At 51.3% G+C, this 287,568-nt stretch overlaps 1 protein-coding gene, 1 non-coding gene and 1 pseudogene across 2 annotated transcripts; 1 reads left to right on the plus strand and 2 right to left on the minus strand.

Moving 5' to 3' along the window:
• Positions 1 to 16,827: 16,827 nt before the first annotated feature.
• On the minus strand, positions 16,828 to 188,296 carry CORO2B (coronin 2B). The gene is made up of 12 exons (XM_075535272.1): positions 188,046 to 188,296; positions 96,417 to 96,617; positions 45,200 to 45,316; positions 30,352 to 30,501; positions 29,711 to 29,875; positions 28,885 to 29,001; positions 28,141 to 28,245; positions 27,456 to 27,552; positions 25,453 to 25,565; positions 25,076 to 25,166; positions 23,354 to 23,493; positions 16,828 to 18,619 (listed from the first exon to the last, which is right to left on the minus strand). Exons 1-12 carry the CDS (start codon positions 188,058 to 188,060, stop codon positions 18,488 to 18,490), a joined length of 1,443 nt encoding a protein of 480 aa, XP_075391387.1. The 5' UTR covers positions 188,061 to 188,296; the 3' UTR covers positions 16,828 to 18,487.
• Positions 119,573 to 119,693, plus strand: LOC142431223 (small nucleolar RNA SNORA61). Its single transcript, XR_012780763.1, has one exon. It is a non-coding gene; the product is annotated as a small nucleolar RNA SNORA61 (small nucleolar RNA).
• A 94,064-nt stretch (positions 188,297 to 282,360) lies between the features above and the next one.
• On the minus strand, positions 282,361 to 283,059 carry LOC142430844 (obg-like ATPase 1 pseudogene; annotated as a pseudogene).
• Between the last annotated feature and the right edge of the window lie 4,509 nt (positions 283,060 to 287,568).

Here is a 287,568-nt window from a genome sequence, read left to right on the forward strand (position 1 = left end):
CCAGATCCCCACTGCACCGCTATACATCCTCTGGTACAACCAGGTCCGCAAGGCAAGGTAGGATTGGGGTCATGATGATTGGGAGGGGAGGAAGCGTTCAGGAACTAGAGGGAGGTTTTGAGTTTCATTGTTGTTACACTGAACCCTGAGTGGCCCATCTCCTCCTCACTACCCCTCTGGAAGGGGTGTTCAGCTCTCTACAGGTGGGCATTGGGTCCCCATCATGCACTCCCCCTCTTTCACGGTGATGTGATTCTCACCACCACCCCACCTTTGATGTTGGAGACCTGGTCTCCTCTGTCCTTCATGGTCACCTATGTTGGTGTGCTGCTTCCGTGTGGGCTCGGTTGCTTCTGGGCTAGATGGCCGCTTGTTTGCTTTCAAGCCTTTAAGTCCCCAGATGCTATATCTCTCAATAGCCGGGCACCATCCGCCTTCTTCACCACACTTGCTTATGCACACTTTCGTCTTCAGCCATTATGTGAGGAAGGTTATCACACAATGATTGTTTTTGTTCCTTTGTATCTGCTACATGGTCCATTCAACACCTTGCATTCGCTTAGGCCGTGTGCTTCTTCTCTGTGGGCTTTGTTGCTTCTGAGCTAGATGGCCGCTTATTTGCCTTCAAGCCTTTAAGACCCCAGACGCTATATCTTTTTTTGATAGCCGGGCACCATCAGCTTTCTTCACCACATTTACTTACACACACGGCTGTCTTCAGTGATCATGTCGGGAAGATGGGTATCCTGCAATGGCTGCTTAGCAGGGCGAGCGCACACGGTCTTTAAAAGGTTTATTCAAAGATACATCCAGAGGCTGCAGTACAGATGTAAGCCCACCTGGAATAGAGGCTAAAGTAACTTTACTAGATTTGGCCAATTTTTTTTCCAAACAGTTTTATTGACATAAAATTCACACACCACAGTGCAGCTCAATCATCCGTCACCACAATCAGTTATAGATCATTTTCTTCTTTCTTGTACTCGTTTTATTAGCTTCTCATTTCCCACCTGCCTTCTCCCCCCCCCCCCCCTCCCCGAGAAGCCATGTATCCAGTTCCTGGCTCTTTAAATTCACCTGTGCTGGACTTCATTTTCAGAGAAGCATGCAAAAAAATCCAACATTAATAAACTAAAACAGAGAAAAATCTTAATTAAAAAAGAAAGTAGAAACATTAAAAGCTAGAGCAAATTTAAAAGGAGTGAAAAGGGAGCTCAAATGATGGTGTGTTAAGTTTTAACCCAACTACATCTGGAGCAATCCACTTTCCAGGGCACTTTGCATGACCACATCCCTGGTTATGTATGGTCAGAGTGGATTCATGGGAAACTTAAAACATCTATTTCCTGTCACTTTTTAAAAAGCAGAAACAATTTTAAAATGGGTCAAAAGGGAGATCAAATGTGTTTTATTTTAGCCTAAGTGCACCTGCCATAGTCAACTTTTCAATGTTCTCGGTCTGATAAAGCGTTCTCATTCTTTGATTGTAGTGGAGGGATTCACAGGAGGGTAACTCAATGCGTGGGTCCTGCACATGGATTTTGGGCTTCCACTGTCATCCATGTTGGCCAATATTTTTATGTCATCCGATAGGTGGGCTCTGAACCTATCCCAAACAAGTAACGATGGCTTTTTCTTTAAGGCTCCTCCTGGTCGTCGGTTCCAAATTTCTTCCAGCCATTTTTTTTGGTTCCGTCTTCATCCATCCAGCCTTTAACATGTGCACGCACAGTAATTCTTGATGGGAAATTGATCTTTTTAGATGAGGTCTTTCTTTTAAAAATGACAGGACGCACCTTAGTTCCATTAGCCAAACATGATAGAACAACTGTGAAGTGTTTTGTTTTTTTTTAAATTTCCTGTGGTTTTGAGAAAAATGGCTTTTTCTCCTAAACTTGCCAAAGTTCTGTTGCTTGGAAGATCAAAAGTCATGGTAGTTTCATATTCCCAATATATGGCAGGTTATAATTATAAATCCTTTTTTGTTTTATAATAAATTACTGGAATAGCATAATCTTTTCTTCAAGGTCTTGTGACAATTTCTGGGAAATCTTTGTTCTTTGTCTCAAACATACTAGGCCAAACCTATTCATGAAGCACGTACACCATCCTGCTGACCTAGCAAATTTTTCAATGCCTGGTGCATTATATTTGTCTTCCTTAACCATTTGTAGAGCACGTATGTGGATTCCCATTCATGTTACACAGTAACCATTTTGATGACACTCCATAACCCATTTATGCAATTCACTCTCTAGATCCCCATCAAAAGACATTAAACCACTACAAGCTTTTTTAGCTTTTGGAATCTGTTCCAAGTCCGCCTTCATTTTCTGCCACTTCCTCACTTGCTTTTCATCAACACAGAATTCCTGACTTGCAATACTGTTATTGCTCTCTTCTGCTCTTGACACAACCTTCATTTTGAAACCAGCCTCATATGACCGGCGTTTTTGTTTGGGTTCAAGAGTACCCATTTCTAACAGGACAAAAAAACAAGACTTTGAAAAAGAACTTTCACGTAATGCCCTCCCCCCATGTGTAGCCAGGAGGAGGGGGAGGGAGTCCATGCTGGTGGGGGATGCAGCATGTGAATTAACACAGAGACCAGAGGGGAGAGAAGGAGCGCAGCCACAGACACATCCTTATCGGTTCAGCTGCCAGCGTAAGTTAATCTCTATGGGTGCTTCTGCGAATTGGAGCCGTCCATGTCATAGGACGACTCTGATTGGTTAGATGTGAGTAAACAAACATTCAAAGCCCTGCAGTGTCAGCGGGGCTCTGAATGAACAGCGGAGAAATGGCAATCACCCGCGAGATAACGGCGCTCGTCCTGTTACCTGGGGGTGGGTGGGGGTGGGTAGTGAGATGTTACACCTTGCTGGGGTACCACTGACCCGTGTATAAGCCAAACCCCAGTTTTTCAGCACAAAAACTCGGCTTATACACGAGTATATACAGTAAGTTCCATAATAGACCCCATACTGATAAGTATGTTCTGTGACTTCTGTGTGGCCATTGCAATGAATTATCAAACTCGCCAGGAAGCCGAGAGTGCTGTGGGAGGTGTTAGAATCAACAAAGAAGTCTGGAGGCACATCTGACCTCATCCTGGTAGGAATGAGCCTTGGGTTGATGTTGAGTTTGATGCTCCTTCCCCCTTGGGAAGACAAAGGAGGTCAGACCGACCTGCACACCACCCTGACAGCACGTCCTCTCCTTTTCTTTCTGTCTTTCTCCCAGCCTCCCCCCGCCCCCCCCCCCGCCCCCGCCACTGATATCCTGTCTGGATCTTGTTCTGCTTCATAGGAAATATTAAGGACATTTTTTTTTCTGCTACTCTTTCCTCATGAAGACAAAGGGTAATATGGAGCTGGGCACAGCCACCTCCTGGCCCTGTGTCATCTCAAGAACAGACTGGTCCATGGGGTGCCACAGCATCCCCTCCCAGGGCTGGCACATTCTGTGCTGGCATCATCCTGCTGCCTACATGGCCTCGGGTCTCCTGCAGAGCCTGAGCCTTTGTCCAGAAGGGCCCTGGGCAGCGAGCGAGCAAACAAGGGCAGCTGCCTGTCTGGCTTCAATAGGAACGAAAGCCCCACTTTCCGGATTCTGTCTGTCCATGGAATATCCTATTCTGTGTCACTTCCGGAAGGGTAACACCTCCCTGGGTCCAGGAAACTAGGACAAACATTTTCTACTTCACCTACAGATTATTTGGAGGTTGCCCTGATGTAGTCTCCTCACTGTCAGTCTCTTGATGGGGCCATGGGGCATATCATGAAGAGCACAAGAAAACTGTCTTTTTTTTTTAATTAAAAAAAATTTAAAAACAATTTTATTGGCACTTAATCCACATATCTCTCAATTCAATATTTCATCATATCAAGAAGAGTTGTACCATCATGACCACCGTCAATTTTAGAACATTTTCTCCTCACCATGGTAAATCACTTTTTAAATGAGTTGTGCAGTCAGCGTCAGGTCTAGCGCTCCCTCCCCCGCTCCCCCATACGAGCCCCTCGTCTTCCCTGGCTCCCCTATAAACCCGTGCATCAGTTCTCATCTCGATGCATCTACTCCTTCTGTGCATCACCAACTGGGAAACCCAACAGAGACAATAAAAAATAAAACCAAAACAAAGTGGTAAGGATAAAATAATAATACAGAGCTCAAAATACAAATAATGAATAAGAAAGAAAAGACCACCATGAATATTTAAAAGGCTAGGGAGGAAATTTTTGTCATGGAGCAAGCAAGAAATACTTGCACCCCAAACCATTTCAGATCGAGTCAAGAGGGAGATCAATTGACCAAGTATCCAGTTTGAGCCAGTATAATCATGATTACAATGATCTCTTTCTGATAGTGATGCTGTTTGAGACCCTAGCCTGTGGTTAGAGGGAATCTGCAGTGGCTTAATCTAACTTACTAGATACTCTGAAGACGGGTTTTGGGCTCCCACTGTCCTCCATAGCCTTCTATAGATGGAGTGTCTGCAGTTTGGGCTCTGATATGTCTCCCTTTGTCATATTTGAATTTTGTGATTGTCGTCTTTGGATCACACAGCCTGGCATGTTTCTTCCTTGTGGACTTAGCTGATTCCTCACTTAGATGGCTGCTGATGCTGACTGCACAACCCTTTAAGACCACAGAGACTACCCCACTTGATAGGCGGGCACCATCTGCTCTCTTCACCACACTTTGCTGTAGCACCTTCTCTTCAGTCATCATTACATGAGGGTAAGTATCCAGCAGGGCCATGTGATCAGAATAGACTGTTCTTGAATTGGGGTTAGAGTTCAGTGGGGGCCCAGAACCCATCTGCTTGTTCCTGGGAGATGAAGGACTCGGGTTTACTCTGACGGTCGTATGATGGCCAATCCAAATCCCCATAAGACCAACTACCCCACCACCAACAGCAAAGCAATTAGCAGACAACAAAAGGCAAACACACAAATAATATCAAGCAACCTAAAGGAAGGAAAACAAAAACCCATATAAACAGAAAAGTAGAACATTGTCAATCATCCCTCTGGGGTATAAGGCGCTTTAGCATCATCAGTTTTTCCAGCGACGCCTCACTCTGGACACTAGGTATGAGGAGTCTGTACCAGCACAGTCCACCGGGAGCTGCAACTCCCTCTTTCTTTTCCGAAAGACTATTGTGCAAGAGGAGGATGGGGCAGAGTCAGACATGCCTTCAGCCTCCACCTTTCACTATCCTGCTCTGACTCCAACCCTGCATTCCGCCAGGGGCACTCTTGCTTCTACGCTGTGTTCAACAATTCGTTGCAATGGCCACACCGAACTCACAGAGAGCACAAGGAAGGGGGGTTATTACAGGAGTTACAGTGAGCCCAGGTAGCAAGGTGGGTTATGTGTTGGGCTGCTAACGGCAAGGTCAGCAGTTTGAAGTCACTAGTCACTCCCAGGAGAAAGATGAAGCTTTCTACTGGGAAGAGTTTGTCTTGGAAACGCACAGGGCTGCTCTGTCCTCCAGGGTTGGACAGAGTTAGAATTGGCTCGATCTTACATTTGAAGTTGAGATTCAGAGAATGAACAGGTTACCACAAGGCAGGGCTAGCAAGTAGTAAGGATACAATCATGGGTCCACGCTTCAGCCAGCAGTCCGGTCTTTCATTAGGCCTCAGTCTCCCAGGTGCATGGTCTATGCCCTTGGCCTCCACGGGCCAGGAAGCCAGCCTGCTGCTCTACCTCCCAGTCTCACAGTCTCGGCACTGTTCCTCTGTTCTGTCTCAGGGTCTCCTTGCCTCGGCCTCTGGTGCCTCTGGTCTCAGTGCTGGCCACTTCAGACAGAGATCTCCAGCTTGCGGCCCCAGGGGACTCTTCTTCCAACAATGCTGGGGTTTCTCTCTTTTTCTGCTTCGACAGCTCATCCTTATAACCAGGGGCATGGCAAGGAACTCTAACCAACCCCCCTATTAGTGCATCGCACACTCGAGTTTCATATTTCCACTCAGTCATTTGGAGACACGGAGGAAAAGCCATATTAAGAAGTTTGACGCCACTATCTCTCCAACACACATACCAATCATCATAATTCTTGTGGGCGTGGCAGAGGAACTTCGGGGGGAATGGGGAGCGACTGGGGAGTCCAAGAAAGAAGAAAACTTGCTAGTAGCAGTGTGGTATGATTGTACACCTCTTCATAAGGTGACTGAATGACTAAATTGTATGATGTGTGAATTATATGCCAATAACACTGTCAGGACAAAGTCACCCCAGGACCCACCTGCTTTAGGAAATAAAGCCTGGCCAATACAACCCAAGTCTTTGTAGTCCCCCAGTCACCATTCTCTACTCACATTTCTCCCCAAAGAGAACACGTATTGTTTCCCATTGAGTCTTGCCTCCAAGCCAACCCACATGATGGAGTAGAACTTCCCAGCAAGGTTTTCTGTCTGCTCATCATTCTGGGAGCCGAGCACCTGGTCTTCCTGCACTGGAGCAGCTGGGTGGCTTGAACAGCCCACCTCTGTGTTAGAAGCTGAACACGAACCGTGATGGCACCAGGGCGCAGCAAGGTAACACACCCTAAATAATACTCCACGTCTGCCACTACCCATGGGGTTTTCAGTGGCGACTTTTATTTCTTCTTTCAGAAGGAGATTCCTGGATCCTCCCTCCTAGTGTCTGAGCCTGGAAACCCCCCGAAGCCTGCCCACCACAGAAGGCCAGTATTTGGGAAGCTGAAGGCATCCCTGTCAGCCACTGCACTAGGACAAACTGATGAGCGGCATGCTCCTGAGGAGCAAGGTTGGCGAGAGACTCTATCTTGCTTACTTGGGACAAGTTATCACGAGGGACCGATCCCCAGAGAACCTTTGTTTGGGGAAGTAGCAGGTCAACGAAAAAGATGGAAGCCCTCAACAAGATGACTCCCACAATGGGCTCAAGCCTCCCCACCGTGAGGGGGTAGCCTAGGACCGGGCAGCGTTTTATTTGTTTGGAACATTACTAATAACTGGTCGAGTTCCTCTTCCAGGACCCACCTCAGGGAGCAAAGCTGTGCTGTAGGATTCCCATCCACATAACTTCAAATTAGATCTGGAATTGCCTCATTCTTAAAAGGCTTTAGCATTCGCCCTACTTATGTCCGCTTCAGCCTCTGTGCGCAGAGTCCCCTTTCCTCTCCTTTCTCCTTTCTCCTCTCCTTTCGTTTCTCAAGGAGCCCTGGTGACGTAGTGGTTACAAGTCGGGCTGCGATCCGAATGGTTGGCTGTTTGAAACCCCCAGTGACTCCTTGGGAGAAAGACGGGGCTTTCTACTCCAGTAAAGAGTTGCAGCCTTATAAACTCGCAGGAGAGTTCTACCCTGCCCTTATGGGATCGCTGTGAGTCAGCATCGACTCGAAGGCAGTGAGTCTTCATTCCAAATTCTGCTTCATATCTTCAGCCGCCTCCCCTCCCCTCCCCTCCCCCACCACAATCCAATTCCCCAGAGCCTTCCCTTCTACCCCTAGAAGGGTCTATCAGGGTGTTTTCCTTAACAAAGACACTTCCTTCCCTAGAAGACTTCCTGGTGCCGGCTGATAAAATAATGAATTAATAGCAATATCGCTTAGCTGCTCACAGACAAGGCTGCCAAATCGTGCTTGTTCCTTTTGGGACATACGACCTGAGCTGGGTTTCTGGACCCACCTCAGCAAGGAGTGCTGTTTTCACATTGGGCTAAAGCAGTGGTGTTCAACCTTCCTCATGCCGCGACCCTTTAATACAGCTCCTCGTGTTGTGGTGAGCCCTAGCCATCGGAAAGATGTGTTTTCCAATGGTCTTAGGTGACCCCTGTAAAAGGATCGTTCGACCCCCAAAGAGGTCCCGACCCACAGGTTGAGAACCGCTCGATTGAAGCTTGGCCTGACACTTGAACCCCCAGCCACCCTGTTGGAGAACGATGAGGCTGTGTGCCCCCATCACGATGCACAGCCTGGGAAGCCCAGTGGAGCCGCTCACTCGGTCCTGCGGGGCTAGGAGCCTAATTGGACAGCAATGCATTTGGCCTTTAGCTGGGGCTGATGGGGAGAGGCAGCAGCCTGGAGCCTCAGGCTTGCGCCCATTACTTGAGAGGAAGACTGAGAGGGTGCTGTGTGTGGATGAGCTGGAGTGTTTCTGAGCTAGAACTTGAACGTATGTTCCAGCATATTCAGTTCCCTTTCCTTTGGGCTTTTTTTTTTAAGGAACATGAGAAATGTTCCTTGAATGTTAGTCCAATGAGCTATTGTTTTGAAGTCATTTTACTGGGGCTGTTACAACTCTTATAACATTCCGTACATCTATTGTATCAAGCGTGATTGTACATATGTTGTCATCAAAATGAGCTATTTTTGAGAATGAACTTGGTGAAGAGACTTCTAGGTCGGCTAGGCTTTTCCTAAGTGCTGGAAGCAAAAGACAAGCCGCAGCTGCTGTTTTTGCTGCCCTCCCGTGTGGAACATTATCTGCCCACGATAACCATCCTGAGGCAGTCAGGGAGGGCTGAGGAGGAACCCAGGGCCGCTCCGGGACCCACCTCCCAAGGTCTTCTCTTTGCCCGCGATAGCTTCTTCCCTCTCCTCCCTTCTCTGCCACCTGCACATGCCCCTCCCTGAAGGCCCGGTTCCCGCTCCTGAACACACCTGAGGGAGCCACCCACAGCGAATCCCTCCTGGGAATGATTGGCTCCCTGTCACTGGGGTGAGCTGCGGAGAGGAGTGCATCTTCCACTTGCCCATCTCCAACCGCACCGCACCACACTGCCACGGGAGCCTGAGTTCATGCGTGTGTTCTGCTGATAAGAATTCACGCACGGCACGGACACAGACCCTTTTTTTTTTTTTTTCATGAAATGCACAGGAATACTTCTTTGCTACTTTGTTCCATTCTCTTAAAAAAAAAAATACTGGTTTCGCCCATGCATTTGATTTCGTGGCCCATTAAGAATGACGGTTTCTTGAATCTCCCCTATATAGCATTATAAACTATATAGTCTGCCTTCCACCCCACCCTCCTAGGTTCAGCCCCCATCCCCAACCCCCATCATCTCACCTGGGAATACCCAGCCACGAGTGCAGGCCACCATGCAATCTCTAAGTCACTGTGGCTCTGCTGGTCCTTAGTCTCTTGGTTTAGTCTAAAGGGTGTCTTACAATGACAAAGCCTGGGGCAGAAGTCCTTCCTGGCCGGCCATCTCTCAGTCTCCACCTCCTGGGCGTCAGCTGTCCCCCTCTTCTCCCTCCCCCATCCCTGCCATTCCCTCCTCGGCACACCAAGCTGCCCATCTTCCCTGCCCCAGACGCCTTTCTGGTGTTTCTCTGGTGGAAGTCTGTCTTCATTCCAACATCCCAGGACGCCTTTCTTGTTTTCTGTGTTTTGATGGCTCCCACGCAAGGAGTCCTGGCGGCCCTGTTACCTCACTGAAAAATGGTGTTTGAACCCACTAGCCTCTAGGAGCCCATCTCTGTGTGTCAGAAACAGGTGTGTGTGGGTGGGTGGGGGGCATTCTTTTTTTTAACAATTTATTGGGGCTCATACAACTCTTATCACAGTTCATACATATACATACATCAATTGTATAAAGCACATCTGTACAGTCTTTGCCCTAATCATTTTTTTCTCCTCTTTTCTTTTTTTACATTTTATTAGGGACTCATACAACTCTTATCACAATCCATACATATACATACATCAATTGTATAAAGCACATCCATACATTCCCTCCCCAATCATTCTCAAAGCATTTGCTCTCCACTTAAGCCCCTTGCATCAGGTCCTCTTTTTTTCCCCCCTCCCTCCCCTTTCCCCCCTCCCTCATGTGCCCTTGGTAATTTATACATCATTATTTTGTCATATCTTGCCCTATCCGGAATCTCCCTTCCCCCCCTTCTCTGCTGTCCCTCTCCCAGGGAAGAGGTCACATGTGGATCCTTGTAATCAGTTCGGGTGGGGGGTATTCTGATCTCAACACCCCTCCCCCACAAGGGGCAGTTCTACTATGTCTTATAGGGTCTCTGGGACTCAGAATCGAGCTGGTGGTTGGGGTTTGGCCTGGCTTGACATGACTAGTATCATAGAGGAGTCCTGGTGTGTGGATTATGTATGGAGCTGTCAAGGTCAGTGCTCTGAACCCATCGCTGCTCCTTAGGGCAGGGGTTCTCAACCTTCCTCATGCCACGACCTTTAATATGGTTCCTCATGTTGTGGAGACCCCCAACCATAACATTGTTTTCGTTGCTACTTCATCACTGTCATTTCACTACTGTTACGTATCAGCGACCCCTGTGAAATGTCGTTCGACCCCCAAAGGGGTCTCCATCCACAGGTTGAGAACCACTAACTTAGGAGAAAGAGGAAACTTTCAAAAAAAATAAACCCAACTCACTGCCATAGCCTCGATTCAGCCTCACAGCCCCCAGTAGAACAGGGAAGAACTGCCCCAGGGAGTTTCTGAGATAGCAACCCTTCACAGGAGTAGACAGTCTCATCTTTCTCCCAAGGAGTGGCTGGTGACATTGAACTGCTGACTCTGTGAATCATATCCAAACACCTATGTCACCAGTGCTCCTGTTGCGAGAAAGAGGTCATGGGAAACTGAGGTGGGGCTGTCTACTTCCACAAATATTTAAAGTCTTGGAAATTCGATGGCATTATCTACTCCATCCTACGGGGTTATTATGAGTCAGCTGGGCTTGCATGGCTCATCCACTCACTGCCATTGAGTCAATTTCCACTCAAAGTGACCCTGTAATAGGACAGGGTAGAACTGCCTTGTGGGTTTCTGAGACTGTAGCTCTTTTCAGGAGTAGAAAGCCTAGTCTTTCTCCCTCGGAGCAGCTGGGGTTTTTGAACTACTGACCTGGCAGCTAGCAGCCCAACGCATAACCACTAGGCCACCAGGGCTCCTACTTGATGGCTGTGAGGTTTTATTCCCTAATATCGTACTTCAGAAGATTCCCAGTAGGGATTGGCACAGCGACAGTAGCAATGGCCTCAAATGTAGCAGCCACGGATGGCTCAGGGCAAGGTAGCATTTCCTTCTGCAGGTGCAAGGGATCTCTGTGGGCAGAACCAACTCCAGGGCACCGAAGAACACCAAAGTACTGAACCCACAGAATGGTCATCACTGATTCCTGTGTCTGCCCTCCTCACTGGATCACAGCTCCCAAGGATTAACTGTATGTTGATCCTTCCCATGTCACCAGTCCGTAATACAGTAGTGATTGCATGTTGGGTTATTAACTGCAGGGCCAGCAGTTTAAAACCAGCAGCCACTGTGTGGGAGAAAGAAGAGGACACCCATTTCCATAAAGAGTTACCGGCTCAGAAACCCACAGGGACAGTCCTGCCCTGTCCTATAGGGTCGCTGTGGATCAGAATGACTAGGTCGCAGGGCGTTTGGTTGGGTTTGGTCCCTAACAGATTGTCAGTAATCAGCAGACATTAATTGAAAAATTAGCAAAGGAACACCATTCTTCAGTTTCAGTTTCTCATTAATCACAATCCCCGCAGCCCATCTGGTTCCAATCCCTCTGGCCACTTCAGTGATCCAGTTACAGGTGGGCACGGCAGGTGGGCGAGGAGGGTAGATTTTAGAAATGCTCATTGTTGATTTTATTATTGTCCTGAAGTTACCTTCTCCCCACTCCAGTCAGAGGTGTATGTTGCCTAAATGTGGGGGTGGGTGGGGGTGGAGTCAGTGCCTACGTATGTATTTAAAAATGCAGACATACAGAAAAGTAGAATTCCCCTTTCATCCCCTAGCCCTGAGATCATCCATGCCCACCGCCTCTTTTTCTCGGCCCTGCAAGCACACTTTCAGTAGAAAGTTGATGGGAGTCACTTGGAGAGGAACCTTGTCTTGTTCTGTTCATTTTAATCTCAGCACTGAACACTAGAAGCAGTGAAATCAGGGGACAAATATTAGAGAACGGGACACTTGAAGGAAAACAGTCTGAAATCTCTCTGAAGACAGAGAGAAGAAGAAATAACCCGTTTACACCATCTTTACAAAGGCCCCCGAGGAGCCTCGGTGGTGTAGTGCTTACATGCTGGGCTGTGGTCCGCAAGGTCAGCAGTTTGAAACCCCCAGCTGCTCCCCGGTAGAAAGGCGGCTCTTTCTACTGCTTTCAAGAGCACTGCCCCGTTCTATAGGGTAGCTACGAGTCGCTCAATGGCAGTGAGTTTCGTTTTGGCTTTACAAAGAACTTAGCCCAGAGGAGGAGCAGATAGGTCCGTTTCAAGTATCTTAAAAGGCGGTTGGGAGACCCCTGCTGGGTGGGGGGCTTTCACACAACTCTGTCAAGGCTCCCAAGGGGCAGCATCCAGGTCTTGCGGTGATAAAATAACGAGAACCCCACAAACCTGTTGTCCATCTGACTCACGGCAGCCCCATGCACTGCAGAGTAGAACCATAGGGACGTCAAGACCCTAATGTTGGGGAAGCAGAGAGCCAGGCCTTTCTTCCGTGGCATCGCTGCGTGATTTCCAACGGCCAGCGTTTCAGTTCGTAGTCACGCATTTTAACCTTTTGCCCCACCCAGGGGCTCCATTCAGTGGTAAGAGGGCCCAGCAAGGTGCTGAAGAACTGTCTCCTCTCTGTCAGTTAGTCAAAGGACATTTGCTAAGCAGAGGGTAGTCAGCTATCCCAGCTCCCTAGTTGAGGGTCCAGGCACCCTGGTGATGAAATGGTTATACGATGGGCTGCCATCCTCAAGGTCAGTAGTTAGAAACCATCAGCCTACCCAGTGGAGAGAGGGGGGTGGGGGCAGAAAGACAGGGCTTTCAACGCCCATAAAGAGCCACAGTCTCAGAAACTCACAGGGCAGTTCTACCCTGTCCTGTAGGGTATCTATGAGCCAGCGTCCACTGGATGGCAGTGAGTGGTTGGCGGTCCTTTGTAGGCCAGGGACACTGTGTCATAAAACCTCTGTGGAGTGCCCCGGATCTGATGGCAGGGATGGACCAACTCCCATGCCAGTTCTGGTCCCTTTTCCAGATGTCAGCTGACATGCGGCCCCCACCTCCAATCCCACACCCATGACCAAGGATGTCAAGCTCAGCAAGCTCTTTCACAACAGTGTTTCCTTGGCACCCAGTGACTGCAGTCCCCAGCCCTGTCACCACCCTGCTCAGCCTGGGCCACTCGCCCCCAAGCCCTCAGCTGGGCTCCCTGCTCCAAAACTGCTTCTAAAAACTTTTCCCTTCAACTGCTGGGTGCCCTGAGTGAAGCTAGCTTCCCCACGCAGAGATTCAGGGATTCCTGGTTGGGGCCAGGAGTGAGACCTTGTACACAGCTCCTGTTTCTTTCATCAGTAACTTCCTGATACTTTGGCTTTGACCTCATGAGCCCCCACTGGCCTGGGCTGGGATCATCTGGACTGCGGACGCCTGCCAGCCCCTGCTCCCCCGCCCCCTTCATTGTCCCTCTCCTTTCTGCTGCCTCCTCAACCTCAAGCCACACCAGATTGCAGATTCTTCTGGCAGAAAGGGCTCCTCCCTGTCATTGTCCTCAGAGGGAAACTGCACAAGGTCACCGAGCAGGTTAGGGCCTGGGCTGGGACAGGAAAGCAGAGCCAGACTGCAGTTCTCCAGGGAGCAGGGCCTGGCAGGCTCTCTGTGGCCTTGCCTGGAGTCAGAGAAGGCAAGACGTGCCCTCGCCGGGATGCTCCTTGCCCACAGGCCAGCGGACGACCTGGCTGCTTTCTGCTGAGCCTCCTTTCTCCTAGGTTGAGGAGCCCTGGTAGCTTAGTGGGCTGCTAACCATAGGATCAGCAGTTCAAAACCACTAGCCTCTCTGTGGGAGAAAGATGAGGCTTTCTGCTTCCAGAAAGGGGTACAGTCTCGGAAACCCAGAGATGCAGTTCTACTGTCCCAGAGGGCCTCTTGTGAGTCAGAATAGACTCAATGCCTGTGGGTTTATGAGTGTTCTCTCACCCACTTGGCTACTCTGTGTACTTGCTTCTTTGACATGAGGCCCCGGTCTCTTGTGGTGGGGCCACTGATTCACTTGGGGTGGGAGGTGGCAGAAGAAGCCCATCTCAGGAAAAAAAAAGGTAGGGGTGGGGTGGGGCTTGATGAGAAGACCAGATCTCGCCACCTGCCAGCTGGATTGAAACTTCTAGCAAGCTCTTCCTGGTGTTTTGAACCTTGCCACAACCACGGTGACCTTGAAACTCGGGGTCCCCATCTCCCCCCTCTTACCTGAGGCCCCTGCTCTCAGTTTGTCCAAGCTAGTCACACTAGCATCCCACTGCCAACGGGGTTTGCTTTTGAAGAGGATGCCGGCCAGGGCAGCCCTTAACCCAGGGACTGGGTGGTGACGGTGGGGCAGGCTGCCTGGACCTCCCCAGCCCTGACCCTGTCGATGCTCACCTTCTTTCTGAGTGAGACTGGCCCATTTATTCTTGTGCCAGAATTAAAATTCCAAGGGCGGAGAGGCTGTAGATTGTTCCCAAATAGGAAACACACATACCCAGAGAACAAGGAGCTCCCACCAATGTCCCAGAGGGGGAGTCCCCACTTCCCCGTGCCACGGACCTTCAGCCTCCCACCCTGGGGTTGGCAGACTCAGAGAAGGAGAATTTGGTAATGTGCCCTGTGGTTAAGTGTCTGCTTCTACTCCAGGCAGGCGCCCTCCGTGAGTAGGAAGGCTGGGAGCCAAGAGCCTGGCGGCGGTGGTGTTTTCGATATGACATCATGGGCAGCTTGCGCAGCACCAGGAGAGAATCTAAACATTCCAAGTCTGCCCTGGGCCTTCAGCAGGCTGGCCGCATGCGAACCCAGCAGTCAGCTGATCCCAAACCACGTCCATCTCCCCACTCTCCATGCTGAATCCAGCCAAGGGCCGACACACACATCAGTCTCCTGGGGTTCGGTGTCCTGACCACTGGCCGGAAGTTCCTGAAGGGTAGGCCTGGCTCCTTCCCATTTCTGGGACCCCAATGCCTAGTGCTGAGCAGGTCCGGTTAGTGCATATAAATCTAATTAGCTGTCAAGGGGTAGGACGAGGAGTTGTAGGCGTGTCCGGGGCAGGAGGGGGGTGACTGTGCAGGGGTGTTACACATTTCACCAGAGAGGAGCAGAGTCTGGAGTGGAGCGTCATGTCTCCTCATCTAGAGCAGAGAAGGGAGCGTGGCGAGGGCTATCACTCCCCCTGCTAGAGGGATTCCCACTCCTAACAGCCCGCCGAGACGCTAAGTCTTCCAGAAGCCGACAGCCTCGGCTTTCTCCTTCAGAGCAGCTGGTGGGTTTGAACCATCAACCTGGCCATTAGGAAACCCTGTGATGGACTAGGCCAAATTGGCAGAGAAGTCAGTATGCTACGTCAGGCGTGGGAGATAGTCATGGATGTGAAAAACTAATGGGTACATAAACAAAGGAAAAGGGATTACTCGGGAGGAAATGAAGTTTGATCTTGACCTTGGACAATTTCTTCAAAATTTTGGATTGGCATGGCGAGAACTTCTGACTTTCTCTAGCATCACGAGTGGGAAGGGAAATCACCAAGGCTGATTTCTATGAGGTGGAGGTCAGACATGGCTTCTCTTTTTAACCTTGTCTCCTACTCTGACGCCAGTCTTCTCTCCCCACGGCCCTCTCTTCTCCTCTGCTGGAATAGACTATTGGATTAGGGAAGAAACAGTACAATTCAGGATCAGGAATAATTCTGGATACAGTTCTTGACCAAAGCAGCTTTTCCTTGCTTTTGCTGTCCAGCCCTGCTTGGGGCCTTTGCAGGCAAAGAGGGACACACTGACCTCTGTGTGGTCAGCAAGTCACCTGGGTGGTCTCCTGGCGAGCTGCGGTGCCTGTCTTTAGCGTTACTGCTCCTCCTCTCTGTCTCCCTTTAAGCCTAGTGGATGGCATACTGACCAACCCTCTCGTTAGGGCTCCATTACCTTATTTGCATGGTCGCACCCCATCATTTTGTAGGGGTCCCACGACTGTCGGAAGCAGAGCTGGGAATGGAGGACTTCTTCCTGGTCTGTAGGGTCCAGCCGCTGCGCCTCCTTCATCGCGTCTCCGCTCTCAGATGCCATTGCCAGGAGCATGCGACTACTCTGTCTCTGGCCTCCAAAGAGCCCAACCCTCCTGTCCCCCTGTGACACCAACCGAGTGAAGTAGAGTATGACACTCCCAAATGGGAAGAATAAGAGGTCCAATTACTTAAAGTGGCTGTGAAAACGGAGAGACGGTGTAGGTAACAAACCAAAGCCCAGCTCGCTGCCACTGCGTCAATGCTGACGCATAACGACCCCCTGGGCGTTCCTGAGACTAACTGTTGGCGGGAGTAGAAAGCCGTCTTTTCCCCTCAGAGCTGTTGGTGGTTTAGAACTGCTGACCATGAGGATCGCAGCCCAGCTAGTAACCACCGCACCACCAGGGCTCCCGAGTGTATGTAATCGTGCTTTGTAACCCATCCCAAGGAAAAGCCCTGGTCTACCCCCAGCTCCAGCACAAGGCTGGGATGCCCATGGAATCATGGTAAGGCAGGGGTTTTCAACTAGGAGTGGCTTTGAACTCCCAGGGTCTAGGGTTCATTTGGCAGTGTCTGGGAACAAACCTGGGGTGGGGGGCAGTTACAGGCACCTGGTAGGTGGAGACCTAGGGTCCTGCTAAACATCCAGCCCCCTCGACAAAGAGATCTCTTTCTGTAGACAATGAAAGGGTGGCATTACCTCTGCCCAGAAGGACGGACGTCGGCCATCCTTCCAGACAGGTGAAGGAGCCTTGAGCAACAGAGGAGCTGCCCATTAAGAGTCCCGTGCTGGCACGCGCAGGGACCGGTGGGTGAAATGAGACGGCCACGCCCAGGTTGGAGAAGTTGAAAACCTTTTATTTCAATTCTATCCTTGGAGGCAGCATAGATGACCACAGAAGACCACGCAGGTCGATGGGGAAGAAGAAGAAGACAAACAGAAGCTCCGGGAGTAAACGGGAGAGAAGATGACGCAGGCTCGCTGCTGGGCTGGGGTGAGAGACCCTGCTATAGCAGGCCGGGGCCCTGGAAGGCTCAGAGCGTGGAAGCCCAAGCCTGTGCGGCCAATCCACAGGAGAAGCAAGCATGGGCGGTGCAGTGGCCTGGTAGCTCCCAGCCAACCAGTGTGACAATGAGCGCCCCCCCCCCCCCAGGCCGGAGCCCAGGCCTGTCTGCCACTCTTCTGAGAGCATTGTTTATGGGGTCTGAGGGGGCTAGCGGAGAAGAAAGAAACGGGTTAGATGGAATGTGACCTCGCACAGGGTTGTGGGGCTTGGGGCTACTCTTCTCAGTTGCCTCGTCTGTAAAATGGGGGGTGATGCTCCCTAGTGGGGAGGGGAGGCTCAAATGAGATTCTGGGTGTGGAAGAACTGAGTCAACTTTAAAGTGCTCTACTGGGGTGGAGGGCTGCGGTCACTCTGTGTGTAAGGCTGTGCGCGGCTGGGAGGCCGGTGCAGAGGCTCCCTGCTCTGCCTTCCCCAGGGCCAGCCTTCAGCCCCAGGCAGGCAGAGATGGGGTGGGGGTGGGGCGGGGAGGAGCGGAGAGCGGGAGCCAGGGGGGTCTGGGGCACCCAGTGTGAGGGGCCTTAAGGGTGATGGGAACGTGGCACATTGGCACTACTGGTGTTGGGCAGATGGCAGAGCTGGCTTGGCATCCAGTTCTCATTTTCACTGGCAAAGCCCACAAAGGGAATGGCATCCCAATACAGCGAGGCAGTCCCTGGCCCCTGGCCCCTGGGGCTGGGCACTCGGGCCGGGTCCCAGGCCCACTACTGACTTGCTGGGTGACCCAGAAAGTCATCTCTCCATCACTCAGTCTGTCATCTGTAACATGGGGATGTTAGTCCCCACCCTGCCCACCCCACACCCCACAAACGACACAGGATAAGACTGCACAAGAGCATTCAAGAAAATCCTGGGAAGGCAAGGAGTCACTATGGCCTTGGTAAGCAATCCTCTTAATTCCCTGAAAACAAGAGAGGTGGGGCTGGAGACAGACTCCGGCTACCAGGGTTGCCGAGAGAAGGGAGTGTGGGTGTTGGGGTGGGGGTGTGCAGGGGGGAGGAGAACTTCAGCTGACACCTGAAAATGCAGCTTTGTGGCCCCATCAGTGACGCTGTGAGCGCTGATGGGGAGCGCTGGAGTGCCATGGCAGCCCCCATCCGCAGGGGCAGAGTTCAAGTCCTAAGTCTAGCTGGGATCCCTGGTTCAGTGAGGACAGCCCCACAGGGAGTCTGTGGTCTTTGTCCTGCTGAGCGCCAGTCCAGGCTCCTGGGTGTCAGGCTAACGGGCTGCCAGCATTGGGTCTTCAGGAGAGGCTGGGGACTTTTATTAGCATGAGGTCAAGAAGTCAAAGGTCAGCTTCCAGTTTTTGAGGTGGTAGGTGGGTCCGCAGGTTGGGTCCCCACCAGCTCCAGGCCTGGGTCTGTCTCTGGGGTCACTGGAGAAGGGGGCGTTCAGGGGCGAGTAGAAACAATGGAGAGACGGGCTGAGAAAGCAGCCCCGCCTGCCAGCTACAGGTTCTTGGGACTGTTGCGTAGGTTTTTCAGTTCCAGCTGCAGCTGCCGAATGCGGATGTCCTTCTGCGCCAGCTCCTCTTTCAACCGCCGGATCTCGTCCTGCTGCCGGAAGAACATGCGGAGGAGCTGGGGTAGATGGGGAGAGTGGCCCATGGAGAGCCAAGGGGAGAGAAGATGAGAAGGTGATTCCCCTAATTGGTTTCCAGACCCCTGCCCCCAGCCCTATCCCCATTCCCCCCCCCGGCCCCCGCTGTCTCACTCTCCCTCCATATTCTTCCCATCTCATCCCTGGGCCTCCCACCCAAACCAAACTCTCTGTCATGGAGTCGATACCGACTCCTAGTGACCCTACCAGACAGGGGAGAACTGCCCCTGTGGAAATCTCAGACTCTGCTTCTTGACGGGAGTAGAAAGCCTCGTCTTTGTCCCGTGGAGCAGCTGGGGAGTTTGAACTGCTGACCTAGTGGTTAGCAGTCCAATGCATAACCACGACACCACCACAGCTACAGCATTTTAGCACCGTGGGCAATTCATGGTCTGTGTGCTCACCCAGCCTGACCTCTGTGAGGGAGGAAGCAGAAAGTTCCAGCCCAGGCCCCCCTGCCTCATTCCATCAGGGTCCCTGAACAAGGGGAGAAGCCACGGAGGCCAATTTTCCAAATACCGCCAGACTTACCATAGATGTAGATGGGCCCAAAGCTAACATTTTGTTTCCAATTCTGGATGGAAACCGTCCTGAAACATTTTTCACCCCTCCCTTCTTCCGAAGACTGAGAATATGCAGGGCTCTCGCTTTTCTATGCGGGTGACACAGGGCCGCCATCCACAACCCCACCCCAATCCCGTTGATTCTGAGGCATGGCATTGCCGTGCACATCAGAATCAGACTGTGCTTCATAGGGTCTTCAGTGGCTGATGACTTGGCAGTAGATCACCAGGCCTTTCTGCTGAGGCACATCCGGGGGGACTGGAACTAGCTATCTGTTTGGCTCCCAGGGAATCCAGATCTACTATAGGATGCCTATAGATTCATGTACTAGAATAGCCAGGGGACAAAATATAGGTATCTTGATAGTCTTTGACTTAACTGACTCCCTGGATTCACCAGCCTCTCCATTCCTTCTGTGGAGACACCAGATGGTACAACTGAAAGATTAGAGGTTCGTATCTACCTAGAGGTGCTTTGGAAGAAAGGGCTGGTGATCTATGTCTGAACAATCAGCCACTTAAAACCCTATGCCACGGGGGTGTCCCAGAGTTGGAGCCGAGTCAGCCTGCTGGCAACTAGTCCTGAGCATCCCTTTGATCAAACACACTGACAGATGCTCCGGAAGCGCAGAGGCCTGGAAGCCAGCAGGCCACACAAGGTTTCCCATACACTTGAGTTGGATGTGACCCAGAGTTAGGCATAAGGGCTCTCAAACTTCCTGGTATGAATCGCACTTGCTATCTTAATTACATGATTGAATGAAATATGATACAAGCTGATAATATATAAGCACAGAGGAGGATGGTATATATATAAACATATATATATATACACACATACATAGACATATATGTAGATAATACACTAAGTTGAATGCTTTAGAAAGTCTTGATAACGTGGCTCTCTTAAAAACAAATTGCTGCTGAAGGAGACGTGGCTGATCAGAGCGGTAACAATCACGAGATGGTGTGGTAGCGCTTACTCAATTTTGCCCCGTTTATCAAGACCTTTGAAATGATAGGCTGCCAAGGATGAATTCTATCGGGTGGAAATTAGACCCCAGTAAATCTCTCCTAAAGTAAGCACAGGGACAATGTTATAACCATGAGGACTTGTGCTTCCAGATTGGCACTAAATTCTTGTTCCAAAGAAAGAAAGAGCTTGTTGTTGTTAGGCACCATTGGGTCGGTCTGGCCCGCAGCGACCCTCTGCACAAGAGAAGGAGACACTGCCTGGTGCGGCACCGTCCTCACAATGGCTCCTGTGCCTGAGCCCAGGGCTTCAGCCAGGTGTCACTGCCCCTTCTTGAGGGCCTTCCCTCCTCCGCTGCCCCTCTCCTTCTCCAGGGACCGGTCTACGCTGACAGCAAGTCCAAAACAGGTGAGACGAAGTCTTGCTGAGGTCTGCTTTATAGGGGAAAGACATGGCCCACATTACAGCCAGGCAGGGCAACCTGGCACAGAGCGTCTGGTGCCCCATCAAAAGATAAGGAATGAACTTCTAGCTGTCACATTTTAGATGAAAACAAAACTTTCAAACAATGTATGTGCCATTTTTATGACCCCCTTTTAAACACTGAGTCAAAGAAATCACCACCGAACCACCAGCCCTGGTTACACCTGATCAGAGGGATGATAGGCGACTTATCCCTATACCCCAAATGCCCCTCCACTCCTGTGTCTGCCATAGTCTCAAAAATAAGTAAATGCATGTTCTTTGGTCAGCTGAAAAACACAACAAAAACATGCCAGCTTTATTGAAGTATACTTCACATATCCTAAAATTCACTCATTTTAAGGGTGTCATTCAAGGATTTTCAGTGAATGTGCAGAGTTGGTCAACTGGAATCTCCTCCCTCCGAGGGCCAAGCTATATCGGATGCCTCTTCATAGTCAAACCTGGTGGGGCTCTCCCTCCTAACGGGGCCTTATCTACAGTGATGGCTGGCCCTGCGGTGAAACCAGCGGTGGCTGGTTCGGAGTGAGGGTTTTCTTCCAGCGGAAGCTGCATGAGCTTCAGGTAAGGTTGGGGGCATTGACTTTTCCTAGCCAAGGCCCTTTTTAAATTTCCCTCCTGGTTCATAGTTTTGATTCACATAGACTGCAGGTTATTGCTACTCTTTCCGACTACGATTCCACCCTGCTCTCTCTACATCCAGTAGAGGCTGGACCCTGATGAGGCTCACGTGGGCGAGGGAAGCAGCCATGCACTTGCTCAGGGAACTTTCATTTCTAATGGTCGAAGTACATATAACGCAACATTTGCCAATGTAAGATGTTTCACATGTAAAATTTAAGATATTCACACACGTATATAGCAACATGAATATATGTAGATATACACATGTATGTGAATGTATCTACGTGTGTATATATGTGTATGCATATATGAAATGTCAAATCTTTTAAAATGTAGAAAGATTGCTGTAAACGGGTTCATTTCAGTTTGACTCCCCGCTGAAAAGGTGTGTGCGCGTATGCGTACACATACACACACACACACACACCCGCAGTACATCTGGAGTCAGAATCTGCAGTTTAACATGATCCCTATGTAGTTCTTATGTATCCTCAGGAATCAACTGAGGATCTTGTTAAAATGTAGCCTTTACACTCAGTGGGGGGTGGGAGGGGTGAACTGGAGGAAAAAGCCCAGTCAAGAGCTCAGCTTCCACACCTGACAAGGGACTCTGGTTTGTTCTCCAGCCCCACCTTCCCGGGATTATGATGTAACCAGGCCCCTGTGTGACGCTTTATCCACACCTACATGCCTCGACATCCCTCTCTAACTGCATGTCCATATATTTTAGGGCCATTACCAATGGCTAATCTCCCCTGCAGTGCCCAGAAACCCTGAAGATGGGCAGTTGTCTACTTGTTGTTCATAATGAGGACAACCGAAAGTTGTCTCGCAAAGACCTCAGCCTGCTGGTATTCACCCCTTCTTCTCAAGTGTGGGCCGGACCTAGTAATGCGCTTCCAACACCTACAGCTTGGCACAGGCGATGGGTTGTCACTTAGATGACAAGACTCTGGGCATCCCCTGGACCCCTTCCCTAGCGCATGCTCGCTCTGTGTCCCCGCCGCTCGCTTATTCTGGGAAAACCCGGTGTCGTGCTGCGAGCTTCCCCGTGGAGAAGCGCACGTGTCGACCCACTGGGGAAGACCTCTGGCCAACAGCCTGGGAGGACACACCTCTTGTGGGCCGCCACATGCATGGAGTCGGACGAAGACCCCTTCCTCCTCAGTTGAGCCTTCAGAGGTAATGGCAGCCCCTGGGGACGGTTCCGCGGGCACCCTGAGGGAGACCCTGAGCCCGAGGCTCTCGCAGAAACCGTGCGATCAGAGATGTCTACGTGGGTGGAAGCCATCTGTCCATCCACTTTTGAGGTCATTTGCAATGCAGTAAGAGAGAGTTGGCCTCTGCGGGCATGTTAAGCTAAGCCACGTCGGGACGCTCTCTACTACTTTTCGTATTTCATCTCCCCGTTTGACTAGCGAGGGAAACTGCTTCGGAAAGGGCAGGACACTTGCTTGAGCTGAACCGGGAATCCAACAGAGGTGGCCCGTGCGGCCCGCTCTCCTTCAGCATTCTGAGCAGCTGCGAGAACTAAGCTGTAGTTCGCTGGCGCTGGAGTGGGTGTTGGAAGGAGAAGCCTGGGGGGACGAGGCTCCACTATAGCCACTGCTCCTGAGAGAGCCACTCCCATTCTGGATGATGCTGAGGACAGCTCGTAAACACCCGGCCTGCTCCACAAAGACAGGAAATTGCCAGACCCTATCACTGCCAAAACGCCTGGGAGGTCGGCAGGGCCGGGAGACACAAGACTGGGTGTGTCGTGTCTCTCCTGTGCTTCTCCCTCCCTCCCCCATTACTGAGAATTTATAGCTCCCATAATACCACATGAAAGGGATTGGCGAGGAAACATGTGCCACTGTGGGGTGGCGAGTTTGAAATTTGAGGGGGTGGGGTCCCCATATGCTCCTCCTCTCCTGAGGATTTATTAGGGTCCGAGGCGATGGAAGCCACGAGCAGGCTGCTAGTCACTGAGAGAGAAGAGCGCCAGCCTGCAGAAGGCCTGATGCCCGTAACTGAAATGCAAAGGTCTTGCTCTTCCAGGGCCTGTGGAGATAGTCATGTACAGTCCTTACCTCGTTCTCTGTCCTGGGTGGGACATTTTCTAATAGATCGATCCCATTGACTACCACGCTCTTCTTTTCTTTGATGGGGGCCTTGAACACCATATTGGAGGGCTTCTTATAACCTTCTTTCAAAGACATCAGCACCGGATCTGGGGAAGACAAGGAAGGGTTCTCACGGCCAGTTCAGCGAGCTCACCAGGACCTGGTGTCCTTTGTCCGTGTCACGCTAGACAGGCTGTCAAGGAGGTGGGGAGTTTAAAGAGGAGGAGACACACTGGGAAGTGGGGAGAGCTGGGTGGGAGGCAAGGCGAGCAGTCTCCTGGCCTGCTTGGGGGTTGGATTCAGTCAGGTGGACTTGGGATCCTTGGCCTTCATACACTCTTGACGCTTGGATTTTGGGGGGGTTGGCTCTTTGATACCAAGCTGGCAAGAGGGTGCTGTAGACATCAGGAGGCCACCAAAAGAAGTGCGATGCTGGCCAAGACCAAAATCTTTGAACAAAGGCTTGCTCCTCCAATCCTACTGGCCATAAAAGTGCTTGTGGAAGGTGGACTGGCATGGGGACAGGATTGGCATGGCTGGAGCTGGGCTGGGCTGGGCTCGGGAAAGATCTGGCCAAGTGCAAATGTATGGGAACATCTTCTTTGGCGGTGGCACCTGTGACATCTCTTTGTTCCCATGATGCCCAGTGGCATTAGGAAGGCCATCCAACGCCCTACACTGTGCAGACTGCTGTCTGATTCTGGTGTGTTACCAGAGGACCCTGGAAAGTGGGTGGGTGGCGGGGGAGTGGGGGAAGCAGATGCCAGGAACCCTAGGGTGATGCATCAACATTTGGGGGACACCAACTTGGGCTCAGACACCACTAGGCCCTCACTATCTGCAATTCCCACCACATCCTCCTGGTTTTCTCAGCCTCTGGTGGGGGAGCCCATCTTCTCTATTAACAGATAGGCTCACTGTCAAAGAGAAGCAAGTTCTAGAACAATGGTTCTCGACCTTCCTAATGCCGCGACCCTTTCATACAGTTCCTCATATTGTAGTGATGCCCCCCCCCAACTGTAACATTATTTTCATTGCTACTTCAGCACTGTCATTTTGCTACTGTTATGAACCAGGCCACCCCTGTGAAAGGGTCATTCGGCCTCCAAAGGGGTCACGACCCACAGGTTGAGAACCACTGTTCTACAAGGAGGGACAAGTAGGTGCTCCTAACCCACGGCCACCCATGTGTGAGGTTGAGGGCCACCGGTCCAGTGGATCTTTGTGATGGCGTCTGGCTCGGGCTCAATGATGCTGAGGAGGGCAACAGTAGCCGCAGTGGTCATGACATGCTCGGCAGGGTGCTGAGTCTGTGCATGGGATGTATCCTTGGCTCTTCAAGAGCCCATGAAGGAGGTCCCAAGCATTCCTACTTCGCAGAGCCTCCAGGTGGTTGCAGGAAGGCTGCCTTTGCCATAAATCCTGGGGCTAGTCCCCCCTCTGCTCCAGAGCTGACTCTCCCCATCCCCAAAGGTAAGGGTCGGACTAGAGGACCCTTGTCTCTGCCAGAGACTTGCAGCTCTAGGAGTTGAGAACCCCTCTTTGCCGAGCTGGCGTTCCTATGCCGAATGGAGGCCAACCCAGGCCACCATCCTTTGTCCTGCCCTAGGAGAGGGCCCAGGCAATGCCCTCAGCAGGGCTCTGCCCCCCCAAAGCCAAGGTTCTGAGAAAGCCCATGCCTTTGGGTACCTCTGTTGATGCCTCCCAGCCACTCATCGGGGGTCAGAGCTGGCTCCGTTCCTGGTGTCATGGGGTAAATGTCTTCCTGATAGGAGTCCGACTGCAGCACAGGGAACAGAAGAGTAGACAGATGGGGGGCTGCTGAGAAAACCCTGCTCTGTAGCCAGACCTCCAACCTTGCCTCCTGCTTTCCTGCCCTCGTTCGCGTCCCCAGCTGGTGACCCCCACCCTGTATTCATCCGCAGGCCAAACTGCCCACCTCTCCACTGCAGACTGGACCCGAACGAAGACCTCAGTCCACAGGTCCTCCCTTTCCCTGGGTTCCCCCAGCCTGCAAGCTAGGGTTCAATGCAGGGGCCCCTGGGAGGCCAGGCTGCTGCACTCACCCTCCGGGGTACGATCATGGAAATGGGCTCGATCAGGCCCTTGAGCGTCACCAGCTTGTAGAAGCGGAACACCTCGCAGGCTGACACATCCAGCCCATGCTTGGGCATGACCCCTGTGGACGGACACATGGCTCCCATGGGGTCTCAGAACACCCCCCCCCCCAACTTCCCATGTTCTCCCTCCTCATTTTCTTCCCCCTTCCATGTTCTTCCTCCTCTTCCATGTCCTCAGCCAAGGGAAAGGCAGAGGTGGCAGGTGCTGGCCCAGGCAGACAGCAGTGAGTGGGCTGGAGCCTCTAGAATCAGGGTTTGTCTCTGGATGGTAACTGCTCAAATCAGCCCCTCCCGGCAAGACCTGTCTCTAAAGTTGGGGCCTTTTAGGAGTGGGAGAGTCTGCGCAGATATGTGCGTTTTGTTCACCCCTTTTGTAGAGGAGACTCTTGAGGGTTATAGAGGCAGGGGCTTGCTCAAAGTGACAGAGAAAGGCAGCATCAGGGCCACAGAGTGCTGCCTTCTGAAATGAATTGGCTTTCCTAAGGCTAAGTGTCTCTGGTCCTCCAAAGTTCACTGCCATGAAGTCAAGTAACCTTACAGGACAGATTAGAATGGTTCTATTGCATTTCTGAAACTGTAAATCTTTACTGGAGCAGATAACCTCATCTTTTTTCCTTGGAGTGGCTGGTGGGGTTTGAACCACTGACCTTGCAACTACCAAGGAAACAAGAGGGGGAGACTATTTTCTGGGATCCTAGAGCTTTAGCCATCACAAAGTTTATGCTCTATGGTATGTCTTTCAGTTCGCTCTCTCTCTCTTTCTACCCCCTGTGTTTTGTACTAGCCATAATGCTCCTAGTGAGCACACATGACCAGGAGGCAGAACTGTGTGTTTCAAGAGTACACATTTGGGAGCCAGACAGACCTGGGTGTAGATTCTGCATCCACCACTCTTTCTGGCTGGGAGTCACCTCCCTCCACTGCCAGACCTTCCTTGACCACTTGATCTACAAGTGGCCCCCAGCTCCTCTCTGTCCAACCCACCCATTTGATTCTCGGTCTAGAACCATCTGGTATTTTTTTTCTTAGTTGTTTATAGTCTGCCTGCGGAATGTAAGCCTCATAAGAGCAAGGTCACATTCTGTTTTGTGTACAGTGGCATCCCAGGGTCTAGTATGAAGTCAAGCACAGGGTTCCATATAGGGCCTTCTATAGAGTCTAGCACAGGGGCTAGGTCAGGGTCTAACTCACAGTTGGTGTCCACTAAGTGTTTGTTGATCAACTCAATGAAGCAGCAGGGGAACCAAGTGCTCTGCCAGGGCTTTGTCCACATAGTGTCTACTCTTTGCAACAACCTTGCAAGGTTGGTTCGAGATCCCCCGTTCTCTAGATGAGGAAACTGAGACTCCGACAGAGGCTCAGTGCCTGATGAGGTCAAACAGGAACCAGGCTTGACTCCAAAGCTCAGGTGGCTTCTTACGTGATTTGATGAAGGCATGAAGGTGAGTGACAGAACATTTGGGGCAGGTGAAGCCCATGAAAAGATCATTGGCACCTCGGGTTCATCTCTGGGGCTTTGCCGTTGGTCACCGAGGTGGACTCTCATCGCCTTCCAGCGCTGGCATCCCTGGAGCTGGGGAGCAACTTGGGCCCAGGGAAGAGACAGACCTTGTCCACGGTTCTCATCCTGGTTCTGATGCTAGGTTGCTGGGTGACCCTGGCAAGTTACTTCTCCCTGGGCTTCAGTGTCTCCCCTGTGAAACGATAGGCTTGGGCCAAGCACCCCAGTGCCTGTCTGAGTTTCACCCTAGCTGGTGAGGGGCTTGGCCAGGGCTGATCCGCCGTTCCCGTTTTACAGCTAAGGAGACGGAGGTTCAGCAGCGTTGACACCCCTGGCTTAAGCGAACTCCTCAGAGGAGTGAGGGGCCACACTCCTCCTATGCCCTACTGCTCCCCGTGATGAGCACGGGGCTGAACGGAGGGGTCAGAAAGCTCCGGGCTTCTCTTACCGAGGCCTTTCTGTGGAGCTGGAGATCGGAATTCCATGAGATAAGTCAGGTAGGGCTTCTCAGAGCTGATCTCGTAATACCGGATGTTTCCGTCCCCCTGGGGGCAAGGAGAGAGGGAGGTGAGCAAGGTGGGGAGGGGCCTTTAGAGAGCTGAAGAGAGCCCCCCACCCACTGCGCCTGAGAGCCAGTCAGAAAGCCAAGGAGAACCTGGCGGGCTGCGTGTGCGTCCCGTGTGTGCGCGCGTGTTTAAGAGTGCTCGGACATCCTCCCAGACATGTCTGGCGGGGGCCTCATTTCCGTTTGGATCCTTGTGTCAAGGTGGAAGCCGCTGCAAGCACCACCGTGAAGGAATCCTCAGCCGCTGGCTGAGTGAGAAGGAGTCCCTTGTTCCGTGGGACGAGGGGGAGGCTGGTGCCCAGGGACAGAGGCTGGGTCCGGAGGAGGACAGAGAGGTCAGCCCAGCTCTACAGGGTGGGCTTGTCTTCACCATGACATGGACTGGAACCACCACCCCGTGCTCGGTGCGCAGAAGGCCCCACAGAGCCTACTGCCTCTCCCCGTCCTCAGTGTTGAGCTAGGTGGTGGGGTGGGGGTACACTGGGGAGGGTCTCAGAGGCAGAAGCCTGGGCACAATCAAAGCAGGGGGTCTCCCATAGGTCTCCCCAGCCCCCCTTCTCCTCGCTACCTTTCCAGCCAAGTAGAGCATGTGCGTATCGGCGTCATAAAAGGGAAACAGGAGGCCGGAGAGCCCGTCGATTTCCTCCTCGATCAGGGGCATGGACAGGTCCTCCTGTGGGCAGGAGAGGGGCATGACTGGCCTGGCTGGCACCTCCTCTCCCCAACCCTGGCCCAGCCCCCAGAGCTCAATCACCAGTGCATCCCAGGCACCCCTCAAAGGGGTGGGGACAAGGCAGAATTCCTGGTTGTCAAAATCAGCCCAGCACCAAAGAAAGGACTTGCCCTCAGCACTCAGGCCCGTGGCCTTGAGTTGCCCTTGATCTCTCTGGAGCTCAGCTTGGACTTGGCCACATCTGGCAGGTGCGGCTGGCCCTCATCCCTAAAGGCCTTGTGTGTCTCATCTCTGCAGAGGAAGCTCAGCTGGTGGCATGCCAGGAGCTTGTGTGCCACGGGCTCCTGACCTTCAGAAGAAATGACCTCTGTCTGGGGGAGGCCCAGGGAGGCTTCGTCATCCAAAGCCCAGCAGGCAGCTCCCGGCTCCCAGACCCTCCCTCTGCGCCTCCACTCCCACCCCCCCCCCACCCCCAGTTCTGGCCTGCTGTGTCCGCGGCAGCTCTTGCCAGAACACAAGACCTTCACACAATGCCTCTTGTCCACATCCCTTGTTTAACAGTTGGGGACACAGCCTGGCGCCTCTGCTCTGGGTGAGGTGGGGGGCACGGAGACCCAAGTGGTACTTTCGGCCGCTGACCTGGTCCCAGAGGGCGATCTGTCTCGTGTTCCATCTGGACACACCAGTGGTGAGAAGCCGCTTCAGGTTCCCCAGGAACACCACCCGGTTGACCCTGTGATTTTTGCAGTTGGCCTCCTGGAGGGGACAGAGAGGGCAGGATGAGCAGTGCCCTGGAGGGCTCTTCCACGCTTCTCAGAGACATTCCTACAAGACTCGGCTTCCTCCTTTGGAAGAGGTCTTTGCAGATGCACCTAGGGGTCTTGAGCTGCGGAGCTGACCCTGGATTATCTTGTTCGCAGTCTCCTTCGCCAAACTCCAGGGATCCTCACAGGAGAGGGAGATCACAGTGGCTAGGTCGGGATACTCGTGGCGACTCTATAGGACAGGGTAGAACTGCCCCTGTGGATGTTCCAGACCCTGACTCTTTATGGGAGTAGAATGCCTCGTCTTTCTCCTGTGGAGCAGCTGGTAGTTTCAAACCACCAACCTCATGGCTAGCAGTCCAACCGTAACCCACTCTGCCACTGTGCCTCCAGGGCTCATATCAACGTGAAGGCAGTAGGTGAGTAAGACTGGGAAGCAAGGAGAGACCAGAGCAATGAGGTTACAAGCCAAAGGAACTTGCATTCACCAGACGGCAGAAGAGGCCAGGGATGGGTTCTCCTCAAAACCTCTGTAGTAGGGGCACTTCGTAGCCTCCAGAACCCCCAGAAAAGAAATGTCCTGTTGTTCCCAGCTGCCAGGCTGTGGTGACTTGTTACAGAAGGAGGGGAAAGGCCCAGCTTTCCCTCAGGGCCCCCGGGGCCTTGCCCTGCCCCCGCTCCTCACAAAGTCGGGGCTCCACCTGCAGAATGAGGCCCGAGCGGGGTTCGATGACTCGCAGCTTCTTGTCCTTGCACGTGGTGGTGAGCAGGCTGCCGTCTGTGTTGAAGGACATGCAGAGCACCACATCCGTGTGGCAGTCGATCATTTTCACAGGTTCGCCCACGTCCAGGTTCCAGATGAGGACCTGTGGGGGCGGGGGGGGCAGGAGGGCAGGAGCCCTGGTTGGCCCCCTATGGCAGCCAGCATCCAGGGAGGGTCCCTCCCTCCCCTCCCTCCCCTCCCTCCCCTCCCACAGAGCCTGGGATGGGCTGGTGGATAAGGGGCCCACTGAGTTTCACCACTGTGCGGGCCCAGCCTGAGCTGTTTCTGAATTAAGCAAGGGCATACCCGAAGTGGGGGCTGGGGTGGGAGCAGCACGGCAGCCCTGCTGGCTCCGTTTCCCATTGGGGGCAGTGGCCTTGGACATGGGGGCGTGGAGTTGCCAGAGAAGGCAGCCAGGGTGCCGCCAGTCTCCGCAGAGGACACTGGGGCACTGGGGCGCACAGCAGCGAATGAATGAACAATGTGACAGTCCTGGGTAGCGTGCTGCAGAAACACAACCGCATTCCCTACAGGACCTCCCAAGAGACCGGTGCGGGCCTCGCCGCCTGGGCCACGCACCTTGTAGTCATAGCCAGCACTGAAGAGGATGTTGTTGGTGGTGGGGTGCCACTCGACCAGCCCCACGCGCCGGCTGTGCCCGTGCAGCTGCAGGAGCGCCTCCGTCATGTTCCGCTTCAGCCCGCCCTCAGGAATCTCCCAGATCCGCACCTGCAGATGGACGGAGGCCCCAGCTGGCTGGGCAAGACCAAGGCCAAGCTTGGCCAAGGCCAAGGCCAAGGCCAGAAGCTCCCTAGGGGAGGGGAGAGCGGGGGGGGGGGACTTGCTCTCTGTACCAGGCCCTCCCAGGTGAGGCCTCAACTGACTCAGGGCGGCAGGAAGAGTGCCCTGACTGAGGCCTCTGGGAACAGTGAGGCAGGGGGTGGGGAGTGCCCCATGTGTGGCTGTCTTGGGAGCCAGGTCCCACCAAGCTCAGCCATCGTGTCATATGACAAAGCCTGTCTCTGCTTCCCCTTTGCACTCCTTTTAGAGAATCTGCCTTCCCCCCATCTCTCCTCTGCCTTAGCATCTTCTCTCCCTGACTACAGAGGGACCCCTGAGCCGAGGAAATGGATCCAGGAGATTGAAAGCCCCTCCTGAGGGACGGCAAGGCACTGGGGCTGGAACTGAATGCACGGGCAGAGCCTGGCTGGCTTCCATTGTTGACGCTGATGAAGCAGCAGAGAAAGAGGAGCTGCAGAAGGGAGCACGCTGCAGAGAGGAGCGGCAGAGGGACCCCACCTCTGGCCCCGAGAGAGAGGCTGAGCTGAGCGGTGCTCTGCAATCCCAGAATTCCACTGCGGGGCCCGTTGACCCAACTCCTGGCAGCCCTGTGGGTGTGGCTGATCTTTCGGAAGCAGATCGCCAGGCCAGTCTTCCAAGGCACTTCTAAGTCAACTCAAATAGCCAATCTTTTAGTGAGGAGCCCAGTTCTAAATGGTTTGTGTTGTCCTAATTCCTGATGCAAGCCCCTATTAGCTAGTCAATGATAATTCTGAATGCTCTGAATTAACATAAGAGACAAAGACAGTTCTGCGGACAGGGGGCTGGAAAGTGAGGGTGCATACAGAGCATTCATTCCTGCGCTGGGTTCTCTTTCTTGGCTTTCCCCATAGACTGGTGGGGTGAGGGACCATAGGGTTAGTTGTCCCTGACTCTTGGCAAACCCATGGGCCACAAACCCAAACTCCACAATTGCGTGGGATCAGACTGGCATTTTGACCCACTGGTTTTTCAGTGGCTGATATTTACAAGTAAACCATCAAGACTGTCTCCTTCGTGCATTTGAGTGTGGAAGTTCTGGAGACATCTGCTCCCAGCAGCACTCAAGCTTCCAGCAGGTGGTGGCTGCACCTGGCTAGGAATGAAAGCAGGTCTCCTACAGGCAAGGTGAGAATTCTCCCTCCGAAGGACCAGGGCTCTCCTTTAGACTGTGGAACGGACTGCTTCCCATACCCATGTTCCCCTGAAGGCGCCCTGGTGCTGTAGTAGGCTGCTCACCCACAAGATCAGCAGTTCAAAACCACTAGCTGTGACACGAGAGAAAGATGAGGCTGTCTATTCCTGTAAAAAAAGTTACTGCCTCAGAAACCCAGAGGGGCAGTCCTAAGGTCACTGTGAGTCAGCATTGACTTGATGGCAGTGCGTTTGGTGTTTTGGTTGGGTGTTCCCCTGAAAACCCAGCTCATATATGCGTAGATGTGGTAAGTTTCCGAGTAAGAAAGGCAGGCTTGGTCTATGATTAGAGTCACCTGACAGGCCCTGGGAGTCCTGGCAATTAAGTGCTCAGTTGCTCATCAGAAGGCTGTCAGTTCAAACCTACTTATTCCAAGGGAGCAAAACATGGCAGTCTGCTTCTGTAAAGATCTCAGCTTTGGGGACCCTTTGTGTGTGGGGGGTGGGTGGGGTGGGGGGTATGATTGGGAGGTTCTACTTCATCTTCAAGCATCTCTATGAGTTCAGAATGGATTTAATGACAATGGGGTCTTGCAGTAGCATCCTCAGTCCAGCAGATCAGTTTAAAAAACCCACTTTATCATGCAAAATAAAAAATATATATATGTGTATATATATATATATATATTGACTGAAGGGGGAAGTGCAGAGTCGAGACCCAAGGCCCAAGTGTTGGCCAATGGAGATCCCCTCATAGAGGGGCTTAGGAGAGGAGATGGGTCAGTCAGGGTGCGAGGTAGTACCGATGAAGAACACAGCTTTCCCCCAGATCCTGGATGCTTCCTCCCACCAACTACCATGATCCGAATTCTACCTTGAAAGTCTGGATAGGGCAGAGGTTGTACACTGGTACATATCGGAGCTGGAGGCACAGGGAATCCAGGGTGGATGATACCTTCAGGACCAAGGGTGTGAGGGGTGATGCTGGGAGAGTGGAGGGTGAGTGGGTTGGAAAGGGGGAACTGATTATAAGGATCCACATGTGACCTCCTCCCTGGGAGATGGACGGCAGAGAAGGGGGGGAAGGGAGACTCCGGATAGGGCAAGATATGACAAAATAACAATGTATAAATTACCAAGTGCACATGAGGGAGGGGGTAGCGGGGAGGGAGGGGAAAAAAAAAGAGGACCTGATGCAAAGGGCTTAAGTGGAGAGCAAATGTTTTGAGAATGATTGGGGCTGGGAATGTGCAGATATGCTTTATACAATTGATGTATGTATATGTATGGATTGTGATAAGAGTTGTATGAGCCCCCTAATAAAATGTAAAAAAACCCACTTAAAAAAACAAAACAACTATAGGTAACTCTATAGAGACAGTAGCTGAATTAATAGTTTCTTGGGGTTATGGCAGGGGAAGTTGGAGGGAAATGGGGTGCTAACACACATCCCAGCAACAACGAACATTCTTTTCTTGGCACCTTGTTTTTCAGGCCTGGTATTGGGATTATTTGAGGCTCTGGTTCAGAAAACTGCATCAGATAGACTGCACTGGATAGCCTACACCTGCTCATTTTTCTTAGATATGGTGTTCCACTATAGTTTTAGCTATTAAATTATGCTAATTTATTAGCTTATCATCCTAGTTTTAAATATGATGAGAATTCAGACCAACATATTACAGGAGAACACAAAATAGGTAAGAAATATTTGAAAAAGAATTCGATATTAAGGGACTCCCAGGGGAAGCTGAATATGGAGCTGTGGTGGCTGATTGCTTACACGGTCCATCAGCCACTCTGCAGCCTTTTGAAGATGTCAAGAGTAAACTGTTCAAAGGGGTAGTTCTCTGTCCTACAGGGTCACAGTTCGAACTGATGAGATCTTTTCGATCTGGGAGCCTGTGCTCCATACACAAAGCCTAGAAGTTGCACACTGAAAGGCCAGGACACAGCTTGAGGGAGCGGGAAATTTAAAAAGCACATCTATGGGAGGTGTGAGGGCAATTGAGAGTATTGAAAATGAAAGCCTTCATAGCAATTTTCATAAATATCTTGGCGATCTGATTTTTCTTCTTTAAATTATACCATAAACATTATAGAACATATCTTCATATAGAGAAGCCGATGGATAATTCATGCTAAATGTTTCAGAGGTGAGGTTGACGCCAAGCTTCTTCATAAGGAATGGTCTAACTTTTCTTCTAAGAGTTTCTGTGCACAGGTGGAGAAGTTGTACAATCTTATAATAAGACTTTTTACTTTCATTAAAAGGGGATGAGCTTTTACTGACCCATTTTAGGTGTCAGGACATTTGAATCTCTATTTGCTGTTCCAGACCGACTACCAGGCAGTCTACTATGACTCACAGTGACTTATTGCTTCTGCTGAGTGGCCGGTGGGCTTGAACAGCTGATCTTGTGGTTTGGAGTTGAACCCCTTACCCACTGCACCATCAGGGCTCCTTAAGGATTATACAGTGATGCTTACTTTTGGATCCTTTTAAAGATAACAGATTGGACTGGCCAACTAGTCTGTTCCTAATAAAAGTGACGTGATACTTGGGGGAAAATTCCAAGTTCATGGAATTTGCACCATTCAAATATATCTTTGGCTGAAAGGACACCACGTGATGTATAATTTGCCCTAAGCAGTACAACACAGACTGCTTTAAATAAAGCCAGTGTGCACTTCCTCTGTCTACACTAGATTAAAATATCCTGATTTGTTATGGGCGGGCAGGGTGAGGAGTGGTATATGGTATATGTCCTGTATGACAGAGACTAGACCTGTTGGGGGGAGGTCGCTGCCCTTTTTGGAATCAGCAGGTCAAATACACCGAGGACCAGGTCTCACACTGGCGGCAGCTAAGTGTGTGTTGGTCGGTGTGTTAGCGAATACAAGAAAGAAGAGTGTGCTCTAAAACGGATCGTAGTGAGGTTGCAGAACTCCTTTAATATGTTTAGTGATTGAACCGTGAGTTATATCAATAAGGCTGTTCAAATGAAAATTAATGAATACATTTTTTACAGTTTGCAACTAGGAGATACTCTGAAATGTTTTCTCATCCTCATTGTAATCCCCTGCATCCAACCCTTTAGAAAAGTCTAACACATTCACATAGCCCCCCGCATGGCAAGGCACGGGGAGGTTGGGGAATGACATAAAAGGAAGCCCCACATGCCCGTTGGTCCTTCCCTGACAGCCCTGTGCAGGAGGATCAGTGTTCAGAGATGAGGGCTGGTCAGGACAAGCAGGTGCTGGGTAGACGACTCACATCATCAATAAGACACACATTCCTCGTGTCACAAAACATCCTAGAGGAGGGTGACCTCTCCCCCCCTTCAGTGGATTCATTAGACACACCACACACATACACTTTTCCTTTTCTTTTTAACCCCAACCTCACTGCTGTTGAGCAGATTCCAGATCCTAGCAACCATATTGGATAGAGTGCTGGCTGTCAACTACATGATCAGCAGTTCAAAACCACCAGCTTCTTCCTGGGACAAGAAACCCTACTTGGTGCTAGAGTCCCAGAAAATGCCACTGTCCCAGAACCACCTAACTTTTCAGAGCAGCCAAGCTGAGGGAGGTGTCCCTGGGCCACCCCAGGTGTCAGGTAAGGTACCCACATGCAGGGGCCACAGAGTGATGCTCCATCCCTACATACTAGCCAACCGAACAAGCCAGCTCGCCTCTCTGAGGCTCAGGCTTCCCAGCTGGACAATGACTAGATCCTTGAGTACCTTCCAGAAGCAGGGGGGTTACAATGTGCTGAGTGAGCTGGTTCACAGGGGGTGCGGGTGGGGGTGGCTCTGCCTCAGCAGCCAGGGGCTAAGTTGAGGGGATGAGGAGCTACGGGTGTCTGTTCCCTGGCTCTGGCTCCTGGACTAGCATGGCGGGCAGCAAGCAGTCAGAAGGGCTATTTTCACAGATGCCTGACATGTAGAGGGCCGGGGGGAACTGGATGATGAAGTGGCCCACAGGTCAGCCCCCTTCACCCTCTGGGCCTCCGTCTCCTTGTGTGTGCCCTGAGAAGTGTGTAGGGGTTGATCTTCTTCCACGGCCTTGACTTCGACAGGGACGTATCGGGGAGGAGTCTGGGCTCTGTTCGCTCTATGCTACAGTTGGCACCGGTGCTGGAGGAGCTCAGAGGAGGAGCTGGTAGTCCGAGTGGCTGGGGAACGGCACTCCCATCCTTCAGTCGCCAAGGGATTTTCTGGAATCGAGGAGCAGATGGAGCAGGGGGGGGTAGTGGGGGGGCACTCTAGACGGCCCAGAGGTTGCTCTGGGAGGCTACTTTCATTCAACAGGAAACCCCATCAAATCCGGTCGCCAGAGCGGATTTCTGGAAGGAAGTGGTGGGGACAAGTGGCAAAAGGATCTCCCTTCTAAGCCAGCTGTGCCCGGGACTGTCCCCTGCACAGGTCCTCAGGCCAGAGCCCAGGTTAACTCACTTACGGCCCCTCCCCGGATCACATCTGTTAGGCACTATGGGGACCGTCCACCCGTACGTGCACGGAGCTCAGCTTGGCAGGGAGGCCGTAGACAGACACAGCGCCGTCAGGGCCAAGGCAAAGCTGCTGATAACAAAGCTACAGAACCAAGTGTCCCTGCACAGCCCGGAGGGAGAGGCTGCTCTGCTAACCGGGAGTTTTGTGGTCTGGCAAGCTTGGCTTATCTCCAGGCTCTGTCCTGATGGCGCTGCGAGACGTGGGCCAAGTGACCTAGCCTCTCTGAGCCTCGTCTTTTCACCTGGAAAGCTAATTATATCTGTACCACAGAGTTGCTATGGAGACTCCAAAACTCTCTGCCATCCAGCCATTGTGACTCAGAGTGACCCAGTGGGGTTCTTAGACGGCCAATCTTTAGAGGCGGGGAAAGCCTCCGCTTTCTCCCCATGAAGACTTGACGAACATAAATAAACACGAGGGATTACCAAGCACTTAACAATACTTAAGGATGCTTACTTAATATTCACGAAAGCTTCCAGACTAGTTTTGTGGAAGTCTTGGGGCACAGATGGGAGGAAGATGAGGCTGCCTGCTTCTGGAAAGACTTACAGCCGCAGAGACCACAGGGGCAGGACTACTCTGTCCGATAGGCTTCTCGGTGTGTCACAATCGACTTCATGGCAGTGTGTTTATCCTCCGGGCCTCCCGCTGATGGTCCCTTCTGGCCAGAAGAACTAGGGCCAGCACAGACCAGACACCCAAGACATCCATGGATGAAACCGGGTAGTCCAAAGCCTACCGACAGCACCAGCAGGCTTAACCCAGCCAACTGGGCGTTTACTCTATTAGTGGGCTACACCAATGGGGCTGGCCTTCTCGTCCTGATTTGGAAGGTGGACTGGCCCGGGAACTTTTCTTCCTGGGTTCTGAGTGGGATGTCCTGTATGCAGATTAGTCTGCTTTGTAAATAAGGACCCCTGGGGCCCATTAGGGGCTCAGCAACCCAGGATTGAGAGACACTGAGGGGGAGACCCCTGGCCATCCCTCATAGAGGCAACTTAATTAACCCTTTGGTCCTTGTCAAATGTGGATAAGAGATGAGCAGATGGTATATATGGGGCTCTTGTGAAATGTGGAAACCCTTCTTTGCCCATTGAGTTGTCCCGAAAACCCCCAAAGGAGGCCTATTTTATAGAGAGGTAAGGAGACCCCGAGAGCTAAAGAAGCTTGTCCAAGCCACCACGCTGGGACCAGACAGGGTCAGCCTTGGAGCTGAGGTCTGAGGACGCCTGGGCCTGACTGCTCAACTCCTGAACCACACTGCCACTTCCTCTGCAGCTCCAGGCCCTTTTTGGGTGGCCTCGGCCAGGTCTCTCTGGGGTACCGCTCACCTCGGAGAACGGGAGAACGGGCTTCCTACTGGTTCTAGGAGGTATTGGGGCTGGAGCATGTATGTGCATGTGAGCGTGCGTGTATGTGTGTGTGTTGTGGGGGGGGGTTGTTGGTGGTAGGCAGGAAGGTGGGTGGCTTCCTGCTGCTTCCAGCAGGGCTGACCCCCTGGCCCATTTCACCCTCAGGTCTCGCGGGAGGGGAGGCCTTTCTAGGGGTTGGAAGAGCTGGGTGGCTGCGCTGGAGGCAAAGGAAAGATGCTGAGCTGGGCCTGCCACAGAGAGGGGCTAGCCCTTCACCCCCACCCCCCTCTTGGGACCAGGCTCTCCCTCTCCCTGAGAAGTCATAAACCTCTCTCAGAGGAGGGCTAGTGAGGCTGGGAGCATGAGGAGGAGGAGGGGGAGGAGGAGGAGGAGGAGGAGGAGGAGGAGGAGGAGGAGGAGGAGGAGGAGGAGGAGAGAAGGCAGCGGGCTTGGAAACTGAGAGCGCCCTTCCCAACAGCCTGCCAGCCGCCCTCCCCAGCTGCAGCAGAAGCTATAAAAAGCACAGCTCTCCAACAATAGGTGACGTCACCCAGAGGCGGAAAGAACTGGATTCTGCCAGATGCCAGAGAGCAGCGTTACAGCCCCCGCCCCTCCCTCAGGATGGGAGCCCCTGGGAAAGGGCTTGGGTATGCTCCCCTGGGTCCCCAGGGACTCTGGGAGGGGAGGCTGAGCCTGAGGGAGACCTGCATTTTTCTGGAATGGGGAATTTGGAAAAGGACTTTAGGGTGGGGGTCGGCAGCTCTTCAGTACCCTCTGAATCTTCTGAGAGGTGAGTCTGGGGCCGTGTAGGGGCAGGTGTGAGGGGTGACGGTGTTACCAGGCAAAATGGGGCCAGAGCAGCTGGGAACAGTTTCTCCAATGTCAGAACAGGCCCTTTGCACTGGTCCTCGCCCCGTGGCCCAGCCCGGTGTGCAGACTGACTGTCTAACCCAACCACCTGGAGGTTCTCCGCCTGGAGCAGGTCAAGGGGGTGCTGGGTCTGTCAGGACAGCCCACGCAGCCCCACTGCCCTATGTGGACTCTGTGTCCTTTCTGTCTCCCCCCTTTGATGCTCCCCGAACCCCCTCCCGCCCCCCAACAACGCCAGGGTGTGGCAGTTACATGATCTCCTGACAACTTGCAAAGGGGTGGAGTTTAGCCTATTAATCAGGTCGCAGCTTGATGACCTCATTTGGATGTGCCACAGAGATAAATAGCTCACTGGAGGTCAGATGCAGACACACTCTCTGCTTCCTCTTCCTGCTGACGAGACACGGAGCTACTTTGGAGCCCTGGAGCTGGAGGAGCCATGTGGAGACCCCTGCCAGCACTCACATGCTTCCATCATCACTGGATCCACTGGCCTATGTTGTTCCTGCATTCGGCATCATTGCATGTGTTGCATGAGCCTGAGAGGAATTTATAGATTGGCATCAGAGATATGGGCTAATATAGGATTTATGGATTTGATCTGGATTGGGCTGGGATGTTTTCTCAGTATTCAATTACTCTTGATATAAAGTTGTTTTTCCCTATACATATATGAGTCTCCCTGGACTTGTTTCTCTTGTCAACCCAGTCTAACACACAGGTTCTGGCCATGCTGTCCTTCCATGCGCTCAGGACCCCGATGCAGGGAGGGAAAGGTCACTGGTATGTCAACATGAGTCAGGTGTGGACAGTCAGCTCCTTCATGATCAGCACCTGTGACCTGCCTGTGCTAAGACCACCTTTATGACCTTGACCTAGGCGCTCCCCTCAGGCCTCCATGGGTCCCAGGTTGAGGAGCAGGGCTGGGCTTCAGAGCAGATGGTCTGACAGCTGGGGCCAGGGTTTAGCTCCCCTTGATCAGGAGACTTAGCTGGCTCCTCCCCAGATTGGCCACCAAGGCCAACCCCTCCCTCCCTGTCCCCACCAGCCCACCTGGCTCCAGTGCTGGATGCCCTCCCCTCGCTCACGGACCACATCCTCAGCAACCAGGCTGCAAGCTCAGCCCCGATCCCTTCCTAAAGCCTGTCTGAGAGACTCCTCCAGTCTGCCCAGTCCCAGGTTCAAATCCTCCTGGGATTCATACCGCCTCTCGCAAAGCCTTTCTTCCACTGACGGGTCTGGCAAGCTGGGGAAGCACAGGGATCCCCTCAAACTCTGTGTTCCAACCTCCCGGCCTCTGTCCCTCTACTGTCCACCACCCAAGAGCTGCAGCTTGGGTTTCCAAACACTCCCGCCCTCCACATCTGTGTCTGAGCCATGTCTCATCCTGTCTTACCCCTCCACCTCCACCCTGGCCATTTTCCTGTGGTCCAAATTCTCCCTCCCCTCCGAGGTCCAGCTCAGGGATCACACCCTCCCAAAGCATTTCCAGCTCCTCCCATCCCAGCATTTGGGGTCAATGGGCCCCTCTCTTGCTGAGGCCCACAGCACACAGCTCAATGACTCAGGCTGCTTCACGGAGTGGGCAATGACTCTGTCCCCCCAGAATGAGCATGGCTGAGGTGAGTATGGGGAGCCAATGGATAGAAAAGGCACCCTGGTGTCTCCACAGGGAAAGAGAGACGACTTCAACCCGGAGCTCCAAGACAAGAACACAACACATTGACATGATGCAGGGAACTGATAGAGAGGCCTGAGGGGCTGGCCCCATTACCAGCTAAGTGGACAGCACCACCCTCCCCCCAAGAAGAAGTCCCTTCAGAGGACAGCACTGACGCTACAGCTCAAGAAGAGGGGAAGAGGACTGATCTGGTCAGAGCACACAGGTGCCAACGAGGGGGCATAGGGGAAAAAAAAGAAAGAAGAGTGATGCACATCCTGGCTCACCAAGCCCTGAGGACAATGTTCCTGCTCAGAAAAGCAATGCACAGAGATGACCACAGGGCCAGCCCCACCATGGGACACAGTGTTCCTCATTGACCCATAGCACCATTGGGGACAACACTAGAGACACAGAGTGGGAACTGTGCCCGCCATGAGCTCACCACGCAGAAGTCAGTCTCTGCGGACATGCAGCAGAGCAATGAAGTCCCCAGGGATAGAGGAGGTGCCAGGGCATGGCAACCCATCAGACTTGACTGGAAAGCACCTGTGAAGGAAAACAAACAGACCCTGAACTATTCATATGTTTGTGTGTGTATGTGCGTTGTTGTTGTAGTTATTTTACTTTCTGTTGGTGCTTCGTGGTACTCGATCTTGTAATGGTACATAGCATGTCTACCTGGAAGGGATAGGCGGAGTACGTAGGCCAGAAGAGCGGGATGACCGTTCCGGGGACACATGGGGGTAGGAGTGGTGGGGGGAAAGAAGAGGATGTTAACAAGCCCAGGGAGAAGGTGTGAGAGGTCTGGCAGGGCTGGATCAAGGGCAATGTAACCGAGAGGAATTCCTAAAACCCTAATGAAGGCAGAACATGATAGTGAGACAAGAGGAAAGTAAAAAGAAACCGAGGAAAGAACTAGGAGGCAAAGGGTATTCATAGAGATTTAAATACAGATATACAAAGATGTAAATATATTTATATACGATGAGGGGTGAATAGATCTATGTACATATATTTATAGGTTTATATTAAGGAAACAGATGGACAGCGGGCCCCTGCTCAAGTACTCCCTCAACACAAGAACACTTTGTTCTAGCAGTTCAGCAGTCTGAGATGCTCACCTGCCTGGCATGCTCGCTGATGACAATGGGTGCACAGGCAAATGTAGTGAAGAAAGCTGATGGTGCCCAGCTACCAAAAGACAGCACCTGAAGTCTTAAAGACCTGAAGATAAACAAGCAGCCATCTAGCTGAGAGACAACAAAACCTACATGAAAGAAGCACACTGGCTTTTCCAAACTAGATCACTGAGGACAAAGTGGGTGCATAAGCAAAAGTTGCAAACAAAGCTGATGGTGTCCGGCTATCAAATGATATAGCATCAGGGGTCTTAAAGGCTTGAAGACAATCAGGCGGCCATCTAACTAAGAAACAACAAAGCCCACAAGGAAGAAGCACACCAGCCTACCCCGATGTGAATACTGAAGACAAAGCAGGTGCAAGGGCAAGTGTGGTGAAGAAAGCTGATGGTGCCCAGTTGTCAAAATATATAGAATTTGGGGTCAAATAGGCTGGAAGATAAACAAGGGGTCATATAACTGAGAAACAACAAAGCCCACATGGAAAATGCACACCAGCCTATGAGATGACAAGGCATCAAAGGGATCAGGTATCAGGCATCAAAGACAAAAAATAAAAAATCATAGCATTGTGAATGAGGGGGAGTGTAGAGTGGGGACTCAGGGCCCATCTGGGGGAAATTGGACATCCCTTGCAGAAGGGTTGTGGTGAGGTGACGAACCAGTCAGAGTATAGTGTAGCAACGATGAAACATACAATTTTCCTTTGGTTCTTGAATGCTTCCTCCCCCCGCCTCCCCCACCACTATCATGATCCCAATTCTACCTTACATACCTGGCTGAACCGGGAGATGCACACTGGTATGGATAGGAACTGGAAATACAGGGAATCCAGGACAGATGAGCCCCTCTGGAACAGTGGTGAGAGTGGCAATATCGAGAAGGTGGAGGGAGGGTGAGGGAGAAAGGGGAAACAGATGACAAGGTCTACATGTAGCCTCCTCTCTGGAGGACGGACAGCGGAGAACTGGATGAGGAAGACGTCGGATGGTGTAAGATATGATCAAATAATAATTATTTATAAATTATCAAGGGTTCAGGGGGAGGGGGAGCGGGGAGGGAGGAGAAAATGAGGAGCTGATGCCAGTGGCTCAGGTGGAGATTGGGTGTTTTGAGAATGATGATGGCAGCATATGTACAGAGGTGCTGGACACAAATGATGTATGTACGGATTGTAAAAAGAGTTGTATGAGCCCCTAATAAAATGATTTTTTTTTATTTTAAAAGAGAAAAGGGCACCCTGGCTGGTGAAACAGGGTTAGCCACAATGAGGGAAGCTCTCAGGGAGATGGCCTGACCCCACAGTGGCAGCTAGGAGCGCAAAGGGCACAGGACTGGGCGGCATGTTGTCCTGAGGCTCACAAGGTCACTGTGAGTCTCAGCTACAGGAAGAGGGGACCAGGGTAATGCTAGGCACAGCTGCCTGGGCAGGAGGATCATTCCCCCTGCTTTCCGGCGTATTGGAGCCCCAGGGAGGTGACATGGCATGCCTTTGCCACCAGCTGCTAAGCGGTGGAGCTGAGACGGAATCCCAAGTTCACAGGGCCCCACTCTTTGAACTTGAGCAGCCGGGAGGTCACCCGGCACAGCATGATGACTCAATCATCGGGTGTGATACCTGAGAGCGGCTGGCAGGTGCGGCCAGGGCTGGCACCGCGTGCAAATTAGCGGAGGTCCCGGAGCAGGAAGCACCTGATGTTGGGCAAAATGGGTTGTTGGGCCCGAGCCAGGTAGGGCCATCAAGGACCTTTCTGTGATTCAAACAGAGGTTTCCACCTGGAAACCCCAGCCGCATTCCCTCCTCTCCCACATCAAAATGGCTCGGTCTTCTCGCCAGCAGGCTCTCCAATGGGGATCAGGGGGTGCGGACAGAAGGAGCCTGCCGCTTACAGCACCCACTGTTTGGTGACTCATGATGATGAAACTCTGGGCAGGAAGAGCTATTGGAGTCAACAGCCCTGGGGAAAGCCCTCATCCCTCGGCCTCCCAGTGTAGCTCCAAAGGACCTGCCCGCTAGCCCCAATCTTGATCTTGAAGCACGCCCGTGAGGGCTACAGGTGGGGGGATCCCCTGCTGGCTGGGGGACGCTGTGGTGCACCTCTGGAGGCAGAGCTGGAGCCAGTCTCTGCCAGCAGCCTGCCTTGGCGCGTTCACTCATGCCAAAGTGAAGGATGGAAGGCCACTGCCTACCACCTGTCTTCTCCAGCACCCACCAGCTCTGGCTGCCTCTTTCCCAGCCCAGGCACCTGGGGTCAAACTACCTACCCCAGACTCGCTCTGTCACTTCATACCTCTCCTCGCATAGCCCTGGTCTCCTAAGTACTGGGCCCCGATGTGCTCACTTTAGCTGTGAGGCGGCTAGAGAAAGCAACTAGATCCCATGGGACATGTGCACCACTCCCTCCCCTCTCCCTGCAGCTGCTCTCAGGAATCCATAGGATTTTGATCAATTCCAAGATTTGGTCAATTATACTCTGCTCTCTCAGCCTCTCCCCACAACTCTCCTGTGGACACAGAGCTGTACCCAGCGACTGTACTTCCAACTTCACGAAACAATGGAGACTCTTGGCTATCTCTACCTTCTCCTCTTTCTTTGGATGATTAGTTGAATTATACTCACTCACTCGTCCATCTGTTTATCTTTCTGTCAGCCCACTAAAATCACCCACTCTCACCCAGTCACCCATTCATTCTTTCTGGTAATTGATCATTGTATCCACCACCCATCTATCCAGGCATCTCTTTATCCACCAGTGTAGCCATCTGTCCCCAAATTCAACAATCTGTCCATCCATCCATCCATCCACCCATCCATCCATCCATCGAACAACCAACCAACCAACGACTGACTCAGGTATCTAAGTATCCATTCAGGAATGCAGCTATCTGTTCATCCACTGAGCACTTGCCAGGTGGCTGGCTCTGTAGTGGATACAGAGGATTTAGAGTCACACAGGTTACGGTCTATTTGACCAGTCCAGAAAGACATGAAACTAACACAAGCTGGGAGGTTCCTCCCAGCTCCAGCATCCTGGAAGTCTATGGCAGCCTGCGCTCCCTCCCTCCCTCCCTCCGTGCCTGTGGCCTGACCGAAAGGCTGCTCTTCCTTCACCTGGACCCACTGCGGCCTTGGGCAAGCTCAGCTGAAGCTCTGAAGGCCCCTCATGCCTCCAAGGGGGTGCATTGCTGCTGCTCAAGGGCAGCGTGGGAAACAGCCTGGGCCCCTCATTAGATGCTGTCTCTGCCTGCAAACACCAGCAGAGTCCCAAAAAGGGGGAGAGGGGGCGTATAACCAACTTCACAGTTCACTCTACGCGGATTCTGTTCCCTCTCCAAAGGCTGACGCCCTCCCTCCTCCCTCCCATCTCTGTCTCTCCTATCTGTCTTCTCTTTTCCCTTCATGTCCTCTGTATTGTCTCTTTCGATGCCCATTCTCCTGTTTCCTCTCTTCCCAGTAAGTGAGCGGACACCCTGGAATTCATATGGGGCTGCCACTGTGAGTCCCTGGACAAGCAGCAGGAGCACCCAGTGTCCTTTGCTAGAAACCAGGCTCCCAGAGGACCCGGCCAGAGTGGCCATGTCCAGCCTGCAAGGGGCAGCAGCTCTTTCCTCGTGAACTTCTTCCTCCCCATCCTCGTTCCACGTCCATGTTCTCCCACCGGCCCTTCTCCTTTCAAGACTACAGACTGGTGCTGAATCACGCAGTTCAGTTTTTGTTATGTTTTCATCCTGGCCTGCACAATTAACACCACCGAGCTCCATGAAGCCAAAGGCAGCTTTCCCAGGCCACACAGAGGATCCTGACCCCCTGTCATCCCTATCCCAGGGCAGCTGGATGAGCGGCACAACGGAAAAGAAAGGGGAGAAGGGGATAGAGGGAAGGGCAACAAGGAGAGCTTCCTGCCCCACTCCCTGCCCCTGGCACTCGCTCACCGAGGTGTCCTCTGAACAGGAGGCGATGATGTTGTCGATGAAGGGGTTCCACTTGATGTCCAGCACGTTGCCCTGGTGGCCGCAGACTTTGGGGTGGTTGGGTTCGATCCTGCCCGTCTGCAGAGAAGAGCGGGGGGATGGTTAGTTCAGGTGCCCTGAGGTGGCTCCCAGGAAGGACAGTCTTTCAGTCCTTAAGGATCTGCCAGTGTTCTGCTCGCTGTTGGGTCCTGTCAGACTGGCCACGCTGCTCTACAGCTCTTCCCTGTCACACTGACTGGTGGACAAGGAGCAGGCAGTGGAAAGGGGGAGCCAGCCAGCAGAGAGGGAGGGGGGCAGGGCCTGCTGGCGCCTTTGTCCAAAAGAACCCAAGGGACCCTTCTTCAAGTCAAGAAGCTTAAAGCCACTTAGAGGGGGCTTCATAGAGTGCAGAGGCCCTGGCGGTGGTGTGGTTACCCGCTGGGCTGTGATCTGAATGGTTGGCAGTTTGAAACCACCAGCAGCTCCTCGGGAGAAACATTGAGCTTTCTACTCCCACAGTTACAGCCTCAGGAATCCACAGGGAATCACTGTAAGTCAGCATTGACTCAATGGCAGCGAGTTTGGGGTGTTTTTTTTTTTTTTTCATAAAGCACAGGGGGAAATCCCATCCAACTTAATTCCAGATTTCCACAAGCTTCAGAAGCCTCCTGGGATATTACTACCCTCCTGAACAGCCAAAACTATTGGGGTGCAGCCCTGGCCCTACATTTACAAACCTACTCCCCAAGACTGGGGGCAGATACTGCCTGCATCTCCCAGGGGAGCTGACAGGTCAAGTTCAGATCAGAAGGAGTCTCCTTCCTTGTGTCCACCAAGACATTCTCATACTTTAGATGGTCCACATGTAAATGCTGTCCACCCTCCCCCAGATGTGACCTTGTGCAGTGTGTGACTTGAATGCCCGTGCTGTGTGCCCTGCGGCTGCATACAAGGCCGTTGGAGGCACACAGGTCAGCATGGGAACCACAGCTTGGCCACTTTTTAGCTCTGCGGCCTGGAGAAAGCCGACAACCTTCTCTGAGCCTCGATTTCCTCAATTCTACTGTGAGGCTAGTGACAGCTGCCTCTCCACAGGGCTGTGCCGATGAACCAAGCTCAAGTGTCTAACAAAGCACTTACTGGGGAGAGGACCCCCACCCCGACCCCCGACCCCACCACCACGGTGAAAGCTCAGCACCTGGCATTGCTACTATCATCGTCCAGGCTAGAGGACATCTCCTCCAAGAAGCCCTCCCAGATCCCTCGGGGGCAGCACGGGATTAGAGGTGTTGGTGAGCAACAGAGGAAACAGCTGCATCTTCCTTGACCCTGACCTGCCTGGCACACAGTAGGGACACAATACAGGACCCCAAGGACATGCCCTGGGCAGGGCAAGGAATGCACACACAGGAAGGCTGGAGTATGTGTGTGCTGGGGTGCAGGGGCTAGCTCCCTGCTGAGGAGCTGCGAGGTGGTAGGCGAGGAGGGGCTGGGTGGGCCTTTGCACAGCAGCTGCGGCGGGTGGGGTGGAGGTGGCAGTTGGCGGAAGAAGGGCGAGGGGTTTCACTCAGCCGCTGTCCGTCTGCGGAGAGCGGGTTTTCCAAAAGGCGAGGGAGGAAGAGCTTAGGTGTGTGCATCTGAGAGTCCCCAGTGCGATGGGCAGAGGGTGATGACAGCCTGTGCTGTGCTGTGTCCGGCCCTGGATCTCTGTCCCACCCACGTCCTGCCTCTGCTTTATCAGCTCACGCCTTCGATGCAGCAATGGCGGGGTCTGAGAGGGGCCCAGAACTTCCCCGGTGCTGCGTGCTGTGGAAACTGGAGGCTGCCGGGCAGGGGTGCGGGGAGGGATGCTCCAAGTGAATGACCAGGTCCCCCTGGGCACTGTCTGGGGCATGCGATCGGGGCGGGAGTGTCTTTCTCAGTTACTCTTGGGCTGCTGGGCCATGGTTCGTTTATGAGACTCTACGCAGAGGCTGGGCTACATGTGGCCCTGGGATCTGTTAGGGTTATTCTTCTTAGTGTCCCCCCGCCCCCCTTTAATTCTCACACCAATCCTGTAAAGAAGGTCTGAGCACATGAAAGCTCAGGGAGGGCAAGCAGCTTGTCCCAGGTCACCCGGCTGGGAGGAAAGCTCACCTTCCCACCAGATGCAACGGCCCAGGCTGAGCTGCTGTGCAGCGCTGCTCCTCCCTGGCCCGCTAGGCTCCCAGCGCCAGCATCCAAGAGCACGCAGACACTTCCTAGCTGGCAGGGCCAGACTCCCCTCCCCCAAGCCTCCATCAAGGAAAGCTGTCTCCATGAGCCTTAGGGTGCCCGGCTCAGCCCAGGAAAATCCGAGGGTCATCAGATCAATTGGGGGCATCGACCAACAGCAGCTTCCAGCCGGTAGCCTGTGGGTGGTGTGCTGGAGAGGCACAGGTGAAGCATCGCCCCTGGGGCCTCCTCAGGGTGAGGAGGTCACCTCCCTGAGGAAGGAGCCCAGACCTTTAGAAACAGAGAATGAGATGGTGTCCTGCATACGCTCAGGGAACCTCTGTTACATCACTCACCATGGAGTCAAATTCCTGTGTCTATAAACAGCGTCCTCTAAAGTCGAGCCCTGTACAACCTGCTTGCTTCTACCTGGCAACTCTGTTGGTCCTGCTCTGATGGTCCTGCCTTCTAGGAGCTAGGAGACTCTTACATGAACTTTTCTTTGAAGAGGCAGTGTCACCGCTAAAAGGAAAGGTGTGAAAACCACCGTTCCACAGAGAAGTCATGCCAGTGCAACAATGCAAATGTTAACGCCAGAAAGAAAAAACAAGCTGTATAAGAAAGCTGATACAATCACAGCGCACAACGAATTATGTGCAATAGTGACGTAGGCACAATTATATAAATTCTGGATGCTTATTTAATCAAGAGTGTGTAATCATAACATACTGGGAGGACAGAGGTAAGAAGTGTGTGTGTGTGTGTGTGTGCATGTGTGTGTGTGTGTGTGTGTGTGTGTGTAGCAAGAGCGCTGACAGCTCTGGAATCAAGCAAGATCCTCCTCTTCTATAACAGGAAGTCGGTAGGCAAATACCTATGATTCTACAATTTTTAAAAGCAAATTGTAAAAGCACAGAGTCAAGGAATATGGAGTTAAGTGAAAAAGAAACAGCTGGAAGGAGTGAAAGCAGCTGCCTTTGGGGAGCAGGAAGTGTGTGTGTGTAGGGCAGTAGGTAAGCGGGGTCAAGGGCTGAGGTTATAGGCAATGGTGGGATCGGGTACATTTTCACCACTGGCTCTCCTGGAGAAAAGGGTCCTGTTTGGTAGCCCTTGCCAATTTCCATGGGGTAAACATCCCTATTCTGGCTAACTTCATACTACCAAGGTGAGGTCACCGATGGCAGAGCGAAATAAATGCACGGCAGTGTGCTATTGTATTCCATTTCTACCACTACCGACGACACTGTTCTTAGTTGCTGTCAAGTCAGTTCCAGCTGGTCCACAGAACAGTGTTCTTGGCTGTAACCTTAAGGAATGGAGATAGCCTGGCCCTTTCTTCCTGGCCCTTTCTTGGAACTCTTCTGGGAGTTCCAAGAGCTAACCCTGAGGTGAGCAGTCGAGTGCAGACCGTTTGCACACCGAGGGTGTTAACAGCTATGGCAGATATGAACAACCTCAAGAATACAAACTCACGAAACTCAAGCCCACTGTGGTGGAGTCGATGTTGACGCATATCAACCACATCGGGCAGGGTGGAACTGCCCCTGTGGGTTTCCGAAACTGTGACTCTTATGGGAGTAGAAAGTTCATCTTTCTCCCTTCTTTTTCCCACAGAGTGGCTGGTGGTTTCGAACTACTAACCTTTTGGATTGCAGCCCAACTCCTAACCACTACACGTGAAATGCAGTAAATTAATTAGGAAGGGATGAGTTCTGAAGGTTTCGTTTCTCCGTTTCTAATATCACTGCTATCTGTAAGTTTTGATAGCTTAGTTTTTAATAAGAGGAACCCTGGCAGTAGAGAGGGATACAAATCAGACTGCTAACAAACAAGATCTATACCAGCTGCTCCTCGGGAGAAAGACGAGGCTTTCTACTCCCATGAAGAGCTATCTTCTCAGATACCCACAGCTCATACCTACAGGGTCGCTGTGAGTCACAGTGAGCTCGATGGCCATGTCTAACAACAGCCTTGCAAACCTCATGGGTTCCATAAGGTTAGCAACCAGCTTCTGTGAGTCAATACAAGCGGCCTATCTAGAAGGCGGTGTGCCTTGTAGAACTCTTGGACCTGTAGGACAACTTATGCGCTGTGCACTTTTATATCCCCATCAAATTATGGAAGTAATAGAGTGGCTGTCCCTGGGTATTCTGAAAGAAACTTGTTCTGACTTAAATTGTGAAAAATTCTCTCCCCAGCCCCACAAGTGTCTCTGTTGGCTGAGTTCTGGTTTCTGTCCAGAGGGGGTTGACTATAGACGCAGCCCAAAGCTGTCAGTCTCCAGAGCTGCTAACAACACCACCTTCTCATACCCTGCTTACACTCTCACCAATAACTATTCCTACCCTAAAACCATTAGCTATGCATTCATACTAATACAAACCACTGCCGCCAAGTCCGTCACGACTCTTATCAGCCCTACGGAGGGCTTCTGAGGCTGTAAATCTTTACAGGAGCAGACAGCCTCAGCTTTCTCCCAAGGAGTGACTGGTTGGTTTGAACTCCTGACCTGTGGTTAGTAGTCCAACACTTAGCCAACAGCCCCATTACCGTGATAGTGATTTACAAAGAGAATCCCATTAAGCCCTCCTCACAGCACATTTTATAGCTGAGAAAACAGATTTAGAGCAAGGTTTCAAACTGGTGTGTTCCGATCGGACCCACTGAACGTCTGCTCTCTACTCAGGACCAACGGAGTCATCGTAGCAAGATCGCAAGGTGTATACACAAGAATCACATGGAGAGCTACAGAAATCACTGGTTAAGACCTGGTTTAAATGTAGATTTCGATTCAGACATACACACAGAGAGAAGGGGCAAGTTCTCAGCAGGGGACTGACCTGGAATGAACTGGTTTGAAGCCCTGCGTGAGACAACCGCTTCTAAGCGTCAGAACCACGGTGGTGGAATGGTTCCCTGGTTGAGTAGCCAGCGCATGGAATCATCTCAGCGGTAGGGTTTTCAGAGTCCTCAGATTTACTTCACTGGGGACTCTGGAAGCTTCAGTTCACGAGAGCTGGGACCAGCAACAGCCTTGCTGCATGGGGAAGCCCACTGTGATGGTCAGGGATTGTGCCAACTGGACACTCGGGGGCAAGGGTAGGGGTGGAGCCCAACCCGTCAACTTGCATGTCAGTCTGGTGACACCCCCTTGTTGGCATAGCCTTATTGTACAAGAAAGGCAAGACCAAGGAGAGTTGATTCCTCTTTGGCCCTTTGCCTCTGCCAGAGCTAGATCTTGCGTCTGGTTCCTTGATTTCCTGTCTTATCGCCTCCTGATCCCAGGAGCTAGCAACCAACTACCAAAGGTGGATTCATTTGGTCGACTTCAGACCTCTGCATCCACCAGCCCGTGCTCTCTGCTTCCTCTGATTCACCATCCTGCTTTCTTTTCACTGGATTCAGTAAGTCAGAGCCTGACTCAAACCAGACTGGACGTACTGTTTTCCACAACTGTGTGAGCCGTTTCTCGATAGAAATCTCTCTCTAGAGACAACACTAACACGCACCAGTGGTTTGGCTTCTCTGGAGAAGCAGCTACAGTTGTTAGGAAGATCGCCATCCTGCTGGTGTGGGTCTCTTCCCCAAGGCCTTAAAGGGCAAACCCGGCTCCCCCTCATGGGGCTGGATCTTCAACATCCAACACTGGCCAGCAGCAAGTGTTCAGTGTGCTGCATCTTCTTAAAGAGGAGCCGAGGCTGAGGATCACATTCTATACCAGATACGCCTATGTTCTCATCCACAGTGTCAGGGGGATTAGCACAGGCCCTCTGCTTCAGGATGGTTGGGAAGGCAAATAAAGGACTTTCCTATTTGACAAGATCTTCCAGAATTTCAAAAAGGTTCTATTAGCCTTTGATTGATAACCACTTTAGGGATTTACCCCAGGCATATCAATGGAGAAGCAAGCAAGACATTTACTCTTTACAATGGGGGACACAATACTAAATGCCTACTAAGAGGCATTGCCAAAATTCATGATATTCTAATGGAGTGGAATATGATGAGGTCATTCCAAGTAATATTTTCAAATAATTTTCAAGAATTGCTCAAGATCTACAGTTGAGACCAGAAGAACTAAGTGGTACCCAGCTGCCCCCATCACCTGCTCTGAAAAGGATCCTGGATACAGTGGGAGAAAAATGTGGAACAGAACTCGCCATCGTTAAAGCCCTGAGGCTTACTGGTAGGGTAGAGGTTGGTACCTTTGCCCCTCCTCCACACCCTCCCCCCAGCCCCCACACTATGGTCCTTACTCTTTATGTCTGGAATTGAACTCAGCACATTAGAATCATCAACCATTTAAGATCCAGAGGGCAGCATTTATACCCAGAGACAAAGAGCAGGCTAGGAACGGAGGAGGGGGCCAGCGATGCGACATCGAGGGACAGCCATGAGTGAGATGAGTCAGATGCACATGAGCTGTTGAGTCGAGCGCGGCTCCCTGGGCCTTCACTTAACTCGCAGTGGGAGTTACATACTTTCATGTCAACTTGATATATAAAAGTCTAGGGGTGGAGTCTAGCCTGTCAATCAGGTCACATCTCATAAGGAGAGACCTGGGAATGTCTCCTTCTCTGTCTCCCTTCACCTCCCTGCTGGCGAGCCACGCTGAGCCCTGCCAGAGCCCTATGATGGACTATGCCATTGGATGCAGACGACCTGGCACCCCCGGCCTGTGGCCTCCCTGCATTCTGCATCTTTGCAAGTGGCAGTGTGAGTCTGAAGTGGGACTTGGGGACCAGTATCGGACTTACGGACTAGAGTTGGACTGATATCAAGAAAGCTCTTTCTTCCACACAGATGAGTGTCACTCAATGTGTTGGTCAACCCGGACTAACACACGCATAATAAAAAGCTGGTGAAAAGTGAGTATAAAGCTATGTACACAAACGATCCCCATTCTATTAAAAAGCACCCGACATGCAAGAAAACCCACCAAACTGTTGACTGTGGCCGGCAATCTCTGGCTAGTTGGATATGACTGGTTTTTGTGTGTGTGTGTGTTTTATTTTTTCTCATTTCTTTTAAAAAAATTTTTTTTAACAATTTATTGGGGCTCATACAATTCTTATCACAGTTCATACATATACATACATCAATTGTATAAAGCACATCTGTACAGTCTTTGCCCTAATCATTTTTTCTTTTCTTTTTTTACATTTTATTAGGGACTCATACAACTCATCACAATCCATACATATACATACATCAATTGTATAAAGCACATCCATACATTCCCTGCCCCAATCATTCTCAAGGCATTTGCTCTCCACTTAAGCCCCTTGCATCAGGTCCTCTTTTTTTTCCCCCCTCCCTCCCCATTCCCCCCTCCCTCATGTGCCCTTGGTAATTTGTACATCGTTATTTTGTCATATCTTGCCCTATCCGGAGTCTCCCTTCCCCCCTTCTCTGCTGTCCCTCTCCCAGGGAAGAGGTCACATGTGGATCCTTGTAATCAGTTCCCCCTTTCCAACCCACTCACCCTCCACTCTCCCAGCATCGTCCCTCACACCCTTGGTCCTGAAGGTATCATCCACCCTGGATTCCCTGTACCTCCAGCCCTCATATGTACCAGTGTACAACCTCTGTCCTATCCAGCCCTGCAAGGTAGAATTCGGATCATGGTAGTTGGGGGGAGGAAGCATCCAGGATCTGGGGGAAAGCTGTGTTCTTCATCGATACTACCTCACACCCTAATTAACCCATCTCCTCTCCTAAACCCCTCTATGAGGGGATCTCCATTGGCAGACAGTGCGATCACGAGGTGCCAAGGGACCAGGTATATGACTGGTTTTTAATCCTGTGACAATGTATAGTTAAACATGTATTGAAAAGTCATGGGGACCAGTTGCCATGGTTACTCAGACTCCGGAGACCCCGAGTGGGTCCGAGTGGAGCCAGTCCTCCTGGGGGCTTTCATGGCTGGTTAATCCTTAGCTTCTAATGAAAGGTTTTCTCTCTAGTGTCCAGCAAAAAAGTATTCAAAAAGTTAGATGCAGACTGCTTTCTACAAGGTTTACCTGTTTAAAAAGCATTTCTGGAATACAATATATAGAGGTCTGTGCTTACAGGTTTCTCTCGTCTCTTGTTACTGTAGATATTGTAGTGGGGAAACATGACACGTAGAATTGGAACGTATTACATAATTAATTGAAAGGGGGTTAGTATAATACATGCACATAAACCTGTCTTCGTGTTGTGTGTGTCTGTGTGTGCTTACGTGAGATTGTACAAACAGGTGTGTGTGTGTGTGTGTGTGTGTGTGTGTGTTTGGTGAGCATGCCCAGCTGCCTGCCTGGCCAGGCCCCCTGGGAAGGCTGGTGGTGTGGCGAGTGCTCTGGGCATCTTCCCAGGCTGCATCTGAATCCCGTGAACTGGCTGAGGATGAAGTATTTTCAAAACAACCTGCATTGCAGATTCAGCTTCCCACACTCCCCGTCACTGCAGAACAGAATTTTGTACACAGAAGCAGAATGTTTCCCTTACCTGGGGAATCAGCTTAGCGAAGCAGAAAGAACGGTCTGTGTGGGAGACAGCGCTTCTAGGTCCAGTTCTGGTTCTCACGGTGGCTGAGTGACCTTGAACACCGCCCCTCGCCTCTGGGCTGCCCAGAGGCCCTGGCCCTGGCCCCATGCCCTTTCCTATTCTCTGTGGCCGTACTTCATGCTGTGCAAGGCAAGGGACACCTGCAGCTGACACAATGCCGCGCTTCCAGGTCTGAGTGTAGGGAGTCATGGTAAGGCCAAAGTCAAAAGACCCTTAGCTCCCCTCAGTCAGTGGGTGACAGCATTCATAACCACATACAAAAAGGGAACGGTGAGAACATTGGGGCTCACAGAGTGCTGGGTCTCATGCTCTTAGGGAAAAAGGAGACCCTAGATTCAGTTGGATTCTCTGGAGGGCAGTGTATGAAGCCTTAACCAGGAGGATGAAGACAGACATAGGGGAAAATGAATCATCTGGCTAAGGGGGACAAGAGCAGGAGGCCATAATGGTGTCCAAGGGTTCACAGCCACGCGGCTACCTAAATAGGACAGGGAAAACCACAGTCGCGAAATCGTGACTCTGGATTCTTCAGAGACAAAAGCAGGACACCAGGAATGAGCTATACTTGGGACACTACACTAGAACCACTGACAAGATGAGTCCAGGGTCCTTGGATGTGACTCGTCACCCTCCGGGTATGGCTCAGTTTCCATCCAGGCACCCAGGTGAGTCTCTGAGGATAAGATTGCCCCACCCTGGCTAGCCATAGGTCTGTATGGGTTGGCATTGACCAGGGGAGTCCCAGACAACACACTCTGCCTGAGGGCAAAACGTTTTACAAGGCTAGTCCATGGAGAGCGAGGCTAGGTGGAGGATCGAGGGCTCCCTCTGTAAGCCATGGGGCCCTGGGTGTGTAGTAGATTACATGTGGGCTGCTACCCACAAGATCAGCAGTTTGAACCCACCACCTGCTCCTTGGGAGTAAGATGAGGCTTTCTATTCCTATAGAGAAGTACAGCCTCAGAAATGCCCAGGGGCAGTTCTACTTTGTCCTATAAGCTCACCACGAGTCACAATGGACTCATTGGCAATGAGCGCGTAAACTTCAGCCTTCTGCAAACCTAAGAATTAAATTCGAATACTCGGCCAAGCCAGATATAAGAGGGGGCTTTTAAAGTTTGTGGGAAAATGGAGTAGAAAAGAGAGTCGACTTTTCCCATGAACTTTTTGAAGTCTCTGGTATCTAATGTTATTTAATCCTTGTAATGACGCTATGACATTTTATTAACCCTCGATGGCCACCCTGTAACAATGCACTTTATTTTATTTTGGGTGGAATATACACAACAAAACCAGCGCCCCTTTATTTTCTACACGCATGGCTCAAGACTCACGGCCCACTAAACTCCTCATCTAGACGTTAAGAGGTGCCAGTTGGATCTCCTGTGGATAATTCTCTAAAAAGGCCCAATGTTGAAAGCAAGCACTCTTAACCAGTGGGGCTACATGTCATCTAGTGTAAAGACAATGACTCCCAGGCATAGTTGTGATCCAAGGTTCAACAGGGTAATAGGTGCCTCCAGGCTCACAGGTCCAGTAAGCCTGGTTTTCACAAGAATTTGAAATAGATCCACACTGTTTTCTCCTGTCGACCAGGATCCAGCTGTGTTGTCTTTGAGCAAAGCTGGGCACCATCCAGCTTTTCTGGTCTCCTGGAAGAGGCGCTTAGATCTGTAGTCTATTTCCTTTTCATTTTCCTCTGCTGCTTCAGGTGCCAATCATCCTGAAGGGCTGCTAGCAAGATTTCAAGGCCCCAGACACTACTCAGAACTGTTCAGGTAGAACCAAATCGCAAACCACAGTCCTGCCATCAAGTCAATGCCAACTCATGGCAACCCTTTGGGGCAGGGTAGAATTGCCCCTGTGAGTTTCTCAGACTAACTGTTGATGGGAGTAGAAAGCCCCATTTTTCTCCCAAAGAGTAGTCAGTGGGTTTGAACCTTGCAGTTCGCAGCCCGACTCGTAACCACGATGCCACCAGGGAATCTTCTCCGGTAGAACAGAAAGTTTCAAAACAATACGAGGTTAAATGCCTGGGCAGATCCAGGAAAGTATGACCCTAGATCTTAGAAGCAAGAAAACAAACCCCCTGCGGCATTTCCCTGTGCCAGGGTGGGACCATCCATCTCATGGAAGAGAAAATGCACCTCTGCATGCGGAGAGAGGGCGGCACGGGCATTTGCACTGAGCCGCCCGGTGCTGTCTGTGGCCAAGACATTGATGGGTCTGTCAGAGCGGGAAGTCAGAAATCGAACCTCAGAATTTTCTAGTAGGTCCCATAGGGATTGGCCAACAACTTTGCTGTGAAGCTCCTTACACTTGTGCTTGAAAAGGCCACCCTTGTCTCACCTCCACCTTTCCCACTCAATCTCTCCCCCTCCCCACCCCACCTAGGGTCTCCCTTACTTTGCTACATTTTAGAATCACTTGGGGAATTTTAACCCCCTCCCCCTGTGCCCAGGTTGTACCCCACATGAATTAAATCTCACTGTCTGGGTGGCTGGAGCCAGGCATCGGTGCCTATTAAATATTCCCAAAGGATTCCGGTGTGCAGCAGAGTGAGGGGACCAGGACACTACTGTGTAAGGAGTCTTGGTGCCACAGTGGGTTCTGAACTGAGCAGCTGACCCAGAAAGGGGTCCATCGTTCAAGCCCACAAACTTCTCTGAGGGAGCAGGATGAAGCTTTCTGCTCCCGTCATGGTTTCAAGGCACAGAAACTCACTAGGGTAGCTCCACCCTGGCTGGTTCTATCGGGCTATTATGGGTCAGAACTGACTCGATGGCGGTGAGTTGGTCTTTTGGACCTGCTGCTAGGTGCCCTTGAGCAGATTTTCCACTCATAACGACGCCAAGTGACACAGTAGAACTGCCGCATGGGCTCTATCTTCTGTTGGGACCGGTCCTTTCTAAGCCAAGGTCGAGGTTGGCAGTCCATCTTACTTAGTATGGGGGGAGGGGGAAGTGAGCAATGAAAGAACATAGTACACATCTAATATAGGTCAATTTGCAGACAATCCCTGTCTGCTGGTGACTGTCCCTAACACACACACACACACACGCACACACACACTCATTCATACACACGCGTCCACCTCCATCTCTGCTCAACACTCCGGTCTTTCCCTCTCCCTGACCCAACCAACAAGAACTTATATTCCCTATTTCCAGCCCTGCTCTCTTTGGCTAACTAATCCAATACACCTTTGAAGGAGCACCCTGGGGGGATGATGGGACTTCCTTGAAGGTCATGTATGTTCATATTGACAGGGGCCTTTACCAGAAAGCCTCTGAGCCCAGAGGCGTTTATACTAGCTCGATATTTCCAGCCTCTCTGCTGGGCTGTAGGGATCTAGTCTAGGTTGCCAGTATCATTAGCTTCTGAGCTAGCTGCATCGTTCTGCAGGGCTTGTGATTTGTCGCTTTTCCCTCTAGTGCCTGCCCCGTTCGCTGTTTGCTCCAATCTATCTGACAAACGTGGGTCTCATTTCCCGAAAGCATCGCTTGACTGCAGGAACTCCCTTGCTCCCAACTTTCCAATGACTCCCCATGCCCTGGGCCTTAAAAGTCAAAGCCCTTGTCCAAGCACCATGGCCACTGTTACATCAGCCGGATCCCCGGCTTTGGCATTCTTCATCAGTACGCACCTTTGATTCCTGGTTCATGCTCTCACACGGGGTCCAGACCTTGACCTCAGGGCTTCACACGATGCCTGGCACACAGTAAGCCCTGAGGCTGGGTGAGTGGACGCACGTCACCCTGTGCCTCCCACTGCTGAGCCTGTGTGCATGCTGTCCTTTCAGCCTGGAGTCCCCTCCCCTTCTCTGCATGTGCCCAGCTTGGTAACCAGAACAGATACATCCAGATACTCTCTGCCTCCTCCTCTCCAGCAGCCTGCTCTTTGACCATGAGAACTGGTGGGTCTGGGGCCAAGGGCAGCGGGTGTGATACAGGCTGCAGCTATTCTAAAGCCAGCCACCTGGTCAGAAGGCACTTCACCGAGAGCCTTCAGAGAGGTTCTCCCTGCACCACCACCTGCCCCCACCCCCCAACACAGCACAACTTCAGGATATGGTTTTCCTTCTTTCTCCTTGTTCTCTTCTCTTTTGTTTTGCAAGATGGAACAGGGTCTGCTGAGTTTTCTGCTTATGATCTCTCTCTCTCTCTCTCTCTCTCTCTCTCTCTCTCTCTCTCTCTCTCTCTCTCTCTCTCTCTCTCTCTCTCTGTGTGTGTGTGTGTGTGTGTGTGTGTTTGGTGAAGGAGCCGCTGGAATTCAGCCTCAGGATTTCTAGCCCCTCTGCAGATCTCAGCGCCCATACTTGTCCTTGCTGTTTGCCCATTTCTGGTCGTGTTGAGAAAACTCGAGGTTACAATACATGAAACACATAAACACAGGGAAACGTCAAAAGCACTCTGTCTGACAAATCTGCAGAGACGGCAACTGGGGTGGTGTTTTTAAAAAAAAACAAGAAAAGTTTTAAATTGTGAGGTAGATAGAGGCTTACCACTAAAGTCATCGATCTTGTATTAAACAATTTTAGTGACTTATTAACCTCTGCAGTAGTTTTCCTTATCCACCCCTCCCTCCTCTTTTTGATTGCTCTTCTTCCTCTTGTGAATAGGAGCTTTGGGGTGAAGAGGTTACATGTTACCCTGCTAACCACAAGGTCAGCAGCCGGAAACATGGGAGAAGGTTGAGATTTTCTATTTATGTAAAGAGTTACCAGTCTGGGAAACGCACAGGAGCAGTTCTACCCTGTCCTATAAGGTCACTATGAGTCAGAATGGACTTGATGGCAGTAAGTTTGTTTCTTTTGTTTGCTTGTGGAATAGCACCATGCCCTCACTCAGGTTGATGGAGCCCCAGTGGTGTAGTGGCGATGAGTTGGGCTGTGATCTGAATGGCTGGCAGTTCAAAACCACCAGCTCAGTGTTTCCCAAAGTGGGTGATAACCAGCCCCCCTGGAACGCTGCAATAGCAGATACCTACACTTTATCCTGGATCAGGGGCGACAGTACCAAAGTTTTTAATTGGGGTGGGGCGCTGAGTAAATTTTTTTTCTGGAAAAAAAAAGGGTGGTGGGGGAAATAAATTTAGGAATGTTCGCACTAACCTAATGCTTCCTCCTCCTTTGGAACAGAATTACACGGGGTGTTCTGGGAGGTGGGGTGTGGGTTTCTGCCCTGAGTGCTCATAGCCCATGGGGACAGAGGGACAAGCACCGCAGATTTTGAAATCAGTAAGATGTCCCTGGGGGAGGGGTCAAAGCCTGGGAGAAAGGGGGAGGGCGGGCCAGGGGGTGCTCCTGGCCGAGGGACCAGCCCTTCAAGCCCCCTTTGTCCAGCACCGATTAGGACTCGCAGGAGCTCCACAGGGCACAGTCGAAGCCTCCACAGTACTTTCAAGGCAGCGATTGTGATGGGCATCATGGCTGGTGAAGTAGAACAGCGGCAGAAGGACTGACAAGTTGGACTGACACCGTGGCTGCAGCTCTGGGCTCAAACACAAAGACCAGGGTGGCACATGGCTGAGCTGACTACACTGGATGGTAACTACCACCACCACCATCTCCGTTCGCCCACGGAGCGCTGCCTCCCTGTGAGAGGTACAAGCTCTGAAGACAGGGAGGGGAGGCAACCTGGGGCCCAGGTGGTGACTGGGCAGGATGGCAGAGGGAGCGAGTTTCCCAGTCCCACCAGTGTGTTCAAGGGCCCCACAGTGGGACGGAGCGTGCCTAGATGCTACCAGGCTAACTCTTAAGACTGGAAGAATTGGCAAGACACACCTGGTTGCATCTATGCAAGCGTGGAGGGGGCCTTGGGGGCTGGCGTTCCGACTAGCAGAAAAGCAGATTCCTGGTTCACATGGAAACTGACACGCAGGGCTGGCGTCACCAAGACTGGCACCAGTCTGCTCCTCCAGGCATAGGACGGACATGGGACCCAGGATGCAGCGCAGGCCTCTTTGTGGCCTCTCTGTGTCTTGGGCCCCAATAGGCCTCCATCCTGCAGACTCTGCCCAAAGGGCCTGCCCAGTCCCCCACTACCCATCAGCGCCTGCTCCCCAGAACCCTGCATCAGGAGAGGGCCCAGGAGGGAATCCAAATGGGAGAGGTCTCCAGAGGGGGTGCAGGCACAGATGGTCCTGGGCCAAGGTCAGATGAGTGCTCTGCGGATCAGGCCCAAGGGGCATGCCGGGTTGCCAGCAGGGGTTGCACAAAGTCCCGCTCCCGATTTGCAGGGGCGGTTGGCAAATGTAGGACAATCCCTCCTACCACTTGCCATCTGGCCAGGAGACCGAGGAGAGAAGGGGCACCCGGAAGCTCGCCCCACTGTCCACATATGTGTCTGATAGTGAGCAGAAAATGGATTTCAGGTGATTGGTGTTGCTCAGGGGGAAAGATGAGATTTTGTACTTCCGTAAAAGAATTACAGTTTTGCAGTTCTACCCTGCCCCATGGGGTCACCGTGAGTCTGGATGCAGTCCATGGCGGTGAGACGGTGCTCAGTCCACCGTTAAAAGGGTCTGGGATTTTCAGCTTAGCTCTGCCACTCTCTGGACACGCCTCCTCGCCCAGAGGGGTCTCCGGGTTCTCCCTCTGGATAGTGCACTCTCTGGCCAGGGGCAGAGACGATCACTACGTGGCATGTGGCAGCCACTGTAACCTCTGCAGTGACTGTGCCCAGCCTCACCCTGGCCCCTGAGCCCTGGGAAGCAGCCCATCAGAGAGAGTAAATGCAGGGACGTGGCCGCCTTGAGCTGACCGCTAAAGCTCATTGGGCTGCAGAGATCCGAGCGCCTGGCTAAGTCCCTGAGAGCAGGTATCCAGAGAGGATTCCCAGAGGCCATGGGAAGGTTAATCCCACAAACGCGGGCACATCTGCCCCCCTGCCCACAGCACCCGGTCATATGCCAGCAGCCCTCTCACCGGGCTCCTGGTTGCTTGTCTGGGGCTCTGCCATAATTACACCCAAGGGGCAGCACATCCAGAATCTTCCTGATGGATCTGGGGGCAGTTGGACATCTAAGTCCAGGTCCTCTTGTGAGGACTCTTCCACTGTATGCTGTGCTGGGGGGGGGATACAGCGCCTCATCTTCCATGGGGGCTCCTCACTAGCCAAGGAAGGAGGCAAGGACTGGGTATGGTCAGCCTGGCCCCCCTGCCCAGGCTGGCCAGGGGCTAAAGTCACGTCCTATCCCCAGCCCTCAGGAGCTGTCTGGGTGTTGACCTGGGCTCTGAGTCTGACTCAGAGCACCACCCCTCGAACTCAGGAACCCCCCACTTCTTTTCTGCTTCCTATGAGTCCTATGCTTGCTACCAAGAACCCTGGCAGAGCCCACTCTGGCCCCTCCCTCATCAGATCCAGCTCAGGTGCTTGGACTTTTAAGGGTTCACTCACCCCTCTCCCACCTGCCTCCACTCTCATCCTTCTGTTGCTCTGCGTGATGCGGTCACACGTCCCCAAACTGTCAAGCAAATGATCCGATTTTAATGGTCTGCCTCAGATCCTAATAAAATACTGACATCTTCCCAAACCCCAATGCGCTGACATCACCCAGATGGCTTTTCGGGCCTGGAGGATACAGAGCATCTTCTTCGGAGCATCAGCCTCGGACTGAGAGAGGGCGGCCCCACCACGGGTGTCTCCCTCAGCCCCTCTCATGACACTCACCCCGAGAAGAGCCTGCTCTGGGGCCCCTGTCTGTAGCCATCCTGAAGAACTGCAGGGTGCCTACCCGCAGCCTCTCAGAATCTCTCAGTGCACGGCTTCTAAAGAGACTGGCCACTGCTTTCCTGGAGCTTCATCTGTCAGACCTGACCCAGCTGGGGCTTCCTCTGTTAGTCACGATGACCAAATGGCCCACACAACTCTGTCCATTTCACAGGTGAGGAAATCAAGGCCTGGGGAAGTGAAGGCCAAGCCAGGTTTCAAGCCAGGTCTGTCTCGCTTCTGAACTAAAAGGTAAGCTATGGTCTTGTTCTCCAAATAACCCCCCGGGCCTGGAATCGTGCCTGGCACATGGGAGGTCCCTGGTAAACTGTCATTAAATTCACAATGCCGTATGTAGTGGGGTTAATCAGTGTCCCACATATAGTTGCGTAGGTTGTGCACTGTACAACTTGAGGGAGTACCACTCTTACATCCTGGACCCCCACCATGGCATGGTCCTGTTGGCCTGCCTCTCAATCCAGTACACCTTGGGATTGTTGGCTTGACTGTACAGGAGCTGGTTTTGCCTCCCCTCCTACACCTTACAAAGAGAATCAAGACTTCCCAGGAGAGTGAAGGAACACAGGTCAGCCTAAGAAGTGTCAGTCAGGCTCCTGACGTCCTCTGACCCCAAACCCAATGTGGTCTAGATTCAGGGCTCCACGGGGCCTCATACGATATGGCGATGCTGCTTCTGCATCTGCAATGAGGCTGGCTCCCCGAGTGTCATTGCATCCGCCTGAGTCACCCTCCCACCTCTTTGGGGTCACCCATTCATTGAGGGCATATAGGCACCGCAGGGACCTGACGCCCACTGCCTGCCTTGCATGAGCATCACCGAGGACTCAGTGTTGGACATGTAGAAGCTGGTGAATTGGGGTTATGTTGTACTGTGTACATTCTCAACACCAACAAAATAAGTCAGGTCAATTCAATATTTATCACTCTGTCATTTGCATGATTTAGCATCTGTGGGCTGGCAGAGGACTTCTGGCAAGACTGGCTATCTTGGAGACCGTGATCTTGAGACATCAGTACCCTCACAAACGGCCTTGAAAATGAGAGACAGAATCATAATCCTTAGCTGTTCCATCCCATTTAACCCTGAGCCTCCTCCCGACTCTTACGTGCTGAGGGTGGGTGGCCTCAAGGACCAGGGTGGGGGAGAAAGAAGACATCGTACTCTAAGCTCCCAGAAATTGGAGGTCTAGATTGGACTCTGCTCACACTGCTCCCCGGGCATGACTTTCCTTATGAGACCCTTGGCCCCCCGGCCTGGTGCTAACAAAGTATTCAGTAAGTGTAACCTAGGAACCCTGGTGGCATACTGGTTACATGTCGGGCTGCTAAGTGCAAGGTCAGCAGTTCCAAACCACCAGCTACTCTGAGGGAGAAAGACGAGGATTTCTACTCCTGTAAAGAGCACTAACAGGGGGCAGTTCTACCCTGTCCTATAACAGGTGGAATCAGTTCAAGGGCACTGAGTTTGGTTTCTTGATAAATGTTAGCTATTGTTATTATCTGCAAAATGAGGGATGGTTCCTCCCCGCACCCCTACACCCCACCTCCACCCCCAGCCCCTCTCCTCCCTGCTCTTCACACACACCTGGGACAGCACCCTCCCTGCACTGCGCATTTCCGCCAGAGGGGGAGCCCTTGATGGCAGGGCATTGCAGAATCTACCCATACACTCCCTGACACTGGGCTCCCCAAGTGTCTGCTGACCAGCGCTCAAATACCAGGTCCCTTCCAGCTTGGACAGCCCACGGTTCAGTGTGGACGCCCTCCCACCCGCTCACCAAACACAAAGGCCCCTCCCCAGGCTCCGGTGGATCAGCTGAGATCCCTCCCTTGACGTTGGGCCTGCTTTGTTCTCCTGCACCCACAGCACCCACGAGATCGCCCGGCACGCAGCAGCACGCAGCACACGCTCAATAAATATTAGCAAAGAGGCACTGGGTGAGCCAGAGTGGATGAGCGAGAAGCAGGTGACAGGGCCAGGATACACTGGGTCTCTATCTGGTTTCCCGGCAACCCAGGGCTGTGTTTTCTCCTCTGATTCGCAGAGGGTACTTGGTACCCAAGCCCCGCCCCTGCTGAACCCTGAGTTGTACAGCACTGAACCGCGGGCTGTGTGCGTGGTGTTGGGGCCTCTCCAGGGGAGGCGTTGGGGGCAGATCCTCCATCGTTGGCACGACCTGTCCCCACCTTCCCACGCGGGGCCACTTTGTCCTCCATGAGCGCCCAGCTGCTCCACCACCACGCGTGGTGGGCTCTGGATGAGGGTGGGCGGATAGCGCGCCCAGCAGTAGAGATTGGGCTTTCTGTCCCCAGAGCCCCAGCTGCCGGTCGCAGAGCCTGCAAGCTGCTGTGTGGACATTGCTGGCTCAGCAGTCTTCTCAGGCTGGGCAGGAATCCGGTCTGGGTGTGTTTGTTGTTTGTTTGTTTTGGGGGTGTGTGTAGCAGCCTATTGCGAGTGTGGAGTGTGCAGTACCACAGTGGGGGTGGGGGCTGCAGGGACCGTGACACGGGGGCAGTGGGCGGTGGGTGGGGAGGCCTCAGCTCCTGTGCCCTCCTTGCTTCCACAGGGTATGAGCTCGTTAATGTATTTCCGTTGCACAGATTGACCTAGCCAAGGGCACGCCAGGGAGATGCAGCAGCAAAGCCAAGGGTGCCACAGGGCGTTGGATGAGTAGGCTAGTCTAGTAATGACTTTGGCTTTAGGAGTTACAGGTTTGTAAACATTTTATTTGAGTTTCACCTTCCACCGAGGTGTCTTTTACCGAATTTTCTCACTGCCATCCAGTCAATGCTGACTCACAACGACCCCCTGTGGGTTTCTCAGACTGTGTCTGCCGGAGTAGAAAGCCTAGTCTATCTCTCACAGAACTGATGCTGGTTTTGAACTGCTGACCATGTGGATTGCAGCCCAACCACTACACCAGAGCTGTGACCACTACACCAGAGCTCCATTTCCCCTGTTTTAGAGATGGGAAAACTCAGAAGCGCCTCAGAAGGACCTCACCTGCTCTGTCCCCAGACCTTGGCTGACACCAGGGAACTCCTCAGTGTGCCCCCAAAGTGGGCAAGAACACCCCCCGGGAATGATCTGGGGGTAGGGGTGGAATTCAATCTCATCAAGTCAATTCTAACTCATAGCGGCCTCACAGGATAGGGTGGAACTGCCCCTGTGAACTGGACACTGTTAACTTTTACCAGAGCAGAAAGCCCCATCTTTCTCCTGAGCAGCAGCCGGTGGTTTTGAACTGCTAACTTGACAACCCAGCCTGTACCACTGTGGCACCAGGGCAGATACCCACACTTTACCCTGGATTAGTGATTATAAAAATAATCATTGCTAGGGGGGGTGCTGAGTAATTTTATTTTCTGAAAAAGGGTGGCAAGCCAAAGGATTATGGGAAGCTCCCGTTGAGAGGCTGCCCCTCCTGCCCTCAGGGGCTTACACTCTTCCTGGGAAGATGAGCTACGCTGGGAGGAGGGCATGTGACAGAGCCCCAAGCTGACCTGCAGCAGAAAGGGAATCAAGGCTGTTTCTCCACCTTCCAAAGTGCCCTGAAATCCTCAGCTGTGGCAGGAGAAGCCCATGCTGTGGATAGGATGGGGGCTGGTAAGAACACGCCGATTTGTGCTGGATCAGAGTGCTTTTGCTATCATGGCGGGCTCGCTCATCTTTACCTTCCACTCTATTTCCCAATTACAGCATCATTGTTCCAGCCTGGGACCTGACCCACACGAAAGGGGTGGGGAGATTTCCGTCCTTCGCTCCAGACCCTCAGATCTTTCTGCCCTAAAGGATCTCCGACACTCAACGTTCAGCCGTTAGAGACTCCTTCCTGTGGCGCTGCACTGCTGTTAGCATGTCAGGACCACCGAGAAGGGTATGGAGGGAGATGCTTTCCATCACTGTCACCCTGTAGTGATGAACTCAGACCGCACTCGTTGCCACCGAGTCGATGCCGACTCACAGCGATCCTGGAGGCAGATGCGAGGGGAAGGACAGGAGGGAGTGTGGGAGGTGGGGGGGTAGGGGGGAGATAAGAAAGGGAAACGGTGGCTGGGGTCAGTGCACGCTATCGACACAGTGTCCCACAGCCATCCGAGTCTACCATCAGAGTGAGGTCCAGGAGGGTGCAGGCAGTGGGGAATGGCCATGCCAGAGTCATGCCCACGTCTCCAGACACCCAGATGAGCGCCCAGGGCCAGCCCAGTCCTGGAGACCTTGCTCACAGGAAGCGCTGATACAATACCCCAGTGTGGGGGTCTGGGCATGCACGCACTGCTTCTGCCCCACGTTAGACACTGGTGAGGAATGCGGCATTCCTTCTTCCGGGCCTTACCTACCTTCCTGACGTGTGTGCAATGGGTACCCCCACCCCCTCTACGGAATGCCTCAGAAGCGGGGTCCGCAGTTCCAAGGGCTGAGTTTTACCTGGAAAGCCTGACCTGGCCAAAGGACCACCGTGTGGTCAAGGAGGAAGCGGCACTACTGCAGTTCGACCAGCAGAGGGAGGCAGCCCCGCTGCTGTCAGCGCATCCCGCATTCTATACAGCGTGCGTGCAGAGAGCTTCGGGGGATGCTCCTTGTGCCTGCAGCCCCTCCCTGGGCTCAATTCACGAGAGAACGCTTAGGTGGAGATGAAAATCTGCCTCCTCGTAACATTTGCTGGAAAACTCCTGTTCTGAGGACTACACAGAAAGCCATCCACTCTTTTCTCAGCCAGTTCGTGGGGGCAGGGCCCCTTTCCCACGGTGCTGTGTGACTTCCGGAAATGTGCTTTCCTCCTCTGGTCTCTAGCTGTAACATGTTGGGGTGAGCCCTGTCTCCCTTTCACGTGATGTCTGAACAGCAGAAGAGGAAGACTGTACTTGCCGCTCCCCCCTGCGACCCGCCCCCAGGGTTAGGTGCCCAGAGCTGACTAGCTCACAGCATCCCTTTTCCTTTGGGCCCTGGGCTCTCCTGATTGTGGGTGCTCATCTGCCCAAATGCCTCCGTCCCTCAGCCACGGCTGGCACCCCTAACTGAGGGCGCCTTGCCCACGCTTCCCTGGGGAGGCGGCACACAGGTGACCGAGCTCAAAGCTCTTGGCTCTCACAGCCCCACCTCCACATGGTCCCATCATGTATGCGCATGCTCACCTGAGTGTGTGTATGTGTGGGTGGGGTGGGGGCAGGTTCGGCTGCCACGGAACATCTGCCTGGTTTTCTGTCTCTCTCCACCTTCTTCCAGGGTTTGGTGGCACCTATTAATCTCACTTCCAAAATGGCATCCTGTTGGCTGAACTCACTGCCCTTAGACACCATTGCCTTAAAAGCATTTCTCTCCTTCCTTCCTAACTTCCTCCCTCCCTCTCTCCCTTTCTTCCTTCCCTCTTACTCTGACTGGGTACTGGACCTGTGCTCAGGTGTTACAAGGAATCAGAACTGAGCTCTGATGGACCAGAAAGGACAGGGAACTTGAGAGACACACACAGCTCACAGCGCCGGGAAAGGGCAGAAAGAGGAGGAGTCCAGTCGGCCTGCAGAGGGCGGAGGAGTAAGACTCAAGAGGAAGCGGTAAGTGTGGATGGACAAACATCTTCTCATCCCCCTTAAGAAACCTACAAAGACATTGTTCACTCCAGTTACAATGCCCAATGAAGGCAGCGAGGAAACAAAACACACGTACACACGCAGCAACTGATCCTAAGTCGCAAGTGCTTCACGTACCCACTGTCCATCAATTTGCTCTATGCTAATAGTAACCAATCTATGACCTGGCTTATTTTGCGCATGAACGAGGTGGTAGGCATGGCAGCAAGGGTTGTGGGGCCTCCCCTCCCTTGAAGAGGGTCTCCAGATGCCCTCTGCTCTCCCTTCCCCCCTGCATGGCCTGCATCCAGCTGCCCCGTAGGCCTGCCTCTCCTGTGGAGCCAGCAGTCCCCTGTTCTGGGTCTCCATGCTCCTGTCCTGCTGCCGTTGGTGGGAAGGGAGGAAAGAAGATTCTAGAAGTGCTTGGAAGAAGTGTGGCTGAGTCTGATGACATCCTGAAGTGAGCCAAGCTGGGCCTGAAGCCCCCCACCCCACCCCACCCTTGGCTCCAGGCTCCCAGCACCTTATCAGGAAGCCCGAGCTTCAGTGACTCTCCAGCCCCGGAGGACAGGGCCTGCCCTGAGAGCCTGAACCAGGGCTTGCAGCATCAGAGAAGAGCCCTGGAGGCGGCTCTGGGAGGGAGCTCTGAGTCAGCACGGGGCAGGGGTGGTGAAGGCGTGGATTCTCCAGACACACAACCCGGCCTTAGCCAGCTTTGCCCCTTCCAGGCCGCCTTCTCCTCGGGGAATACTCCACAACTGAACTTGTCACCGTATACATCAGAGCATCGGAGTGAGTGTTAGCTCTCTGATCCTATTTTCCAAACAACAACAACAAAAATCAGCGAATGGATGGTCTGAAAATAGAAGAAAAAACAAAACCCCACAGAAAGCCCCTTTGGTGAGGCTGCCGAGTTTCAACCGAAAGCCTGGTCTTGGGAGCCTCTCTCTAGGTCAGTCAGCCAGGGGCGCGGTACAGATCTATTTTCCCACCCCCGATTTTCATATGGGAAGCTCATTTCCACCGAGGGCCTCAGCTTCTGACATTTGAGTAGTGAAAAAAAAAAAAAGATGGGAACGTTGGGACCTGTTGGTGAGGAGTGTGACCACAGCTGCATTTGGGTGAGTTCCCTTTGAAACTTCCGTTACAGCCTCAGCTGAAGGAAGTTGTTTTCCCTGCACCATGAAAGCTTCGCCAACACGACTTTTTAAACACGTGCCTTGTATTCCAGGCAGCCCTGGTGGTGTCGTGGTTGCAAGTCGGGCTGCTAACTGCAAGGTTAGCAGTTCAAAACCACCAGCAGCTTCGAGGGAGAAAGATGAGGCTTTCTACTCCCATAAAGAGTTACCATCTCAGAATCCCACAGGCGCAGTTCCACCCTGTCCTCTAGGGTTACCGTGAGTCAGAATGGGCCCCCTCGACGGCAGTGAGGTTTAAGAAGGTGACAGTAACAGCCCTTGCAGCCAAGTCTTTGCACACGTTGGTACTTGTGCGGACAAAATAAATTCTTATCCTTGAACTTGGTGCATTCAGAGGCTTTCAAGGATGCTTTGACAATGCATTTGAATGTCTTTCCAAAAGTGAATGAATTTGCCCTGCTCCCAGCTGCTCCAGAGAATGGCATTTCTCACCATCCATCACAACCACGCAGGATGAGGGAAATCTTAAAGTGTGCTGGTCGGGCGAGAGATAATAGCGCATTGTTCTCACTAGCCGGTCACGGATGCCGAGTGCGGCCGACAGGACCCATGTGCTCTTTGGACGCCTGCATTTCTGGGAGAACTACTTGGTTATACAAATCATGACTCCCACCCCACCCACCTCGTGGAGCAGTCATCTTTTTCTTAATGGTTTACAAGAGTCTTTTGTACACTGGAGGCACCCGGGCTCTGTGCTGACCGTGTCACATCCATGGCCCCTGCTCACTTTACGGTCCTTCTGTAGGAATGAGTGATGCTTAGGAATTCCTACTGGGTCTGCTGATCTGGTTCCCTGCGACCCAAACCACGCCAGCTGCCCCCGAGTCTGTCCTCGATGGTGGCAGCCCCCTGTGAGTCAGAGCACGCCTGCGCATCAGGGTGACCTTCGAGAAGCTGATCGCCAGGCCTTTCCTCCAAGTTGCCTCCTTGTGGCTCGTAACTCAACTCTGAACCTTCGGGGCCGCCCAGGGACTCCCATCTACTTCCTTATCAAATTGCTTATGTACCCACAATGTTTTCCACTGTCTGCGGTTTCTTTGTTGCCCCCTCCCACCCCCACTCCCACCCCCACCCTCGTAGTAAGTTCATATTTACTTACTATTTACTATTTACATATTTACCACCCCTTTAGTAAGTTCATATTTATTTTCTGAAGCCCAGGGGTATATATCATAGCTAGGTGGGGGACAGCTTCACCCACTGCTTTGGGGTGGGGCCACTCAGCGAAACACCAAGAGTCAGGGTCAGTCAGGGCAATGGAGTCCTCTCCTGGCCCTGGCCCACTCCTGTGGTCCAAGTTTATGCAAGTCATTGTGGTTCCTTTTAGAAAGCGCATCCCACCTCCCAGGCAGCAAACCGAGCAGCCAGTTCTCATTGGAGGGGCCGTCGCCTGCAGGCAGAGCTGGGTGGGTTGAAGATACCCACGTGGATCCCAAGAGATGAAGCAGAACCCGGCTTCCTCCCGGGACAGCCAGTGAACCACGGCCCGGGCTTGAACAAGGCGCCCACTTCTCAAAGCCCCGTCCTGTCCTGGGCTGTCTAAGGGACGTGTGACCACCTCCCTTGTGCTTTTCTCGTGTGTAAGCTTGGCTCCCACTGTCCCTGGAAAAGAATATAAACTCCTGGTCATAGTGCCCAAGTTCTGGGTGATCCAGCCCTGGCCTCTCTCTCCAACTGCATCTCCCACTTGTGCCTGCCCACCCAGGATGCTCCATGGACAGCAGTATCCTTCTGCCCCTGGGCCCCAGCGCATGCTGTTCCCTCTCCCAGGACACGCTTCCCTGCAGGTTTTACAGACTGGACAAGGTCTTTACAGGTCTTCTCTGTCTTCTCAGCTGGTGGTTTCTGGGGCACATTGAGGTGGGGCTCAGGAGCCACATGTTGTGGGTGGGGGATCCAGTGCTGCCTGGCTCAGGGTCAGGGTGTCGGGCAGGTGAGTCTTGAAGGAGTGGTGGAGCCATGGTCTGATGAGGATGAGGATGATATCGACTGAAGTCAAATTGGCTGCCACTCATGGTGACCTCTAGTCTAACAGAACCACACATGGCCCATCCCCGTACATCATCATCACGGTCACTTGATTGCTGGTGAGTTTCTGCCTGGGTGGCCCCTGTCAGTTGACGGCGCTCCCTGAGCAGGCAGAATGGGTGCCACAGGGTTTCCAAGGCTGTGACCTTTGGGAAGCAGGTTGCCAGGTGTCTTGGGCAAGGTCTCCTCTGAGTGGGTTTGAGCTGCCAACCTTGAGTGAGTGGTCAGGCACCGTGCAGGCACTCCTTGGTCTAAGGGAGGAGCTCCAGCAGGTGCAGCACTAATTGCTCCCTACTGGTGGCCCTTGCCCCTCTCATAACCCTGGGAGGCATTGGGAGGGGAGGGCTGACTCGCGCAGAGTCACACAGCTGGATCCAGGCAATTCTGAGATTTGAACCCATGTCTGCAGGACTGTTAAACCATGTGTATCCTCAGACTCCCTGTGCCCAATGAGAACAGGGAGATCCCCCACATCTAATACCCAGAACCGATCCTTGAACGTTGAACTAAAATTATCCCATGAAACCATCGCTAAACAGCAGTGTATCCCCACGCACGGAGACTGCTTGTCCTGAACACGGTGCTCTCTTTGGGCGTTCGCTGACAGCGGTCCATCTACAGAGCAAGGATGGGCTGCCAACTGCAAGGTCGGCGGTTCAAGCCCACTAGCTGCTCGGCGGGAGAAAGGTAAGGCTGTCTTTACTGGTAAACATGCATGGCTTTAGATATCCCCCTCCCCCCCAGAGTCGCTATGGGACAGCATGACTTCATGACAGCTAGTTTTGGCTAACCCCCCTGCTGTTGCGGTGAATCACCGTGGGTAGGGACAGAATGGTGACATGCTGCGCAGGAGGCAGCTGATGTCACTGAGCTGTGCATGGAGAAACTGTGAAGGGATGGAGCTTGAAGGGATGGAGCGTTGAGTGAGTAGCTTGCCACCCAAAAGAAACATAACATGGTTTATTTTTTAATAAACTATGTGCGTTCTTTCATAGATATTTTTGCTCCGTTTAACTTAAGGATGTGATTGTACTAGTGTAAGATGTAAATGACCATGCGTGAGTGGAGGGGGGGCTTGTCCACCCCTAAGGGGCTGCTCCCTTGGCTCCTCCTTAGCCCTTCTCCAGCCCCATGCCGCTGACTTCCTGTTGCCCAGCTCTGCCATCCACATCCGGGCCATGGGGGCAGCTCTGCCTCGCAGTGACCCTCGAGGTCAGGCAGACCTGCCCCATGGGCTTCCCGGGTGAATCTCGGTGGCAATCATCGGCCATGTCCTTTTCCTGAGGGGCAGCAGGTGGGCTCAAACTGCCAGGCTGTTTGTTAGCCAGCAATCACTTCACATTTGCGCCACCAGGTGCCTTTCCAGCTGTCCAGGAAGGGCCTTTCAGGGAGGCGGATCCACTATCACTGGTCACTTCCTTCCCTTTGTCTGGGATGCCACCGGAGGGGTCAGCTTGGCTGGAGGAAGAAAGGACGTTCCCGCCAGCTGGAAATACATCTGCCCCCCTTGAGTCCCCCTCACCCTGCTCTCTCCCACCCCCCCCCCCCCCGTCCCATGGAAGCTCAGCATAGCTGGGCGATGGGATGGCCATGATTCCCCTGAGCAACACTCCACCTCGTGTCCTACAAACGGGGCGCTCCCTCTACTTGTGGTGCCCGTAGGATCCCTTGGGCTGGGTATGCAACCATTCGGCCCGCTTCTGCCATCCTCTCATCCGACGGTGCTATGAACACTTGCTGCGGATCAGGTCCTGTGGCTGCTGCACAGAATGCCCAGGCTCTGCTGATGCCCCTTCCCCAGCACCAACTATGGAAGCACTCAGCGCTGACAAGTACAACACCCTCTCCCCCCATGCCAACTCACAGCGACCTTACAGGACAGGTCTCCCCCCACACCCAATGCCGGCTCACAGCGACCTTACAGGACAGGTCCCACCCCTCACCCCCCTAATGCCAACTCACAGTGACCGTACAGGACAGGGAAGAACTGTCCCGGTGGGTTTCTCAGACTGTCACCCTTTAAGGGAGTCAAAAGCCTCATCTTTCTCCAGAGGCGTGGCTGGTGGTTTTGAACTGCTGGCCTTGCTGTTAGCCCAACTGTAACCACTCCGCTTGCCACCAGTGCCCCTCCGGCAAGCACAGTAAGGTGTCCATGGCTGTAACGTCAAAGTTGTATGCAGGCTGAAACTTCATGTTGCAGGTGTTTGAGTGGTTTAATAATACAAGGCTGGGGACGGAATCTTTCTCTCTCTCCCGCAAACATTTAATGGGTAATCACTTGAGTCAGGAACAGCGCACCACTGTTACTCAACACTTCTTTGGGGGTTCTAGCCATTGCAGTTAGAATAGAAAAAGACACGCAAACTCAAATGGAACTCACTGTCATCAGCCCATCCAGATGCATAGGGTCCTTAGGAAAGAGAGGTGACCCAACAGAATGCAGAAATGACCATCACATGCAAGCATAATTTTGCTGAAGATCATTCAACAATTCAGACTCACAATGACCCTGTCAGAAATGGTGGAACTGCTGCCCCCGTGGGTTTCCAAGAGTGTGACTTTTTACAAGAGTAGAAAGCCCCATCGTTTCCCGGAGGAGCGGCTGGTGGATTTGAACTGCTGACTTTGCGGTTAGCAGCCCAACTCATAATGCACTATGCCACCGGGGCTCTTTAGAAAAGGCTACTGCAGGTGCAAAAGTTATCACTGAAGAGGCAAAATTGCCACCACTTAAAAATGAGGAGATAGTAGCTCTTGAAAATTCAAGAGAAACCACTGGGAGGGCATCAAGAACATTACACGTGAAGAAACGGAAAGGCTATAAAAAGACGGGAAAGGAAGAGAAGATGAAAGTGGATGTCAGAAGAGACGCTGAACCTTGCTCTTCATCGTAGAGCAGCTGAGGCAAATGGAAGAAATGATGAAGAGCCGAAAAGACGATTTCCAAGGGCAGTTCAAGAAGACAGTGTAAAGTATGATGATGAAATGTGCGCAGACCTGGTGTTAGAAAACCACAAGAGAATACTACGCGGAGCATGTCTGAAACTAAAGACTGAGGGGAAAGTAAGGCTTGAGTTACAATGTGACAACATACAGGGAACATCCAAAGAAGACAGGAGGAATGTACCCCAAAGAACTAGTCAACATTCAACCATTTCATCATTTCAAGATGCAGCACACGATCAAGAACCGAGGGTCCTGAAGGAAGAAGTCCAGCGGCACTGAAGGCATCAGCCAAAAAGAAAGCTCCGGGAATTGACAGAATCCCCGCTGAAATGTCTCAACCAATGGATGAAGCACTGGAAGAACTCACCTATGCCAAGAAATGTGGACGAGAGCTCACTGGCCAACCGACTGGGAGAGATGTACAGGAGTGACCCAACAGGAGGCAGAAAGGATCGAACCATTTCATTGACCTCACATGCCAGCAACATTTTGCTGAAGATCATTCAAAAAGGGTTCCAGCAGTACATTGATAGGGACCTGCCAGAAATCCAGGCCGGATTCAGAAGGGGATGCGGAACAAAGGCTGATGTCCGACGAGTCTGAGCCGAAAGCAGAGAATACCAGAGAGCTAGTTCTTTGTTTTATTGACTATGCACAGACATTTGACTGTGGGTCATGGAGAAGGAGGGGAATTCTAGACTAGTTCATGGTGCTCACGTGGAACCCGCAAATGGACTCAGAGGCAATCATTCAAGCAGAACAAGATGGTATTTCATGGTTTAAAATCAGGAACGGTGTGCATCAGGGTTGTATCCTTTCACCATAATTCTCCAAGCTGTATGCTGAGAAAGTCATCAGAGAAGCTGGATTACATGAGGAAGAACTCAGCAATACAATAGGAGGAAGGCTTATTAACAACCTGCAACGGGCTGATGACACAACCTCGTGTGCTGTTAGCGAGGAGGACTTGAAGCACTTGCTGATGAAGATGAAGGATTTCCGCCTGCAGTATGAATGACGATTTAAATGTACAAAATCCCGAAGTCCTTACGATTGGTCCAAGTAGATAGCATCATGATAAAAGGGGAAAAGATGGACGTTATCAGGGTTTTCATCCGACCTGGACCCACAATCGAGGCTCACGAGAGCAGCAGTCAAGAGATGAAACAATGCACCCCGCTTTAAAACGTTGAAGAGCAGGGATGTCATTTTGAAGACGGAAGTGTACCAGACCCACACCATGGTATTTTCAATCCCCTCCATGCATGGGAAGGTTGGACGTGGACTAAGGAAGGCTGGAGAAGCATCCAGGCATTTGAATCACGGTGCTGGCAGGGAATACTGAAAGCGCCGTGGATTGTCAAAAGAACAATCTGGCTTAGAAGAAGTACAACCAGACTGCTCCTTGGAAGTGAGGCTGAAAAGACTTCGTCTCATATGCGTTGGAGATGTTAGCAGGAGAAAGTAGTCCTTGGAAAAGGACCTTGGCCTTGGTAAAGTGGAAGGGAGGTGAAGAAAGAGTGCCACGTGGCTGTAACAATGAACTCAAGCATTGCAACAATTGTGAGGATGGCATAGGACAGGGCGTGTTTTGTTCTGGACACAGGGTTGCTATGAGTCACCTGACGGCACCTAACAACAACGACGACAACAACAACGACAATGAGGTGTTCAAGAGCCAGTTTCAGAGTCTCTTCCGACTTGTTGGTCTTGCCTGTTCTTTTAATGACCATTTGCTTTCTTCATGGATGACATCCTTGGTGTCATCTAGTCTTTCATGGTCAGTGTTCAGGGCATCAAATCTGTCCTTGAGATGGTCTGGAAGTGCAGGTGAGATATATCAAGGTCATATTTAGACACTTGTGCGCTTGTTTTAATTTTCTTCATCTTCAACTTGAACCTACAGAGGAGCAATTGATGGTCTGTCTGCAGTGGCCTTGTTCAGACTGATAATATTGCGCTCTCTTGCCTCTTTCCACAGAAGTAATGGATTTGATTCTTGTGTATCCTATGTGATGAAATCCATGGGTTGAGGTAACATTTATATTGTACACAGGGACTTCCAGTGAATAGGTCTAGCATGATTTCTATCACCAGCCCATATTTTCCAACTATTCATTCTTCTTCATATCACATTTTAATCACCAGCAAGTACTACTGCATCTTGATTGCATGTTTGAGCTATTTCAGAATCCAGAAGCTGGTAAAAATCTTCATCTTTGGTATTAGTGGTTGGTGTGTTCATCTGAATGACAGTAGTAATAAGTGGTCTTCCTTGTGGACATATGGATATTACTGTACCTCTGACAGTAATGTACTTAGGATAGATCCTGACACGTTCTTTTGACAATAAATGCATCAGTCTTGGCATAGTAGGCTTATGATTGTCCAATTCTACATTGGGAAGAGGAGTCCATTCGGCTCATGAATGCCTAGGATGGGGGGAGTCCTGGTGGCATAGTGGGTTACATGTTGGGCTGCTAACTTCAAGGTCAGCAGTTCAAAACCACCAACGGCTCCTTGGGAGACCGATGAGACTTTCTACTCCTGTCCAGTATTAGAGTCCTAGCAACTGAGAGGGACCGTTTTCTCCTGTCCCGAGGGTCACTGTGAGTCAGCATGGACTCGATGGCAGTGAGTTAGTTCATGCCCAGGACACCGAGCTTCAAGAGTTTTGTTTTGTTTTTGACAACTTCCAAATTTCCAAGATTCATTCCAATTTCTAAATGGATGTTGGCAGCTGTTTCTTCTCATTTTAAGTTGTCTCGTAGCAGTAAGTGAGGGTCCTGAAGGCTCTACTTCATCCTCCACTCAGAGGAGGCAGCTCTTCTCCAGCCGTCTCCCGAGAGCTTCCCCGGCGGCGGGCTTACCTCCCAGCCCTATACCAATATCCTATATCAGCCCTATATCAGTCAATGTCCCACTGCCGCCTGCAAGGTTTTCATGGGCCAGTCTTCAGAAGCACAGGCAGGCCTCCTTTTATGGCACTTTGCAATGAATGCCTTTTATTTAAAGAAACAGCTAGAAGGTTGTGGCAACCCTGCACCGAGCAAGTCTGGGAGTGCCACGTTTCCGGCAGCACACGCTCACTTCGTGTCTCTGCCTCGCCTTTCTCATCCAGTCTCCTCCTTGTTCAGAGTGCCCTTGCATGCTCTATGGACTACTAAAACACAACCAACCCCCCTGTGAATGAGTCAATTCCAGTTCAGAGTGGCCCTACAGGACAGGGTCGAACTGCCCTTTGGGTTTCTGCGTCTGTTTTCAGGAGTGGAAAGTCCGCTCTCTCTCCCCTTGCAGACTTCAGTGCAGTGCACATAGATGCACTGGGGAACCAACAACTGCATGGCACTTGCTTTATTCAGCTACTCGCTTTCCTGCAGTGGCCTGCAAAGGAGTCTGCAGTATCTCCAGGTATGTTTAGGATTGCCAGGTCTTTCCTCCTAGTCTGTTGTAGTCCGCAAGCCCCTGAAACCTGTCCACCATGGATGGATGTGCTGGTATCTGAGATACCGGTGGCATAGCTTCCGGCACCACAGCAACATCTGTGCAAGCCGCCACAGATCTACAAGCTGACAGATGAAAACTGGGAATAATATTTAAAAAGTTAAGTGAAATCTATATACTTTACACCAAGATAAATTCCAAATGCAGCAAAGAAGGTAAGGCCTTTTTAACCATAGCTTAACTTCCAGAAGGCATGAAAGAAAAGATTGGTGTATTATAGCCCCTGCCATTGAGCTAAATCTGCCTGGTAGTGACCCTCGAACCCTCAGACTCATGGCCACCCTACAGGCCAGGGCAGAACTCCCCGGGGGGTGGGGGGAGGGAGTTCTGAGACTATAACTCTTTACGGGAGCAGAAAGCCTCATCTTTTCCCAACATCGGCTGGTGGTTTTGAACTGCTAACTTTGAGGTTAGCAGCCCAACACACAGCCCATTATGCTACCACAGCTCCTTTGGGACAGAGTCAAACTGCCCCAAGTCTCCGAGGCTGTAAAGCTCGAAGGAAGCAGATTGCCACATCTTTAGAGCAGCCGGCGTCCTGTGACAGAGCCCACTTTTCAGCCAAGGACATAACCACCGCACCTCCGTGGCTCCTTCGTGGTAAATCAGACTACGCAAAGCTTCAAAGAAGACATCTGCATTGCAAAAACAAACCACCACCACCACTGCGTCAGTCCGGGTGGACTAGAGAAACAAATTCATAAACACACATATGTATATAAGGGAGAGGTTTCTCAGCCCAGCCCAGTCCAGAACAAGTCCGTAAGTCTGATATTAGCCCACGTGTCCAATAGCAATCTATAAAGTCCTCTTCAGACTCACAAGGCACATGCAATGATGCTGAATGTAGAAGATCACAGGCCAGTGGGTAGAAAGCCCTTGGATCCAGTGTCATTGGAAACATCTCAGCACTGGCAGGGGTCTCTGCATCAGGGTGGGTCCATGTGTCTGGTGAGCTGCTCTGTCTCCCAGGGTGTGAGCAGAAGGTCTCCCACCTCCAAGGAGGAAGTACCGGATTTCCCTGAATTCTCAGAAGGCCATGCCCACACAGAGGCCTCATTGGCTGTGATATGATTGACAAGGTAGACTCCACCCCTACATTCTTAATCCTCAAATTGACAAATAATTATATAACTACCACAACCACACAAAAACACACAAGAAAAAGAATACTTGAAACTCATATCCTAAGGCAAGGGCCAATTTCCCTGGTACACATAGGACTCATATATACAAGAAAAAGATCCCTGCCCCAGTGACAATACGGGCCAAGGACACAAATGGCCAAAAAAGGAAATAATGACATTAAACATAGGAGCTCTTCAATCTCACCTCATATTAAAAATAAATGCTAATTAAACTACAAAGACAAATTTCTACCTTTCAGCCCGGGGGAAGAGAAAGCTATTTTCAAGGCGAGATGAAAATAGGTGCGTGTACACACTACTAAAAGGTGGCTGCCAACCGAAAGTTGGGGTTCCAAGCCCCAAGAAACTCCCCAGGAGGGAAGCCTTGGCAAGCTGCTCTGGTAAAGAAAGAGTGTGGCTGAGGAAATCTGGTGAAGCAGCCCCACTCCGTCACATGGGGCCACTGTGAGTCAAAACTGACCAATACGACAGCGTGTATCGTTCCTGAGAACGTGGAGCGTCACCCCCCCCCACCCCCCCCCCCCCCCCCCCGCCCAGCCTTGGCCCTGACTTTCTAAGCTAAGCATAGACCTCTTGGCTCTTTCGTGCAGCATCCAGACGGATTCTGCAGACAGGTCTGCACTCAGGGGGAGCTGGCATATCCGTGGCCATTGTCCACAGCGTTGTTAGTGATCTCAAATGCACGGGCACAGTCATAGTGCCCATCAGTGAGCAGAACACGCGGCTCCACAGACAGAGATGCACACGGACAGGCGAATGCCATGCAGCTGTACAAAGGGAACGAGGAAGTTCTGTGTGTTTGTTGTATGTGGAAAGATCTCCCAGATATAACAGAGCATTACACGGAGGGAACAACGCAGGTAGGGTGTTATCTTTTATGTAAGAAGAATATATATATATATATATATATATATATATATATATATATATATATATATATATATATATATATATATATATATATATATAATTTCAGGAAAGACTTGAGAGAAGCTGATAACACCTGCAGCCTCCTGGCAGAGGAAACTGAGTAGCAGAAAGATAGGGGGTGGGAGACAACCCTTCATTGTATACCCCTTGATTGCTTTGGAGGGTTGGAAATAAACAATTCTTCATAAATGACACATGCTTCGCAGCCTGTAGGCTATTGAGGTTGTGAAGAGTGGTAAGGGCACTATGGGGCCCTGGTGGCATAGCGGGAGAAGCGCGGGGCTACTAACTGAGAGATGGGCAGTTTGAAACCACCAGCAGCTCTGTAGGGGAAAGAAGAGGCTCTCTACTTCTGTAAAGACGTACAGTCTTGGATAGCCCACAGAGCAGCTCCATTTTGTCCTTGTGAGTAGGCCTGGACTTGACGGCAGTGGGTGGGCTTCAGGGTAATTCAAGGAGAGCAAAGAGCCAGAGCAGAGGGGTGGAGGACAGGGAGTCCCCTGCAAACTCCCAGGTGCCTGGGACACTTGACAAACCTTTGCCGTGGTCTCCCAGCAAGGCAGCTAAAAGGTGAGCCCCTTTGGGATCGGCTGACAGACCCCTCTTTCTCAGAGTAGAACTACATTCCATGGAGGTTGTCAGAGGCTGGTTTTCTGGAAGGAGACCTCCAGGCCTTTCTTCTGAGGCACCTGGGGTGAATTCAAACCTCCAGTCTCTCTGTTGTTAGCGGTATGCCCTGACTGGTTAGCATCAGGCAAGACTCCCCTTAATCTACAGTCCAGCCCAGGAGCAATGCCCTGTCTCAGGAGTGGACACAAGAGGAAAGTGAAGTTACCCGAGGTGAGCTAATGTGTGCAAAATCACATAGCCTTTAGGTCGCCCTCCTGGACCTCAGGCCTGGCTCTTCTCCTCTCAAAGGATCAGCGTGGGAAAAGAGGTGAGGAGTCGGGGTGGAAAGGGTTAAGCACCCAGTAGGAAGCTCCCTGGCTCAGCTCTGACTCTCCACAGCCCTTCCCCCTTCCACCCAGGTTTCTGGCTAGCTTTAGCCCCACGAGGGAGCACCGCATCCGCCTCCCCACCAGTCCGACTGCAGGAAGGAGGCACAGATGGCAGGCGAGGACGGGGCCCCCAGCCAGGCTCACCCAGCTGGCGCTTTGCAGAGAGCACCATGCTTCTTCCCTGGAACAATGGGGACCCAGCCATCCTGGCCCCAGATTTCCTCCCCCTGCTCTGGTCCAAGGCTCCTGCAGACCCACGCTGCTGAAGCCTTTGTTTCCAGGAAAGGAGATGCACACACGCCTCCCCCAATGTCAGAGCTGGACCAATCCTCATAGGACAAGGTCTCACTTTACAGATAAGGAAACGGAGGCTCAGAAAGGACAAGGGACTTGCTCCAGGTCACAATGAACTAGGCAGGGTAAGAAGTCAGGCTTCCCGCTTATCCGTACATCCCAGGATTTCAGGGGAGTCCCTGAGACTAAAGGGTGTCCCAGTTGGTCTCACTCCCCCCCCCCCCCCCCACCAGCAGAGCACTTCTTCTGCTACTGATGTTCTACAGGATATTCTGCCTGAGTTTTTAATTTCAGGGGTCCTTCCCACGTCCGGTCCATGCATTCAGCTATGAATGGAAAGGTTGGAAGTTGGAGTTCATTCACGGGTCCCTCAGAAGAAAGACTTGGAGATCCAATTCTGAAAAATCTGCCAATGGAGGCACAATTCTACTCTGACACACACGGGGTCTCCAGCAGTTGCAACTGACCCAGTGGCCACTGGGGTTAACCGGGTTCTCAGGAGTCCCTAGGAGGTCTGTGGGCTTGGACAGGAGCAAAGGGACATCCTTACTGCCACTCACCCCTCACAGGCCTGTAGTAGTTCCTTTATTTCTAAGTCTTTATAAACCCAAAGTAGGGCTAGCCGAACCTGTAACATCTTCATCAACAGACACCGCAGACCCTGCATGTAACATTTGCATATAACATTACTCTGTCACTGCTGACTCAAAATACTGTTTATACCCATTGCTATTTGGAAATTACAGCAGTTGATTGACCCCCCACTCGATCATTTAATGTACTGATATAAACATATATGTCACTGCATCACAATTCTGGTATCCATTTTAAAGACTCTATTGAGTACGATTCTTTCTTTTTTAAACTCTAGCCCCTCGCCGTGGATTGCTTCCTGCTCCCACCTTCCCCAAATATGCATTGGGTTGGCTAGTTCCCAGGGTGGTGTGGCCGCTCTCTATGTTGTGCTCGATGTACTTAGCTTCTATTTCACGCTGTGAATTCTAACCTCTGGAAGTTAACGAGACAGGGCCAAGGCAGGGTGCACTTTGGGTCCCAGCCTTACAAGGGGGCATGAATCAAGCCCTGCCCTGACTTGCGTCATATTCTCAGTCACACTCTCCATTGAGTCCCTCCTCTGACCTTGGCTGGAAGGAGAGAGAGGCCAGCAGAGAGGAGAGGGGCCTGACTACCACCAAGAATGAGGAGCAGAGAGTGGAGTGTGCTCTTTGGACCCAGGGTCCCGGTGCTGAGACTCCTGGGGAGACAGATGCCAAGATACACTGCGATCCCCATGTAACCCTGGGCCCATGGACGCTGAAAGCAGCAAGGACCTCCCGAGAGTTAAGGGGGACCAGGTAACCCCTGCAGCTGGTGCCCTGGATTTAGATTTCAAGCCTTTCAACTGTGGGAGAGTACATGTGTGCTCATCAAAGCCACCCACTTGCGGTATCTGTTATAGCGGCCCTGGATAATAAAGACAGCACTTAAAAAGCCTTTATTCTGGGAAAGGAAAGGGGGTGCATGGGTTTTCCAGACTGCCACAGGGGACATGTGTCTCCCTAACATAAGTTATAGGGAAGCTGTTTTATTTGAACCAGAGCACTATCATTTTAAAAATGAAAATTTGGACTCTTTGGTACTACGGCTGTGATTCCAAAGAATCGAGTCTGAGCTGTAAGAGTGGGCGCTTGATGTGGGGGTCGGGGCTGATGGCCCTGGTAGGAAGGGGGGTGCTGGGCCCTGCATGTCATGGTCATAGGCACTGGCAGCATTCATACAAGGGCTGATTCTATGCCGTTGTCCTTCTAGGGCTTTCTGTGACATCTCTCTGAATCCCGGGAACAGCGGAGAGATTGAGATAAGCATCCCGCCCCCACCCCCTGCCATTCTGTAGGTGGGGAAATGGAGGCACAGCACAGGTAGGGAGCTTGTCCAGAGCACTTGGCTGGTAATTGATGGGGCTGGGGCTGAATCCAGGCTGCCAGAAGGCAGGACTGTGTGCCTCCTCCCTGTCTGGTCGGAAGTCTTTTACTAAGTTCCCTCAGGGCAGCCTCTGCCTGGGCACTTCTCTTGGTGCAGGTGAGACGGGGCTGTGGGTTTGGGGGGATTTGCTGCCCGATCCCTTGGCAGCGGAGCCTGTGGGAGCAGTGGGACGTGGGCAGAATCTCAGAACTGAGCATCACAGTTCTGGTGTCAGCCTGGCTTGTTGCCTGCGAGCTGAGCAACCTTGACCAAGTCCCTTGCCCTCTCTGGGCCTCTGTAAAATGCAGAGTTCAGAGCACTGCCACGCCTACCTTTCCTCTCTCGTGCTCACTGCAGACCCATTTGGAAACTTAGGCACGGTTGCTTAGCAACGGAAATCAAGGTCTTGGCTGGAAAGCGGGGAGGACAAATGAGCTGGCGCTGCCTCTCAGCACAGCCGTCTCTTGTTGTAGGTGCTGAGAACCCCGTCATCTCTTCCACCTCCCCGAGGGTCATTGAAGGGTGGAAGCTCACATGATGCAAACCACTGGCTGGTGAGTTGGCTGGGGTGCTAACCGAAAGGGTGGTGCCTTGGCAGAAAGGCCTGGTAATCTACTCCCAAGCCCTGCAGAGCATAATTCATCGTCTGAGGGCAACGGCTGTGCTGTACAGCGTTGGGCTGGGGGTGGGCGGTGAGGGAGTCAGGGAGGCCATCCGGAAACAGAAATTGCCCTAAGGACTAAGTCAGGCTAGGGTTTCTCAGGCAAGGCAGACAGATGGTCACTGTTCTGGAAGCCGCCCTGAGAACAGCCATGGCCTCAGGGCCCCACCAGCTCCCCAGGGAGATAACTACTTCAAGCCCAGTCCACTTAGTCCTCCTCCTCATGCCCCCCACCCCCATGTCCCCCCATCATTCTGTTCTCTGAAGTGCTGAGAACCCATGGGCATGTGTGTGCGCAGGCAGGCTGCAGACGAGACGACCCAAGACCCGAGGGAGGAAGGTTAAGTCCTTTGAGGGCCGAGGGAAGTCTGCTTCGTGTGAACAGACCTCCCTGTGGCCTGAAATTCCACCATTGGGAATGCATTCCTTGGGATCATAAGAGTCTGCTCCCTTCAGAGTCCTCCCCACCCCCCCCCTTCGGTCAGATGCCAGTTTCCATGGCAAAAGCAAGCTGTTGCCATCAGCAACGCCTCCAAAGGCAGGCGAAGCCTGGCCTGTGAGGAGCCCCAGGGCACCCATGAGGCAACCTGGGGGGGGGGCGGGGTGTCAGACACACCACCTCGGATTCTGGGGTTTGTCATGGGTCATTTGAGAGACCTGGGACGTGCCAGCTCTGAGGTCTCCGAGTTGTGTTGTGTCATTGCAAGCCTGGAATTAGGGCCTGTGAGGAGGTGGACAGTGTGGCCGCCAGTCAGCTCAGGCCAGAGGAGCCCTGGATGGAAGTGCGGGTCCAGAGCCACCTCACACTCATGCCCAGCTAAGGGGCACCTACCTCGGATCTGAGCCAGCTAGACTTTAGAACACCCCCAGGTCCCTGCATCCATCAACCCGTCTGATGCACAACCCACTGTCCTGAGTTGAGGCCTACACATGGTGACAGCACTGGACTCTGGGCGATGATCTTGAAGCAGATCCACACGTCTCCCTCCTGCTGGTTGCGTTCAGGTTGTCAATGCTTAGTGTGGTAGTCGAGGGCCAACCATGGCGTGAGAAGCAGCCTGCTCTGGCAGACTGGCAGCGAGCTCTCCATGCATTCTCTCATTGGTGCGGGTAGGTGGCTGACTCGAGACAAGCTGGCCGGCTGACCACAGGGGTCCCAGACCAGCTCTACAGCAGGCTTAGGCACTCAGCACTCCTGCCCCTTCTGGGGCACAATGGCACAATGTGGGTGCCTTCCTCTCTCGGCAGGGTGCAGGCTCAAGGACTACACAAAGGAGATAGGAGCAATAGGCCAAGGTCAAGGGTCTTTGCTGCTGGCTTCGACTCTGGAGCCCACCAAAGCCCCAATTATTTCTGGACCTGGGTGGGCCGAAGAAGGTGAGATGAGGTTGGAAGCCCCTGTCATTAGTAACAAAAATCCAAAGCCCAAGCAGCAGCCCTGGAGGCGATTCTAACTCGTGGAGTCACTGGAGGACAGAAGACAGATCATCACACGATTGGATTGCCAAGCTTGCAAATCTCCACAGCAGCAAGTTGCCTCATCTTTCTCTTTCAGAGTGGCTGGTGGGTTTGAACTGCTGACCTTGTAATTCTCAGTCCAATGTTTAACCCACCTTGCCACCAGGGCTTCTCTGACGTGAGCATAGCAACAGCAACGAAACTCACTGCCATTGAGTCGATGCTGACACATAGCAACCTCCCCTCTTATGGACTGTAACTGTTTACGGGAGTAGAAAGCCCAGTCTTTCTCTTGTGGAGCTGCCAGTGGTCCACGTGAGTCACAGCCCAATGCATAAGCACTTCAGGAGAGGGTAGCTTCCTTTGATCTCCTGAGCGCGCCCTGTGCACCAGACAATGGACTGAGTGCTCCAAGCAGCACCGCATATTGAGTGTCACAGCACCAGAAGGGACAAGGAGCACTTGGATCGCACAATAGAGGAAATTGAGTCCCAGAGCAGGTACAGGTCCAGGGCCTCACAGCCGGCACAAGAGAGAGCTGAAGTCTCTGGAGGTGTGGCTGGTTCCAGGCTTCCAGGGGAAGGAGGCAGCCCACCAAGCCAGAGGGGACTGGTTTCAGCGCAGGCTCAGGCTCCTCCCCTGCCTCTGCCTGCCCCAAACCCTGGCAGAGGCATGGGGCCAGAGAGACAGCTTAGCGGAGACCTGGGCAGGAGGCCGTGGGATGGAGTTTTTGACCTCCCATGATGCCCACTGGTCAGGGCTGCGTCCCTGGGCTTCTCTTCCCGGAGCCAGACTGCCAGTCCTGCAACTCTCAAGAAACGAATAAAGGGCCACGCTTGGGCTTCTGCTGACGGGCTTGCCATCATTTCTCTAAAAAATAAGCAGTCAGTTTTCCCAAAAAGGGAAAAACAACTAGCAAGGCTGTCTATCTCGGGGCCTCAAACAAATGGTATGAAGCTGGAACGTCTGGGTCGTTCAGAGCTCAGTTCTCCTCCCCCTTCCCCAAAGTCACTTACTGTACATTCTGACTGTCACGGGCTTTGAGATGCTAATTGCTCCAGTGAACGCAGCTTGAAGAACAAAGAACTATTGAGAAAAGATCTGAAAAATGGATTTAGAAAAGGTTCTCTGAATTTCCCCCAGAGAAAGGGCAACCTTGCTGGAGAGGGGAGCAGCCGGGAGATTTGGCTTTCTTTTTTTTTTCCTTTTTGGTATAGAAAGAAGGCTTAAATGGCAGAACGCTGATTGTGGGGGCGTGACGGGGTCAGAGGTCACTGAAATCTTGAATGGGAGCAAAGGCGTTTTGTGAGCAATGGTCCCTGATTATTACAGGCCTTAGCACAGGGCTGGGCACCTTCTTTGCCGCCTCAGTAAGGCCTGACACTCATATGTGTATAAGAACGAGCTTTATATAAAAGAGCAATTGAACACTGAGAAAACACCCCAGCCCCGTCCAGATCAAGTCCATAAGTCCGGTATTAGCCCAGATGTCTGATACCAGTCTGTAAATTGCTCTTCAGACGCACGCCACACATGTGATGATGCCGAATGCAGGAAGATCACAGGCCAGTGGGTGGAAAGTCTTGTGGATCCAGTGGTGGTGGAAGCGTCTCAGCATTGGCATGGGTCTCCACGTGGCTCCTCCAGCTCCAGGGCTCTGGTTCCATCAGGGGTCTCCATGTGGCTTGTCAGCAGGAAGACAAGCAGAGTCCGTGTCTGGCCTCCAGTGAGCCATTTATTTCCTTCAGGTCTCCAAACGAGCTCATCAGGCTGCGACCTGATTGACAGGCTAGACACCACCCCTTCACAAATTTCCAGGAGACGATGTCACTGTGATGGTGGTACAATGTTGAGGAAGCGCTGCACCACAGCTGGAAGGTTGATGGTTCAAACTATCTAGCAGGGCTTCAGATGGACAGCACCAGGTCTACACCCAAAGGTAATGGCCTTGGACACCTACAGAGCACTTCTGCCCTGCGCACCCTGGGTCGCCATGATTTGAAATCAACTTGATGGCAACGAGAAGTATCAGAAAGAAGAAATGGTTCTAAAATTGATTGTATAACCCTTCCTGATGTGACTGAATGATTGAATTGTATGATACGTGGATTATGTGCCAATAAGACTGTTTTAAAAAGAAATGAAGAAAAAGTTTTAGGGGAAATGGGATGAAAACACCATGGAAATTATCCATGAACTTTTTGAAGTCCTCTGCTCACTGACTTAAAACAACAGCAGAAGGGAATGGACTATGAGAGCCAAAATGAACCTGCAGTCCAACCTCATCCAATTTTCCCATCATAGGGAGGAGAAAACTGGGACCCAGGAAGGATAAGCGAGTCATTCACCCTAGGGCATGCTGAACCTAAGGGGCAAGGCTGAGATTCAAGTCAGGTGTGTCAGCTTCTACAGCCATCGCTCAACCACCTCCCCCGCAGCTCCCCTCACACAGGGTCTTCATGCCATGGATGGCTGGGGGTGGCTTGCCACCATTCCTGCCGGGGTCATCTCCACCACTGAGTCCTGCAGGGCGGGGAGAGCTGGGACAGCTGGCCAGCTCTCCATCCTGCACATCAGAGACAGGAGAAGGAAGAGGAGGCCACTTCACTGGATGGGAGCGTGAATGCAGCACTCAGCCCCACAGGACAAGGGCAAATGTCTTGTCCCCAGGGCAAGACTGAGCCAGGATTTGTGGCAGGGTAGGAGTGGAGAGGAGAATGCAGGGCTGGCAGGCCAGGGTCGGAGTGACCCCCCACCTCCATACCAAGCCCAGAATGAGACAGCTGCAATAAAGCTGAGTTACTGGATTAATTCCATTGTAGGCAGCTAATTCTGGAGAGCCCAGTGGCTGGAGACTGTAATCATGTTTTGTCATTTTTATCTATGGGCAGGGTGCAGGTAAGATGGACAAATTCAAAAGCTTTCCCCATCGGACAGTGAGTTGGCTTCTGAGTGACACCTGGCTGGGATGGTCTACAGGGACTCTCAGTGACCCAGGTCCACTAACTGTGCCCAGCGGGCCTCCTGGAGACCAGGTCTGATGTTATTTTCTGCCCACCTCTGGCACGGTGCTGGTTGTCCATTGCGGGTCCCAGGCCTGAGGACATGCTAGCATGTCCGGGGCACGCTCGCCCACCTCTCCTTGCTGGCTGGAGTGCCTGCCTGCCTGCCTGCCTCCTTACACTCATTCATAGGGAGATGGCGTGCCAACACGAGGCGCTGCACGTGCAAGGAGCCTGGGACATGCCTGCTTCACTGACCTCCCCAGAGATGCCCATGTGGGTGCCTGCAGGGTTCAGTCAAGAATTAGTGGAAGTAATGTTCAAGGTGACCCTTGGAGACATTCAAATGACAATCATAATGACAATGCAAGGCAAGTCTGCAGACATGGCCCTCTTAAGCCTCGGCGGTGTGGTGGTTACGCATTGGGCTGCTAATTACCAGTTCCAAATCATCAGCCAATCCGTGGGAGAAAGACGGAGCTGCCCACTCCTGTAAAGAGTGACAGTCTGGGAAACTCACCGGGGCAGTTCTCCCCTGGCTTAGGGGGTCGCTGTGAGCCGGCATCGACTCGATGGCAGTGAGTTTGGGGGTTGGGTTTAATTTTCTATCGGAGGCTTTGGGTGGTGTAAGTGGTTAGTGCACTCCACTATTAGCTAGCAGGCTGGTGGTTTGGGTCCACCCTCAGGGGCCTCGGAAGAAAGGCCAGGCTGTCTGATAATAGAAGAACAGCGATTGAAGACTCCGTAGAGCACAGTTCTACCCCGACCCACATAAGGTCACCAGGAACCAGAGGTGATGTCACAGAAGCTGGTGACGCTCGGTGAGGTGAGCAGGGCTGGCCTTTGTCCTCCAAGATTACAGATGGGAGAGTAAGAATCCATAAATGAGGGGGGGAGGGAACCCCGCTCTGCCATTAGTGTGCTGTGCCATTTTTGAGATGTCCCTTGAGTTTTGAGACTGGTTGGTTTCGCTATCATAAAATAAGGAGAATAATGGTGGTCCACCGCGGTCCTTGAGGTGAGAGTCAAGGAGATCAAGTTCATGTACATGTCCAAAAGCTCCCTGGTGGGACCTGCCTGACGATGGGTAGACTCGGGACTCCTGAGGCCCACACTGGGGGGTTTTCCTTCTTGCCAGGGGCACTGGGGCCGCAGGTAGCTGGCTCAAGCTTGGGCCCTGGAGACTCTGTTTCCAGTCCTGCTCTGGTGATCTGGATCTTGAGGCGGCAGGTGGCCCTGGTGGTGTGCTGCAGGATAGGGGTGGTGCACCTGGGGAGCCCAAGTGATTCATGAGCCCACTGGGCACTGCGCCCAGTCTCTGGAATACTCATCAGGCCCCTCCAGCTGTGCCAGGCAATCAGGGTGCTGATTGCTACCCATCTGCCGCATTCCACTCCAGAGAGGGAGAGCTGGCGGCTGAACGTGAACTAGGGAGAGGCCAGGCACCGCCCTCCGCAGCAGCAGTCTGAGCAAAAGCTCTGGGAGACCAGTCCACTCCCAGAAGATCTGCCCGCCAGTCTGCACTTACCCGGCCACCAGCATCACGTCACTGGCAGGGGAGTGTCAGATTCAGAAATCAGTGAGCTGGCGTCAGACTCAGCTGCTCCCTGGGCCACCGCTGTGTCCGTATGTACAGACTCAGTGACCCCAACTGTATAAGGGGGATAGGCAGACCTGCTACTGAGAGGATCACCAAAGACGGGGTGTGTTGGAATTAGCGTGTTTGTCCAAGACGAAGCAAGGCTATTGTTTGTGGCAGTGATGGGCATGGCTTCTTACCCTGGAAGAACAGGGTAAATCATAAAGACACGTGTGTATCGCCCAATGTCCATTCGCAGTTGCTTCAGGTTTTTGTTTGGTCTTGTTGTCAAGGAAAGCATTTCTCCTTTTGTTTATTGGTTCCCCTGAATAATCGGAGTCCTGGACAGAGGGACAGGCCGAGCACAGGAGAGGGCTCTGCGTGCAGGCTTGCTCTTAGACGCTCTCGGCAGGCTGCCAGCTGTGGGTGCTGTAGATGAGCGGGCGGGGTGAGGTGAGCCCCGCTCCTTCCTCACTTGCTTCCTCTCTGCTCTGCCTGCCCCACTACCCAGGGCTGCTCCTCTGGCTTCCACAGCCAGAAGCAGGCTCCCTTGTTGTTTTTCTAAAATAAACTTTACACTCTCAAATGCATATTACACATTGTTTGTGTGATTAAGCACTATCATTTATATTCAGTATGTAACAATGAACATACATCCTGTATATCAGATATTTACGTGACGATTCATAACAGTAGCAAAATTATAGTGATGAAGTAGCAACGAAAATAATTTTATGGTTGGGGTCACCACAACAACATGAGGAACTGTATGAAAGGGTCCTGGCATTAGGAAGGCTGAGGACCACTGATCTAAGTAAACAAAAATAAGCTCTTTCATTGCAGATGGAATCAATGATGATTACTCCTGTTTTAAAAGGGCCTAAACTCCGTCACATTTCAGCACAGGTAGTTTCTGTGTCTGTTTTGTCACGTAGATGAGTTTGAAATGAGCTACAGAAATGAGTAGCTTCAAACAGCCGAACTATATTCCCGTGAGGCTTTAACACCCGTGAGGGCTTTCGGACAATGTCCAAATGCTGCCCTATTCCACAGACAGTCTCGCAGGTGTGTAATGGTGCGCGCCTGTGTTGACATCGAAAGAACTCCTGGCAGGAGAGGAGAAGGTTTTGAGAAAGGGACTGTAGGGCAGACACAGTTTCTGGCGGCCTCTGGCTGCCCACGGCAGCATGATGGGACCACCCAGTGATGGGCTAAATGTGTGCCCCACAAGCTCACTCTGTGAAGCATGGCCGCCAACAACTAATGGGCATGGTGGTGCTTTGAAGTCGCCAAGGAAGAGCCAAGGTAATTTCTGTGTTTGTAGTGACTCATGTAGAAAAGAGTTTCTGAGGAGATTTCTATCAAATAGCAGAGAAACTGGAGCTGAGATAAGAGGAGGGGGCTTGCAGACTGAGGTGGGAAAAAATTCCGTTATCTTTTCATTCAAGTTTTCCACAGATTTTTGGAAGCCCCCTCTCCATAACTGTCTCTTTCTAGAACACTGACCAAAGTGGAAGAGCTCACCTCCAGCACATGAGTCTATCTGTTGACAGATAAGAAGAAAGGAGTTTTGAATTTGGCCCCATCATTTTATTAGTTGTTATCATTTTATTAGCCCGTGTTACAGAACGGCATAACTGCTCATGGGCTCGGCTGCCAAACAAACGGTGGGACATTCAAGTCCACCGAGAGGTTCTTTGGAAGACAGGTCTGGCAATCTACTTCAACCAGAGACTCCGTGGGTCCCAGGTCTAGTGCAGCACGCCTGGGTGACCAGGAGTGTGGCTTGACTAGAAGGCAGCCAGGACTGCCTGAAGGAGCCCTGCTGGAGCTGTGGTTATGTGTTGCACTGCTAACCACAAGGACGGCAGTTCGAAACCACCAGCTGCTCTTCTGGGGAAAGATGAGGCTTTCTACTCTTGTACAGAGTTACAGACTCAGAAACCTATAGGGTCAGTTCTACTCTGTCTGACAGGGCTACCCTGAGCCAGAATAGACTCAATGGCAGTGGGTTTGGGTTTGGTTTGGTTTGATTCCTTCCTGACCCCACCATCAGGCTGTCCCAGGCCGGCAGGCTCAAACCTGTGGCCATGCCAGTGACAACCTAGGCTCAGGCAGCAGGGGAAGGTGGGATTTTGCCCTAAGCAGTCCCTCCTTGGGGTTGCGATCCTGTTTCACAAGGTCCTAGGTGCCAGGTCCTGCTTCAAAGAGCATGAGCCACTGAGAGCCCTTGGTTCGTAGCCGCCTACCCTTCCGTCCATTGGAAATGTCCGTCTGCCTCCATCCTGCACGGCCTCGCTATGGGTGCTGCCAGTCTGCATTTTTGACAGCTAGGTCATGCCCGGTGTCCCTCAGAGAGGACACGCTGCCACGGGCGGAAGCGGGTATTGACCTTCACGGTGTATAAAGAGACTCCTCTGGTGAAGGCACAGAGACAAGTGGTATGGGGGCCTCCACTGAGGGGGGCTGCCAAGTACCCCTATCTGGGCTGAATGGTCCCCGAAACCACAGCCTCCCTCTCTGCCTCTGCTCCTATTTTGTCTTGTTTCCCTTTCTCCCACATATGAAACAGGGAAAGAGGAGTTGGTCTCTTCTGGTGAAGACTGGCAGTCCCAGAAACCCCCAGGAACAATGCTGCTCTGTCTTGCGCGGTTACCATGAGTTGGTATCTTATTGTACAAAACAGTAAGCTCTCAGGGAACGTTTAAAAATTCATCTGAGAAAAAGGGAAAAAAGAAGAAAATTAAAGAGTACTCGAAATCCCAATAAGAGATCAGCCAATGTTAGGCGCACATCCTTTCCGTCTTTTCCGGACAGATGCAGGAGGGCGTCAAATAGGCCGTGGAAGCATGGAATTCACAGACTGTGGAATTGTTGCAAAAGCTTTCTGAAGTCCTCTTGGACATGGATAAACATTTTTAAATGAAATGAATCAAAAAATTTTTAAGTGAATAACTCAAAGCTCACTGCTATCGATTTGATTTCAACTCAGAGCAGCCCTAAAGAGCAAGGCAGAGCCGACTCTCTTTGTTTCTGAGACCGTCAATCTTCACCAGGACAGACAGCCTCATCTTTCTCCCCAGGAGTGGGCGGACCTTGCAGTTCGTGGCTCAGCTTGTCACCCGCGATACCACCGGGGTCCCCTTGCACTCACTAATGAGTCCTAAAGACAAGGGGGCTGCAACACATTCATGGAAAAATGCAGCTGTCATTCACGGGAAAAGTCTGCTTGCCTATGAACTTTTAAGAGCTCTCTTGGGGGTTTCTGGCATTAAATTTGCCTCTGCATATTCTCAAAGTGTGATTCTGGGGACTCCTGGGGCCTTGACAGAGGGTCCACCGGGCCAAATGATTTTCATGATGGAAGGAAGGCATCGTGCGCCCTGTCTAGTTGCATCCTCTGGCGACTGCCCAGTGGAGCTTTAGAGGTGGCAAGGTCTGTGCTATTGAAACAGAGTATGCTAGTCTGGGGACTTTAGAGAAACAAATCCACGGAAACTCATGTATAAGAGAGAGCTTTATATAAAGGGTAAGTGCGCATCAAGAAAATATCCCAACCCAGTGCTGCCCAAGCCCACAAGTCCAACATTGAACCCATATGTCCGACACCAATCCACAAAGTCCTCCTCCATCTTACAAAACAGATGCAATGATGCCGACTGCAGGAGGAAAGCCGAGTCAGTAAACGTGTAAGCATCTCAGCGACGTCAGGGGTCTCCACACGGCTGCTCCAGCACCCAGGCTGCATCGGGGTAGGTCCCTGAGGTAGGTCCAATATTTATAATATTGTTTCACTTTTCATCAAGTATGCTAACTACCAGTAGATATAGTCCTTATAAACAAGAGCTCGCTGGGGCCCTCGATACTTTGTTTCCGTTTGTTTTCCACTTTGAGTGAGGTGAGTGAAGGCCTCCTGTCCTCGGTGATTAAGAACGTAAAGTGATTTCGAGCTGAGACTGAGAAAGCTGAGAGTCACTGCCGTCCGCCATCGGTTTCAAGGCCACCCTGCACTGGATGCCTTCCGGTTTGCCTCCCATGTCCTTATTGACGGTCCTGAGGGGGGAGCCTCATTTTTCCCTGCTTGCAAACATCCTGAACAACTCATCCCCTCAAATGAAGTCTCCACATGACACGGAGACAGGGATGAATTTGTAGTGTGCACAACCATCATTAACTGCGCATAATAATTCAAGGAATGATAGCAGAGCGTGTGGAAAACAAATATGCACCCATAGAGCCTACACACACACACACACACACACACACACACACACACATCAGTTACATAATCTGTCGACTTGAGCGAAGGGGTGGAGTCTAGCCTGTCAATCAAGTCATAGCCAATCATGCCTCTGTGTAGGTATGGCCTTTTCCTAAGGATTCTGGGAACTCCTGTCTTCCTCCCTGGGGGCGGGACACACTCTCTCTGCCTTCCCCTTCTTGCTGTTGAGACAGAGAGCTGGAGGAGTCATGTGGAGACCCACACCAGTGTTGTGATCCAGCCACTGTCACTGGATCCACAGACCTCCTACTCACCGGCCGTGATCTTCCTGTAGTAGGCATCATGTGCCGTGTCTGTCTGAAGAGGAACTTGGAGACTAGAATTGCGTCTATGGGCTAACATCGGACTTAAGGACTTGATCTGGACTGGGCTGGGATGTTTTCTCAATCTACAATTGTTCTTTGATATAAAGCTCTTTCTTATACACATATGAGTGTATGCACTTATTTCTCTAGTCAACCCGGACTAACATAACATTTATCTTGTGTTATACATATGTGTGTGTGTGAGAGAGAGAGAGAGAGAGAAAAGACATATGCAGATACACTTTGGAGCTATTGTGGGTCTCGTTCTAGATCGTCACAAGAAAGTGGCCGTCGCGATAAAGGGAGTCACACGGAGCTGCTGGTTGCAGATAATAAAAGTCATGTTTACACTGTACTGTAGTCGAGTAAGTGTGTGACAGCATTATGGGAAAGTTTGAAATATTGTGAGAATGACCAAGATGCGGCACAGACACGAAGGGAGCACATGCTATTGAAGAACAAGCTACCAACCAATAGAGTCGCCCAAATGCCGCCACCTGGTCAAAACCTGCAGTGTCTGTGCCGAGCAAGAAAACGAGGTTTCCTCGTCCATGCCTATGTGTGTACGTATGTACACATGGTAAACGTGGATATGCATAGTTATAGCCTACGTGTCTACAGAGACCGGCTTTCCTTCAGGAGGGAATCTGCTTGTTTTCCTGCTGTCCACGGGACACTGATGAAGTTGGGTTTTCGTCCAGCCCAGTGCTACTGACGTCACGGCTCTTTGTGATCACCACGGGAACCAGGAGGAAGAGTTTGGAAACTTTTTAGGCAATTTGGCCGAGGGATTGTATTTCGGTTGTAAATTGTAAAAAAAAAAAAAAAAAAAAAAGAGGTTTGTATCATTTAAAATGCTGCCAAGTGTTTTTTCCTTGAACATGTACGCGAGAACATTTCTGAAGAGTAGATTCCACAAAATGGAACTGCAGGGGTCAGTGCGTGTGCACTGCTCAACATTCATAGAGCTTGCCCAGTGGCCCCTTCCCCCCAAAGGCTGTCCCTTTGACATGCCGCACAGAGGCTGATCCAGGAGACCTTGGCTGGGCCACATGACAACCCCTTCGATTGCTAAACCAAAGGCTGGCGGTTTGTGTTCACTCACCAGCACCTCTGTCAGAGTGCCTAAAGCACTTGCTGCTAAGTTGGTGGAGAGGTTGGTGGTTCGAATCCACTGGCTGCTCTGAGGGAGAACAATATGGTAGTGTGTTTCCATAGATTTAAAAAGACAAAACAAAGTCACTGCTATTGAGTTGACTCTGACTCACAGCAACACTATAGAGCAGGGTAGAACTGCCCCTGTGAGTTTCGGAGACTGTAACTCTTTACAGGAGAAGAAAGCCTCATCTTTCTCCCATGGAGCAGCTGGTGGTTTCGAACTGCTGACAATGTGGTTAGCAGCCCAACACAACACATAACCACTATGCCACAAGGGATCCCTCCATAAAGAGTACAGCAGGGGCAGCTCATCTCTGTCCTACAGACTTGCCATGAGTTGGAATCAACTTGAGAGCAATGGGTTGGGTTTGGATTAGAGGTACCTCCAAAGAAAGGGCTGGTGATCCAATTGTTAAAACCAGCCGCCGAAAACTGGAGCACAGCCCTCCTGGGACACACATGAGGTCACCACAAAGCAGAGGCAACTCGTAGCGACTAGTGAAAGGGCATCCGAGCACCTGGTTGCCCACACCTTTGATGACACCCAAGGATACAAACTTCCCAAACCTTCTGATTCAGTCCTATTTTGTTGTCAGGGAAACGCTTATTCCTATCATTTGTCCACTTTACTCTTGGGATAGGTATACATCACATATACGTGCACTGTGATGTGGGTGGAAGTTTATAGAGCAAGTTAGTTCTCCGTTCAGCAGTTCATACACATTTGCTGGGTGCTTTCTGATCATTCTAGAAGTCGACGTACCCTCCAGCAAAGGCGCCTTTTGTCTGCTAGGTGTTGTAAGGACTGTCCTCAAGCGGGTGGCCAGCCTTTACATTTTGCCCAAGGTGCCCCGCTGAAGCACAGGAGCGCCAGAGTTGGAGACGCAGGCGTCCTTACCTGCACACCATTTGGGATTCTTGCCTGGCTCTTGGGAAGCCTTTTCCCCAGTGTGTGACTTTTAAAACACGCCCTCACAGATGATTACTTTAGTGGGTGCTGTGAAGGCCGAGCTTGTTACTTCGTTGGGAACTGATTTTTGTTATGGCGACTCACTGACAGTTGACCCTTGCTCACCTCAAAGTGGAACACGGCCAGGTGCCAGCGAGGGCTGTGGCCCAGTGAGGTCGAGGCCACAGAAAGGCGTTTCAGGCGGAGAGGTGAACTGCCTTCGAGAATCCTCCCCAAGGTGTTAGCCGTGGGGACATTTGCTAAGTCGGTGGAGAACAGGGCTCACAACCTTCCTGAGCAAGTACCGACACGTCTTGAACGCGAGGTGGGTCGACGGTGCGCAGCTGGCCCCATCCCTGGAGAGCAGGCGGGGATGGGCTCATCTCCCCCACTGCACCCTTACAGGAAACCAAGCTTCCAAGAGGTCAGGGACACCTCTGAGGTCACAGTCCCAGCAATTGGCAGAGCCCACTAAACTGCGAGGGCTGCTGCTCAGAGGTCTGAGGCTCGTGGCCCTGCAGCTGCGTGTCGAGAGGAAGTGAGGGGTTCACACCCAGGGGAGGAGGCGGGGGAGGACAGACCATGAGTTGCCTGAACCCTAGGTCTGCACTTGGTCAGGTGAGGAAGCTCAGGTGGACCCGGAACAAGGCAGAGCCATGCGCACAGGAGGAGACAGGAAAAGGCGGTGGGTGGGGAGGGGGCTAGGAGGCCTCCTCCTGACCCAGCTGCCCAGGGAGGTGTGAGGTCACCTACCTGCTCCAGGGGGATGACCAGGAAGGAGCCACCACCTGAGCTCTCAGTGACAATGGCCAGGAAGCGGGCGTTGACGGCGCAGAAGTGGTTGTCGTGCACATTCTTGGTGATGGGAACCCCCTCGAAGCAGTGCTCCCGGTTGGCCACCTTCCCATAGACGTTCCGGAACTTGGAGCTGCGGTACTGCGGACGCCAGGACATCTGTCGGGGCACAGGAAGACACGGGTCAGGTGATAGCTTCGGGCAAGGGAGGGCCTGGGGACCAGGAGCTTCTCCTCAGGGTGCAGTCAGTGAGCGAGCCCAGGTGCCTGTCCTCCGGAAAGGAGCCTCCGAGGATTCAGGGCCCCCATACAGCCAGCCCTGTGGCTGGTGACTGATGGTTTTAACCAGAGCAAGCCATTGGAGGACTGGAAGCTGTGCTGGTGAAGGTCACAGACTACGCCCTTCAACGAGGACTGCAACTCAATGTAAAGAAAGCCAGAGGCCTTGGGGACAGTGGGTGAGGCTTTGGCCTGGTGACCACAAGGTCAGCATTTCGAAACCACCAGCTGCTCTGTGGGAGAAAGATAAGTCTTTCTCATCACCACAGTCTCAGAAACCCATAGGGGCAGGTCTACTTTGTCCTGTAGGGATGCTATGGCACGGAGTTTGGTTTTGGTTTGGTAAAGAAAATCCAAATCCTATTTACTGAACCAATGAGTAACATTCTGATAAACAGAGAAAAGATTAAAGTTGTCAAGCATTTCATATCAAGCATGATGGATGGGATTCGCAATCAATGCTCATGGAATCAGCAGTCAAGAAATCAAATGACACGTGTGGTAGTTACAGATCTGTTGTCAATTTAAGAGTGAAGGGGTGGAGTTTAGCCTGTCAATCGGATCACAGCTTGATGACCTCATTTGGAGGACCAAAGATGCTGGAGGTGGGACACAGAGACAATCCCTGCAAGACAATCCTGCTGAAAAGACAGACGGAGCTATGCTAGAGCCCTGGAGCTGAAAGAGCCACATGGAGACCCCTGCCAGTGCTGAGCTGCTTACAACGCCACTGGATCCATAAGACTTCCTACCCGCTGGCCTGTGATCATTCTGCATTCAGTGTCAGTGCATGTGTTGTATGAGTCTGAAGAGGACTTTAAAGATTGATATTGGGCATATGGGCTAATATCGGACTTTGGACTTGATCTGGATTGAGCTGGGATGTTTTCTCAATATTCAACTTCTCTTGTAGATAAAGCTCTTTCTTATACACATGAGTCTCCATGGATTTGTTTCTCTAGTCTACCTGGACTAACACAGATGGTGAGATTTCCTCTCACTTATTTTGTTCATGGCATTGGAGAGACCAGTCGCTGGAAAAGGATATCATTCTTGGTAAAGTAGAAGGTCGGCAAAAAAGAAGAAGGACAGACTGACACAGTGACTGGCACAATGGACTCAAACAGGACCACAGGTGTGAGGCTGGCACAGGCTTGTTCTGTTGTACGCAGGGTCACTATGAGTCAGAACCAACTCAACAGTGCCCAACACCAACATAGGAGCAGTGCTGACATAGGGCACTTGAACTTTCTCTGCCTCAAGTACACACGCCCCTCCCACCTTCCAGAAAGGTTGTAGGGAGGGCTCTTTCACTACTGAGGGACGTGACACGTGGTAGAGGAAACCATCCCTCCAAGAATAAGCTGCTCCCAGAGGGCCAGACGTGGTGCTCTGTGCTTGATTGGGTGCAGGGGGTGCAGACAGAGCTGATTGGGTGCTTACAATGGGGCAGGACCACTGTGGACGGGCAGTGGTGGTGAGAGGAAGCAAGACCGCCCAGTACTCCTCTGCTTTTCCCCAAAATTCCCAATCCCCACGTGCCCCTGACTCAGATATTAGGGAATTGTGGCCTCCCAAAAATATGTGTTGCAATTCCTCACCTCTAGGCCTCTGGGCTTCACACCACTGGCAAGATTTTCTTTCTCATGTTAATGAGGACACACCAGTGCACCTACCTGGGATGTGCTGAGTTGTTGAGGCTCACCCAGAGAAGGGGGAGCAGAGCTGGGGGAGAGAGAGGCCAGAGCCTGTAAAAGTTCAGCAAGGGGTGCAGGCACACAGGCTGAATGGGGAGGAGGATTCCCTGCTGAGCCCACCAAGAAAGCGTTTCCCTAGAGCGGGTGCCCTGGACTCTGCCGTGTCGCCGAAGCTCGGCCGTGTCGCCCACAGCTACATCTGTCTGCTGAAGCCCTTTGCGTGCGGTGCTCCTTTGATAGCAATGCTGGGTCACCACGACAGTCGACGTCGTGTGAGGATGGTCATAACTGCTGTCAGCGTCATTGTCATTTTCAGGCACAGAGAAGCTAAGTGACTGGTCCAAGGCCACACAGTTTGGAGCAGCCTTCTAGAGCAGACTTCCTTCCCTGTGGCAGATTGCCCTTTGGAGCAAGGTTTCTCGGCAGAGTGCACAGGTCACCTGCATCCAAATCACCTGGGGGAGGGGAGGAGGGGGGTCAAGGGTTTTGTCAGAAATGCTGATTCCTGGGTCCAACCCCAAACCCCAAAAACTCACTGGCATTGACTTGATTCTGACTCATAGCTATGGAGGAAGCAGGCCATGGTACAAAGGCCCCGTTGGGCTTCCGAGGCTATAAATCTTTAGGGGAGCAGAAAGCCTTGTTAGGTAGTTAGGGTGTCTGTGGGGCATGCCCAGCTCCCAGCCAGAAGGAGTGGTACACCTAGGTGGGTGGTACACCTGGATCGGCCCCATCTCAGCCAGGTGAATTCAGCCAATGGGAGCAACCAATATTGTCGCCCACACCTCCCAGTGGAGGGCCTGAAAAGCCAGGATCCAAGCCCACTGCCCTTCTTTTTTGTCTCTCAAGCTGTTTCTCAGCAGGCAGTGAGGTGACCTCCGCTGGCCTCAGGACTCCACGTGCGGGTGTGAAGTGACCTCAGGGTGCCTGTGTACAACCTGACACTTCTATCCTTTACAAAACTCACCTGGATCACAATCTACTTGAGACATCCAACAGCTTCAACTAGCTCCCTATGAGCTGCTGGCAGTTTGGAACGGTTGATCTTGAGGTTAGCAGTCACGAATAACCCAGCATGTCATCAGGGCTCCTTGGGTTCCAATCCAGATCTACTGAACTCAATACTTGGGGAGCAGAGTCTGCCAAGCACCATTTTAATCCAGCTTCCTGCCCACCCGCCCCAACACGCACAACGAAGCCTGGAGTCTGCAGGCCCTGCTAAGGGAATGCAGAAGGAACCTCCCAAGGTCGCTGTGCCCCAAGGTGAACAACAAGCAGGTGGGAGACTGGCATTGTTGTAGCACGGTGCCTCCCACAGGGAGGTCCTGCAGCTGCCCCACTGCAGAAAGGGCCTGGCTGGGGGTTAACCCATCCTGAGTTCACCGGAGGCCAGGCTCACAGCTCAGTAAGGGTTCTTCAAATTCATGTGCTTCTTGCCTAGTTAACTTGGGGGTTATCTATCCAGACCCCGCTTCCTGCCAAGACTCCCCACGTGCCTTGAGTTCTCCACTGCATCTTGGGACAGAGAGAGGCCAGCAAATGTCTCCAGGGGAGGTAAACAAAGAACTGTCACCCCAGGAAACCAACTCTGGTAAGTTGAATGAAAACAGAATTTTGCACTGGATTTAAACAAAGCCAGGAATTAAGAAGGAGAATCCCAGGGAAGGGCCAAAGGTTTACATTTTGGCAGTCATGTGTTTATTTTAATGTGCATTAGAAAGAAGCATAACTCGCATGCCAGATCCCTGATTTCATGAGTTCACAGATATTATTACTAATGGGGTAGAGTTTTTTAAAAAAGCGAATCAATTCAAAGGAAAATTCTAGGCAGATCTAGTATTGTTAGCTTCATGAGTGGGGTAATGCCTCGGTTCTTGGCTTCGCCCGAGAAAGAATTCACACCGAAGCCTGCTTTGCCATCCAAGTGAGCTTTTAGGAAGGACAGAAGTTTCAGGTTTTACAATCGCAAAAGAGTACTCGCTATTACAGGGGAGCATGCTAAGCCACGGGTAAGCCACGTTGGGGCCCGCAATGGAACACAGGCAACCTCGTGGGACTGCACCCCCACACGTGGTGAACTGAGGCCCGAGAGACCGGGGCACGGCCTGAGAGAGCACAGGAGCAGGGAAAAGGGAGAGAAGGGGTGGCCATCCTGCCATAGGGTATATCAAACCTCTGGCTGGGAGGTGTGGTTGAAGGTATGGTTGACCCTATTGGCTGAATTAAGCCCACCTGCGCCTAGTTTGAGCCACCCAGGTATAGCACCCACTTGGCTGGGTGTGTGTGTGTGGGTGCTGATTGGAACATGCCCAGTTAAAGGGTCCTCATAGGTGTGCAATGCCCCCCTGATTCCTTCCCAACCCCCTTTATGGGGCCTGTACAGACATGGGAGGGACAAGGCTCTGCCCCGGTCCGGCTACTTAATCGTATGAATGGTTCAGGGAGCTGGCAAAAATTCAATCTGAGGTGGGAACACTGAGAATTGTCCTGGCTCTTCCAGATGGAACATTCTAGATTCTATGGTCCCCCAAGGAGAGAAAAGAGGTGCGAAGCTTACTCATCCCAACCTCCCCTTCCTTGTCGGTGCAGGTCTTCTGCCCAGAATGCCTCTGCCTTCTTCCCTGCCCAGACCCAGGGTCGTTTCAGGGCCCGGCGGGAGCCTGGGGTAGGACATGTGAGTGTCCCAGGGAGTTCCCTACTGAGAGGCCAAGTGCAGACAGCCGTCCAGGACTGGGTTGACTTGAACCTGATCTTTCTGGCTCTGGAGCCCATATCATGTTTTTAGACCAAAATTTTATCATGAAATCTTTCAATAAAAAAAAAGAAAAGAAGTTGAAGAAATGGCCCAAGAAGCACTCGGATGAAGAAAGGCTAGCGCGTAGCCTCTGATGCAGGTGGGTGAGCTGGCACAGCGTGCTCATGGGCTCGATGGGAGGAGTTACAAGCCCCGCAATGTCTCTCCCCTACGGCTTCAATGTGCACATCCTACACGGGAGGGTGATTTCCTCAACACATCACCCTGTCGGAGCTGAACAGCTGACAATGGTCCCCCCACTGGACACCCCGTCTAGGCCACACTTTCTAAACAGCTTTGAAAAAACCGTTTTATTGACATATAATTCACCTATCAGATAACTCAGTGCTCAATCGTATCAATAACAGTTCTACCATCCTCACTATAATTAGTTCTAAGACATTTCTGCCTTCTTGTCCTCCTTGTTCTCAAAATATCTTGTTACCATTTTTTTATGTGTATGCCAGGATCCAGTCAAGCATTCCGAGGCCGCACCCCATGTTTGCATTCTTCAGCAAGGACTGAAACATCCCAAACGAACTCACTGCCGTTAACAACGAGTGACCCCGTGGGACGGGGTTAACCTGTCCCTGTCAGTTTCCAAGACTGTAACTCTTCCTGTGGAGAGTGGATGGGAGCCGCCTTCACATACACACACACACATGCACGCACGCTATCGACACACATGAACATCTAAGGGTGTATGTTATGTATATGCCACAGCTACACACACACAGTTGTACACGGTGTCACCCTGAGTGAGCGGGGTGCCAACTGGATAATCACTAACAGCTACAAATGTATGTGCATGTGTGTGTGTCTGTCTCTCTGTGCACGTGTGTGTGTATGTGTGTGTGTACATAACATTGAAATTTTGGCGTGACCAGGCGGGTTGTCTTATAAAAATCTCCAGGGTTGCCTGTGGCACCACTGAAATCACCCCTGTGTTGCCTGTAAATATGAAGAGTCAGGCTTATGGCCTTGATGAGATTCAGGTTAAAGATGTCCCCATTGGCTCTGTTGGGAGTAGAAGCCGGTGGAGAAAGGGCAAGGGGATAGTGTGGGCACGTATGTTCCTGACCCTGCAGGAGGCACTGAGGGGACTGGGCTGGCCAGAGGCGAGGGTCTGCTCTGGAGGGGGTGAGATAGAAGATTGGAAGCCAGGAGGGGCCAGATCAAGCAGCGTGTCTGGTCTTCCTGCCCTCTGTTCAGGCCTGGCTGTACTCTGAGGTCAGAGGCATGGGTGTACATGCAAGGAGCAGAAAAGACTCTTGCTTGTTCCACCAATGGGTAGAGACCTTGCAGATGGACTGCAGAAATGGCCCAGGCCTCCAAAATAAATCAATGACAGTGACCAAGAAGTGACCTGAAATCAGGCCCTTTGTCCCTAAAGCCCCACCCAGTTTCTGGTGGCTCTGCCCCTGCTGGTCAAAGTGAGAGCAGGGGACACTTTCTGAGAACCTGCCAGCACCCCTGGGCACAAGGCTGAGACCCATTTGAGCTCCATGAGAGGAAAGGACTTCTTACTGGTCAGAGCTGCCTAAGAAGGGAAAAGCAGCTGCCTTGATAGGTAGTGAGTGCCACATCTTTGGAAGGGTGCAAGATTTAGGTGGATAACCTTGGTCAGGGACAATGTGGAACAAAGGGCGACATTAGATGCCCTTCCAGTCCTGACTGAAGAGATCAACTTTATTATATAAAGACGTGATATCATATCAAGACATGTTATTATAAGGGAGCCCTGCGGCGGCCTCCCGGGACAGATCTGTGAAAGGAGGGTTGCACTGCCTCCCAGCTAGGGTGCCCTAGCCCTGAGTGACAGTGACTCTCATCAGGTCCCGCGCCACCTCCTCCTCCTCTTGGGACCGCTATGCTGCTGTTCAGTGCTGGGCCTCTTCATTTAAACTCCAGGTGGGTTGCTTACTCTCTCTCCACCAGTTCATTATAAACTGCTGATCTTCCAAAATGCACGGCCTTCTTCATAGTCCCAACCCTCCCTAGGGCCAGTCCAGGCTCCCACAGTCCTTCAGTGTTGGGGGCGGGCAGGAGCCGAGGCCAGGCACGGCCTCCTGGTCCTCAGATGTGTAAGACAGAGCAGCCCCCAGGCACCTCCCTAGATGAACACGGCTTCAGTTTGCTGAGGTTCTGTTTCCTTTCCAGGCTGATGTCCGCCCCTGTGTCCACAGTAGGAGGGTCGTATTTATTCTCCACCATGGCCCTCTTCTCTTCCTAGCCCCGCCTCCTCCCCACCAGCCAATCCGCTGAGTGCTTCCTCCCAATCATGCACGCTCCATCTCTTCCAGGCTTCTTGGCACCAGACACCGAGGCTTCTAAACTCAGTGCTGCTATCAGGAGTACCCAGTGAGCCCCTGGATGCTGGCAGCACCACATACACAGTGAATCCCCATAGAACCACCCAGAAAGCCCTCCCATCTCCATACACCACCTTATCCCACCCCCGCAGTGCCCGGTGGACACACCATGCAGCCTTCACAAGCCCCTTTAAAATATGCCATACAGATGTGTGTCTTAGAGTTCCCGATGGGTGCCGATGGCTCAGCTCTTGGTTACGAACATAAAGGTTAGTAGTTCAAACCCACCCGACATCCCTGCTCGAGAGAAGGGCCCGATGTTCTGTTTCTGAAAGGCCCCAGACATAAAAAACCCAGCAGGGTAGTTCCCTTCTGCCCACACAAGTTGCTGTAAGTCCGAGCTGATGTGGGGGGACCTGCTGTTTTTCTGTGATTCATTTGAGACCCACGTGGCCTAAGGTGAAGACACTTGCCCACGGTCACAAACTTTAAAATATCAGAGCTGGGACCTCAGCCAAGAATGAGGGATGTTCCCATCAGAATCGGCACCATCTCCTCCTCATTGGGTTTGTGGACTCCAGCTCTTGGCTCTCCCCACCTGTTTCACGGTGCACAGGGTAGGCGCTCTATTCAAAGGCACTGTGTGGTAGGTGGGAAATCAGACACACCTTGGTTTTGCCACTTGCTGGCTGTGCGGCTGTAAGCTCAACCTCTGTATCTGTGATCTTAAAGCAGGATGTCGTCACCCAGCTCCCGGGACATAGGATTGTAAGCAAGTGCATGGTGTTCTACCCTCTCCCACCTCTTCTGTAAAGGAAGGTCTCTGGCTTCCCAGGATGAAGGGGTTCCTGGGAGAGGCCAGGCCAGACCCACCACGAGGAAGAGGGAACTGGGCTGACTTGGTCCAAGGTCAAGAGGAGCGAGGCAGAGGCCTCTCCTCCAGATGTGCACAGCTGCTGGGCTGCTCCCTGGCGGCCTCTCCCTGGGCCTGGGCCTATCTCCATCTCCCTCAGAGAAGGGGAGGGCCTGGAAGGAGGAATCAGTCATCTCCGAGCTCAATGGCTCTCCTAGCCTCTCAAACAATGCCGGCCAGCTCTTTCCTCCTATGGGTGAATCGCGATGTACATGCCACATGGAAGCTGCGTTAGTCTGGGTGGACTAGAGAAACAAATTCATAGAGACAGTCATATGTTTATAAGGAAGAGCTTTATATATAAGAGCAATTGAATATTGAGAAAACAGTCCAGCCCAGTCCAGATCAAGCCTATAAGTCCGATATTAGGCCATATGTCTGATACCCATCTATAAAGTTCTCTTCAAACTCACAAAACACATGCAATGACGCCAAATGCAGGAAGATCACAGACCAGTGGGTGGAAGGTCTTGTGGATTCAGTGGCGGTATAAGCATCTCAGCTCTGGCAGAGTTCCCCATGTGGCTTCTCCAGCTCCAGAGCTCTAGGGTAGTTTCATGTGTCTTGTCAACGGAAATGTCTCCCAAGGAGTAAGCCTGTGTCCTGCCTGGATCCGGCAAGCTATTTATCTCCTTAGCACCTCCAAATGAGGTCATCAAGCTGCAACCTGATTGATAGGCTAAACTCCACCCCCTCTTTCTTAATGCTCTCAAATTGACAACAGATTCTGTAACTACCACTGATGCATCCTGCTCTTGAACCCCAAAATGATTTATGGTGGGTGGCCAGCGGGCACACTGTTGAGATGACAATGCAGCGGGAGGGACATCAAAGTATACCAGGGTGGGTTGTGTCCCCTCGTGTCTGGATCAGGTGAGGTATGCTACCTCGCAGACCCGGGGAGCAAGGAGCATGCTTGGAAGAGTGGGCTGGGGGTCCAGGAGGCTGCTGGGAGCTGCCCTGGGGTCTGCCTGGTGGCTCCTCTGGATACTTCAAGAGAGCCACTGCCCGGCGTGTGTTGTTAGACTCTGGACTGGGCCATGAGCTTTTCCAGGGCCCAGTGTCCTCTTCCTGGAAATGTGGCAACAAGCACACCTGTGTCCTGGACACTGCAGGAGGCTGAGCCAGTAGCACACAGGGAAAGAAAACCCAAACACCCAACTCCCTGCCATGGAGTCTTGCCCACCCACAGCGACCCTGTAGGACAGGGTGACCTGCCCCGGGAGGCTCCCAGCCTGTCACTCTTTATGGGAGTAGAAAGCCCTGTCTTTCTCCCGCAGACCAACTGGTGGTTACGAACTGCTGACCTTAAGGTTAGTCCTAGGCATAACTGCTACATCGCCAGGGCTCCCTGGGGCTCTGTAAATGGAGAGGCGCCTTGTGGATGGAAGCTGCTGCTGTACGGAGTGGTCAACACCTCTGGCACCTTCTCTCCCTCCGTCTCTGAGTCAGCTCTGCTTCAGTGTGCCTCAGGAGGTATGCACACAGAACGGGGCCGCCCAGGGCTCCAAGAAGCCCACTGGCCCGGGCAATGGTAAGCAGCAGATTCTATGCTTCAATTTCCTCCTCTGTAAAATAAAGGGGCTCAGACCCTCCCGTTTGAAAAAAGAAAGAAAGGAAGAAATCCTCCTTTAAATTAAATAGTCCCCGGAACTCCAGATGTAAACCAAGCAGAATTGGGGGTTCCTGCATTTAAGTTGGAAAGAAGGCTGGGGCCATCTTCAAGCAGGACCCAAGGTTTGTCCTGAGGCTCCTGCAGCTACATGGAACCCAGTTTGGGAACTTCCACACAAGGACAGCGCCATGGCCTGGCACAGCGGCACTCTAGCAGGCTCAGCCACTAACTTGCTGGTGGCTCCCTCTGCTCCTGTCCTTCCCCAGGAGGGGTCTGGGCCGGACTTCCCTGCCCAGCCCAGGAGGCTGGTTTTCTTCGGCCTTCCAAGACTTCCAAGAAGATGCTGCAGCCGTCTGAGAAATTCCCAGCATAGAAGCTGGACCACTCGTGTCCTCTCTCCAATGCCCCCTACTGCGTTTCGCTCTCTGGGTGCCTAGAAAGTTCCAGGAGGCTCTGCCTTTGCGTTCTCTGCACCCTACCACACAGCCATCATCAGCACAGGTGCAGGGTGCAGGCAGCGGCCTCACTGATTTGGTTCTCACCTGTACGTCAGGGCTCATTTTCCTACCAGAGCACCGCAGTGACCACAGGGAGGGGTTCTGTGGGCAGGTGGGGGACCCTCCACTCCTAGCTCCACCATACGGCCTTGGGAAGACCACCCAACCTCAGCAAACAAGCCCCTGAAACCGAGGTCCCTTACAGTTAAGGTGGGGTTCTTGTGAGCCTGCTGGCCTCCGCTCCTGGCACATTTCCACGCGTACCCAGTTCTCTCCTTCCTTCAGGCCTTCATTCCATGAGCCCTCCTCCGTCCATCCCGACCGAGCCAGCATCAGCAGCAACCGTCTGTGTCTGCTCCTCATCTGGGTTTACGCTCGCCCCTGCCCAGAATGCCAGCTCGGGGAGTGTTCCTGTCCTGCTCCACTGCTGTGCCCCCATTGTGCGTGGCCCGAGATAAATACTTAGTGAGCACGTGGAGGCTTCAAAAGCACGAGGGGAAAATCTCACTATCGTTTCATCCCATTTGCTCACCAACTCTTTGAAGCCCCCCGGCTACTTGCTCGAGGGGCCAGGGCAGCTAGATGTGCTGGTAAGTGTCTAGCACCCCGCTTTCCTGAGTGGGGAGGCCCTGGTCTGTAGCTGTAGCCACTTTCTGTGGTCTGACTGCTCCCGTCACCTCCGATTTCAAGCTACCCACATAAATGGACCTGGAGTCGGGCTAAACAGCAATGGGAATCCGGCAACAGAAAAAGGTGGTGGTCACAGACAGATAGACCTTGGGAGGCAGTGCGAGTTTCACCACTGTGCTCATCTAGCATCTCCGGGACCCCCAGCCTAGCGATTTCTAGCATCACTTGGAGAGTGGGTTGTGAAGTCAGTGGGATGTGTGAAGTCAACATCTGCACACATCTAGCTCGTGCAGCCAAGAGCAGGCTAAACCTGTGCTGTCCTATATGATAGCTACTAGTCACCTGGGGCTGTTTAAATCTAGATTAACCAAAACTAAACTAAATAAAAGTTCAGCTCCTCAGTTCCACTAATTGTATTGCCACATGTGGCGTGTGGCTGCCTCAGTGGGCAACACAGACTCTAGAACATTCCCGTTATCCCAGCAAGTTCCACCTGGCTGCTCGGGTGAAACATTGTTTAGCCCCCAAAAGCCACGCCCTAGAAGAGAAAAATCAGCCTGAATCTCCACACCTGTGTGTTCTTGGTGGGATGTGCAGGGACTAACTGTGGAAGGCCACGGTCTGGCCACCAACTACTTGTCTCCTGCTCCTCATGAGCAAGGATTTCTGGGTATCAGACCAGCTCTCCTCCAGGGCTCTTGGGCAAGCCCCTCAGCACTCTCAATCATGCCATGAGGCTGTCCCCTCTCCCAGCCAGCTTCGTCTTATTTCCCTCCTGTTCTTGGGGAGCGGATCAAGCAGGGATGGGCATGGCTGGGATGGTACCTTCTCCAGTCTGGGGATGAGAGCATACAGATGATTTACAACCAGAATCACCACAGATGCTGCCACCTGCCCATCACCCAGCACAAGCCCAGCAAGATACACAGTCTATTCCTGGACCAGGCTTCCATCCTGAACCCCTAAAGCCTTTTCTGTTGGGCTGGGTTGGGCATGTGAAAAGGGGGCTGCAGGCCTCCTGTGTCTTGCTCTCCTGAGGTTGCCGACCTCCCGGAAGTCTTTCTGGAAACCCCAGGTCCTGCTCTGTGCTCCCCCTGTTCCTGGCCCACCATGCTAGTAACAGTAGCTAACACAAATTATATTCTCAGGGCGAGCAGAGAAATATATGCTCATGACACTCTGTGGTCCTTGACACATCCTCAAGTAGGAGTTGACTGTCCCCAAATACACATTCAGTTGGGCTTGTCCAAGGTCATTTAAGTCGAAGAGCTGGGATCTGGACTCTGATTCGGCACCAGGCCTGTTTCCTAGCTACCTCTGGGCGTGACTGAGGATGGGGACCTTGTCTTAGTCCTCTGTGTGTTCCCGGGGCTTATAAAGCATGTGCTGAAGGATGCTCACTAAATGAATGAATGAAACACGGGAAGGAGGAGCAGACCTGGGGCCCCACACTCTCAGATCACAACCTTGTTTACTCCCTTACATGCAGGGCCAGATGCCCAACTGGACAGCAAGTGAGTAAAGAAAAAGCCTGGCTACTTTGGGGCCCAATCTTCTCCTTCAGGGGGTCCCAGGGTTAGGTAGCCGTATAGGGGTGGGGGCTGTCCCTCCCAAGCCTGAAGGCCCCCATAGAGGAGGCTGGAAGAGAATCAGGTGAGCATTAAACGCCTCTAAAGACCTTAACTGGGCATGCTCCAATTCAAGCCTCCCAAGCCAGGTGGGCGCTACACCTGGGAAGCCCCAAACGAGGCCCAGGTGGGCTTGATTCAGCCAGTGAGTCAACCATTACTTTCTACCCCGCCTCCCAGGCAGCGGTTTTAGTTACCCTGGCTGCAGGAAAGCAGTCCCTTTTCCTTGTCACCCGGCTTCTGTACCTGTGCTCGGCCAGGCCACTCGCTCGCTGGTACGCAGTCCCACAAGGTTGCCCGTGCACACGAGCCCCAGCGCGGCTTACTCACAATTTGGCATGCTTCCCTGAAAGATCGTGTACTCCTTTGAGACGGTCAAACCTGAACCTTCTTCCGTCCTTTAGAAAAACCCACTTGGATGACAAACCAGACTTCAGCATGAATTCTTTCTCATGCGAAGCCGAGAACCAAGGTGATGCCCACCGAGAAAACTAGCACCAGCGCCTAAGGGTGCTCGTAGAGCCCGCCTGCCAACGCAGAGAAGGGCCACTCCGTCCACTGAAGCCCAGCCTCTCCTTTGATAGCTGGAGCCCCAGAGAGGGGCAGTGACTTGTCCAAGGTCATACAGCAAGGTCATTTGACTCCCAGTCCACTGGGCAAGCCTTTTATCCCTGGGGACAGGATGTGGAGCACCCAGCAACCCACCCAGTGAGCATGCTCAGGGCTGGAAGTGGCAGCGCAGCTCTCAGGCTCCTCCCAGGAAGTGCCTGCCCCCTCTCCCGGGTCTGGTTCTGTGCTCCCTGCCAGGCAAGCTTAGAGCACAGGCCCAACAGATGGTTTCTATGTGCAGCCACTGCGCCTGGTCTACGCCAGACTCCTGACCCATTTGGAGGAGCTGAGGATGTCCCTGGCTCAGGGATGGCCTCTGCTGTAGCCCCCTCACCTACATTCTGGCAAGACCTCAGGGGAGACCACCTGTGAAAGTAAGGCTGGCAGGACGGTCTGTCAGCCAGAACTCCAGAGAAGGAGTTCCCAAAGCTTGAGTCTCAGGCCACCTGCCTAGAATCACCAGAGGCGTGTGTGCAATTGCAGTTTCCTGGGCCCCCACCTCAGGCGTGCAGACACACATTCTCTAGCAGGGGCCCGGGAATCTGCATTTTAAACCAGTCACCCAGGCGACCTCTGCTAGCTCTCGTTGCTGTTTGCCGGGCAGTCTGTTGGTCTGCACCATAGCTAGCTACTGAGAGCTAGTTGGAAAGGCAGAATTACAGCATCCCGAGCCCCATCCCAACCCCCATCCTGACCTGCAGGAGCGTCTACAGCAGCAGTTCTCAACCTGTGGGTTGTGACCCCATGGGGGGGGCGGTCGAACGACCCTTTCACAGGGGTCACCAGATTCATAACAGGAACAAAATGACAGTAACTCAGTAGCAATGAAACTACTTTCATGGTTGGGGGTCACCCCAACGTGGAGCTGTGTTAGAGTCGTGCCATGAGGAAGGTTGAGAACCACTGGTCTTCAGTTTAACAAGACACCCTCCTGTGGGTGGCGGACATCCCATTCAAGCCAGAGCCCCACCCCCACTTCCTTGGTTCGCAAACCTCCGCAGCATCTGCAGGACTTGGTGAAACACAGATTCCTGGGCCCCAGCGTCTAATTTGGGGTGGGACCTGAGAATCTGCATTTCTAACAAGTTTCTCGGAGATGGTTCACGAGCCACCCTTCAGCTCGTTAATGGCAGTGCAAGGAGCCCTGGGTCTGAGCCCCCACAGGGTCCGCACCAGCTCCGTAACCTTCACGAGGTCCTGTCCCAGGGACAGAAGTCACACTGCATTCCTCGGATAAGCAGGAGGGCCCAGTGAGACAGCAGGGAGGACAAGCAAGTGCCCTGTGAAATGTGAACCGTGGAGAGGCTTCCAGAAAGTCCGTGGAAAGATTCCGTTGTCTTTTCATTCCATCTTTCCATGAATTTTTTGGAGCCCACTCACATCTTGCTACCCAGATGTTTCCATGGTCCCTCTCTCCCGAGGGCTGTCTTCTGCTCTCCCAGGCTGCCAAGCATAAGGCTGTGTACCCTGCAGCTCAAATACGGGTGCTTGCATACAGCCCAGCCTTCCTGCTCTCAGCCCAAGTCTCTTTCCATGGTGTTCTATCCCATCTCTCTTCCTGGCCCCCTTGGGGGTGGGGTTAGTTTTGTTCATGTGGTTGCACTGTTGAGGCTTCTGGGGGAATTGGGGTCCCCAAGCACAGAGTCCACACCCAGGTGCTCCCCCAGTGCAGGCTCCCTCTCCTCTGTGGATCGGACTCACCAGGCACCCCCACCCCAGAGCACCCCGGGGCTCCTAACTGCAGACTCGGCACAGGCTGATGCGGCTTCCTGTCCATAAACCCCAAACCAAACCAGCCACTGCCAGTCCACAGTGCCTCTCAGCCACCTGTGTGTGCCAGAGTAGCGCTGTGCCCCACAGGATTCAATGGTTAAGATTTGGGAAGTGGTTCTCCAGGCACCTGTGGGTGGACTGCACCTCTCACCTTTCTGTGAGCAGCTGAGCTCACTAACTGGTTAGCATCACAGGCTCCTGTCAATCAACTCCAAACGCAAACCCACTGCAACTGAGTCGATGACAGCTCATCGGGGCCTTATGGGAAGAGCAGAAGCGCCCCCATAGGGTTTTCCAGGCTGTCAAGTCTTGGTGAAAACAGACTGCCTCATCTGGTGGGGTCAAACCGCTGACCTCTCCGTTAGCACCACGCACTTGAACTATGGTGCCACCCCCAACTCCCCACCAATCTCCCTGCCATCCAGTCCATGCCAACTCCTGGCGAGTCAATAGGACAGCACGGAGTTGCCCATTAGTTGCTGAGACTTCCCAGGAGCAGAAACCCCATCTTTCTCCCGGGGAGCAGCTGGCCAACCCAGAACCACCCCAGCAGCACCGTTGCTCAGACAACAGTGTGCAGGCTGGGAGGGGCAGTGGGAGTGGGCGACGGGGCCCCAGGACTGGGCCACTGGTCCAGCAGTCTTCCAAGTGCCTTCTACTGGTCGGTCCCTGCAGCCCAGGGAGCCTCAGCCCACCCACCTCACAGACCCAGTCCTTAGCAATCTACCCATCACCTTACAGCACCCAAAGGTGAGGGCTGATAAACTGTCCCTGGGGAACAAGGTGACGAGGCTTGGACTTCCTCCTTCCCTACAGATGTATCTATCTTACAGTCAGGGAAGCCCAGGAGAGAGGCCAGCTGGCTTGCTACACTACAGTATCTCTGCTGGAAGACAGGCCTCCATTATCTCTCAATGATACCATCTCCCAGTGCTCCCCAAGCGAACCAGCTGAAATCCAGACGGCCAGGCTCATCATCGCGTGCACGAATGAGGGCAGAGCACCAGGTGCTCACAGAGAGGCGGGCGCCAGGCCAGGTCCCAGGCACAGAGAGGTGTGGAGCTTAAACTGACATCTGCTCCTTGATGGTCTCCGCCTTCCACTCGCTACTCCTAAAAGAGAAGCTGCCAGTCCGCTTGGAAATGGAAGGAGGAGGCGGCCTTCCTGTTGCCTTTGGCCCACGTGCCCTCTGGGGCTCAAACTCACAAGGGACGCAGTCTTACCTTAGGTGGCCATATTGTGAGCCACATGACCCTTGAGAAGTGGTCACCCGACTCATGGGCAGCCAACGCATAGGCTGCTCAGGGCTCAGTGCCCAAACTCTGGCCAGTAAGAGTGACTAGACACAATGGTGAATGAATGACTAAGCCAATCGGTTCCTCTCATTTGAAGTTCCACATATAATTCACTCGTTCAGTCACATCAAGAGGAGTTGTACACCGGCCACCACATCCCTTTTAGGGCATGTCCTTCTTCCTTGTCCCCATTGTTATTAGCTCCTCATGTCCCCCCAACCTCCTTTGTTGTGTTAGTCTGGGTACATTAGAGAAACAAATCCACAGAAACTCATGTGTAAGAGAGAGTTTTACATAAAGGGTAAGTGCGCATCAAGAAAACATCCCAACCCAGTGCTGCCCAAATCCACAAGTCCAACATGAACCCATATGTCTGACACCAATCCACAAAATCCTCCTCCATCTCACAACACAGACACAATGATGCTGACTGCAGGAAGAAAGCCGAATCAGTAAACATGTAAGCATCTCAGCGCTGGCAGGGATCTCTACACGGCTGCTCCAGCACCCAGGGCTGCATCGGGGTAGATCTATGCAGCTTCTCCTTGGGGATGTCTTGCAGGAAGTGAGCCTTGCCAGCTGAAGCAGGGAACTGGCTAAGGCAGCTGCACCCTGGTCCGACCATCACAAAGCAAGGGACCGGAGAACTAGAAAGCCGAGGCTCACAGAGCCATTTATCTCTCTGCCCTTCAATTAACCCCACATGTGTTTATTGGCCAGGTTGGCACAATAAACTTTAACAATCTCACCTGCCGTGAGTCCAAGAAACCACTACTCTAGCTACTGTCTCTATGGAGTCACCATCCTGGACATCATATACCGAGAAACTTACAAAACAAAACACAAAGAAACCAAAAGGCTAACAATAACAACATAATAAAAGAGAGACCACCTGAAGGGTCTGAATCTCAGTTACCTCGAGCCAGGAGTTGGTGACGAAGGTAGGGGCCAGGGTGGAGAAGTGGACAGAGGGAAGTGTAGAAAGGGGTAATTTTTATTTTTTAAAATGCATTAGTGAATGCAATATCCCGGCGGGGAGTAGGGAACCAGTGGAGAGTTCTGGGAGGCTGGCCCCAGCACCAAAAATTAAGTGGATTCCTGCCCCTCCCCCGAAAAGAATTTGTTCCAAAGGACTACATTGACTCTGCAGCTCCGGGAGATGGACATATCTGATCAGAGCACACGGGAGCAGATGAAGGGGCAGGAGGAGAGAGTGGAGCACAGCCTGGCCCACCAGGCCGTGAGGATGATGTTCCTGAGTAGAGCAGCCAGTCCACAGAGTGAACAACATGGCTGGCCCCACTATGAGAAATGATGCCCCTCAGTGACTAAGGGCGATACAGGGGACAGCACCGGAGACACAGTGTGGGAATTGCACCTGACCTGATCCCACCACACCGAGGCAAAGCACTGGGGGAGTGCAGCGGAACAGCAAGGAAGGGAGTGGCAAGGTCCCCAGGGAATGCTGAAAGTGGACTTAGGGGCCAGGGCGTGGTGCCCCAACAGACTGGACTGGAAAACGCTCCTAAGGGCCAGCAAACGATCCCTGAACTAGCTACAAGCTTTTCTCTTGTGAAGTGTTTTGTTTTGTTCTTTGTCAGTGGTTTGTTTTTGTTGTTTTGTTGTCTGGTTGTATACTGTTGCTTTGTTTTCCTCTGTCTTGTTTTTGTGCATGTTAGTGTCTCCACAGGTCTGTCTGAAGGGAACAGGCTGGATGAACTATCTGGAGGAAAAACAACGGGACCGACAGTTCCGGGGAGACTTGGGGTGGGGGTGGGGTGGGGTGGGGGTAAGGAAGTGGTGTTAACAAACACAGGGACAAGGGAACAACATGGGACCCAAAATGGTAGAGAGGGGGGAGTGGCAGGCCTGTTGGGAATGATCAAGGATAAGGTTGCGTAGAGAAGAGGTATACTCTAGCCCAGGTGGTGACGAAGCATGGTGGTAGGGCAGGAGGAAAGTCAAGGGAGATGGAGGAAAGAGCTAGGAGTCAAAGGGCATTTATGGAGGTCTAGACAAAGACATGTACATGCAAATATATATAGGAGGATGGGGAAATAGATCGATGTGTCTATATTTATAGGTTAAGTATTAAGGTGGTGGAAGGACCTTGGGCCTCTACTCAAACACTCCCTCAATGCATGAATACTTTCTTTTATTAAATTGGAATTCTATGAAGCTCACTCTCCCTACACAACTGCTGAAGCCAAAGTGGGTGAACAAGTAAATGTGGTGAAGAAAGCTGATGGTGCCCGGCTATCAAAAGAGATAGTGACTGGGGTCTTAAAGTCTTGAAGATAAACAAGCGGCCATCTAGCTCAGAAGCAACAAAGCGCACATGGAAGAACACACCAGCCTGTGTGATCACGAGGTGCCAAAGGGACGAGTTATAAGGCATCATGCAAAAAAAAAAAGATGTGTGTGTTTATGTATATATGTGTGTGTGTATGTATGTATATGTATATATATATATATATATATACATACCATACTGAATGAAGGGGGAAGTGCAGAGTGGAGACCCAAGGCCCAAGTGTCGGCCAATGGAGATCCCCTCATAGAGGGGTTTAGGAGAGGAGATGGGTCAATCAGGGTGCAAGGTAGTACCGATGAAGAACACAGCTTTCCCCCAGATCCTGGATGCTTCCTCCCACCAACTACCATGATCCGAATTCTACCTTGCAGGGCTGGATAGGGCAGAGTTTGTACACTGGTACATATGAGGGCTGGAGGCACAGGGAATCCAGGGTGGATGATACCTTCAGGACCAAGGGTGTGAGGGGCGATGCTGGGAGAGTGGAGGGTGAGTGGGTTGGAAAGGGGGAACTGATTACAAGGATCCACATGTGACCTCCTCCCTGGGAGAGGGACGGCAGAGAAGGGGGAGAAGGGAGACTCCGGATAGGGCAAGATATGACAAAATAACGATGTATAAATTACCAAGGGGACATGAGGGAGGGGAGAGCGGGGAGGGAGGGAAAAAAAAAGAGGACCTGATGCAAAGGGCTTAAGTGGAGAGCAAATGCTTTGAGAATGATTGCGGCAGGGAATGTATGGATGTGCTTTATACAATTGATGTATGTATATGTATGGATTGTGATAAGAATTGTATGAGTCCCTAATAAAATGTAAAAATAAAAATTTTAAAAATGCATTAGTGAGTTTTACTTTTAGTTGTTCTTGCATCTCCGAGTTGTGACCTTACTTTATTCCTGGGAGTGGCGTCTACTTAGGCAGATAATCCGCACACCCACCACTGCTCTGACTGTTCCTCCTCAGTGACCCTTCAGGACAGAGGAGAATGGCTGCGAATCTTGAAAAAAGCAGACACCCTCCTCCTTCTCCCGTGGAGCCCCTGGTGATTGGAGCCTCTGACCACTGCATAGCCCAGCAGGGTCCTCTCCACACCGCTGGGACTGTTAGAGCAGACATTCCGCCCCCCCCCCCAAACCAGTGGTGGTGTCACAAGAAGACTTTGTAGCAACATAATCGCCAAACCTGTACAGGAAAACATATAGCTTCAACTTTCTCCCTTGGAGAGGCTTTGAACCATCAACCCTGTGGTTAGCAGCATCATGTGTAACCACTACAACACCCAGGGCAACACAATACTCCACAGCTCACTGTCACGAGTTGATTCCAACTCACAGCGACCCTACAGGACGGGGCAGACCTGCCCCTGTGGGTTTCCAAGACCTGGATGCTTTATAGGAGTAGAAAGTCTGGTCTTTTTCCCATGGAGGGGCTGGTGGTTTCAAACAGCTGACCTTGCAGTTAATAACCCAACTAATAACCACTATGCCACACAATAGTAGCCTTTAAAAAAACACTTTACTGGCATGTAATTTACATATCATACAATTTCAGTGGTTCAATCATCACCTCAATCAATTCTAGAACATTCCTTCCTCTTTGTCATTGTTACTCCCTCCTCACATCCCCTGCCCTCCACTGCCATGACCCTCAAGAGACCATTTAATCCAGTTACTGTCTCTACAGATACAGCAGGAGTCCCCAAAATCAAACTTGCTGAGAGACTTTTCCAAACGCCCACCTCCCCTTACCAGCAAATGGTGGGTTTGGGCTGGCTGATTTGCTCAGAAAGGGGTCCTGGCCAGACCTCCACGGAAGGGGAAAGCCCAGGCGTGTAGCCTGAAGGGCTGTGGAAATGAGAAGGGAGAGAGAGGAGGAAGCTCCCTGAGATGCACATCCTGCTTCTGCTCGCTGCCTGGGGCTGCCAGGAGGAGGAAGGAGAGTGGGTTTTGCTAGGTGGGATGGGTGAGTCCTCAGGGCAGGCGGGCTTCAGGCAGCTTTCTGGAATAAGACAGGCCACTGTTGAGAGCAGCTCTGGGGCAAATAAACGTAGCTCCATAGAGTTAGGTGAGCCCTGCTAATAGAACGCTTAAGCCCTTGGCTGCTAACCAAAAGGTTGTCAGTTCAAAGCCACCGTGAGGCTCTGTGGGAGAATTGCCTATTCTCAAAAAGATGACAGCCCTGTAGCATCCTATGGGCTCTGCCACTCTGTTACTTGGGATCTCTGTGAAATGAACATTATGGTTTCTAACCACACAGCCCCTCCAGAGGTTAAGAGGGCTGGGGGGCCCTCCAGACCCCGCGTCAGTGTTTGGGTGCTGGAGAGAAGGCGGCAGTCCCTGCACACCACCAGGAGAGACGTGGCAGGCCTGGGAACCACAGGCATCACAACGTTGCCATGGTGAAGGGAAGGCATGAGAGGCTTTCGGGCAGGCTGCCCAGGCTCAGGCCTGCAAGGCCAGCAAGGCCTGGGGAGGGGCTGGCGATGGGCCTGGGCTACAGGACAGAGAGCATCATGAGCCCTGAGCTAACCCACTGCAGGCTTCAGCAGCCACCGCCCCCGAGGGCCGAGGGCCAGGCCAGCCAGTCCTCAGCCATAAGCATGATCCCCATCTGAGGTTACATCAACCCTGACCAGCCCTCTCCCCAGAGGCCATCTGGAAAGGAGGACAAGCCAGAGGGGCTGGAGCGCTGAGAGATAAGCCTTTTGAACTTCTTCAACTGAGAGCCAAATGACCCCCCAAGGGGCAGAGCCCTTTCAATACAAGGCTCTTTAAATGGTTCTGCAGATTGCACTCTGGCTTCACGGGTCTGGGCTGACTGGCTTGACTTTCTCTCTCTCCAGGACCCTGCCAGATGGGGACCCCTTGGGAGGAAATGGTCTATGTTTCCTTGGCTCACCAAGTGGTCAGGGGCGCCAGGTAAGACCCTGAGACTGGACCATGTGACAGCGCCTCTGGCGTTACGCAATGCAGGGCCTTGCAAACTACTTCAGAAGTGAGACACCAACGATGGAATGGAAACAACCCAAAAATGTATCTGCGGAGGAATGGATAAGTAAACACTTAGGCGGTACATACATGCACACAATGGAATAGTATGTAACTCTGAAAAGCAATGACGAAGCTGTCGAACAAGACATTATGCTCAACAAAGTTCGCCATCTCATGAAGTCCAGTGCTGCATGACGCACTACTACTACTACTACTACTACTACTACTACTACACACACACACCAAGAAAAATGGTTTCTGCACCAAGAGAAGACGACTTTGAAGCTATGCGGGGGGTGGGGGGAGCGGGGGAGGGAGAAGGAGGAAGGGGGAGAACAAAAGGAGGTAGTTGGAGGGTTTATTGGGATAGAGTCACTGTTCTAAGGAGCCCTGGTGGTGTAGTGGTTATAAGTGGGGTGGGGGGGCTGCTAACTCAAGGTCAGCAGTTCAAAACCACTGGCTGATCCTCCAGAGCAAGATGAGGCTTTCTGTTTCCATGAAGAGTTCGGTCTCAGAAGCTCCTAAGGGCAGTCCCACCCTGTCCTGTGGGCTGCTGTGAGCTGGCACGGACTTGATGGCAGTGGGTGGGTGAGGTGGTCACTGTTCTGTTGAGTTGGCTGGGTGATGGCATTTTGTTTTGCTTTTTAAAAAAAGATTACTTATTGGGGGCTCTTACAGCTCTTATAATAATCCATACATCAATTGTATCAAGCATATATGTACATATGTTGCCGTCATTATTTTATAAAACATTTACTTTCTATGTGAGCCTTTGGTATCTGCTCCTCTTTTCCCCCTCCCTCCCCCCTCCAGCCCTTGTGCCACCTTGATAAATTATAAATTATTTTTATTTTCATATCTTACAGTATCTCCCTTCACCCACAGTTTCTGCTGTTCACCCCCCAGGGGTGGGGTGGGGGGAGTTATGTTTTGATCATTGCAATCGGTTCCCCCTTTCTTCCCTCATCCCGCTACCTTCCCCCTATCCTCCTGGTGTTGCTGCTCCCATTTCTGTTCCTAAGGGGTTTATCTGACCTGGATTCTGTGCATTGTGAGCTCTTATCTGTACCAGTGTACATGCTCCGGTCTAGCCAGAACGGAAAGGCAGGACTGGGGTCATGAGAGTGGGGGTGAGGAAGCTTCAGAGAACCAGAGGAACATTGTGTTTCATTGGTGCTATGCTGTGCCTAACTTATCCCTTCCTGTGGCCATTCTGTGTGGGGATGTCCCGGTATTTATAGATGAGTTTTGGGTCTGCTCCGACACCCCCTTGCTGTGCTCAGCAATATGTTGTGTTTTTTTTAAAATTTATTTTTGGTTTTCTGATGCCTGTTACCTGATCCTATTGACACCTCATGATCGCACTGGCTGGTGTACGTCTTCTATGCAGGCTTGTTGCTTCTCTGCTAGATGGCCACTTGTTTATTGTCAAACTTCTAAGACCCCAGATGCTCTAGCTTTTGATAGCTGGGCACCATCTGCTTTCTTCACCACATTTCCTTATGTACCCATTTGTCTTCAGCGATTGTGCTGGGAGGGTGAGCATCACAGCATGCCAGGTTGTTAGAGCAAAGTGTTCTTGCATTGAGGGGGGGGCTTGAGCAGAGACCCCAAAGCCTGTTCACTACCTCAATGTATTGTTTGTCATATAATTATATGTACATAGGTCAATGCCTCTATTTTTATGAGTTAATATGTCTACTTTTCTCTTTGTGTGTTAGAGTTCACAAATAAAAGGGGGAAAGAAGAGGTAACACAGGCTGGAACTCCCTCCAGCTTCCTTCCCCATCAGATCTAAGCACTGGTCTGAGTGGTTACCAAAGGAGGAAAAGTAGCATGGAAACAGACTTCAAGGCTTCCCTAGCCCGTGGGCTAGTTACAAATACAAAAAAAAATATTTACTGACAAAAGAAATAAGAGGGCAGCCCCAGAAGCAGGGAGGTAAATTAGGAGCAGCCACATCTCCATCCCACAGGTGGTCATGAACAACAAACAGCCTAACGGGGGGTGCTGCGCCCCTCTTCGCTTCAAACATCACCCTAGGCTTTGGGTGTCCAACTGTGCTGTTGAGATGGGAGCTCCTGAGGGCAGACTCCTATCACGCTCCTGCCTGGAGAAAAGGCAGGATTCAACTGCGACCATGGTGCATCCACGCGGGCCAGCCCCGGGGCTGTGCTCCAGCAAATGCCGTGGCTGTTTCACAGCGGATGGCTAGACTTTTCTCCTGGGAAATGGTGGGCTGGCACTGCCTGTCTCTTGGTTAACAGACAAGCACATTGACCATTTGTACCCTCGTGTGTGTCCTTACAACAAGTCTCCTTTAGTGATGTCATCAGAGAGCATCTGTGGCAGTGACATCATCTCCTGTCAACTTGAGAAGGGGTGGAGTCTAGCCTGTCAATTAAGCCATAGCCAATGAGGTGTCTGAGTGGGCATCGCCTTCTCCTGAGGATTCTGGGAACTCTTATCTTCCTCCCTGGAGCGGGGACACACACTCTCTGCTTGGTGTTCCTGATGACAAGACACATGGAGCTACACTAGAGCCTTGGAGCTGAAGCTGGAGGAGCCACATTGAGATCCACAACAGCACTGGATGCTCACACCACCACTGGATCCACAGGACTTTCCACCCACTGGCTTCTGATCTTCCTGCATTTGGCATCATTGCATGTGTTACATGAGCCTGAAGAAGACTTTATAGATTGGTATCGGACATATAGGCTGATACTGGACTTGTGGACTTGATCTGGACTGGGCTGGGATGTTTTCTTAATGTACAATGACTCTTTGATATAAAACTCTCTCTGAAGCACATATGAGTCTCCCTAGATTTTTTTCTCTAGTTCACCCGGACAAATAAAACATCTGTTTCTAGAGCAGTGGTTCTCAACCTTCCTAATGCTGTGACCCTTTAATACAGTTCCTCATGTTGTGGTGATCCCCCAACCATAAAATTATTTTCAGTGCTATTTCATAGCTATAATTTTGCTACTGCCATGAATTGAGCTACCCCTGTGAAAGGGTTGTTCGCCCCCCAGAGGGGTCACGAACCAACAGGTTGAGAACTCTGTTCTAGAGCCAATCCAGTGATGGGGGCGGGCAACAGCAGCTCTCCCTGGACTGCACCTCTGACTGTCCTGGCACCCTGTCCACCGTGCTGTGGGCACGGTCATGCCTGGCCACTAAGAAGAGGCGCAGCGCCCTCCTTGCACAGATATCTCAGCACTTGCTCCGGTATGGTGGCCAGTGTCCAGGGTTTAGTGGATGGCCTGTGATAGCACCCTGGCCATCCTGTCCCTGAGGGCCACCTTCTCCAGAGCACCTGTAGTATCTCCTGGCTGCAGCCCTCGCCTGCACCTAGGCATTGAGAGACTTCAGAAAGTTTGTGGGGGATGGAATTCAAAGAGAATGGAATGTTTCCACAGAATGGAACGATCTCGGACTGGTTCTCTTTTCATGGGGAGGCCTTATCTTCTCTGGAAGGCTGTCCAGTGGACCCACATGCTGGCTTTGAGGGTTAGAAAGAACAGGGATGCTTAAGTCTGATGGACCTGGGAAATCTTCCCTCTATCACTTACGAGGTGTGAACAAGTCAGTCACTTGTCTAAAACTTGTCGAAAACTTGGGGGTAGCTGTGCCCACCTGTTGGGGCAACTTGCATCTATGAGCCTCCCCTAGTGTCCTGCACACAGCGGGCAGTCGTGACTAACTGGGCTGGGGGTGCAAGCCTCACTTCAGAACTCTCTCAGCCATGACCATGAGTGGTTCCTGGTAGCAGTAGGACAGATGTCTACACAAGGGGGGCACAGTAGATGCTGCTGATCCCTTACCCCCTCCCCCCTCCATCACAGAGGCTGAAAAGGCTGGATGCTCATGGTCCCAGCTCCCCTCCACGGCAGGAGAGGCCCCCTGGCCCAGGGCTCATTCTCAACGACCTGGCCGATGCCCTGCTTCTTGCTTGTTGGCATTTGAGAATGCGACGTGCTGTCAGGAGCTGTGGCAGTCATTTTGTGACTATGAGGTGTCAAGTTCAAGATCAAAAAGCCTGAATGGTGAGAGGAGAGAATCTTGATCCTCAATCCACTGAGGGCCTCGCCCCCTAGGCCTCTAGTTCAGTACATTGCACGCTGCTCTGTGGCTGCTGCTGGGTTTTTCCTGTTCCTTGCAGCCAAAAGCATTCTTCCCTGCTAGCAAGTTGATGCCCACTCGTAGCGACCGATAAGGCAGGGTAGAACAACCCCTGTGAGTTTCTGAGTCTAATTTTTAGCAGGACTAGAAAACCCCATATTCTCCTGAGGAGCGTGTGGTGGTTTCGCACTGTGTTCTCGCGGATTGCAGCCTCACACGTAACCACGGCACCAGCAGGACTCCGGTAACAGCACCTCAAAGAAAGGAAAGGAGCTGTGGAGAGAGTAACAGCCCTTCGAGTCTTTGGACATGGCCTGTCCTCTGTGCCATGAGGTCATGCTGGCCCTGTGAGGTCTCTGTGCCCCTGGAGCCAGAGCCCAGGTGCTGTCCAGACTTCTCATGCCCCTGCCTGCTCAGCGGGCCTGCCCCTGCCCAAGGGCAGTGTAAGCCCAGGGCCGTGCCATCCCCCTTCCAGGTTTTCTGTCCTCCTCAGCAGAATTCCGCAGGGTGGGCCCAGGAGCTGCCTCCCATGCACGTTGCTGGAACCCAGGTGCACAGCCCATGTTCCACTGGGGAACAGAAGCAGAACCCAATGTATCCTGCCCGTGGTGCACTGCCCACCCCACCCCCAGCACCTCCGGGTCCAGTAAGGCTGCAGAGCTGTGACGGACTAGAGACCCCCTTCCCTTTGAATCTGTATTCCCCAAGCACTGCCATCATTGCAGAAACCACATGGAAGACGGTGGAGAGGAAAATGAAATGCCGTATGTCAATCACCTGGCACCATGCCTGAGAGGGACACACGGCACGCACCAGCACCGCCCTGCCCTTCCGGGTCAGTGGCCTTGCCCCGAGACAACACTTGGTCGGCGGGCAACTCCTAAACGGTGGCGATGGCCTAAACCCTGGGGGCAGCTGACGGTTGGGTCCACGTCAGGGGCTGGTCTCCCCTCATAAGCAGCTACATACTGCCGCTCTAAGAGAAACACACAGAGGGGCGCAGGACCCCACTCCCAAATGGGATTGCAGCCGTCAATTTAGAGGCTACAGATGTCCAACATGATTTCGCAGGGACATAATTCAGCCCGTATATGTTATTCACAGCGCCCCAGTCCCTGTCAAGGAGGGATAGCAATTGTGCTTCCTCATGGGGTTGGATACAGGCCTTCAATGAGAAAATGCATGGAACACCTGTCCTGTCCGCTTACTTGGCAGGAAGGTGTGTGCCAGGCTTGCGCCTTCTCACCTTACTTATTCAATCTGGATGCTGAGCAAATCTTTGGAGACGCTAGATTACATGTAGAAGACAGCATTCGGATTGCGGGAAGGTTGACAAATAACCTGGACTAAGCAGATGACTGAGCCTTGCTTGCGGACAGTGAGGAAGACTTGAAGTATTTGCTGATGAAGGTCAAGGATTGCAGCCTTCAGTATGGATTCCAACTCAATGTAAAGAAAACAAAAATCCTCACAACGGGACCCATAGGTAACATCATGGTAAACAGAGAAAAAACTGAAGGCGTTGGGGACTTCATCTCGGCTTGGCTCTACAATCTATGTTCACAGAAGCAGCCGTCAGAGAAACGATACATTGTATTGGGTCAATCCGCTGCAGAGAAACGATACATTGTATTAAGTCAATCCGCTGCAGAAAACCTCTTGCACGTGTTGAGAAGCAAGGCTGTTACTTTGGGGACTGAGGTGTGCCTGACCCAAGGCAAGGTAGTTTCACGTGCCTGGTGTACACGTGAGAGCTGGACAGTGAATGAGGAAGACTGAAGACAAACCAATGCATGTGAATGACGGTGCTGGAGAAGGCTATTCCAAGCACCACGGGCTTCCAAACGAACAAACCAAGCTGTCTGGGAAGAAGGACACCCAGGATGTTCCTTAGAGGCAAGGATGGTGCATTAGGACATATTGTCCGGGAGACCAGTCTGTGGGAAACGTCATGTTTGGTAAAGCGCAGGGGCAGTGAAAAGAGGACGGCTCTTGACAAGATGGATCGACACAGGATGGGTCCAACGTAAGAACAACGGTGAGGCTGGCACAGGGCCGGGTGGCATCTTGTTCTGCTGCTCTCAGAGTCCCTGGAGTCAGAGCCGACTTGCTGGCATCTGACAAGAGCAGCAGCATGACCTGGCATACTGCTATGCATTTAGCATGTGTAGCCATTTCCTGTTCCCTTGCTCAAAAACGGACTAAGTGACAGATTATGTTTCTACGTGAGTGTTGTTCTTGTCCATGCCAGGCACTGTTCTCAACAGTTCACAAGCTCCAACTTCCATTAACGCTCATCAGGTGGGCACCTTTCACTTGCCCGAGGGGAGAACTGAGGCTCAGAGGTCGAGTAACTTGGCCAAGGAAGTGGTGGCAGATGCAGGCCTGGGGTCTCCAGCTCAGGGTCTAGAGGCTGTGGGTTCAGTCAGCAAGCTGTGGGGCCTGTGTTCTTCCTCTAGGCACACCACGGGTTAAGAACCACACGTGCATGGGCTTAGACAACAGAAATCTCTTGTTTTGTCACAACTTGGTAATCATGGCTCTGACGTAAAAACAAAACAGACACAAAAAGGAAACAACAAGTGCTGGTGACGCTGTGAGGAGCTTGAAATTCATCTATCCACCTACCGGGGGGTCTGGAAAATGACACACCCAGGATGGGCAGTGCTATGGTGCTCCCTTCAGAAGCCAGAAATGGAAAGACCCACGTGGTCTGGCAGCCCCACTCCTGGAGAAACGAGAGCAGCAACATGTAGAGACGTGCTCGCTCGTGACCACGGCAGCATTACTCACAGGAGCACATGGCTGAAGACCACAAAAGTGACCATCAAGGCGGAAAGATGAGCACAGTGTGGGGCCGGCCACCAGGGGCCTGGTGGCCGTGATCAGCACTAAGGAGGACTCTGGGGATGGCTCTGGAGGACACCGTGCTGAGGGAAAGAAGTCCAGTGACCAGAGGACAGACACCGGATGAAGCCATTATTATAAAGAAACCAAGAACAGCCTTGCACAGAGAAAGAAACGCGCTCTGTTACCAGGGAGGGGTGGGGGAGGGAGAGCGGATGGGCATTGACTGGGGGTAAGGCAGGCAAGAAGTCAAGCATGACTTCCAACTGCAGTGAATTCTACAGCACACGCAGTCCTGTAGCAACAATGAAGACACAGGCGATCTCGGAATAAGGTAGCAGATATGCTAAAGAGTGCAGGAGGTTGTGCATGAATGTGGGGCTGTGGTTGAGGACATTTCTACATACCTATTTGAATATGTATGCATACATATCCATTTCTAACAGATACATAAGGGTTGTGTGTCTATCTATGTCTGTGGAAAAGAGAACCTAGGGGCACAGTTATGGAAACACCTTAGACACAGCTGCACACTCTGTGGGACGAAGTTACTGAGCTTGAAGGTTGAGGTTCACAGTCATGGCGGGTATCTAAGCCAAATGGCATAACATAGCCCATACAGACAATGTTCCACCCTTGAATTTGGCGAGTAGCGCCTGTGGATATGAAAGCTGGAGACCGGCCAGCCAAGGTACATCTTTGGTCTCTTTCCATCTAGAACAAAGGAGAATGAAGAAAATCGAAGACTCAGAGAAGCCATTAGGCCTTCGGACTAATGCCCACACGACCCACAACCCTTCCAGCCTGAGACCAGAAGAACTAGACCAGATCCCATATCAACTGCTCTGACCAGGGTCACAATAAGAGGTCCCTGTTGGAGTGGCTGAAAATGTGAAACAAAATCCAACTTTCTAAAAGAAGACCGGCCTTCCTGGCAGGACAGAGACTGGAGGCTCCCCTGAGACTCATGCTTGAAGACAACTTTCTAAATGGGATGGAAGCCACTCCAGGAGACCTCCTTTCAGGCCAACATGAGACGGAGCCATCACAGATAACCACGATGTCACTCGGGACCCCAAACGTGCCCTTGAAGTACAACTTATTTATCTGTCTGTTTAGTTATGTATTCATTTACAAGACAAAGAAGCCTATTGTTTGATCGTGCTGGGGGCTGGGAGTACAGGGGCAAGGTGTGAGCCACATTGGTTCCTCGAGGGAGCATCTATGGAGTGTGTCTCTCCGGGATCTGGCAGCTCTGGCCCTGCCTGGCTGCAGCTGCTGTCTCACACAGTACCCGTCTTTGTTGCCCTGTCTCGGTGCATGCGCTCTTCTGCGATAAGGAGGCCAGCTGTAGAAGATTAGGACCCACCCTACTCCAGCGTGACCTTATGGTAACTGAGCCCACTCTCAAAGACCCTGTTCTTAAACACCGGCGCCCTGGTGGCGTCATGCTTACACGTTGGGCTGCTGTCTGCGTGGTCGGTAGTTCACAAGCACCGGCAGCTCCTCCTCGGGAGAAAGACCGGGCTTTCTACTCCCGAAACTGGCAGTCTCAGAAACTCACAGGGGGTTTGTTGTAAGTCAGCATTGGCTCCAGGCCAGTGACTACTTTTAAACATAGTCACATGCACAAGTGCCAGAAAGTTAGGACTTGAACATCAATTTGGGGGCAGGGGGCACACTTCGATCCTAATAGACCCCACCCCACCCTGGGGCTATTGGAGGATTAGTGAGGCAGCACGTGCCAAGGTCTCGGCACACAGAAGGCACCGCTCGATGCCCATGATGTAAAGCATCATCGTTTCTGAGCAGTTACCATGACCAATGCATGCAAAGCTGCTGCTTCTTGTCCATTGTCCCCTCTCCGGGACATGTGGTGGGGCGGCTCCCTGCCTGGGTTCCAGTTTGGGAACAGCGTGGTTCAAACCCACCAGTTGCTCCAAGAGAGAAAGATGAGGCAGTACCCACACCCCTAGAGAGTCATCATCTCGGAACACCTAAGAAGTGCTACCCTCTCTTACAAGGCATGAATCAGAATCGACTGGATGGCGTGAGTTTGGCTTCGTTCTGGACACCATTAGAGACAGTTTCTATGAACTGATTTAGTCCTTGCTACCCACCGGTACACATTACTGTGCGCAGTTGGCAGAGGAGGGAACTGAGACAGAGAGCAGGGCGGTGTCTTGTCAAGATCCCACACTCAGTAAGTGGTGGAACTAGACCTGTCGTTTTCCTCCAGTGATTAATTGAGTGGCTGAATGACAGCAGACCTCCTACCTGCTCTTCAAATCCCTAACTTCCCCTTTGAGATGGGCAGCAAGGCAGGCTCTGGAGTCTGGGCTTATGACCTCAGTCTCTGGCCAGCCCCCACCCTGTGGCCACTCTCTAAAGCAGGGTTTCTCGATCCTCTGTGGTGGGTGCTAGTACCCTCTCGCTCATTCTGATCCGTGGTGACACCAGGTGTGCACAGTGGACCCTCTCTGTAGGGCTGTCACGGCTGTGATCTTCAGACGCAGGTCTCCAGGTACACTCGCCAAGGTGCTTCTGGGTGGGTTTGAACTGCCAGTCTTTTGGTTAGTGGTCAAGTGCCATCCAGGGACACCTACTGCACCTTAAAATCACCCGGGGATCCCCCTCCTTAAACCCTGGTACCCGGACCATTCTCCAGCCTATGAGATGGAATTGTTGACAGGTACTGTTGAGTCAGTTCCTGCCCATAGCAACCTAGTGTGTGGCAGGACAAAGCAGCTTGGCCCTCAAAGTAACAGCTTCGCTTTCCAACACTTCGAGAAGGTCGTGTGTCATAGATTTACCCAAAGCAATGTGCCCTTGATCTCTTGACTGCTGCTTCTGTAAGTACTGAGCCCAGATCCGAGCAAGACAAAACCCTTGCCACGTCAATCTTTGCTTCCTGTATCTTCGTAACAGTGTTGCCTATCGTGCCTCCACTGCGAGGGGTTGGGTCTTCGTTACAGAGTCGTAATCCACCCTGGAGGCTGCGATCCTGGCCGCCTCACTCGTGTCATCTGCATCTCGCAGGTTGTTCATAAGCCTTCCTCCCATCCTGATGCTGAGTTCTGAGCATCCATAGCAGCCCCGAGGACAGTGATTCTCGCGTGCTCCCTGGCCCTGTCCTGCCACTTTGTCCCTTCATTCGAAGACCAGGCGGCCTGTATCATCCAGGCTGCTGGCTCCTCTTTCTGTCCACTCCACTTCTCCCCCAGGGACCCTGGGAGCAAAGCTGGAGCTGGAGCCCACCCTGTGTGTAGCCAGAGTAGGTTCTGCACGGGTAGGGCCTTCTCATGCCCCCTCCTGGAGGCTGCATGGCGTCATTCTCACTCCCTGGTGGCTGCTGCTATTTTGGAGTATTTGGATTTGGTCATCCATCCTTCCCTGGGAGCTTGGCTTTGACCATTGTCCTTGCAGTGTCCTTGGGTACCTTCATATCCGCTGAGCACATCTGGTGGAGACGGGCAGGAGGAGGAGGAGTGGGGCAAGGAGGGGGAGCAGAGAGACCAGAGCCCTGGGCCTCCGAGGGGAAGGAGAGCTACTGGAGATAAGCCACCACCCCTCCTCCCAAGAGGACAGTGGCTTCCAGGACAATGGACAGCGGGCCTTCGGAAGAATGAGTTAAATAGGAGCAGCCCAGCCAGGGTAGCACAGACTTCCTGCTTTGATAACACAGCAGCTCAGGGTCAAGATCCATGAAAGGCATTCGCAATGACTCAAACACTCAGCCCAAGATGCCTGCCATTCTCTGCTGGACTGGGACTGCCCTTGTCTAGGCCGGGCCTCCTGGATGGCACACCCCGCAAGGTGGACAAACTCAGCTCATTTGTCAAGTTCACCTTGAGGTCGTCACGGAACCATTGTCCTGAAGTGACCTTTTGTCTCATTCCTGGCTCTTTGGGTGCAAGAGAAAGTACCATAAATAGGTACAGTCTTGGATGCTCACAGGGGCAGTTCCACCTGGTCCTCTAAGGATCGTCTGGAGTCGGTAAGGACTCGATGGCAGTGGGTTTGATTTGTTTGGGCTTTTCGGGTCTACTTTCTCCCACTGGTGTATGATGTGCTTCGGGGCAAGGACCTGCCTCTTTACACCCACAGCACTTACTTAGCACAGCAGAAGCGGTGAGTCAGGAGATAGGAAGCCATGGACACCTTCTGCCCATGGGCATGGGCCTGGGGCCCAGGATGGTGCTTAACCATGCTCTGAAGTAGTTGCCAACATTATAAACATCAAGAAACCTCCTATAAAAACCCAAACTTCTTTCTTCTTTTAAAAACAACAACAACAACAACAACAGGGCTCAGAAGAGCTGGTCACTCTGGACCCAAAGTCCAGCTGCTGCCCCTTCGGAAGAGGAGTGGGGAGCTAACTACAGCCAAGCCACATCCCTCCCTGCAGTGCTTTGTCTGAGGCCTGTAAGTGCTGGGCTATGTGCCCTGGGAGAGGCATGTACCAAAACCAACACAGAAGACTTCCCACCGTGCTGATTCTGGCTCACAGAGATGTGTGCTCCACAGGGTTTCCAACGGCCGGAGCCTCTCGGAAGCAGACTGCCAGGCCTTTATGCTGAGATGCCTCTGGATGAGACCCAGCAGGCGATCTTATGGTTAATGGTTGGGAGTTTGACCATCTGTGCCACCCAGGGACTCCAGAGCCAACCCTCAGGACCAGCGGTGGGAGTGGCGACACCGGGAGGGAAGGGGGTGTAGAAAGGGAGAACCGAGCTTGGAGATCTATGTGTAACCTCCTCTCTGGGAGATGGGCAATGGGAAGGTGGGTGAGGGGAGACACCGGGCAGTGTAAGATAAGATAAAATAATTATTTATAAACTATTAAGGGTGCAGGGGGAAGGGGGGAGCAGGAAGAGAGGGGGAGGGGAAAAAAGGAAACCAAGCTGATTCCAGGAACCCAAGTGGAAGGTGAATTTTGAGAATGACGAGGGCAACGAATGTATAAGGGTGCTTTGCTCAATTGATGTATTATGGATTGTGATAAGAGTTGTATGAGCCCCAATAAAAAGATTTATTAATAAAAAAAGAGTTGTAGAAGCCTCCAATAAAATGCTTTAAAAAAGGAAAAAATATTAGTGAATGAATGAGTCTACTTTGATCTCTGTGTGAGTCGAGCCAGTTGTCTTTCTTTCCAGATTGTCTTTCTGAAATGATTAAATCACACCAAGACAGTCCTGAGTTGCTAACCCAAAGGTTGATGGTTCAAACCCACCGGCAGCTCCATGGAGACACAAGAAAGAGCTGTGTGGGCCCTGGTGGCATAGGGAGTGGGAGGGGCTGCTCATAGCAAGGGCAGGCTTTCTACTCCTATGAAGATTTACAGTCTTCTACCCATAAACCTCTTTCTAAGTACATCTTAAAAACCACTCCAACAGAGAAGACCTCAGCCCAGCTGGGGTCCGTTTATCAAGATGTGGGAAGAAGAAGGAGACCGTTGAGTCACTGCCACACAGCATTGTGCTAAGGCCACCTCAAATCGACAGATGCCCCTACAAGAGTGATAAGGGAACCTTACTGGAAATTCCAGTCAAACTGGGGAGAGGGGGTCATGTATGGGTGATCACACGTATGCTGGGGGTAAACCGGGTGGAGCAACCTTCCATGGGGGGGGGGGTGCTTAACAATACACCCAGAGACCCAAAGGGAGAATGCTCTCTGTGCTATGCTCCTAATTGGACGCTTTGACCTAGGTTCGAGCCGGCTCTTGGTGACCAAAGCCACATGCTATAGATTGCTGGGACTTTAGGATCTGTCCGTCTGACGTGCACAACATCCTTCGCAGGCGATGGCAGAAAGCTTTGCTGGGGAAACCTCACTAAGCGAACTGGGCTTTACCTCAAACCCGCCGGTAACAGATTGAAAGAACCGTTAAACCCATGGACTTAAGGGTCCAAGGTCCCTGGACTTAAGAAGCACAGGACTGCTATCCCACGTTTATCGAATTGGGTGTCATTGGCCTGCGCTTCAGAGCTCTTTCTTTGAGGGTGTCTGGGATTACCCTATAGTTACCATTTACCCTATAATTACCATTTACCCTATAGTTACCATTTACCCTATAGTTACCATTTACCCTATAGTTACCATTTATCATATAATTACCATTTACCCCATAGTTACCATTTACCCTATAGTTACCATTTACCCTATAGTTACCATTTATCATATAGTTACCATTTACCCCATAGTTACCATTTACCCCATAGTTACCATTTATCATATAGTTACCATTTACCCCATAGTTACCATTTACCACATCGTTACCACTTACCCTATAGTTACCATATAGTTACCATTTACCCCATAGTTACCATTTATCATATAGTTACCATTTACCCCATAGTTACCATTTACCACATCGTTACCACTTACCCTATAGTTACCATATAGTTACCATTTACCCCATAGTTACCATTTATCATAGTTAGCACTTTAATGCGCTTCTTGCTTTCTTATGCCATGTCATTCTGGTAAGCACAGTTCTGTGTACTGAGTGTTAATGAATGTTTGGCCCACTCACACAGCCCCACTGTTCATGCAAACAATGCCCAGTCACCCCTGGAGTTTAATCTCTACAAGTCAACAATCCGGGTATTTCGCTGTGAGGCTGACCTATACTTGTGTACTTTCCTTTTCTCAGCAGCGTGTTAAATTCGCTATCACTGGCCACACTGGTGACACTATCTGTAGAATTGCCTTATGCCCATCACCCTGCCCGAGGGCTCGGTTGCCAAGGGCTGGGCAGAGATCAGGAGAAGTCAGGGCAAGGCTTCCTTCCCGCATGAGGCCAGCCTGTCTGCTCTGCTGCTGAGGCTGAGGACGTCACCCGCAGGCTGGGGGCAGCCTCCCAGCTCATTCCTGGCACTGGGAAAGACGGGGCTTTCTACTCCCATAGCGTGACAATCTCGGAAACTCACGGGCGCAGTTCTACCCTGTCCTATGGGGTCTCCGTGAGTTCACATTGACTCATGGGCAGTGGTGTTTGGTTTTGTTTAAACTTCTGTAATCCAGCAGAGGCGCCCTGATGGGGCAGTGGTCGTGTGCTTGGCCGCTCCCAGGAAAAGAGGTGACAGTGTGTTTCCCTGGGCAGTCACGGCCTCGGAAGCCCCAAGGGCCACTGGGCGCCCTCCTCCACGATTGCTGCATTGGAATGGACTCACTAGCAGTGCATTAGGTTTGTTTTTGTCACCCAGCACACTCCAACCCTCACTCAACCCCATGTCTGCCTTGGCCACGCCCAGGGAAGTCTCCGGGTCCTGGATACTGGGATGGAGACGCCAAACAGGATTTCTGGAGGCGGGGGCAGCCAAAGACTGCCCTTGGCTTCTCTCACAGTGTCCATCTGCTACCCTTTGATAGCGACTGGGCAACGGAGATGGCCTCCGTTTAGGTCAAACTGAAGGAGGCTGACCTCACCCACAGCTGACCCCTGGGATGGGGTGTGGTGTGGTGTGGTGGGATAAACAGGGATATGGGCGGCACCGGCTGGGATCATTGGGGTCAGACCACATGTGAGCACATTTCCAAGGTCGATGGGGGCTCTCAAGGTCCTTCCAAGAGGCTGGTGTGTTCAAAGGACACACACTGGGTGGGGGTGGGGGGAAGGGAGGGGGCCTGAATCCAGCAGCTTTGGTTCTGGGCCCTGCTCCGCATGCCTTGAGTCTTAGGGCCTTGATGGAAGAGCCGGGCCACGGCTTGCCCAGGTAACCCGCAGTGAGCAACGTCACTTCTCTGAGCCTGTCTCCTTCTGTGCAGGACAGAAGTAATGACGATAGAGGTTTCCTCACGGGGCTGATGTGGAGGTTAAGCCCCTCAGTACCTAAGGCCCCAGGTGCATTCCATCATAGTGGTTGTTCTTACAAGGCGCCATCGAGTCAGCTCCGGCTCACGGGGACCCGGGCACCACAGAAGGAACCCGCCCGGGGCTGTGTCATCGCACACGGTCCTTAGGCTGGAGCTCACCGGTGCAGCCACTGTGTCACTCCATCTGGTCCAAAGGCTTCCTCTTCTTCACTGTCCCTCCACTTGACCCTCGACCATGCATGCGGACCTTTTCCAGGGACTGGCTTTCCTGACTCCTGCCCTGCCTCTGCACAGGGGTGTTGAGACATGAGGTAAACAAAAACAGTAGCCTTCCTGAGGACAGAGCATGCGTGCCTCTGCTGTGTGCCCATGACTTCGAGCCATGCCGGGTACGTAGGAAGTGGCTGGCCATTACTTAGGCATAGAGTGTGAGGGACCAATGGAGGTGAGCTGCTGTTATTTCTGACAAGGAGCTGGTGATGCCCAACTGCAGGATGGACACTTAACAGGTGGGAAAAGGTGAGTTCTCCTCTCCTGGAGGTAGCCAAGCATGACTCTGCGGGTCCCTCAGCCAGGTGTCAGAGATGGGGCTCATGCCGTAGGTTCAGGTGCAACTGGGTGACGTCTCATGGCAACTTCCAGATTTGGAATGAATGGGCAGCTCACTCATCTCTCAGAAATCCTCCAGTCATCCAGGCTCGTCCATTCACCCCACATGCAAGTAAAAGTAGGTCCAACCCTGACATCCTCGCCCCGTGTTCATATTCGCTATGCACGTGGGCAGCCTCACAAGCGCGCTTTGTCCACCCCTACACCCGGCACCAACCGGGGTCAGCTGTCACCATCATTCACATCAGCAGCAACATACATACTGAAAACCAGGCTGTGTGCCGAGCCCTCTTCTTCAGGGGTCACCTCTCATTCTCTCTCCTCAAGGGGGAAAGGTCATCACGGCCATCTTATAGATGGGAAGCCAAGGTTCAGGAGGTGAGATGACTTGCCCGACATCACATGGTTGGTGGGAAGCAGAGGTAAACTTCGAACCTAGGCCTGCTGTGCTCCAGATCAAGCCTGGCTTCTTGAGCCACACGGCCTCCCTCACCAACCACACCCAAACGAACGCACCTGCTTCTTCGTGGCTCTTTCCAGCTCAGTGGTCATCCCCGCCTGGACTGTGGAGCCACATGGGCAACAGGGCCATTGGGAAATGGGAATGGGCAAACCAGGGGCTCAGTCCAGGTTCATGCACGTGTGCAACCCTGACCAACAGTGGGCTATTGCTTTTGCTGGGACATGAGCTGCAGCGTGCACCCCAAATTGTGAGTGGCTCCAACCCCCCTTTGTAACTTCATCTCCTCTTGCTACCTACCTCCCCGAGCCCCAGATCCTGAGCAGGCTGGACCGCTTCTGGTCACCACTGGGCTTTTGCTCCAGCATCTTCCCATCTTCTCCCGGCAAATCCTATATCAGAGTAGACTCACAACTTCACTGCCATTGAGTTAACTCTGATTTATAGAGGGTCTATAAGACAGGATAGAGCTGCCCCTGTGGGTTTCTGAAGTCATATATTTTTTTGTGAAGCTGTACATCTTTTTGGAATGAAAGTTCCCATCTTTTTACCATGGGGCAGATGGGGCATTGAACCGCTGATCTCGTGGTCAACAGCCCAATCCGTAACCCGCTATGCCACCAGGACTCCTTATATAAGGGTGCAAGTATGGTTCAGCCATCTCACCCCTGTGGCGCCTCTCTGAGAGGGGACTCCTGGCTCCCTCCTCAGCCCTGGGCACAGTCTCCCATTCTAGCACTTACTACGTTACTCTCTGGCTAGTTGCTCCTATGTCTGCTTCCACACCAGACGCCGGGTCCCTTGGGGCCAGGCAGTGTCTGATTCACCCGTGCCTCCATTCCAGCCGCAAACCCAGTGTCTGGCACCTAAGAAAATGTTCAGTACAAGCTTATAGCTTAATTACATCTGGCCAGGGGGACCCTGCAGAGGGTGTGTATGTGTGGGGTAACAGCTGAGAATGTTTGCCGCTGGCATCATCTGTCCGCACAAAGGCAAGTAGCAGAGCCCATTAAGCAGGCAAGAAAAACAGCTGTGTCTCCTTCAGAAAGCAATCACTGTCCGACGTAAAACGGAATGTCAGCTAGAGCTGATGACCAAGTGGAGCTTGGCTAGCGAGCTGCCTGCTTTCACCCCGGCTGACTCTTCTACCACTTTCCTCACAGAGAGTGGCTCCCTGCTCCACCCTGCCTGACGCATGCAGTGCTGAGTCCTGGGAGGTTCGCATGCTGGTCCCACCACAGCTGGCTGGTGGATGTCAGGCTCGCCCAGTGCCTGGGCCTGAGGGCGGTGTGTGCATCCATAAAACAGGGGAAACAAATCCTCTCTGTCTAATGGAACTGGGATGGAAAGGGAATGAGAGAGAGGAGAGAGAGGAGAGAGAGAGGAGAGAGAGAGAGAGAGAGAGAGAGAGAGAGAGAGAGAGAGAGAGAGAGAGACAGAGAGAGGCATATTTGGAAAGTGTCATAGTTGCGTTTGTGTCAACTTGGCTGGGTCAGAATTCTCAGTGGTTTACCAGTTAAGTCCTCATAATCCCACACGCTGTGACCTAACACAGCGTAATCAATTTAATCAACGCCATGATGGGAGTAATCTGTAAAAGGATTAGGGTGGAAGGAAACCCTCCTCAGGCTACAGCTCAGATCAAGTTTCCCGGGGGGTGTGGTTTGCTTCCTACAGAAGGAAGCTCTGTGGAGAGCTTGTTGGCATCCTGCTGGGTCTGGATTCTGCATCTAGTTCTTTACCTCTAGGTCATATTGCCTGTCAACCCCGGGAGTCATATGATCTGCCACTGCCCTTGAAGTCATACACCTCTGCACCCACCAGCCTGTGGGCTTTCTGGTTCATCTTCCTGCTTCCTGCCTCATGAGTCCCCACCCCTCACACCCAGCTGCTTGAGTTGGAAGTCTGACATTTAGCTTCTGACCTGTGGACTTGAACTGCACTCGACTTAACCTGCTTCTACAGGTGTGTGAGTCACATTCTTGATAGAAATCTCTCTATGTCATAGATATACATATATGTAATCATTGATTTTGCTTCCCTAGAGAACCACCCTATAACAAAAAGCATGCTTCAGTTCCATAGTTTGTCCAATAGGGATCGAGCGTTCCAAATATCATTTGTTTAGATCTCCCAACAAGGTTTTTTTTCCATTTCTACAAACTGCCCTTCTTGAACCATCTTTATTTTATAGTTTTCTTTAACTTGACTTTAAAAAGATTTATTTATTTATTTTATTAAAAGATAATTTTATTAGAGATGCTTACAGCTCTTTAAAAAAAATCATTTTATTAGGGGCTCAAACAACTCTTATCAAAATCCATACACACATCAATGGTGTAAAGAACATTTGTACATTCATTTCCCTCATCATTCTCAAACATTTGCTCTCCACCTAAGCCCCTGGCATCAGCTCCTCATTTTTCCCCCTCCCTCCCCACTCCCCTCTCCTTCATGAACCCTTGATAATTTATAAATTATTATTTTGTCATATCTTGCCCTATCCGATGTCTCCCTTCACCCACTTTTCTGTTGTCTGTCCCCCAGGGAGGAGGTCACATGTAGATCCTTGTAACTGGTTCCCCCTTTTCTACCCACCCTCCCTCTACCTTCCAGTATCGCCACTCACACCACTGGTCTTGAAGCAATCATCCATCCTGGATTCCCTGTGTTTCCAGTTCCTATCTGGACCAGTGTACATCTCTGGTCTAGCCAGATTTGTAAGGTAGAATTGTGATCATGATAGTTGGGGAGGAGGAAGCATTTAGGAACTAGAGGAAAGTTGTATGTTTCATCGTTGCTACATTGCACCCTCACTGACTCATCTCCTCCCCGTGACCCTTCTGTAAGGGGATTCCCAGTGGCCTACAAATGGCTTTGGGTCTCCACTCCGCACTCCCTCTTCATTCACTATGATAATGACTTTTTTTTCTGATGATGCCTGATACCTGATCCCTTTGACCCCTCATGATCACACAGGCTGGTGTGCTTCTTCCATGTGGACTTTGTTGCTTCTGAGCTAGATGGCCTCTTGTTTATCTTCAAGCCTTTAAGACCCCAGGTACTATATCTTTTGATAGCCGGGCACCAGCAGCTTTCTTTGCCACATTTACCTATGCACTTGCTTTGTCTTCAGCGGTTGGGTCCGGAAGTTGTGCATCATAGAATGCCAATTTAATAGAAGAAAGTATGCTTGCCTTGAGGGAGTACTTGAGTGGAGGCCCAATATCCTTCTGCTACCTTCATACTAAACCTATAAATATATACATATAGAGGTCTAAATAAAGGCATGTACATGTGCAAATATATTTATATATGAGGATGGAGAAATAACTTGACTTTTTAAATTTATCTGTGTCATGAATGGAAGTGTATCCTACCAAAATATGTGTCCACTTGGATTGGCTCTGATTTTCAGGTTCTGTAATTATCTTCTAGTCAGTGATCCATGGTAGTGATTCTATGTGTTGTATATCTTAATCTCTATGATGCTAATAAGGCAGGATTAGAGGCAGTTATGTTTATGAGGCAGGATACCCTTTGGTGTCAATTTCTTTTGAGATATAAAGAAGCGTAAATAAGTGAGCAGAGATCAGAAGGACCTGATTACCCTGAAGAAAGGATTGCTGGGAGTTGAGTGTATCCTTTGGACCCAGGGTTGCTGTGTTGAGAACCTCCTAGACCCAGCCAGAATGATGGTTAAGACACTGCAGATGCTGGGCCCACTGATGTTGAAAGGAGAGGAGAAAAAGGCTTGGTCTCCTTTCAACATCAGTGGGCCCAGCATCCCAAGTTCCCTGTATTCAGCCATCTGGGCACCAGAACAGTGAAAAAATAAGCATTTGTTTGTTGAAGCCATCCACCTGTGATAGTTGTATTACAGTACTGCATATCTAAGACAATCTGCTCAAGACTCCTCCTGTGCAAGAATACCCATGATCCACCAGTGTGAAGTGCTGGCTGCTTCCCCCCCTCTAATGTACATAAAATAAACACATGACAACTAACACAAACCACGCCATCCCACGGCCCCTCTGAAATCGCCCTGTGCATCACTGCCAGTGTTCATGTCCACGAGTGGCCTCACTATCACCCAGCGAGGACACAAGACTTGCTGAAGGTCACATGACCATCTAGTGGCAGGTAGGTCTGGGACTAGAACTAAGTCCCTTGGCTCCCAAACCCAGAGCTTGGGGAGGACAAGTGATATGCTAAACAGAAGCATGCTTGGAAGAGCAAGAGGTGACCAGTGACAATGGCCAGCTCCAAGATTGCAGAGATAAGAGGCTACTGTGGCAACCCACCTCTCTGCACCCCATTGGGGCACCATATTCTCCCACTGCCCAGAGACTGATAGCACCCTGTCCCGCCCACAGGCCCGGAGTGAGCTGCTTTGATCAGAAAGCATGGTCTGCCTGTAACTCTGTGCCAGGAATTCCCAGGCCACTTGCTTCCCTCCCCGAGCCCCAGGTACCCTTCTGAGAGCCTGAGTTTCTACTCTGTACTTACACAGCTCTGGGGCCCATGAAACAAGGCTACTAAGGTACTGTTTATAAATAGCACTCCTTCCTTCCATGAAAACCTTTATTTCCTTCTTCCAAATAAAATCAGACCCCTTTGACTATGTCCCTCTTCTGCTCAAGCACCTTGCAGGACCCCTCTTCTAAGAAGAAAGTCCAAACGCCCGAGCCCAACACTGCAAATCCTTCCTGACAGCACCCAAGGTCTTCACCTCTGTCTTTGTGTCCGTGCATCAATGTGTGACACGCCAGCCCCGTCCCCTGAGATCACGGGGCTTGCTGAGAATAGAGACAGCCCTGTATGTACATGCATTCACATACCCTCACACACACACTGCACAAATACCTGCGCGTGCACACACACTTGCACACATACCTGCATGCATGTATACACTTGCACACATACCTGTATAACGTACACACTTGCACACATACCTACGCACATGTACACATGCTTGCACACATACCTGTATGCATGTTCACAAACACACACTTGCACACATACCTGCACACATGTACCTACACCTGCATACATACCTGCACGCATGTACACACACATGCATAGACACGCATACATATGACAGGCTCCCTTCAGATGCTCCCCCTTTCAAAACCCCAAATCCAAAAGCCTTCTCCGACCCACTCAATTGGAATCCTTCTGTCTGGGAATGCCCAATTCCAGAACCGAGTGCAAACAGCACCCTGTGTAAGCCTGTTTTCCTCACAAAACCAGGAGCGCCGGAGAGGCAAGACCCAGCTCCAGGCCCCTGTAGCCCCTGGCACGGGGAGATGCGGACACAGCCCTGCTCATGGCCTGTCAGGACCACTGCAGCTGTGGCCTGGATGACGCCCGCAGCTGCCCACGGAGCCCAGCAAGAGGTCAGAATGTGGACCTGGGAGGGAGCCTGCTCTTTCAGGGAGCGTGGCAGGGCAGCCAGGGGCCTGATGGCGGTGGTGACCTTGAGCAAGTTCTTCCTCTCCCGATGGAGTACACTGTCCAATTCTGAGATCTATAAATAAGCCTAAAAATAAGGTTAATACCATCTGAGAAGGAACTAGGTCAGTCAGAAACCTTTCCCAAGTGATACCCGTCCTGCCCAAGGTCCCTAAAGCCTTCTTTCCCGGGGTTCCTGGGGCGGTGGGGGAGGGGGAGGGGGGTCTGGAGTGGGTTCTGAGCAGCCAGGCCCCAACAGCAGCCCAATTAGGTTGGCTAGGAAATGCCGGCTGCGAGTCCATCCTTGGCAGTTCCTCGGTCCGTCTCAGCCGGGCTCTGCATGCCAGAATGGAGAGAAGGTCTCACTGCAGCGGCTGCTGGGAGGTGTCCCCTCCTCCCTCCTCTTCCGGGTCCAGTGTCTGTCTTCGCTGAACCTCAAAGGAAAGATGCTTGTCTTCCTTCTGCTTCGCTTCTGAATCTGAGCCTGGGCTCAGGCTCCGGAATAGGCATGTCTTACCAGGCAAGGACATACCCATCTGCCTGTCTGGGTCCGCAGCTAGCAGACAGGGAGAGGAGCAAGCCTCCCCTGCTGGCCTCATCAAGCGCTGCCATCCTGGGAATGACTGCTGTCCACTCTGATTAGGAAGGTCAGCAGCAGGCCCCTCTCTCGGGAGCCTCATGCCATGCTGCAGGTGCCGTGGGGGGTTACTGGCCAAAGGAGGTCAGGGTGAACTCAGGAGCCCCTGTGAGTGACCAAATAGAGCATTCTGAACTCGCCTGGGAGATCCAGAAAGGAGAAAGGACTTGTGCTCAGTTGTCCTCAAACGAGCCATCACGCCACCCAGCCAAGAAGGCCAGGAGGGCGCCTGCCTTCGATGCCCTCACCTCTTTCCTCCCAGAGGCCCATGTAAGCAGCCCCTCCACCCAGCCTCTAGGCCTCACGGTGCCTGGTAAACAGGACCCTGGGAGGAGCCCAGCGCCCACCCTGCCTCCACTCCCGCACACAGGCGCTTTGTCCACTGGCTGATGCATAATGCATGGGCGCAGGCCCGGACCAGCCTCGGGCCATCTTGGACAACAGGCCCGTCACTAAGAGGCTAGGAGGGGCACGGCCAGGACACAATGACGCTCCAGTCAGAGCTGAGGAGAGCGGATAAAGGGCCCTGGAACCAGACCCTCTACTCCCCCACCCCCACCCCCAGCCCTCCCACAGTGCAGGCTTGGAGAGGAAGATGCCTCCTTAGTCTCTGGCAGCTGGTCCCCAGGACTCCAGAGCTCCATGGCCTCTTGGGCACTTTTCAGCACAGACTCCTGACCCTGTGGGCCTTCACGCTCTACCCCCTTGATGCTGTGGAGAGTTACCCTTGTCTCAGCCCCACACGCCGTCTCTAACAGAGCTTGGCCATGCTTATGGTCAAGGGCTGGTATGCTCTGCCATGCCTTGGGCAGTGGTTACTGACCTTGAGTGGCCCAGAGGCCCCATCACCCGCCCATGCCTTCACACATGGGCACACAGCATCGGGTATAACAGTGACTCAGATCGGGATACCTGTGAGTCACCTACCGCGTGCTTCCTAAAGGATTCTTATGCACGATTTTATGCGATAAAGCTGCACAGCAAACCGCGGCAGCAGATTCATCATCAAACCACAGGAATAGCTGCCATTGGAAACTGGCAGCCACTCTCGATGACACCAAGCACGAACTATTCTTCCCGTAGGCCTCGGGAATTCCAGCGAGCTGCTTCTCCCGCCCCTCAGCGCACACTGCACACGGTCCGGTTGAATAGCACACACGACCAGCCAGCTAGGAGCAACCACCTGCGAGCAGGAGAGCAGGAAGCAGAGAAGCAGTCTACCGAGTTGACAGCCAGCTTTTCTGAGATGAGGACAACCAGACGGTGCATCTGACCAGGGACACCATCGAGAGCCCTGGATGGAATGGGAGAAAAAGGCAGAACTTTACATGTAGATTATTTTTTTTAAAAAAAAGTCAGAGCTCCTGGACCAACCTCTGGTAGCAGCTCAGCTCGTTGATTAACCCAGCCCCCCAGATTTGACGGGGTTTGTGTGTACAGCTACACGAGCCTGGGAGAGTCATACTTGAACCACCTTGCACGCACACGAGAGACTTGTTTAGACAATCGCTGGCTGAGACACTTAATGTGGGTCCCCCCTCCAGAGACGCCGATTCAGAGGGTCTGGGTTAGAGCCCAGGAATCTGCCCTTTAACAAGCACCTCTAGAGCTTTTCATGCAGGTGGGCTACAGAAGGCACTGGAAGATACACTGCATGGTGAGCAATTACAGGCCTCGGATACACAGATACATACCACACACTGGCAGTTAACCAAGCACCGCAACTAGAAGTCAATAATGATGGAGCTAAACGCAGAGATTTCTGATAAACAAGCAGCAATAGCTGCAGTTGGAAATCGGAGCCAACTCAGGGTGGCACTGGGGGCAAAGCATGTTCCCAATGGATTTGGGAATTCCTCGCTCTTGATACAAGTGTGCCTGCAGGGGCCAGCTTCGCTGCCAAGAGCCCAGACACCTGTGCAGAAGACTGATGTAAGGTTCTGAGAAACTCTAGAAATGGCCCATTTGGGTTTCCAAGCACCATGTTTTCAGAGCCCTTGCTTAAATCTGGAGAGGTTCTGCATGCAGCCTTCAGCTGTATATTCAGCTAAACAATGTATGGGATTAGTTGGCTCTTAAGAACCAAGGAAAGCTTGCTGTGGCAGTTACATAATCTCCTGTCAACTTGCGAAGGGTCTGCCAGTCTAACCTGTCAATCAGGTCGCAGCTTGATGAGCTCATTTTGGAGGTGCTATGGAGATAAATAGCTTGGTGGAGGCGGGACACACAGACTCTCTGCTTTGTCTTCCTGCTGACAAGCTACATGGAGACCCCTGATGGAACCAGAGCCCTGGAGCTGGAGGAGCCACCTGGAGACCCACACCAGTGCTGAGATTCTTCCACCGCCACTGCATCTACAAGACTTCCCACCCACTGGCCTGTGATCTTCCTGCATTTGGTGTCATTGCATGTGCTGTGTGAGTCTGAAGAGGAAATTATAGATCGGTATCAGACATACGGGCTAATATCATACTCATGGACTTGATCCGGACTGGACTGGGATGTTTTCTTAATATCCAGTTACTCTTGGAGATAAGGTTCTCTGTTACACACATAGATGAGTCTCCCTGGATTTGTTTCTCTAGTCTACCCAGACTAACCCACTTGCAATTCTGAATCTGGTCTCCACCCTGCAGGGAGAAACCCACCCACGGATTCAAGGCTTGTCTTTCCAGATTTGCTGTATAGAAAGAAAAGACGGGTCTAGGAGGGCGGAGGTAGACAGTAAGTCAATGTCAATCGGTTTAGTTGGTGTGTGGCTGATGAGCCTCACGTTGCTAAAGCTACCACGGACATCGCACAACACTTACAGCCCTGAGGTTCTGGGCTTGAAGAGCTGCTCCTATGCAGAGATGTCTAATTTCTCCCCAAATTTCATTCTCTCAGGACTACAACTCCCTTTACTCTTAATTCTGGCTCATGGAGACCCGATGTATTACAGAGTAGAGCCGCCCCATCGATCGGGCTGGCTTGACCTCAGCCTTTTAAAGAGTAGATCATTCGACCTATCTCCCAAAGTGCCTCTGGTGTGTCCGAACCACCATGGACCCTTTGGCTAATAGTTAATTGCTTCATTATTTGTGCCACCAGGGATCCCTCATCAGAACCAAACCATGCAACCACCCCCCGAACTCAAACCACTGTCGTCAAGTCAATTCCGACTCCCAGAGACCTGCAGGGGTGCCCTGGTGTGCTAGAAGGTTACAAATTGAGCCTCTAGCCCCAAGGTCAGTGGTTCGAACCTACCAGCTATTCTATGGGTGAAAAGAAAGGCTTCCTGTTCCCATATAGATTTCCAGATCCAGAAACCCACGGGGGCAGTTATACTTCACCCTATAGGCTCACGAGGAGTCAGAATCGACTCGATGCTAGCCAAGGGTTTTGTTTGTTTGTTTATTTGTCTGTTTGAGCGACCTCTAGAGGATAGAGTAGAACTGTTCCTTAGGGTTCCCGAGACTATAACTCAGGAACGCTAAGGAGCAAACAGCCTCATCTTTCTTGCACGGAGTGACCATCATAATTCAACTGCCAACTTAGCAGTGAGCAGGCACGGAACCATCAAGACTCTTTCTCATCAGCACAAACAGAACAACTGTCTGCATCCAGCAGACTCGAATGCCCCGTGGCCCTGCAGGACAGAGCAGAACTGCCCCTGGGGGCTTCCATGACGGCACTCTTAAGGATATAAAAAGCCGCATCTTGCTCCTGAGGACCAGGAGGAGCACTAACCTGTGTTTAGCAGCACCGCACACAACAGCCCACCAGGGCTGCCTTCCCATCAGAACAGAGCTGCAGGCACCTTTTACTAGGGACAAAGCAAACACAAAAGCAGGCTACATTCCCAGCCTCCTTTGCCACTGAACGCGTGGCCAAGCCATGCCATTCTGGCCGTCCGAGGTGAGCGGCGGTATCAGATGGTCGTCCTGAGGAGAGCCTCTCCCCCTCCCCACATGGATACACGCCTGCATGTGCATGACAGCGCACCAAGAGAGAAGGAACCTGGGTCCCCAACACCTTTGAAACGGAAAGCTGCCCTAACAGACCCGCCGACCGATATCGAGACTATGAACTGAAAGAAAAAATGAACGTCAGCGTTGTTATGCCAATGTTATTTGGGGGTTTCCTTAAGTGGCTCTGATGATTTCCTAACCAACACAGGGTTTCTAATTCCTCCTTCTCATGCCTGCAGCTTACGATCCCTGCATTAGAGGGAGATAGTTAAGATAAGAGTCCACTAAGCTCAACATCAAGGGGGCTGCTTACATCCCCTGCTACTCTTAGGACACCTGGGTAGGTAGACGCACAGCAGTAGCCAGGACGAGCGGCCTGCTGCACCACGGAAGGAACCACAGCCTGGTCTGTGCTGGAGGCCACTGTGCAGCCAGGATCAGTCCCTCTCACAGCAGGCCCTCCTCCTGAACACCGCCCCTCCACGGGCCCGGCATGGCGCCCTTCCCCAGGGACTGTTCGCTCCTGAACTGTCCAGAGTAGGTGAGATGAAGCCTGGCGGCACTTCACCTCCGGGTGGATGCAAACTGTCAACCTTTCGGCTAGCAATGCAGCTGCCTAACCATTGGTATTCCCCGAGGATTCTCCCTGAGGGGTAGTTGGACGGTTCTGCTGTCGGGTTGTGGGTGAGCAGTGCTGGGAATGTTGTCCCAGAGGACTGCCAGAGGCTGAGGAGATGAGGGAGCAAACAAAGGGAGGAAACCACCCACTACCACGTATTGTTCCCCAAGTTCTGGGAGCCTCCTGGCTATAGACCCACCGACTGGAGGGATGCTTAAGTATCCCCCAGCTTTGCTTGCTGACTTACGGAGGATGAAATGGGTGCGGGGAGGGGAAATCACCCTCGGTTTGTAGAGCACACCTTCTCAGCAGCCCAGTGTTGGAGCCTTGGTCACCTGGCCCCCCGTCGGGCCAGGTCTTTGTTTGTATTCCAGCTTGTGGAAAAGCCCAGCTTCCAAGAAATTTAATCCATTGCCGCCAAGTCAATTCCAACTCAGACTGACCCCCACCGGGCAGTCAGGTTTCCAAGGCTGTCAGCTTTAGCAAAGCTGGCTGCCGCACCCTTTCCACCCCCAGACCGCTGACGGGTTCTAATTGCTGACCTTGCATTTGGCCGCTCAGAGCCTAACCACTGAGCCACCAGGGCTCCTTCCCAAGAAGGAAGGGGTGTGTGGAAGCTGACCAAACCTTCCCCGGTGCCCGGTGCCCAATAGGTCTCTGCCCCACTGTGTCCCTCAGAACCTTCCTTCCTACAGCACTTGTTCTGGTCATGTGATGCTGGGCACTTCTCATGACCCCATTTGCCCCTTCTCTCCACCTCTCTCTCTCTCTCTCTTCTCTCTCTCTCTCTCTCTCTCTCTCTCTCTCTCTCTCTCTCTCTCTCTCACACACACACACACACACACACACACACACACACAGAAGTACATAGAGTTCTTCATGGCTGAATTCGCCCTGGTCATTATTGCAATGCCTGAACACGAAGAACTTCATAGAAAATATGAACTTGGTAAATGAAATGCTCACCTCTCTCTATATTCACTTTCAGCTCTTATCAACACATATATCCGAGTTGACCAAGAGCCTTGAGTGCCTTGATTTGTCTTCGGCGCCTGATGTCTATCCTGAGAATCCATACGAACAATCAGATGTGACTCACTTCACGGACAGCGGTGCTTCTGAAAACGGAACTTTAGAACCACCGAAATGTCCAAGAAAAACCAAGACCAGAATTCAGCCATGGATTCAATGCGGACTCATAGCAACCCTATAGGGCAGGGCAGACCTCATTTGAGTTTCTAAGACTCTAACTCTTTACAGGAGCATAACGCCCTGTCTTTCTCCCAAATGTCCAATACTAAGAGTAAAATATGCTACACTCAGATAAGAGAATATTTAAAAAGCACGAAACTCATCTATTTCATCAAACCTTCCAATCAATTATAGGACTGAAAATTGCTTTATGTTCTTTTAAGGGGGGAATATGTAGTATTTGAACTATGACATATTATACATGGAAAATACATCCCATTTTCAGAGATGAGACAATGTGAAATATTCTCTCCAGTGAAGGATGCTATGCCTACTTCCCACGGGGGCTGCTCTCCTCTCACACCAGATTGAAGAGGAAAAGGAGGACAGGCTCCCGTAGACGCCACGGACAATAGTGGAAAGGACGGGTACAGGGCACACAGGGAGCCAGCCGCCAGATAAAGAAGGGAGGACAAAGGGTGGTGTTTTTGTTCCATTTTTAGAGTTTTCTGACTTTCCAGATTTCTAGAATGAACATAGATCATTTCTGTCATCCGACAAAGACATGGCTTTAAGAACAATTATAAATACTGATACAACTAGCCGGTGAAGCATGGGACTCAGAGGCCGACATTGTTTTTTTCTCATCATTTCTGATGCACCCTTCCGTAGAAGTCCCACGGTCAGTATGGGATCACTAAATAAACAGGTAAGCACAGGTTTACTTGTGCTTACTTGCTAATCTGTAGTAAACAATTTCATGTCCTTTTTACCATACCAAAGATTCTGTTTCTAGGTATGACCAGGGCACTTGTCTCTCTCCCAACCCCAGAGCACCTTCCTCCTGCATCAGGTCTCTTTTCAAAGTCATGACCCATGACAGAGACAGAGAAACAAGGAAGCAGGGATTGACTTGTGCCGGCTTACTGATCTGTGCTGAATATTGTCACATATTTTTCACCAGATCTCTGACCAAGGTGAAAAGGTTCAACACAGATCAGTAAGCGTACTTTGTGTGTGGGGGATAAACTGCCCTGGCGTAAAATATTCCATTGTGTTGATGATCCTCGGTTGGCTCAGCTGTCTGGCTATTCAGTATGTGGAAGGCTTTCTAATTTTTTGCTAACACACATAAAGCTTTGTACTAAGTATTCCTTCTATTTTCCCTCTTGGTTTATTTATTTCTCTGGCCGTTTCCAGGGTGTGGAATAGAAGGGGCTACCTGGCATCTCTGAGGGTGAGTTCATTTCTCTGTGAGTTGGAGCCGAGGGACAGGGTGGTGTCTTGGGCTCATTTCCACTCTCATGCCTGAAATAAAAGCCCAGCAATGTGGTGCTTGGATTCGGGCTTACCAAGCCATTCTCACAGAAGCCGACATGCAACTGGAGAACAGAGAGCTTCACTCTGCAGCTCAAGCTGGGCGCTGGCTGAAAATACCAATAACCCGGGAGAGGGATCCCTGGGCAAAAGCTACACCAGGGACAGGAGACAGACATAGGCTCTAGTCTGAAACCAGGTTTCCATGAGCAGACCTTCAAGAGACAAGGCTATTGCTGGAGTGATGGGCTCGGAAAGGGTGGGAGGGAGATGGCCCCAAAGGCAAGGGCACAAGGGTGGAGACCTGGGGTGGGGAAGCCAGCCTCAGTTGAGAGGTAGCTGTGGCCCCAGGAAAACCAAAGTGTGTGTGGGAGGGGAGGGGAGTGAGGAGTGTGAAGTCATTGGACTTGAACCCAGGAGCCACGCTGCCCATCCTGCTCACGCCCAGCCAACATTCCAGGGCTGCTCGGAGCACTGGCCCGGGAGTGGGTGACTCATGACTCTTTCAAGTACATTGCATGCTGTCCTTGGCACTCAGTTTCAGGAAATACAAGGGTAAGTCAAAAAGTGTCCCTACTAAGGTTCCTGGTCATACATGCAGGGGCTTATCACAGACGAAACATCCTTGCACATGCCTGTGATCTGTGCATGGAGGGCTGCAGGCAATGAACTTAGGGAGACACTTGCCTTACTCCCGCTATGGTGCGGCAAGCCCAGTTCCAATGGAGACAGCAGCTTCCCAGGGGATCTGCGGGGCCAGTGAAACTCAAGGCAGAGCGATCTGCTCCGAGGGTTATGATGACTGGGCCTTGGGAATTCACAGGGACAATCATGATAGATATTCTCAAAGAACATAGGAAGGACATAGGGGCTTATTGAGAAGACGTCTGAAGAAAATGGAAAACCACATTGCAGTGACAAATACCAGAGAAATCATGCTGAGAAATATTTTCCCCTAACCCAACGCACCTGCTCCTTCTTCAAGGGTGGCAAGGGCTGTCTTTGGAGAATTTTGGTTCTTTTGACGTGGTGTAACTCGAAGGGCGCAGACTTCTTGAGGCTGAGTTTAGAGGGACGAGAACATGACTGCAACCATGTAGAGAGCCCTGTATGTACAAGATGTCCCGAAGCAACAGCTTCCCCGTGAGACATTTGTTTCACAACGTTTCCACAGCAATACTTTTGGACTCATCTTCATACAAGTCCAACGTTTTTATATAACAAAAAACGAAGGTATTAGATCTCTCATCCATTACCGGTGGGCAGGAAATGGGGCAGCCACTGTGGAAAACCGTTAGGCTGTTCTTCAAAAAGTTACACACAGAATTAACATACGACCCAGCAATTCTCCTCCCAGGTCTAGACCCAAGGGAGCTGAAACCTGGAACTCAGACCTTGTACACCAATGCTCATGGCAGCACACGTCACAACAGCCCAGAGGTGGAAACAGCCTCCACGAGCATCATCAGAGGTGATTGGATAAGCCACACGTGGCACACATGTACAATGGAATCCCATTCCGAGTAAAGAGCGATGAAGTCCCGGACCATCCTGAAACGGCGGGGAGGAGCCCTGACGACGTTATGCTGAGTGAAGTCCATCACAAAAGGGCAATGCTGTCTGATCTCACTGAGCTGAAACGTGGACACTAGGCCCATGCAAAGAGGCCAAGATCATTAGTGGTTTTCGGGTGTGGGCCGGAGAGAGAAAGGAAACTTGTTTCCGAGGGGATACTGGGCCTCTGTGAAGGGGACGGAAAATTGTGAAGTTGGGTTGTGGTGAGGACGGCATGACATAATGAATGTAATTAATGTCACTGGATGGAAATGTGTTGACATGGCCAATGGTTTGTTACATACGGGCATGCGTCACCTAACATCCAGGATGCGCTCTGCCAAACAGCACGTCTGTGATTTGAATGGTGTGCAAATACCATGCTAAAACTTCACGGGCACCTCCCTCCGGTGGTCCTCGTGGCTGCCGTGGCCAACTGTGGGAGCTGTGGGCAGAGGCCAGAAGAACAGGAACCTGCAGAGGCTGCCAGTAACAGAGAGGGCGGCTGGATCAGAGGAAGAGGAAGCTAGGGAGGAGGCACAGGGGGTGCTTCACCCCTCCTAGTGTTTCACCTGCCTGAGCAGCAGGAGTAGCATGGGTACCAAAGTACCTGCCACCTGTCAGGCTACCTGCCAGACAAAGCCTGGGTGCCTGTGCCCAGAGCCATAGTCTCTGCCGCAACTACCCATGCCCCGCTCAGGACCGGTGCTGCACAGGTGTGGTCTGTAATCCGCAATGATCAGCAGTTCAAAATCACCAGCCACCCCTGGGGAGAAAGACTGGGCTTTCTAGTCCCGTAAGCACAGAGAGTTTCTCCTCTCTGAAACCCACGGGGGCATTTCTACCCTGGCCGATGGGGTCGCCATGAGTCAGAATGGACGCAAGGGGGGTTAGAGTTTGGGGAGATAATGAAGACAGAGGCAGACTTTACAGATTGAATACTTGGCAGGCACCAGGCTAAATATACACATGCTACTTTTTGTAAGTCCTTGTGACAATCCTAGGATCCAGGTCTTATTTCCTGCATTCTGTAGACAACCACACTGAGGTTCAGAGATGCTGGGTGATTGACAATCTGTGCCTTATCGTCTCTCTAAGTTAAAAAAGGAAAAAGGACCATCTTTGCCTTTTAAGCACTCACAGTCTGGTGAACGTCTGAGATAGACAACTAAGGAGCAGCAAGGCGGAGGAGGAGGGCCGGGGCCGAGCAAGGGCTGCGTGAGCCCCACAGTGAGCTGAGGACAGAGCCCAGAGCCGTGGACAAGCTGGCTTCTTGGAGCTGGAGTGCAGAATGGGGGTGGGGTGGGAATAAGGGGGGTGGGGAGGAGGGAAGGCTGGGAGAGAGGAAACAGAACAACAAAGGCATGGAGGCCTGGGGGAAAAGAGTTCACAGGCAGTCAGGGAAAGAGCAAGAGGTCTGTTATTCCTGGACCAAGGGGTTTGGAGGTCAGCGCAGGAGGCAAGCCTGGCACTCTGGGTGGGGCAAGGCAGCAAGGAGTCTTGGATGGCAGTGAAGGGGGCGAGCCTAGGGTATAAGGCAGCCACTAGGTCCAAAGCAAACGCAGACCTGAGGGCTGGGAGTGACCCAATTGCCACAGCACTGAAGACTCCCGCCCACCCTCCAGGATCCTGCTGTCTCTGCTAGGGGGCATCCTTGGGCCTTGCCTGGCTTCCTCAGGGCAGATTTCTGTATCCCTCTGTGCCAACACCTTGGAGCTGCTCATTAACTGTCCACTTAGTGTAGTCCAAATGACAATTGGACGCATACTAAGGTGACAAGATTTTAACATCGGTAAAGCGGGACACCAGCGGGACACCATTGATAAAACTCATATCCTGGAGAAATAGCCACATGGCAGCCGAAAACCATATACCCTAGCTTGTCATGCATTCTTTCCAAAAATCGGGACTTTTTAAAAACACTGCGGACGTGGGAAAAATTGTTAAAAATCAGGACTGTCCCGCCAAAAGTGAGATGTCATCTCTTGGAGTCTGGTTTCTGGCCATGTTTTCACCAAGAAATCATGGAGGGGTGGGGAGTGGGGGAGGCGGGTGTGAAGGGGAGAGCTGGTTGCACAACTAAGGGGCCCTCTGGGGCTGACCACGCTGATGACTCCTCCCGGTTCGGGGTCAAGGCAGTCCACAGACTGGATGACTTTGCATACCACCTCCCGTTCTACACTGCTTCCCAGTGACGGGCCCAGAGGCCATCCCGCTCCAGGAGGCCAGGTGCAGGCCTCCAATCCCCCTCAAAGGAGCCCTGGCGGTGCAGCGATTCAAGGAGCCATGGTGGTGATTAGAAACCATCGACTGCTGCGTAAGGGAGAGAGGAGGCCTGGGCATGGTATTCCACAAGACCAGCCATGAAGGTCCCGTGGAGCCTGCAGGGCCAGGGCCTGATTGGGCAAGGCAGCTCTGAACAGCTCAGTGGCTCTCAGGTCACCAGATCCTCTGCATTGCCTTCTGGACACTAAGCTTGTGAAAGGCCCAAATCCACTTGAGTCTCTGCATGGACTCTGCCTCCATTGAATTCCTTCTGACCGTCAATCTTCCATGGGACTAGCCTGGCCCTCAGAAGAGTACATTATAGATTACGGCCACTCCCCTAGACAGTCCAGAGGCAACTTAGCCCTTAGGGATTTGCGTGGCTGTGTCCTTGATGGAACTTTGGGGTTCTAGGGTCAAATAGTCCTGAGTCACATCCTGACTGCCCTGGTGGGAAAGCCCTGGACCAATCTTGTCAGCTCTTCTGTCTTGCTTCATGTTTGTGTCCCAATCATGGTCCCGTTCCCACTTCTGTAGCCCCACCTATAGCTGTGATGTATTACTCTGCCTCCAGTTGTGTTTCCCTAGCAATTTTCTTGTCCCTTCTTGTCCCCCTTCTCCCCCCCCCCCGCCATGTCCTACTTAGGTCACTCTGTTAACCCTCAGATGCCATCATGATCTTGTGCTAATGGTCCCCCTCATCGGCTGACCTGTCTTTGTCCAGTGTAAGACTTACTGAGTGTTGTCCGTGAGTGACATTTAAGATTTGAAGTCTCTTCGGTCCCCACGACACCTCCTCCCTGCAGCCAGAAAACTCTTGAGGAGGGGACACCTTCAGGTGGAGGAGAAGCGGCTTGTCAGCAAGGATGTCCCCAGGAGTGACTGCCCTTGCTGGTCCCTACCAGGCTCACGCTCCACTTGCTCCTGACCCTGGATTCCTGTTCCCTCTCAGTGCCCATCTTCGGAGTCCAAATCCCAGGCAGCCCTGGGAGGCCTATGCAAATGCTGCCTCCCCAGGAACCCTCCCCTGTCTCCCCCCTTGCAGGTGCAGTCTCAGGACCCAGAGCACCGCAGGGCTTTCAGCACTTCTCTCTGCTGCCTCCTAAGGAGGCCATGTCTGCAATGATGGGCGCGCATGGAAATAATTGTGAGGATGGGGCAGGACCGGGCACAGTTCTGTTCTGTTGTGCACCGGACCACTGTGGGTCAGAACTGACACATGATGGGTGGGAATGGACCCGTTGGCGGGCACCTAACAACAACCACGAGCCTCCTAAGAAGTTTTCCAAGTTCCTCCCCCCCCCCTCGCTTGGCCTGGCATTGAGTAGGGGTTTTAGTAGACACTTGAGGGCACAAATGCACAAAAGCCTGGGCATAGGAGAAATGGGTGATGGTGCTGACGAAGAGAACTTGTTCCCCGTCCCCTCCGGGAGCCCCCCCCCCCCCCAATCTCTCCCGGAAACTCCTGTGGAAAGCCTGAGAAATGGCCTTGGGGGCCTGGCCGGGGAGAGCAGAGAACAAAGTCCTGAGTTCCAACCATTCAGGAGTCTGTGATTCTGATTTTCCAGAGGGGGTGGGGGTGGGGGTGGGGGTGGCTCCCTCCTATGGAGAGGAGGAACTGGGAGGAAGAGGGGAGGGGAGTGGATTCCCTGACCGATGGGTCCCACACTAAACAAACGCCTTCACTGCACAAAGAGTGAATTCCACAAGAAACCAAAATATCCCCAGACCCAGAGCAGTGGGCAGGAAGTCGGCCAGGGGCTTTCTGGGGGAGACGGCTGTAATATACAGTACCGGCTAGCTCCCTGCCAGAGTTTCTGGTTGGTCTCGCAGGCCGGCCTGCTGATTGGCCCAGCCAGGGGAGGTGTCAAGGACACAGTCCTTAGGAGGCCAGAGCATGGGGGGAAGAGGAAGGGTCAGCCAGAAAAGCTATGTTGTTGGTCCTCTACCAGAAGGCCTGGCCATAGCAGCCTCCACCCCTCAGATCCAGACCCTCCTTGATCAGGCCACCTTGGGAGGATGGTTTGTCTTGGTCTCTGTCTTCCTAGCTCTGGGCCTGCAGTGTCCCTGGGCAGGTCTACAAGCTTACCCTGGCCTGAGGGGCAGTTGGCAGGAGAGTCACCCATGCGGTCTCTCACAGTTCTCAGCAGTGGCAGCTGAGCCCAGTGGGCAGCACAAGCAGAAAGGGTCCCTCAATCCCAAAGCCCTGTGGGCAGTGGGTGCTATGGGCAAGGGCCTTTGATTCTGCCAGCCAATGATAAAACTTCAGGGCTCTTGGGAAAGACAGGGACAGAAGCATGTTACCCGCTAGGCAAGATAAGCAAGGGCTTACTTGTGCTTATTTACTAGTCTGTAGTGAATATTTTCACATCTTTTTCACCCAACCAAAGGGTCCACTTCTAGGTGTGGCTGGCATCTGCCTCTCTCCCAACCCCACAGCCCCTGCACACAGAATCAAGATCTCTTCCAATGTCAGTCCCCGAGAGGGACATGCTTATCACCATATCTTTGAAATTGTCCTCTACAGGGTAGTTAAGTAAGCACAAGTCGGCCCGTGCTTACCTTGTTCATTGGGTAATCCAGCTCTGGGAAGAGACAAGAGCGTAGGATGGAGCGCTACCTGTTCCTGGAGACCTGGGCTGACCCCTCGGGGAGAGCGGCCAGAAGTGAAAGCCCAAGAAGCGGTTTTTGAAAAGGACTCTCAGACTTGGAAGGAGCCCTGGTGGTGTAGTGGTTACATGCTGATCTGCAAGGTCAACAGTTCGATACCATCACCAGTTCCTCTGGGGAAAGAGGAGGCATCTTATTCTCTTAATGAGGTACAGTCTCAGAGACTCACAGATTTGTTCCACCTTGTCCTACAGCCTGGCTATGAGTCAGCATCCACTCGATGGCAGAGAGTGAGCCGAGGCTTGGTGCAACCATACCAGGGGATAAAGTGTAGTGCAGGGTTCAAGAAAGAGTGGTTAGTGCTGGGTTCATAGCACATACTCACCCAGTCTTTGACCTTTCTCCCACCTCAAGGTGAATTCCAAGTCCCCATGGCCCCTGGAATCTGGGCATGGAAGTGACAGTCTGTGACATCTAAGGCAAGGTCACTAAAGAACATGCATTTTGTGCCTTGTTTGCTGGAGCACTTGCTCCTGGATCCCTGAGCTATCAGGTGAGCAATCCAACCGCCCCGAGGCCGCCATATTGTGAGGAAGCCCAAGCCCAAGCCACAAGCAGAGACCTCGTGGATAGCTGCTCTGATTAACAGACCCAGCGGAGCCCAGCCAGTCCGTCAGAGGAGTCTGGGCACCAGACATGTGAGTGAAGAAACATCCAGGCGATTCCAGCCTCCCAGCTGTTGGGGTCACCCCTGGTCCTTACAGTTTTCCCAGTTGAGGCTCCCCGAGAGGGCAGGGCAGCCTGGCATCCTTTGAACCCTGTGCAGTCGACGACTGAGATTCTGAGCAATGGCCCAGATGGAGTCTCACAAGGAACAGTAAAGAACAAGGTCGTGGCCCATTACCTGGTTTGTGGGCAGCAGACTGCGGGGGTCCTGGGGGATTTTGAATGCAGGAGTAAAGCACTTATTTCCTAGGACTCCCTCCATAGCTACCAACTAATGGAGCCCTGTGGTGTAGTGGGTGATGGTGGGACCGCTAACTATGAGGTCACCAGTTAGAAACCACCAGCTGCTCTGCAGGAGAAAGACGAGGCTTTCTACTCCTATAATGATGGGCAGTCTTGGAAACACACTGTGAGTCGTGTGGACTTGAGAGCTGTGAGCTTGGTGTGGAGCAAGTCTCTTGGCACCGTTTTTCCAGCAGCATGGGCTCAGTCATGTTTCTGGGTCACGCGTTGGCCATCCTCACATGTCAAACTTTCTCATGATGCTACAATTGCACACGTCCTTCCTAGACAATAGCAGAGTGCAAACATAGCTTTTATACGCCTGGGAAACAACGAAAAAGTCAGCGTGCCTCCTTGCTTCCTGCCGCACTGGTGGTTATTTCTTCGGTCGGGAAGGACGGCGCCACAGATCTGCCGAGGTCTGCCTGCACAGCGGCACGGGGCAGTGAGGCGCTCAAAGACCCAGGAGAGTGAACTGACTGCCACAGGTAACCGGGCAGCTGAGGGAGGAGCCAGGTCTCAGCCCAGACCTTCGGGTCCAAAGCCCCCAGCCCATCACAAACAAACAAACAAAACAACCTAGTGTGTGGAAAGGAACTGCCAAATGTCCATATTTGGTAGAGGAAAGAGATGCCCACCAGGGTTGGCCCTGAAGCTTCTTTCCCCTGCCACATCCCTGGATGGTTTGTGTTTCCAAAGGGTGATCACAACTGGTCTGAAAATTCTCCTAGTCTCCCTGGGACATTAAAATATAGACTGGTATTTAAATAGTACATTTCTGTAGGCCGAGGCCATTCAAGTGCTTCTTTTTGGACATATGTGCTTGCCTAATTGTCTGTTTAGCACGAGACAGTCTGCCAAGATGTCCGGTCCTCCTCACCTCACAGGCAGATAGAAAGCACCTAGAATCACAAAGCAGGGCGCTTACGAAGGATCCAGGGCTCTAAGGGAGGATCATGGAGCCTCTGATCATGGAGCCTCTGAGGATCATGGAGCAGTCTGCTTCCATAAAGACTGACAGTCTTGGGAACCCACAAGGACATTTCTACACTGTCCTACAGGGTCCCTGAGTCCACAGAGTCGGCGGGTTTGGGGAATAAAGGCGAATATGAAGTCCTAGCCCAAGCTCAGGATTCCTGGTGGCTTCATGGTGATGTGGTGGACTGTGGACTGCAGGCTCACAGTTTGAAACCACCAGCCACTCTGTGGGAGAAAGACCGGGCTTTCTACTCCTGTAAAGAGTGAGTCTGGGAAACACAGGGGCCGTTCTACCCTGCTCTAGAGGGCCACAATGAGTCAGCATCCACTCGACAGCAGTGAGTTTTTAGAGGCCAAGCTCAGTTGAAGAATCCTTTTCTGCTCCACCCGTGCCCACTCCCTACCGACCCCTGGGCACTCTTGGTTCCTCTCAGAGCCTCACCTGCTGGAGCGGAGGCTGTGGTCTGGTCCTGGCTGCTGGGAGGCTGTGGGGAGATGTCTCCCGGCGGGGCACACCCTTCCCCAGGTAGACCACAGCCAAGGGCTGGTGGGCGGGGCCCTGCCTCCTTCAGAAAGTCAGAGGCAGCCACGCTCAGCTCAGAGCCTTGGGCTCTGCAGGCATCCACCTCTGGAGGAAGACCAGTCTCCCAGCAATAAGTGGAGTTCCTGGTCCAAACTTGATCCTGGCTTCAATGCTGACAGCCCCTCCTAGAAGTGTGTGTGTGTGTGTGTGTGTGTGTGTGTATACACACGTGTGTGCAGCTGCACGCATACACACACACATGCATGAGTGCACACGCAGGAGTGAACCAAGGGTTTTCGGCATCTGGTTCTCTATCATGCACCGCGATTCCTGTGAACAGCAGCTTCCTGATAACAGGGACCCAGGGATGGTCAGTCGGTTTCTCTGGTGAGTTGGTCTGCCTCACAAAAAGGCCTCCACTTGACAGAGGCCTGGAGCCCCGGGCCACAGTGATGCAGCGCTTTGCTGTGAACCAAGAGGTTGGCGCTTCAAACTCACCTGCTGCTCCTCGGCAGAAAAAGGAGGCCGTCTGTTTCCAGAAAGGTTGACGACTTTGGAAGTGCTGTGACGTAGTGTACTCTGCCCTATCAGGTGGCTCTGAGACCACAGGGGCTGGGTGGTAATGGCTTTGGCTTAAAGAAGCAGGAAGGATCAGTGTCCTGAGAGGCACGTCTCTGGTGAGTGGGCCAGGGAAGTTCATCCTCAGACCACCTGGGTCGCCTGTCTCCAGATCTGCATCTTCCTTCTGCCATCTTCTCCCCTCAATCCCCACCTCCAACTCCACAGTCAACCTTAGCTCTCCTTCTTGCATCCCCCTCCACCCCCTCTTTGCCGATCGGCTGCACTGCTCTGTGTTCACACTTGGAGAGGGTGGGATGCCGGGGCCAAAAGAGATGCTTCTCTCCTGACCTACTTCCTGAGGCAGGACCAGTGGCTATGCCTGGGAAGCCGTGGGTGGGGGTGGAGGGGGGAGGGACGGGATGGGACATTCTCTCTGGCTGTGAATTGCTGACTGGGGATTTTCCCATCCTCAATAAGCAAATAAATAACCCTTCACATAAAAGATTATCATGTTCTCTTTTTAACACTATAATGGGGAAAGAGCACTCCTCTCTGGTGGATGGCTTCACAGACCGCCTCCTCCGGGCAGACTTCCTGGAAGGTTTCGCTCTCCCACTCCTGTTCCACCACCGCATCCAACCCTTGCTAGATGTGTCCCTCCAGCCACAGGGGTCTGTTTAAAAAAAAATACAGCTAAACTCATATCATCGAGTGGATTTGGGCACATAGCAACCCTGTAAGACAGGGTAGAATTGCCCCTGTGGGTGTCCGAGACAGTAACTCTTTATGGGAGTAGAAAGCATGGTCTTTCGTCCCTGGAGCGGTTAGAGGTTTTAAGCTGCTGACCTTTCAGTTAGCTGCCCAACTGCTGGCTGCCCTCAAATTCACCCTGTGCTTCTCTGTTCTCTCAACACGGATCCCTGCTCTCAAGACCCAGCCAAATGCCACCTCCTCCAAGGAGCCCTCCCTGGTCAACCTGTGCTCCAAACCCTGGCCCTCTCATTTCACTGCCACGTGAGAGGCACACATCCCCACTGTCTGGCCTCCTAGCCAAGGATGTGGCATGGCTGCTCTGCCCAGAGGGACCCTGTGGCCCCACCAGGCCTGACCCTGAAGATGGCCAATGAGCAGTCTTTGAAAACCGTGCTTGTATTTTTTGCATGGACATGAGAATCTATTCTTCCCAGCCAGCATAGTTTCAGTCCTCCAGTGAGTCTTCTTCGCTGGAAGATTCATCAGAAGTGTGCAGATTAAAGGCCCAAGCTCATCCCCAGCAGGCCTGGGGCAGACGAGCAAGCTTGCTCTTCTTTCCTTCCTCCCACCCTTGGTGTGGCTCAGACTGAGGCTGCCCTTGAAGAGTGGTAAAGGGGATGTGCTCCCCAGTGCCTCCTAGACATCCTGCCCAAGAAAGGGAGGCAGTGGGTGGCCTGGTGACCTCATGACAGCAGCCTTCCCAAGGCTGCCTCCCCCAGGAGGCTGCCATATGCTTCCCGGATGTCCGGGTCTCATTATGCTCCGACTCATAATTTCATCTTGTCTAATTGTGCTCCAGGCCTGAGTGAATGTAGCGACTATTAGCCAGGGCTCTGTGGGCCCCTGGTTTCCATGGCAACGGAGGGTGCTTCCTAATAAACTGCATCCTTAGAGACTGACTTGGGGGGCCCTCTCTGGCTCCTCATGGACTGTTGCTTAGTGGAGGCTCCCCTCAAGAGGGGGCCCAAGGCTGGGAGGTAAGGGTGAGAGTGGGAGGTGGAGGCAGCCTCTACAGCAGGTCAGGACCCCTGCGGTGTAGCTCCCCTCCTTCCCTCCCAGCTGTAGAGTACAAGATGCTCACAGATCATCCTCAAGCCTCCCTGCTGACCAGAATCTCCTCCCTGCCTCCCAGCAAACCAGCTGGTTCTTCACATGGAAACCAAATTCTCCCTTCCCTTCCTTATACGTACTTACACACAGCACATCAAATGCCAGTGGTTTGAATGCTGCTTGCTTTACAAAGCCTCCTGAAACTGGGAGCTTGTGCTGTGGCTAGGCTAAAGTGTCACCTTCCCCAGGAAGCCCACCTGGCAGGCTGTATCCTACCAGGTAACACACCTACCCTGACACTCCCAGCCTGGGTGACCTACCCACAAGGGCTCAGCCAGGGGACTAGAAGTCCTTATCTGACCTCGATCCCTGGCTGAGGGCTACAGGAACCCTCCTGGGACAAAGAGCCCACTGCCCAGCCTAGGAGTGCAGATGAAACAGGCTTGGTATTCCCCTCCTGGGAATAAGAAGGGACTCCCTACAACTGGGCCATTGGGAAGGAGTGGAGAAGAAAAGGCTACCAGGAGGGGGCATAGAAACCGTGCCTAGAGCCTGCAGCCTCCCCCCCCCCACCCCACCCCGCCACCTGCCTGTCTCTAGGAGGGGCATGAGAAGGAACGCTACAGACTCAGTCATTTTTCCCACCCCCACAACACCCCACCTGCTCTGCTGACATGCTGGTTCTCTGCTTCCAAGATTGACCTGGAAACAGGAATTAGTGGGGAAGAGGCCACCAGACGGACTTTTCATTAGCAGGGCAGGGACCCTCCCACTCAGGGCCTTTCAGGCAGCAGTGCCCCCTGTGTGGGGCTGGGCCCTGGTGGAGGGGGGCAGGGTGGCACGCAGGCATGTGGGTGTGTGGATGGCTGTCAGATACATGCAGAGATTGGCACATCTTTCTGGAAGGCTGAATTCTCCCCACACCCACTCACTTCAGTGCAGCAAACACCGGTGCAGAGTTTGGTGCCAAGCCTGGCTCTGAGATACCTAGGGGACACCATATTGGCCCCAGCCTTTGGGGTGGGATGCTGGGGTGAAGGATGCCTGTCACTGCCTGCCACCGGTTGCTCATGCCACCAGCATCTCCTGCCCACCCCTTGTGTTCAGCACCTCAGGATGGGGGGCTGGGGGTGGGGGAGCGGGGGAATGCTGGTTGCACTGAGTCAGCTCTGACTCAGAACAAAAGGTCGCCCAGGTCGATGCCATCTTCATGCTCACTGCAGGGGCCTCTGTGTGTCCTGAGTGACATAGAGGGGGGCCCAAGTGGGGTCATCTCCAGGGCTCATCAGGAATGCTCTGTTGTTACTCACAGGCTTCTGATGGTGCTCTCCTTCTGGTCAGCCTAGAGACCCTCTAACGCCAGTCTGCCCTGGGTGCCAGGTATCGGACATAGTGCTGGCGGCCCGCTGGGTGTGCCTGCAACACACCAGCCACTGCAGTATAACACACAGAATGGTGGTGCTTTGGGTAGTTGATGAGGGTGGCATGGGGAGCTTGGCAGAGAGCCCAGTCCATGTGGAACATACAGATAAGGGCGCTGTGTGCGTGTGCATGTGTGCGCCTGTGTGCAGCGTGCGACAGGGCAGCTAGCTCTGCTTCAGGGTGAATGCCCAGCTGAGGGGGGGCGGAGAGGAGGAAGAAGGAGCCCCCACAGTTGAGGAGATTCTGGGCGGCTGTCCTGAGGAATCGGCTTCCGAGCAGAGGAAGGCTTGGCCAGCTGAGCCAGGGACAGAATATGGGCCAAAGGGACTGCCAGGCTTGATTGCCCGGGTGTGTGAGAGCCCCATCACTTCCCCGGCATTCTCCACTGTGGCTTCCCCCTTTTATTGATCCAACCCCCGCAGGAGCAGCACGAGGTGGGGAGAAGGGGTGTGGCATGCCCACTGGAGGCATAGCCCTTCTGCAGTGAAGCCGAGTGAGACAAACAACACCCCCTCTTTCGCTCTGCGGACTCCTGCTACATCGGCGAGATGCTCCATGAAGCACACCCATTTCCTGAGTGAAGGGGACAGCCTCTTGCACACACATGCTGGTCTCCCCCTGGACACTTGTGTCACTTCATTTTCTATGCATGGCCGGGCTGAGGGGCAGTCTCTTGCTTAGAAAGAGCTGCCAGGTTGGATCAGCACTGTCTCCCCCAACCAGCAAGGTGTGAAGGAGGCCCGTGTCCACTTGGGGGTTTGTCAGGGGTCTGCTAGGCTGAGAGGTGAAAGACTTCACCAAGCCTGGCATCCTCCTGTACCAATCGATCCTTGCTGCCGACACATTCAAAGTGCATGAGCCAGTTGTCTCCCCATCTGTTTTTTTAAATAATTTTATTAGGGACTCATACAACTCTTATCACAATTCACACATACATCGATTGTGTAAAGCACATTTGTACATTCATTGCCCTCATCATTCTCAAAACATTTGCTCTCCACTTAAGCCCCTGGCATCAGTTCTTCATTTTTCCCCCTCCCTCCCTGCTCCCCCTCCCTCATGAACCCTTGATAATTTATAAATTATTATTTTATCATATCTTGTACTGTCCTATGTCTTTTCACCCACTGTTCTGTTATCCGTCCCCCAGGGAGGAGGTTATATATAGATCCTTGTAATCGGTTCCCCTTTTCCAACCTACCCTCCCGGTATCACCACTCGTACCACTGATCCTGAAGGGATCATCCGCCCTGGATTCCCTGTGTTTCCAGTTCCTATCTGTATCAGTGTACATCCTCTGGTCTAGCCATATTTGTAAGGTAGAATTGGGATCATGATAGTAGGAGCGGGGACGGAGGGTGGGGAGAGGAAGCATTTAGGAACTAGAGGAAAGTTGTATGTTTCATCATTGCTAAATTGCACCCTGACTGGCTCATCTCCTCCCTACAACCCTGCCATAAGGGGATGTCCAATTGCCTACAGATGGGCTTTGGGTCTCCACTCCTTACTCCCCACCTCATTCACACTGATGTTATTTTTTGTTCTTTGATGACTGATACCTGATCCCTTCGACACCTTGTGATCACACAGGCTGGTGTGCTTCTTCCATGTGGGCTTTGTTGCTTCTCAGCTAGATGGCTGCTTGTTTACCTTCAAGCCTTTAAGATCCCAGATGCTGTATCTTTTGATAGCCAGGCACCATCAGCTTTCTTCACCACATTTGCTTATTCACCCGCTTTGTCTTCAGCGATTGTGTCGGGAAGGTGAGCATCATAGAATGCCAATTTAATAGAACAAAGTATTCTTGCATTGAGGGAGTACTTGAGTGGAGGCCCAATGTCCATCTGCTACTTTCTTCCAAGGATCGTTCTGACTGGACTTTGTCGGAGACAGACTTGTTCATGCCATCCGTGGTACCTTCAATATGCCTCACCAAGACCACAGTGTGAACACACCGATGCCATCTATAAATGTTGATGAAAAACCACCACCTTAACACAACCACCTCCACCTCTCTCAATCCCAGCCCACTGCCTTCATCCATCAGAAACCCACCCATCACTCCAGCCATCAGAAAGTTTCCTGAGGACTTACGGTGACCCAATCGGACCCGGCCCTTCTTGAATGGCCAGGTTTGTACTGCCACAAAATCACACAAACCTTCATGAAACAACAATCTCAAAATGGAAAGCGATAGTTTTTCAATCCACGTTCCATCAAGGTCTCTGAAGGTGTCTCACCCTGCCCGGCGGAGTGCTGTGCTCTTGACTAGACAGCACATTCCGTATCCTCGTGGGCCTCAAATCAGGTTCCTTTGAAATGCTCTTTGAGTTTGGGGACCCAAAGTCTGAAGGGGTAAGACTGAAGATTGGAGTAGATGACACAGGGGTTCCCAATGGAATTCAATGGGAGTCCTTGTCACCCTCCAAGAAGGAACAGGTGCACTGTAGTGAAGGGGGGCGGGGTGGGGGACCATCATGCAACTGGTCTGGCCTTTTTCTCACCAATGTAGTGTTCCGTTGCTTGAAACCCCTTCCTAATAAGCCCTTGTCGTTGTCCTGTGTCTCTTAGGAAAAGCCATCTAAAGGACCCTTCCACACTCAAGCCACTGTCCTGCAGTCGGTGCCGCCTCATTGCGACCCTACAGGACCGGGTGGAACTGTCCCACTGAGTTTCTGAGATTGCCAGGCTTCATGGGGGTAGAAAGTCTCCTCTTTCTCCTGTGGAGGGCTGCCGATCAAGCACCTCGGAACCCACAACTCCACCAGGGCTCTCTGAATGACCCCTTCCAGAACAACCCCAAACAGCGCCATGCCCTTGAGGCCTTATAGGGCAGGGCAGGACTGTGCGTTTCCGAAACCGTGTTTCCAGGAGTGGAAAGCTCCATCTTCATCTTCTTTATCCTGCGGAGCAGCTGGTAATTTGAATTACTGCCCTTTCGGATCACAGCCCAAGGGGTCAACATTGGGAATACAGGAACCAGCCAGCAGCTGAGCCTTCTGAGTAGACCTCTCTGCCTTGAGTTTAACTGGCCCCAAGACCTCCCCACAAGCCATTGTTTTGGTTGGACCCTTCTCGTGAAGGATCCTTAATGAGACAAAGACCAGTGTAGACAAAGACAAACACAAGGCCCCTTCTTGTGAAGGATCCTTAACGAGACAAAGACAAATGAGAGGACTTGCCTGCAGCACTCACTGACCACAGAGAGGACATGCTTAGACACACTTTGTTTGGAATAAGCCCATGCAGGTGTGAATAGGAACCCTAGTAGCATATTTTTTTTTACTTACCCTCATATGGAAAAGTAGGATTAGAACGCTAGATATAGCATGCTATATACTAGAAGGCTATGTTTTTACACTTTAATGCTCTATATTTTATTATATATTTTAAAATGTTTGCATACTCATTACTTTGATTAATTAGGAGAAAGCCAAACAAATTTTTTTTAAGTTTTTGATAAAAAGAAAAGGAAAGAAAATCTTTCAATCCCTGGTCCCCAGACTGTCCCCAACCGTGTGGCACCTTCCAAAGTCGCATAAGCCATCGTCAAAGGCACGTCGGGTCAAGTAGCACCACCCTTTGGGAGAGCAATTTGCTCACAAGTGTCATAAGGCATAAAAATATCCACCGTGGTCTGCTTCTGGGAACTAGTCCAAAGGAAATTCGTGTAAACCCGGCAAAGGCAGTCTGCACCAAGACGCTCCTCATGGCATCATTTACAGTGATGGGGGCTGGAGGCCAGTAACAGCTGGGCAATATGCGGCTGGCCTGGTGAAGGAGGCTGTCTGTATTCAGCGGAACATTCTGCAGTTATGAGGCTGAGATGAGACAGCAGCCTGGAAAAACCAGCCCGCGGGTGAATAAGTCAGGGCCGTGTGCTCACTCCATCCTGACCGCTGCTCTGGGCACTGGGGGAGGACGAGGAAGTGGGGGTGCTGTGCATGGCTCTCAGGGTGTGGATGAGCAAGTGGGCCCACGGAAGTCCCGTTTCCTAGGAGCCAAGGGGGTCTTACAGGAGCTGACAGAGGGGAGACGGAAGAGGAGGTGGGGTGGGCTATAGCTCCATCCTGGGCACATCAAGCCAGTGGCAGGCAGTCTGGGAATCCTCAGAGAGGACACGCAGGCCTCAGTTTGTACCCGTTGCCTTTAAATCAAAATCTGACTTGTGACAAACCCATGTGCGTCGAAGTAGAGCTGCTCTCTATAGAAGGTTGTTTTGGGGGTGTTTTTTGTTTAATGAGGGCGGGGTTTGTTTTGTCACGGGGAAAATATTCCATAGGGCTTCCCCCTGGATGATTCTTTTGGGAAGTAGATCACCAGGCCTTTTTCCCAAGGATCCTAGGGTTGGGCTTAAAGCTCCCACCTCAAGAGTTGTTTGCGCCCCAATAAAATGATTTTTTAAAAATGCTCCCACCTCTAGCAGCTGAGTTTGTGAGACTCCCCTCCTGGGGGCCCACGTGTGTCAGAGGAGGACTGAGCTCCACGGGGTCTCTCAGAAGCAAATGGTCAGGGGGCTTCTCCTGAGGCCCCTCTGGGTGGACGTGAACATCCGTCTTCCAGAGAGCAGCTGGGTGTGTGCCTAGCTGAGGGTGTCCTCTGTCTGGGACGGTGTGTAAAGCCTGGGCATGGATGACCTCAGGCGAGACAGGCACTAGAGCAGTGGGTCTCACACCCGCACACTGCAGTCACCGGAATATCCCTCTGGAATAGGGTCTGAGCATCAACTTTCACTCAAAGCCCTCCAGATAATTCTTGTGCCAGGAGGCGCAAAAGAGGGCCAGTGGGATTGTATCTTAGAAACTCTGGAAGCGCCAGAGACTGATGGGGGCAGGTCCAAGAGCTACGGTGATAGCTGAGAAGGTGTGGCCGAGGGGAAGGAGTCATAAGTCAAGGAAGAGGTCTGTTGAAAAGGGGGCCCTGGCTTCTGGATCTAGCAGCATGGATGTCTGGGCCCTTCCAGCTATGGGCCCTGACCCCTTGAGAAGTGCACCCATGGGCCCCTCTGTGCCAGCGCAAGGCTGCTTGCCGGCTGCACTCTGCTCTGTTGGACTGAATGCGGTGGGTGCTGGTCCGTCACTTTGTTGCAGGAAATGTTCTCCATGCCTCACGCTCTGGCACATGCAGAAAACGCAACAGGGAGGCAGAAATGTCAAAATAATGAGGCTCTTTTACTGGCTGCTGGTGCTGTGGGGAGGAGGGTTTGAATCTGGGGCACAATCGGCACAAATCTAGGCCCCAGGGCAGCACAAAGCTATTTTCCCCGGTCCGGTCTCCAGCCGGCCTCTGAAGGCAGAGAGGCTGAGAAGCTAGCGGACTTGTTTTCCTCTCCCCGGCCCTCCCTTCCTGGATTTTTTTGGTTGTCGTAAATCTATAGGGAACAGAACATTCGCCGTCTCAGCCATCTTCACATGTTGACGCCAGGTGGCATTAGATACTTCCATGGTGCTGGTCAAGCCTCACCATTAAGCAGGTGTGGGTCTTTATCGCACCTGGAACTAGTGCGGGGCGCTTTAAACACTCAGTGCCATCGAGTCGATGCTGACTCATGCTGACCCTGTGGGACAGGGTAGAACTGCCCCTGGGGGCTTCTGAGCCATCTTCATACCATCAGGGACCCCGCTGCCTGGAACTTAAGTAGATGCTCGATATGTCCTCCATTGGCAGTTGATTGATTGATTGATTTGGAGCAGGAAGGGGTGAGGGGTACTTTGGTGACCCCAAGCTTCAATCAAGGTTCTCTAAGAAGGAGCCTCCCCACTATTCTCGGTCCCCGGTCTCTCCTGACTTTCTCCCTGGTTTACCAGCATCAGGGCAGGTCCCAGGCATGAGAGCAGGCCGAGGAGCGAGCAGGGATCTCAGGGTGAGGGATGCAATGCTGGAAGGTGAAGATGAGGACGTTCCCCAGGGAGGCTTTTTTGAGGTCACTTTTCCTCTTCCAGGTGACTTCTAATGAGCACACTTAACTGCTAGTCAAAAGGCTGCAGGTTGGAATCCACCCAGAGGTGCCCTGAAGGGAAGGCCTGGTGAGCTCCTTCCTCCAAACCAGCTACGCAAAGCCCTCTGGAGCCCACTTTACTCTGCCGCCCAAGGAGTCAAGATCAACCAACAGCAACTGCTTACGAAGGTAAAATCGGAAGAGTCCATGAAGCTCAACATGAGTCGGGGGCCACAGAGGCCGGGGTTCCTCAGGGATGTGGGGGGCCCAGCTCTAACACATGATAACTTCTCAAGGCGTGGCCTGAGGTCAAGGGGAGAAAAGAGGAGAGGCTCTGTGGGGAGCAAATAAAGCGTCCTCTTACTGTGCACCCCGGCGCTGGGCGCTTTATCTATAGTGTCTCTTTTATTCCCTAGAAGGACCAGTGAGGCCGTTACTGTCGCCATCTCAGCCTTACAGAGAAGGCTAACGGAAGCCCAGAGAGGTTAAGGGACTTATCCCAGGTCACACAGCCCAGCCGACCTCAAAGCTCACCATGGACATTGGGAGAGGGGAAAGGTGGGCAGTGCTATTTGTTCACTGCTGAGTGGAATCAGGGGATTGGGAAACAGACCTCGACATGCAGCTACTAAAAATCCCGTGGCCAGTCAGGGAGTGAGCAGAGGTGGAGTGGGGGGGAGGGCACACAGGGGGCGGGGGGATTGAGAATGTGCCTGACCCCTGACCTCTAGGTCTTGCAATCCTACAACAGGAGACAGCTTGAACCAGGGCACTGTGTCGCGGCGTGCTCTGTGGAGGCGGGTCATACGAAGCATGGGAAGAGTGCCCTGGGCAGGAGGCAGTCAGGGAAGGCTTCCTGGAGAAGGGCTTCTTGGGCAGGGTGCTTATTAAGGGTCGCTCTTGGGATCAGGACCCCAGGAGGGGTGGTGAACATGTAGGATTTGAGCAGGGGGCGACGCTGAGCTGCCACCAGCCCCGAAACAGCACTGAGTCGCTCCGCTGCTAAGTGCTAAGTCCCTGGGTCTCTCTGACCTTCTCCCTAGTTGGGGTTGGGGGAATGGCCTAGATCCAAAACATGGGGCGACTTATGAGAGAGGTCTCCTCCTGGGCTCCCTGTTGCCCCCAGGCTCATGGCCAGAAGCCCTAACTTCCTTCACCTGTACCTGCCTCCACCAACTCACCACCGACCCCTCCCACCCAGACGGACCTCTCACCCGCACTACAACATCTCACCAGGAACAGGTCTAAGGGAGCAGTCTCTGGCCCATTCTTCCTCCCTGCCCCGATTCACCACGGCAACTCCAGTGCCGCTTCTGAGTCCTGTAGCAACCGAGGACTTTCTGGTCTGTTTGCTTGACTCCTTTTTCTCTGAAATGGGATTTCAGAGAAATGGGATTCTCTGTGGTTGAGAATGTGCACCAGAAAACACACGTGCTCACTGCTCCAAAGGTTTCCATTTGACCTGCCCGGTTACTGCGCCCGTTCTATCTCACAGAGTTCTTGAAAAAGCATAAGGCTCAGCGCAGACTTTTGAATATAAATGTTTGTTTTTAATGGATGCGAAACTTAGCAAGTGACTACTGGCTAAATGCAATGCCTTTGAGACACCCAAAGGCCAGCAAGTTAAGGGTGTCAGGACCACCAGCTGTGTGACCTTGGGCGCATCACTGAATTCCCCTGAGCCTCAGCAAAACGGAGAAAATGCTAGGTGTCCCCCTGCCCCTCGATGGGTCACGGCCTGGGCCCTATGAGATGTTTACAAAGCACTTGGCACACTCCCTGGGGGGTAATAAAGGTAAAAACAACTCCAGCACTGGCCCCTGGGGGGTGAGGTGGTGCCTGCTGACAGGAGTAGAAAGCCCCACCTTTCTCCCTTGGAGGGGCTGGTGGTTTCAAACTGTGGACCCGGCTGATTGAAGCCCAACTCGTAACCACTATGCCGCCACCGCTGGGGCTCCTGGAAGATGATCGGCACTTGATCAACATGGTATCTGCAAGAGTCCTGGTGACTCACTGAGTAAAGCACTCTGCAGTCTGCTGTTTGAGCCTATTAGCCACTCCCGGAGGGGAAAAAAGATGTGGCAGTCAGCTTCCCAAAAGACTGACAGTCTCGGAAACCCTATGGGGCCTTTAGTCCGTGGTGGGTCTGGGGCTTTGGGTGGGTGGTATCTAACAGGACGATGAAGATGTGCTATTCTGGTCCCACCCCTGCCTGCCCCCCACCCTGCTCCCCACAAGCCTGGGGAGGCAGCGGGGCAGCTTCCCTGAACTGATTCTCCTGACCCAACAAGGCAGTTTCTCTTAATTGCTCTTATTTTGACTTGACTCAATTCGAAATGAGCAGGGCACTAATTCCCTGCAGGAAAAAAAAAAAAAGAAAAACCACGTTTCTGCTTAAAATACTAATGAGGTTGGACAGGAGGTGGCCAAGCAGGGAGGGCGGGCCTCAGCTTCCTCAGCCAGGGACCCTGAAGGAGGATGCAGCCTCGTTCAGCCAGTCCAGAAGGCAGGTGGTGGAGGATCTGTATTCACCCCACAGATCCCCAAAGGCTCTGCATTCACCCCACAGACCCGCCACCGGCTGTGGAAGGAGGCGTAGCAGCTTGCCCACCCCACCAGCCTCAGGGACTCCTGGAATCTGGTTCCTCCCCCAGCCCCCCACTCTCCCCCCTCCCCTTGGGTCTCCAGGGCCTGGAGCTTGGTCTCGGCTGGCCCACTGCTCACTGCGCAGGCTCAGACTCCGTCACAGCAGCACTGCCCTGGCTCACTATCTGCCCGGTGACTGATCTCTGGGCGGGCATCCTAGAAGTCAGCCAGCACCTGTGTGAGGACCGTGCCGGTGCCAAGGAGCTCTAGTTGCAGCATGGTCAGGAGCTTGTAAGATCTGTAGTTCGAACTCACTAGCTGCCCTCCAGGAGAAACGATCTGGTGGTCTGTTTCCCCACCGGTGACCGCCTGGGAGATCCCTTGGGCCTGTGCTGCTCTGTCCTCGGCACACAGCAACGACAGGTCTGGCTTCCTCTGCAGCCTCCCTTCCTTCACTCTCCCAGCTCACACGTGTGTCCACGCAAGCACCCACAGACACTGGCGCACACGCCTCCGGGCTACGCCTTCAAGGCCAGGCACATTCCTTTTGGAAGGAATTCCTGTCTGCATTGGCTCTCCTCTCCGTTGGAAAGATCAGCCCCAGATGCCTCTCCATCCCTCCCTCATTCCACTCTGAGCGTCTGTCTTCCCCGACCCACATCCCTACCTCTGACTCTACTGCATTGTTCTCAATAGCATTTATTATCCCCCCACCCCCGCACCATGTCATAGTATTTATGAATTCATTTTCTGACCTGTCTTCCTCAGGCCAGGGGCATTTTATTTTGTTCACTCATTCTAATTCCCTCTACTGGTGCCCATACAGGACACACTGGGTTAAATAGGTATGGTCACGGACTCGGCATCTCCATCACAGCTCTTTCCTAGTTCAAGGGCCATTGGCCCAGGAACAATATGCATGCACAACTAACCAGGATGTCCTTTCTAACCTTGCCCAGCTGGACCTCACCCCCCCCCAAAATTAAAAATAATAAAACTAGTCAGCTCCCAACTCACGCAACCCCTGGGTGCCCATAGGGTCTTCGTGGCTGGCTTTGGGGAAAGTTGATCACCAGGCCTTTCTTCGGAGGTACATCTGAGTGTACTTGAACCTCTAACCTTTCGGTGATTGTGTGCACTGTTCAAGGCCTCCGACCCCACTGGACCGTCCTTCTCCCATCCATTTCCCAAAACATCTTGCTCATCCTTCCAAGTCAGTGGGGCCCCGCCTCCTCCCTGAGGTTCCCCACCCCGACTCCGTCTGGCCAGTGTTGCCAGGCCTGACTCAGCGCCAAGCCCACCAACCAACCACTTGTCGTAGTCTGTTTGTGTGCCTGCCTCCGGGAAGACTTCAGCTTCTTTCAAGGCTGAGAAGATGCTTCCCTGTGTCCTAGGAGCCAGTTCGGAGCCTGGCGCAGAGCAGGTGCCCAGCGGATGGCTGTTTACACTGAGACTGGATCATTCTGATGGCAAAGACCGATATGGATCATTAGCACCGGAGAGGCCCTGTTGCACCGAGCATCAGCTCAGTAGACAGCCCGGAAGCCCTGGCCCAGGGCCTGGAGGGAGGGCGGAAACAGAAGATGATCTGACGCCGGCCACGTGACTTGGGCATGTAGCCATGGGCTCTCACGTTTGCAGACATGCCGGTCTTATTGTCAGGGCGAAGTGCTGCCTTGCTGCTCGGTGTCTGCATCTCCCAGGGGATGTAAACGGGACACGGTGTCCCCTTCCAGGGAGGAAATCCTGCCAGCATTCTCAGAGACAGCAAGTCTTTGTAAGAGGTAGGAGGGACAGGCCCCCTCTGACACAGCCCCTGAGTCGGGGTGGACATGGACCAAAGGGGCACTGCAAGGACAACGATAACCCATCCCTCTGGCCTGACCCCATGGGCCACAGCTGGTTTCCAGCTGGGCACCCTCAGCCCCTCCCCCACCACCTAGCTGAGTCTTGGGCCTATGCAGTGCCTCCTACACCCTATTCATGGTCTCAGAGAAAGCCCCCTGCACAGTGCACATGACCCTTCCGTTACTTACGACCAGTGGCCCAGCAGTACTGGATGAGTGCTGCCCTCTTTACACAGCTAGAAGTAAGACTCAGAAAGGTTAAGCAACTTGCCCAAAGACACACAGCATCAAACCAGGCTGAGATTTAGGGAGAGTCGCCAGTATGTGCTGAAAGGTCCCCCTCCAGGCATCCCACCCTCCCCACCCCACTTCCTTCTCCTAAGAAATCCCATCTCTGCTCACTGGCTGATACACAGGAAGTGGCCCCTTCCCTGTGGCTTCTTCTGTGTGGGACGCGCTGCATAAACAGAGCCCCTTGCTCATATTCCTGCATAAATATTTCAGGAGACCCAGAGACCAATGGCATCTGCTTTCGGCTCCTCTGCCCCAGGGAGGCTGCCCCTTCCCCTCAGTATCCCTGTGCCCCCAGAACGGCAGGGTCTGCGTTCCTGCAGAGGCTGCAGGCCTGGGCGGGGCGGGGTGGGGGGCTGGTGGGAGCTGGAGAGTAGACACCCTTTTTACCAGAAGCTTCCACCACCCACGGCTAGCTGTTCCTAAAACCAGGAGGAAATGAGTCTGTCCACGCATGTTGTTCTTGGGAGTGCTTCAATCACTGCTACCCCAGGACCATACCCCATGGGACGCCAGGCTCCTGCCCAGACTGTCACCGCCTTGCTACAGGGAAGTGGCTACAGAGCCTCCCAAAACCCACAGAGAGGAGTGCTGGCTGGAGACCTGGCAGCTCAGCCTGATGCCCCCTCAAAGTCGTCCGCAAGCTCGCCTGCTGTTTCCTCAATCAAACATCTATGGACTGCACGTTCCTTGGATCCAGAACACTCCATGGCTCCCGCCGTGGCCCTGTTCTGACTTCCCAGGCCGTCATTTCCCACCCTTCCAAGGGAGCCCCGCCCCAGCTCCCCAACCACAACCCCTCTGACACTCAGTCCTCCTGGGTCCACTCTCCCTTTCAAGTGACTTTCCCTTTCCTAAACACCGTAGTCTTTGCCTGGACCCCTCTTCCCTTCTCTTTCCGCTCTCAGAATGGCTCCTGAGCCGCCTCCTCTGGGAAGCCTTCCTGGTCCATTCCAATCACAACGACACCCCCACACCCCCACACACACCTTCCAAGAAGCCTTCCTTGGCCATTGCACCCACGCAAGCCTCCTCTCCTGAGGCCGGGCCACTCTAAGCCACCACTGCCTCCTGCCTGAGATCGCACTGCTCCACCTCAGTGACCAGCTTCTAGAATGGCAGGCTGCAGCTTCTGTGTTAGCCAGGTGCCTGCGGATGCAGGCTGCACCCGACAGAGCTGCTCCTGAAGGGATGCTTTGAGAAGCTATTGACGCCGGGGCTCCGCCTCCCAGGGACACAGATTCTATCGTTCTGGGTGAAGGAGGATGGGGAGAACCAAGGACAGAATTTGCGGGCCCATCACAAAATGGGAATGTACTGGGTCAAAAGTATTCAGACTTTCTAGACAGCAAAGCATGGGTTCCTCTGAGGGCAGGGCCCTGACGACAGGCATTCAGACCTCTCCTCTGTGGGCATTTGGGAGCCAGCGAAGGTTCTGCACCCCAAACTCCATGACGGCACACACACCTGTATCCCGTTTGCCCATTTGCTGGTGTTGCTGGAGGACAAGCAGCTGTTGGTAGAAGGAGCGAATATACGAGGGACTTCAAACAGTTTGTGACAAAAGGACAGTGAGGTTTTCCATCAGAAGGCCCCTCGTGTGCACGGGTGGAAAGAAATGGAGCTTGAGCCAGAAAGTTAGAAAGGATGCTTTTTCCATTTTTATAATCGAGGTGATGCCCAACGTGCCCAGAAGGCACGTATTTTCAATGCTCAGCCAGATACTGGTTCACACACACATACATCCACCATCACGCCAAAGGTACGCCACACCTCACCCCTCACCCACTGAAAGCGGGGCTCCACGGTCCTCCGAGGGGGCCCGCTGAAGGGGCGGCGCAGCACAGGAGGTGAGCTCCAGCCGTGGAAGTGCTCTCTCGGGAGTGAGCATGGCTGGCTGTCACAAGAAAGACCAGGGAGTAAGCACCAACGTGTGGGTGGGTGGGTGCACGGATCACGCCAAACCACAGGGCAAGCAGGTGGCAGAGCCTGGACTAGACCTCAGGCCCTCAGCCTCAAGGGTTTCTGAACATTTCATAATGCCTGGCCAGTCCTGAGCTCATGCATGTGTTCGCACAAGTGCATTTGTGCATATATGTCAGTGCATGTTTGTGCGTGTGTGTGTGCACGGGTGTGTTGGGGGGCAGTTTGTAAGAACACTTGGACCGGAGGCCCTGGGGGTGCTAGGGGAGGGAGGATGGTGGGACAGGACCAGAAGCAAGGCAACCACAGAGCCAGAGGGCTGAGGGGGGGGGCAGCTGGTTCTCAGCACACCTGAGACTGGCAATACAGGGGGCCTAGAGAGAACACGGCAGCCAGGGCCCCCCTGGCCCCAGATGGCATGGCTCCCCATCTTTTGTGCAGTGTTCCTTCATGTAACCTTACGCCCACCCTGAGGAATGACCAATGATGAGTCTCTGCCTTCCAGGAGCTTACAGTTCAGTAAGAGAGAAGAAAAAGAGACCCAGTGCCACTGAGCCCACCCTGCCTGGCGGTGACCCTGGTGTCTCGGCGTAGACCTGTGCTCCAAAGGGCTCCCACCAGCACATTTTAAAATAGCTCATCAAGTCTTTCTCCCCGGGGGCCACTCAAAGCTCAAGCCATCACAGAAACCCTGACCCGAGGTGCTGAGGAGATCAAGGGGCAGGTAAAGCACAGACTCACACCCAAACCTCACCCTTGCCCGCCCCAGCCTCTGACAGGGAGAACTCTCCAAAGACAGCTGAGACCCAGCCAGGGAGAAGTGACTAACCTGATGGACAATCTTCTCCTCCTGCTAAAAATCACGATTTTTCCTGGAAAGGTCAACCTTTCCTGCCGGTTGAAGTTGGAAACGGGAACCAGTGGCAGGGAGGCATCGCAGGGAGTCTCGACTGGGGTCTGGAACCTCCCAACACAGCTTGTTGCTCCGTGCCATCAAGTCCATTCCGGCCCACAGGGACCTTGTGCACCACGGAACGACACCGCCCCGTCTGGCACCATCCGATGGTGCACTTGCCCGAGCCCATGGCTGCAGCCGCTGCATCAGTGCATCTCCTTGAGAGCTTCCCTCTTTTGCCGTCCCCTACTTGACTAGCACGACGTCCTTCTCTAGGGACTGGTCTCTCCTGGCAACATTCTCAAAGCAGGTAAGATGAAGCCTCCCTGTCCTTACCTCTAAAGAGCATCCTGGCCATACTTCTTCCAAGACTGATGTCTGTCCTTGAAGATCGCCAATGCATGGCACTTTCCCTGTTCCTCACCAGCCCCATCACCTAACACAGACCTCCTTGGTCCGTCTTCCTTAGTCAACGTGCAACTTTCACGGGCATGTGAAGCGATTGAAGACCCGTGGCTCGGGCCAGGTGCTCCTCCCAGGGCTCTGACGAGGTCTCAGGCAACAGATTTTTTCAATGCAGCGAGTCTTTTGAACCCTGGCCTGCTGCGTCCTTGAGCATTGATTGTAGAGCCAAGCAAGACACAATCCTTGACAGCTTCAACCTCTTCTCTGTTGACCATGGTGTTGCTTATTGGTTCCATTGTAAGGATTTGGGGTACCCCTTTACCCTGAGGAACAGCTACACAGAACCTGGCCACCAGGTGCTCAGCAAATGTTTCTTCCGTGGACTCTAGGACTTGACTGTATTTGGCTAAGTTTAAGGAGTTGCTAGTAATATCTGGCGGCAGGGTGGGGCGGGACACGGTTTAGGACTGCCTTCTCCCCACGCCCCTCCACTGCTCCTGGTGACCAGCTTTTCTCCCCCTACCCCCTCCTCACATCATGCCCCCACCCCTCCTGTGTCTCATCACAAGGGTCTCAATCAAGAACCACCACTTAGGTGCCACCCCAGGCCCTCCCTGCCAGGGGCATTTCTGCTGCAAGAACATCTACTGTCCTGGGGCCCACGGTCTGCTCTGAGGCCCAGGGGCTTGTTGCCAGTCAGAACCAACACAATGGCAGCTTAAAAACCAAACCAAACAAACAAAGGTCCCCATTCGAAAAACAAAACGGAGACCAAATCCTAGGCTTGGACAGCCTGGTTGGGAAGCATCTGTGCTGTGTGAGCCAGGACTGAGCCGCCCTCTCCAACCTTAGCTGTTTTCCCACCTGGCCAATGGGAACCACAGGGGAGCGGAGGCGGCAGGCTGGGCAGCAGTTCCTGCTGCTTTCCTGAAGCTCCCCAGGCTACGCACTTGGTTCTCCTGGGACCGCCTGCCGGGCCAGGCTTTGTTCCTGGCTCCCAAGTACCCTCCCTCCCTCCCTCCCTTCCAGCCAGAGTTTCAGGGAAACCATTGCAGGGAGACTTCTCAAGCTGGTGATAAGGCCTGGCCCGGAGTAGAGCTCTTAGCAGCCCAGCTCCCAGCCCTGCGGCCTGTCTAATGGTGTCAGAGAAACAAAGAAAAAAAGCTTGCCTGCAGGGCCAGTTTCCAGGAGGGAGTACAGGGCTCAAAGCCCAGGAGGCTGTGTAAGGCCCCGCAACGCCAGACCTGGGGGCCACAGCCCTGTGGCCTATGAAAGAGCCTCACAAGTAGCTGCTCTCCCCTCCTGGCTGTCACGCGGGGAGACAAGTTGTCCCTCCCATCTAGGTCTTCCCTCAATCCCCACTTCCCAATCAGCCCTGGGCTTCAAAGACAATGCAAATCCTAGAAAAACCAATTGAATTAAAACCTATTCAACCTGAGACCCCCATTGAGGGTGGGGGGGGGATGGGAGCAGTGTCCATTCACCATACCCCATCTGTGCCCTCATGAAGCTCAGTTTCCCCACCTCTGTGGGCCCTTTTTGCTCTAATGCCCACCATTCTACCCTAACAGTAAGAATTTAGGCCAAACAGCAGCAACATCCAGGGAATATTTTAGACTCGATTCAAGCCCCACCCCCTCCTATATGTCTATACCAGGCACTCCAAAGTCTGTAACCCACTCATGTGTTGCATGCTGTAGAAAATCCAGAGCCCTACTGGTGCTGGGCTGCTAACCAGCTTCAAGGACAGCAGTTCGAACCCACCAATTGCCCCATGGGAGAAACGAGAGGCTTTCTGCCTCCAAAAAGACTTCCAGCCCTGGAAACCACAGGGGCCAGTTTGACTCTGTCCTATGGGCTCACTGTGCGTCAGAAGAGTGAGTTTGGTTTGATGGAAAATATGAGTTTGATTCCAACTCCTAGCTGCCCTCCAGGACAGAGTACCAGCTCCCTGCGGGGGTTCCAGAATGTCATCTTTATGCAAGCGTGTGACCACCTCGTTCTCCTTCCATGTGACTGGTGGGCTTGAACCGTCAGCCTCTCCGTGACGCTGAACTTCCACTCCACCAGGGCTCCTTCGTGGAAGATACAGTCAGATACCATCCCTGGCTGTAAGAAGCTCACCGAACAGCAGGCAACATAAGACATGAGGCCTTTCCCTGCGGGCTGATGCAGTGGAGGCTGCGTGCTCTGGGAGCCCCAGGGTCAGAGAAATTCGGGGTTCCCGGGACCCTGCATCCACAGCCTTGCCAACAGGTTCCCGAAATGGCCTTAATCCCCAGCCCCTGGAGTGTGTTTCCAGCCACCTTAATGACTACCTTCAGAAGGCAGATGTGTGTGAGAATTAACAGTCATCAGGTGACTCCCTTAGGTATGCAGAAACCCCCTTTCCCAGAGTTCCAAATTTCTCAGAATCCTAAATTCCCCTGGGGCATTCCTGAAAGCTGCTATTTCCCCTGGCAGTCTACAGGACAGGCACAAACTGTTTTCTCTGTTAGACAATGATACAGCAGTACACCCCCACCCACCCTCTTCCCCTTCACCAACACCTTCCTTTCTATCAGCTCGCCCAGTACCTGCAAACCCCTTGGGGTCCAGGACCAACGAAGCTGCAGGTTCTGAACCAGACGTGAGGTGTTCCCGTGGCTGCAAATGCCTCAGATCAGTAGGAGACATTCTTCTCCAGAAACCCAGGGAGAAGTTCCTGGTCCTCTGACCAAGTCTGTAGCAAAAGTTAAGGTCACTGCCAGGGTCTCTCTGCCCATCAACTCTGGTAGGGCCAGCCTTCTAGGCTCTGTCTCCCTCCGCCCTCCACCAGGGCCCCTGGCCTGCGGGGAGCCAGGATGACACAGCTCAAGACTTGGCTGCTTTATTTGGCTCACTTTTCAAATGGAAGCAGGCCGCCACATTTTTATAATCCAGTTGTTGGTAAGGAGCTTCGTAAATCCTGCCGCCCAAAGAAGCATATCAAGAGAACAGTCACCTTTCAGCTGCACCAAACTAGCCGGGAGGGGGGAGTAACTAGCGAGAGGCTGATGCGGAAGAGGAGAGCCTTTCTCTTCCAGCAACGGAGGACTGTGGGTCCCGGAGTCCGTGGATTATGGAGTCACCGTGTCAGAACCCCACAAGGACAGCTCTGTCCTTTCCTACAGGGTTGCTGGGTTGTCAGGATGGCTGGATGGCAGCAAGAAGGCTCTAGTTCATACACGCAGGTTGATTCCAGACAAAGCATGGTCAATCTTGTCTCTGTGATCAGTGGATGGCTGCAGACAAATTCTCTTCATGATCCACTTGTCTTAGTCTTATTCCAAAAAATCAAACTCACTGCCATCGAGTCAATGCCAACTTTAGTGATCTATAGGACAGGGTAGAACTGCCCTGTGGAATTCCTAGACTGTAACTTAAAAAAAAATAATTTTGTTGAGGGCTCGTACAACTCTTATCACAATCCATACATGCATCCATTGTTTCAAGCACGTTTGTACATTTGTTGCCATCAGCATTCTCAAAACATTTGCCTTCTACTTGAGCCCTTAATATCAGCTCCTCATTTTCCCCTTCCTCCCCCCTCCCTTATGAACCCTTCATAATTCATAAATTATTTTTATTTTGTCATATGTTACACTGTCCGACGTCTCCCCTTGCACACTTCTGTTGTCCATCCCCCAGGGAGGAGGATATATGTAGATCCTTGTAATCGGTTCCCCCTTTCGACCCCACATTCCCTCCACCCTCCAAGCATTGCCACTCTCACCACTTGTCCTGAAGGGATCATCCACCCTGGATTCCCTGTATTTCCAGTTCCTATCTGTACCATTGTACATCCTCTGGTCTAGTCAGATTTGTAAGGTAGAATTGGGATCATGATAGTGGGGGGAAGGAAGCATTTAAGAACTAGAGGAAAGATATGTTTCATCGTTGCTACCCTGCACCCTGACTGGCTCATCTCCTCCCCACAACCCTTCAGTAAGGGGATATCCAGTTGCCTACAGATGGGCTTTGGGTCTCCACTCTGCACTCCCCTCATTCACAATGATATGATTTTTTGTGCTTTGATGCCTGATACCTGGTCCCTTTGGCACCTCGTGGTCGCACAGGCTGGTGTGCTTCTTCCATGTGGGCTTTGTTGCTTCTGAGCTAGATGGCTGCTTGTTTACCTTCAAGCCTTTAAGACCCCAGACACTCTCTTTATGAGAATAGAAGGCCTCGTCTTTCTCCTGCAGAGCATCTGGTAGTTTTGAACAGCTGACCTTGCGTTAACAGCCCAACAAGTACCCACCATGCCATCAGTCTCCTAGCGTGCCTTACGAACACGCACTCAAAACCGTGGTTTCTAAAGGGATCTGCGAGGTCACTTCAATTCAAGGCAGAGAGGTTGGTGTAGAAGAGTTGCTATGGCAACTTGGGGGGGGTTCCTAAATTATCTTCTTGATAGATTTCTTGAGGGACACAGGCCAATCACAGAAGTTTTAAGAATACGGAAAGTTGCATTGACGAGTACAGGGTCAGAAAATATGTGCTGCGGGATTTTCCCCATCACAACAGTCCTTCCTCAAGGAGAGCCGGACTGTCTGATGGGGACCTTGTTGGGAAGCCTTTCCCGGTGGGCCCTGACCTGGGCTTTTGCCTCTGCCCGCTCCTTCTTCTTCCTCACACTCAAAGGGATACTTAAAGGGAACATGACTCAAGTCCCCTCCAGGATACCCAATTGCCATTTTGATGTGATGTAAACGGAGGTGGACAGAATTCTTTGCGGGAAGGGTCAGAGAGATGGAAACACTGGCTGTAGAAGTATATAGGCTTCGATAGAGGAGACTGAGAAGCAGTATCTTCACATGTTGATATTCTTTTAAAAGTCTTCTATGATTCTGTAGCACTATTTTTTTTTACTTACCCTTGTATCAATCTCACCCCTTTGGTGAGGTTGATAAACAGTAGCCTTAACCTTCAGAGGCTGCCCCCCTTCCTTGACTCTAGCTGACCCGGCAAATACTCTAAGACGCTACTGCTTTGATTGGCCCTTGCCCTCTGGCTTGTATTGGCACACGAGGACTTGTCCCTGATTATGATTCCCTCTATACAACCATCTTCAAAGACTGAGGGAAAGACCAGTTCCCCGTGGTATCTGATCTCCATGTGACACTGCAGCATCTGTCTTTTCCGAAGGCACCCTGACATCATGGCTGAGTCAACGATAAGGCCTAACATTTCCTGCCAGAGTCAAATCTGCTGTTCGATAACCAGATGACCCTTCCCAGAGCCACCTGCAAGCTGGTGCTCCCCTGGCTTCCCTTGCTCAGCCCCGGGGGCCTCTGTGCAGGGCGGCAGAGGGCTGGGCACTGCCAGGTCAGCTCAGGAGGTGGACAGGGTCAGGCCAGCCTCCCCAACACCAAGCGACAAAGTGTGGGTTGGGAAAGACCGCCCAATCAGGGCACCCTGTCCAGACCAGCTTCTGTCCTGCTTCCCTCGGTGACCTCTTGCAGGTCACTTGGCCTTGGTGCCCCCACCCGTGGCCTGGTTTTCAGAGCTGGAACAGGGTGCTCTGTGGCCTCACTCTGGGGATGAAGCGAGGGATGTGTGTTCTGCTGCGATCACATCCATGCTGTGAGGATGCGTTGATTTCTACTCCAGACCTTCGATTTGTCCCTGCTGCTCCCCACTTCCACCCTCTCCTTGCCCCAACACCTGCCTTCACCTGCCACCACTTCAAAGTCACCTCTGGACCCCCTGCCCACCCTGACTAGGGGAGGTCCCTGTTGTTATTCCCAGAGTTCTCTGTGCTTCTCATTCCATAACCCCTAGGATGTTCATCATAATCATAATTATGCTTTTAATCCTCTGTCTTCCCAGTATTAAGCACCAGTGCTCACCGCCAGGCACAACACAAGTGCTTCACACAGACCAGCTCCTTTAATCGGTCCAATAATCCTTTTGGGGGCAGCTGTCATCGGCTCCAAGGAGCCCTGGTGGCATGGTGAGTTATGCCTCGGGCTGCTCACCACAAGGTCAGTAGTTTGAATCCACCTGCTGCTCTGCCGGCAAAGGAAGAGGCAGCCTGATCTTGTAAAGATGTACAGCCTCAGTAACCCTAGGGAACGGCTCTGCTCTGCCCTGCAGGGTCACTGTGAGTCAGAATCAACAGGACGGCAGTGGTTTCAGTTCCTGGAGGGTGCAAACAGCCAACCAGCTCAACAATGTAACCCAAAGGTGGAGGTTCACCTCTCCCCAGAGACGCTTCAGAATAAAGGCCTGGTGCCCTACGGACATGGGGGGATGGAAATCCTTGAAAAGCCAATTCAGCACTGTTATACTCTAACCCACATTGGGGTCACCAAGTGTCTGATCCAACTGGTCAGCAGCCTGTCTTATCACCCCTACTAATGGACTGGGAAGCAGATGTTCAGAGAAGGTAGGCAGTTTGCCCAAGGACACAAAGCTGGGAAATGGCAAATCCCTATCCACAGTCAGCATTCTCAGCCACTGTGGCCTCTGGTCATCAGAGCCTTCTCTGGACAAGGCCATGTCTAAGAACTGCAGCCCTGGACCAAAGACTTGTGTTCTTGGCACAAAGCCAGCTTCATGGGCATGGAGAAAGAGGCCCTGTCCATGCCACCCTGTTCTGCTCCTGAGCTAACGTCAGACCTTCCTTACCCAGCACCCTTCCCCAGGTTAATTCAGCAGCTACCTGTTCGAGCCAAAGCCTTGGAGACATGTAAGCAGGACCCATGCATAGGGTCTCCCTCCAGGTAGCCAGTGTTTGTCAAGCATCCCCTCACTGCCACAGTCAAGGCCACCACAGACAGGAGCTTGACTGCCACAGTCAAGGCCACCACAGGCTGAGGGCGGGGGTGGCAGGGTAGGACTGAGCACCAGGGAAGAGGCTGGGAGATGTAATGAACCTGTGCCCCTGGACGACTTTCCACTTGACTGCTTACCTAACAGCAGTTTGAATGAGCCACAGAAGGCCCAGCATTTCACGTCCATGAAAGTACAGCCAAGAAAACCCCCAAGAGCAGCTCTACTCTGTCACGCATGGGATTGGAAGCAGCCATGGGATTATGGACTCAGCCAGCAGCTACACACCCCTCCTCCCCCAACCATGAACCCTGTGTTTTACATACGCTTGAGGAGCCCTGGTGGTGTGGTAGTGATGCACTGGGCTGACCTTGTGGTCAAGGTCAGCAGTTCAAGACCACCAGCTGCTGCAAGGGAGAAAGACTGAGCTTTCTACTCCATAGATAGTTCCAGTCTCAGAAAGTAACCGGAGCGGTTCTACTCTGTCCTCTAGGGTCACTATGAGTCGGCATGGACTCTGGCAACAAGTGAGGGTTTTTTTGGTGTTTTTGTAATGCTAAACTCCTCTCCTGCTCTGGAGCAGGGAGCCCATAGCAGGATCTACCTGGTTACAGGTAGTCAATTTGGTCTTGGGTGCCCATTGCCTGCTCCACAACTCACTGTTACTGTGGTGATGGTCATGTTCAACCATGGCGGGGTGTGGCCGGTGGTAGGACACGCTGAGAAGGGTCTGGCTCTCAGTCAGAAGATCTGGGTGGACAGCCCCCACGGTGACCCACTCAAACGGTGTGACTCGGGCCTGATTGCCTCTCCACTCTGCCTCTGTTCAGATGTACACAGAGGGGCCTTCCCTCTACCACAAGCCCAACGACGGGACCGAGTCAGCCGCCAAACACAGGCCAGTGCAGGAGCGCCCATTGCCGCGTTAATTGACTAGAATGAAGGTGCCAGCCAGAAGCCAATTACAAAATAAGTCCTCACAGGGCCTCTGCAGGGTGAGGAGGTGGGGGTGAGGAAGAGCAGGCTGTGCAGCCCTTCCCCAGCTGGCCCCCACAGCCCCCCCCCCCCACACCACTTATGCCTTCTGCTTAGCAGGTCCCACACTCCAAGCCCACAAAGGAGCTGCTCATTCTAAACAGCTTCTTTTCATGGGAGCCCACTGGATTTGCATCTGTCCTTTCCTGGCAGGGCCTACTCGTGCCAGCTGCGCTGAGCCTCCCAGCGCCAGAGGGTCCACAGTGGGAGGAAGGGGAAGGGGAGGGTGCTGGTCAGAAGAGGGGAAACAGGGCTGGGGGTGGGGGCGGGTGGCGGCGCGACAGAGGAAGTTTGCATGTCCTGTCATCTCCTGGACACTAGACAAATTCTGTGGCCAGCCACATCCAAATCAGAATCTGGGCCGCTCCCGTGCCAGGCGCCAGGACTCCGCTGCCAGCTGAGGCTATGTCTACTCCGGGCTAGCGAACCTGGTAGTGAAGGGATGGAAAACCTCACATTGTTGCTGGCTGCCAGGGCCGGCTGCTGCCACCCATCAGCCTGCCAGCTTGCTCTCTCCCAAGTCGGCCGCACTCAGTCCAGAGGGCAGCGCCTCTGAGAATGTTCGAGACAGAAAAGTAGATCTGCCCTGGTGGGACCAAGCTTCTTGGGGACCTTCTGGAATCACCCAATGGCCCAGGAAAGAGTTTCTTTTACCAGAGGAGGGGATGAAAAGCAGGAAACGGCAAGCCAGACTCCCTGGCATCGAGTCCATTCTGACCCACAGATGCCAGGACTGAGCAGAATCGCTGCAGGGTTTGGGAGACTGTACATCTTCCCTGCAGTTGAGTGCCCCCTCTTTGTACCAACAACAAGCCCACAGGGCCCCTTCAAGAGGGGAGGACGTGCATTGGCCGGGCACATGCAGGCCCAGGCAAGAACACAATGGGCCTAAAGACTCTTCCCGCAGGACCAGGGCACATCAGCCTCCACCACTGTGCCCCCTCGGGTCTGAAGGTGGAGGCTGTGCTGCGGGTGCCAGGGGTTAGGCGTGGGGCTGCTAACCCAAAGGTCAGTGGTTCAAACCCCCCAGATGAGACTGTCTACTCCAGGACAGAGTCAGCATCTCAGAAACCTTGCAGAGGGTCGCGACTAGTTGGACACTCCTGAGGGGCGGGGAGTTTGGTGGCCTGAGTTTGGAGTACCTCGTGCTTAGCCCAGGGCCTGACGCAGAGCAGGTGCTTGGTGGCTGAATGGCTGGCCGTCGGCCACACACACCATTGTCAGCTGCTCTTAAGACCTGCCCCATAAGACGCACCATCCTATTGGGCTTGCCAAGCGATCACCACACCTGTCTTCTGAGGCCTCTCTGGGTGGGTTGGCAATGCCAACTTTCTGCTAGTTGCTAACCATTTGTACCACCCAGTCACACACCTCGGGCGGCCTCATGGGCTTGGGGGGCAGGGGAGGCAGAGGCCCTGAGGGTCTAGGAGCAGGAGCTGTGGCAATACCGGTCAGTCTTTTAACCACGGCTCTGTGAGATGCTGGCTCTCTCACCTCCGGTTATAGTCAGAGCCAAACTGGAAAAGGGGCATGGAAGCTGGGTATCTGGGGCACCAGGGCATCTCCTGGAGAGGCTGGTGCTGTGTGAGGGAGGTAGAGGCAGAACTTTTTTTCTTTTTAACTACCATCTATTCAATTCTGACTCAAAGTAACTCTATGGGGGCAGGGAGGAGCTGCCCTTGGGGGTTCTGAGACTGTAACGCTTTACCAGAGCTGGAAGCGTCATCTCTCTCCCGAGGAACAGCTGGTCATTTCAAACTGCTGGCCCAGGGGTCAGCGGCCTAACCGGAAACCCAGCGTGTCTCCAGGGCTCCTGTGGAGGCGGAAGGGTCCTGGAATGCCATCATCACCATCCTGCCTCTGGGTGGATTAAGGACTCTCACAGATCTTCGGGTCAAGACTTTTTCTCTGGGGAGAACAGCTGTCCAGCATGGGGAAGCTGAAGCAGCGGTCGGGCAGGCAGAGCGGATACAAACCAGCGATGGAGGCGGTGCTGAAACACTTGCCCTGATACAGGTGGCCAGCAGCCCCTCCCAGCCAGGTGGGAAGAACACCCACCAGGCCCCAGGAGGCCGCAGGAGCCAGCCTCTCCTGGCCTCACCCTTGCTGGGTGCCTTTGGTACAGTCACGACTTGTTCCCTGGGCCTTGGGTCTCTCACTGGTCTAAGGAGAGGGTTGGATGACTCGAGTCTTCAAACATTCTGGCCTCGCTCTGCCTTCTGGATGGCACCGGCGGGTTCAGCGCTCAGCCGCCGACCAGAGGGGCCTCAGAAGGAAGGTGTGGGGAGCGCCATTCTGTTCCGAACTCGGGGGCTCACGAGAGTCAGAAGCAAATTCCCACTGTTCATCATCCTTTGTTGCTGGGCCCTGGGCCCCTGGCCCCCGAGCAAGACTTGAGAACTAGAAAAGCGCTCAGCACAGGGACCAGGGAAGCCACCACCCCGACTTAGAAGCCTTACCGTTGTCCCAGCAGGGCCACCAACTGGGAGTCACTCCACTGGGTCTCGGAACAGCAAAGGTAGCCGCAAGGCCACAGCTTGAAGGCTGTTCTCAAAGAAATCTCCAGAGCAGTGGTTTTCAACCTGTGGGCCGAAACCCCTTTGGGGGTCAAACGACTCTTTCACAGGGGTCACCCAATTCATAACTAGCAAAATGACCGTGATGAAGTAGCAATGAAAATAATTTTATGGTTGGGGGTCACCACCACCTGAGGAACTGTATGAAAGGGTGGCGGCATGAGGAGGATGAGGAAGGTTGAGAACCCCTGCTCCAGAGTCTCCCACACTTGGACTTTACATACAATTCTGGTGCCTTGTGCCGGGGGGTGGGTGGGGGGGAGTAATGTCAGTCTGGCGCCTGGCTGAGGTGGATGAGAGACAGAAAGTTGAAGCAGGCGCAGAAACTCTAAGGGTGAGATTGAGAGCTACAGGTTACTAGGAAAAGCAGTCCTTGCTCCATTCCCCAGATTTGCTCCGCGGGAGGACGTGGGTGACATGGAGACGGAGATGGGCCGTGGCCTCTGGTAGATGCTCATAGCTTAGGAAGCTGCATCCAGCCTTTTCTTCTGGTCCCTCGTTTTCTTTCCCCCACTTCATTCCTCCTCCGCTTGTTCCATTAAAAACACAAGCACTCTCATCAAGTTGATTTCAACCCCTAGCGCCCCATTTCCCCAGCAGAGCCGCTACTGGGTTTGAACCACCAAACCCTGCCCTGGTACATTAGCAGTCCAATGCTCGCCTGACAGCACTACCAGGTCTCATACACAAAGGACTTAAGGAAGCTTTAAAAATGCACGAACTAAAACAGAGTTTAACACATCTCGACCAGGAAAAATACCGGCACTTCAGAAGAGAGGAGAAAATAATCATGTCATAGTGGCTGTGCTGGTGGGGCTGTGGGGATGGTGATATGGTGGTGGCTGTGGGGATGGCCCCATGGTGCTGGTGTCATGGTGGTGGCCGTGGGATGGTGCTGGTGTCATGGTGGTGGCTGTGGGATGGTGCTGGTGTCATAGTGGTGGCCGTGGGGATGGTCTCATGGTGCTGGTGTCATGGTGGTGGCCGTGGGGATGGTCCCATGGTGCTGGTGTCATGGTGGTGGCCGTGGGATGGTGCTGGTGTCATGGTGGTGGCTGTGGGGATGGAGAGACTGCTGCCACTTCCACACACTTTCTCTTTTAGTCCTTGCAGCAATTTCCAGGGACTAAACAAACGCCTGCATTTTACAGCCTGAGGACGTATGCTTCCCTAGGGCACTAGGCAAGAAGTAGCCCAGCAGAGACTCACACGCCATCCAAAATGATGCCACCAGCCATGCTCTGCTCTGCCGACAGCATCCAGCGCAGGATGCCTGCTGGTCATGGTGCTTCGCACACATTGCTCTTTCTGCTATCATTACCCTCCCTCAGCATACCCTTTCCACCCTTCAAGCCTGCCTGGAACTTCACCTCTTCCAGGAAGCCCTCCCTGACTACCACACACTAACTGGTCCCTCTCCCTCAGGGCCCACTCATGCACCTTCTGTCTTGCTGCTCTGTACCATGACATCCCTTCCAGAAGGCCACTCCCTCTGTAGCCAGAGGCCCTCCCCAAGGACCACAGGGCATGGACCTCCAGGGCAGGAACCTGGGGCATGGGCTGTGATCTCTTGTTTAGAGGAGGAACATCCAGGTGGAGCCCAGGATACTGTCCCACCCTTGCGTCCCTTTCCTCCCCCAGTTTGTAAGCAGCGAGTTCCTCCTCTTGGGTGCCTTTGATGTTTTCTTCATACCTGCCTTGGGAACAGAATCTTCACCATATCCCTCATCTGTACCCCCACAGGAACCAAGAACTGACTTCCCATCCTGAGCAGAGGCCATTCGAAAGCCCAGCAGAGTGGACCTTAAAGACCATCAGACCCATATCTTGAATTGTGCAGATAGGACGAGAGGCCCAGAGGTGGAAGTGACTGGCTCAAGGTCGCACAGCTTATTAGTGGCCGTTAGGACTAGAGGTTGGGCCTCCAGACTTCCAGGGTTCTGTGCTTCTTCGGGGCATGTGGAGCAGCCTCTTCCAGTGGGCATGAAGGCAATGGCAGAGATCCCACCCCAGCCCCTCTCCCTTCCTGTATTACTCTGGCTGCCTGCTTCCTACCCTACCCCAGGAGCACCTAATCTCGTGAAGGACTGGCATGGTGAGAGAGGAGAGGGTTAATTGTATTTAATTGTATTTAATCCTCTGAGCTGTCTTAAGCTGAAACCATGCTGGTTGGAGCAGGAGAGAGACAGGAGCTTTGGGTTGGGGTTGGGGGTGGGGGTGGGGACAAGCAGGAGGTGAGGGGAGGTGGCTTCAGCGGGCATTAGTGAATAACACACGGAGTGCCAAGGCCAGGTCTGCCAATGGGCTTAACTCTCCACAGACAAGTTAAGTCCCTTCATGAACTGGCTTCCCTTCACCCAGGGCCCAAACCTCCAAGCGGTGCCCCTCCACCATGGGAGCACCCCAATCCCCAGGGTTTGAGCCGGTGCAGAGCAGGGGAAAGATTCTGATCACAGACAGAGCTGAAGGCCACTCTCAGCTTTGCTGTGTACTTGCTGCACGGCCCTGGGTGAGTCACACCCTTCTATGAGTCTGTTCAAGGGGCTGGGGGCTGAACACAGCTTCCAAGCAGGCCTCCTGGGAAGGAATCTGCTGCTGAGGTGCCTGTCAACTCCCCAGCACTATGATTCCAAATTCCGCCCCCCTTTCACTGCTTCCCCCCCCACACACACACAAATACAGCCATTGCCCTCCTGTTCTGGCCGGAGGATGCTTTGGGCATTAATTGTCTTAATGGTAATTGTCCCTCCCAGCTCAATAGGAATAGCCTTTGTGTATAATTTCAGAGTATTAAGCATGGTTTGCTTGGAGTGGGAATTGAGTCGTCAGGACAGCAGCTTTGGGCCTGGGTTGGCTTTAAGCATCCTGCCTCCATAGGGCAGGGCAGGCCTACCAGGAGCCCCAGCTTCATCTTCCTACAAGGTGCTAAGCCCCAGAGCCAGAGCCACTGGCAAAAGTTTGGAGTTGAGTTTGATAACCAAGCTAAGAGCTTCCCTGTAACAGATCTTTCTGGGGTGTGACTAGCCTCTGGCCTATCAGAAGGTCCTCCAGCCTCCACCCCAACTTGCCATCTGACTCCATCACTCTGAGTATAACCCTCTGGCGAGGCTTCCAGCTCCCCAGTTCTGGGGGCCAGCAGGGCAATCAGAAAGGGTAGAGACACCAAGCTCAAGGCTTATGGGGCCAAGGCCCAGGCTGGAGGGACCCAACTTGGACAGAGTCTATTGAAAAGTACGAATTCAACCCTTCATCTTATTGGTTCTTCAGTAGCATGTCTCTTCCATGTCCCGCAAGCCCATCCTCACTGTTACACAAGAGAGACTGAGGCTTGAAGCCACACACCAAGGTCACCCAGGAGCCTGGGGCTCATCAGGGGAGTGGAACTCCTTGGGTCCTCCCAGGCCCCTCTTCCCACTTTCCCAAGGGGCTGCACTCCTCTTAAATCTTTACTCCCCAGAACATGAAAACTCTCAAAGTCTCTCCAATAAATCTGGACCGTGGCAAGGCTCAAGAGCTCTCCAACATGGGGGTGGGGGTGTGGGGGAAGGTGTGGAGGACTACTGGCACCTTGCGTTCCCCTTTTGAGTCTCAGTTTCTCCCCACATCTCCTAAGTAGCCGTGCTGAGTCTTTCTTGCCCTTAGCACACAGCTGGGACTGGGCAGCGCCTCCGCCAAGTGACTCTGGAGAGGGGCCAGGCTGCGGGCGCGCGCAGACGGGCAGCAGAGGCCTGGCAGGTGCGGTGGAGTTCCCCCCCCCACCCCCTCCCACCGGCTCAGGCCTCCTCACAGCCCCAAGCCCACTGCCTAGCGCTGGTCCCGGTCCATGGAGCACGCCGCAGCGGGGGGTGGGGTGGGGGGCACAGGGCTGCCAAGCACAGCCCCCTGGGGGTTAAAATTGCAGCATCCGCTACAGGAGTTAAAAATGCAGTGTGAGGCTGAGCCGGGCGGCTCGGTGCCCAGGACATTCCCCGGACCTCCTCCTCCCTCCACTGCCAGAGTGGCCCCCGCCCTCTGCCCTCTGCGGTCCTGGGGGAGCCGAGGGGCTCCACTGACTGTGGGCGCAGGAGAGGCGCACGCCGCACCAGGTCCCCTCCGCACACCCACACCCACACCTCCGCGCCCCCCGCCGCCCAGGCCGGGGGCTGCAGGCGCCGCTGGCAGGTCCCAGGCGAGGCGGGCGAGTGGCACCTACCTTTGTGACAGTCATGCAGACACTCCGGGGCGCTGCTGGGCGGCGCGCAGGGGTGGTGCGGGGGTCCGCGGGGGTCCGGCGATCGAGGCGCTCCCCGCGCCTGGCCGGCTCCGCCGGGGGACCGCTCGCCAGCGCTGGTCGCTGATGTCAGCCCCGAGTGTGCATTTATAATAGATGAGCCTCCTTCGCCGCAGGAAGGCGAGGCAGGAAGAAAGGCAGCAGCGGGCCCGGGCTTGGGGGGCGGGGGGAGGAAGAGGGGCCGGGAGCTCGCTACAAAGGAGAAGGCGGAGGGACTGGGGGGGGCGGGGAGGAGGAGGAGGAAGAGGAGGGGGAAGCTCACGCCGCCTCGGGGGTTGTGCCCCGCGCCTCCCTGCTGGTCCCCCGGCCTTAGGGCACCGCTGCCCCCGGAGCCCGAGCCTGGCGCCCAGCCCGCGGCCTTACCCCCTTCCGGCCAGCGGGCGCCCCCGGCCTGGCCAGGCTGGCATTCTGCACCTGCCGGCTGGGACAGGCGGCGGCCAGCCCGGCTTGGGCGCCCCGTGGGCCTGGGGGCACTGGCGAAGTCACCTGCTGGAGGTTCGCCAAGTGGGCGAGTGGGCCGAGTGCTGCGGACTGGCTGCGAGGGGCGTGGCGGCACAAACCTGGGCGCAAACCTGGCTCCCACCCCCAGGCCAGCCAGGGGAGGGTCGCAGAGGCCGGTGTGTGTAAACTATCCTTTGCATTTAATTCCCGAAACAACCAACTCTTTGGGAGGTGGGGGGAGAGGGGGTCCAAGCCAGTTTTACAAACAAGTAAACTGAGGCCGGGAATGGGAAGTGACTCAAAGGAGGACGCGCAGCGGGGGGGAGGCGGGGGCAGGTTCCCCCTCTTTGCTTTGCGAGTGCTTAAAAGTCCAGGTCCCGCACTTCAGTGCAGGGCAGCTCTGGAGGTGAAGTGAGCTAATCTTGACCTTGGGTCCCATCATCTCCCAGAGCTGCCGCAGGGGCCGCAGGAACAGTCCCCTGAAGGTGGCCCCGCAGTGTCCAGCACGGAGCCCTGCCTCGTCCAGAGTACCCCTGGCAAAACCGGTTTGGGCAGAGGCTGGAAGGGGAGGGGGCCTTGGATCCCTCACCCGACTGGGGAAAACCCGGAAGTGGAGGCTTCCGGCTCCAAGGAGATTATCCAGTGCAATTAGGGAAGGCGGTGACTGCAGCCCATTTGAGTTCCTGCTCTGTGACAGGCGCTGGGGACAGAGAGCAGGACCTGGCCTGCCTTTCAGGAGTCACAGCACAGACCAGGTCGATCCCCGCCCCGTGAGTATCAGCATCTTGGTCACTGAGCTATTTTTATTCACATCCCGCCCCCCCCCACCCCCAGCAATCCTGAATGCAATGATTACGGTGCCTTCAGTTGACTCCATAGTGACCCCAAGTGGCAGAGTCAAATTGCCCTAGAGTGTTTTTCTGGGCGGTAATCTTTGCAGAAGGTCTTTCTTCCAGAGTAGCTGGTGGATTTGAACCGGCAACCTTTTGGTTAACCACTCAGCTCCCCAAACCTCCTGCCACTGCGACCCTCTAAAGGGTTTCTGATGCACTGTGAAGATGCACTGGAGCAGAGACCCTCATCGTTCTCCTTCTGGGGGGCTGGGGGTTGGAAGCGCTGACCTTGCAGTTAGCAGCCACGCAGGTAACCCACAGCAGCACCAGGCTTCCTTTGAACAGAATGAACCAAACCCCTGTTCACTGCCATCCAGTGCGTGCTCCCTCAGAGCCACCCTGTAGAACAGGGCAGAACTGCCCCGTGGGTTTCCCAGACTGGAACTTTTTTTTAGGATTTAGTTTCTTTATTTTTCCAACTTGTTTTTTTTTTGGGGGGGTGGGGCATTTCATCCACATATCATACAATTCCACAGTTACATCATATCAGGAAGAGTTGTACAATCATTACCACAATCAATGGTAGAATATTTTCTTCTTCCTTAGATGCATTGTTATTCGTGTATTCTTTTACATTGTGGCCAAAAATACACACAGCAAAACATCCTCCTTTTCAGCCACTTCTACATGTAAAATTCAGTGCCATTGATTATACTCTTCGTGCTGTACAACCATTATTTATACCCTTTTCCAAGTTACTCCGTCACCATTAGCATAAACTCAATGCCCCTAAACAAAAACTCTTCCTCCTGCACCCACAGAACCATTGGTCAAGTTTGGTTTCTTTCTTTTTTTGTAGTGGTTTTCTTGATATAATATTTACATATCATACACTTCCACAGTTAAATTGCTTTAAAAAGGGGTTGTATATACATCACCACAATCTGGTCTTCTGCTCCCACCCGCTCCCACATTCATTGTTTACTCCCAAGTCCTCTCACACATACTCCTGCCCTCCCAAAAATTCATTGCATCGGTTACTGTCTCTGTACATCCATTACATCTGTGCTACAAAACTGGAAACCTAACAGAAACCATAAAAATAAATAAATAAAACTAAACAGAAAGAATAATAATAGAAAAATAAAAATAAAGAGTGAGACAGAAAAGGCCACCAACAATAGTTTAAAAGCCAAAGAAGAAATGTCTGCTGCAGAAATTTCTGAGTCTAGAGCAAACTCCAGCTGGTCAAGAGAGAGCGGTCAATTGACTACGTATCATACCATGCTTTGATCGATACAGTCAAGTGTACAGTCATGTCTGTCTGTCCCGTGCCTGTTGTCAGAGGGGATGTGCCAGAGGCTTAGGCTGCCTAGATACTCTTTCACCATCCTCCACAGCCTTCTACACATTGGTTGTTCACCACTTAAGCTCTGAGACTTTTCTCTTCATCTTACTTGGATTTTGTTAACATCACATTTGGATCACACAGGCTGGTGTGCTTCTTCCAGGTGGACTTAGTTGATGCCTCACTTAGATGGCTGCTTATTTGAATACAAGCCTTTAAGACAATATTCCAATTGATAGCCGGGCACCATCTGCTTTCTTCATCATACTTTGCAGTAGCACCCTTATCTTCAGTGATCACTTCATGAAGGCGCATATCAAGCAGGGTCATGTGATCAGAATGAACTGTTCTTGAAGTGGGGCTAGAGTTAATTGGGAGCCCAGAATCCATCCATCTGCTTGTCCCTGGTTTATGAATGACTCTGGTTTACTTTGGTGGTCATATTATGACAAAAACAATGGCAATCAAAACAAACAAAAACAAAAAACAATTAATTATCCCTCCCTGGGATATAAGGCATTGATAATATCCATGGCATCCAATGGCATCTGATTTAAGATCCCGTTGATACGAAGAGTTTATGGGAATGCAGTCTAACTGCTAGCTGCAATCCATGAGTTGTTGCTTTAGTCCAGATTGATTTCTTAATTGGTTGACCTCTGTTTATATTGAGTATGGGGCTTGGTGCTAGGGGAAATTTCCCTTTATCATTTCTTACAAGGGCGGATGCTTGCCTCTCAGATTAAAATTTGTCATGTTAATGCAAGGGGAGCATTGAGGTACTAAATTCATGGTGGTTCTGGTCCCCTTTCACTGGATACCCCCTAAGCCAGGGATCTCATCCAAGGTCCAGTGACAGCTATTTCCACAGTCTTGGGGTGGCCATCCTTTGCTTCATCTCCCAGCAGAGCAGTCCAGCCCTAAGTCCAAGGATAGAGATAGTTTTGAGGTAGGAAGCCGTTCAGTCCGGCTTCCACATTGAGTCCTTTGAGTGTGGTCTTTAGGGGATGCCATGTTCCCCATAAGGCTGGCGTCCAAGGTCATCGTCGTGCTTAGTCCGTGGTATGGACTGCAACTCTTTATGGGAGTCAAAAGCTTCATCTTTCTCCAGCTAAGGAGATATTTTTGAACTAGAGACCACAAAGATATGAGGAGGAAGTTACTATCTCAGTTAGCTGAAGGGGAAGCAGGTCAGAGAAGGTATGAGACCTGTCCAAGATCACAGTGATGGAGCCTGGGCTTAAACAGAAATCCTGAACCCAGGGCAGCTTTAAACCAATGAGGCCACCTCTGGTTCTCAGGCCCTGCTCATGCCTGCTGCCTCATCGACAGGTATCAGTAGGACTTGGAGAGGCTTACTAAGTTGTCTTGGGTAGCAGATAGTGATGCAGGTATCTCCTTTGTGGCAAGACCCTTCTGAGGTATGTTTCTCAGGCCGTTGACCACAATGCCCACCTTCCAGGCCCACCTTCCACCTTTTCTCACATCAACCCAAGTGTACCCAACCTCTCACAGCCCCAAACCTTCCACCTGCAGTTTTGCTGCTAAATCTATTCGGATTCATAGAGACCCGGTAGGATAGGGTAGAACTACCCCATGTGGTCTCCAGACCAAGGACAGACTATGGTAGCTCAGAATCAGCAAAGCCCACATGGAAGAAGCACACCAGCCTGTGCGATCACGAGGTGTCAAAGGGATCAGGTATCAGGCATCAAAGAACAAAAAAAATCATATCGTGAATGAGGGGGAGTGCAGAGTGGGGACCCAAAGCCCATCTGTAGGCAACTGGACATCCCCTTACAGAAGGGTCTCAGGGAGGAGACAGCCAGTCAGGGTGCGATGTAGCAACGATGAAACATACAACTTTCCTCTAGTTCCTAAATGCTTCCTCCCCATCCCCCACTATCATGATCTCAATTCTACCTCACAAATCTGGCTAGCCCAGAGGCTGTACACTGGTACAGACAGGAACTGGAAACACAAGGAATCCAGGGCAGATGATCCTTTCAGGACCAGTGGTGTGAGTGGCGATACTTGGAGGGTAGAGGGAGGGTGGGGGACAAGGGGGAACAGATTACAAGGATCTACATATAACCTGGGTGAAGGGAGACATTGGACAGTGTAAGATATAACAAAATAATAATTTATAAATTGGCAAGGGTTCATGAAGGAAGGGAGAGCAGGGAGGGAGGGGAAAAAATGAGGAGCTGATGCCGGGGGCTCAAGTGGCAAGCAAATGTTTTGAGAAGGATGAGGTCAACAATTGTACAAATGTGCTTAACACAATGGATGGATGGATGGATTGTGATGAGATGTATAAGCCCCCAATAAAATGATTTAACAATCAAAAAAGAGCAGACCATGGAGAAGGGAAAGGCTGTCCACTCAGAGGAATCAGCCACAGAAAAAGCTATGAAGAGCAACAAGACTCTGCCCGCTACTGAAAACCTGATGGACAGAAACAGACCATTGATGGAGAGGGTGCCAGAAGGTGAGCCAGAAGGGTTCAGAACATGACTGCAGAAGCTGCCTCCTCAAAGCTAAACGGTGTGGATGAAGTAAAGCCTGTGGGAGTGCAGCCTGCCCCACCGTTCTTTGTTGGTCAAGCATCACTCACCATGAGAAGAACCCACTGCAAGCATCAACTAATAATCAGAACTTACAATGCACAGGGTATGAATCCTATGAATCTAGGAGCGTGGGAAGTCATGAAAAATGAAACGGAACACCTGTCGTTAGACATTAATGAGTTGGAATAGACTGGCAGTGGCCATTTTGAATCCCAATATCCTACGGCTTCCTTTGCTGGGAATGAGACAATCGAAAGGAATGGTGTCACATTCCTCCTCAAACAGAATGCTTCAAGATGTATCTTGAAGTACAATGCTGACTGTGTCTATCCAGTTACACGAAAATCCAGTCCATACGACTAGTATTCCAATGTAAGCACCAACCACTAAAGCTAACGATAAAGAGACTGAAGAATTCTACGAATGCCTTCAGTCTGAAACTGATTGAACACGCAATCGAGCTACATTGGTGGTTACTGGTGATTGGAATGCAAAAGTTGGGAACAGAGAGGAAGCAACAGAAGTTGGAAAATACATTCATGATAGAAACCAAGCTGGAGACCCCTTGATAAAATTGTGCAAGACCAATGGCTTCTGTGTTGCAAATACTTTTTTTTCCCCAACAACACAAAAGGTGATTACTCATGTGGATTTCTCCAGATGGAATTGACAGAAATCAAATTGACCACATCCGTGGGAAGAGCCAATGGAGAAACTCAACATCAGCAGCCAAAACCAGGTCAGGGGCCAGCTGCTCATATGTAAGTACAAGCTGAAGTTCAAGAAAATGAAAACAAGCCCACAAGAGCCAAGACATAACCTTGAGAATATCCCACTCAAATTCCAAGCACAGGTTTAATACATTAAACACTAATGACAGAAGACCCGATGACCTGTGGGATGACATCAAGAAAGCAGAGGTCATTAAAAAGATGGGGGCGGGGGGAAGAAAAAAGATCACAGTGGACGTCAGGAGAGACTATAAAACTTGTCCTTCATCATAATGAAGTCAAAGAACTAAACAGAACATTTCAAATGGCAGCTGGAGAAGACACAATAAGGTATTATAATGACATGTGCAAAACCCTCAAGTTAGACATGAAAAGGGATGAACACACTCAGCATATCTGAAACTCAAAGGACTAGAGAAAAATTCAAGCCAGAGTTGGAAAATTGAACAATTCTATGGGCAAAATATCAAACGATGCAGGAAACATCAAAAGAAGGTGGAAAGAATACACAGAATCACTGAACCCAAAAGAACCAATCAACGTGCCACCATTCCCAGAGGTAGCATATGAGCAAAACTCAATGGTACTGAAGGAAGACGTTCAAGCTTTCACTTAAAGCATTAGCCAGCAACCAGGCTCCAGTAGTTGATGGAATATCATCGGAAATATTTCAACCAGCTCATGAAGCACTGGAAGCGCTCACTCGTCTGTGCCATGGAATTTGGAAGACAGCCACTTGGCCAATTAACAGGAAGAGATCTATATTTGTACCCATTCCAAAGAAAGGCAATCCAACAGAATGCATACATTATAGAAAAATCTCATTGATCTCACATGCAAGTAAAATTTTGCTCAAGATCATCCAACAATGGTTGCAGTAGTACATTGACAGGGAGTTGCCAGAGATCCATGTTGGTTAAAGAAGATGACGTGGAACAAGGGATATTGTTGCTGACACCAGATGGGTCTTGGCTGAGAGCAGAGAATTCCAGAAAGATGTTTACTGTGTTTCAATGACTGACTATCCAAAGGCACCCGACTATGTGGATCATGGAAAACCTATGGCTAGGCTTGAGAGGAATAATTATTCCAGAACATTACACTGCTCATGTGGAGCCTGTGCATGAATCAAGAGGCAATTAGTCAAACAGAACAAATGGGTAGGAGCGACGCAGCGCTTGCCACAAGGAGCTCAAACACAGGAGCTCTTGTGAAGGTATAAGACTGGGCAGGGCTTCATTCTGGTGTGCAGAGAACCACTGTGAGTCAGAACCAATCAAGGGCATTTAATAATGACAACCTTTCCAAAGAGGATGACAAGTTCAAATAGCCAACCTTTCCGTTAGCAAACCAGCGCTTAACCACTGTGCCACCAGGGCTCCTTCTAACCCCCACGGTGGCCCCTGAAAGCTTCCCCATCCGCCAGCTGTCCAGCAGAGGGTGTGGTCAGCCTCCCTGTCTGGATTGTCCCAGGTAAGTCAGCCACAAGAGAGGCTACTGAAACCCCAGACCTTCCCAGGACCCCATGCAGCATGGGAACTCCATTGGAAGCTATTATGGGAAAACCCAAGAACATCAGTTAACCCTGCACCACGCGCCCGCACAGTGATGTATCCATTTTTACCCCTCCCGGCCATTTAGGATCCCAGATTGTCATCCTCAGCTACCCAGCATGCTGCTTGGCCACCTTCCCCGCCATCCGTTGGCACTGTGGGTTTCCTGAATCAGAATCCGTTTGAGTCCAATGTAATTAGGAGCATCAATCTGCTGCCCCGAACACATGGGGCATGTTCCAAGGTGGAGAGAGGAGGTTTCTGGTCCCCCATGTGCCGCCAACTCAGCCCTTCTGTCACATCTCCCCAGCCAGACTCGAGGCGGGAAGACCTGCCTCTCCCAGGGTCCAGCCAGAAGCCTGGTCCATAGGCCTTGCTGTTCATTGTCATGAGTATGTTCCAACTGTTCCCATCTGGTCCCAGTGACCCCTGTGTGCAGAGTGGAACTAACTGCTCCCCAGCATTTCCAAAGCTGTGACCTTTGAGAAGCAGACCCCCAGGCCTGCCTTCCGGATTCAACCAACGGCAAGGACATGGTTGCTGACTTGACCGGGCTTTTCAAAGCTGGGACATTTGGGGGAAGCAGACTGTCAGGCTTGTCTTCTGAGGGGCCTCTGAATGCTTCCAAACCACCTTGCATGCAGGGAGGGGGAGTGGAAAGTGACCCCAGGAAGGGTGGGTGGAAGAATGGGGTGGGGATGGGTGGTGAGATTGAGAAGGACAGTCACACACAGATGCATTCTCAAGGTCCCTGTCAGAGGCCAGGGGGCGCAGTGACAGAGGTCTCCAGGAAGCGCGCAGAATTGCTTTCCAGGAGTCAGTCAACCACCACGCATCTCCCCACTTGCTCCTCTCCCGTTTGAGGACTGCCGTTGAAGGCGTGGTCTCCCTGCCTTTCCACCACCCTGCACTGCTCCAGCCCGGTCCCCACTCCCCCCACCCTGTTCCCACGTGGCTTCCTTCCTCATCGCTTTCTGGGAGCTTGTATCTTTCTCACTCCTGGTCTCTGTGGTTGTCTCGCTTTCCTGTTTGCATCCCTCACCCCCGTTCTCCACTGGTCCTGCACGAAGGGGCTTCCAAAAATATGCAAAAAGACAGCGTCGAAAGATTAATGGAATTCTTGCACGAGCTTTGTTGAAGTCCCCTGGTACCATATCCATGCTGTTGCTTTTGGCATGGGGAGGTGGGGGCCTGCCCTGGGGGTAAGTTTTCACCCTTCACCTGAGGGGAGGGGATTGATGAGACACCTGGAAACTGGGACCTCTGAGGGTTGCGTCCTTGCTTGGCAGCTGGGTGAGGGGCCCTCACCAGACCCGTCCTTGGCTCTTTGTGCAACTGTGTGCCATAGAATTGACCGTACAGTGTATGTATGGATGCAGGTGAGTGTGCTTGTCAGGGGCGGGAGCCTTAGGGCTGGGTTCAGTCAGGGAGCCCTAGAGGGCAGCCTTCCCCAGAGGCCTGCGCTCCCAGCATGTTCAGCCTCAGTGAGAGCTGCTGGCTCACCCTGCCAGGGCTCTCTCAGACTCCTGATGAGCAGCCAGAGAGATAGACCCCAGAAACATCCTCCCCTTTTATATGGTACAGTGGTTAGGAGAACCCCAGGGTGGCACCAACAATTAAACATCCAACTACTAACGGAAAGGTTGCTGGTTCGAATCCAGCCAGAGGTGTCTCAGAAGGCAGGCCTGGCAGCTTACTTGTTTGTTTACCTTAACAAAAGGTCTCAGCTGTGTCAGCTTCATCTCTATGGCAACTGGCACTGGTAGTGGTTAAGACCCTGAGTTGGGAGGAGGGAGGGGAAAAAACAAGGAGCTGATACCAAGGGCTCAAGTAGAAAGAAAATGTTTTGAGAATGATGATGGGAACAAATGTGCTTGACACATGGATGGATGGATTATGATAAGAGTTGTATGAGCCTCCAATAAAATGATTGATTTTTTTTTCTCCAAAAGAGTCTGGGATCTGAGGTCAGACTACACAGGTTCAAACTCCAGCACCCACTCTTGCAAACGACATGCGTTCAGACAAGTTGTGCAATCCCCCTGTGCCCCACTTTACTCTTCTGTGAAATGAAGGTAGGTCCTATGTCATAGAAGGAGATGAACTGTGGGGGCCGTATCCCCCACTCTGTACCAGCATCCTGCTGTACTGGAGCCAATGAACTGCCCTGAGCGGTTCCCAAACTGCAACTCTCGGGCAGTTGGAACCCGGTTGTTCTCCCGTGAAGGGGCTGGAGGTTTCAAACTTCTGGCCTTGAGGATGAAGTCCACATGTAACTGCTCCATGCCTGAGACTCATCTCCACTCCACCGATGCTGCTCCTGTGATGGCAAATCTGCCCTGTGCTGCGCCCATCTGAGTTCTCGTTTCTGCCTTCTCTGCTTTCTGTTCCGTCCTCCCCACATTTCTAGAAGCATATTATGGGAGAAGAAATCACTATTACCAGCCCCAATTTTCAGAAGAAGAAGAAAAAAGCTTAGCAGAGGTTCTGTGAGACTGCCTGGCATGCCCAGGTGTGCCACCTGGCTGACAGCAGAGCCCAGGTCCAGTTCCACCCTGGCTGTGCTTTCTACAACCCCACGTGTGTGCCCAGGATGCTCCCATTTCCCACGAAAAGTTAGCTCTCCCGCATACTCCAGGGCTAGGGTTAAGGCAATAACAGGAGTGACGGGGAGGAACCAGGGGTCCAGAGTTCTAGTTCAAACTTTACCACACATGCGCATGTGACTTAGCGAAGCCTCAGAGCCTGGCCAGGCCTGGTTTGCTCAGTAGAATGGGAATCCAGAAGCTCATCTACATAAGAACAATCAACGGACAGGTAGTTTAAGACCAGAGTGATGCTGCGCCCACAGAGAAAGGCTGCCGTGCTGCCCGTCCCCAGCAGAGAGCGCACATGATTACTTGGTTAGGCTCTCTTGGGCCTCCAGTATGGATTTCCAGTCTTTGATAGCTTTTTCAGGTCCCTGGGCAGCGCAAACTTGTATGTCCAACTGGTTAGTAGTTTCTTGGTGGGAGAAAGACGGGGCTTGCTACTCCTGTAAAGAGTTCCAGTCTCGGAAACCCCCAGGGGCAGTTCTCCCCTGTCCTATAGACAGTGCTGTGAGTCGGAATCAACTCAGTGGCAGTGAGAGCCCTGGCGGGGTAGTGGGGTAGGTGTTGGGCTGTCAATCACAAGGTCAGCAGTTTGAACCCACAGCTGCTCCGTGGGGGGAAGTTGAGGCTTTCTGCTCCTTTAAACATTTATAGCCTTGGTAACCCCAAAGGAACCATTCTACCCAATCCCATAGAGTCACGATGAGTCAGAATTGACTTGATGGCTGTGGGTTTATTTGCTTGCTTTGTTTTACTGATCTAACAGTTGGAGGCTTGAACCTACCCACTGACACTGCCAAAGAAAGGCCTGGCAGTCCGGTCCAAAGGAAACCCAGTGGATCAGTCCTACTCTACCCTATGGGATGGCAGCAGGTAACTCCTGCTCTCTCAAAGAAGAACTTTGAGAGCGCTGACCTCCGTGATTCTCACACTGTGGAAGCCTGACCAGGCGGCTGTAAGAAAGGCAGATTCTCAGGTCCTGAGCCAGGCTCCTTGATTCAGGATGTGTGCTGATGAAAACCAGGGTCTCTTGAAATTCCATGGCAGAGAGCTCTGGGGTGGTTTCCTAGATTCGGGGCTGTGATAGTCTGGGGACTTTAGAGAAACAAATCCACAGACACTCATGTATAAGAGAGACTTTTTTATAAAGGGTAAGTGCACATCAAGAAAACATCCTAACCCAGGGCTGCACAGCCCAACATGAACCCATTAACTCATATGTTCAACACCAATCCACAAAGTCCTCCTCCATCTCACTAAACAGACGCAATGATGCTGACTGCAGGAGGCCAAGTTAGTGAATGTGTAAACATCTCAGCACTGGCAGGGGTCTCCACACGACTGCTTCAGCACCCCGGGCTGCATTGGGGTAGGTCCATGTGGCTTCTGCATCGGGATAGGTCTATGTGGCCTTGGGGATGTCTTGAAGGAAGTGAGCCTTGCCAGCTGAAGCAGGGAACTGGCTAAGGCAGCTGCACTCTGGTCCAACCATCAGAAAGCAAGAGACCTGAGAACTAGAACAGTGAGACTCACTGAGCCATTTCTCTCTCTGCCCTTCAATTAACCCCACATTTGTTTGTCAGCCAGGTTGGCACAATAAATTTTGACTATATCAGGGGCAGACTCCAGTGTGAGCACCACTGACGTGCAACTTAAAGTGAGGTGAGCTCCCCATCAGATTCCAGCAGAGAAAGTGGTTTACAAACCACACAGAACTGTCCGGAAGGAGCAGGGTGTGCGGGACTTCCATCTCCTAGGCAACGCAGTGACCTTTAAACCTGAGCTTCAAGGTGTTCACCAAGGAACTTTGTGGATCTCCCCACTGATGATGAGAGAGAAGGCAAGTGCGGCTGCAGGGAGGGATGGGAGTGTCGGGCAGGTGCCTGAAAGGCCACGATGGTTCTCAGGAAGCTGTTTGGGTTGAATTTGTACAGTTGGTCTTGCCTCGCAGCTCCCTGTTTCCTCACTGCTGGTTACAATGTCCGTGACGCAGCCATTGCCCACGGAGCTGCCCATGAACACCTGTGTCCAGGGCCTCTCTCCAAGGGTGCTCATCTGCTGCGCCGATGGGGGAGCACCCGCCGCCAGTCCTGCCATGAGTGCTCAGGAAAAGGAGATTGGCTACTGGTTTTCTGGTCATGGTCCATTTGAGAGTGTAAATGCAGAATAATATATTTCCCAGCGGAGTCTTCTCTTGAGCTCACAGGGGTCAGCCAGGGGATGGCTGGTGCCCTGGCTGCATAGGGCAGAAGGGTACAGCACAGGGGGGAGGAGGCTTGTTTCCAGGGGAGGTCCCACAATCCTAATCCAGGACAGGGACATCACAATCCCACACACATCAGCGGTGGCCCATCTGCAGCCCAGAGCCTTGAACTTGTCCTCTATAGAACGTGCTGAAATTCAAACTGGCACATGAGCCCCTTCCTGGTGGCCCTGCCATTCTGATCCTGTGGGGGATAGATCACACTGAACTGGAGGTGCGGATCTTCTGTTTGCCAGACTTCCCTCCTAGAACAGGGGTTCGAGTGAGAGCTGTGCATCCCAGAGCTGGCGGCTGCTTCTCTGGTTGACCTCGTGCAGGGAATAGAAGGTCGGAGAGCTCCCCAAAGGAGAGAAAGGGGGACTGAGGCCCTCTCAAGTGCTGGGGTACCCCTTATAGGCACACTGTAGATCTCCACTGGCCCCCGCCACTAGAAAGTTCTCCATAGCGGAGTATGCCCCCGGAAGAGAAGCTCCACCCAAGCTCATTGCCATGGAGTAGATGGAGATTCATAGGGATCCTGAGGGACAGGGTAGAACTGCCCCCTATGGGTTTCCAAGATCACAACTCTTTACAGGAGTAGAAAGCCTCACCTTACTCCCACAGAGCGGCTGGCAGTTTCAAACCGCTGATCTTTTGGCTAGCAGCTGAATGCGTAACCACCAAGCCACCAGAGCTGCTTCAGAATTGGTCTTGTGCACAGAACGATGACACAGCCAGGCTCTGACACCCAGCAGAAGCCGGGAGGGGAAGAGGAGGGGAGGGGGTGCATCCCTACGCACCTCCTCTTTTGTACCCAGAAGATCGAGGACCTCATTCATTGAGTGGATGTTTTGTGTTCATCAGAAATAGATCTGAGTCCAAAGCTAACCTTCGCTATACTCCCTAGCTGTGTGACCCTGGTGGGGTGCCTTGGCCTCTCTGGGCCACGGTTTCTCCTCCATCAAATGGGGGTGATCACAGCCCCCACGTGGAGAGTTAAGTCTTTAGCTGGCCTGTCTTCAGACTGGCACAAGATAAACACTCAAAAAACACTCGCTGCTTCCAGCGGTAAAACAAGACGGTTTCTTGTCGAAGGGGTCAAAGGTGACGTGGAGGTGCCCAGGTGGCATCAGGGACCACCGACTACACGGTTAGAGGGTGGAGAGCCGTAGCCGCTTTGCCGGAGGAAGATGAAGAGTTCAACTTCTCACACGAGTCACAGCCCTGGAAACCCAAAGGGGCAGTTCTATCCTGGCCTGGAGGCTCACTGGGAGTCAGAATGGACTGACAGTGAACAGAAGTTCTCAGGAAGGACCAGTCCCTGCCGAAGGACATCACGCTAGGTCAAGTTGAGGGCCACGAGAAGACCAGGAAGACCCTCAGCGAGACAGACTGGCACCGTGGCTGCTGCAATGGGTTCAACCCTAGCAACAGCTGTGAGGATGGCCCCGGGGCGGGCAGTGATTCGTTCTGCTGAACGCTGGGTCACTGTGAGTCGGAACCGACTCAACGGCACACAACAACAACAACAACAACAACAACAAGTACCTAACTGGTTGTCAAAATCGAGTGAGCAAAATACATGAGGAGCACCTGGGAGTCTGGCACAGAGAACACACGGATTATTTTTATCATCGTGAGCATCTTCTTCCTCTTCTGCCCCTCCTCCCCACCCAAGCTGGCATCTCGAGAGCTGGCTGGATTTAGCACACCAGTGCAAAGATGGCACTGCTCTCAGCTGCCTGCCTCGGGTGGAGGAGAGGCGATGGACTTAATTAGCACCAATTAACACCAGGACGCTCCCTTGCACTCTCTCCGTGGTCGGACTCCCTGCTGACTCGGGGATGCTACCGCAAGGCAGGGGAAGTTGCCAAGCTCCAGCAATGGGGGCAACAGTGGACTCACCAGCTTTGGCTGAGGGGCCTCCGTGGGAGCCCAGCAGGGGTTCCTACTTGGGAAGGAGTGGGATAGAGCCTGGAGCTCCAGAGAGGGCTGGTTTGTCCAGGTCTCAAAAGCCCCCTCCCCAGAGAATCTGTGACCCTTCTGTCCATGACACCCAGAGCAGCTGCGCTCCCCTCGTCCAGGCAGTGAGCACACGGTCTTGCAAAGAAAGAAAACAAAATGACGGGGCAAGAAAGGCAAACAGTGACCTCAGGTGGCGAGGCTCCATCTCACGTGCTTTGGACACGTTAGAAGAACATCATGCTTGGTCGGTGAGAAGAGGCAGACGCTGAACAAGATGGATTGGCACCCGTGGCTCTCACAACGGGCTCAAACGTGACCACGGTGAGGATGGCGCTGGACTGGGCAGTACGTTCCGTTGGGCACTGGGACACAGTGCACCAACTTGGTGGCACTTGATAATGACAGCAACACTCATGCCAAGAAAAATAGTTAAATGATAATTTAACAATAAATAAACATTGAAATGTAAATGCAAAATACGATAACGCAGTAATACCTTTTTATAATAGTCATCTGGTTTTTAAAATAGGGAGAAGCTTCTATGTATCTCTTAGGCCGTCAAAGTAACAAATGAGATCACAGCTTCTACAAATATCTAATTGATGGTCGGTTTTTTTCTCAAATTCATGTTCAATAGACACTAGAACCACATTTGTCCGTAAAATGTTGCTCAACATTGATTAGAGAATAAGATCAATTTTAACTTTGAAACATTTCTTTCACGTGACGCAGTAGGTATGGACATGGCTCTTGTTGTTGGGGTGCTGTCCAGACAGCTCTGCCTGCTTGCCACACGTGAGCAGCAGAAGCAGCCCTGCCTGGTCCAGCCCCCCTCCCCCCGCACACCCATCACTGTTGTGCTTGAGTCCCTTGGTTCAGCCTCGTGTCCACTGAGGGTCTTTCACTGAGGGTCTTCCTCTCCTTTGCTGACTCTCTCGCAAGCACGATGCCCTTCTCAGGGACTGGGCCTTCCAGCAAACGTGCCCAAAGTACATGAGACAAGTCTTTCCCCCCTCCTTTCTGGGGAGCCTGCAAGGCAGATTGGCTCGTCTGTCTGCCATTCCATGGTATATTCAATAAACATCCACAGCAATAAACATCTCCAGCACCATCATTCTAAGGCATGAATTCTCCATCGATCTTTCTTATTCACTGTGTGGCTTTTTCATGTGTTTCAGGGCACCTGAAAATACCGCGACTTGGGTCAGGTGCACCTTAATCCTCTAAATGTCAGTTAGATATCTATCAGATGGCTATCATTCCATGTCCCCTTCAGCTTGGATTTCTGGAAACTCCCTGTTGATGTATGTTTTGAATTATCTTCAGCAAAATGTAACTTGCCTATAATATTACTGATATTGTTTGATAATCTCCGCATTCTGTTGGATCACTTTTCTTGGGAATGGGCACAGATATGCTATAGAAATAGTTCGGAAAACTTAAACATAAGGATAAATATAGGAGCGATTCTAGAAATTCCATTTTTATTTCTTCTTCTTATAACGGAAAACCAATTAGAGGGGTTTTCAAATGTTTCCACAGTAACATATCTTCACTGGAAATTTTATTTATTTGGTGAAACCTCCTCAGCTTGCTCTTCTGCAAACATTAGAGAACATAGCAGAACGATGGAGAACGTGAACAGGATTGGACCCTTGCCTTTATTAGGAGGGGGGAGGGGATCGAGTGACTCAAGTGCTCTTTCTTCATTTGGAACCAGTCTCCCCTCAGCTACTGCTCTGGGTCTGCTGACACACAAGCTGTGCCGGAGAAAGCTCGGGAGAGAGTAGTTATGAAATGACAGGCCTGCTGTGTAAATGGAGTAGCTTTGATGTTGTCATACTTATTAAAAATAATAAATCCAAATGTATTGGATACATACACACACCTCACACCTCAACAATAAACAGCAATTATCTATGATTTAGACTATATTCATAAATGATATCAGTCTACATTTTCCTTTTCTCCCGATGATTCATTTGGGTTTTGTGTTGGTCCGGGTAGACTAGAGAAACAAATCCAGGGAAACTCATATATGTATAGGAAAAAACTTTATATCAACAAGTAATTGTATACTGGGAAAACATCCCAACCCAGTCCAATTCAGTCCATACGTCCGATATTAGCCCTTATGTCCAAAACCAGTCTATGAATTCCTCTTCAGACTCACACAACACATGCAAGATGCCTAATGCCTGAAGTTCTCAGACCAGTGGGTGGAAAGTCTTGTGGATCCAGTGGTGGTGGAAGCATCTCAGTGCTGGTGTGAGTCTCCACGTGGCTCCTCCAGCTCCAGGGCTCTAGCTCCATCAGTGTAGCTCCATGTGCCTTCTTAACAGGGATGTCTTGCAGGGAGACTGTGTATCTGCCCTCCAGTAAGCTATTTATCTCCATTTGGCACCTCCAAATGAGGCCATCAGGCTGCAACCTGATTGACGGGCTAGACTCCACCCCTTCACAAGTTGGCAGGAGATTATGTAACTGCCGCGGTTTGTGTGTCAGGTCAAAAAGCTCAGATGTTTTACCTCCTGTTCTATGAATTTGGATGAGTTTGAATTTGGATGGGGTTCATTCTTTAACTTTTGGGAGAATTCACCAGTGAAGCCCTCTGGTCTTGTGTTTTGGTTTGGGAGAGTTTTAAAGTCACTAACATAATTGCCTTCTTTGTTCTACGTCTGCTCTGGTTTTCTGTTTCTTCTTCAGTCAGTTTTGGTAGTTTGTGTGTTTTGCTCATCTCATCCAGGATATCTAAGTTGTTGGCATACAATTGCCCCAATATTCTCCTGTTATCCTTAAAAAAAGGTGTTTGTTTGTAAGCTTGGTAATAGATTTCCCTCTTCCATTCCTGATTTTATTAATGAGTCTTCTCTCATTTTCCCCTAGTAAATCATTAGGTTTTTGAGATCTTGTTTCCTTTTAAATGTAAATGTTTTCAACTATATTTCCCTCGGAGCACTGCTTTCACTAAATTCCATAAATATCCATATGCTATGACTTCATTTTCATTGGTCTCCACATATTTCCTTAGTTTCCTTTGTAATTTCTTCTTGGACCATTGGTTGTTTAAGAGTAGACTGTAAAATGTCGACGTATTTGTGGGTTTGAAAGCCCTTATTGGTTTTTAGTCTATGGTGGTCACAATTTGGATTATTTTGATCTTTTTAAAATGCATTGAGACTTGTTTTGTGGCCTAACGTATGGCCTGTCCTGTTGACTGTTGCAAATGTGTGTTTCGGCGGAATGCTCTGTGTGTGTCTGTGAAGTCTGGCTGCTGAGCAGTGTCGCGTGGCTTCTGCTTCTTTGGTCCTTCTGCTCTATTATTGTAGGAGGGACAGTGACACCTCCCATTATTATTACAGAACTATTTCTCCTTTCAGGTCCCCCCCCCCATATATTTTGGAACTCTGTTGTTAGGTATGTATGTATTTGCTATGATTATATGCTCTTGATGGTTTTATCCTTTCAAAAATGTATATAATATTCTTCTTTGTCTCTTATGACAATTACTGGTTTTAAGTCTGTGGTGTCTGACATTAGGTTTAACAGCCCCTCCCCCTAGCCGCCCCCCCCCCCCCCCACACCTCCCCTCACTCAGCTCTCTTGGTTGTTATTTGAACAGAATCTCTTTCCATTCTTTCACTTTCAACCTACTTGTATCTTTGGGTCTAAAAGCAGTTCCTTGTAGACAGCATATAGTTTGGGTATTTTTTTTAAATCTGTTCATCTACTTTTTAAAAAATCATTTTATTGGGGGCTCTTGAAGCAATCAATCTACTTTTAATTGGAGTATTTATCCCATTTACATTTAAAGTACTTGCTGGTAAAAATAAATAAATAAATAATGACGTTGTTACTGGCGAGAAAGGACTTACTTCTGGTGTCTTACTATTTGCTGTCCACACGTCTGAGACTGGTTTTGCTCCTCGGCGTTCCCTTTACGGCCCCCTGTGGTGTTTTACTGTGTGTGCCTTTGTTTGTTCTTTGTCCTGTATTGTTTGGGTTCCTTTATCATTCCCTGTTCTGTTCGTTTCCTTAGCAACTACACTGCAGCTATCCATTAACCTCTCAAACGTTTCACCATCAACTTTCAACAACACTACCTCATCTTCAATAGCGAACAAAAACCGCTCCTGTTGTCCGTGGACATTTTAATACATTGTGTGCCCATTAGCATACATTTACAATGATTATTCTACATATCTGTCTTTAAACCATGCAGGACAAAGAAGAGAATTACATTGAAAAATGACAGTCATGCTACCGATGTAGCTCACAAGACCAGGGTTCCTTATTCATTTGTATAGCTCTGCGTGGCTGTCCCGTGTCCTTTGACCCGAGGCCACTGGATAGTACAAAAGGCTGGTGCTGGGTCACTAGCCTGAAAGTTAGTGGTTCAAATCCACTCAATGGTTCCACAAATGACAGGCCTATTGGTCTCCTTCTGCAGGATTACAGTCATTGGGAGCTCCGGGGAGCAGCTCTACACTGGAAACCCACGTGGAGTCATCGTAGTTGGAATTGACAACATCATAGTTGGCAATGGACTTAGCAGGGGCTTTAATTTTTGCCTGCAGACTCTCAGATCCCTCCCTCTGATCCCTCTCCGATCCCTCCCTCTCTGAGCCTTTCCTTTCATCCTCAGCCAGCCAGTTCACTCTCTGTCTTAGCTCTTACTTCCTGCTTGTGTGGTGCAGTGAGTTACACGTGGGGCTGTGAACCACAGGACGGCAGTTCAAAGCCACCATCAGGCTCTCTGCAGAGACTGTTGTGACTCTGGTCTGGTAAGCATAGGCCTGTCAGGCATTCCAAGTAGCATTTTTGCTCTGCCCTCTAGTTTGCCAGAGTTGACTCGATGGCAGTGGTATGCGTCCTCTGTGATGGGCCTACAGATCTGAAATCCTGGGGTCTTATCAGGTCTTTCCAGGGCCCGGGTCCTGCTTGGGGCATGCAAGTGGTTTTCTGAGCTCCCTGGGGGGCAAATCTATCCACGAAGCAGGTGAATGGTCAGACAGAACTCCGAGCAGGGCCGTTCATGGCCACCAAGCCTTCTGCAGACCCAGTGCGCAGAGGGCCAGTCTGATAGGGTGGAGATGATGGAGGCTCTGAGAGACCAAACCATCTGTCCAAGTTCACGCTTCTCACATGGAGGTGGGCTTGCACCCGTGTCTCTCTGGGCTCCTTCTCACTTCTCTCACACTCCAGCTTCAGGGCTCTCACAGGTCCTAATAAATGGTGATCAAATGGTTGAAAGCGTCCCCCAGATCGGGCCCTTTGTGGAAGATGGTCCTTGAATACAATATTCAGCGTAGTTGATGGGATGGTGGATCCGGGCTCCTTTGACCTCCTGGCATCTATCCTGTCAGCTGGGTTTGCTAAGACTCCACCACTGGGCTTGGGGCACCCACCTCCCCCGGCACGTGTCAGCTACAGCCCCTTCCCACTCTCCTGGGAGAAACTCGGAACAAAAGCAGATCCTTGGGGGAGTTCCAGGAGACAGTTGCCAGATTTAGCAAGTAGAAATAGAACAGGACCAATTAAATTTAAATTTCAGAGAGTGGTTTAAATTTAAATTTCTGCAATATTCAGAATGTATTTATACTGAAAGGAAAGAAAATCGCTGTGTATCTGAGATTCAGATTTAACTGGCCATCCTGCATCTTTCCTGCACACCCTATCCCAGGAAGACTGGAAACGCACAGGCAGGCTCTATGCTCTGGGGACTTCTGGTTTCCGGGAACCAGGAGGACACAGCTGTGTGCAGGGAGAGGGCGGCCCAGAGGGCAGCACAAGCTTACCCTGAGGGTGGGGGTGGGGGCTAGCCAAGCTTACATATCAGGGCCCCTGCTCCTGCCTGGGTGTCCTAAGGTTCCCCCACCCCAGATTCTCTCTGTGCTCAATACCCACCACCCCCTCTGTGCAAGCATGCACACCTGACAGGCAGATGGGGGAGGGAGGGAGCGACCGAGGTAGAAAACTGCTGGGGCCTCTGCCTTGGGTCCCAGAGCCCCAGTGCCCAGTGGGCAGGACCTGGGGTCCCCCAGCCAGCCGGCCTTGGAGCCCAGAGAGCAGAGGTCACTCACATTCTGCCCTACACTTGTCCACATTTACACACACGTGTGCACATTCACAGCCCAGATGCGCATGCTCACAGGAGCACCTCCACTAGACGCGCATTCACACGCAGATCCACAGGACCCCTCTGTGCACTCCTCACACGCACAACACACACACCCCCCCCTGGGCTCATGCTCACAGCGACACTGTTACTAAATGTACTTTAGCACGCAGATACACACCCCCCCCCAACACTCCCCACCCCGACATCCAGGAACACTGCGGCACACTCCGCTCAGACAGACAGCAGCCCCGCATGCACTTACGTCCATGCCCACCCCGTACAGCAAAAGGCATAGGTTACTCTGCCCACCCTCTCTCAGCCACTAGGGCTGTGTGTGTGTGTGTGTGTGTGTGTGTGTGTGTTTTTCTCTGTGCTTTCTCCTGCTTTCTATCTGGGTATCTGTCCACCCTCCACTCTCCAACCCCAGCCATCTGTCTCCCTCCTTTCCAGAAGGCGGAGGGAGAGTGGACAGCATGGGTCTCCATGACAACCAGGGACCCTCCACCCAGCCCCACTGAGCCTGAGGTTGGAAGAGAAAGGGGCTGGGAGGCAGTGTCTGCTTCTGCCCAGGCTGTTGGGCACCAGGGCAGAGGGGGAGGGGTGGGGAGGGAGGGAGGGGTGGCCATCTGTACCCAGAGAGTGGCGCTGCATGCACTGCCCAGGGCTCCAACAGGGCAGATGGGCCTCATGGTGTCTGCAAGGAATGGGCAGGGCAGCCAGAGTGGCACTTACAGGAGCTTCTCAGACTCCCCAGCCCCATCCTTCCGAGATCCCTCAGGTCTCCGTGACCCTGGAGGAGACCCTCACTCTGCTCCCTTTCCTGGGATCCAAGCAGCCTGAGAGGTGGGGTTTAACTCCCTCACAGCCACAGGCCACAGGCCCTGGAGCCCCCTGTGCACCAGTCCCTGAGGGATCCGGCCCTGCGTTCCCATCTGGAGGGTGGAGGGGAGGAGCACCCTGTGCCAGGAGGAACCCAGCAGAGTGGGTGGCGTGTTCTCCCCAGGGACAGGGCGGCTGGGAGTCCCCGGTGGCCTGGCTCCTTCCTCCCACGCACTGCAGGAACTAGCAAGACCTGCTTCTGCTGAGAGCCTGTCCTCCGAGGGAAGCGAGGGCAGCGAGGGCCGCGTGTGTGGACAGGGGTGGTTTGAGGGAGGGGGTGCTGTGCTGTACTGCGTGTCCTGGGATCTCCCTTCAAGTCGGAGCTGGCAGGGGACCTGCGGGAGAAAAGCTGACAGAGCACAGCACCTTCTGTCTCCTACACCCAGGGGATACCTGGCTGAGGCCTGGAGTTCAAGAAAGGATGCGGACAGCCTCTCCCTCTGGCGGTCACACCGTAGAACTACACCCCACGACCAGAAGGAAGCATGGGAAGCGCTCCTTAGCAACCCTGGCCCGGAGCCTGCTCTGCTGAGAACCTCATCAGTCCCGGTTCACACGGGAGGAGGAAGCCTCGTGAAGTTAGAGAGAATCCAGAAAACCTTGCAGGGGCGTGGCCACCGGGTCATCATCAAGGCTGTTTCCCTTTACTCCCCATCTTCTCCTCCTGAATAGAGTGCACAAAATGGAGTCCCCGTGGGCAACACTAAAGGCTGACAAGAAGGCCACCAAGATTAAAGATGCAAACAACAAGCTGGCTGACAAGAAGGACATCTACACTGGCCAGAACCCAAGGTTTTCGGACTAAATAACCCTTGAGATTGGACCCCTTATTGCACTGAACACCCACAACTACACCTGTGCCACACCCTCCCCAAATTGTATGAGAATCCAGCTAAGAGTCCAGAGAGCATCGAACCGCAGCAATGAAACAGATCTCCCCCCACTCTTGCTGGTAAGTCTTGCCTCTTTTTCTTGACTTGCTATGGATATGTGTGAATGCCCGTTGGAATAAATTGATTACAAGAATGCTTGGTCCATAAAGTGTGTTATGCTTATCAAAGAACCGGGCCTAGTCACTGTGTGAAGCTTAGAGACTGAAAGGTCGCTGCCCTGGTGCATAAGCCTACCAATGCCTGAGCTGTCTTCCGAATTGTCCTAAGATGCTCAAGGAACTTCCCCCGAGATCTGCTTCAGGTATCTCCAGCCTGGTCCTCTTCCTCACCTGCCTTTTCCACTCACAGTCTAACCACCCGTCTTCCTTTCTGCGTTCTGGTCCCGACCTTCCGCTTTATTGCCTCTCACAGGCCCACCCCTCTTTCTGCAGCCAGCTGGTCTTCCTGGAATACAAGTCAGACCAGGGCTCTTTCTGGCTTACAGCCCAGCCAGCCATGGACATCCAGCCTTGTGGTCCTTCCCACTGGGTGCCACACCCCTGTGGCCTCACTCTGTGCCCGCTTTCGAGGCTGGAGAGCTCCCAGAGGCTGTTGTGACTGCCCCTGTGCCCCTGGCCTGGCTCAGAGCCTGCCTCACACCTCCTCTCCCTCCCTCTCTCCCTAGGGGTCTCAGACTGGCCCTTAGGGATACGGTAAGCATGCCAGTCTCTCATTACTACAGCATCCAATCGCCACCAAGCTAAGGCCCACCAACAAGGTGGTGGACGCAGTGGCTGCAACAAAGGGTTCAAGCATAATGACAGTGGTGAGGGCGGCACAGGACCGGGCAGTGTGGTCCACACATAGTCAATGGAAGCTAACAACAAGAACGACAGCAGAGGCTTAAAGCAACACAAGCGCATCCACTTACAGTGCTGAAGGTCGGCAATCCAGCATCCGTCTCACTGGGCTGGTGCTTGCTTTCTTTCTTTGTGTGTGGGAGGGGTGGCTGGGGGGCGGTAGGTGCTGGTTCTTTCTAAAGGCTCTTGGGGAGATCTGCTTGCCTGACTTTCCCAGCATCTAGAGGCTGCCTGCTCTCCTCCGCTCCAGGCCCCTTCCTTACAGTAACATCTCTCTGACCTTTGTGTTTGCCCTCACAGCTCCTCGCCTGGCTAGGACCCTCCTGATTGCCTTTCACAAAACTCTTGTGGTTGTGTTGGGCCTGCTGGGAACTTTCGGGTTAATTAAAATGTCCTCATTTCAAGGTCCTGCTCATCACATATGCAAAGCCCCTGCTTCCCATTTAAGGGAGCACACCCATAGGTTGGAGACTAGGATGTAGATGTGTGTGTGTGTGTGTGTTTCATTACTCAGTGGGTAGGGAAATTAATCCAAACCAAACCCAGTGCCGTCAAATTCATTCTGACCCTCAAGGTCAAACTGTCCTATGGGGTTTCCAAGGCTGCCCTCTTGACAGAAGAAGACTGTCACAACTTTTCCCAGAGAGTTCCAACCACCAACTTTCTAGTTCACAGCTGGTGCTTAACAACGTTGTCACCTAGGCTCCTGCATGGGTAAGGTGGGTAATATTAGATCCACGCTTTCAGAGGGAAAAAAGGTGTGTAGCAAGAGTCTGGCCTTGTCCAAAGAATGGTCTGGTCTTTGTTCTCAGCTTCTTAGAGGTGGTCTTTAAACCCTTTCAGGTAGTTAGTTTATCGTGCCAATCTGGCCGATATACACATGTGGGGTTAATTAAGGGCGGAGAGATAAATGGCTTGGCCAGCCTCGCCTTTCCTGTCTCTCACTCAGCTGCCTTGTTTGTTCTGTGCCTCAATTTGCAAGCTACACTACCTGTGGGACACCTAACATGTGAACTGTGTCGCTGTAATTTGAGGTTTCTCCAAGACCTGCTTGGCCACACACTTGGAATTTACATCTCTTGAGCTGGGGACTGTCAGACCCTGTCATCTGGCTGACTGTTGGTGACCTGCCTTGCTGTTTGCTGCCTGTGCCCGGATAGCCGGAATTGCTCTACAGAAGACTACCTGGCGGCCCTCAAGACTTGAAGGACTGCCAGTGTCTCACTACTGTCTCACGGGAATGAGTTGCACTGAGCCATTTGTACTGCTTTATAGATTAATTAACTATTTATTTCTTATGATATCTATCTATCTGTATAAATATCTATATACAATTATTAGCATTCTGGTGTTTCTATAGAGAATACTGTCTACACCCTTAGAATGTCCCTTTCCCTCCGCATAGCAGTGATGTGGTTGTGAGGCTATCTGACCTCTTCTGGTGTCACATTCAATGCCAGCATCAACCATGCAAGGCTGATTCCGACCGGGGGGAGCTCAGACATACCTCCTCCTCCAGCCTTCTCTGGCGATTCTGACACCAAATGTCCGCCCCACACCACTCTCTATTTCTCTGTGGGGTTGATAATTCATTGCAACCTCCACACAGAAGTCACAGACCGTATGCTTGTGGGATTTATTGGGAAAGTGAGAAATTACAATTCAGCATCAGAAATTACTTGGGATACAGTGCTTCATTCAGGACACCTTATTCTCAGCTATACCCACAGACATCTCTCTCTCTCTGGCTTCCAGTCACTTGGCCCCATGGCCCCTTGGACTCTACCTTGTTCCAGGCAAGTGTCACAAATATCTTTTTGCTCTGCCAATAAGTGCCTGGAGGCACCCCCCTCCACCAGTAAACCTCACCCTGAAGACACACACCTTTAGCCCCAGGGATCCACAAACCTAAGTCTACCAAGTACCTGGGGACACTTCACTCCCCCAGCAAGCTCCTGCTTGAAGTCACTCAGCTCTCTTGCCCCACGGACTGGGAAGCCCACTGAGCTCTCTGTGGTCAGCTTCCTGCCACATTCTTGGTTCTGCTGCTGCCATTTCCCTGCCCCTGCGTCTTACCATCCTTCCTCCCTCTAAGCACAGGGAACCTGGGTCCAGTGGCTGCTCTTCTTCCCTGATGGCAGTGGGATCTCATTTCTCCCTCTGGGTTGGTTCACTGTAATCCTGGTGAGATGGCAGAAGGACCTCTGGCGGCGCTGTCGGTTAGGCATGGGGCTGCTCACCGCAAGGCCAATGGTTCGAACCCCCTGCTGGGCCATGGGAGAAAGATGAGGCTACCTGCCCCCTTAAAGATGGACAGTCTCAGACACCCGGTGCACCACTGTGAGTGGGGTGGATTCGGTGGCTGTGGATTCGTTGTTGTTGTTTGACGTGGCAAACCTTACCAATTGCCTCATTAGGGATCCGGACAATTGATTTGCACAATCCCGTCTGCACAAGGGTGCCACGTACCTTTCCACGAGTAGCAAGTTGTCAAGCCCTTTGGTGGGCCATAAGCACCTTATTTGTGCAGTCCTCTGGAGTCATTTGGCGAGAGCTCCCACAGCACCGGCTAGAAGGACCGTGTCAAGGAATGCACGGCAGCAGCACAGGCCACCCCTTGGCTCTCCTGGCCATTGGCTCTCTCGTGTTTGACACATCGACTCCCGCTGCCCAAACTCTTACCAGTCCAAAGCCATCACTGACAGCGTGCTTTGCCAGGGCAAGGGTCCTCGGGATGAGGTAGCTGAGGTCCCGCCCACTCAGACCTGCTCTGTCAGGACAGCAGTCTTCAAGGAGCTTTAGGTCCAGCCTGTGTTCCGGTCCAGCATTGCCACCCCCACCCCACTTTAGTCCACTCATGCCCATTTACAGTTCTGCAATTATAGTTTTATATTTTTCATGAAACAGTTTGAGTGGCATATAATTCTGATATCATACACTTCCATTGTTCAGTCCTATTAAAAAGAGCTGTATAATCATCACTATAATCCATTCGAGAGCATTTTCTTCCCTCTTGTCCTCATTACTCACTTCCCATTTCCCTCCAACCTCCCCTTCTGGATCCGGAGTGAACCATTTATCCAGGTACTGTCTGGATTTACCTATCCTGGATTTCAGATACTGGAAAACATATCCCCCCCAAAAAAAAACCCAACAAAAAGCAACCAGCTTGAAAAAAAACCCACCACATCAATAACAAAATAAGGCAGAGGGGGAAAAAACCTCAATAGGAAAAGCAAAAACCCCAGGAAGTATTGAAAGCTAGAACAGAATTTAAATGTGCCCAAAGGGCGATCAAGTGATCAGGTAACTCTGATTTAACTGCATTACACCAGCCATAGTCAGGTTTACAAGCCACCTGTCTGACAGCAGAGCAAGTCACATTGTCCAGCTCTGGTCAGAGGGGACCCACCAGAGGCCTAATCCAAGTAGAGATCTTATCCATGGATTTGAGGCTCCCACGGCCATTCATCCACAGCTGTCTACCAATCAGGTGTTCACAATTTAGGCTCTGCTGCCATTTCCTCCTTTGGTTTTGGATCCTATTACTTATCATTCTTGGATGACATAAGCTGATGTGCTTCTTCCAGGTGGGCATCTAGTCTTTATAAGGGCAACCAACCTGGTGGCCAATTGCTACTTAAAGCTGAATCATAGAATCACATCGGCATCTTCCCCATCCTCTCTTATCCAGCTCCACCAAGAAAGGGAGCAACTTTTTCATGGGGATCCCCACTTGTCCCCCTCATTTTGAGTCTTTGCTTGGGTCACACCGAAGAGTCTAGCAATGTAACCGAAAATGAGTGATGGCCATAGACTGACATCAATCACATGGGCAATCAAGCAATCAATCAGGGCTCTGTAACGGAATTCCAATAAAAGTTCTGGGCACTGAGATCCAGTAAAGCTTCTTTGGAAGCAATACTCCAAGCACACTGTCATGCACCAATGCTGGAAACATACTCCTTCCTAACTCAATGGCGTGAGGACCGCAGAAGCTGCTTATCTGGTCCCTTCCTCGACTCTGCACGGTGGTCTTCTCCCATTGGATGACTTTAATCTGTATCCTTCCCTGTGATTCATCATAATCATGGGGTTAAGAGCTTTGGGGGGGGTTCCGTGAGTGTGTCTCAAGTGCACCTGAGTTGGTGGGCTGCGATTCATCCTGCCCCACTTGGGTGGTTTCAGAGTGGACAGGTGGGCATCCTCTGGATCTCACCATGCCTGGCAGAGCCATGTGGCCCCTGGCTTCCTAAAGCTCACAGCAGTGGCTGTTTGAGGCGGGCCGGATGGGCATCTCCTAGAGGTCGACACATAGATGGAGAGGCACCTGGAAAGGGCAGCATGACTTCCAGCACTGACCCAACACCACGGTGCCTGGGAAGTCTGGGTGATTCCAGCCGCCTTTGCTTCTCTGGCCAGAGTTAGAGACAGCTGAACTCTTCCCTCTCCCTGGGGACCCCCGTTCTTGTCACCCCTTTTTGTGGTTACTGCCATTGTGGGAAGATGGAAAAAAAAGTATGTGTTCCCTTTTTTCTTGGTTCTTTCTCTTTTCTCTGAGCCTGAAGCTCTTCCCTGAGGTTCTCCGGGCTTGTCTGCACTCCAGAGAGAGTGAGCCAGGCATACGGGCACAGGCTCAGGGACCTGGCTGAGAGCTGTCGTGACCCTCCTGGACCCCATCTGCCTTTTCCACCACCCTGAGCCTTCCACCCCTCCAGGTCCTCAGCTCCAGACTCCCAGGTCAGAGACGGAGAGGCCAGATGGGGGGCTGCGACACTTGAGGGTGACCCAAGGTGTCTGTTTCAGCACCTCTGTTGCCCACCTGTTGGGACACCCCTCGAGGTCGGCCATGTGTGATGATCAAAAAGGCATTAGCGCCATCTAAGGCATCAGTTGCTCTCTCCACTCAATTGGAACAGAAGTGGTTCTCAACCTGTGGGTCGTGACCCCTTTGGGGATTGAATGACCCTTTCACAGGAGTCAAAGTTTCATAACAGTAGCAAAATGACAGTGATGAAACAGCAACAATGATAATGTTATGGTTGGGGGCCACCACCACATGAGGCACTGTATGGTCGTGGCTTGAGGAAGGTTGAGAACTATTGGCATCGAGAAAGGGAAACCCAAGACTCAAAGAAGACAGGAGTCTGGGGGATGGATGATCTAACTGAGGCAGGACCCCTCTGCGCTGAGACCGGAAGAGCTTGATGGTGCCCAGCTGCACTCTGACTGCTCCCATTAGGACCACGCTAGATGGACCATGCGGGGCAGGAGGGGAGGCAGGGATGGGATGTCAGAGGGAGGGTTGGCGGGGAAAGAAGGGGAAGGAGGAGGAGGAAGAACCACATGGCGATGGGGTTACTGAAATATTATCGCTGTTTTGGCTTGATGGGCTGTGTATGTTTTTCTCTGTAAGTGTTCTATCCCACAGGTAAAATAATAAAAATGAGCAACATTAAAAGAGAGAGGAGCATCTCAGCCTTGAACCCCCTCCCGATTCCTTCCCCATCAGACCTAAGCCCTGGCCAGAGCAGTTCCGAAGATGGAAACGTCAGCCAGCGTGAAACTGCCCTAGATTCTTTAGTGGCAAGGGAGCTTTTTAAAAATGCGGACCAGAGTCTCTGATTCATAAACCAGAAGTCCACGTCCTGGATTGGCGGAGACGTTTACCCTGAGATACTCTTGAAGCTTTGAATCGAAACCACACCTCTGAGGTCACCAAATAAAGACCACGAGGTCTTTTATTTGAGGTCTTTTATGTGAGACCCACAGGCCCACAATGACTCGCAAATAAAGGTCCGAATGTGAGGGCCAGGGACACTGGAGACAAGAAAACAGAGCAACCTGACCACGCACACTGAGAACCTTCACACATGGACAGGCAGGAAACCAATTTCACTGAATAATCTGTGCGGAAATTGGTAACAGGGAGCCTACACTGCTGTGGAATACTATTAAAAGACAGACAGAAAGAAAATCTTTTATCCTGAGGCAGAGCCTGAGCACAAAAAGAAAATCTAATTTGTTTATTGTCAATTTTGCCTTGGTCACGGTGAATGGACAATTCACTTGGTGTGTGGAAATGGGGTATCTTTAAGCTGCCAGTGAGACTTGCAATAAGAATTAAGGTAAGAGTTGGGAATTTTTTTCCCTAAAACGTGTTAGGTGTTTGGATTGGGGTATGTCAGTTCTTGCTTTGCGGCGGTGAAAGAATTCACGCGGCAGAAGCACATCTGTAAAAGGGACGTTTCAGGTATTACCGTCTCACAAGGTACACGCTGTTTCAGGAACGCCCACAGGCTGCGTGGGTACACGCAGGAGTTCGCCGCTGACCGCGAAAACCCAGGTGAAAAGAAAGCAGGATGGGCTAGAGCAGAGAGTGTACACTGGTACAGAGAGGAACTGGAAACAGGGAATCCCGGGCGGATGATCCCTTCAGGACCCGTGGTGTGAGTGGCGATACCGGGAGGGTGGAGGGGGGGTGGGGTGGAAAGGGGGAACCGATTACAAGGATCTACATATAACTCCCTCCCTGGGGAATGGACAACAGAAAAGTGGGTGAAGGGAGATGTCGGACAGTGTAAGATATGACAAAATATTAAAAACTTATAAAATATCAAGGGTTCATAAGGGAGGTGGGAAATGAGGAGCTGATACCAAGGGCTCAAGTAGAAAGCAAATGTTTGACAATGATGAGGGCAACAAATGTACATGACACAACGGATAGATGTATGGATTGTGATGAGTTTATGAGCCCCCAATAAAATGATTTAAAAGGAAAAAAAAAAAGAATGCAGGATCAGGAGCACAAAACCACGGTTTCAGAACCAGGAAATCCCAGGGGCCAAGAGAGACCTGAGAGGGAGCGCTCGCCCAAGGCATGGGAGATTCCCTGAAAGAGGGGGCTGGGGCGGCCTGCCTACAGATGGCATTTATTTCCTCTGGGAGCTGTGATTGAGGATCGGTTGAGGGTATTGGCTGAGTTTAGGCACAGCTGTGTGACGTCATGTGCTTTGGTTGTGGCCTAGTTTAGCTTCACCTGGGCCTAGGAGGGCGGGGTCGGGGTGGGGGATGGTCCTAGTCTGAGCATGCTCAGTTTGGATCCTTCCATAGGTGTCTAATGCCGGTGCCTAATTTCATTCCAACCCCTTTGTTGTGGCCCTAGGCAGGCACTGGGGAGACAACCTCCTTAGTGCCTCTTCTGGGGATACCTAACATAAGCATGTGGTGTGTTTTAATGGGGAGAAAAGAGCGTTGGAGGTGGGAGGGGTCCACTCCCTAGCCCTCCCCAACTCCTCGGAATTGGGCAAGCCGTCAGGAATGTGGCTACAGGTGACAATGCAGCACCACACACATTTCATTCCACTGGGGAAAAAAATCTGGTACCACCTTAGCCAAGTCGGCTGGGTCCCTCTCCCTACATGGCGCCCACCCAGCCTCCTGGACAGGGATGCACAGGCAGGGCGTCAGTCCCCGGGCTAGCGCTGGTCCTCCCTCCCCAGGGCTCAGCCTCCCAGCCCTGCAGTTGGGTAAGCATGGCGAGGGGCGCGGGGGGGGGGGGGGGGGGGTAAATTAGAACTTGGAGCTCTGGCCTTGTTCTCTCACACTTGGTCGGCCTGATCTTGAGTAAGGTGTGTTCATTCTCTTGTCCAAATCTGCAAAACGAAGGGCCTGGACCAGAACCCCCTTCAGCTCTAGCGGAAGAGGAGGGAGGGCAGGAATGCTCATTGAGAGCATGCCCAGTGCTGCTCGTGGGAGGGCCTTCCCTCCATCAGCACGGCCTCTTCCTGGTTCCCTGGGCAGTGAGGTTACTGACCCTTTTTATGGGGATGGGAGCTGAGCCCACAGTCGTACGGACTGGAAGCCATGCAACTGGAAGCAAACCCCGGGTCTGTCTGGCCGGTACCGGAATTCTTCCTGCCTCTCCGTGTCTTCTGTCTGTTTTCTGTGTGCAAGGACCCCTGGTGGTGCTGTGGCTGGTCGTTGGTACCCACCCGCCGCTCTGGGGGAGAACGAAGAGGCAGTCTGCTTCAGTCCCCATTGCAGCTCTGGGACCTTTAGGGAGCAGATCTACGCTGTCCGACAGTCATAGGAGCCAGAAGCTACTCAAGTCGGCCACAGTGGGTTTAGCGTGGGCTCCTGTTTGCAAAGCACTTGCGTTCCCTGGCAGCATGCTGGTTCCGAGTTGGGCTGCTAACCTTAAGGTCCAAAGTTCAAAACTAACAGCTATTCCATGGGAGAAAGATGGGACTTTCTACTCCTGTGAAGAGGTGTTAGGTGACTAGCGTAGGGCTGGGACATCCTTTAACGCATGTCCATGGTCCGAGCTACGGAAACAAAGCAGTGGCACACTCACTGCACATGCTCAGAGGTCAGGTTTCCCGCTGGGTAGGCATGGGGGGCGGGGCGCTGCACCTGGATTGACCCACCTAGGCCAGGTGAATTCAATTCAGCCAATGGGGTCGACCAGGGGTCATCCACCACGCCTCCTCGCAGAATCATTGCAAAGGCAGGAGCCCGGAGTGGACTAGGGGACTTTTGTGTCGCTCAGTTTCCAGGCAGGCTGCGCATTCGGGAGGAGTTGTGCGGGTGCCTATGTAATCCTGAGACTGCTTCTAACGCTCATAAAACTCACTCGGATTACAAACCAGGCTTGGGCGTGAATTCTTTCTCACGCAGAGCCGAGGACTGAGGTAGATCTATCCCTAGAGAGATCTAAGAGAGTCGCGGTCTCGGACACGCACAGGAGCAGTTCTAGTTTGTCCTATGAGTCAGTAGCAACTGCATAGCAGCGAGTGAGCGAGCTCTTATGCACACTGACCGTATAGCCCTGGGACACTGCCAGGGCTCCCCTGGTTTCTGCTTCGCACATGAGAGACTGAGACTAGACTCTGGCGTGGCTCTCCCAAGATAAAGGGCAGGAAACAGGGGACTGGGATGGAGCTGGCGGGCATCCTAGGAGGAGAAGAAGGCAGGCAGCTAGCTCCACAGGGCCAGATCCAGCAAGAACCAGGCAGTCCAGGGGCTGTGAATCAGAGGGCCGCTGGGGAGGGCCCTGCTGGGGAAGCTGGCTCTCTTTCTCACACCAGCCTCCACCAAGCAGCATCTGGAATGTTTGCATTAGATAGTTTGGTGGTTCTCAGCGCTTCTTGGAGTTGAACCTAGAGGGGAAGATGAGGAGCTGATGCCAGGGGCTTAGGTGGAGAGCAAATGTTTTGAGGATGATGAGGGTAATGAATGTACAAATGTGCCTTACACAACTGATATATGTATGGATTGTGATAAGAGTTGTATGAGCCCCTAATAAAATGATTTAAAAAAAAAGACTTTTCTACAAAGAATGTTGATAGCCAGGACCCGCCCCAGAGATCCTGGTTGCAGTGGCTTGAGGGTAGAGAAGCTGCATTTTAAAGACCTTTCCTTGTTGTTCCCTCAGCCCTGATGGTGTCACGCCAGCTGCTCCTTGGGACTGCAATGAGGCTTTGGGTCTTGGAAATTCACAGGGGAACTTCGACCTTGCCCCACAGGGTTACTTGGAGCCGGCGGGGACTCGATAGCAGTGAGTCTGTGGGTTTGTGCATTGTTGTTTTCCCTTGTGTGGTTAGGTGCCCTGGAGTCCGCTCTGCGGACAGCAGAAGGAAGCCCTGCCAGGTCCGGTGCCAGCCTCACAATGGTGCTCATGCTTGTTGCGGCCACGGTGCCCATCCAGCTTGGGGCAAGTCTTCCTCTTTTTCACTCACCTTCAACTTTATTAAGCATGACGTCCTTCTCTGGGGCCTGATCCTGCCCTCCTGCCAACATGTCCAAAGCATGGAAGAAGCCTTGCCATCCCCAACCATCCCTCCGCTGGGAAGGAGCTTCCTGCCTGTATCTCAAAGACAGAATTCTCGGCTTTTCTGGCAGCCCGTGCACGTCCAATAGTTGTTCCTGCACCATAATTCAAAGGAATCCACTCTTCTCCATGGCTTCCCGATGCAATGCCCAGTTTTCATGAGGTGAGTGAAGATACCCTGGCTTGGGCCAGGTCCCGTGGAGTCCTCAAAGCGACATCCTTGCTCTTCAAAACTTTAAAGCTACCTTTTGCAGCAGATTTGATGCAATGTTTGGCTTTGTGGCTGCTCTTTCCATGAGCATTAACTGTGGACCCGAGTCAGTAGAATCCTTGCCAACTTCAATCCTTTCTTTGTCTCCTGGAAGGTGGTCGATCAGGCTACTTGTAAGGAGTTTTGTTTCCTTTGTACTGAGCTGGAATCCATCCTGAATCCTGGTGTCTTTGGTCCTCGTCCGCTTCAAGTGCTTGTGGCCATCAGCATTTGTGGGTTGTGCCATTTTCGGGTTGCAAGTCGTCAGCGTGTCTCCCTCCACTCCTGACTCTGTGTTCTTCAGGGAGTGCGGTTTATCCAGTTATCTGCTCAGCACACGCATGGAGTAAGTGTGACGAAAGGACACAGCCATGCTGCACAACCACACAGGGCCTCTCCTTGTCCCATGTGAACACCTGCTTCCTGGCCCGTGTACAGGTTCCACAGGAGCATGATGCTGTGTCCTGGAGTTCCCGTTCCTCTCGACATCATCTATCCACGGTCAAGTGCCTATGCATAGCCAAGAAGGCCCAGCTAAGTCTCTGCGGGATATAAAAAGGCTTTTCCCAGCTTGTCTCCCCCAAATACAGATCAGACCTAGGACACTGCTTGCAACACATAGTAGATTATTGTAGCACACTTGAAAGCAAGCTGGTTAGAAGTTATCTCCCGGAAGGCACCAGCCATCCGGAGCAATCAGACACGATTGTTTACCCCACCATAGGTGGGGCTGGCTCCCTGCTGTTAAGGACAGCAACTGTTTCCCTGGAGAGCTCATAGCAGGGCAAACCAGCACAGTGACAATACAGGTTAAGCTCCATCTTGAGTCTCGGATCCACCATCTTGTCACACGTGTACCCCTAATCCCTCCTCTTCCTATTGTGTGTACACCCTCAGATCGTCCCCTCCCATTGCTGTATTGCCTATGGTACCACCCCTTCCTGTGACATATGTCATTACCTGTAATCAGGGGGCTTGTACACCCCCAAGTATATATAAGCCTTGGTTAGAAATCAAGTTCTCTTTCCTCTGGGCATCCCTCCTTCCTTCCTTCCCTGCTCCCTCTCCTTCATTCCCCTCCCTCACCTTCAGGTGGACCATCAAGAGGGGCTGAGGTGAGTATGCTATCATGAAATGTGTCCACCTCCTTTATTTTGCTCTCTCCCCTCTCTCTCATTCTCTATGACTTTACTACAGTCTTTATATATTATAGCCGTACAATTGCACCTACGGGCCTGTGATATTGCCAAGGGCTGGCTCCCCTGGCAAGTATCTTTCTGATATTCTCTGCTTTCAGTCAAGATCCATTTTACTTCAGCAGTGATGGCTCTCCTGCCATGGGCTCTTCTGAATCCTGCTTGAGTTTCTGTTACCTTCTTGTGGATGTACTGCTGCAACCATTTTTTAATTATCTCAGCAAAATTTCACTTGCATAGAGTATTACCAATACTGTTGAATGATCTCCATGTTCTGTTACCTAGAATAGGTTTCCTGGGTGACCCTAATGTTCATCCATGGTTGAGAACTGCTTCACTCTGTGGAGACAGGCCCTGGTTCTGGTATCACACACTATAGAGTCAGATAGTTCCAGATTCAAATCCCAGTTCTGCCATTGACTGACTTTGGGGAGTGAACCATCTGACCTTGGTCTCAACCACTGGGGGCATCGTCCCAGCAAGTCTGGAGTTGGACAATCCGGGCCTGAATCCCTGGTCTCTGCCCCTGCCTAGTTACAGGACCTTGAGTTTACTCAGACTCTCTGAGCCTCCGTTTCCTCATCTATGATGTGAGAACAACACCTAGTCCTAGAGTGAACGAGAAGACTAACCAAATGACCAAGGTGAAGTGTCTGACGTGGTGTTGAGTGAGGGTGTCTCCTGAGGGAGCCACCGAGGGGAATTCGTGTCACGGTCAGGAGACCCCAGGTGATGGGATTGGATCTGAGTCACCTGCTCCTGGGCACTCAGCTTTGCACCCTCTCTGGATCTCCTTCTCCTGCCTTGGGCCTCAGAAGGGGGCAGTGATTGGGATGAGAGTCTGCAGATAGCTTCTGTTCTGAGAGCGCCTCCTAGCATATGAAGTGGGCCAGCTTTTGATTTCCAAATGCAGGGTTTGTTTGTTTTGGTCTATGTTATCTTGCGCTGCTGTAACATAAATACCCACAGTGGGTGGCTTTAGCCAACAGAAATGGGCATGCGCACAGTTTGGCTAGCCGTCTAGATTCAGTGTCTCTTGGGAGGAAGCTGTCTCTTTCTGTTGGCTTATGGGGATAGGTCCTTGTCTCTTCGGAGCCCTGGAGTGATCTTCGTGGGCTTTGCCATCTCTCTTCTCCCATCTCTGCTTGTTTAATCTCTTCCATATCTCAGGAGAGGAGCCCTGGCGGTGCAGAGGTTACGAGTAGGGCTGTGATCCGAAAGGTCAGCAGTTTGAAACTACCAGCTGCTGCTTGGGAGAAAAGAAATGGGGCTTTCTACTCCTAGACAGAGTTATGGTCTCGGAAACTCTCAGGGGCAGTTCTACCCATCCTATAGGGTTGCTATGAGTTGGCATCGTCTGGATAGCAGTAAGCTATCTCGGGAGGCATTGACTGAAGGTACACCCTACATTGAACATTCCCTCGTGAACATAACAAACACAAGCCACTCCCAAATGGGAGTCTAGCCATGGGAATGAAAACTCAACTCAACCGCCATTGGGTCCATCCCAAATCCTATCCATCCTCCATGTCAGGGCAGAACTGCCTCTGTGAGTTTCAGAAACTGTAAATCTTCACGAAAGTAGCCAGCCCCCTCTTCCTCCTTTGCCGCCACTGGTGGCTTTGAGTCCCTGACCATGCTGTGAGGTGCTCCGCAGGGGGGGGTCCACTCATTCCCCCCCCCCCCCCCGCCCACCATGCCTAACCACAGGCCTACAAGATGGAGAGTTCTAATTTCATTCAAACAGTTTGCTAAATGTAAAAATACGGAGACTTCAGAACATTGTACAGATGGGGGTGTGGGGATGCGAGGGCATCAGGTTTATAGCTGATCAAAATTTCATCTCTTGTTTTCAAAGTCCATCCATGGCCATTTCCGTTGCAGCTGAGTGGGTGTCATGAAGACAATGTGGCACCGTGGGACTATTTGCTATTATGAGTCTTTGCCACATCATTAATTTAATTTCCAAACACCTTTCGGCTCAAGCTTTATCATGTCTTCCTGTGAGGCCCTGTAAAGTCTATCAGCATCGCCCCATTGTTGACTAGTTAGATTTTGTCCCAATTATGAAAACTGCCACAGACACATCTTTCTATATAAATCTTCTGTTCCACATCTCTGATGATTTCCTTAGGTAAATTCTTAAAGGAGAAATCACTGAGTGAAGGGGAAATGAGGATTTTTTTCCCCTAAAGCAACATATTCTCAAGTTGCTCTAGAGACTGGTTTTGCATTCTGGGGTCTCATTTACCATTGTTGGCGATAATATTTCACTGTGTGGTGGCAGTTGTCTCCATGTTTTATAAAGGCGAGTGTCTTTTCCCATGTATTTTCTAACCACTTGCTGGCAGGACTTCATACCCACTCCCCTGAGACGGAAAGCCCTGGGGGACAAAATTGGTTAAACACTTAACTACCTTAAACTCTAAATACCTTGGACGCTTGAGCCCACCCAGAGGCACCTTGGGAGCTCGGCCTGGTGGTCTGCTTCTGGAAGATGTCGACATGAAAGTCCTGTGGACACAATTCTACTCTGCACAATGGGAATCCATTGACAGCCACTAACAATCACGCCAGACTGAAGGTCGTCAGGGTCACACAGGATATAAAGGAGGCCCTGGGTGTCCCTTCTCCCTGATGGTGGGAGAACCCACAGATGTGACCACCATATAAGTCAACAAGTCTACAGCCCCCCAGAGACCAGGGCTGACTTGGCCTGCGTTTTACAGGGGAATTTGGAAGAAAAGGGAAATAAGATAACAAGGCCCGGGCTGTATTACCAGGAACCCAGCCTAATGCCCCTGCCTTAGCAATGGCAGTCATAGAACCTTTTAGCTGTAGGAGTTGATGGAGTCTTCTTTTTTTTTGTCATTTTCTTATTATTTAAAAAATTCATTTTACTGGGGGCTCGTACAACTCTTATCACAATCCATCCATCCATCCATTGTGTCAAGCACATTTGTGCATTTGTTGCCATCATCATTTTCAAAGCATTTTTTTTCTACTTGAGTCCTTGGTATCTGCTCATTTTTTCCCTTCCTCCTTGTCTCTCCTCCCTCACAAACCCATGATAATTTATACATTTTTTTCATGTCTTACACTGTCCGATGTCTCTTTTCACCCACTTTTCTGTTGTCTGTCCCCCAGGGACAGGGTTATATGTAGATCATTGTGATCGACTCCCCCACCTTCTCCTTCCCCTCCTGGTATCTCTACTCTCATTATTGGTCCTGAGGGGTTTATCTGTCCTGGATTTCCTGTGTTTCCAGCTCTTATCTGGACCAGTGTACATTCTCTGGTCTAACTGGATTTGTAAGGTAGAATTGGGATCATGATTTGGGGGAGGGGGAGGAAGCATTTAAGAAGTAAAGGAAAGTTGCATGTTTCATCGGTGTTACACTGTACTCTGACTGCATCTCTTCCCTGTGACTCTTCTGTAAGGGGATGTCCACTTGCAAACAGATGGACTATGGGTCTCCACTCTTCACTCCCCCTCATTCACAATGATTTGTTTGGTTTTTTTATGTGTGTTCATTGCTGCCTGATACCTGATCCTATCGACACCTCGTGATCACACAGGCTGGTATGTTTCTTCCATGTGGGCTTTGTTGCTTCTCAGATAGATGACCAGTTGTTTATCTCCAGGCCTTTAAGACCCCAGATGCTATATCTTTTGATAACCTGGCACCATCAGTTTTTTTCACCACATTTGCTTACGCACCCGCTTTGTCTTTAGTGATCATATTGGGAAGGTGAGCATCATGGAATGCCAGTTTAATAGAACAAAGTGTTCTTGCATTGAGGGAGTACTTGAGTAGAGGTCCAATGTCCATCTGCTACCTTTAATATGCTAAAACATCACCCCTAAGCCACCAGCAGGCTAAAGGGAAGGGCAGGCTAACCCCCCCCACCCCACCCCCACCCCCAGGGGCTTAGTACAGGAGGTGTGCTTCCAGAGCAACTGCGTTTAAGTTCAGTCATTTCTGCTCTTCATCATGTCCTGCTGCATTGGGTTTAATTCGCTCTTCTTGTTCTAATTTCTTCAGATGGACTCCTAGATTACTGCCCAGCTCAAGATTCTGAATCACCTCTGCAAAGCGCTTTTTACTTTATAAGGAAGCCGCCACAAGGTCTGGGGAGCAGAGCCGCCATTCCGCCTCCCACACCTGCCCCCTCCCCCAGGTGTAGAATTGACCCCTCTATTTGCTCACACAGCTGCTGAGATCATCTTTGTTAGGGGACACCCACCTCAATGTGACTGTCCCTTTCCCTGTCTGGATCCCCTGGTGGTCGGGGCTGGGGGCACTGGGTGTCCTCAATGCCTGGCATGGTGCCTGGCTTGTAACCAGTGGGTCCTGGAAATTTGGTGAATGAATCGCTACCTCTCTGACTTCTTGGGCCACTGTGAAGACAGCAGCAGAAAGCTCAGCCCTGGAGAAGCCTTTGTCACCATGGAGCCTCTGGTCACTACTGGTCCTACCTCTTCCCTCCTGGGGGAAGAGCTTTGACCCTAACAGGGCATTCAGTTGGGAAATCTGCCTGAGCAAAGTCCTGGAGGCAAGACCAGAGAGGTGGAGCATTTGGGCGTTCTGTGATACCAAATAGAAGAGCCCTGGAGGCATTGTGGACTATACATTGGATGCTAACCTCAAAGCGGACAGTTCGAAACCGCTAACCGCTCTGCAGGAGAAAGAGGAGGCTTTCTACTCCTGTGAAGAGTTACAGTCTCAGAAACCCACAGGGGAAGCTCTGCCCTGTGCTACAGGTCGTTGGCAGTGAGGTCTGTGTGCATGTGCGTGGGATGAGGAATGGAGAGAAGACTGTAAGTGAGGCCGGCAAAGGTCGGGAGCGTGTGTTGTTTCGACTTGTCACTGAGTCAATTCGATTCATTACAACCTCATGGGCACCCAGTAAACTTGCTTCATCGTGTTTTCAAGGCTGTGAGCTCTGGGAGGCTGTGATCTGCCAACCATTTGACTGGCAGTAGAGTCTTAAGCTTTTGGATCACTCAGGTGTCCCACAGGTATACAGAAGGCAGTCTGCAGCAGAAAGGAGGTAGCTCCAGGCAGCTGGTGCTAATAAGACTCCAAGCTCATAGACACAGGTGCCACACACAGCCTCCCTCTAATGGGGCTATCACCAAGATGAGGGACGAGGCTGGTTGCCCAGCAACAAGGCCCTGCCCTACCCCCCACCTCACCCCCACCACTGCCAAGGCCATTGATGACGCTGGGGAGCTTTGGTGGTTGGCTTTCTTCCGCCTTTCCACATGGCTCTGGTGTTTCGATGCAGCCAGTTTTCTCTTGCCTCCAGGTATCGATTGTACTAGATGGGAAGGGGTGCTTTATGGCTGCTGTGGTCAGGGGCCAGGGAGAAGGTCCCATGGAGTCTAGGGGAGGGGAGGTAAACAGGTGGGAGTTTGTCCATCTCCATAATTAGGAAAGTGAAGCAGAAAGAACAGCAGGGTCAGGAGAGCCGCTGCCAGGGCCTGACACCACTTCTCTCTTGCTGTGTGTTTTAGGTCATGACCATCCCTGCTGGGATCTCAGTGTCCCTGCTTGTGAGACAATGGCTCCAGCAAGCTGATCACCATGGCCCATCGTAGAATTCCAGACATTCCTTGCTTCCTGCCAGGCCTCTGCCCAGCCCTGCAGCAGCTCAGTTCTGGTCTATTGTGGGCAGGGAGAGGGGGGAGGACCAATTGTAGGCCTCACGTTCATTAACGGCCTCAAATCTAGACCTCTGAGGTCACCACCAAAGAAGGTCATAATTTCTGTCATTTTCCCAATAGACTGTCTTTTAGAGCAGTCTTAGGTTTTGAGAAAAATCATGTAGACGAGCCTTCCTTTGCCCCTCTGCCGCATACATTATTTCCATCATTCATATCTTGCATTTCTGTGGCATTGGTTATACATGATAACCTAGTATCAATACACTATTACTAACTAGAGCCCACTGCTTGCGTTAGATTTCACTCTTTGAATAGTTCTCTGGGTTTTGACAAGTATGTGTCATGCGTCCACCATTTCACTGTCATACAGAGTGGTTTCCCTGCCCTGTGTTCCCTGCCCGCTGGCCCCAGACCCCCTGACAGGCACTGATCTGGCCTCTGTCGCTATCATTCTGTCATCTCCAGAAGGCCATGTGGTTGAATCATGCAGCAAGTTATTCTTTCAGCCTGACTTCTCTCACTGGGCAGTTTGCCCTTTGAGATTCTTCCAATCTGGACTTTCTTTTTCTGTGTAAGGAACACTCCCTCGTCTGGATTTGTGTTAGTCCAGGTGGACTAGAGAAATAAATTCATAGACACACATGTGTATAAGAAAGAGCTTTTATACGAGAGCCATTAAATATTGAGAAAACATCTCAGTCCAGTTCAAGTCCATAAGTCCAATACCAATCCCTAAAGTCCTCTTTAGACTCACACAACACATGTAATGACGCCAAATGCAGGAAGATCACAGGCCAGTGGGCGGAAAGTCTTGTGGATCCAGTGGCAGTGGAAGCATCTCAGCAGGTGTGTCCACGTGTCTCCTCCAGCTCCAGGGTTCCAGCGTAACTCCATGTGTCTGGTCAGCAGGAATGCCTCGCAGGGAATGAGCATGTGTCCTGCCTCCCGTAAGCTATTTATCTCCGTGGCACCTCCAAATGAGGTCATCAAGCTGTGACCTGATTGACAGGCTAGACTTCACATCTCCACAAGTTGACATCAGATTATGTGATTACCCCAGGACGTGTCATGGTTTGCTTATCTGCTCAGCTATACATGGACGTTTTAGCCGCTCCCAATTTGGGGTCATTATGAATAAAGCTGCTAGAAATATTTGTGTGAACACCATTTTCATCTCATTAGGTAAATGCTTAGGAGCCAGCATGATTCCTGCAGAGTGTGATGTTATGGGTTGGATTTTGTGATGCAAAGATATACAATGAAGTCTTGGCCCCTGGCCCTGTGGACATGATCCTATATGGAATAGGGACTTTCTTTAATGATTCGAAAGAGCTCATATTGGAGTTGGGTGGATCCTAAATCTAGTCACTTCTGGATCACAAAAGCAGAGCCGATGCAGAAATATAGCTGGCATGTGAGGTCCTGTCCACAGCCAAGGACTGTCAGCAGCCACCAGACACCAAGAGTGAGGTCTACAGCCAGACCCCTGATTTGGCCTTTTAGTCTCTAAAATTGGGGAAAAGTCAATGTTTGTTCTTTAAAGTCACCCATTTGTGTGTGTGTGTTTATTCATTCATTAATTGTATGTTGCAGCAGTACTAGGGAACTAAGGGCCCTGGTGGTGTAGTGGGTTAGGAATTAGGTTACTCAACAGCGAGGTCAGCAGTTGGAAACCACCAGCCCCTCAGATCGAGAAAGATGAGGCTTTCTATTCCCATGGAGGATTTATAGTCTTACCCATAAAGGGTCAAAACTGTCCAGATGGAAACGGTCCATCTGTCTTCCAAAGCGACTGCGCCATTTTCTTTGTACTCCCGCTAGTGATGGCTGACCGTCCGTTGCTCCCCATCCTCCTCAGCAGTCGGCGTCGTCTGTGCTTTATAGTCTCGGACAGGAACTCTAAGCACGTCCACCACGCTTCTGTCAGTTGTTGGTACTGTGGTGGCTTGCATGTTGCTCGGGTGCTGAAAGCTATGTCACTGGTATTTTTAAACCCACAAGGGCGCCCACTATGGACAGGTTCAGTGGAACTTCCAAAAGCAGATAAACTAAGAAGACTAACCTGGAGCTCTACTTCTGAAAAACATTGATCCGCGAAGACCTCATGCCTCCCAGTGGAGCGTTGTCTGCTATAATGTCGTACGACTGCAGAGCCCCTCAGGTTGGAAGCCAGGCAAAACACAACCGGGCAAGAGTTGCCTCGGAAGGCCCCATCCACCATTAATGGCGTGGTGGGAGCAAGCCTGTCGGGACCTTCATTGGCTGGCGGTGCCACTCAAACTGAGAATAGACAGCAGCAAACATCCTCTGATCATTGCAAACATGCTTCTTCTTGTTGTGTGCATCAAGTTAATCTTGACCCATAGCGACCTTCTGCTCAACAGAACGGGTCCTGCCATCCTCTCAATTGTCCCTCCACTGGAGCCCGTTGCTGCTACCATGGTGCCAACCCATCTCCTTCAGGGTCTTTCTTTTCCTGCTGCCCCGTTACTTTACCGAGCAGGATGTCCTTCTCCAGGGACTGGACTTTCCTACTAATGTCCAAAGAATGACCCAAAAAGTAAGACAGACTCGTGCCATCCTCGCTTCTAAGGAACACCCTGACTGTACTTCTTCCGCGACAGACCAGCTTGTCCTTTGAGCAGTCCATGGTATTACCAGTATTCTTTGCCAGCCCCTCTATTCAAATGCATTGGCTTTTCTCCCATCTCCCTTATTCGATGCCCATCTTTCACATGCATCTAAGGTGATTGAAAATACCTTGGCTTGGGTCAGAAGCACTTTAGCTCTCCAAGTAACATCCTTGTTTTCAAGACTCTAATGACCCCATGCAACTGGTGTTGACCCCATGCAACTCGTGTTTTGCTCTCTTGGCTGCTGCTCCCATGAGCATTGATTGTGGATCCAAGCAAGATGCAACCCTTATGACGCCAACCTTTTCTCCATCTAGCATGATGTTACCTGCTGCTTCAGTTGTGAGCAGTCTGGTCTTCTTTGCAGTGAGTCACAATTCATAATGAAGGCTCTCATGTCACAATTCATAATGAAGGCTGTCATCCTTCACCTTCATCAGCAAGTGCTTCAGGTCCCCTTCACTTTCAACAAGCAAGGTTATGTCATCTGCATATCTCAGGCAGTGCTAATAAGCCTGCCTGCAATCCGGATGCCACATTCTTCTTCATAGAATGTGTAAATTACAAATCTAGAAAAATTAGAAGCTGCAAATGTGAAATGAAACACTTGAGGGTTGGTATCCTAGGCATTGATGAGCTGAGCTGGACTCCCGTGGGCCATTCTGAATGGGCAGATCGATGGTCTTCAATGAAGAGGAGCAGTGTTGCATTCATCATCAGAAAGAACATTTCCGAGCGGTGGCAGGATGCTATTCATTTCTAAGAGCAGCTCAAAAAGACATCGTAGCATGCTGCAATGTAATGTGCAAAGACCAGGGGTTGGGAAGTCAACAGGGAAAGGCATGCTTGATGTTTCTCAAGTGGAAAGAACCAAAGAACAGTTCAAGCCTCAAATTGGATCATACTAGGATTCTGTGGCCACGATATTGAATTATGCAGGGAGCTTTAAGGATATTGATTTTATATCATGGCCCTGCTCAATACTTGACCTCAGGAAGGGAACATAAAAGATACAGGTGCAATAGCAAAATGTGGCGAAGAAATTAGATGGTGCCCTGCTATCAGATAAAATAGCGTCTAGGGTCTGAAAGACCTGTCTCCAAATAAGAAGCCACCTAAGTGTGATGTGAACTAAGTCCACGTGGAAGAAGCATGACAACCTGCATGTGCAGAAGACACAACTTTCTTGCTGAAAGAGGTCTTGAAGCCCTGGGTGTTGAAGATCAAAGACTGTGGCCTCAGTATGGATCAAACTCCATGTAAAGAAAGGCCAAGAACAAAGGCACAAATGTGCTTGACACAATGGATCTGTACGCATGGGTTGTGATAAGAGTTGTACCAGTCCCCAATAAAATGATTAAAAAAAAAGAAAGAAAGCCCAAATCCCCACAACTGAACCAATGGACAACATCTTGAGAGACTGGGAAAAGACTGAAGTCATCAAAGATTTAATTTACTTGGACCCACAAATAATTCTCATGGAAGCAGGAGCCAAGAAATCAAATGACATATTGCACTGGACAATCTGCTACAAAGACTTTTTTTTAAAGTGACCCGAGTAGTGGAATTTCTGCTTGCCTCATGTGCATGCAAAAACTGACCAACGAACAAGAAAGACCGAAGAAGAATCGAGGCCTTTGAGTTGGGACTTTGGCCAAGGATACTGAATATAGTATGGAGTGCCAGGGGAAGGAACACTCTGTCTTGGGAGAAATGCAGCCAGAATGTTCCTTAGAACCAAGGATGGCGAGGGTACCATGGGCAGGAGGAACCAGTCCTAGGGGGGGGCTTAGGAAAGTAGCAATGACCCTTAGCCAGAAGGGTGGACACTGTGGTGACAGCAATGGGCCCCAAGAAAGCGCTGCCTGCGAGGATGCCAGGCCGGGCAGCGTGCTCTTCTGTTGCACATATGCACGCAGACCAGAGGGGGCCGAACCTCCACAGGGAGTTTCTCGTGGTTGCTTTAGCCTGCACTGTATTTCTGCTTTGGTGAGATGCCTGTTCGCATGACTTTGTCTGACTCATAATTGGTCTGTTTGCTTCCTTGTTGTAGAGTTTCAAGAGTTCTTTGTAGACCTCGGATACACGCTCTTTATCAGATGTGTTTTTGTGAATTCTTTCTCTTCGCCGGTGGCTTGTCTTTTTATTCTTTTAGCAGGGCATATGTTTCATAAAGCATACAATTTTCATTTCAATAAGCCCAACACATCAGGCTTTTTCATTTCGTCATCTTTTATGGATGGGTTTTCGTGTTGTGTCTAAAATGTCATCGCCACACCCAAGGCAGCTGGTCTGCAGGGAGGCACTCTAAGTGGCCCTTCGCTGGGCCCTTTATCCCTTGCCCCTGAATGCAAACACTCCCCGGTAATTGCTGGGGCAGGGGATAGGCAATAGCTCTGACCTCTGCCCACCAGAGAGCCCACACCTTCCTGAGAGCAGGGGTGGGGGTGGGGTGAAGACCATTATCCCCCAGGTGGGAGGGAGGTAGAACGACTATCCCACATGGGGAGGATAAGGCACCCCATGTAGGAGCTAGGAGGTCTGGGAGGATGTCTGTCTTTCGGTGCACCCCGCCCCCTGGCATCCTCTGCTGTGCCCCTCGCTTAGCTGTACCCTCTGCACAGAGCCACCATGACAGCCCCACCCGCAGGCCACCGGTGTTAGGACGCCCATCCTTTTGAGGGTCCCCCGCTCCCAGCACTTTGCCCCCAGGAACCAGGAACTATCCGGATAGGTGCTAGTCCTGGTCGAGTTTTCTAGATTGTGAAACCGAGCCACAGACAGGTGAAATACGCCGCCAGAACTGGCCAGTTCAACATAAAACCAAACCAAAGTTGTCACCATCAAAGCCATTCCAACACGTGGTAACCCCTGGGTTAGGTAGCCCCAGGCCCCAGGGTTTCTTTGTGGGCATAGATTTCTAGGCCTTTTTTCTAGGGTGCTGCTGAGCAGATTCAAACCATCAACCTTAAAGTTAGCAGCCAAATGCAAACCACGTGGATCTGCGGGCATCTCACCTGGGTCAGTGGTGAGGTTGAAATCCCAACTATCAGGTGACTCCACATCACTGACGTCACTAACAAGTCCCCTGGTTTTCACTCAAGGACCTGGTGACCTGGGTAATTGCCAAAGTCACCGGGTAGAGAAAGAACAAGTTTAAGTAGCAAGCAGGGCAGTGAAGCCCAGTGGTTTCCTCCACACTGGCTTGGGGGGCTTGTCTGAGCCAGCATGCCTTTTCATGCAGGCAACAGAGAAGCTGCAAATCCCCGTAAGGCAAGCAGGTGGCTCCACAGAGGAGCCCAGCTTCAAGCTTGCCCTAAGGGGATGTGTGGGGGCTGAGTGGGCATCTCTCCTCTCCACTCACTGGCAGACTCTCCCAGGCTTGGGACACCTTCCAAATGTCGTTCCCCCCTCCCACAATAGGAATCATACTTTCCAGAGTCGTAGCGTCAAGGCCCAGAGAGGCCCCGTGACTTGCCCGTGGCCATCAGGTACTTCACGAAGGAGCTAGAACTCCAATGGAGAGAGTGGAAGGAAGCGGTGGAGCTCTGGTAGCATAGTAGTTACCTATTGGGCTGCCAAGCACTAGGTCAGTGGTTCAGTGCCATGAGCAGCTCCTTGGGAGATGGTGGGGTTTCTACTCACACGAGCATTCTACCCTGTCCCATAGGGCCGCTATAGCAGCACTGACTCCATGGCAGCGAGTTTGTTTGCGTTTTTCTGCTCCCTCAAACACTTACAGTCTTGGAAGCCCAGGGTCACCGTGGGTTAGACGTGACGTGACTTGTGTCACCGAGTGAGTGAGAAGGAAGTGGCGACCTCAGGGCTTTTCCATCCCACGTACCTGTGGGGCCTTTCACTCTGCCCCGCAGAAGGGCCACGCTCCTTCAGCCAAAGGGCGAGGGAAGCTCTCCCTCCAGACAGCAGGAGACTTTGGCACCAGGACAGCAGACAAGCACTGCAACCAATCAACAGGAAAACAAACAAGAGAACCAGCATGGAAGGTCCAGGTGGACCTGCCAGGAATAGGTCAGGAAAAGAGCCCGAGGGAGGGGGGAAAGGGGAGGGAGGGGGGGAAAAAAAAAGAGGACCTGATGCAAGGGGCTTAAGTGGAGAGCAAATGCCTTGAGAATGATTGGGGCAGGGAATGTATGGATGTGCTTTATACAATTGATGTATGTATATGTATGGATTGTGGTAAGAGTTGTTGGAGTCCCTAATAAAATGTAAAAGAAGAAAAGAGAAAAAAAATAAAAATAAAAAATAAAAAATAAAAAAATAAAAGTGCTCAGTCCAATCCCGCGAGGACCGGCCAGACTGCACAATGGCCTGCCCTCTGGCGGTGCGATGTCTCCGGTGCATTCTGCAGGCAAACAGCCACGGTGAGAATATTTACAGCAGGGAAATCGGCAACCGCTGCAAACTGGGGTCCCTAGCCCCACTCCCGCCCCTGAGAGTTTGAGGATCAGATTTATGGAATACCACTTCAAACATGTTCTCTTCCCTTTGCTGCCGATAGAAAACATTCGATAGCTTCAACGTCTATCAATAGGGGAACAGAGAAGTAAGTTTTATGAAATTGTGTACAGAAGTTTAAAGAAAAGAACTAGATTGTTTTTAAGGACAGCGCTAGAAAGCATGACATGAAGCTAAAAAAACAATGGAATAAATAAAATGTTCGGTAGGATGCAGTTCATATGGATTTCAAATGACCTTTAATGTGTTATGGAGCTGACTTCATCCGTACATAAAAACTCGACACGTTGATGGGCTGGATAAACCCCAGATGCATCCTGGCAGTGGCTTCTGGGGAGAGAGGGGTGAAAGGGGTGAGGCGAGGGATGAGTCAGGCTGTTTTCGAGGGAAACCAAAGCAGTGACACTCATATCTGTGTAAGAAAGAGCTTGATATCAAGAAATAATTTTGTGTCCGGGAGGCGGCCCAGCCCAGCCCAACTCAGATCCGAGCAGGAGGAGCCCTCTTAGACAGAGGAAGCAGAGCAGTGAAGCAAGAAGCTGGAGATGACAGGCCAGTGGGTATAGAGTCCCTGGGACCCAAGATGGGCAGGAACATGGCAGGGTGTCGACAGCTCTCAGGAACAGCAGGTCACATAGGCTGCCCAGGTGCCAACACAGAACTCAAGCAAGCAGGAAGGCCAAGAGGCACACAAGAAAGGGAAGTTCTCAGAGTCTCCTATAAGGAGACACCACCCCCAAGGAGGTGGCTGTGGCTTGATTGGTAGGTTGGATTCCACAGGTACCATCAAGTTGACATGAAATCTAACCATCACAGGGGACGTTACCTGACATGAAACAGGTCATGTTGTTTTATTTATTCTAGGCGGTGGGGCAGTGTATGCTTGTGACAGTCTGCATTTATTCCATTTTTAAAATAAAGAAAGCAGTGTGTTGATCTTTATGTTGCCAGGGTTGTGACTACAGATGCAATTTTATCACACACAACCTTCCTTTCTGAGGATGCATAATGATTTCAGGAGCAGGTGCCTCCTGGTCTTCCCTGATTTGTTTTCCATCTTCTGGACACTGCTCAGGTTTCCCTCTTTGCACTGACTGCTAGGAAGCTCAGAGGCAGATCCTGGTCCATCTCAACTCTCTCATTTTGCATTTCTCTCATTCCTTGTTTTACTTTCTCTTTCCTACTGTCCATCCCCCACCCTACCTTTGCTCTGTTCCCTTCACTTATTTATTTTACTATTTACTACATTTTGGACTGTAATTTAAATTATATAGCACTTTGAGTCTTGTCTGCCCATGACTCACCTTTTCAAACCCACTGAGCAGATGGAATGAAATCCCACAAGAACAGGTGAGCTTCTGCTGAGTGCTTGTCCTGCTAATCAGCTAGGATCGTAGTTGTTTTTGTCTGGCCTGTCTTCCAAGGCTATGCCTGCAGGGGACTATGGTCGCAAACGCCAGCTAAGGTCAAGGGCAAAGTCAACGGAGGGCAAGGCCAGGGGAAGACCGGAGCAGGGCATCATTCATTCCTTTGTTCATTTGCTAACTACTGGCCTCCAGGCAATGACTCAGAGTGAGACCATTCAGGAAAGGGAGAGATTGCCCTGCAGAGAAGCAGCCCGGGTAGGGCACCAGCAGCAGCTCCTGGTGGCCCATCAAGGCACCCTCAGCCCCAACCCAGTTGAGGAAAGCCAATGCAGTGCATCCAGAGCCATCCAGCGTGCAGGCTGTAGTTTGTGTCCCCACTTTGAAAGGGCTCTGCGGGTCCCTGGAAGCCTTGGCGCCAGGAGTTAAGTTATAGGAAATCCTCCCACACACCACTCAAATGGATGCAGGGTCCTGGAGAGACAAACACCAACAAACACCAACCCCCCTGTCATTAGGTCGATCCCGACTCACAGAAACCCAAGAGGACAGGGTAGAACCGCTCCTGTGGGTTTCCATGACGGTAACTCTTCCTCCCATGGGGTGGCTGGTGGTTTCAACCTGCTGACCTTGCTGATGGCAGCCTGTACAGAAAAGGACATGATTGAATTCTGCAGACTGACTCCATCCCCTAGGACCGTGGTTTTCAGCCTGTGGGTCATGGCTCCTTTGGGAGTCAGACAATACTTTCACAGGGGTTGCCCATAACAGTAGCAAAAGTACAGTGATGAAGGAGCAATGAAAATAATGTTACGGTTGGGGAGGAGGGCCACCACCACATGAGGAACTGTATGAAAGGGTCACGGCATCAGGAAGGTGGAGAACCACTGTCCTGGGAAGTCTAGGGCCAAATCATCCATGTTCCTGAGCTTGGGGTGCTCATTTGTCAAGTGGGTACTGCAAGTTCTTGTCTGGTCAGCCTCCTGGCAGTAAATGCCTGCGGAAGGGGCCCTGGCCTGCAAATCTGGGCATCTGCCTACAGGGAGAGGCCTGGATGGTAAGGAATGGTCAACTGAAGAGGGGGTTGATTTACAGCAAAGTGCCTCAAGTCCATGTTAGGCCCCACGATTGCGGGTGGCCTGCCCGAGGCTCTGCTGGCACTTTGCTCTGGAAAATGAGAGAGGAGTTGGCAGAAGTGGTGGGGGCTGGAGTGGGGGTGGTGGAAGGGCGGGCTCCTGTGGGAGGAAATGCTCAATCTCTGGGTGGCTGTTCGTCCAGTAGACTCTGGGATCCGGGTGCAGCTGCTGGCCACTTCTCTGCGGTCACAGCGGTGGGGAGTGGCCTAGACTACCCTGCCAGAGGGCAGGAGCCAGTCCTTGGCTCCCTTCACTCCCAAGGGAGCACTCATGGCCCCCAGGCAGGCCCTCATTTCCCTGGCTTTTAACTCCCACAGAATGAGCTGATTTTCTCCAGAAAGAAACATTTCTACTGGGGACCCAAGAAAGAGGCCTCTTTAGCCCTTCCACACCCCACCGTGGCTGCTGCTTAGCCTCCCATTCCCAACCCACTTATTGCTTCTCCCCTGTGCTCCTTGAGGTCCCAAGGGGGGAGGAGAACAACCAGTATGGGGCTGGAGCACCGGGCCTTTCCCTCAGCGAGCTTCTGGAAGCAGTGGTTAAGCAGAGAAGCCCATTGCTTATCTCAAGCCCTTTGAGGAGGGGGGCACATACTTCTGCAGGATCCAATGCAGCATCTAATGGCAGCCTGGCGGTGCTGTGGGTTAGGAGACAGTGGGCTACTAACCAAAAGGTCGTTGATTCAAACCCACCAGGCACTGTGTGGGAGGAAGATGAGGCTGCCTGCTCCCAGACAGATATACAGTCTTGGAAACCCTATACACGTTGAGACTGTGTCAGAATCCACTTGCTGGCAGTGTGTGTGTAGAGGGAGGTGGGGTGGGGGGAAGAGGGGGTGTCAGGGACTGAGGAAGGAAACAGCAAGGCCGCAAACGATTCACCATACCACACACTTTTCCATATCAATACAAGTGGAAAAAGTGAGACTGAAGCCATCAAACACCTGGCAAGCTTGAATTTTATCTAAACCCTGTGGTCAGACAGGCAGGCAGGGGTGGATTGCCCATTGAACAAGGTAAATGTCTGTTTATCTAGTGATCAGATTAGTTAGTTGTTAACCTGCAAATGAGCGAGTGTACAGGACATCACCACCATTGTTCTCTACAGATGAATAAGTAAGCACAAATCAGCCCGTGCTGAACTTCTGTGTTCTCTGTCCCTGTCGGCAATTGTAAAGTTCGGAGAGGCTGATTCTGAAGGCAGGGCGCAGAGCTGGGAAGAGAGACAGATGCCAGCCAGCCCTAGAATAAGACCCTTTGATGTGGCAAAAACACATGGAATTGTTCACTACAGACGAGAAAGAAAGCCCAAGTAAGCCCCTGCTTACCTTGCTTACTGGGTGATCGGACACTAAACAGTATGTTTGTGAATAAAACTCTGACTCAGTCTTGCCATGTCCCCACCCTCAATCTCAATCCACAGACACCCCCTCATTAAGGGCCCCTCCTAAGAAGAGTAAGAAAAGCAAACAAACAACAACACCCCCAAGTACATAACCATTGAGGGCTTTCTGCTCCCATAAAGAGTCACAACCTCGGGGCCCCGCAGGGCATGTCCAGCCTGTCCTATGGGGTCGCTCTGAGTCAGCACCAACCCGATGGCAGTGAGTTTGGTTGTTTTGGGTTTTGTGGCCACTGAGTCTGACCTGCAGCAACCCCAGAGAGCAGAGGAAAAGCGCCCAGCGGTCTCCCATGCCCGCCATCATTACAAGAGCAGAATGCCCATCAGTCTTCTATGCAGTGGCTGGATTTGAACTGCCAACTCATCGGTGACAGCCCCCTGCTCCACCATGGTGCACCCAGGCATCTCACACTGGGTGCAGCGTCTACCAACATTGGTCAGTTGTTGAGAGTCTCCTGGTTGCTGGGGTGGGAATCAAGGTCTCCCGGGATTCACAGCTGAAGCCTCCCAGAGAGAACGGCACAACGTGGCACGTGGCCCTGCCACTCTAGGACGAGTGCCCACCAACTTGCATCTATAGCAGCACACGAGCGTGCGTGTGCGTGTGCATATGCATGTGTGCGTGTGTGTGTGTTTAGGGTGATTGCAGTCTCCTGCCTCATCAGCAACCCACTGAAAAAGAAGGGAAAAGCCGGAGCTCGGTTACAGATGGGCCCGCTGAGAACATGCCTTCCGGTACCAGGTTGAAATATGCGTAGATTTGCAGGCGGTGACCAGTGGTCGGGCCATCGATCTGGTCAGGATCCTGAAGGACAAGAATGGGAGGGCAGGCATGGTGACACAGAGCCGCGTAAATGAAGCCAGGTGCGTTCACTCATGCACAGTCATGGCCAGCGCAGCACGGCTTAAGCAAAGTCAGGACACACACACATCTGTGTTCCAGGAGGTCCCGGCAGTTTGGAAATCCTGATCAGACATCAGGACACAGCAATGGCAGCGGCTTCCTGCAGGCACCACGTGCATCTCAAGCCCCTGACCCATAAAATGCTGCCACCGCCGAGAATATGTAATAAGTAGATCCTGTCCCCTGTAATGCCTGTCCTCGGGGCCCCCGTCAGCGTCTGTGCTGCTGGATTGTGTGCGTGCCCTGTCCTATGCTTCGATGAGGTCAAAATGGCCTTTCCCAACGGGCCAATGAAGAGCTCACCAGCCAGCAGCGCCTGCTTTGACTCAAGGACCCCAGCATCCTCTCGCCCGGGTCGTGCGTCTCCTGAGTGTTGTTATCCCTTGTTTAATTTTATTGGGAAACTATTACCCAGGACCTCATCCCAGCCCCCACCACAGCCAAACCAGGGCTAGTGATGGCAGCAGAAGGAGAGCCAGGAGCAGCCATTTGGAAGGGAAACACAAGGTCCAACAGAAGACCAAGGTGGGATTCAGTGCTCATGGTTGCTTGCCATTTAAGCTTGTGGCGCTCAATGATCCCGGGATCCTCCCAAACAAAGGGAAACTTCTCCATCTGGTATAAGACCAGCCCCATGGAAATCTACAAGGATAGTCAAGAGGTGAGGGGGACCAGTGGGGTTTGGCTGCAGGCCAAACACAAAAGCGAATCCCTCCCAGCATGAGGATGATCCCTGAGAAGGCACAGAGCTTAAAGAAAAATCAGGACCAGATGATGAGGTGGTGCTCACCCAACATCCTATTTCACAGAAGGTAGTGCTGTCAGGCAAGCATTAGCTGCTAACCCCAAGGTTGGTGGTTCAAAGCCACCAGCTGCTCCTTGGGAGGAAGGTGAGGCTGTTTGCCCTCATACAGATTTAGTCTCAGAAACCATACTGATAGAGGCTGCTCTGAGTTGGAATGCACTTGACAGCTGTGGGCTTTGGATTTGGTGTCAGGGACTTTAAGGGATACATGAGCATATTGAGTCTGGGTCCACGGTGGTTCTGGAGTAGAATTCTCGCCTTCCACATGGGATACTCGGGGTTGATTCCCTCATGTGAAGCCACCACCTGTCCGTCAGTGGAAGCTTGCATGTTGTTAGGAGGCTGAGCTCATTTTGACAGCGCATCCAGGCTAAGAGGAAGTCGCAAGAAAGGCCTGGTGATCTACTTCCCAACTCCCTGGATTGCAGCAGTCAATCCACAGTGAGGGAGGACGGCACAGACTGGACGACATTCCAGCCCACTGCGCAGAGTCAGGGCTCGTCTCCACAGCAACCAGCTAACAGCAGGAGCTGCCTGAGCCCTTGAAACCCCGCCTAGGAGGACCAAGCTGTCAGCGGCGCCATTGGATAGCCGCAGCAAACGCAGCATGAAAAGCTTAGAAAGCTAACAGGTTTCTTAATTGTTCTGTGTTTGATCAGCTTCTACAAAGAGCACTGAACCCCTGCCTTGTGCAGGGCTCTGCTGGTCCCAGAGAGAGCACCGAGACGGCTGGGCACTCTAAGGGTTTAAGGTCAGGTTGGGTGTGGTCACCTGGCCTCTTGCCCCCTTGGTAGCCCACTCAGGTGTTCTCCTGCAGGCGGGGGGTGGGCACACTCCTGTCACAAAATAGCCAACCATTGGTTTATCTGCTTCTTCCTCTGAGTTGAAGGAGAGCTCCTGGCAGGTGAGGACTGAGTTCTGGGCCTCTCTGAGTCCTCACTGCCAGCTCAGAGCCTGGCATAAAAGAGGAGGTCAGTAGGCATGCCAGGTAGACGAGGCAGCAGATGAATGAAAGGATGATTCATGCCACCAAAAACACTCAGTGCCACCAAGTCCATTTTGACTTGTGTCAATCCTCAAGGACAAAGTAGAACTGTCCCTGTGGGATTCTAGGACTGTCACTGGTGGAGAGAGTAGGAAGCCCCATTTTCCACCCCTACCCCCTCAGTCCCCCACCAGCAGCTGCTGGTGGCTTTGAACTGCTAACCATATGGTTAGCAGCCCAGCCCAATGTGCAACCACTGTGCCACCGATGCCAGAGGTGCTGCACGCTGACCATCGCCATGGTTTAGCGAGACGCCGGTGCTTGAAAAGTTGTCTCTCAATCACTCCTCCCTACAGCCCTGTGAGGAAGTTCCCATAGTTACCTCCTTCTTCCAGGTGAGGAAACAGGGCCGAAAAGAGATAGCCACTAAGGGTGTGGATCCCACAATTGGGTGCCATACCTCTGCACTCACCCGCCGACAGCTGACTAGCCACAGTGGGGTCGTAGTGCGTGGGGAAGGGAGCCTGTGATGCACAGGTGTGGGCCCCAAGGTGGGGATCTGAGATGCCCTTTGACAAGCAGAGAGGGCCAAGCAGGTAGGATATTCCAGGTCGGAGAGCATGAGCGTGACTTGTCCTGCAGACAGTTGGGCCTGGATAGAGAATTTTGTGCAGGGAATGGTGAGAGACAATGATCCGGAGTGAGGGGGGCCCTGTCCCAACGCCTGGGCAGCCATTAAAGGCTGCTGGGCAGGAGAGTAGAAGAGGTGAAGGTCGAGGGTGGAGGGTGGAGGGAGAGACGAGGGCAGGGAGGACAGATGGGAGGCTTCTACGGTGGTCTTGGTGGGAACATGGGGCTGGAAAGAGGCGATGCATTCAATCGTGGGGGAGGCTCCTTGGAAGCAGACAGGCGTGTCACTATGGGAACCGTGGCTTCTGAGGCTGGGAAATGGGCATTATTGTCCTGGGGGTTACAGTTTTAAGTCATTCCCACCAGCCCCTGGGGCGGCAAGAGGAAGAAGGGTCAGGGGTGGGGAAACAGGGCAGGAGATCCACCCGCTCCTGGGAGGGTCTCTGTGTCTCTGCAATGTCAGGAATGGGCTCAGGCACCAAGACAAACAAGGAGCTGGCCTGGCCCTGCCCTAAGAATGACACTGATAGCAACTATGAGTCAGGCCCAGGCCCCAGGCCAGAGAGACAGGCTTCCCAGCCACGGGGCCGTGTGTGTGTGTGTGTGTGTGTGTGTGTGTGTGTGTGTGTGTGTACCAGCCAGCCACCGTTCTGGAAATCTCCACGCACACGAATCCCCTTTTACAGGGGAGAAGACTGAGGCCTACAGGGAGGACCTGACTTGTTCAAGGTCACATAGCCCAAGGTCACGGTGATTTGTGGCTGCTTTTCCTGACAAGGTCCCCCTTCTTCTTTGCTGGATGTCTTCCTGCGTTATCTCCACAACCGACCCTGGATCAGCCTGGCCTTGGGAGTTAAGCATTTTCTTAGTTCTCCAATAACCTCCGACAGTCCAGGGGTAGCCTGGAACAAGGCATGCTGGGTGGCTCTGCAGTATTCAACACATTACACTGTCATCGCTGATGAGCGATCAGAGACCCCTCAGCATAAGGAGTCATTCGAGAGATATATTGCTCGCTGCCGCTGCATCAACCCTAATTCCTGGAGATCCGATGCACCCTAGAAAGATACAGTACCTTCCCAATGACTGCTCCGTGCAGGTCCATCATTGCCGCGGTGATGCTAATCCATCTCACCCAGTGTCCCCCTCATCCTCATTGCCCCTCTGCTTCACCCAACATGATGTTGTCCTCCAGCAATGAGGCTGCATCCCATGGAGACCGGTCAGACCCTGGTTGTGGTGGCCCAGAAGGACTCCACCGGCTGCTTTTCAGAAGTCGACTCACGGGGCTTTCTTCCTGGTCTGTCTTCGGCCGGGAAGTGCCACTGGAACCTGTCCTGTGTTGGGTGACCCTGCTGATAGTTGCGATGCCAGCCCCGTGGCTTCCAGGGTTGTTGTGGTTGTGGTCAGGTGTGTCTGAGTCATTGCCACGCATAGCCACACTGTGGACAACACAATGAAACACTGCCCGGTCCTGCACCATCCTCACAATCGTTACGTTTAAGCCCATTGTTGCAGCCACCGTGCCAATCTAGCTCATTGAGGGTCTCCCTCCTTCGCAGTGACACTCTGGTTTACCAAGCATGATGTTCTCTTCCAGGACTGGTCCCTCTTTATCACGTGAGATGAAGTCTTCTCGCCCTTGCTTTCAAGGAACAATGCGACTGTATCCACCTTTCTGGTGTTCTCAGCTTTCTGCCAACATTAGTGATGGTATTCCTCATGTTGTGTCTTCTTCTGAATCCAGCTTGAATTTCTGGCAACTCCTTGTGAATGTATTCCTGCAACTCTTTATGAATTATCTCCAGCAAAATTTTACTCACACGTTATTAATAATTTTGTTTCATAATCTCAGCATTGCATGGGGTCAACTTCCTCTGGAAGGGGCATAAATATGGATCTCTTCCAGTTGGCTGGCAAGGTCCAGTAATCCTTAGGATTGGTTTAAAAATCTTGGCATTCCTTGCTATCCGTACAACATGGCAGGATTGTACCTCTCCACGCTCCTAGGAGTTAGATAAGGTCATGTAACTTGTCACTGACCAATGAAGTATTAGCAGAAGTGAACAAAACAGACTTTGGTCCATGGACTCCTGGAAGTTCCTGAGACCCTCTTGAGCTTCAACAAGGCCAAAGTTATTCTCATGATAATACTGAGACACTCTGTTTCCCTTTCTATTACTGTGTTGAAGTTTCTACTGATGGTTCAAAAGCAAATGGGTAAAACATTAGGGACTGTGGCCTGAATCAGGGAGGAACACCCAGTTGACTATAGTAATCAATAGTTCTTTATTGTGCACACACATAGCTACAGAAGGAAGAGAAGGAGGAAATTCTTTATTTAAGAATGTTCTTTATTTAAGAATGTTCTTTATTTAAGAATGTTCTTTATTTAAGAATGTTCTTGCCAACAATCAGTCCTTGAATTAACTACAAGCTTTTCTTGTTGTGTTTTGTTTCACTTTGTGTTGTTTTTTTGGTCACTGTCTTCTTGTTGTTGTTTTGTTTTATTTTGTGGCTTGGTTTTTCTGTCTTGTTTTTGTGCCTGTTATTATCTCCGCAGGTCTGTCTAAATAAGACAGGCTGGATGAACAGTCTGGAGGAGGGACCAACAGTTCCGGGGGGACATGGGAGAGGGGGAGGTGGGGGGAAAGGTAGTGGTGTTAACAAGCTCAGGGACAAGGGAACAACTAGTGATCCAAATTGGTGATGAGGAGGGTATAGGAGGCCTGGTAGGGTGTGACCAAGTATAACGTAACCGAGAGGAATTACTGAAACCCTAATGAAGGCTGAACATGATAGTGGGACAAGAGGAAAGTAAAAAGAAATAGAGAAAAGAGCTAGGAGGTAAAGGGCATTTACCTAAATACAGGCATGTACATATATTTACATATGAGGATATGGAAATGGATCTATGTTCATACAGGTAGACATTTATTATTAAGGTCGCAGATGGACATTGAGCCACCACTCAAGTACCCCCTCAATGCAAGAATACTTTGTTCTATTAAACTTGCATTCCATGATGCTCACCTTCCCAGCACAGTTGCTGAAGACAAAGCAGGTGCATAAGCAAATGTGGTGAAGAAAGCTGATGGTACCTGGCTATCAAAAGATATAGCGTCTGGGGTTTTAAAGACTTGAAGGTAAACAAGTGGCCATCTAGCTCAGAAGCAACAAAGCCCACATGGAAGAAGCACACCAGCTTGTGCAATCATGAGGTGTCGAAGGGATCAGGTATCAGGCATTGTATTAGTCTGGGTACTTTAGAGAAACAAATCCACAGAAAATCATGTATAAGGGAGAGTTTTATATAAAGGTTAAGGGTGCATCAAGAAAACATCCCAACCCAGTGCTGCCCAAACCCACAAGTCCAACATTAACCCATTAACCCATATGTCCAACAAAGTCCTCCTCCATCTCACAAAACACACACTGTAGTGCTGATTGCAGGAGGAAAACCAAGTCAGTGAATGTGTAAACATCTCAGTGCTGACAGGGGTCTCCACATGGGTGCTCCAGCCCCCAGGGCTGCATTGGAGTAGGTCCATGTGGCTTCTCCTTGGGGGATGTCTTGCAGGAAATCAGCCTTGCAAGCTGAAACAGGGAACTGCTAAGGCAGCTGCACCCTGGTGCGATCATCTCAAAACAAGAAACCTGAGAACTAGAAAGGCGAGGCTCACTGAGCCATTTATCCCTCCGCCCTTCAATTAATACCACATGTGTTTATCAGCCAGGTTGGCACAATAAACTAACTCAGGCATCATCAGAACAAAACGTTATATCATTATAAATGTGGGGAAGTGCGGAGTGGAGACCCAAAGCCCATCTGTAGGCAATTGTACATCCCCTTACGGAAGGATCCTGAGGAGGAGATGAGCCAGTCAGGGTGCAGTGTAGCAATGATGAAACATACAACTTTCCTCTAGTTCCTAAATGTTTCCTTCCCCCTCCCCCACTCTCATGATCCCAATTCTACCCTACAAATCTGACTAGACCAGAGGAGGTACACTGGTACAGATAGGAACTGGAAACACAGGGAATCCAGGGAGGATGATCCCTTCAGGACTAGTGGTGAGAGTGGCAATACTGGGAGGGTGGATCAAAAGTGGGGTGGAAAAGGGAAACTGATTACAAAGATCTACACATAATCTCCTCCCTGGGGGACGGACAACAGAAAAGTGGGTGAAGGGAGACGTCGGATGGTCAAGATATGACAAAATAATAATTTATAAATTATCAAGGATTCATGAGGGAAGGGGGAGCGGGGAGGGAGGAGAAAAATGAGGAGCTGATGCCAGGGGCTTAAGTGAGAGCAAATGTTTTGAAAATGATGAGGGCAATGAATGTATAAATGTGCTTTACACAATTGATGTATGTATGGATTGTGATAAGAGTTGTATGAGCCCCTAATAAAATGATATAACAAACAAACAAAAAAGAATGTCAATGAATCAGGGAAAATTATTCATCATTGACCCTGTGTCCATTCTGTTTTTAATATTCTGATTCTGTGGCATGAAATGGGAAATATACACAATGTCCTCCTGCTGTCTACCAACACTTACTAGAGAAAAAATACTTGTGCGATTGAGTTGTTAGCTAAACTAACCACCTAAATTAAAAAAAAGTTTTATGGAACACTATTTTTGCTTGACAGACAGAATATAGTTAGTCAAACATGGGTATTTAGCAGACATTGTCTTTCAAATGAAGGAGCCCTGGTGGTCTGCCAGGTAAGCATTGGAATGCTGACCTCAAGGTTGATGGTTCAGGCCCACCTGCCACTCCCTGAGGGAAAGATGAGACTAGCTGACTAGCTGCCCCCATGAAGACTTCAGCATTGGAAACCCTGTGTAGGGCCACCATGAGCTGACAACCACTTGATGGCAGTGAGGATCTTTAAAAGGAGTGAACTAAACCTAACTCCTTTCAGGAAAAATAATTGACAATAATTGTTGCAGATGATAAAATTCAAGATATGAAGCCAACAAATAAAAGTTGGGAGAACATTATTTACCACTGCAAGACTGACTGATTCCCAGTCCATAAACACTTTTCTGGTGTCATCAATGGTCTTAAGGAATGCTATTTTTTTAATGCTGCGTAATGAAATAGATCAGCATTAGAAAGATCTGTTTAGTAATAACTTCTCTGCCCCTTGGCTAAGATAAAGTGTAGGAAAATCTGTGTAGTTTTTTTGGAACCAGTATTTTCCAAATGACCAACGTGTAATGCTCCAAAATATACATGCATAAAAGACCATTTAAGATGCAAGGGGGGCACATGAATTTGAATGTAACAGGGTCTGGAAAGATCACTGATATAGTTTCAAGTTCCATATCTTAACGAACCTTTAAGTAACCAGCACTTGTTAAGTTTTGGCATACTGTCAAAGAAGAGCATCCACAATTATCTTGAAAAGAAATGGAAACACTACATATCTGCATGTGGCCAGCGTTTCTTCATAATCTTCAACCAAAATAAATCACAATAGAGTGAATGTGGAAGCAAATACGAGTATCTAGCTATCTTCTATTAAACCACATATTAGAGATTTTGAAAAGTATATATTTCAAATATTTCTTTATATTACTAGAATTGTGTATAGATCTTGGCAATATGTGCCAGTTGGCAATTTATTGACTTTCAGCTCCAAATCCATCAGTCATTGTCTGTTGTTTTTTTCATTGCCTGTTTTTTAAAAAAAAAAAAAAGAGTTGGGCCCTTTAGATATTTTCACTTCGTTGGCTGTTACAGTGTCAAATTTTGTCAGTAGAGGGCGCTAGACAAGGGATTTGCTTCCTGTCCCGCTGAGCTCCCTTTGCAGGCATCTGCTGTGGGCTTCTTTCCCTGTGCCGGACTGTAACATTGTCACAGACTACCTTAAATTTGTAGCTCTTCCACATCTCCATACAATTGTCATGCTAAGGTTTGCACTCAGGTGAAGAAAGTGAAACAAGAGTGTGTTTACCAGTTTAAAGACTCCTTTAAAAGCACTGGCCGTTTTCCATCCAAGCCTTGGGATGTCAGCCAGCTCACTTCATGGAAGTGAAGCTCCTTCCATGGGCATGTTTCTTCCCTGACCAGACGGAACTAGACCTAGCTTCCTGAGAAGTGGCAGGCTGTTGGAATGACACCTCGCCCGTCCCTTCCTGAGCCATGTCTGGAGATCCCCCTTCGTTCCCATTGGGGAGATTGGTTGACAACAGTAACACGGACTTCTCTTGACTTGGTGGTGGCTTTCTTTCTCCGGTACAACTCAGAGCTCTGACTGCCCGCGAGTACATCCTGACTCATAGCGACCCTACAGGCCAGGGTAGAACTGCCCTGTGGGGTTCTGAGATTGTAACTCTTTACTGGAGTAGAAAGACTTATCTTTTTCCCACTGGGCGATTGGTGGTTTTGAACCACTAACTCCGTGGCTAGCTGTCCAATGTGTAACCCCTCTGCCACCAGGCTCCCTTCTCTAGTTTAAGACCTATTAATTTAGAACACAGTTGAAGACCACAAGTGCAAGGCCACAGCCTCCTCATGGTCACTAGCCCAGGAGCACCCTGGGCCAGCCCCTTGGTGGCAGGCAGACATCAGCCTTTCCAAAGGACACTGCATGAACCCAACAACTCACCTCCCCCAACTACCATCTTTCTCCCACAGACCGGCTGGTGGTTTCAAACTTGTGGTCTCTGCAGTTATCAGCCTAACGTGTCACACCTATGCCAGCAGAGTTCCTAGGCAGCCAAAGTCAATATAGTTTACCAACATGAAGTTGCAGGACCCCGGCATGGTGCTCTCTATCTGATAGGAGTTGGAAAACATTTTCTGCACAGCGCCAGATAGTAAATCCTTTAGGCTCTGAAGGCCTTATGTGCAACTTCAGGGCCTGCTCAACTCTGCCACTGCAGCCGGAAAGCAGTCGTGAACAATAAATAGACATGACTGCGTTCCAATTAAACTTTATTTACTAAAGGTGACAATGGGCCATTTGACCTGTGGGCTGTGATTTGCTAAGCTCGGTTCTAAGGAAATCTATTTAAACGCAGAGTTTAGCTCCTTCAGAAAGCATTCCCTCTCAACCCCGTGTGCCTGCCAATATCCACTTCTGCAAAAGCCCAGGCCTTTCCCGCTGGCTTATCGGGCTCCTGTTGATCTTGTAAATCGAATCCCTTTGCTCCACGTTAGCTTCCTCTCAAATCCTCCAAGCGCTGTGCTTCTTACTGTGCTCCTGTCTCAACTCACCTGCTATTTCATTTGCACTCACTCTTTAAGATTTCAGCTCAAATGTACTTTCTTCCCTTGATATCTAGTCTCAGAACCTCCCCCCGTCCCTGCCTCCCATTTCACCTTTCCAGCGATCAGCCTGTCATTTTATGCTTGTGTGATGGGTGTAAAGTCACTGAGGAAGGGAGCAAGGATAGTTTGCTCAGCGTGACTTCTTGTCACCTATTAAAGTAATGTCAACTTGGGATTACAATTGGTGAATAGGAACTGGAAATAGCAGTGACTAAAATAAGATGCTTTATTTCTCTCTATAGTTGGTGAGGTTAGAAAGCAGGCAGGCCAGGGCTGTTATCAGAGCCCCATAATATAAACAAGCACGTTATAGGAATTGGTGGCCTCATCCTTCTCCTGTGGAGCAGTTGGTGGGTTTGAACTGCTGACTTTATGGGGAGTAGCCCAACATGTAACCCACAGTACTACAAAATCACCAAGGCCAAGCTCACCGGCATCAAGTTAATTCTGACAGCACAGATCCTAAACTGACACAAGTTCTAGGGTCACGTTTTCACACAGCCAACACTAGGAAGTGTCTCAGCATCCATGCAAACCAGTCTTAGAGAAGCACACAGCCTTATAAGTCCCCAGGCCCACACACAATACTCTGAAGGATGAAACGTCCCTGTTACACAAAGCTATCTCATGGAGGCTTGTATAATATACATGCAGTGTACGTTTTGCATAACCCCACAAGGGCAACTTCATAGAGCGATTAGAGGCTTACTTCAGGTGGCTCTGCAAAGCTTCTGTTGACTACTTCAGCCTTGGCATTGACTGCAGTAACACTCACAGAATTCCTCCTTTGAATCTCTTACAGAACAAGTTTCTAAATTTATGAAAGGTTTCTATAGTCCAAGGTCCATAGAAAACAAGATTCTAGAATTACACTAAATCTCTCATAGTCCAAACTTCCAGAATCACACAATATTGTTGAACAAGTTTCTGAAATTGCAGAGTGCTAAAGCAGTAATAGTCTTGCAGCCAAGACCCTGGACTCACATTGATTTCTTTCAGGCCAACTTTCCAGAATTACATATTTTTATAGACCAGGTTTCCAGAATCACAGAGGAGCTTAATAAACCAAGTTTCCAGAATTACCATGTTTACCACAGGTCAAGGTTCCAGAAACACAGAAGGTTATGGCATTGTTACAAATAATTACAGATCATATACTCTTCTTACAAACCAATATTCCAGACTCTCCCGAAGTTGTTTCAAGTCTGGATCCAGAATCACACAGGGTTCCTAGAGGCAGTTAGGTATCATTAAGCCAATTCCAACTCATAGTGATTATACATCCAACAGAATGAAAAACACTGCCCAGTCCCGCACCATGCTCCCAATCGCTGTTATTCTTCAGCCCATTGTTTCGGCCACTGGATCCATGTATCTTGTTGAGGGATTTCTTCTTTTTCTCTGACCCTCTGCTTTACCAAGCGTGATGCTCTTTTCCAGGGACTGGTCTCTAGTGATAACCTGACAACATCTCCTGTCGTCCGCATTTCTAAGTAGCATTCTTGCTGTACTTATGCCAAGATAGTTTTCTTTGATTCTTCTGATAGTACATGGTATGTTTAATATTCTTAGCCATTCGACTCTCCTTCAGTCTTCTTATTAATTTTCCAGCTTTTGTATATATGGCAAAGGGCAATATCATGTCTTGGGTCAGGTGTAATTTAGTCCTCAAGGTAGCAGCTTTGCTTTCTAACCACTTTAAAGGGGTCTTTTGAAGCATCATGACATACATGACCACATTTAATCCTCTAAGCAACCTAATAATTGTTTTATTGTTATAATTAATATCAAGGACTCTTACCATTAATATCCTCACTATATAGATGACAACACTCAGTCTCAGAAAGGCTAGGTGACTTGTCTAAGGTCACACACCTTAGACACCACAGATTCATAGCTATCCTCCAGGTGGTTGGTTCCTGGGTTACAGGGTGATAGCTCCGGGATTGGGACAAAACACGGCAAAAGGCCAGCCTACCCTTTAAGATGAAAGCGACTCTGTTTCAGCAGGAGGGCAATAAAAAGCGACATCTGCAGAAATGATCCTTCCGCGGAGTAAGAGACAAAGAGGCCCAGGGAAAGCAGAAAGTTCAGGAATATGGTCAGAGTGGAGGCCTGAGTGCATTCCCATGTACCTGAGAACCACTTACATGACTTACCAAATGGAAAAAAAACCAGATGTACTGGCAAAGGGGCTGGGACCTTCAGCGAGTTTTCAAAAGGGTGATTTATTAGCATTTAATCAGCTGGGAGAAGGGAAAGGGCTGCCTGGACTGCTGACATGTGTACTCTGGCCCATTCGTCAGACAGGCTTAAGGGCAAAGTAAGTTTCTCATTTACCAACCATTTGTTGAGTACCTACCAAGTTTCTGGGTCTGGAGATAAAATAGTATAAAACTTTGTAAGCCATGATCTTTGTTTTTTAGGAGTTCCTTCAGTAAGGACCCAAACCAACACACAAAACCCCCAAACTCATTGCCACCGAGTCAACTCTGACTCATAGTGACCTACAGGACCAGGTAGAGCTGCCTCTGTACACCTCTTCTATCCAAAGTCTTCATGACTCCCATCAAATGACTGAATGGGAGCATGTGCATAAGATGTAGGCTCTAAGGAGAGTCCTTTTTAAAATTATTAATAAATAATTTTATTGGGGACTCTTACATATAACAATCCATACATCCATTATATCAAGCAGACATGTACAAATGTTACCATCGACAATTTCAAACATTTTTCTTCTTGAGCCCTTGGATATCAGCTCCTCTTTAATCCCTCGCTCCCCAACCCTGCCACCCTCGCAAACCCTTAATATAAAATAATAATTATTTTTTATATATAACTTACACCACCCATTCAATCCCTTCACCTACAATCCTGGTATTTGTCCCTCTCAAGGGGGTGAAGGTATTCCACCACCATTGCTCTCTGTTCCCCTTTCCCTTCCCCTTCCCTACTCCTGCCTTCCTGGAATCCTTACTCTCATTACTATTTCTGAGGGGTTTGTCTACACTGAATTCCGTATATTGAAAGTTCTTGTCCATACCTAGGTGTGTACATCAGTCTAGAAGGATTTGCAAGGTAGGACCAAAATCATAATAGTTGGGAGAGGAAGGATTAAAGAAATAGAGGAATGTTGTGGTTTTTGTCAGTGCTAAACTGCCCACTTGATGTAGTTTCTCTTCCGTGTGGCCTTTCTGTACGGAGATGTCCAATTATCCGTGGATGGGCTCTGGGTCTCTACTTTGACCCCTCTCCTTCACCTCAACGAGGTTGTTTATTTTTGAACTTCTGATACCTGTTCCTGTCGACACCTCATGATCACACAGGCTGGGGTGATTCTCCCATGTGGGCTTTGTTGATTCCCTGCTAGATGGCTTCTTGTTTGGCTTCAAGTTTTTAAGACCCAGACACTATCTTTTAATAGGCAGGCACCATCTGCTTTCTTCACCACATTTGCTTATGCACCCAGTTTGATCTTCTGAGATCATGTTGGGAAGCTGGGCATCACCCGATGCCATGTTATTAGAACAAAGTCTTCTTGTGTTCAGTGAAAACGTAAGTAGAGGTCCAAAGTTTGTCTATTACCTCAATGTATTGGCATATAAATATATGTTCATAGGCCAATACCCCATGCATATGGGCATGTCTATGTTCATACCTCTATAAATAGTTTTGCTTCCTAATTCTTTCCTTCATTTCCTTTTACCTTCATCCTACCCCCTGCTAGATTATAGTTGTTCCAGCACTACCAGGAACTCTATCCCACCTTGCTGTCAATTTTAGATTACTAGTTATTCCCCTGTCCATGATGCTATTTGCTCACCACTCACCCCCACCCTCCCGCCTACCTTCCCCAAGTCCCCCAGTTACTGTCGGTACTTTTGCTTTCTCCTTGGCCTTGCTTCTCATGTCTATCTTATATAAATAGACAAAACAAAAAAAATCAAAGGAAAAAAAAACCCTATACATAATTTGAGGGCTGTCTGCTGACCTTTTTTTTTTTTTTAATCATTTATTGGGGGCTCAATCCATACAGACATCAATTGTGTAAAGCACATTTGTACATTCATTGCCCTCATCATTCTCAAAACATTTGCTCTCCACCTAAGCCCCTGACATCAGCTCCTCATTTTTCCTCCTCCCTCCCAGATCCCCCCTCCCTCATGAACCCTTGATAATTTATAAATTATTATTTTGTCACATCTTGCCCTATCCGACGTCTACCTTCACCCACTTTTCTGTTGTCTGCCCCACAGGGAGGAGGTTCTATGTAGATCCTTGTAATCGGGTCCCCCTTTCCAACCCACCTTCACTCCAACCTCCCTGTATCGCTACTCACACCACTGGTCCTGAAGGCGATCATCTGCCCTGGTTTCCCTGTTTTCCAGTTCCTATCTGTACCAGTGTACATCCTCTGGTCTAGCCATATTTCTAAGTTAGAGCTGAATCATGTTAGTAGTAGGGGGGAGGAGAGCATTTAGGAACTAGAGGAAAGTTGTATGTTTCATCGTTGCTAAATTGCACCCTGACTGGCTCATCTCCTCCCTGAGACCCTTCCGTAAGGGGATGTCCAGTGGCCTACAAAAGGTCTCCACTCCGCATTCCCCACTTCATTCACAATGATATGATATCTTGTTCTGATGATGCCTGATATCTGATCCCCTTGGCACCTCATGATTGCACAGGCTGGTGTGCTTCTTTCATGTGGGTTTTGTTGCTTCTGAACTAGATGACCGCTTATTTACCTTCAAGCCTTCAAGACACCAGGCTATCAGCTTCCTTCACCACATTTCCTTATTCACCCACTTTGTCTTCAGTGATTGTGTCAGGAAGGTGAGCATCATAGAATGCCAATTTAATAGAACAAAGTATTCTTGCATTGAGGGAGTACATGAGTGGAGGCCCAATGTCCATCTGCTACCTTAATACTAAACCTATAAATATATACACATAGATCTATTTCCCCATCCTCATATATAAATATATTTGCTTATATACATGCCTTTATTTAGACCTCTATAAGTGTCCTTTGCTCCCTAGCTCTTTCCTCTATTTCCTTTGACTTTCCTCTTGTCCCACTATCATGCTCAGTCTTCACTTGGGTTTCAGTAATTCCTCTTGGTTACATTACCCTTGATCATGCCCTACCAGGCCTCCCACATCCTCCTCACCACCGATTTGGATCACTTGTTGTTCCCTTGTCCCTGGATTTGTTAACACCACTACCTTTCCCCTGACCTCCCCCTCTCCCATGTCCCCCCAGAACTGTCAGACCCGTTGTTTTCTCCACCAGATTGTTCATCCAGCCTACCTTATTTAGACAGACCTGCGTCCTTTTGTTGATCTCCAGCTTTATGGTGTGGTGGTCCAAGAGCTACATCTCTATGTGTTTAAATTCACTCGGGCTCAACTTGTGTCCCAGCATGTGGTCTGTTTTCATACATGAGCCTTGTGCACTTGAAAAGAATGTGATATTTTTTTGCATTTGGATGAACAGCTTAATAAGTGTCTATCGGGTTGAGTAGCCTAGTTGTAGCGTTTAGCTCTGTAACCTCCTTGTTGAGCTTCTTTCCAGGCGATCTGTCTTTTTCTGATAGCAATCGGCATATTACAGTTGCCTGGTATGATTGTTGAGTCTGTGACTTCTGTTTTCATCTTGTGAAGAAATGGTTTGATGAAGTCCGTGGGCCTCCTATTAGGCACGTATATATTTACTATGTTCGCTGGTTCTTGGTCTCTTGATCCTTTGAGCATTATGTAGTTTCCCTCCTTATCTCTTGTTGTACCTTGAGATCAATTAGGTGAGAGATTAGGATTGCAACTCCTGCTTTTTTTATGTTGCTGTTTGCTTGGTAAGGAAAGTCATTCTGAATGACTCTTGTATCCTTAACGTTTTCTGACCCTGACTTGTGGTAACATGTCAACTTCCTAATAAATCCCCATAATTGTGAGTATTATCTGTTGTGAGTTCTGTGTGGCCACTGCAATTAATTATTGAACCCCACAGAGAAGTCGTGGGAGGGCTGATTGGTGCCAAAATATGGTCCAGGAATTTGGAGCCTTGGAGGCATGGACGGCCTCTGCCTCATAGGAATCATCTTTGAGAAGATGTGAAGCTGGACTCTCCTTTGACTTTGTGTAGCCAGAGAAGTCAGCTATGGCCCCCTTGGCATTTCCTCAACAAGAGAAAGGGTGGAAAAGAAAACAAAAGACAACCAGCTGTGGGAGGTGAATGTGTTCATGTGAAAAGGCACACAGACAGAGGTTAGGGCAGGACAAGTGTGCCTGGAGGTAGACATGGTGAAGGGAATCTAACGGAACAAGAAGGAAGAAGTCTGCTACCTAAAGGGATTGACAGGGGTTGGTGTCAGACCCTTTCAGTTTGAGGTCCCACGAGGAACACAGGTTTCATAGGGGGAAAGCGGCAACGTGCATGTCCTGGGCATAGAGCTCATGCTAGGCCATAGGAAACCATGGAACACGAAGTTCTAATATAGGCATGCATGCAGACACACGGATGAAATCATCACAAAAGATCCCCCCTTTAGATTGCCTTCTCTAGGCCTTCATGGTTTGGTTACTGAGAGCTCGGTTGACTATTTCATACGCTCATGTTAAGTAAAACCTTCAATAGTGCCTTGGAAATGTTGACCAGGCAGTTTGATGAGATAGTGTTTGGGAGACCCATAACTATCCGTTTCCTCGACCTCGTGCTTTTGTGGCTTCTCCCAAGAGAGCCAGCCCAAATATGACTTCACAGTCGGTAATGGCTCAGACAAAAACAAAACTCAAATGCACTGCCATTGAGTCAGTGGACCTATAGATCATGGTAGAAATGCCTCTCTGATTTTGGGAGGCAATAAATCTTTACAGGAGCAGAAAGCCTCAACTGTCTTCCTTGGAATGGTTTATTGTTCTGAATACCTGACCTTGAAGTGTAATCTGTTGTGCTATCAGGTGTCCTAAGGGAATGACAGTGATGCTAATTATTTGACACCCAATGTGATAGCTGATATTATGAGCCAACTGTGTTAGTCAGGGTTGACTAGAGAAACAAATCCAGAGACACTCCTATGTGTATAAGAAAGAGTGTTATATAAAGAGTAATTGTATATTAAGAAAGCATTCCAGTCCAGGTCAAGTCCATAGGTTTGATATTAGCCCCTATGTCCAATACCAGTCTGTAAATTCCTCTTCAGACTCGTGTAACGCATACAATGATGCAGAATGCAGAAAGATCAACCAGTGGGTGGAAAGTCTTGTAGAAAACTTGGTGGAAGCATCTCAGTGCTAACATGGGACTCCATGGGGCTTCTCCAGCTCCAGGTCTTGGGCTTTATCAACGTAGCTCCATGTGGCTTGTCAACAGGAATGTCTTTCAGGGAATGTGTGTCCCGCTTCCAGGAAGGAAGCCAGGATTTGCCAGAATCTTCAGAAGAAGGCCATGCTCACAAAGAGACCTTATTGGCTGTGACTTGATTGACAGGCTAGACTTCACCCCTTCGCTAGTTGACAGATTCTGTAACTGCCACACCAACTTTGGTAGACTGTGATTCTCAGCAGTTTGGCCAACACAATGCAACCACTTTCCGGTTTGTGATCTGATGTGAATAATCAATCAGTGGAAAATGTCTCCTTGGGGTTGGGGTCTGCCTTCAGTGCATAAACAGTTATTCTGGCAGAGCTTGCCATCTGCTCTGTTCCCTGAACTTTTCTTATCACTTGACCTGGATCCTTGGTACCATCAACCAGTAGATGTCTCTGACTGCTGTCTGATCTGTGGATTTTTGGTTCTTCGGGCCACAGTCCTGCAGTCATGTGAGCCCCTGTCACTTGACACATAGATTTGAGATTTGCCCAAACCCACTCCCATTGATTTGGCTCTGACTCCTACAGTAGAGTACAATTCGAGGACATATACGATAGAGTACAAATAGAGGACATACACAGTAGGGTATAAATCGAGGACATATACAATAGGGTACAAATCGAGGACATATACAATAGAGGACAAATGCTCCCTGGGGCTTCCAAGGCTGAGTCTTTTCAGAAGCAGACTGCTACATCTTTCTCCTGTTGAGCGGTTGGTGGATTTGAACCATCAACCTTTGGTTAGTGGTCTAACCGCTGAACTGCCAAGGTTCCCAAAATCATGTGGGCCATTTCCTTGAAGAAAATTTCTCTCTGTATATGTTTATGTACTTTCCACTGGTTTTGCTCTTCTAAAAAAAATAAAATCCCCTGCCACTGAGACAATTTTGACTCATTGCAATCCTATGGGACATGGTAGCAGTGACTATGAGCTTCTGAGGTTGTCAATCCTTCTGAGAACTGAGACCCTTATCTTTCTCCTGTGCAGTGACTGGTAGATTCAAACTTCCAACCTTTCTGTTAGCAGCCAATACTTTACCACTGGGTCAGGAGGACTCCTCTTCTATACCACTCACTCACTCACTCACTCACTCACTCACTCACTCACTCACTCACTCACTCACTATCACTGCCATTAAGCAGATTATAACCCAATAGGAGAGAGAATGGTCCTTCTGAGTTCCCAAGGGTGTCAATCTTTACTGGAGCAGAAAGCTTCATCCGTCTCTCACGGAAGAGCGGTGGGTTCAACCCACTACACTGGTTTGACGGCTTTTTCTGTGCCTGTAGAGAACGCAAACGAAGGCACCCAGTGATGGCCGAGGCTGGCGAGTTTACCCAGGACGTCCATCTATCTGCCCCTGCTGTCATCGCCGTCGAGCTTGAGTAGTTTGCGACAAGAAGTCTGTGATATAAAGTGTCTTTAGCTGCTCTTTGTAATTTCTTTTCATCGCTGTTTTTTTTTTTTAACAATTTGATGATGATATGCCCACGCCCGTTGTTTGTTTGTTTCCAGCTTGTGATTCATTGAGGTGCTTGAATCTGTGGAATTACAGTACTCTGGAAAAGTTTTGTGCAATGATCTTTGAGATGCTTTTGTCCACTTTGTTGCATTAGAACTCTTTACTGACCGCCACCAAGTCCCACTCTGTGAGTCCCCACATCTCTGCCATATGCTATTGACACATGGGTGCCTCTCAAAAGAATTACTCTCTGTAAGAAACTAAAACCCAAACCAACCAAACAACAAACAGCACCGGACTGCCATTGAGTCAATTCTAACTCATTGCAACCATAGAAGGCAGAGTCGAACTGCTCCCGCGGGTCTCCGAGACGGTCATTCTTTACAAGGGCAGGAAGCCTCCTTTTCTCCTGCAGGGTAGTCGAAGGGTTCAAACTGCTAACCCCGTGTGGTTAGCCATGTGGGAGGGTATTGCATACATATGCATGTAACTACAATGCCTCAATTAAGTCGAGACACAACTTTATAAAAAGCTAGGAAGCCAAACTTGACCCTGCCCCCGGTCCATTCCATAAACCACGTGGATGACTGTGTCCCTCTTCCCAGGCTGCCGTTTCTGTACTGGAGGTGGACAGACATTGGGCTGAATTTGAGATGGGAGTTAGAAAGTTTTCATTGAGTGAGCAAGTCACAAAATCACACTTTATCTTGCTTTTCCCTGATGGCCGCAAAAGATAGTCGAGAGTCAGGCTCAGGCAGCTCAGTCACTTAAGAAGCCTTGCTGAGTCCTCCCGTGACCCAGGAAGAGGGCAAGCTATGCCTTCCCAAATGTTGACAAGCTCACCAGCAATTTGCTCCAAAACATCTGGAGCCATTCCTGACTTCCCAGCACTGTCTCGCAGGCAGCTCTCTCTTGCTTTTCAAAATGCTTCAGAATGTAATTCAAAAATAACACTGGGATCCACCCCCACGAACCCCACTCCAGCCCTGGAATGCTGAGTGATTTATTTTAGAAACAACTTCAATTTACATGCTTGTCACTTCAGACCATAATGGGCCCCATTAACTGCTAAATGATGTCAGCTTGCTTTATTTGTATTTGGGTACTTTTTTATGGAGGAAGCTTCCAGTCTGATAGGCATAGATTTGTCTGATGTAGTCGTGCCCAGATGTGCCTAAATATAAGACAGAAGAGCATGCAGTAAGAGACCTAGTGATGCTTTGTTGTGTTTCTCTCCCATTCCTGTGGGTTCCTATTGGCACTAGCATTTGACTTATTCATCTCCGTTTCTTTTTATGTAAAATCTGAAGCAACAGCTAAGGGCCAGAGTTAGGATGGGAATTGCATCTTCTCTGATCAGCTGCTACAACACCATATAAATCTAGTCAGCAAGTATTTCCACCGCATCGATTGTGTGCTGAGACCTTTGAAGGCCCTGCAGAAGAGTCAGAAGAAGATTCTGGTCTCACGGAGACTACACTGAAAAGGCAGCATGAGTGGCTTGGGGCCAGAAGAATGAATTTCAGTTAGTATTCCTCTACCTACAGAGCAGTATGCAAAATTCATTTAGCTTTGGAACGTGACTTTAAATACACTTCTGTGTCTTTATTTGTAAAATAAGAAAGAAGGCCCATACGGACCCCAAAGGATTGGTATGAGTTTCAAATGCTTATAATAGCACTTGATAACATAAATGTAATCAAGTTCTGAGGTTCACGAATTAGAATATGATTGGAGAGAAAAGCCTACAGCATCTGAGCGAAAAGTGTATGCAAGTTGTGTGTGTGTGTGTGTGTGTGTGTGTGATCTCAGAACACCAGAAAGGAATTTGAGAAAACAATAGATTCAATGAACTTAAAAACCATTAAATTAAGATTTTTAGAGAGTTAGACTTCTGCTTCCAGTTATGATGAGGTGGTGTATATAAGGCCAACGTTTTTATTTAAATCGACTAGGAAAACTGGATGACATGTTGGAAATCTCCTTGAAGAGGTTGTAGAACTATTGAGGCAGCCAGTTTTCAAGAGGCAAAGATCCATTGGGGGGGCGGGGCAGAAATTCCACTCTTGCAAAGATGTCGGTATTTATTCATCACTTTCCCTGTGGGACAGTTGATGATTCTTGGTAAGAGGCTGGGGAGTTTGCAGAGGTCACCTTCAAAGAGGCAGAGGAACAGCAGAACTTGAGGTCATTTCATGGGGAAGGGAAACAAAACTTACAGCTTTAGGCTGCCAAGGCAGCCAGGAGCTAAGGAATTAAGATCTAAGAGACAAAGGAGACTCCGAGAAGTGAGCCTGCTAGTTCTCTCATATTTGAGACGTATCTGGAGTCTTTTTCTTTTCTTCAATAGCAGTCCAGGGGTGCCAGCTCCAGAGAAGGCCTTTCTTTGTAAGCTCTCAGGAAGGGTCCCGGTCTTCTATTAACATCTGTGGATCTGGCCTTCTTTGAAGATCTCCACATGTCTCGCTTCACATCCATCTTGCCCTAAGTCTAGGAGGTTCTCAGCCTAGGGACTCGGGGCCCAAAGATGCACTTTATTCCCAGCTCTTCTTGTCTGGAGGTACTTAGGTTCCCCCAATCTCTACTGGCTTGTTTAGTCTCTTCTAGATCTCAAAAGAGATGGACTAACCCTGCAGATTGTATCTTGTGTCATTGACATAAATGCCTCTAATCCTGCCTAATTAATATCGCAGAAGCTAGGATTCATAACACATAGGATAATTATGTCATAATGCAGTCAAACTGACATACTAGGGGCTACCCCCCACACCCCAAAACAAAATGGAAAAAAGCTCCACTGAGTGAAGCTTTCATAGTACACATTTTTCCTGCTAGGCAGCATCGAGGAACTTGTTCTGAGTTAGTGCACCCAGTGGCATCATCTGGGAAGGTTCTCTCTGGTCACAGCGAACTTTTTCGTAAAAGCAGTTTCAATGGAACCTCACTTTTTGTGATGGCTGACTTAAGAGAACAGTGTGAGGCTGAGAAATTTTGTTTCCTGCTCGGGAAAAAATGCTGCAGAAACTGTTGTGATGTTGCACACAGCTCACAAGGACAGCTCTATGGGAAAAACTCATGTGCAAGACTGGTTTTCTCATTTCAGGAAAGGTGAACTGTTGATTGATGACAAACCTCATGCTGAATATCCTTCAAATTCCCAAATGGACAAAAATGTTGGCTCGTAGTGCATTTGGAGTTGCTTCCACCAGTTCAGACTGTTAATCAAACTTTTTATTTAGAGGTTCTGAAAAGATTACATAACAGTTTGCAACAAAAAGGCCTGATTTGTGGCAGATTGGAACTGTTTTTTCCACCATGACAATGTACCCACTCATGCAGCCTTACCAGTGCACCACTTTGGGGCAAAAACCAACATGCCCCTCTTGTCCCACGCACCTTACTCACCTGACCTCGCTCCATGCAACTTCTTTTTGTTTCCTCGAATGAAGAGGGACATGAAAGGACAGAGATTTGACGACGTAGAAGAAGTGAAAAAAACAATGAGGGAGGTGCTGTCAGCCATCCAAACAAATGAGTTTGAAAAATGTTTCCAAGAGTGGAATCACAGATTTGACAAATGTATTAAGTGTAAAGAAGAGTACTTTGAAGGTGATAAGGTTGTTTTATTAAAAAATTTAAATACATAGCTTTGAAAAAAAATCTGTTGTGGGGGGTACCCACTCATATTTTGGGAAAGACAATTAAATATATAACATTATCCTATTAGCTTGTTAGGGTTTTTTTTGTTTTGTTTTTTGCTGTTATTTTAGAGATTGTCCTAGATTACTTGGTAGCATCTAATGTAAAGTATTACCTTTAGAAGTTACCAGACAGTGTTGTTGTTAGGGGCCATTGAGTCAGTCCTGATTTACAGCTACACTATGGTCAAAAGATCAAAACACTGCCCCGCCCTGCACCATCCTCACAATTGTTGTGTTTTCACCCATTGTAGAAGCCATGTGTCCATCCACCTCCCTGAGGGTCTTCTTCTTTTTTGCTGACTGTGTTAATCTGGGTAGACTCGAAAAACAAAATTCATAGACACTCATATGTATAAGAGAGAGTTTTATATAAAGGGTAAGTGTACATTAAGAAAGCGTCCCAACACAGTCCAGTCCAAACCCATAAGTCCGACATTATCCCCTTTGTCCGACACTGATCCTTCTCAAAGTCCTTCTCAAACTCAGAAAGCACATGCAATGAAGCCCAATGCAGGAGGAGAGCTGAATCATTGAGCGTGTCAGCATCTCAGCGCTGGCAGGGCTCTCCGTGCGGCTGCTCCAGCACCCAGGGCTGCAGCAGGGTGGGTCCATGTAGCTTCTCCTCAGGGGTGTCTCACAGGAAGTGAGCCTTGCCAGCTGAAGCAGGGAACTGGCTAAGGCAGCTGCACCCTGGTCCAATCATCAGAGAGTGGAGAGCAAATGCCTTGAGAATGATTGGGGCAGGGAATGTATGGATGTGCTTTATACAACTGATGTATGTATATGTATGGATTGTGGTAAGAGTTGTATGAGTCCCTAATAAAATGTAAAAGAAGAAAAGAGAAAAAAAATGATTAGGGCAAAGACTGTACAGATGTGCTTTATACAATTGATGTATGTATATGTATGAACTGTGAAAAGAATTGTATGAGCCCCAATAAATTGTTAAAATAAAAAAATAAATATAAATAAATAAATAAATAAAAATAAACTAATAAAAATAAATAAATAAATAAAAATTAAAAAAAAAAAAAAGAAAGGCAAGAGGCGAGGCTCACTGAGTCATTTATCTCTCCACCCTTCAATTAATCCCATATGTGTTCATTGGCCAGGTTGGCATAAGAAACCTTAACTATCACACTGACCTTCTACTTTACCGAGCATGATGGCCTCTTCCAGGGTCCGATCTCTCCTGCTAACATGTCCAAGTATAAGAGACAAAGTCTTGCCATCTTCACTTCTAAGGAGCATTCTGGTTGTGTTCTGTTTGCTGTGTTGGCAGTTCTCTAATATTCTTTGCCGGCACCATAATTCAAATGCATTAATTCTTCTTTGTTCTTCCTTATCTGTTGTCCTATTTTAACATGCATATGAGGCAATTGAACACACCAGTGCTTGGGTCAGCACACCTTAGTCCTCAAAGTGGCATCCTTGCTTTTTAACATTTCAACACGTGAGCAGATTCGCCCAGTGCGATATGCCTTTGACTTCTTGATTGCTGCTTCAACAATCATCGGTTGTGTGTCCAAGTAAAATGAAATCCTTGACAACTTGAATCTTTTTCTCTGTTTATTATGCTGTTGTTTATTAACCTAGTTGTGAATAATTTTGTTTCCTTTATATTGAGTAGGAACCCTGGTGTCATAGCAGATTGTGCATAGGTCTGCTAACCACAAGGTCAAAAGTTTGAAACCACCAGTCGATCCACAGTAGAAAGATGGGGCTTTCTAGTCCCATAAAGATTTCATCTCAGAAACCCTCAGGGGGCAGTTCCACTTTGTCCTGAAGGGTCACTATGAGTTGGACTTGACTGACGAGTAGGAATTTGGTTTTGATTTGGGCATCTTGAGTGGCAATACACACTGAAAGTCACCGTGTTGGCTTTTCTTCAGCAAGTGTTTCCAGTTCTCTTAAATTTCAGCCAGTCAGATGTGGTATCTGCTCATTGCATGCTGTGAAGAAGTCTACCTGCCATCCTCAATCCTCGTTCTTCTTCACGTACTCCAGCTCCTTTGGCTGTTTGTTCAACATACAGACTGGATAAGTACGATGAAAGGATACAATAGAGAATTGCATTAATATCATGATGAGTCACGTGAAAATGCTAATATTTAGCCATTTTGTTGGATGGAGCATTCTGTATATGTCTACAGGGTCGTTTTTGTTGATTGTGTTATTGAGCTTTTTTGTATCTTTATTGAGTTTTTTTCTGATGTTCTGTCTCTCGTTGAGAGGATGTATTGAAGTATCCTGTTATTATTGGTGCTGTGTCTATATCCTTCAATTCTGTGATTGTCATATTTCATGGGTCTTTCACTGAGTGCATTTTTGTGGCAGTTACATAATCTCATGTCAACTTGAAGGTATTAAGAGTGGAGGGGTGGAGTCTACTTGGTCAATCAGGTCACAGACTGATGATGCCCCCTTGTGGGTGTGGCCTTCTCATGCGGATTCTGGGAACTTTCTCTCTCTCTATCTCTGTCTTTGTCTTCCTTTTGACAAGCCATGCGAGAGCCCCCCTCTCTCTCTACTTCGCCTTCCTGTTGAGTGGCCACACTCAGAGAGCTGGAGGAGCCACGTGGAGACCTATGCCAGTGCTAAGATGCTTCCATCAACATTGGATTCACACACCCGCTGGCCTGTGATCTTCCTGCATTCAGCATCATCGCATGTGTGGTGTGAATCTGAACTAGAATTGGACATATGGGCAGACTTATGGACTTGATCTGGACTGGGCTGGGATGTTTTCTCAATATGCAATTGTTCTGTGATATAAAGCTCTCTCTTATACACATATGAGTGTCTCTGGGTTTGTTTCTCTAGTCCACCTGGTCTAACCCAATGTTTATTATAGTTATGGCTTCCTAAGCTATTGTTCTCTTTATCATTATGATGTGTCCGTTCTTAACCCTTATTACATTCTTTGCCTTGCCGTCTATCTTCTTGGAGATTAATATTGCTATCCTGGCTTTCTTTTGATTGCTGCTCGTTTGGTATGATTTTGTATGATTTTGTTCAGCCTCTGATTAGCAGTCTGTTCATGTCTTTGTGAGGTGTGTCTCTTGTAGCCAGCATATTGATGGATTTTTAAAAAATTCATTCTGTTACTCTCTGTCTTTTTACTGGTCCATTTAGTCCAGTAATATTCAGTGAGATTATTGTTATGTATGTATTTGTAACTGTTATTTTGCTTTATTTATATGTGTGTGTTTGCTTGTCTATTGTGTTTAGTTTCTCTATTCTTCCTGTGCTATCTCCTTACTTTGGATGTTACACTGAGTGTGTTGGTTTTTGTGAGGAATTGTCTTGTATGTTGGTTTCAGGTGTCTGTATTGTTGCTGTTGGTTTTTTGGCCATAGTACTTCATTGAGCATTTTTTGTAGTGTTGGTCTTGTTTTTGTGAATTGTTTTCGTTTCTCTTTGTCTTGGAATCCTTTTATTTATCCATCATAATTGAGTGATAATTTTACTGGGTACAGGATTCTAGGCTGATAGTTTCTCTCCCCCCCCCCCTCCAGTACTCTGTATACGTCACTCCATTGTCTTCTTGCCCACATGGTTTCTGCTGAAAAAAAATCTGAGGTTTTTCTAATTGCTGACCTTTTGTACATAATTGATCTTTTTTCTCTGGCTGCTCTTAGAATTTTTTCCTTGTCATTGATGTTAGACGTCTTGAGTACAATATGCCGGGGGAAATTTTCCTTGTGGGCATTCTGCTGGCTGAGGTTCTTTTGTTCTCCTTAATATTTATCTCTTCCCCCCTTAGGCTTTGAGGAGTGTTTTCTTGCAGGAGTTCTTGGACTATTCTCTGTGTGGATTTTTCTTCTTCTTCTTACTCTTCTGAAATGCCTACAACATGCAGGTTGTTCTTCTGATTGTGTCCCACATTGTCCTCAAGCTTTTCTCGGTCTCTTCTGCATTCCTTGTTATTTGTTCTTCTTTTAGATGGGAGCTTATAGATTTGTCTTCCATCTCGTTGATTTAGGTTTCCATCTCTTCAGTTCCGTTTCTCTGCTCTTTTATAGCATTGTGCTGTTCCTTTATAGAATTGTTTAATTCTGCTGTTGTAGTGTTTGATTTTTTGTTTGAAGTTTTTCTTCTTCAGCATGTAGTGAGGTTGAGCTTTTCTATCGTATCACCTTTACTCTCAGAATCTTCCTTCAATTGTTGCACAAGTGCAGCCATCATTCTTTCAAATCTTTTTTACCTGCTAAATCCATAGCCTGCTCCGTTTTAGGCATTGCATTTAGGTCTGGTTGGAATTCGGTTCTTCGTTTCTGTTTCTCTTGATGTACACTGATATCTTATGTTGTTTCCTGGACATCTTGGAGTTGCTATTTGGATATTAAGGAGGTGGTGTTATGCGGGAGTGGTTAACACTGTTAGGTGGTACAGTAGAGGGGGGTGGACAATTGGTGTTAAGTGTCTGGTGGGTTCGGTGTTTTAATTAGGTGCTAGGGGCTGGTTCAGAGAGTGCGAGAGGAAGTGTCAGCTGAGGGAGGAAGAAAGGAATAATAGACAAAAGAAGAAGCGCACACCAAAAATGGGAAGGGTCAGGTAGCTGTTATGTGGTTAGTTAAGAGAAGTTAGATTTTTAAAAATGCCTGTTTGCAATAATAAATGGGTACTAATATTTGATAGAAAAATATTTTTAAAATGTAAGGATCATGTCAGCTATTGGTTTTAGGAGAAGGAGAAGGAGAGAAAAGTTTTGATGAGAAGAAAAGAGAAACTAAACGATAGGTTAATAGTGCTATGAAATAAAGCTTTAGATATTTAGATTAGAGAGAGGCCAATTAAGGAAAGGGCCAGAGGCGAAAGTTTTAAAATAACACTAGGGGAAATAATACTGGAGCTTGCTGCAAGACTGCTGTTAATGTAAGTCTGTTTGGTCTCCATGTAGGCGTTAGCTTCTGGGTTGATGGTGTGTTAAGGGACTGAAAAATAAACAAATTAAATTGAGAGTAAAACAGTCAAGCAGAGTATATATGTTCTCCCTGTCCTTATGTATACATACAAACAGGGAAGTTCCAATCGAGTATGAATTATAAGAATAGAACTCAACTTTGCTTAAAAGAAGGGGGAGGACATGGGAGTGAAAGAACCCAGAGCAACTACAGAACTAGCAACAAGAGCAGCGAAGTCACACTCCTTGTCCTGGAGGGGAGCCAGGACCGTGCGCACTGTGGTTGGAGACAGTGCCTGGTAGTATATTTTACTCCCTTATGAACGTGTAGGGTGTCAGCGTATGTTTAGACTATGGATGGGGGGGGGGTTGTTTTGGCGTTTGATATGGCTGCGGGTCCTACATTTTTATAGCTTAAGTTAATTATCTTGAGAGAAGAGCCCGCTGGTGAACGAGGTCAGGGGGAATGGGATTTGCTCTTGGTGTGGCTGACCAAATGGAGATGGGGGAGTAGAATCTATACCTGTCACCTAGCTAGGTGGCAGAAGCAAGCATTGCCCTACTCAGAGGGCACGTGCTTATGTGAGAGGGTTGGGATACTGACCAGGGGCTCGACTGAGCTAAGCCCCAGGAAGAGGGGATTCGTTTCGTCAAGTAGAGCTGGTGTTCCCTAGACTCGTGTTACTGCTTATCCCTGTGCCAGGCTGCCCGGGAGCTATATCCCCATGCGGCTCAGTAGACTGTGGGCAGCGCCGTCTGCTATGGGAAAGGTAGGGTTGTGGGGCTGAACCCTCGTCCTGGACAGAGAGCCAAAGCTGTCTTACTTTTCCCTGCCCTGGGCTGGTCCTGTAGAGCCACGTCCTGCCACTCCACTGCTTCTGAAGGCAGCTGGGGAGTGCCAGCAGGGACTGTTGGCAGAGGGTCGCCTTATCAGTGGTTGTTATTGCTCTTTTAATTTTAGGAAATCCGTGTCTACTTATCTTACTGCTGCTCCTCCTGTGGCCTGGAAGAGTAGACACTCCTTCTCAGTGGCTCTCCCACACTGTTTTTTGTGAGTCCCTCCGGTGTGTGTGACTCGGTTACCATCTTGCATCAAATCCCCTATTTGGCCATTTTTCCTCGACAGAATAACAGTTTTATATGTGTTATCAATTACCTTCCACCTAAAATGAGCATATGATAGAGCTACAAGTCAAAAAAGCTAAATAAAAGAAAGATAAAGTTAAAATTCAAGAGTAGTCCAGATGGCCTCAAATCTGTGTCTCTGGGATTTACGGTACAATTCATAATGTAGAGTTAATCTACAGGGTCATTTTGGAAAATTCTTGGCCCCTGCCTTTGCACACACAACTTTTACCTCATTTCCTCTTTTTTCTCCTTTGAGCCTCCAACCACACCTACTTTCATGGATGGGTTTGTGTGGGTTTGTACACTTTCTGAAGTCAACTCCCCCTGCCTCTTGTTGATCCTTGCTGTGTTCCTTGTAGGCTCCTGGGAGCGGTTTATCTTGAGCTGCTCGCTGCGGGGACATTTTCACAGACCACCTCTGGTCTCAAGTGCCCACCACAGCAGTTGGAGTAGGTTTGTGCAGCAACACCCCTCATAGACACATGCATGGGTACCCCACCAGGTCAGGGCCCCCCAGCTCCTATCTGCATCCCGATGCAGCTGGGGAGCACATGGGCCTGGAGTGGAGAGCTATTGCTAATTCAGTGAACTGAGAACAACTGCTTGGTACACTGGAAGTCTCCTAGTGCTGGAGGTCAGTCGAGGGTGCTGAACCAGGGGCCTGGAGCCTCAGGTCTGAGACTTCACAAGCTCATCTGGCCTGCGCTGTCTGCCAGGCTATAAAGAGAAGACCTCTCTTTCCTTCAGTTGCCCCTCTCTTTTACTGCAACAGAAAGGGGGTGAGGGTTCTCTTCGCATTACTGGGGAGCCCCTGGGAGGCTGGGGAGCTCAAGATGGGCCAAAAGTCTTACACAGCTGCAGCTGCAGCCCATGCCCAGACAGCTTCAAGCCGAGCCGCAGGCCTGCAGTGCTCTAAGTCAGCGTCTCCCAGCCCAGAAAGAGATTGAGCGTTTCCTCCTGGAAACAAGAGGGAAGAGAGCCCAAAGCGAGGGGGGAGGGCAGAGAAAGGCCGAGGAGTGGGCACGACAGCGGGGAGGGAATGAGGAGGAGAGAGGGCAGGGAGGAGGTTAAAGAGAGAGCAGAAGAGCTTGTTCCTTTGTCCACTGCCACCCACATCCTACATGCGCTGGTGAAACAGGGTTATCATCCTGCCAGGGATGGGGCTTGAAATCCTAACGCAGGAAGATCAGACGGGGGTCAGATTGCAGGCCCTGGGGCTGCTCGGGGGAGGAGGTTCTCCTCAAACCCTCGGTTGTCCACCTAGCCTCTATGCTTGGGTGGAGGACTTATGCCAGGAAGCTAGAGCCCCAAGGCTGGAGCTGAGCGCCTGGAAGGGGGAGAAGGGTTTCCTGTGTGCTTTCGAAAGTCATCTGCTCCTTCCAAACAGCTTTCCGAGCAAGTTTTTGGAATCTAGAATCCTTCCCAAAGGAGGACAGCGCCCCCGCCCCCAGCCCCACTCCTGTGTCCTAGACCATAGCCGCATCCCTCACCCGGCAACCACGTGAGCTGATGCCCCTCTTCCTGACGGCCTCCTGAGGACACATGCGGTGTACGGAATATCATCTCAAAGCCTGGACGGCCAGATCGGTGATAAATCACTGTCCGGCGTGTATGGTTTGGCTGGGCAGCCCTTGCGGAGATGGGGATTCAGGGTAAAGGAATCTGTCCTGGTGGTTTCCCTAAATGCTTTGGGGCTGTGTGTTTGTGTGATTCTGGCCCTCACAGGTCGCCCCAGCCCCCTCACCTCTGCCTGGCCCTTAGGCAGGACCATCACCTCTTCTCTGGGCCCTTAGATTCTGGAACTTAGGGCATTTGGTGGCTGCCCATGCCAGCACCCTGCTGCCTGAGAGCTGGGTGGAGTGGGACGTCCATCTCAGTGGGGAGCATGAGCAGGCCGCTCCAGCCAGGCCGCCTCGCAGCAAGGGGAAGGTGGCGGTGTAAGTGGGAAACAGTGAGAAATGTGATTGGAATTTTTTTTTCACCTCCTTTTCAAACACATACTCTGAAGAAATATTTAAAGGCGGGGGAAATTAATTAGGGCCCTCTGTGTGGCCATGGCCTTCTGCAGAGAAGTAAAAATAGAACCGGCCAGGGCTTGAAAATGTACTGCAAACAAAGATCCGATGTCAGAGCCCAGCTCGGCATGGACGTCCACTTGGGAAGAAAGGAGCTAATGATCTCCATCGCTGTGGAGGGTGATGGTGGCAGGGTCCCCAAGGTCGGCGGGTGGGTGGGGGGCAGCCTGGAAACTGGAAAGAAAGAAGAGGAAACCCCACAGGGCTTGGAGGAGAAAGCTTTCCAGGGGACAGAGCCTGGTTGGCCACTCGAAATAATTGCCACTATTGTGTTCACTCTGTCATCCAGGGGCAGAGAGGACAGCTGGACAGAGATGTGAAGGGAAAGAAAGAGATCCGGGGGTATTAAAAATTCCCTCCACTTAGGCAGCCGTTTGACCTTTTAAAAGGTACCTCCTTCCACTCCTTTGACCCCTGATCACCCCTGGGAAGTAGTCCTGGTCACTCCAAAACTCACAGCAACTCTGCAGGACAGGGCAGAACTGCCCCGTGGGTTTCTGAGACTCTAACTCTTCATGGGAGTTGAAGGCCTCATCTCCCTCTGCTAGAGGGCCTGGCGGGGCGAACCGCTGATCTGGTGGCTAACAGCGCATGAAGTAACCCGCTGTGCCATCGGAGCTCCTAGCCTGTAGTCAGTGTTTCAGAACCGTTGGCCGCTCCTTATGATTCCTTTTAGAGGTGGTGAGGCTCAGAGAGGTGACCTGACTTGCCTGTGGTCACCCCCCTGCTGAGCAGTTAGTCTGGCATGGCAGATTATGTGACTCCTGTTTGCTCCGTGGGAAGTAGTGAGCACTCTGTGCCCCAATGAGGCTCCATCGGCACCAGCACCTGTGAGCACTCTGTGCCCCAATGAGGCTCCATCGCCACCAGCACCAGCACCTGTGAGCACTCTGTGCCCCAATGAGGCTCCATCGCCACCAGCACCTGTGAGCACTCTGTGCCCCAATGAGGCTCCATCGCCACCAGCACCAGCACCTGTGAGCACTCTGTGCCCCAATGAGGCTCCATTGGCACCAGCACCAGCACCTACTTTGCACCTACGAAGTAACAGCACTGTACACTTTTCACAACCATCTCCAATGCTCTGTCTCATCACAGTCTCAGAAAATGCAAGTGATCACTCTCCACCCACGAAAACGGCAGCTCAGAGAGGGCAAGAGACTTGCTCAAATTGGCTTAGTCCATGGTGGGAGAAGCAGGACTTGAACCCAGGACCCCCTCCTCCATGTAGACCAGCCTTATTTTCCTTTGTGGCTCTTTCCTTTGGTATCAGGTGGACCTTCAGCTCCTCTCAGGCAGCAGGCTGGGCTGCCTGGTTCCGAGTGAGCCTGGTTCGGGCTGATTCACGGCAGAGTTACCTCGTTAGAATTGGAAGCCGAATGACAAGATGCCCTTGGAGCTCTGAGAGCTCCCTTCCCCCTACAGGGATGGAGATAGTGCCAAGGTTTGTGGTGGCCAAGGTTGCGAAGAAGGATCTAGTCAGGGCTGATGCTGTGCAGCTGCCCAGAGGAGAAGTTGTTCGGCTGAGGGGAGCAGGCAGGGGACTTGGCTGTGCACAGAGTACTATTAAGAGAATCCCAGTAGAGCAAGGCCTCACACCTATAGGGGCTGCTTCTGGTTCATGGCCGCAGCCACACACTGGCTCCTCACCCTGGTCATGGACTTACTCTACCGTGGCCACACACAGACCCTGAAAACCAGGCACAAACCCACTCCAAACCTCAGTCCCAGGCTGACCACGACCCAGACACTGGCATGTTCTGCATACTTGATTCCAAATATGAACCATGTGTGAAGATTGACCCGACTTTCCCATAGGGCTCCTCACTCCTGTGAGCTAACTGCTCACTAACCACTGACTGACCTCCAGCCCCAGTCCAGACTCATTCCACTGACCAAGTGACCCTGGAACAGCCAGACCTCTGTGCCACTGGTCACACTGATATAAAGGTGAAGGCAGATTGGCCCGAGCATCTTCAGAATCTAACTGCCCTCATAAGACTGGGGAAGGGGCTCAGAGTCATCTCTGTAAAAACATGTGTGACCAGATCCAAAGCTGGGCTGTGGAGTTTATTTCAACTCATAGCCTCGCTAGAAGACAGACTAGACCTTTCTCATGGAGTTTCCTGAGCGGGAATCTTACTGAAGCAGGCCTCTTCTGTGCTTGTCCCCCGTGGAGCAGCTGGTGGGCTTCAACCAGCAACCTTTTGGTTAGCAGCTGAACACTTAACCACTGTGCTACCAGGTCTCCATCCATCTCTAACCAGTTTTTCACAATTTGGCACTTCGTTGCTATCTTATAGCAATGGGCCCCTTCCTTATAGCATCCTGTTTCATCAGTTTAAGAAGCATGTTGTCTCCACACTTCAGCATCTCTGAAAACAGGACACATTTATGTGTAGCTGAGGTAGTTAGTTGACTACCTGGCCAATAAACACATGTGGGGTTAATTGAAGGGCAGAGGGATAAATGGCTCAGTGAGCCTTGCCTTTCTATTTCTGGGGTCTCTCTTGCTCTCTGATAGTTGGACCAAGGTGCAGCTGCCTTAGCAGTTCCCTGCTTCAACTTGCAAGGCTGACTTCCTTGCGAGACACTCCCAAGGAGAAGCTGCATGGACCTACCCTGATGCAGCCCTGGGTGCTGGAGCAGCTGCGTGGAGACCCCTGCCAGCGCTGAGATGCTTACACATTCACTGACTCGGCTTTCCTCCTGCAGACGGGATCATTGGGTCTGTTTCGTGAGATGGAGGAGGATTTTGTGGATTGGTGTTGGACAGATGGGTTAGTGTTAGACTTGTGGGCTTGGGCAGCACTGGATTTGGATGTTTTCTTGATGTGCACTTACCCTTTATATAAAACTCTCTCTTATACATGAGTTTCTGTGGATTTGTTTCTCCAAAGTCCCCAGACTAACACAGCAGCAGAAAGTCACAAATTGCTCTTGGGATGCTGGCTGTTGTCACGTGGTCACTCATGCATAAACCTGTTGATGACTATTTTTATTATTGTCACTCTGCTCATCATTGCCTATATCTCAGACACCGCGTGGGTCCAATTGCATTACCACTTACAGCGCCTTTAATCAACCCGGCATGGAAATAAACTGGCATTGAGCAGGCAGCAGAGGCCAGCTGGATATGAGAAGCTGGAGAGATGATCATAACTTTGCTGTGTTCTTTTGTGTAAAATCCAGATGCTTTATAAGACCCATGTGCCGATGGAGCTGCTCCATGTGCTCCTGCTGAGCTAAAAGGCCAAAGCATCGCCTCGGTCACACCAGCTGATGTCACCAAGGCAGAAGAGATTGTCATGGCCCCGAAACAGCTGGAAGGGTGTGACTAATACTTGTGTGATACAGGATTATTGTGTGGACTCAGTGCCTGCCCTTCCCAGCGCAAGGGCCCTCAAAAGCAGAACACTGTTAGTGTTAGCATCCGCATTAGTTACCGACTAGATCCAGGACACCTGACTCTATCACAATGTTGTGCTTTCCTTTGAGTCGTTAACCCTGTGTTAGTGCTTCTCCCCAAGTGACTGGTCCCCTAAATCGTGACAAATCCAGCTGAAAGGGGCCTCAAGTGACCTCTAAATTCATTTTACAGTATGTAGAGCCAAAGGTCCACATCACACCGCTGGTGACTGGCAGAACCTGAACTTGAAGGCTGCCTGACTCCGAGTCCGTGTTCCCTGGTTGTCCCCACAGATTCCAATATTCATTATATGCAACGGACTTCCACATCTGTATCTCCAGACAAGCCCTTTCGTTAGGACTCCAGTCGTACACACGGGGACATCACACCACCACTGTCCAACTGCATGTCCGGTGATGTTCCCCAGACAGACAGCTCCATCCCACTACAACCAAGCATAGAGCCTTCCTCGGCTCCCCCAACTGTCAGAGCCCCAGTCCTGGGAGTCCTTTCCTTGGCTCGCCTGCCTCCCCACATCTAACCAGGCCTTCTGAGGAGGGACTACAAGACCCAAACAGAGCGTGGAAGTAGCCATCTGGGGGAGAGAGAGAGCCAGAGAGAGAAACGAGAGGTAAAGGGATCGCATGTAGCCCTGACCAATGAAAACCATAGCCTGGCTTGGAATTCCTAGTTTCAGGCTCAGCCTCATCTTCTGCATTTGGGTTCCATGAGAGGGTCCTGTATCCTTTTAATGCCTCCACCACCCTCACTGATCCTCGTCTCTGAGCTTGTCTGAGACGCTCTGTTCCTACAAACCACACGGCCCTCACTGGAGCACCAGCCTTTAGGTCACAGCTGAAATGTCACTCATTCTAGGAAGACTCGTCCTTGATGTACCCACTCTGGGTCAGGGTCCCCATTCCTGGGCTCCAAAAGCACAGAGAGCATAATTGCTGGTCCAACTGCCTGCCACCCCTACTAGAGACCATCCACTCCTGCTCCTCCCTATTGCAGTCCCCGGGGCTTGGTACATCAGGCAGAGAAGACTGTTTCAATTGATGTACATGGACTTCATGAGTAAATGGGTCTCTGCACCTACCGTCCCTGTTTGCCCCTTCTTGTGTTAGGGGACCTGGGTGCATGCATCACCTCACACTCACTTAGCGTCACAGATGCTTCATCTGAAGGGGGTGGACTGTAGTGGTCTCAGAACCCAACCCTTGTAAGGTCAAAACAGTCCTGCCCATAGGCAACCCAGGAGCGGAGGACACACGTTGACAGCCCAGAACACCGGATGCCTGCACATTTACATGGAGGCTCCAGCTAGGACCCGGACCCTGCTCGCTGGTCAGACAGGTGTGCCTCCAGTGATTCCAGCTGCAGCGAGCCCAGCTCAGAGAGGAGGGAGGACACCACTCCTGGCACCCTATAACAGCCATCGAGAGAGTCCTCCCCAGGCTCAGAGGAGAACTGCAGCGAGGGCAGGCAAGTGGACAGGAAGAGGTGGGAGAGAAAAAGGGGTGTTTCTTGATGTGGGTTTAATTTAGAAAGTACAGGTTACTCTCACAGGTGTCACCTGTGGTGGGTGGAAGGGAGAAATCAGTCTGGCACCACAAAAACCTTTCTCAATGGGTTGCCATGAGGGTACTTGGGACCCATTCATGACACAGTCACAGATAAAAGCCAGTTCTTCTTCCATGACTCAGGGCCCAGGGAGTAGGTGAGCTGTCAGAGACCAGGGAGAAGGGAGACAGATGTTGGTCGGGCCTGAGGCTGGGCTGTGCATGCCACTCACAGGTGTGAGTCCTAGGACCAGCCTCCCGGACAACACCTCCCCCCCAACCCCCAACACCACCACCCTGACCCCACTGCCCCAGTCTCTCCTGGCTCCATGCCTAAGTGATAGGAAGTGACTTCTACCCCACTCAGGAAGACCCTCAGCCCTGAAGGTCACTGGGTGGGCTCAAAAAGGCCTTCAAAAATAAACAAAATTCAAGCTCACTGCTGTCAAGTTGATTCCAACTCATAGAGCAGAAAAATCTCATCTTTCTCCTACAGAGTAACTGGTGATTTCAAACCACTGACCTTGTGGTTAGCAACCCAACAAATAACCCGCTATGCCTTCTAGGGCTCCCTAAAAAAAGGCTGTAGGGAGCCTAAGGCCCAAAGTGATGGGTGTCAGAAGCAGAGCATGGCCATGCGTACAGCCTTGGAGGACAGGCCTCGGGGCCTGCAAATATCATTATACTGAAGAGAAGCATTTGCAATCCAAAGCTTTCAAGTCTTTTGATGAAAACCAACCTGCTAAAGCTTGAGGAATTTGCTGACTGGCTCTGGACCAGTCTACTCTCTCTGGGGATGGAGTTTCCACCACAGCCAGACCAGATGTGCAGCAGCTGAAGATGAATGGTTGAGAGGATGCGCCAAGGAGCAGGAGCTGGGGGGAGAGGGGCAAACGCAGGAGCTCTGGCAGAGCTCAGACATTAGCAGCTACTTAAAGAAAAGATACATAAAAGTCCCCGCTGGGTGCTTTCAGAGCCCTGCATGTTGGTGGAGCAAAGGAACATGAAGGCAAGATGCGAGTCAGCCCTGAGAAACTCGGCCCTGGAGGCATTTGGTTTGCTGGTCCCAATTCCCACCGGCTCCCTGCCCACCCACCTCCCAATGCCCTCAAGAGCAGAATGATGCTCTTGCTCTGCCTCCTGTGTCAATACCTTGGTCTAGTTCAATACCCTCTGTAATTTAATCAGGTTGTTGAACTCTCTTGGGTGAGTTTCCAGTCAGATGGAAGCACTACCGTTACCACTCCCAGTTATAAACTCTCTTGGACGCAGACTTGCACTCTCTCCTAGCTCCCCATTCTGGTAGGCGCCCTGCCACATGTTCCCCCAATAACCTGTCTTCTGGTATTCATGCCGTTGTGGTCTCTTTCCACTTGGCTGCAGGATCGGTGTGGATGGAAGCAGAATATGGTGTAAGTGATGGGTGTCCCTCCCACGAGTTGGTTACAATGGACACTGAAGTCCCCATCTTTGGGCCACCCTCTCTTTCTCACTGCGAAGGGAGCCAACTGCAAGTCATGAGCATGCCTGAGGAGGGGCCCGCGTGGTCTTAAAGGAACAAAAGCCTCCAACCAGTAGCCGTGCCAGTGAGCCAGCTTGGAGGCAGGCACTCCAGCCCCAGTCAGCCCTCAGATGAGACTGCACTCCAGTCTATAGCCTGACGAGATCCTCCTGAGAGGCCCTGAGCTGGAACCACGCAGCCAACCATCGATAGATTCCTGACCCGCAGAAGTGTATGAGACAAATAAGCATTTGTTGCTTCAAGTTGCTAAGTGTGGGGGTAATCTGTTAGATAGTCATTTGTAGCTCACATAGGGGCTTGGGAGTGGGTGGGGAGCTCACACTGAGAGAAGCAGCTGAGAGGAGGGGAGTTTCCTTACAGGCCTGGTGGGTGGCGTGCATGGGAAGGAGGAGCCCCAGGTCTGGGTCTATTTCTAATGGCAGCAGCCTCTGGAGATGATGGAGGTCCCTAGCTGAGTGGGTGGGACACCTGCCTGGCTGGGGCCCTGCTTTGTGCTACCTCTCCACAGTCCAGGCAGCCCTGTCCGCAGATCAGTAACTGTTAGGATAATTGACTGTGCCATGCTTGGGGTTTGGACTGCTTGGGGGTGTCTTTTAGTAGGAAGGTGTCAGGTTTTAGTCGTTTCTGGGAGGTCCAATTCTTTGGAGCAAGTGGAGTATGCCGGCACAGAGTCCTTTTCTTGGGTGAGGCTGGCACAAGCTGAGCATTGTGGGTGTTCACAGCACAGGGCACTACAGGGCCCATCAGGACAGTGAGCCAGTGACCATCCTCCACGTGAGGTGGACACAGCTGAGTTCAGATTGGCCCAGGCCCAGGACAGGGCAGGGCATGCAGTTCTTTCCAGGGCTAGCTTGGTGAGGGCAGGTTGGTGGCAGTGGAGTGGGTGGGTGGGTGGGTGAAGCAGATGCTAGAGGATGTGCTGCCTGGATCAGAACTGACCCATGCTATCGGGGGTGTTGGGGACAGTGGCCATGTAGAGACAGAATGGACAGTCAGAGTAGCGAGTCCTATGGGCGGTTCTTTACGGCAGAGCTGAGTCACCCACCTTCCTCCATGCTACCCCGATACTGCTGAGTCCATTCCAACCAATGGGCACCCACGTGCTAGAGATGTACCATCAGGCATCTCGGCTGTCATCTTTAGTGAAGGAGGGCTGCCAGACTTTGCTTCTGTGGTGCCATCAGGTGCATTCAATGACTGATCTTTTGGTTGGTTGTTGTCAGGTCGATTTGGGGGTCAATTTTTTAACTCCTGGTGACCCCACAAGACAGAGGAGAATTGCAGCGTAGGGTTTCCTTGCATGCCATCTTGACAGGGCAGACTGGCAGGTCATTCTCCGAGGAATGAGGAGAGGTACCAACAGCCAACCTTTAGGGTAACGGCTGACTGCTTAACCAGTGTGCGCCCAGGGCTCCTTTCTAAGTTCACGGTGATGCACATGTGGGAACTTCTCGCCCGTGCTAACCCTGTGCCAATCAGGGTGCTGTCAGAAACCCAGTGATCGTATTGATCACTGATATTGGTTAAAACCAACATTTATATTAGACTGCCACTGAGTCCATTCTGACTCATAGCAACACTATGAACTCCCGGTGGGCTTCTGAGACTGTCAGGGAGCAGAGAGCCTCATCTTTCTCCTGCGTGGTAGCTGGTGGCTTCAAACCGCCAATCTTGTGGTTAGCAGCGCAACAAGTAACACACTCCATCACTCGAAAAACCAAGTTCTCTGTCATCGATCGAGCCCATTCCGACTCATAGCAACCCTCTGAGACAGCATAGAACTCCCCCTGTGGGTTTCTGAGACTGTAACTATTTGTGAGAGTAGAAAGCCTCCTCTTTCTTCCACAGAGAGGCTGGTGGTTTCAAACTGCTGACCTTGCTGTTAACCTCCCAGAGCATAACCACTAAGCCACCAGGACTCTTCCACTTGACCCCTAGAGCCCTTTTATTGGGCCTGTATTTGTTTTACAATATTAACTCGCTTAAACCTCCTGACCACCTAGAGGTAGCTACAGTCATGAACAAGACACCGTGTTTCGAATGTTATCCTTGCCTTTCAGTGAAGCGTGTGGCTGAATGAGAGTCAGGCTTTCAGCCTGAAATGGCGGATTGTGAATTAGAAGGCTGGCAGTTTGAATCCACCAGAGAAAGGGGAGGATTTCTCCTCCCATGAAGATGAGCAGCTACAGATGAAGATGAACCATCAGGGCAAGTCTACTTTGCTCCACAGTCCCTGTGAGTCAGAATCTACTCGAAGGTCGTGAGTTTGTCTTCATTTTAATTGGAGGGGTTGGCTTAATTACTAGTGATTTACACAACAAACTTTCATAACAAGAAAGGGCAAGTAGGAGTGACCTAATCATCAGCGAGGACTGCAGGTACATCCTCATCCCATTTTATAGCTGAGGAAAAAGGGCTGAGAGGGAACTTGCCCAAGGTCCCCCTTCTGGCAAGTGAGAGTGACAGGCTCTGTACTGGGATTAAAAATGCAGGCAGAGACTCACTTCAGACTAGCCAGGACCCACAGGCTCACACAATGCCCCAGGGCCCTACCCACCTCGCCGTCTCCAACTGGGCTCTTGGTGTGGACCTCCATCGCAGCCACGCTTCCCCAAGCAGTGGCCATCGGCAGCTCAAGGCTTACCCCACAAGCCCAAGCCCCCTGCCAAAGGGTCAATTCCTACTCTTGGCCCTAGCGCAAGGCTAACTCCACCCACAGCTGTTCAAACAGAGTACTAGGGGTTAGTCTCCCTGGCCTGCTGGGCGTTAGCCACTCCTCCAGCCGCTCTCCGTGGCCCAGGGAACCTGAGGCTTTAAGGGACAGGGCCCCTCCCTGTCTTTATGGGGGTAGAAACTGCTGACCTTGCAGTAAGGGTATTATTTGCTTAGAAGATAGAGCCGCAGCTGGTCCGTTGGCAAGTACTATAACTGTGCCTGAATCAATATGATTTAATTCCTCTTAATGGAGGGGTGGTGGTGGCAGGCCTATGGTAATAATAACCCCATTAAAGAATGTTCTGGAAACACACACACACGTTCTGCCCCCAGCTTAACACAGCAGCTCTTTTGACTTTTGCTTATGACCCGAAGCCTTGTTTTCACACGTGCGCCTTGTTCTCCCAGCCGCACACAGAGCTACCGTAAGGCTGCCCAGCTCACTGCAGGGGAGACCTCCAGAGGCAAGAGATAGCCTGGGTCGGTGGGGCTGCTTCCTGCCACACAGGATGCAAAGGCATCTTGTGGCTCTGGGCCTCTGACAGCAACGGTTCCAGGGGGAACGTGTTTGCTTTACTGGCTGCTTGGTGGTTGCTGTCAGTGTTTAAGGTCGGAACCTTGCCCTTGAGGCTCCATGCGGATGAGGGTGGGCTGTGGGAGGTGGGAGGGTCCCTGGGTGACACCAAGTATTTGCACCTGAAACTAAAGTCAAGGCTGGTGGGCTGAAGACACCCAGCCGTGCTGCAGGAGGACGACGTGCCGTGTCAGACACCGCCAGGGAAGCCTCGGCCGGCAGCTGTCTATGTGGCACGGGAGGCCCCTGGGAGTCCGCACAGACTCGTTGGTTTGGGGGTGCCTGAGCCTGGGAAGGGGCGGGAAGCAGCATGGACTTGCCACCTGCGTGTCACTCCGACAGGTCTTGCCTACGTGCCAGGAAAGATGACCCAGACTCCTTCTCTGCCTGGGGCCTGCCTGCTTCTGACAGCGATGATTCTGAGACCAGGCGATTCCAGCAGGAATGGTAAGCGCCATGCACTCTGTAGAGGAGCCCTGGCAACACTGTGGTCACGTGTTGGGCTGTGACCCACATGGTCAATGGTTGGAAACCACCAGCAGCTCCTCAGGACAAAGACGGGCTTCTTATTCCCATCAGCAGTGAGTCTTGGAAACCCCCATGGTGTCGGGGTCACTGTGAGTCAGCCTTGACTCGATGGCAGGGAGCTGGGGTTTGGTGTATACTCACTGAACACCCAGGGTGGCATGGGTGCATGCTGGGCTGCTAACCTGAAAGGACAGCAGCTTCAACCCATTAGCGGCTCCTGGGGAGGAAGTGGGGGCTTTCTGCTCCCGTAAAGAATTACAGCCTCAGGAACCCCACGGGGGCAGATGTGCTCTGTCCTATCGGGCAACTGTGAGTTGGCATCGACTCCGCAGCAGGGAGTTTGGGGCAAAGCCTTTCAGACAGGCTCTCTCCCTGGATTCTCCTAACCACCCTGAGACGAAGGTGTCCATGCTTCCCCTACCTCCTACGAAGGGACGCTGCGGTGCAGAGCGAAGGTGTGTTAGGCCGGGTTGACTAGAGAAACCAGTCCAGGGACACCCATAGGTGTAAGGAACAGCTTTATATCAAGAAAACGTCCCAGCCCAGCCCGGTCCAACTCAAGTCCATATGTCCAATGCTGGTCCATAAGTCCAAGAACAGTCCCTAAGTCCCTCTGCCAACTCCCGAAGCCTCATGCTCTGATGCAGAATGCAGGAACATCACTGGCTGGTGGTGCCAAGTCCCTTGAATCCAAGGGCTCTGTCATCTCTCTAAGTGACTTGATAGCAGGAAGGTGACACAGAGAGAGGGGCAGGTTCCCAGGACCCTCCTTATGAGGAGATCATGCTCAGGCTATGATCTGATTGGCAGGCTGGACTCCACCCCTATATTTCAAGTTGACATGGAATTACATAACTACCATGGATGGAATCCTGGCTCAAACCTCAGCAGCCAGACCCCATGCTCACACCATGGCATAGAGCAGGGAGGGGCGAGGCCATGGGCTCTGGGCCCAGACTGCCAGAGCTGAAAGCTGATGTCACCACCCAACGGCTGTGTGGCATCAAATCAGTTGGTTCCTTAACATGGCTGTGCCTTGGCTGCCTCATCTGTAAAGTGGGGGTGATTTGGGTACCGACTTCATAGGGTTGTTGTGAGGTATGTCAGTGGATGCCCATAAAACACTTAGCCTCTCTCCAGGCATAGAGAAAGCGCTCTCCAAACCAAACACATTGTCAAGTCAATTCTGACTCATAGCGACCCGAGAGGATCGTGTCGAAAGGCCCCCTCACGGGTTTCCGAGACTGTCAATCTTTCTTTTTTTGGGGGGTTTTGTCAAATGTTTTATTGAGTGTAGACATCTGAAGTACTATAAAATATGCATTATCTGGAGAGTCAAACCGGAGCAAGCCACCTTGTGCTGACTGTCAAATGTGTCAGGCTCGGCGTACATGATGGAGATGAATGGAGTATCGTGAGAGTAGTATGGTTCCTGGAAAGCGTCTACAATTCAGGGTAGGGTCTTAATCACGTGAAAGGGAAGGCTGTTCCCATTTTGCGAGCCTGCATTTCACTGGAGGGACCCAGGATTTTAGCTTTAAGATAACTAAAAATATTCTGGTTTATAGAAGACTTCCATGCCCCTCCCCCAACTTTATTTCTCCCTCTAATTTTCCAGAAATTTTAATTAAAAAAACAAACAAAGAAAAACTGTAAGCCTTTCGGAAATTGTGTGTTTATCTGAGCTATTGCTAAAGTTCATTTCTCCTTCGGTTGCTGAGGTACATTGAATCTGAAGAAGATAATGTCTCCATCTTCAACGATGTAATTCCTGCCCTGTTGACGGTACTTCCCAGCAGCCTTCGCTGCATTTTCAGAACCTTCTTTAAAATCTTCGGATTTCATCACTTCGCCCTAATGAATCCCTGTTCAAAATCCGTGCGAATCTTTCCTGCAGCCTGAGGCACCTTCGCCCCTTTCCTGACGGCCCAGCCACTCACTTCATCTGGACCTGCGGTGAAAAAGTGTTTGAGTCGGAGCGCTGCAAACCCAGCCTTGCTGGTCTTGGGCAAAGCGCTTTGAGTCATGTTCGCTTCCAGATACTTCTGTCTCTCCTCAGCCCTCAATCCCTGCACCCTGAGTTCCAGGGCCCCACGAAAAGGAGTGGCCAAGGCACCTGGTCATGCTTGTCCACCCACTCTTTAATTTTTATCAACCGTCTGTTTTTCTTCCTAATGCAGTCTTTTTCCAAAAGAGTAACCGAGGAGACCATTGGTTTTGAGGTCAGGAATAAGTGTTTATTCAGCACTTCGATCTCGTTGTCGTTCCAATCATGATAGAAGCAAACAGTTTCTACCCAGGATTTGACTTGGCACCTATGTCATAGTCAGGCTTTAGTTTTTTATCTCCTCCGCTCACAGCCACCTTTTCCAGTGTATCTATAGCGGGCCCAAACATTTCCTCATCTTTGAGCTGAAGCTCTTCATGGATGATCTCTATATCTCGAACGGGATCCACACTTTCTTCGACATGTGTGATATCATCATCTTCAAAAGCACGTGTTAGCTGGAAGATTCCATCACAGGAATAAAAAAGGTACTTCCCAGCCCCCAGCAATAGCGACCACATTTAGAAAGGCGGGACTTTTGCTCGCTGGTTTGTGGTACTGGCAAAGAAAATCAAACCTGTCATCAGGCACAGGCTCTCTGCTCCCATTAGGATCAATAGTGCAGAATGGAGAATTTTCTGCTGAAGCCTGACTGTTGGTTAATACATTTGGCAATCCGACAATCCCAATTTTCAGGAAGGTTCCAAATCTTCCAAGGATTAGGAATGGTTTAATTCCATCACATCCCTTTGCGGGGGGTGGGGGGCATCCATGCTCTGGGAGACCAGCACTCAAGACTGTTGATCTTTATGGGAACTGAAAGCCTCCCCTTTCTTACCTGTGGACCAGCCAGTGGTTTCAAACTACTGACCTTGCAGTTAGTAGCCCGACGAGTAACCAACTCTGCCACCAGGGCTCCCTCTAGTAATTATATTACTAGGGTCTCCAAGTGGGCAAACAGTTAATGTGCGGGGCTGCTAATCAAAAGGTCGGAGGTTTGAGTCCACCCAGAGGCACCTCAGAAGAAAGGCCAGGTGATTGACACCTCTGATCCAGCCTCTGAAAACCCTTTGAAGCACAGGTTGACTTGGAAACCCATGGAATTAGCGTGGGTCTTTGTTGACTTGGCAGCAACTCCTCTTGTTGCTACGTGGATGAATAATCTTTAAAGAGAGCGAGCCTTCACCCAGGAGACTGAGTGCCCAGTTCAGAGGGTCACTGGGACTGGTCCCCGGTGGGGGGCTCAGGGGAGGGAGAGCCCAGAGATACATTGGTAGAATGACAGGTACAGCATACATGGTGAAGTCAATGCTGGCAGGCTTTGGTTCATGCAACTCTCTGATAGGACAGAAATTGCTTACTTCTGGGTGGAAATCTGGAAGGGCTTCATGTAAGAGGCAGTGTCTGACTTAGACCTTGCTAAAACCCCCGCACCATGTAGGTAGCTGAGGGGGAGACAAGTTAGGCAGAGTCAAGGAGCCCTGCTTTGAGGCCGGAGGGTTATGGGGTCAGTGCTGGAGCTGAGGGGAAGAAAGATTGAGGAGAGCCAGAGTAGGGAGTGCTTTCTCTGAGCCGTGGTCTGCCTGGTAGGTGCACAAGGTGCTTATGACAAAGCCCTACAGCCTGGGCAATGCTCCCCCACACCATCTACCTCTGTTCAGGACTCATAGCCTAGTGGGCTGCACTGCTTGGCCTGGGAACACTGGTGCCCCCTGCCCACGCAGACCTCAAGAGGGAAAGAGGTCTCTTTACTCAGACTTGATAGCCCTGCCAGGTCTCTGTGCTGAACAAAGGCAGCATGGACTGCTCCGGTGGCTGGGGGCGGGGCGGGGTGGGGCAGGGGGCTACCCAGCCCTTTATGACCAGGGAGAGAAGATTTGCCTGGGGGAGCCAAAGCCCCTTCCAGTCCCTCTTGGAAGTCACTTAGGCTTGTTGGAAAGGGTCTGCGTGAGGGCGGTTTGCCCTTAAAAACAGGACGGAGACCAGGTGCTGGAAAGAATTCTGATGACGCCATCCATGGCTCCTCCTGCTGCCGTCCTGAGTTCTGCAACTCGATCTGCCACCCAGGTTTCAGGAATGATGGGAAGGCGGCCAGCAGACAGCAGCCATTGCGAGTCAGAAAACCCTCTTTCTAGAACACCGGTATTTACGTAAGTGGGCCAGGTGCTCCTAACGCACAAGGAGGCAGGGACCCCATCCGGCTCTAAGCTGATGCTGGGCTCTCTTCTGAAACTTTTCAGTCCACTAGGAGCTCCTCAGCTGCTTCCACTTCCTTGCTGAGACCCTGGGGCTCTTCCTTCGGTTCAAAGATCCCGATTTAAGGCTTTAATCCACTCTAGGATGCCTGTCTGCCCAAGAGCCCCAGGCCACGCACAAGTGGATGACTGGCTCTGCTGACCTATCCTCCCCTGACTGCCTCACGTCCCACTGCTCAGTGTGATTGGAAAAGCTGGTGACATAGTGGCTAAGCTGTCCATTGCTGATTGAGAGGTTGTTGGTTCAAACTCACCCAAGAGCTCCACAGAAGAACGCTTTAGTGATCGCCTTCATAAAGGTCCCAGCTCTCCCCTGTCACCTGATACCAGTACCAATCAGAAACGACTCAATGGCCCAAGGGCAGGAGGAAGCCTCCTCCCGCTCCCTCCTAAATCATCCCTCCCACCTTGCCATGGTGGCCAGAAGATTGGGGCGCCCACCATCAGATCCCAAACTCCAGTTTTGAAGGCTGTGATTCCCAAAGGCTCCTCTTCCAGGGGAGGCACCCATGCTGGAGAGAGGGCAGGGCTACAGTGGAGGCAGGTGGCCAGCAAAGGAGCCAGGTCGGGGGTGGGGGAGGGCTGGGGCCTCTTGCAAAGTAGAGAAAGAGAGGTCTGTAGAAGCGGGTTTTCAAATCGGGCAAGATGAGGGGCGGTAAGAAGAAAGAATGGGGAGTGAGAAGGGAACAGGAAGGGAGGGATGGAGAAATGAGGGAGAGAGAGCTAAGGAAAGGCAGTGGCCTGGGCACAAGGCAGAGGCTAGAAGGTAAGGAAGAGGAATAAGAAGGAGGGGGAAGAAGGACAGGGAGGAGAGAGAGGAGAAGGGAGAGGGAAGAGAGGAGAAGAGGGGAGAACATGGCAAGGGCCAGTCTTGGGACCCCAGCCGGCCCTCTCTGTCCTGGGGTTCCACTGTGCCTCCTGTGAGGTCCTGGCCAGAAGCAATTCTCCCCTGCCTGGTGGTGTAGTGGGACCTCAAGTGCAGCAGTTGGAAACCACCAGCCACCCCAAGGGGGAAAGATGAGACTTTCTACTCCCATAATGAAGTCCACAGGTGCGATTCTACCCCATCCTATAGGGTGCTATGAGTCAGCATCAACTCAGTGGCCGTGAGTGAGCGGAGGGTGACCCTCAGGTTCCTGGGCTGCAATGAGTCTTTCCATGCGGGGCAAAGAAGAGGGAGAGGAGGATGGGCCATGTCTGTCCTTCATGGAGATGTGCTCTCGGTCCTTGCTGCTGTTAGGTGTTGTCCAATCAGTTCTGGCTCATAGCAACTCTATGTACAACAGAAGGATACACCATCTGGCCCCACTCCATCCCCACGAGGGATCTAATGCCTGAGCTCAGTGTCGTAGCCACCATGCCAGTCCACCTGGCCACGGGGCAGCCAGTCCACCTGGCCATGGGGCTACCTCTTTCTCACATCCTCAGTCCTCTTTTGTGAGCCTCCCAAGCGGAGGGCCTTCTCTTGTGGCCCCGGTCTCTGCCAATGTGTGGGTGCTCCTCACGAGGTCTGCAGTAGCTGACCATGTTCCCCTGCTGTCTGAGATAAGGATTTCAGGGGCTAATGCCTCTGAGGGGAACAGCTTGTTTCCCCTTCCTAGTCTGTTCTCAGTCTGGAAGCTGGGCCGAGCGAGACCCATTCACTTCGGCGACCCGGTTGACACTTGAAATACTGGTGACATCGTTTCCAGCATCACAGCAACCCACAAGCCACCCCAGTCCAACAGCCTGGCCAGTGTCGGTGTGACGCTGGAGAGAAATCGAAGTCTGTGGCTTTAAAGGGGACCGGGCGGCCAGAGAGAATGGAGACAGACCACAGGGCCATTTGTCTGAGAGGCTCTGGGTGCTGATTTGGAATCATGTTACGGAGGACGTTTCCTGACACCATGAGAAGCAGCAGCATGCCTGGAAAATGTTGCCCAAAGTCCAAACCGCTCCAAAGGTCAGCTCGTGAAAAACTAACCTGGTGGGAGCCTCAGGTCCCCAGGCATGAGTGTGCAAGAGTTGGCACATGTGAGACCAGATCGGTTCAGTAAAAATGTCTGCTGGCTTTGATCCCCCTTTCCCTGTAAAATGTTATTTCTGCTCTCGGCCCCTCAAATTCCTAGACGGGCAAATCCGTCTGGGCTGCTGATGGAATTTAAAAAGCATAGTCTTTTAAAACCACACTCGGGGAAAACGGGTTCCCAGAAATGTCTGGGCCTCAAGGAGAAGCCATCCCCCTGACTCACAAGTGCTTCCCAAACTCGCTTTCCTCCCTGAACCTCAATGGTGTCACTTACCCAGTGGACCGGCTTCTGACACCGCTAGAGAGACTAGAAAGCCATACCAATCACACCTGGCCAGACCCAGCCGCTGCTCCTGAGCAGATTCACCAGCTCCCTGGGGAATGAAGGGCCCCAGAGGGCTGAGGGTGGGCCTTCCTCCAGGCAGCTGCTCCCCTGGGAGCTGGGCACGCTGTCAGCCTCTGCTCTCGGGAAGGGACAGCAGCCTGTGGTATTCTACCTGTGCTAAGCTTTGGAATTCTAACTGTCATTCTCATCAAAGCTGTGCTGGTGCTCAGTTTGAAAACAGTACCATAAAATTGGTAACAAAACGAGCCCA

Source organism: Tenrec ecaudatus, chromosome 17 (assembly GCF_050624435.1).
Source record: "Tenrec ecaudatus isolate mTenEca1 chromosome 17, mTenEca1.hap1, whole genome shotgun sequence".
Lineage (NCBI taxonomy): Eukaryota > Metazoa > Chordata > Mammalia > Afrosoricida > Tenrecidae > Tenrec > Tenrec ecaudatus.

Coding starts and splice junctions, on each gene's coding strand:
- CORO2B (XM_075535272.1), bottom strand. Junction 30,502..45,199: donor CCTGTTCAGAGGACACCTCG/GTGAGCGAGTGC, acceptor GTCCATCTGCAG/GTGCGGATCTGGGAGATTCC. Junction 23,494..25,075: donor GCTGGGAGGCATCAACAGAG/GTACCCAAAGGC, acceptor TGTCTTCCCCAG/ATCCGGTGCTGATGTCTTTG.